The sequence below is a fragment of the Periplaneta americana genome, chromosome 1 (genome assembly GCF_040183065.1).
Source record: "Periplaneta americana isolate PAMFEO1 chromosome 1, P.americana_PAMFEO1_priV1, whole genome shotgun sequence".
NCBI lineage: Eukaryota > Metazoa > Arthropoda > Insecta > Blattodea > Blattidae > Periplaneta > Periplaneta americana.
The window spans coordinates 130,500,121-130,745,130 of record NC_091117.1 but is presented as its reverse complement, the minus strand read 5'-3'; the positions used below and the strand labels follow the sequence as shown (position 1 = coordinate 130,745,130).

Sequence of the window (245,010 nt, the reverse complement as noted above, 5' to 3'; positions counted from 1 at the left end):
AACAGAATATTTTACTTATGTTTTGGTACAATAATATCTTCAACTTGAGCTACGGTTAATCATCTCCAGTGGTTAATCCCTAACAGATGATATTGTATTAGAAGTGTGATGTATAAAATAATTGTGAAGCAGACTATAAGATGTAGGTGTTCCAGTTTTCATTCCGCCATTGCTGTCTTGTACCTACACTTCATTCGTTTCTTTCTTCTTCTTTTCCTCTTTTTTCTCATCTTCTCTTATTCCTTTTCCTCTTCTTCATCATCATCATCATCATCATCATCACCACTAAATACAAGGTACAATTATTATGTTTCAGAGTTAGATTAAGTAAGTCCAAAAATGGTTCAATTCTATTGCTATAACAATGTTTAAGTTAAAAAGGCACATGATGCAAATTATATACAATTTAAATCTGTTTTGTATAACTGGTTAATCAACCATCCATTCTATAGTATTTATTATTAGTATTGATTATTGTTATTATTATTATTATTATTATTATTATTACCAGTTACCAGTATTGTATTTCATTTGCATTGTTGTATTCATCTGTTTTTATATTTCATGTCAAATATTATTTTATTTTATGTCTATTGCAACAAACTGTTGCTCATGACATTAATAAATGATTGATTGATTGATTGATTGATTGATTGATTGATTGATTGATTGATTGATTGATTGATTGATTGATTGATTGATAGGTAGGTATGTAGGTGGACGGATGGATGGATGGATGGACACTACCTAACCTTTGCCACCTTCTCTGTTATTTGTACCTAATGTTTATAAAGTTGGCAAAATGAAAGAGACACTGTATAGCTCTACTAACAAAATCAAATCTGTGTCAAGCAACACAATAATAAGGATAGCCTACATGGGGAAAAAGGGATTCATCAACATTTTCTAAATTTTACAGGAGCGCATTTTAATCAGTGTAATGATCTTATTCTTCTCTTTTATAGAAAGATTACAAATGTGTTTTATGTCTTATAAGGAGCTTCTTTTTACTATTTTGCCTTGATTAAATGAAAGCCCTCATGATAATGTCCAAATGGTCCCAGTATCACAATATCTGAAGAAATGTAATTAGCTCCTTCTTCCTGTGTGTCTTCATGTAATTTTGTATTATCATCATCATCATCATCATCATCAATATCAATAAAGATGAATGTCTATTGTGTGTATAATTTTATGCAACTTCCCATTTAATCGTTGTGTGGAATTGTTACCTCTCAAGTTACTTAGCTCAGAGGAATATAAGAATAGAACTAAAGAATAGCGAACCACCAGTCAGAATTTAACATGGTTACTTCTTGCTTATAGAGATGTCTTCAGTTCCTGGGTGGCATCCAATCAAAACCAAACACAGAACTTCTCAACTGTAAAATAAGAAGTGTGACGAAGGTTGAAGCAAGAGAAGAGCAAGAAGTCGAATACAGTGCAGGGCAAAGGCTGCTAGTGGGTGGGTAGGGTCATATGTGAGTACCATAGACCAAAAGCCTACATCTCAAGAGTGAGACATTATCTTGTGAACATGTGTGCGTGTGGGCAACCTATACAGCACGTTGAGGAGAAGGAGACGGAGAAGAGGAAAACTTATCATCATTGTTATACTGAAAGAATACTTGTAAATGTATATATAACTATAAATTTACTTGGTATACTTAATATGGGCACAAAAAAATGTGCCCAGTATATTGAAATAATAGAGTACCTTATTGACTGATGGTAAAGATAAAAGAAACGGAGATTGATTTTATCTTCGTTAGTGTTTCTGGGGCAGTCCAGGAAAAAAAAAAAGCGAGTATTATCATAAACAAAATACAGAGTATATTATATAAATATCTCGAACCTTGTATACTTCTACAGACAGCTAATTCAGCTGTCATTTGTTGCATGTTTGACTCTTTTAAAATGAATGTAGTAATAAGAAGACTATATCTCCCTCCCCTTTTCCCCCATTTATCTGTGGTATATTATTAAAGCAACCTTTGAAGAATAGTATTTGCCCCACTCATATAAATGTTGCTGTTGATTTCCTGGAGTCTATAACAAATTACTTCGACTAATATGTAGCATAGATGTGGAGATGTGATGGGGGACTTTCCCCACAGAAACCTGTTCCTCGATAGCCTGTATCTTTCCTCAAGTCTTAGAGAGGAAAAGTTAAGAAAAAGAGGTAATGACAACAACAATGGAGGGCTTATTTTTATATCGTATCACCAACGGTAATGTAACAATAAAAAAATCTAAAAAAAAAAAAATAAGATGATATTTCAAAATTTTACATGTGTTATCATTAACTGGCTTCTTCGACAATGTATAATACACTAGAGAAGCACTCGTACAAACAAAGACAGATGGAATGGAATTTCTGCCTCACTACATTTCTGAATGGAGGTAATTTCATAGCAGAGAAAAGCTGTGTGTCAGCAAAGTCGTTAGAATATGACATGGATGTTACAAGTGTTGGAGACATATTTTCAGGCATAGAACGGTGGCCCGAGGGCCTGCTCAAACGTAGCAAAGATTCTCTATGCTCCAGTTCTAACGTGAAAACGTCATCACAAATGAAAATTGGGAACATTCTGTTTTCATTGTGGTGATACCAAGGTAAAAATGTTAAGATTGACTTCTCTCCATATGTGAAAAGAAAAAGAAATGGACTGTACTACAGATTCATAAAAGCTGAAGTTTTTTGAAGCTATTTAGTTGTTATTCTTGAGTTCTTTTATCTTCTGGCATTTATTGTATTTTTGACATGATTCCAAAACAGTGTTAGCACAAAGGTGTTATTATTCTTATTGCAATTAATCATATAGGTCACATAAGCTATTATTAGGGACTGGAATGAATGCTGTTTTCTTATTGAGATTGTTAGCATGAGTTTCATTCTCAAGTGTTTTTTTGACTTTTTGAATTGTGGCGTGTTTCAAGCAAGCCAGAGAAGTAGTAGTATTTAAGATATCACACGGACCAATAAATATTATTGTCTGTTTTAAGTACTGTTAGGAAAGTAGAAACAACTTTGATTTCAGTCACTTTGGAACAGCTTTCTTTCTCTAATAAATTGAATAGTACAGTGGTTAATGCAAAGTAACAATAATCTGAACAGAGGAATAATACTAGTTCATGATCTGAAGTATTTCTGATTTTATGTTAAAGATGAAATGATATCTAAGGTTCTTCGTTGTTAACAGTTCCACATAAAATAAAAGTATAAGTATGAATTGGTATTGGAGGAACAGTACGAACATGCAATTCATATTTCCAGACGATTGATGTTAATGTTCTATTCTTGTACGAAACGTAGTTGACACAGTTGCAATCAGCCCTAAAGAAAGAACCACTATTCTTCAATACCTGCTCAACTGAATTCAGTAATAATTTAAATTCAATTGAAATAAGTAAGGGTGTGATGTGTGAAAAATAGAACAGAAACCAGAAAAAGGATAATCGTTGATTATGAATAGTGTTACAAGTATAGAAAGACTAAATCACTGTGATTCTTTACATTCTTTTAAATGGTGGTCACATGAACATTCACACGAAAAATGTGTTCAGTTATCGCTCTTAACTTCTATACTGTTACAATACACAATAATTGTAAGTTACTTTGTCATGATATTAGCTTTTTCTTATCATGATTGAAGAGATATAATGCGGGACGACTTGCTTGCAACTTCTTCAACTAGTTTCAACTTTATGCACTGGGGAGACTGACAATATCTAGGCTAGTTCCTGTACACAACACACAACATTCACTCTTACGTTACTGTACTCTTCTAGTTCCCATTGCCTCCAAACTTCCCTCCCTCCCTTCTTCTGTATATTTAAAACTTTACTACGGTGAAGGGTTGAAGCATTTGGTTGTGGGTTTTTCGAGATGGAGTTATTTTTGGCAGGCAGTTGGCAGATGAGATTCAAAAACACTCAAGTGATTGGAAGCGAATATGGACCATATTTCTTTTTTGACTGCAACATAACTCGTTGCACGTTGTTCGTAACTCTTGTAGTAGGAGAATGTTTTTGTTTCTTTATTTTCATTCCATCACGTTCCTCGTTTTTGCAAAGCAAAGGTTTCGCTTCACACAATTAGCAATATATTCAGTGGTTTGTGAAAGAGTGACCAGACTACAATCACTTAAATACAAAAGAAGTATATACATATATATATTAAATCTGAGGAAATATTAGCTGTAAATCAACTCCAAATATTAGCTCTTTCTAGTGTACAGTCAAATTGTTATCATATAAAGTGTAGACCCTACCCTGGTTTTATAAATGTAATTATTTTTTTCTGTCAAAATTAATTGTTTTTAAGATGTGCATATGTGATCTTGAAACATTTTGATGATCAACTTTTACAGCTGAGGTAATTTTTCTTCTGTGTGCGAATCCTGATAAATGGATTGTATGAAAGCTCTTTGATTTCTTACCTGATCAACCAGTGTATCTAAAAATAATAAGTAAGAGTCAGGGGTTGCTAACAGCTCCTGTTGTACAGGCGGGTGTATGTAGATGTGGTACAGTGCCCACTGAATGTAATTGTAAACGCATAAATAAATCGTAAAAATAAACAAAACTTTATGTGTGGTTTTAAGTTGTTCTCACAATTTAATGCTTGTCCTCTTTCCCTTCCTGTTTTCATTCACTATAAGTGAACTTACGTAAGTCTTGTTGAGACAATGACTATTTAACGTCACAGATTCAATTCAAGGTAAGAAGAAGAAATTTTTCTCTTTATGATGAAGATGTTATGTTTTGAAACCATGAGTTGAGAGAAATTTTCCAACATTCCCGAACTATTGACAAGTCCCATTCTCAAGATATTATCACCCAGAGTGCATTACCTATAATTTGCTTTAAATTATTTAAATTAAGTGGTACAACATTTTATAGTCTTTTCACCATGTAACAAGTGTAGAGATATCCATCATTTCAGAGCTGTGGATCAATTCCATCATCAAGGAAGGTAGGTAAAGAAGAAAGTTTTGAGATGTGAAACAAGTCGGAAGTTATACAAAAATATAAAGAACATAGCAAGCAGATTAATTCAGTTTTTTGTATAGGCAATTCATCAGTTGTGTAGAAGGTGAGTATACAGAAATATTGTTAATTCTGTTCCGAACCTCTCTTGGCTCTTCAAAGCTTTAAGATAATTAGATAGTGCATTTAAGTTGTAATAGGCCTACATAAATTGTGAACTCCTTTCTTGTAACAGCTGCAGAGTGTAGTGACCATGGATGTGGTGGAAGCATTACTTCCCCTTCTATTTTTAAAGGAAAGATTTTTTTTTTTTTATTTGTACACGGAAAAACTTTATTATTTATTGTTTCTTACATTTCATTTCCTGTTTATACAATGTTTTGACTCAGAATGAATTTGAATGTGTGGGTGATATGAGATGTTAGCTTCCGAGTACCTGCTTGTGGGAGAAGAAATATAAATAGGTAGATATATAGAAGTATAATGCTTTCTATTTCTTAGGGTATGTAACTGAACAGTGGCTTCCACCTTCTTTCTCCACTGTATTGACAAGCACGTGTTATTTATGCAGTGCGATACTGTGCAGGGTTTCAAAAATTTAATTGCTGTGACGTTACTAAATCACATGAATACGTTAATATTGCAACAATAAGATATAACATTATTACTAAATATAACGATATAAATAATAAGTTAATAATATATAATCACTAAATACGACTATGTGGTTTTCGTGATTCCCTCCACCCATCTGTTCACACCCAGTGGTGATATTCAGACGAACCGGTTGTTAAATTATTTCTAGGTTCGGCAAACTTTTCAGTTTGTAATATTTGCAATTACCATGGACATTACCATATATCGACCCTCACAAGTATTAACATTGTAACTCACTTTCTTCCATTTTTCAGGAGAAGCAAATGAAGTTTTAAAATGATCATGTAAATCAGTGTATACAGATAGTAATAATAAGATTTTACATACGATTGGAAAGGTTTAGAGCTACAATGATAGTACTGGAAGAAAAAGAAACAATTTAAGACCATATTAACTAGCATAACTCAAAACCATAAAAAAATTGAGTTACAATGTTAGCATTTGGGAGGATCGATATGTTTAACATAGGTACACATGAGAGAACTGGTTGTTAAACTTTTTGAATATCGCCACTGTTCACATCCATAGCACCAAAGTTATGCAAATCATTTTATTCATATTTAGGAGTAGACCTCGGATATTTAAACTGTAAAAAAATAACGTTGAGGCACCTAAAGTAGGTTTTAAAATATTAAAGTAACTTCTAAAGTAATCTTTTAGGCATTTACAGGCACATTAGAAGAGAACATCAGTATTAGAATGAAGATATTGGGAAACTTAACTTAAGTAGGCCTCTCTTAATTTAATTATATAAATTTTATTTCGTTATAGATACATGTGTCAAAAAAAAAAGTGGTCGCATCAGTAAACAACGAGTATATTCTAATTCCACTTAAGATCATGATGATGTTACATGTTGCATGCACTTATACAATCACACTTGAAGCAGTTTCAGAACTATTGTGTTTAAGCAGGAGTCATGCGATATCTATCTCTCGTAGAGCAGAGGTAGAGTGCTGGCATAGTGATTTGAAGGTTGTGAGTTCGAGTCTTGTTCAAGTTATTTTATTTTGTTATCGTTCTTTAGCAGTATAAATAACATTCAAGTTATTTGTATTCTGTTATCGTTCTTTAGTGATATAAATAACATTCAAGTTATCATTTATATTCTTACTGTTCTTTAGTGATCTAAATAATATTCAAGTTAACATTTTATAGTCCACACCTGTGGAGTAACGGTCAGCGCGTCTGCCGCGAAACCAGGTGGCCCAGGTTCAATTCCCGGTCGGGGCAAGTTACCTGGTTGAGGTTTTTTCCGGGGTTTTCCCTCAACCCAATATGAGCAAATGCTGGGTAACTTTCGGTGCTGGACCCCGGACTCATTTCACCGGCATTGTCACCTTCATCTCATTCAGACGTTAAATAACCAAAGATGTTGATAAAGCGTCATAAAATAACCTACTGAAAAAAAAACCATTTTATATTCTGTTATCGTTCTTTAGTGATATAAATAACATTCAAGTTATCATTTATATTGTTACTGTTCTTTAGTGATATAAATAATATTGAAGTTATCATTCTTTAGTGATATAAATAATATTCAAGTTAACATTTATATTCTGTTATCATACTTTAGCGATATAAATAATATTCAATTATCATTTATATTCTGTTATCATTCTTTAGTGATATAAATAATATTCAAGTTATCATTTCTATTCTGTTATTGTTCTTTAGCATTATAAATAATATTCAAGTTATCATTTATATTCTGTTATTCTTTAGTGATATAAATAATATTCAAGTTATCATTCATATTCTGTTATCGTTCTTTAGAGATATAAATCATATAAATTTAATATTAGATTTGGAACAATACAGCTACATAATACTAGTGTCAGTTTTCTTCTTGTATTATTATATTATACTTTCCTATAACACAATAAAATGAAAAGAATGACGAGGATTTGAACGTAAGACATTGACATTGACGTTCTTCCGACTGAGCTATGGGAGTACAAGGAAAGAAGCATCCTCCTCCAAGACATCCTGATGATTTGTGGAAGCTCATCCGGGATGCCGTGGCAGAACAGTTGCTTTGAAAAGACCAGTCTATTCTATGTCCACTGAACTGCAAGATGTGATTGAGATGGAAGGAAGATGGACTAAATATTGAATCATGGCTTTTTGTTTTGTTTTTTTTTTTTTATTTTTAATTGTTTGAATTTTCTAAGGCAGACACCAGTAACTTTGTTTTGTTTATGCCACGAAAGATATTTTTGTTGAGAATAAAATCTTCCTTTCCATTTTCAGCCATGTCATAATGAATAATGATAAAGTCATGGCATAATACATTCATGAACCTGATATTAATTACTGAAACAGTCATAAAAGAGACAGCAATTATATTTTGTCCCTCTCTTAAAAAGAAAAAAAAAAAAACCACAAGAAGCGCTAGGTTGAATTTGAAAGCAACAACCTCATGAATACCAGCCTGTTACACTACCACTACTCTACAGTAGTGACATAGAAAACACTATAATTATAACTGTAGATACAAGGTCACATGGTCAAACAACATGTGACATTGCCTGTCTCTGAATTGTAGCGAAGATACCTGAAGAGAACTTAGCTTCTAGAGAGTGGTCACTTTTTCTTTTGACAGCTGTACATGAGAAGGGGATAGCAGTGTTAGAATTAAAATATAGAAAACTACTGGGTGTTCATTTCAAAATGTGTCATGACGTCACTGTTGTTGGGTCACCGATTTGAAGCGAGTTTCAGCTTATATGTTAGAGAAGTTGCCTATTATTTAAGGCGTTCTTCAATCTGAACTTGAGAACGTGTACAGTATAACTTGAACGTCGTAGCAACAGATGGCGGTCTGTACGGTCTGTGTGCTACCATAACCTCTTTCGAACTGTGTTTTGCGCCGGCAAGTCGTATGCAGGGTATTTGTTATCATTGGTTGCGTACGGTAACTTTCCACAACACAAATCAAATGCTCCGTGTCCATGTTGACCGTCGAAGTTAATGTCAACAAATACGTAAGTAATCGTCTTAACCCTCTCCCCATATCCCGACAGTACGTATTTCCAAACAGTTCACATTCCTGCCACTACCGGCGTTACCGTACGTATCGGTACGTACTCTTCAGAATGAACGCCATACTTGCTAGGCAACTTCTCTACCTCTTAGGTTATATGCCTCTGCGGAAGTGTAGGAAGATTGAATTCTCTAGGCTCATCGGCTAGCCACATGACGGCATACAGCGAGCCATGACACATTTTGAACTGAACACCCAGTAGAATTATATACTTACCTATATTTAATTATTATATAAATTTGATTCTACTTATTTTAGATACAGTCAACGGGGGTAACATTGGCCCATTAAGAGTAACTTTGGTCCAATAGAGAATATGTATTTGAATTTTTATGTCTACCACAAAATGTGGTATATCTTAGTAGCTTCAACTGTACTGTGTAGATAACAGTTCCTGCTAATATTTTGCAGAGTCCGTGGATACCCAGAGTACAGCAAACATTTGCACCAGCAAACGCTGACAAATCAGCCATTGTTATTCCAACGTGCGCTATTGCCATTTACAGTTGTATCAGGAATGAAAGTAGGCTAAATCAGAGTCAAACATTTTTTATTTTAAGGGTCACGAACATTGGTCTAAATTGAGTTTTGTTTTAAATGTTCCTATTCCAAGCATGTTGAAATGGAATAACTGATTGCCTTATGGACTCGGGTATTTTGTGAGAGATATTTCAAGACAGCAATCTTTGAAATAAAATACATAAAATTGAAACTAAGATTATAACCCTAAATTTAATTATTAAACTATTAATATAGTGTACACAGGAAAGGGGGCTCATCAACATTTTCTAAATTTTAGAAAAGAGCTTTTTAATCAGTGTAATAAGCCTATTCTTCGCTTGTACGGAAAGATTTCAGATGCCATTTATTTCTCACAAAGAGCTCCGTCTTTCAAGTTTGCCTTGATCAAATACAAGGCCTCATGATAATGTTCATTTGGTGCCAATATCGCAATATCTGGAAATAATTTATAAATCTTCTCACCATTTGTGAGTCTCTTTTTCCTGTGCCGTTCTATATGAAAATATTAAAAATGTATTGCATAAAATAATGAAAACGTTAAAAATGTGTTGATATTATATTGCATTTAGGTAATCTAATGAACTATTTATGCAACTTTCAGATTATAAGGAAATTCATGTTATGTGTTTCGAAGAAATACTGTAATGAATTTCTTATGACATAATAATAGAAAATAAGAGTAGGCCTATCTGACTTGCAAACAAAACATTTAAAAATTGATACTCGTTAAAATATCTTAATGACTTTGAATAATTACAAAAAAATTATTAAATATTCATTTCAAATTAGTTATATGATTGATTTCTACTAACTTTATAATAATAATAATAATAATAATAATAATAATAATAATAATAATAATAATAATAATCCGTGGTGCTACTGCCCTTGAAGGGCCCAGACCGACAAGCCGGCTGCTGGCCTCACGCCCACTTGTCGAAGCAAAGGTGGACGATCATCCAACCAGAATGGAGGTATCGTGTGGTTAGCACAATGATCCCCCTAGCCATTATAGCTGGCTTTCTCAACCAGATTTTGATATCTATCATAGCTCCCCAAGTGCATCACTATGCTGGGTGGGCACCGGTCCCATACACTGGCCGAAATTCCATGAGAAAATTTCTTCCCCCATGAGGACTTGAACCAGCGTGCATTCTGTAACGCGAGTCCTAGGCAGGATGTCTTAGACCACGACGCCACAGCGCAGGACACCAACTTTATAATACAATTCTAATATATTTTATAATTACATACAGACATAAGTGTTCTGCCCGAGGGCAGGTCTTTCACTGCAAATCCAGCATTCTCCAATCTTTCCTATTCTCTGCCTTCTTCTTAGTCTCTGCATATGATCCACATATCTTAATCTCGTCTACCATCTGATATCTTCTTCTGCCTCGAACTCTTGTCCTGTTCACCATTTCTTCCAGTGCATCCTTCAGTAGCCAGTTTCTTCTCAGCCAGTGACCCAACCAACTCCTTTTTCTCTTTCTGATCAGTTTCAGCATCATTCTTCATCCACTCTTTCCAACACAACTTTATTTCTTATTCTGTCTGTCCACTTCACACGCTCCATTCTTCTCTATATCCACATTTCAAATGCTTATATTGTGTCTCTTCATTTCGTCGTAATGTCCATGTTTCTGCCCCATACAATACCACACTCCACACAAAGCACTTCACTCTCTTCTTTTTCCTATGGTCTGCAGAAGATGCTCCTTTTTTTTATTAAAAGCTTCCTTTGCCATTGCCATCCTCCTTTTGACTTCCTGGCTGCAGCTCATGTTACTGCTTATGCAGTTGTACACCCCAAGTATTTGAAGCTGTTCACTTGTTCTTCTGTCTCATTTAGAATTCGCAAGTTTACCGTCTTTATTTTTCTTGTGACAACCATGGTCTTCGTCTTGTTTGCATTTATCTTCATCCCATAATGTTCACAGCTATCATTTAGCTCCAGTAGCATATTCCTTAGTATTGTCTCTTCTGCTAACAATGCCATATCAGCAGCAAATCTTATACACTTTATTCTCCTTCCTCCTACTTTTACCACTCCCATGTTCTGAGAACAGATGTTGAACAGGATAAATCATAAAGGACATTCTGGTCATACTCCTCTCCCTATTTCACTTACTTCAGTCATTTCTTCTTCTATCCTGACTTTGACTCGTTTCATATATAAGTTACTGAATAGCCTCCTGTCTTTCCAATCCACACTTATTTTCTTCAGAATGTCCATCAGTTTGTTCCAATCCACTCTGTCAAATGCCTTTTCTAGGTCCACAAATACTATATAGGTACACATCTTTATTCTTCTCTAGGTATCTTTCGCCGATTGTTTGTAGTAGTCCAATTGCAGCCCTTGTACCTTTTCCTTTTCTGAAGTCAAACTTCTCTTAGAATATAAACATCGATTCAATATTTGCAGGAGAATCTTCGCCAAGTGCGATAGCAGGTTGATAGTCCTGAACTCCTTACATTTCTTGGCATTATTTTTCTTTGGTATTGGCAGCAACACCATCTCCATAAAATCTTCAGGCCACTCGCCTTTCTCATATTTTTAGTTGTATAATGATAGAATTTCCTTCTTGTCTTCACCCAAGCATTTCACTAACTCAACTCCTGTTGTGTTCCCATTCTTCATTTCCCTAAGTGCTAGTTCAACTTCTTCTCTTAAAATAGAAAATACTTTTTCGTCTTCTGATAAGGTTGCTTTGTCTTCTAGGGCTAATTTATCTGGACTGTTCTACATATTTCGTTCATGTGTTCAGTAATTCTTGTTTGTCTGTTATTTCACTTCCTGTTTCATCTTCTATCAACCACATGGATTTTTTGTTCTTATTTGTGAAGTCCAAACATTTAACTTTGCAGTACATTAAATCATATCTGTCTTTTCTCTCTAGAACCTCTACTTCTTTACTTTTCTTTTTCATCCAATCTTCCTTAGCCTTATCAGTTTCTCTTCTTAGTTCGTTGTTTAGTTTACTGTAGTTTCTTTTACCTTCTTGTGTTGATGTTTTTCATTTTCTTCTTTCCTCCATCTTCTCCAACATTTTCCCTGTGACTCAAGGTTTGTTCATTCTCACTCCTTCCCTGTATCCTATTGTTTCTTCTGCTGTTTCCTGTATACAGCTTTTTAGTTGAGTCCAGTACTCATTACTGTTCTCAGGTGTGGATTCTAATGCAGTGGCTTTCTCTTGAAAATTTGCTTCAAATTTTCTTCTTTCCTCTTCATTCTTCAGTTTTTCCACATCAAATTTCTTCATCACCTGTCTTTCTCTCATTTTCTTCAGACGAATATCTACTTTGTCTATCAGCAGAACATGATCTGAGTTAATATCCGCTCCTGGTAGAGTCTTTGCATTTATAAGCAATTTCGAAATCTTTCCTGTGCCAGTATACAGTCTATCTGATATTTCCTTTCGTCCCTTGGGCATGTCCAAGTGTATCTTCTTCGTTTATGTTGTTGGAATAATGTATTTCCAACAATCATTGAATTTCTTTTACAGAAATTCACCAAATATTCTCCTCTGTTATTTCTTTTTCCCATTCCATATTTTCCAATTGTTTTTCCATTTTGTCCTTCTCCTACTACTGCGTTCCAGTTGCCCATTAAGATTACTCACGCTCCCTTCTCCTTCTCAACTATCTCTTCTATCTTGTCATAGCTTTCTTACATTTCTTCATCTGCTAATCCACTATTTGCACAAGCACCAGGTCTATTTTCTTCCCTTGAAGTCTCACCATTATCATCCGGTCATGTACATAATGCACTGATGTCACTTTATCTTTCACACCAAGTTCTAATAATACTCCAACACCATGACTTCCTTTGCACTCAACACTTGAATAAAACAAATTAAATTCATCACTCACCAACTCACCACTATTTTCCCACCTTATTTCTGATATACCCATCACATTCATTCTGTTTCTTCTCATTTCTTCTCTCTGATGGATTGCTTCATGATTTGTCCTTCCCCAGCATTCCCGCCCGGACATCCAAATGGGGGGATAGTTTATGTCCGGAATATTTTACCGTGGAAAGACTCATCATGCCATCTTTGCAGTTTTTCTTGGGAAGGATAAATGTGTTAGCTTCCTGTTGCTTTCCACACACCACTCTCTCTTTCGCATCTTAGTAGATCCCAGGGGGCCCCAGTGTCGAGGTGAGGAGAGTGAATTTGACTAATTGGGCCCTCCAGACTTCACCGAAATTCACTGCAAGGGTTAAATATCAGTTCTATCAGGGAAATCCCAATTAGCCTTTGCCCCCATTTTATAATTAATATTCTTTACTTTAATTTAATCAATAAATCGATTATATTAAGCTATGTTTGTAGCCTATATGTATTTATGAAATGAACTAAAGTAGGCCTATACGTATGAAACTATCTTTCCTTTTTACCAAAGGAAAATAATGCCAAGAAATGTAACGAGTTCAAGACTATCAGCCTGATATCACACTTTGCGAAGATTCTTCTGCGAATACTGAATCGACGTTCATATTCTAAGATGGGAGAACAGTTGAAAGAAGAGCAGTTTGGCTTCAGGAAGGGAAAAGGTACAAGAATGCAATTGGACTACTATGTACAATCAGCGAAAGATACATAGAGAAGATTAAAGAAGTGTATATAATATTTGTGGACCTAGAAAAGGCATTTGACAGAGTGGATTGGAATAAACTGATGGGGATTCTAAAGAAAATTGGCATGGATTGGAAAGAGAGGAGGCTCTTCAGTAACTTTTGTATGAAATAACGAGTCGAAGTCAGGCTAGGAGAAGAAATGTTAGAAGGAAGTGAAATAGGGAGAGAAGTACGACAAGAATGTCCTTTATCATCTAATAACCTTCCCCCACATGTCAAGGCACATAACAATAGTATGTTTAAGAAATCTGTTAAAAATATATTTCTGACACACATGCCAATGTGCACAAAGGAATATTTAAATATAAAGTTTTAAATTTTAACCATTTATTCTTGTGAATACTTCCCTTCTGTTCTCTCTTGTTTCATGTGCATGGAGACTCTACTGGAAGAGAGGCAGCATCAAGACTCAGAAGAAAGAAAATCAATTGCCTGCTAGTACGTGATTACAAAATAATTAACTGTGTATCTCTTAAAATAAACTCAGCATCTTATTTACAAGTAACTATTCTAGTTTGTTATGCATTACTGACTGAATTAGTAGTATTAGTAGTACGTTATTTTCTTAGTGATTAAATACTTTATATTCTAAGTAACTAGTATTCTATTAAATAAGCATGTGACATGTTACCATAGATTAAGATGACATTGAAATCATTGCATCATTGTTAGATTAATGTAGACTGACGATGCCATTTGTATTCCAACGGATAATAAAATATCTATCTATCTGCCTGCCTGCCCGCCCGCCCGCCCGCCCGCCCTGTTCAACATCTACTTGGAGGATTTGGTGAAGAACTGTTTTCAGAACATGAGAGGAGTAATAGTAGGAGGAAGAAGAATAAAGTGTATAAGATTTCCTGATGTTATGGTGTTGTTAGCAGAAGAGGAGATGATAGTAAGTGATATGCTACTGGAGCTAAATGACAGCTGTGAGCAGTATGGTATGAAGATAAATGCCAACAAGACGAAGACCATGGTCACAGGAAGAAAAGTAAAGAAAATAAACTTGCAAATTCTAAATGAGGCAGTAGAGCAAGTGGACAGCTTCAAATACTTGGGGTGTAGTATAAGCAATAACATGAGCTGCTGCCAAGAAGTCAAAAGGAGAATAACAATGGCAAAGGAAACTTTTAATAGAAAAAGGAGCATCTTCTCTGAACCTCTGGAGAAAGAACTAAAGAAGAGACTAGTGAAGTGCTTTGTGTGGAGTGTAGCAGTGCATGGAGCAGGAACATAAGCATTACGATGAAGTGAAGAGAAGCGACTAGAAGCATTTGAAATGTGGATATGGAGAAGAATGGAGTGTGTGAAGTGGACAGACAGAACAATAAATGAATCTGTGTTGGAAAGAGTGGATGAAGAAAGAATGAAGCTGAAACTAATTAGAAAGAGGAAAAGGAATTGGCTGGGTCACTGGTTGAGAAGAAACTCCTTCTGAAGGATCCACTAGAAGGAATGGTGAATGGGAGAAGAGTTCGGGGTAGAAGAAGATATCAGCTGATAGACGACATGAAGATATATGGATCATATGCGGAGACAAAGAAGAAGGCAGAAAACAGGAAAAACTGGAGAATGTTGGGTTTGCAGTGAAAGACCTGCCCTTGGGCAGAACACTATGAATGAATTTACTGCAAGCTATGATAAATTCAAAGGCAAATGTTGAAATTAAATTATAGGCTACTGATAATTAGAAAGTATGTCCACAATGTAAGTCAGTAAGTGAAAAACAGAGGAAAGTGATACAAAGTGCTTTGTGAAAGTGAAATGTTGAAATATGGCTTCCTTGTATGATCATCACTGTGTTAAGTGACAAACTTGCAAATGCCGTTTAGTACACTGAGTTATAGAGATAATCTTACGATAATAGAGGATGGTCCTCTAAAACATTTTCTTAATCTGGAAACAAAGATAAAATCATGTGTTAGGTATTTCAATGTTAATTTGTATGAGGGAATCTATTGATTGTATGGGTGTGAGAAACTTAACAAAATGTTCTGCTGACTGTGCCTTCCATTTTAAAAAGAAAAACACGATTTTAACAGTACTGGATATATTGATTTAAATAACATATAAAGCGGACAAGAGGCCTAGGAATTTTATTTCATCATATTGCTTGTCTTAAAGAACTTTTGACAACAATTCAAGGATTGATTTTACTCCAAGCAATCAATATAAAATTGCGATTGACAGGCACAATGAGACAGTAAGGAATAATAGAAAAATTGTTAGGAGTTTAATCACTGCAGTTTGTTTTATGGAGTCGCAAGATCTTGCATTTAGAGGTCACAATGAAAGCAGTTCATCTCTAAATAGAGGCAATTGCATTGAGATTCTCAACATGTTGGCACGCAATGATCTAGAATTATATAATCATTTAGAGTCTTCAGCTTCATTTCGTGGTTCTTCTTCTGATATACAAAATGAGTTAGTGCAATCTATCTCTCAGTGATTCTGGAAATGTAAAAAGAAATTTTAAAAACTAATTTTGTGGTTTTAATCCTTGACGAAACTTTAGATATCACTATGAAATGTCTACGATTCTTCAGTATGTCACAACTAATGATAATGTTGAAGAACGGTTTTTACACTTCACAAGTGTGAGTGAAGGCCTTTCTGTTACCTCTCTCTTTAATCATGTCGTTGAAGTGTTAAATGATTTTGAATGTGGTTACAAACTTATAGCACAGACCTATGATGGCGCTGCAGACAGTGATGGCTGGGCAATATAGTGGTCTACAAGCAAAAATTCATGAGCAGTACAAAAATGATTTGTCCATTGTTACACACATAAATTAAATCTAGTTACGTCACAATCTGTTAGTTTCATTAAGGTAGTAAACGTGTTCTTTTCTACTCTGCTTAGTTTTGGAATATTTTTTTCTAAATCTACTGAAAGAACTGAGGCTTTAGATATGCAGCTTAAGAAAAGATTTCCATCTGTTGCACTAACTTGTTGGCAATATTAAAGTCGTATAGTTGAAACTCTTCATGAATATAAAGAAGGAATTGATAGTCTTGTTTACAGTATTGAAAATTCAAATGAGTGGAGACAATTTCTTCCGCATGTGGCCTTCTTTAGCTTTTAAGTGGCTTCGATTTTATTTTCATGTTGGAATTTCTTTTTAATTTTTTCTCTTTCTGATGTCCTCTTAAAAATTCTTCACACCAAAAGATGTTGCATTTTATAGTAAAAAAATACGAGTTTAAAAGTGACATGCAACAGTTGAAGTAAAATTTTGATCACCTGTGGACTAAAATGAAAATACAATATGCCAGAATTTTTCCGAGAGATTTTCTGATTTACTGAGGACCCGGAACTTTTCTCTTTTATTGTTCGATGCAAAATATTTTTGAATATAAAACATCATTCCCCGAAAAAGCCTTTACGTGCCTAATAGATTATTATGGAATGTTCTTCGACTGTGCAGCTTTGAGAAGTGAACTTGTGATAATTTATTCAGATCCAGATATGTTGAAAGACAGTGTATATGACTTACACCAATGCATGCATGCATACTTTAGAACTGGCCTCTGTGTTTCCTCAAATATCCAAGCTTTGTGAGTTAATCCTTATTATAGTTGCGACCAGTGCAGCAAATGAACACTTAAAAAAAATAAGAAACTGTTTGTGAAACTCCCAGAATCAGGCCAGATTATCATCTCTGGCCAGTTAGTGAAATTACAGTCCAGACAGAGCTTACAGGATGATGTTATTGATGTATTCGCAAAGAAAAATAGAAGAATTGATTTGCATTATAAACGATAAGGTAAGACTGTTAGCAGAGTATTACTTTTACTCAGGGGTGGCTCGTCCATAAGAGCTGCGGAGCTGCAGCACTCCCTGCTTTGACAGGAAAATGAAAATAATATTCATTTTAATTTTTAGAAGAATTGTTACAGCTTTTATTGGTAAATTGCTTTATATTTCATCTGGCTGGGAATATGTACTATTATCTTATGCATAATCTTTTTGCGCGTCGACTGTATTGGAATTGACACTGCATTCAAAGTCGTCCTGGGATCTGCAGGGTGGTCAGCTCATAGAGAGTGTGTCTTGCTTGGTCAGGGGGTAGAGAGGTGAAGGGGAGCAGAGGAAAACTGCCGCTGTTTAAAACCCATTTTCGCTGCAGTGGTTGCAGAGCCAGCCCACAAGGGATCTTTCCTCTTCTCCCACACGGCTATTGTAATGCTGCGTCAAATGGATTCTCTATTCCCTTGAAACTCAATGACATTTTTATTTTCTTTCCACATATTTATTGTTGTAGAATCTTATCCAGTTAATATAACAAAATTAATATTCTTTTTTGCCTTATTATTATGTATATATCCAGCCTCCAGCAGAACCTAATATTTGCCTTAACTCAAAATGATTGCACGAGTAGAATCCTTTTGATATAGCACGTAAAATACGAAAGAAACTTCTCCAGTTTTAGAAAATTGTTGATCATCAGTACATCTGTGTGTTGCTTTGGTGTGACGTCTTAATACCGTAACTTAACCAGTGCAAATGTGCAAGCATGTGTGCGAATTACAGAATATTAATTTTATTTTTCCCTTGCGGAGAATATTGATGTAATGAAGTGAAATTAAAGAGTCGTCCGTTACCCGACTTAAATCTTACTTAAGCTTCATCCAGCCGAAATAGTGTATATATGTACGGAAATATAACAATGAAATTTACGCTAAGCATTTGTGGTTACGTGGATGTGAACAAAAAAATCTGTATTTTGTTTTCCTTGCCTCCTCTTCGGTGGTGATGCTGCATGGACTAGGAGTGGTGTGACAGATTTAGGACATTTGCCCCTAAAAAGCAAAATGCACGAATCTTCGCAGTCTCACCTGAAAAATTTGTTTCATTGGCTATGTTACGCAACTCATACTGCTGTGCAATTAAATGAAACGAACAGAACAAACATTCTCAAACATAATCAAGAAGTGATAAAAAATCGTGAAATTATTTAAAAAAAAAATTGATTGTATCAAATTTTGTGGCCAATATGAACTTCCCCTTAGGGGACATGATGAAAAAACGATTCGAAGAACCCTGATGTGTTTCGTGGGTTGCTACAATTCGTGAGTAATCTAAACGAGCCTCTCAAAAATCATTTGGAACATGTCACTGTTTAAGGTTATTCTAAGACAATTCAGAATGAACTGGTAGATTGTAAGTTGAGTGTCTGCCGATCTGAAATTCAGACTGAAATCGATGGTATTAGTTTTTCTTAGGGATTAGCAAATGGTCCTACAGATATCTCCCAACTAAGTCAGAAGTTTTGGTTTTTCGATATGTAGTGCATTTATTTTTGTCCTATACTTATTAGTAATGATATCAAGAAGTGAAATTTGTATGTACCGAAATCTACTGCAGCTCTCCCAATCCACAAGTTCACGAGCCGCCACTGCTTTTACTTATTCAAATATTTCTGATTCTTAATTATTGTAAAATTATGTTCGTATCTTTAATCAATTTTAAGAATAATTAGTACAGTACTAAATTACTCTTGGATTGCTTCTCCTGTTTCAGAAATCATGCCATGTCACTGAACAGCTGACACTAACAGAGGATAGATGATCTGATTTGTCTCTTGTATTAAAATTATAAATGTTCTCATTAGTACTAAATATATCTCGGTTTCTAACATAAAACATCGTCAGAGAAAGAATATATTTGTAAGATAAGGTCAATATTTGGAAAATCTTTTTAAAAGGTGTCCTTTTATGCACACCTGTCATCTTTAGGGCTTTCTTTTGAAAACAAAAATGGGTCTTTCTCACTTAACTTGAACCAAATGAAACTGAAATTTAAAAAAATTAAATAGTTTAAAACCAATAATCCTTACACTGCACAGTGGGCCAGATTCGACTCAAAATGGGACAAAATTATTTTATGTCTCCATTGTTTTCTTGGATGCATAAAATCAATAGTTATTCAATAGTTTTCACTTTTTCTTTAAGTTAAAAGCACTTTCACAACATAATAGTTTTTTTATTCAATATCTGATTCCTCATTACATTTTCATTACTGACATTTTCTTCATGAATGGCAGTTTCTTTTTCTTCCTCACTAGTGTCTTTCAAAAGCTGTAATGCTTCCTTCCACAAGGGAGTTTTGTGTTTTTTACGTGACTTTCTGATATTTGAAATGAGAGGATCGGAAGATATGAGAAGGTTGTTGACTAAATCTGTCATTGTGTTTTTATGAGAAATTTTCCTTGTGTGAGACTCTCGATATATCTTAGTATCTTTTTAATATGAGCCTCCTTAGATAACTGTCCAATTTGAAGCAGAGCTGAGTTAATAATCTGAGACCCATGGATGAGAATTTTGTGTAAGCTAGCTGGGAGGTTAAACCAAGGATACTTCTGAAAGAACAATTTTGCATTTTCTAGCGCACATTGATTGAAAGAATTAACTTTAATGTCTCTTCCACTAGAAATTACTCGAAGAACGTATAATTAAGTCTTTGTCGATCCTGGTTATGGGTGATGTTAATTCGGGATTTGAGAAGAATCTTCCAGGAGAATTCCCGTCGTTTGAGTTTCCAATCCCCCTGGCTTAGGTTTGTCCACAAGAAGTCCCATCTGATTTTGAAACCGACTCTGAATTTCTTCCTTTCTCCTTTTCATAAATTCGTCTGGCTGTATGATCTAATAGACTCTGTAACTTCACTTCTGCACTTATTTGTCACAGTAATATCACATGGATAGCAATGCAGCTTTGCTTCTCGTACCGGTACTTCATTGTACGTTGGATATAAATCTACATTTCTACGCTTTGCTTGTTGTCTCAATAAAGTGCATTAGATAATTTCGCATCCATTATCAGGGTTAAAACGTCATCACCACTATATTTTATAACATTTTTGCAGGAACCACTATGCTCGTTATATGCAGTTAGAATTTTTGCTGCATGGGGTGGTGTACTTAGAGCATTTTTCATTAGTTTAGCTGCTCCTTTTTACCAGAAGTCTTCAGAATTATCTGAGTAGCAAAAGTAAGCTCAGCAGGATCAGCAGCTTCTCTGAGATGTTCAGTTTCCCTCCTCTTAGTCTTCTTAGATGTTTCAGAGAACAATTTTCTTGGATGCCCAGAATGGCTATACAACTATGAACATCCAGAAACATGTTCAACATGAAATTTATTACATGGGGGCAGCTTAAATTCTTGATCCAACGAACTGCCATATTTTTCTTCCTATTTATTTTTCATTCTGTAGTAATTTTGCTATCTTTTATTAAAAATACTGGAAAATGAACTTTTTTTTTTTTTTTAGTTCTGAAGAAAAATCTTGTTGACAATTTTCACGTAATCCTAATTATGAAATAACAAACTCATGAACAGCTGTCTTATCATTATTATTTTGTAGCAGGGCTTCCATGATTTCACAGTATAAAAAACGGCGGTCATCTGGAATAGTAATGAATAATACGTAAGTATCTGAATTTTCGAACATTAAACAGAAAAGTGCAAGTAGTTGCAGCTGAATACGACTTTTTTGCAATCTATAGGGTCTCTTTGAACCATCGACACAAACGTTTTCGTAACATCGAGTGACACGCACTTTATGACCCTCTTTAAATATTAAAAACTAAAACATATTAGTTTAAATTGCATCCCTCCAAGTTATCGCAAATATTTACACTTTGTTTAAACCAATTCAAAATGACATATATTCCTAATAAAACTTACCCTTTGTTCTAACATTCTCAGCCATTGTAATTTCTTTATTCATGAATATGGCCACGTAACACACATCGCTGTGCACGATCGCCTGGTTACAATAGCTCTTTCGAGGATGTAGCCACAGCTATTAAAACATGTTATCGATGATGCATCATGAGTTTAGTGCTCACCAGCATCCCTACTATGAGTATACACTGTCAAAAGTATTGTAGAAAAAGTTCATTTTTTCAATTTTGTCCCATTTTTGACTCAGTCTGGCCCACTGTGCACTGTGAAGGTTCCTTAAGTCTTCAGGATGTCCAGATAAGCAGCAGCAGTACACTTTTTAAATTTAATCTTACGATTTTTAAATAATTGATTAAATGGCGATCTTACTCGTGTTAATTGTGTAAGCATGTGTGGCTTACAGCTGTTTCGGTGCTTCTTCACACCATCTTCAGAGCCTACTAGATCTCGGCGTCATCTCAAACTTCTCTGCCTGTTGTGTGGGTGCGTTCAATTGTTGAAAAGTGTTGAAATGTGGTGTCAAATAGTGTGTGTGTGTTCTGAAATTGATCTGTGTGTTGAGAATTTGATTAGGGTGTGTTTTAGTGTGTCTGTATATTTCATATTGTTCTAGTGTGTTGAGTTTTTGGTTTTTAGGTTGTATGTGTAGGATTTCCATATCTGTATTTATGTTACTGTATGCGTGGTTAGCATTATAGTCGCGACGCTGTTATTTCCGGCGTGACTCCTCTCTTTGCTTATGTCTTAGGAAGTGAAGGCTCTATAAAATCTAGGTAGGTAGTATCGTTCGCCATTTCTTTCGTTGCCGAGCTACCATAGGAGGAATCTATTTGCCACACTGTTAAACATTATCATGTCGTAGCTCCTATGATAATAAATCAAATGCACTGTAATTCAGCAAATAATTGAGCGGCAAATAACATCTTCGTGTGCTTTCTGCGAACGCCAACGAAAGAGCCAAAATGTCGGGCGATTATATTAAGTATTTATCGACCCTTAGGAAATGAATAACGTCTTCCTCAGCGAATCACAAGACGCATACGTTTAAATGTAGCCGACCTGCAACGCGATTGGCTGCCGGAAATTAGAGCGAAGGGACTATAGTTATGTGTTCGGCATATGTAGATGTATTGTGTCCTATGGTTATTGCTTTAATGTGTTCTTTGTATCGAGTTTGGAATGATCTGCCTGTCTGTCCAATGTAGAAACTATCGCAACTATTGCATGTGAGTTTGTATACGCCTGTGTGGTTGTATTTATTTGTTTGTGTTGTTTGTGTGTTGAGATGTCTTTGTAGTGTGTTTTCTGTTCTGTATGCTATGTTGTATTTCTGTTGTCTGAATGAGGATGCGATCTTGTGTGTGTTTTTGTTTTCGTATATTAGTGTGATGCATTTCTTGTGTTCTTGTGTTTGTGTTGTGTTTTGTATGTTTTTGTGTTTGTTGAGTTTTTGTTTTGTCTTCCTTATGATGTTGTCTATTATGTTTGGGTTGTAACCATTTTCTTGTGCTACAGGTATGTATTTGATTGTGTTCACTTCTTCATTGTAGTGTTGTTGGCTCATGGGCATGTTGAGTAATCTGTGTACCACTGTCCTGAATGCAGCATGTTTGTGTTGTGTGGGGTGATTAGATGTGTTGTGTATGTGTGTGGTGGTGGTTGCGATTTTTAGCACTTAAGTGAAATGTTTAACATCTTTACTGTCACATATGTTACCAATGATTAATACATAAATTTGCTAGACTTTCATATAAGTTTTCAACAACTGATGAACCTCCACTAGAAATATTTTCTGAATAGGGAACATTTAATTAACGAACTTTCATTAAATTATAAAATATTGACACAAAGGTATAAACGTAACGTATGTGACAGAGAAAGTAACATATGTGACATTGAGCTTCCAGCCTGCATTTTGTGCTTAAAAACAGAATATTTAATCATTCAAATACAAATTCGCAAAATACTATACATACAACAAAAAAATGGTACGAAATAACCTAAAATAATGCTTAAACTCCTGAGAAGATAATAGATAACATCACTTTTCAAGTACAATGTTTATGTTAACTAAATCATTGTTTAAAGAGATAATTACACAGTAAGCTGCAATAATTAGAAGAATAGGATAATTCCTACAGATTCAATCTGCTATCACACCGATAAAGTAATCAATGAAAGTCCATCATTAGTTCTGTCTGTTATTACTATTCAAAATAATAGACGAACTACTGAAGCACATCATCTTTGTATCTAACTACAACCCATAAGCCTTCCTCGATATTAGTATTTATTTCCAAGATTATATCTAAGGTTACAAACTATAGTAACAAATATGATTAATATGTAACATAAGTGACACCACAAACTGGGGACAAAATAGAAGACTTGTAAAAACTTAATAATACGGATAAAAATAAAACTGTTTAACGTAATAGTAATAATGAATTTCTGAAGTTGCAGATTACATAAACATGTTGTTTTCCAAATGAAAACAAATTTACAATCGCAAATTGCCTTCAATAAAATGTGCCAGGGACAGGTACCGTAACTTATGTGACATTTTCGGTTTATTTTTAGTTAAAATGACAATATAGACCAATATACTCGTATTTCTCCTTTTCATTGTTGCAGAGCATTTTATGACATTATTGATCGTATTTAGTAAAGAATTACACATGACAGAGAAATATTACAAATGTCAGTGTTAGGGGACATAGGCTGCTCAAGTTAAATGAGAATCACCGAAATACAGGGTGGCACACGAAATGTCATACCATTTAATTATCACATAAAAATTTTAATATTGTTGTTTCGGTGTTTCTAACTGCGCTAGTGGATACCAAAATTCATGGAAAATCCGATAGGTAGCATCACAGTTTGGATGTAACCATAGCTACGAGCACAAACATCAATTTGTGAAATGGCGGACAAAGGGCGATTGACTGTTGAACACAAGGTGAAAGTTATTCAGTGTTGTGAGTAAACAAAACGTTCGATTTTGGGCTAGGAAATCTCCTCGCATGCTGTATGAAAAAGAAATGTTTGGGGCAAAAGTTTCTGTATGGGCCGCAATTTCGATTCACCGAATCATCGATCCAATTTTCTTCGATGAAACTGTCAACCAAGTTTGATACAAAACCATGTTGGAAGCAGTTTTATCCTCCATCTCATGGCAAAAGGTCTCACTATGGAAACTCGGTGGTTCATGCAGGATGGAGCCTGTCCACACACTGCAAACACCATTCTGGATTACCTGCACGAGATGTTTGATCTTCGTGTGATGTCACATCGACATGGGTGTGGCAAAATGTGGCTGCCTCATAGGCCGGACATTAATCCGTGCGATTTCTTTTTATGGGGGATTTCTAAGAGAGAAAGTGTACCAAAGAAGGCCAGAAAATGTGGTGCAGCTCAGAGCCCTTCTAGTGGAGTTGTGCCGTGTGCTATCTGAAGACTTGTGTCGAAAAGTGGTGACGAATGTAAGGGTTCGTTTGCAAGAGGTTGTGAGGCAAAACAGCGGTCATATGGAACATGTTCTGCATTAGAGATAAAATTCCAAATCTTAATTATTAATTGTGTATAATTTTGTAAAGCTTTAATACAAATCAATAGGTGTTACGTGTAAAATAAATGGTATGACATTTCGTGTGCCACCCTGTATGTTTAGTTTCATTTCATTTATTGTATTCCATATAATTATATTACATTAGCATTGAAGATTTAAGATGCGGAACAAGTCAAGATTTTACAAGATTACAATTCTCTGGCGAGATGAAGTGTGGCTAAGGATTCGCCATAGATTACCTGGCATTTGCCTTATAGTTGGGGAAAACCTCGGAAAAACCCAACCAGGTAATCAGCCCAAACGGGAATCTAACCCAAGCCTGAGTGCAGCTCCAGATCAGCAGTCTAGCAAGTCTGTTGACTGATATACTGTACGTTGGTGACTCTACAAAAAAAAAATACAGTACATAGCAAGCAGATAATTTCATTTACAAACATAAATTATTCCTCAATTGAGTTATAAAAAATATAACACACAGGAAGTAAATTCATTCAATTTAAAAGCATAAACAATTCAATGAGTTGAGATATACAAAAATAGACAATACAATTCATCAGATGAGCTATACAGATTATTATTCAATTTACAGGATATACAATAAACCCATCAGTGAAGTTGTACAAAAATATATAATATAGTAAACAGACTAATTCAGTGTACAAGCATATTTTAGTTGTACAATCAGTTTTAGTTGTAATCAAGTAGATTAATTCAATTTAAAAGCATAAACAATTCCTCAGTTGTGTAGAAGGTATGACTGTGTAGAAATTTGGTTAATTCTGTTCGAAGCCTTTTCTCATTGCACTTCAGAGCTTTAAGATAATTAGACAGTGCCGGATTTAGGTCTAGGTAACCTAGGCAGTTATCTAGGGCAGCAATTTCCAAGAGAGTGGCATTTTCTCTCTCTTTCTATTTTTTTTAATTTTAAATTTGTTTTTAAAACACTTGTTGGCAAATCTTTCCTGAAGTTTATTCTTCAACACCTTGTAGAAATTGGATATCATTTTGTTATCGCATTGTTGTGGTCGTAGCGAGAGTAAAAAGAAAGTGTGCAACTGGCCAACTGCATAGTTATATTGTAATGCCGGTATCACGTTATTATACTATGAAACTGCTTAAATTTAACTGCTTGTATAAACAAGAATGTATTGTTGAAAATCAAATTAGATGTGTGTTTATTATATTATCGCTATGAATAATAACCAGAACTCTCAGTTACATTTCCCATATAATATATCGTCAACAATACCGGTACTACTTAATCACTTTCCAGCATGTGCATTATATAATTCGATATGAAAGGTTTATTCCGAAAAGAGGTGGAGTTTATTTTTCAATTTACTTTATACTTCCTATCGAAATAAGAGATACTCGTAATAATTATACCACCAAGGAAACCAATGCTAAAAAATAAACTACGGCTTTCCTTTCACAAATCAATTTTGTTTCAATAATGAATAAGTTTGAATACATTTCTTCGAGTCTGATGTGCTTCGTTTGATCGACTTTGATGACATCATCAATGCTTTCTCTGTGAAGAAAGTACAAAGGAAATCTTTATATTTCACAAGTAAGATACATGTATTTTGATTCCAATAATGTATTGTTTTCTGAATTGTAACATTTCATTTAAAACTAATCTAAACTTAACATAACCTGTAGGCCTATAATAGGTGCTCATAAACTGTTTGTGAGAATTGGGGGAGCGGCATATTTTTAGTACTACCTAGGAGTGGCAATATACTTAAATCCGGCTCTGTAATTAGGAAGTGCATTGAAGACATAGTGAACTTCTTTTTCATAACGGCTCAGACTAACAGAGAGTAGATCGAGACCTGATTTATGTCTTGTATTAGAATTATGAATATCTTGATTAGTACTGTTGGCCTGGGTGGCGAATTCGGTAGAGTACTGGCATTTAAGTGTGCTTAAATGTGACGGACTCATGTCAGTAGATTTACTGGTATGTAAAAGAATTCCTGCAGACAAAATTCCGACACACCGGCATAGCTGATATAACCTCAACAGTTGCGAGCGTCGTTAAATGACATATATTTTTAATTTTTTTGATTAGTACTAATGTATCTTGGTTTTTAATATAAAATATCATTAAGGAAAGAATGCACTCACAAGGTAAGGTCAAGATTTCTAAATTTTGGAAAATCTTTTTACATGATGTCCTTTTATGTGCACCAGCCATTATTCTTATAGCTTTCTTTTGTAAAACAAAAATGTATTTAGCTTCAGACGAGTTATCCCAAAATATTAATCCATATTTCATTACAGAACGTAAGTATTGCAATGTATATTATTTTAAGTGTGTTATATCGGCAATAGAAAGAAAGGATCTTAATGCATAACAGGCAGAGCTCAGTTTAGGAGTGATATATTCTATGTGCGTTTCCCAGTTCAAGTGATTATCCAACTCTAAACCAAGAAATTTTGTGCTTGTAGATTCTTTGAGATAAGTTCCATTTCATCTGATAGTGTAGGAAAACTGGGCAGTTACTATAGTCCCGTCACTCTAATTTCCGGCAGCCAATAGCGTTGCAGGTCGTCTACATTTAAATGTGTGCGTCTTGTGATTCGCTTATGAAGATGTTATTCATTTCTTAAGGCTCGATAAATACTTAATATAATCGCCCGCCATTTTGGCTCTTTCGTTGGCATTCGCAGAAAGCACACGAAGATGTTATTTGCCGCTCAATTATTTGCTGCATTTGATTTATTATCATAGGAGCTAAGACATGATAATGTTTAACGGTGTGGCAAATAGATCTCTCGTATGGTAGCTCGGCAACGAAAGAACAAAAATGGCGAACGATACTACCTACCTAGACTTTATAGAGCCTTCACTTCCTAAGACGTAAGCAAAGAGGAGGAGTCACGCTGGGAATAACAGCTTCACGACTATAAATTAGACTGCATTCGTTTTATCAACATTAAGTGCTAGTTTATTTGCATGGAGCCAATCATTCTTTAGATTCAGCACTGTATTAGGAGTGTTTATAAAGTGATCGTGTTGTTTGCTTGAAATATCACACTTGTATCTTCTGCACATAAAATATATGGGATAAATTATTTATGGTTAAGGCTAAATCATTAATATACAGTAAGCTGGAAACAATAATGGACCTAAAATTGATCACTGGAGAACTCATGTTTAATATTTCTAAATTTTTATAAGTAACTCTGTGACTATTTGGTATATTTATTTCTATTGTTTGTTTTCTATTTGATAAGTAAGATGGAAACCAACCTAACGTCTCATCTTTAATACCATAAAACTTTAATTATTTTACCAATAGATTGTGATGTACACAATCAAATGCTATGGCCAAGTCGCAAAAAATCCCTCTGACATGTAATTTCGAGTTTAAAAAATTTAGTACTGTACTTCATTCACCAATCTAAAAGCAGCCTTCTCTGTCAATTTTTGTTCTCTACAGTAAATCCAAACTGCTCTAAAATTACCGGTAATATATTGTTGGATTCCAACTAGGGTAACATTGTCCCAATTTTTCACCATTCTAAAAGTAAACTTTTGTTATTGATGTGTTTGTTAATTTATTTTAAAGCAACATTTTGGAAGGAGTTCTGTATGAAGTAATAATGGCTCCTAAAGCATTGCAAACATGTTGCTTTATGTTTATCTGAGTTTTAATATTGGGCCAATGTTACCTTGACTTGGGGTAACTGTGCCCCAACTTTCCAATTTGCATTGTACACTGTATTTCGGATTAACTTGGGCCTCTGTAACCCCAAAATGAGTGTTTGTTTACCCAACTGATGTGATAAAATGTACTGAAATGATACTCACATGACAATTTAATTAAGAACAGTGTATATTTTGTTAGGAAAACACACAAATTGGAGGTCATAATGGAAATTATGTATTTACGAGGCGCATCCAGAAAGTAAGTTTCCCTATTTAAAAAAGAAAAAAGAACACACACTTTCAGGAAAACATTTATTGGCAACATGTACAGCAATGTTTCAACTATTTTTCAACATAGCCACCATCAGAATTGAGACACTTGTCGTATCATGGGATTAACTTTTGTATCCCTCTGTCGTAGAACTCTGCCGCCTGTGAATGGAACCAGCGTGTGACAGACGTCTTCAGCTCTTCGTCATTGCCAAAATGCTCGCTGGATGACAGGAATTTCTTGAGGTGCAAGAAAACGTGAAAATCGCTGGGAGCAAGATCAGGACTGTAGGGTGGATGATCAAACAACTCTCAGCCAAATTCCGTCAAAACAGCTGCTGTGGACAGCCGTATGTGGACGAGCATTGACATGGAGGAGCACAACACCTGCAGTAAGCATACCACGCCTCTTGTTTTGAATGGCACGTCCCAATTTTCGCAGTGTTTCACAGTAACGGTCAGCGTTCACTGTTTCACCTCTTGGAAGGGAGTCAATGAGCAGAATGCCCTTCCTGTCCCAGAACACTGTGCACATCACTTTCCATACCGACAGCGTCTGTTTGAATTTCGTCATGACTGGAGATCCACTATGCATTGACTGCTGCTTGGTTTCCGGGGTGAAGTGCGAAATCCAAGTCTCATCGCCCCTTGACGATCCTGTTGAGGAACTCGTCGCCATCATCGTGATACCGTTGCAGAAATGTCAGTGCTGCTCCTAAACGTTGGATTTTGTGTTCGGGTGTCAGGTTTTTCGGCACCCACCTGGCACACACTTTTTTGAACAGCAGGTGCTTAGTGACAATCTCATGCAACAAGGATCGTGATATCTGCGGAAAATGGCTGCTCAGCTCTGTAATCGTGAAGCGACGGTTCTCCATGATGCACTGCCGGATCAGCTCAACACAATCATCATTGATGAGAGACGGTCGCCCACTGCGCTCTTCATCATGGACACTTTGACGACCTTCGGAAAACTGCCTACACCAGCGACGCACCATCTGCTTACTCATGATGTTCGGCCCATAGACCTGACAGAGCTGCCGATGAATTTCAATTGGTGCAATGCTTTGTGCATTAAAGAACTTTATCACCGACTGAACCTCGCAGGTGGTAGGAGGAGGAATAAGAGCTTCCATTTTGGACCACTGCTGCCAGCTGGCATATGATTGATACGTCATAGATCTGATACGCATGCGCAATTGACATGGCTAATTACGTTTACTTTTAAGGGGAAAAAATCGGGAAACTTACTTTCTGGATGCGCCTCATATATTATATTATTATATTCATTGATAATCTCTTCGTTAATGGTTGCACGAAACTTTTTATTATTTCTTTATAATCTGATTGTCAAGTAAGGAAGATGTTTTATATAAAGTTTTACCCCTCATAACCAGGCATATTGTTCTTGAAATTAGTCTCTGTGCGTCCTGTTTTGTCAAGATCGCTCTTTATTGTGATTCGTAGATCTTGTTCGCCCATTGGAAATCCAAATTCTGCCATCTTTTCGAGATGTTTCACAAACACATTATCCTCTTCATTTGTGAATATTGTTGGTCAGCCTGGTTTTGCATTAAGGTTGCCTTTGAGCTTATTTTTTATGGTGCAACGTTTATAACTAATTTATTACAAAAATAATATTAATAAACAAACCTTGAAAACCAACAAAGTGAGTGTATGCATCTACAAATTGTAGGTAGTTCTGACCAACGAGCACAGAAAACAAAGAGTAGACAAGAACAGCTTGGAGGTGAAGCCGCAGTTGTGGACAATTGCCATCACAATGCTACCAAAACATTGGCTCCCGCTTAGCACATGGACAGTTGATTGTGATGTTGCATCGTTGTTGCGTGTGTTGATGGGCGGTGCAGGTGGGTGTTGATGGCCAGTGGAGGCGGGAGTTGATGGCCAGAGGAGGCGGATGTTGACGGCCGGAGGAGGCGGGTGTAGACGGCTGGCAGTGGCGGATGTTAACGACGGGCGGAGGCGTGTGTTGATGGCCGGCGGAGGCGGATGTTGATGGCCGGTGGAGGCGGGAGTTGATGGCTGGAGGAGGCGGGTGTTGACGGGTGGTGGAGGAGGGTGTTGATGGCCGGCGGAGGCGGGTGTTAACAGCCGGTGGAGGCGAGTGTTGATAGCTGGCGGAGGCGTGTGTTGATGGCCGGCGGAGGCGGGTGTTGATAGCCGGCGGAAGCGGACCTTGACGGCCGGCGGAGGCGTGTGTTGATGGCTGGCAGAGGCAGATGTTAATGGCCGGCAGTGGTGGGTGTTGATGACCGGCGGAGGCGGGTGTTGATGGCTAGCAGGTGCCGGTGCTGATGGCCGGTGGAGGCGGGTGTTGATAGCCGGCGGAAGCGGACCTTGACGGCCGGCGGAGGCGTGTGTTGATGGCTGGCAGAGTCAGGTGTTAACGACCGGCAGAGGCGGGTGTTAATGACCGGCGCAGGCTGGTGTTGATGGCTGGCAGAGGCCGGTGTTTATGGCCAGTGGAGGCGGGTGTTGATTGTTGGCAGAGCCGGTGTTGATGGCCGGTGGTGGCAGATGTTGATGGCTGGAGGAGGCGGGTTTTGACTGTCGGTGTAGGCGGGTTTTGACGGCCGGTGGATGCGGGTGTTGATAGCCGGCGGAGGCGGGTGTTGATGGCTGGTGGAGGCCGGTGTTGATGGCCGATGGAGGCGGGAGTTGATGGCCGGAGGAGACCGGTGTTGACGGCCGGTGATGGCGGGTGTTGATAGCCGGCGGAGGTGGGTGTTGATGGCCAGCGGAGGCGGGTGTTGATGGCCGGTGAAGGCAGGTGGTGATAGCCGGCAGAGGCGGGTGTTGATGACCGGCGGAGGCGGATGTTACTGGCAGGAGGAGGAGCGGGTGTTGACGGCCGGCAGAGGTGGGTGTAGATGGCTGACGGAGGTGGATGTTAAAGGCCATGCTGAGGCGGGTGTTAATGGCCGGCACGGTGGTGGCGATTGTTAACGGCCGGCGGAGGCGAGTGTTGACGGCCGGTAGAAGCGGGTGTTGATGTCCGGAGGAGCCGGGTGTTGACGGCCGGCGGAAGCGGGTGTTGATAGCCGGCGGAGGCGCATGTTGACGGCCGGTGGAGGCGAGTGTTGATGGCCGGCGGAGGCGGATGTTGACGGCCGGCGGAGGCGGGTTTTAACGACCATTCTGAGGTGGGTTTTGGCGGTCGGTGGAGGCGTGTGTTGATAGCCGGCGTAGGAGTGTGTAAACGGCCATGCTTAGGCGGGTGTTGACGGCCGGTGGAGGCGTGTGTTGATGGCCGGCGAAGGCTATGTTAACAGATGGCGGAGGCGGGTGTTGACGGCCGGCAGTGGCGGGTGGTAACGACCGGCAGTGGCGGATGTTAACGACCGGCGGAAGCGAATGTTGATTGCCGGCGGAGGCGGATCTTGACGGCGGTGGAGGCGTGTGTTAATGGCTGGCGGAGGCAGGTGTTGATGATCGGCGGAGGCGGATCTTAACGGTCGGCAGGGACAAGTGTTCATGGCCGACGGAGGAGAGTATTGATGGCCGGCGGAGGCAGGAGTTGAGGAATAGCAGAGTCTGGTGTTGATGGGCGGTATAGGCGGACGTTGACGGTCGGCAATTTCGGGTAATGACCACAGTAGATGCTGGTGTTGATGGCTGGCAGAGGCCGGTGATATGGCCGGCGGAGGCAGGTGTTAATAGCCGGCGGAGGCGGGTGTTGATGGCCGGCAGAGGCGGTTGTTAACGGCCGGCGGAGGCGGGTGTTGATAGCTGGCGGAAGCGGATCTTGACAGCCGGCGGAGGCGTGTGTTGATGGCTGGCAGAGGTAGGTGTTAACGGCTGACAGAGGCGGGTGTTGATGGCTGGTGGAGGCGGGTGTTGATGGCTGGCCGACACTGGTGTTGATGGCCGGTGGAGGCAGGTGTTGATGGCCGGAGGAGGCGGGTGTTGAAGGCCGGTGGAGGCGGGTGTTGATAGCCGGCGGAGGCGGGTGCTGATGGCTGGCAGAGGCCGGTGGAGGCGGGAGTTGATGGCCGGATGAGGCGGGTGTTGACGGCAGGCGGAGGCGGGTATAGACGGCCGGCGGATGCGGGTGTAGACGGCCGGCAGTGGCGGATGTTAACGACCGGCGGAGGCGAGTGTTGATAGCCGGCGGAGGCGGATCTTGACGGCCGGCGGAGGCGGGTGTAGACGGCCGGCAGTGGCGCCTGTTAACGACCGGCGGAGGCGAGTGTTGATAGCCGGCGGAGGCGTGTGTTGATGGCCGGCGGAGGCGGGTGTTGATGGCCGGGGGAGGTATATTGACCTCCTCTTGCAGTTGTGACAATCTGTAATACAATTCAAGTGATTAAATCACTTGTTTGAAGCCAGGAAGTAACACTAACTAGTGATATTAATTTATTTATTTTATCTGACAGAGCTAAGGCCAGTAACTATGTGGTATTGAGCCATTGAATATAATATGAATTAAGTCTGGTCGAATTTTGGATTTCCGTCAGCTGCTGTTGAAGCATTACAAGTATCTAGTGCAGAGCTCGCTACTAATGTAACACTAAGTAGAAATATTGTTCTTAATCTGAATTATGCTGAATATATAATAGAGAAAACATAGCCTATGTGCAATTACGAAAAAGATCTGATCATGTGAATAAATAATTGGCAAATTTACAATGATCCTTCATTCATAACTACTGGGTGTTCATTTCAAAATGTGTCATGACGTCACTGTTGTTGAGTCACCGATTTGAAGCGAGTTTCTCCTTATATGTCAGAGAAGTTGCCTATTATTCAAGGCGTTCAATCTGAACTTGAGAACGTGTACGATATAACTTGAACGTCGTAGCAACAGAAGGCGGTCTGTACGGTCTGTGTGCTGCAACATTCCACAACACAAATCAAATGCTCCGTGTCCATGTTGACCGTCGAAGTTAATGTCAACAAATACGTAAGTAATCGTCTTAACCCTCTCCCCATATCCCGAGAGTACGTGTTTCCAAACAGTTCACATTCCTCCCACTACCGGCGTTACCGTACGTATCGGTACGTACTCTTCAGAATGAACGCCGTACTTGCTAGGCAACTTCTTTGGCTCATAGGTAATACGCCTCTGCGGGTCTAGGAAGATTGAATTCTCTAGGCTCATCGGGTAGCCACATGACGGCATACAGCGAGCCATGACACACTTTGAACTGAACACCCAGTAGTTTTAAAATATCATTTCCAATTCTATAGTTAATCAACAAAAAACCAAAAGTACTTAACAATCAGATATGTTTCTCTTGAATCAAGTGCACTACTGCTAGCATCACACTGTCTATTGTTGTTCAAAATCAGCACCTGCCACCCTACATACCTACTATGTAGCAGAGAAAGCGGATTAGAATACTTCATCCTACCGTTTTTAGCTGTATATAAATTAAGGAAACAATAGCAATCGGTCACGCGACAACCCATGAAGGTCTTCCGAAAACTCGGTTTTCTGTCTATTCAGGTACAGTTGTCAAAAAAAAAAAGTGGCCGCACTCATGAACAGCGAATATTTTCTAAGTCCACTTCAGGTCACGGCGATGTTACACGATGCATGTGCTGTAGAAGCAGTTCCGGAACTATGGAAGTGTTCCATGTGTATGTCTCGTAGACCAGCGGCAGAGTGCTCGCTTAAGGATTCGAAGGTTGTCAGTTCGGGCCTTGTTCAAGTTTTCATTTGATTTTTTATTCGTTCTTTAGTGATATAAATAATATTCAAGTTATAATTTTTTTTGTCGACTTCGTTGGCGAGTTGGTATAGCGATGGCCTTCTATGCCCAAGGTTGCGGGTTCGATCCCGGCTAGGTCGATGGTATTTAAGTGTGCTTAAATGCGACAGGCTCATGTCAGTAGATTTACTGGCATGTAAAAAAACTCCTGCGGGACAAAATTCCGGCACATCCGGCGACGCTGATATAACCTCTGCAGTTGCGAGCGTCGTTAAATAAAACATAACATTAAACATTATAATTTTTGTATTCTGTTATCATTCTTTAGTGATATAAATAATATTCAAGTCATCATTTGTACTCTGTTATCGTTCTTTAGCGTTATAAATAATATTCAAGTTATTTATGTTCTCTTATTGTTCTTTCGCGATATAAATAATCTGTATTTTATGTAAGTAATTATTATAATATAAATAACCATTTTTTCGTGTAAAATAGGTTACTTTATTTAACTAATTAATTATATATTATATAATATCTTATATTACTTAAACAAACCGATATAGGGGAAGGTTGCCTATATTGTACCATTTTTCAGTTTTTCTTTACTTATTTCTAAATGGGAAGGAATTTTAATTGCATTTACTGTTAAACATTGAGACAGGACCTTGGGACACAAAATACATTTTTTTCAGAATTTTTAAATAATTATCAATTGTTTTAAAAGACATTATTTAAAACTCTGCAAGTGGTACGATTTGTGCGCCTAGTTTCCTAAATCGTACCTAGAGGTTGCTTAAATCGTACCCATTTGCAAATTACACAACTTTCAAAATAAGAACTACACAAAAATAACTTATTTCATTATATTATTGTTATTTACTAAGACATTTTATTAATACAAATGAGAAACAAAGGTGTTTTAAGATGCAAAGATTTTTGTAATATATAAATCTTAAATAGGTTATTATCAAGATCTAATAAAACGAAAACACGAAGTGTCACTCAAGATTAAATCATATTTAACACAAATGAAAGATACCTACTTGTCAGATTCTGTCGTTACACATGTCACAGGCAAAATGAGAACGTTCTTGTGCCATAGAAACTCCTGCACGTCTCATGCACCCATTGATTGCACACAGCAAGGAATCATATCTTCAATGACAGCTTCTTCACAGATAAAATAAAACCACTCCTCTTCTTTTACATCAAAATCAATCATTTTAGATGATTTTTTCGTTCTTTTTGATAGCTGATTTGCTTTTTTTTTTTTTTTTTTATTTGTTTCCTTGAAGTTGTTCCTTTCGGTTTCTTCTGCTGCAATTGATTCTTATAGGGACTTGAAGTAAGCACAACAGCTTACTGAGGAGCACTTTTTCTCGTTCTCGTTTGAGCTGAAGTCTTTGGTTTAGGGAGAAACCCGTTCCGTCAACGTTAAATATGTATAAAGCGTCTATGGAGTACTCGTCGACTACCTTCTGCAAAACGATAAAAAGACCCTTTAACATTAACTTCATTAAACCCTTTGGAACGATTCAGATACAGTTTCCAGTTGCCGCAAACTTAAATTTGAATGCCTCTTGATGAACCCATAATAGCACTTCTTTCGCGCCAGTCGTATTTATTTATTAAACAGATTTGGAAGATGTGGGTTAGCTTCTAACACATCGAAGGCAAACTTCCTAACGTCTTTTGTAGTGAGTTGAGAAAGATATTCTTCAAACATAAGAATATGTTAGACAATTCCTCTTCTATTTCCCGTGAAACAGCTGTATTCTTTCCGTTGGCCGATCCATTTGCAGGACGATCCAGACCTCTCTTCATTTTGCCCATCAAATATCGCATGAAAATCGATTTTGGGATTTTGTACTTACGGCAACATTCATCCAATCCCACTGCTCCGGATAGAAATTCATCCACTGCCTTAAATAAAGCACTTGGTTTCGATTTTGCGTATTCTCGTTTGGTCATTACCTATTCTGGAATTTGAAAATATTATGCACCTAACGTTATTTGTTCACGTTGCCTAAATCGTAGGCCCTACTGGTACGATATGAGCAACCTTTTAAAGGTACGATTTAGGAAACTAGCACTCAAAGCAAACTATTCAGATTATAACCTAAACAAAGCTGTTACAGTGACCATTTTTACAGTTTAAATAATGCAAACAATCTAATATACTAGGTGTAATAAAACACATTCATTAAAATAACTCAATGTTTCAATAAAAGCTTACGAAAGAGTAACAAAATCTTATATGAGAAATCAGAACTTACTATTAAACACGATTTCATATAGTTGTTGTCTTGGTTGAAAGGCGAAAAACTGAACGAGTATGAATTTATATTTGTATTTCATGGAACATTCCCCAGATGGTCCCTGCATGCAATACTTCCCTCAATATTAATAGTGGTAGATTTCGGCGATGGTACGATTTAGGCTACTTTCCCCTATATCATTTATATTCTGTTATCATTCTTTAGTGATACTGTATAAGCTACATAATATTCGTACTTTAGTGATATAAATAATATTCAAGTTATAATTTATATTCAGTTATCGTTCTTTAGCGATATAAATAACATAAATTTAATATTAGGTTTGGAACAATACAGTTGCATAATACTGGTGTTAGTTTTTTTCTTTTTATATTATTACATTATACTATCTTGAAACACAATAAAATGAAAAGGATGACGAGGAATTGAAACTGAGACGTTGACATCTAAATTCCGACGTTCTTCCGACTGAGTTCGAGAGCATAAGTATAGAAACATTTGCGGAAAAATTGGCCCAATCCCCTTCCAAGATTTTCTGATGATTTGTAGAAGCTAGTCCAGGATGCGGGGGGCAAAGGCTAATTGGGATTTCCCGGTCTCTGATCGGGTCAAAAATCCTGATAGAACTAATATTTAACCCTTACGGTGAATTTCGGTGAAGTCCAGAGGGCCCAATTAGTCAAATCCACTCTCCTCATCTCCACGCTTCAGCCCCTGGGATCTAATAAGCTGCGAAAGAGACAGTGGTATGCGGAAAGCAATGGGAAGTTACCGCATTTATCCTTCCCAAGAAAAACTGCAAACATGAGCAAAGAAGCATCTTCTGCGGACCTCTGGAAAAAGAACTAAGGAAGAGACTAGTGACGTGCTGTGTGTGGTATTGTATGGGGAAGAAACATGGACATTAAGACGAAATGAAGAGAAATGAATAGAAGCATTTGGAATGTGGATGTGGAGAAAAACGGAGCGTGTGAAGTGGACAGACAGAATAAGAAATGAAGTTGTGTTGGAAAAAGTGGGTGAAAAAAGAATGATGCTGAATCTGATTAGAAATAGGAAAAGAAATTGGTTGGGTCACTGGTTGAGAAGAATAATAGACGACATTAAGATATGTGGATCATATGCAGAGACTAAGAGGAAGGCAGAAAATAGGAAAGATTGGAGAATGCTGGATTTGCAGTGAAAGACCTGCCCATGGGCAGAACACTTATGTATGTATGTCCAAGATGCCTGGAATGTTGTATCTGAGAACAGTCGCTATTTGCAAAGATTAGTCGATTCCATGTCCACTCGACAGCAAGATGTGATCGAGATATGGGGAATGTGGCTTTTTGTTTTGTTTTTTGAATGCTTAATTGTTTGAATGTTCTAAGACAGACGCTAGTAAGTTTGTTTTGTTTATGCCACGAAAGATATTTTTGTTGAGAATTAACTATTTTTTTCTTTCCATTTGGAGCCATAATGTCATAATAAATAATGATAAAGTCATAGCATAATGCATTCACCTGATGTTAATTACTAAAATAATCATAAAAGAGACAGAAGCAATTATGTATATTTTCTCTCCCTCTCTCTTAGAACAAAAAAAAAAAAAACATAAAAAGCACTAGTTTGTATTTGAACGCAGGACTTCACAAATACGAGGCCAGAACGTTACCATTACGCTATAAAGCAATACTTTAATTATAACTGTAGATATCAGGCAACGTGGTCCAACAACATGTAACATCGCCTGTCTCCGAATTGTAGCGAAGATACCCGAAGGGAACTTTGCTTCTAGAGAGCGGCCACTTTTTCTTTTGACAACTGTACAACCATGTGGCCCGATATTTTCGAATTGCAATACAATATTTAAATGTCAATTGCAAGAACATAGTACTTGTGTTCAGTATACATTTTCTGTTTTGGTCTTCTTGGAGAACAAATATGGGAGTAAATTTAATGTTGAGCTAGACTTGTCTACTCTTGAACGAGACTTCTCAAAACTGACAGCTGTAATAAGATAACAGCCATTACATTAAAAGCCTTATGGTAAATATAGTATAATAAAAAAATAATTTTATTTTTCTCAGGAAATGTCATACAACGTGAAGTATATTAAATTTATATTTACCTATACAATTTCACATCATATTTAAAAGCTAAAACTAAAATTTAATTTTGCTACAGATTTATTAAGGATGCTTACTTCACTACATTATGCAAAAATTGAATGAGTAGAACAAGTTTGTGGGCCTAAATTATGCAAAACATTTTAGACGGTCCGTCAAAATGACATATGAAACTTACGATGTCTGTGACACTCAAAAGGCTGGGAGCCATTGGTCTAGTAACAGAGTACAGAGAAGACAGGAATTCATTATTATATATAAGTTGAATGTGTAAGCTCATACCATTACTGTTGAGGGGGTGGAGGAGGGGGCGAGGATGGTTGGTCGTCCCCTTTATTTCCCCCTTGGCCCTGTTGTTCGGGAATTTCATCTTCTGAATACACCCTCATCAACTCCCCCCCACCCCTCCACAACTGTAAAGCGACCAGTGTGTATGTTGTCGTGCGGTATAATGATCCTTGGCACTGGCGTTTCTTCTGCTGTGAACTCCCCCTCCTGACCAGCATGGGTGTTGTGGTCTAGCTCTCGTTTAACCCATATAACCCATAAAGAAACTTAAATCAGACGTCAGTCCCGTGTGTGGTGTGCTAGAATAAATAATGTTGTTACAAAAACTCTAGATAATATTGTTTTAGAGAAATAAATCATTCAAAAGTCATTAGCATCATCCTTGTCATATTCACTTTACGAGTATTACATTACATATACAGTACTGTGGAACTACACTCAGGGACAAAAAAAAAACGGACACTTCTATATTTGCTTGTATTTTGTTGCCAATTATTTCAAAATGACACAAAACCCATTTAAACAAAATAATGTTTCATTTAGCACCTTATACGACAACATTTGAAAAAAAAAATATCTGATGAGAAAATTTACAAAAAATTACAAAGGGCGTATAACTATGGCATCGTTTGGTCTGTTTTTTCATTTTATGGTGCCTTAAACATTAAAAACTCTTTTTAGTAACCGGTATTACCCCCTCTGGCTTGAATAACTGCATCCATACGTCTTGGCATACTCTTAATTTGGTTAGCAATGTCTTCTTGAGGAATAAGTTCCCATTCTTCGCCAAGTGCTGCCTCAACTCTTGTAACGATTCTGGTCTTGGTCGTCTATTCTTAACACGCCGTCCCAGCATGCCCCACACGTGTTCAATTGGGTTCATGTCTGGACTCCTTGCTGGCCATGGAAGAACATGGATTCCCACTTCTTGGAGATAATCTCCGACTGCATGGGCAATATGCGGCCGTGCATTATCATGCATTAAAACAAAATTATCGCCTACAAATTGGCCAAATGGCACATGATCAGCCAAACATTCATTTATATACCTATCAGCTGTTAGTCTTCCATTTTCAACAAAAACCAACTCTGTATGAGCATCCGTACACACTCCTGCCCAAACCATCACTCCACCACCTCCATACGGCACATTTTCGGAAATGCAACACTGTGAAAATCGTTCTCCCCTCCTTCACCAAACTCTTTCACGTCCATCAGGTGAGCACAGATTGAAATGGGACTCATCGGTGAACAGAACACAGCTCCACTGTCCATTTCTCCAATCCCTGTGATCATTTGCAAAACGCAGTCGTTCAACTCGATGCATCCTGAGAAGTCTGGAACCAGTTGCAGGTCTACTTGATATCAGTCCACTTGCTTTCAACCTCCTTCTAACTGTTTTGGCCGAAATTGGGCGTCCATGCATGTTAACAAATTGCTGGGCTACACTAGTAGCTGGCAGGTTGCGCTCCCTAAGAACTCTTCAACACCATATACCTGTCTTCATTTGGATTTGTACCTCTTGGACGACCCGAACCTGGTCTTCTGGTATATTCTAGGGTCTCTCTATACCGTTTTATGGCATCATGGGTTGTGCTTCTAGCCATATTCATAACATTTGCAATGTGATGTACACTGCGTCCATCATCGTAAAGGGCTACAGCTCGAGCCACATCTTCAGGTCGCATCTTGTTTTAAGACAAATGTTACAACCCCACTTAAACTCAGAAAATGTAAAAATAAAGAAATAACGAATGATAACGATAATGAAGCATAAAATGGTTGAGACAAAATTGTTATAGCTGAGACTCCGAAAGCAAAATTGGAATATTTGGTTGTAATGACTTGTTTATAAAACAAAAAACAGTCAACAATGTATAAACGTCTCCATAACAACAGATGGCTACCATAATATTGTATGAGAAGATAATGTTTTGCAAAATACCAGCAAATATTAAAGTGTCCGGTTTTTTTTGTCCCTGAGTGTTTTATTAGACTGGAAACGATTATATTATTAAATAATAAATAACAGTCAAAACGAAGTAACTGAAGATGACGACATACTTCCGTCAAAACGATCCTCCTACCGATACAGATAGGTGTGTTACACAGTAGTTTACACCATGAAGAAACATAAGTGAAATCCTACCTAAATAAATATGTATTAGTTACATGACATTTGGTTACAAATTTTTCGATTTTAATTATTTCTATATAATATATTTTATTTTACATAGGTACTAATAGAAAGAATTTCAACCAGCAGTAGAAATTAATCTCAATATTTGTGAAAGTTTTTATTTCATACGTTATTTTCATTCGCCATAATAATGCAGGTAACATTTTGTACATAATGAAGTTGACAGTAAAAAATGTTATATATAGCAAAACAATTTTTACGAAGATCCTATCAATTTTTATTTGGTTAAGAAGATTCTATTTTCTCTATACAAAACCGGGACATCTATATGAAATAATGGCAAAAGGAAAAGAATGATAATCTGCATTAAGGAACTAGTTGCAATATTAACTTAAAGCAAATGGTTCAACCTATGAAAGTAATAAATTATTGTATGTTAGCATTTTTATTGGACTAGTGGTAAAATAAGGTTAAAGTGTCTTTTTTTTTAACCTTCCAAACTACTTAATACCATACTGCATTTTGAGGAGGTATCAATTTAAATATCTTGTATGTACATGTGATTTATCAATGACAGTTTTCCAATTTTTGCTAAAAATACATGTTTAGCGATTTTGTGTTACGAAACACTCCTCCAGGAAATTAGGAACATATGGAAATCCTATTATCATAAGATCTTCTATAACGTAATAGCTATTTTGCAATGTTTTGGTAGAAACAAGATGGGATCAGGTCCATCAAAGCGGCTTCACTCCATCCAATGGTATTAAGATACTAGTGTCTAGGTACTCTATGTATTCTTTCCTCGTTGGTTCTAACGTATAGCAGGCATTCCGAATCTTCAACAAAACTGCAACATTTATGGGATCACAAAACAGCTGTTTACAATGAACTTGAAAATCAAGGGCGTAACTTTATTGATATACCAGGCGAGACCTAACAATTTGGCTAGAATTTTAGTACACCACAAATCACAAATAAGACTCCAACCAGAATCAAATACTTTATATGATTTATAACCTAAAAATAAAGGCATGTTAGATATACCATAAGTAGAAATATATGGTATAAATCATATAGAACCTATAAATCTTGAATATAAATAAAATTTAATAGATAATAACTTATTACCAATATTAAATGTAGTTTATATAATATTTAATATTTAGAAGAATTGTCAATTACTTTGTCATCATTAACTGTTAAAATTGCCAAAGACTGCAACCATTTTATTTCCATTTTTTGTCTTGTTTTTATCGCCAACATGCACTTAGTTTATAATACATCAACAATGAACATTTGGTACGACCGCGAACATATTTCCATCGACATACACTTCTATTGTAACATTAATTTACATTCAAAATCGGCATTAGCACAAACATGTGTTATGTATCGTAGACCTTCACTTGACAGTTAATTACAGTGTTGTCGATGTATGGCTCCAGGTTGTAAATGAAGAAAGCTCTGAGTATGGGCATTCTTTTGTAATCAGTAATCACGCTGTAAATTAATGAATAAACCTGTACTAATCAAACATCATCCCTTATTTAAAATTGCTAATAATGCACTAATTGATTTACCCCAGCCCCATAGAATATTAGAACTTGATGGAATTTTGGATCGCTATTAGTAATGTGTTCAGACTTTCCAAGTACCAAAATATGGACACTTCTTGTTACACATATTAAAATCGAATGTGTTGAATCAGAGCCATCTATATACAAAGCAGGAGCACTGAGTCGGCAACACTAATTAACTGTCAAGTGGAGGCCTATGGTACAAAAGCATGTGTTTGTGTTAATGTCGATTTTCAATGTAAATGAATGTTATAACAAGTGTGTGTCGATGAAATTATGTTGGGGGTCGTACCAAACGTTTATTGTTTATGTGTTATAAACTAAATGCGTATTGACGATAAAAACAAGACAACAAATGAAAATAAAATGGTTGCAGTCTCTGACAATTTTTACCGTTAAGGGGACACGATACTGAGATTTCTAATCTCCACAATTTTGAGTGTAAGTTTTTGAAATTTTAAAATCAAGTAGATGTTGATGAGTTACATGTGCACAATTATTTTCAAATTTTGATGTTGAAAAATGTACTCAGAAAAAATTAAAATACAAAAAAATTGTTTATAATTTTAGTAAACAAATATCTGGGTCTCATATAAAGATAATTTGTTTCTTAAACTTTTGAAATGATGTTAAGACTACCTACCTACAATGAAATGGTGCATGGGTTTGTTCCTAGTCAATACAGTTCATCAGTAAAAAAAAATTAACTTTTAACATTTATTTTTTTATCTTTTCAACTTCACTGCCTGGCATAAAACAAATCACACAACTTGTTTAAAAATAATATCTCTAAATAAAGGCACCATTTCATGCAGAGAACTGTACTGAATACGTGTTCAAAGTTTCAACACCCTAGGCTCACCCATTCAGGAGATATCTTATCTCTAGTAAGTTAAAATGTAAAAAAACTTGATTTTCTGTAAAAACACTTTAAAGTTTACAATGTGAGTATTCAACACAAAAATTACTTATACGAAGTCAAATGAATTTCTAACCTGATTAGAAGCCCCCTGCCTGATAACTGCAACCTTCCTTATTCTTTTTGGCAGTTTCTTCTCTCCTCTTTGCAATGTTCACCTGTTGCCGGAATCGTTGTCGCTGGAGCGTTGAACGTTGAATACTTTGGGAAATCTGTCTCCTGTCCCTTATGGTATTGATTGTGTTGGTCTGCTCTCCTAATAGCATTTTAGCCTCAGTAAACTTCTGAGACAGTGTTTTGGTGTACCCACCATTGAAGTCGCTGACTGCTTCAGCCACAGCATCAAACACATGGTGTCTTGACACAAAAGTTTCTTTAGGGCATTTGTTCCAAATCATACTCTGTAGGCACTCATTGGCATTTTGTGCCCTACCCAGTAAACACCTTTCTAACAGGCTAGTTGAGGCAAGTCTCTGGTAGACAGGAATAATTTCTTTCAGGACCTTGCCAGAGATGGGGGTATGAATATGCACTTTGTGTGAACCAGGGTTTTCATTGTTTGCTAGTGCCCTGTTATAGAAACACCATGAATTAGAAACAACCGGGCACTTGGTGTGAAAATGTTTCTCATCTGTCGAACTACAATGGTGTAAAATAGCAAATACTGCCGTTTTCATTGTTTCCACGTCCTGAGTGTTATTTTTCACAGTATTATGATAGTATCGAGTGAGCATTTTTATCGAACCATCAGTGAGAGACCCAAATGCTTTTCCCCCTAGAGTAACTCCACCCAAATGCTTTTCCCCCTAGAGTAACTCCACGTTTACTACAGTCTTTCACAACCTGTCTCAGTCCAGTACCCAAATGCTTTGCGATATGATTAATACATTCTTCTTTTTCAGCTCAATTCCATCACCTGTAGTTGTTGTAGATGGCTAAAAGTTTTAGCATGACCATCTGAAAGCATTGTTGTGTAAATAAAACCATGCTTTATTGACCTTTCCCATAGTTTCTCTGGAGGTATCATTTCCATTGCTGGAGATGAACCGGTGTAATTCTGTTGGCAATTCGTGTGGCCTTCTTTCCCCACAAGATATTAAGGAGAGTCTAAACCTAGCTCCTTTTTTGCAATACAACAGGACAGACAAAATTTTGACAACACTTCAAAATCTATTACTAGGCCTGTTACCAGTTCAACAACACATCCCACACCATATAGTGACGTATGGCCCCTCTTGTGTCATGAACCATCGTAACTAACAGAAATGTCTATTGTATCATTTGTGTTTCAGTTCCTTCTTGATGTGCAGATTTCACTTGTTGTCGAGCTAGCTGCAATGTTTTTTCAATTGCTACAGCAACTGCAGAATGAAGGGCTTTTGCATGGTCATCGTAAGTCTTATGTGACATTGTGTGTGTATTTAGCACAGCTGAAAACTTTTCCACTCGTGCATGTCCCTTGCCAATTGATGTGAAAGCCTCAACCACCCTACGATTAACACCCCATGGAGCTCTCTGTTTTTCACTTTCTAACCTACTTGAAGTGTAACAGGAACCATTCAAAGTCTCACATGAAGTACATTACAGGCGAACCCACTAAAATCAGTTGTATCTAAAACTAAAGTTTTTTGGCAACACACACTACACTGAATATTAGTGAACAACAATACCGGTACTAAGCATTTTATGTCTGCTAATATGTACTTTGAAGCATCATCACTATTGTACATAGTGTTCTCTGGTTCAAGAATTTTCTCTAAATGTCAGTCGTTTACACTTTTTGTCCCAAACTGGTCCTTTAGTTTTATCTGGCACATTACTCGATGAGGACACCCCTGGATCAGTTGTGGAATCGACATTCTTCTTCTTCCATCTAGCAATAGCATGCAACCTGGATAGTTCAACGTATAGGTAATTAAGTATGGACACTTCACGTTGATACCTTTGATGTAGCCGGACTGATTTCAATGACCTTCAAGCCAGCTAGAGCGTGAGATTCTGCTTTCTCCCTAGACATCACACCAGCTAGCAGTCGACACAGCAAAAATATAACACATATAATAATATATCTAGGTACATTATGTACTCAAATAAAGTAAATTGGATTCATAAAATAATAAATCCGTCATTAACTGTAATGTCTACACTCTAGAGTTCCTTTATAATGAGAGTTGAGACGTTGACCCCAATCAAGGCTTCTAAACTTTCAATAGGTTATCTCATTTTTCATTAGCCAATCAAATGGCTTGTTGGCTGATGACGCACGAAGAGTCCACGCTCATTGGTTCATTATTTTCAAATTGACCAGTGTATGTTATAAACATAATTGCCTGAAATAAAAACGTTACAAGGGGTATAAATCAAGTGTGGAATAAAACAAATACGTTGAAAATATTTATGTGTATATAAAAGCTGTACTTACACTTGTCACTGCATTATTTTTCTGTATTTCTTAACCGTTTGTCTGCTCTCAGTATCTGCCGTCCGTTTTCGTCTGTTGATTTCCAGTCTTGTATTCAGGTACTTGAGTCATATAAAGAACCTAGTTTCGACTGTAAAATCAACATTTTCACGTGGAACGTTATGAACGAACATTGCCACATATTCTTTGGTTCTTTTTATAACATTCCGCCCCTTTTGAATCGTGTTCTTGCCATGAAATTCATTGAAGTGTTTTTCAATATTATTAAAACTACTTAGCCATGCTGGTGATGGCATGGTTAAACCTCCAAAAGAAAGGTGCTGAATACAAGGGGGGAGAGAGTAGTTGTGTTGATTTTTTTCCCTGTAAGTGAAATTTCCAAGTTCTGGACACTTGTCTTTGAATTTGAAAGCAACATAACCTGCAACATATGACAAACCATCCTGCTCACTTAGTTGTGTTGTGCCATCAGAAGAAGTTTCAGGAATTTTAATATTAGGCCTACAGCAATTCAGTGATGTAGAAGTTGTGTGTAAAGATTCCTGGAAACTTATACCGGCCATTTTAAGAGATCTTGCAATAATGTCTTCTTCAAAATCATTAGTTATTCTTGGCACATCGACTTGCACACTCTCTAAATCAGGAGGTATGTATATAGGTTCCTGATAACTGATATAAGCTCTTTTGAAAGCTTTAGCAATAATATATTCATCAGGATCGCCATCGACTGTGTTTGCCTTTTTCTGAACCAAACCTGGGGTTTTTCCAAGAATTATCATTCTGATTCGATACAGACAATTCAGTGGAGAAGGATGGTCATGGAGACCACCTCTAGTGCGTATCTGAGAGAAAAAATTCTCTAGTAAATCCTGGTTCAACCTATGTGTTAACAAGTATTTTATTTCATACTTTTGTGTCATAGCCTGGAATAATTGTTGCAGTGATCTGATGGAAACAACTACAGCTTTCCGAAAAGTCTACAATGTTTTTTTATTCACACATCTTGAGGTGAGCATTATATTTTCCATTTCAGTTAGAATCTCATTTTGCTCTTCAATTTCTGTGCCATAAGGTTTCTTCGTAGGAACAGAAGCAGTGGGTGTGTATGAATTGAATATATCGAACCAACGATTAGTTAGCTCTATGAAATCCCCAGTTGTTTCTGCTAGTTCTGGATCTGGTCCAGGCTTATAATGTTTTAGAGCAATGGCTGTCGTATGAGAAACCAGCTGAGACGCAAGTCGAAAATTTTGTCTTTTTGTCCTTTCACATTCAACATGTGCTTGTGTCAGTTTGTGGCAAGAATTTACTTCTGTATTTGTTACATCTATTAGCATGTTAACTGGAGTGCTAGTGACAAGTCTTCCACTCTCTAAAACAAATCCAGTATCCAGGAACCAGTTCCTAATCAATTTTATAAAAGGTGAGGCGCATCTGCAAAAAAATAGATTGGATCATCTGATATAGGATGCCTATAGAAATTGCATTCCACTGAAATTGATAACTCCTGCCACAAACCGACGTTACCACCTCCACAGTCACTAACACAGGCAACCACATTGAAGCCTATGTTATACAGCTCGCTAACAACGGTATCTAGAATTTCTTTTGTCATTTTTGAATAAAATCCCACATATATTGGCTGTTTCCACTTTGAAAATAATCCCCTAGCCATAATTACTTGGACATAGCTGTGAGGTCCTACAATTTCATCTTCTTTTTGGTCATACTCATATAATGAATCCACTTTCATTTCATCATACGACAAAACAGTTGCTTCCTCAAGATCTTTCATGTTTACACCCATAATATTCATAACATTTATAATGTCATTAAGAATACCTTGACGCATGCTTATGTTGGAGGCCTATCTTTGGAGTGATGAAATTCCAGGCAAAGGATAATTTAATTTCTCACGAAGATAAACATAACACCTTTTACTGAAGTAACGAATTGTAAAAGCTTTAGAAATATCTTCATCACTCCATTTTGTGTGCTTCTTTTTATGTATAATGACATCCATTTGAGTTTTACTGAGCACATCTGAGAAAGTATCTAAAAGCTTTTTATACGAAGTCTGTTCAGCCTCTTTAGTTACATTCTTTGTTAGTTCTGCTATGTCTTTCTCTAATTTTTTAATTTGCTTCTTGTAAGACACAATTTCATCTCTGTTTTGTATAACTTGCTGCCTTAGGGTATTATTTTCTTCTACTACAGTACTGTATTTGTGTAGCAGAATCTCATAATCTGAGTGTGACTCCATATTTTCTGTTTCTGAAACACAAATGATTTTTGGCGTTCAGAATTCTGAATGAGGTCCTCGACAACAGCTTTATTACATCTCTTCTCCATTCTTTGATTTTGCAGAGATGGTCCATTATGGGAAATTTCAATTTCATTGTGGGCACGGCTATAAAGAAATAATGAAAATAAACTAAAAAAAAGCGAAGAGAATGTAGGCTAAAGTAATTTGTTCCATGCTTTTAGATTTGTATACCAATGCTCATTGTTACACCAATAAACGTCAGTGGTGGGGTCAACAACTGATCCTATGCTTTGTATCCTCCTGAGCCCTGAGACATTTGTTGTTTTATTTTTAAAGTTCAATATAATTCTACACTTCAAATAAAAGTCACCGACAGGAAAAAATGCTGAAACATTCTGTAGGTTACAGTTAGGGCACAAATGCAGGTATGTTATACTATACTTCGGGTCTCTGCACATACATATTGCACCATAATCATGTATGAAGTATGGTAGGCCTATAGTATACTATACTCCCAGGACTCAGGAGAGTAGGTCCTGTATGTATTTCTCTATTTAAACCACACAAATTATGACTTAACAGGCATGAACTGGATAATTTCAAAATATTAGTTGTGTGATAGCCAGCAGTGATTTTCGTAACAATTTGTTGACAACTAAATGAAGTTCTTTTAATGAAGAATAATGTCACCGAATAATGTACTAAAATTTACAGAGGCCCAAGATGGTGATGTTTTTGTTTTAAATGCATGTTTATAAAAAATCTAACATTGAATGATTTTAATATCTCATTCTAAAGTTTGGAAAAAGGGGCATGTACCGGTAATGAAATGTCAGCCACACGTTCATTTACAGTAATCATTATAACTCAAAAATGAATTGTCACTGGAGGCTTTTATGATTAACCCACTGAATATGCCATAAGGACAAAATGTCATAAATCGTTAATGTAAAATCAATATACCGGTAATGAGAATTATAGTGAAAAAACATCACTGGTATCAGTTGCTAACCCTCCACCCCTTTGGTGTGCGACTGTTAGTATAAGTAGCATGATTATTTTGTTAATTGTAAGTTATGTTCGGCCCAACAAAGATTACAAAAGAAAGAAAATAATTTGAAGGTTAACATAGATGAACCTAATCTAATATTATGCAAAACTGCTATTAATGTAGGCTACTTACCTAGGCTATGTGATTTACTTAAACTTACCTGTAGGCTTTAACATTCTCGGTCGTTTCGGCTTTATTTTCATTAATCCTGCTCGAAAATCAGGAACAAAATCGTCATCTTTAAAATGATCAGAGCATACTCTGCTTGTATCAGCATTGAATTTGTCCTGTCTTTTGCACGCATTTACCCAGTGGCGTGCGGTGACCATTCATACAGCCGAAGCACTGAATATTATAATTTTTAGGTAAACAATAGTAAATCAAGGGGCTTGCCTTGATAAAATCGCAACTGACAATAATTTAAAAGAACATATTAAAATAAGTAGACCTAATATCAATTTAAATGTCTTAAAGCTACCATTAAACAACATTTGATATAAAATAAGCTTCTGGCTTTAAACTCACCCTTGGCACTTCTCACAGCAAGATCAACGGAACTGAAATTCAATCCTTCTCTCCTGGGAAGCAAATTTGGTAACCACCTCATCTAAGAACTCTTTCTTCTTCCTGAGTTCTCCTAGTAGGCGCGCTTCAATTGAAATAATTCCAAGATGAGATAGTCTCTCTTCTCCAGTAGAATTTCGAGAGTAGCTTTTGATTCTCTTCAGCGTTGAAAATGACTTTTCTACTGAAGACGTACTCACAGGAATTGTACACAGTAATGTCACTAACACATTAAACTGCTGAAAACTTTTTTTCAGCATTGAATTAGTACTCAGTAGTTTTGCAAGTTCACTCATGGTTTTTATTTCTAAACTCTTCACTGCTGTACACTACAATCAGCTCATTTTTCAATCGAATGATGTCGAAAAATTTTCCATATGTATCTATGAGACTTTGAAAGCAACTTTCTGGGAATTAGTTAGTATATTTTTCATAGTTTTGAGGCGATAATAAATTTTAAAATTTCAGTTTAGAATAATCTTGAAATCTTACATCCAAGTGTTATCAATATTATCAAACACTTCGCAATAGATTCGTTTATAGTTGATATTTTTTTCTCTTCGGAGGCTCACCTACTTGAGACACGGTTTCTTGGAAAATCCCTTCATAATCGTCACGTAATGTGGCTATGGAACGGCGAGTTTCTTGTATTTTCTCTTGACAGTACAGAATATCATTTGCTTGGTTCTGTAGGATGTTGTACAACACATCGGTGAAGGGAAATATTTTGTCAAACGTATTTAAGAGAAAAACAAATTTGAAATCTTCCAAAAGTGTAAAAAAGCCATTAATTGGTGCTAAAATATCTGACTCAATTTCTTGAGGGTGTTCTAGCATAGCACAAAATACATTACAAAGTTGAATTCTGTTCCTGCACACAGTGTTTACCAGTCTTGATGAATAATTCCATCGCGTTGGACAGACGTGTGGAAGACGACGTTGCAAAAATTGATCCAAAAAGTTAGCACTTCGGCGATCTTGAAAAAAAAGCTGCAAGTCCATTAAGCGTACTAAAAAATATTTTACACTCAGGTATTTGGCTGGTGCTTTGAGACAAAACGAGGTTAAGGACATGGGCATAACAGTGAAAAAATAGGGCTTCTGGATGTGTAACTTTGATTAATGCTTGTACTGCATTCAAATTTCCCGCCATTGTCGCTGCACCGTCATACGTTTGTGCAATCAATTTTTCATTACATCCGAATTCTGATAAGAAGTGCCGGATAAGTTCTGCAATAGCTTGGGAATGTTTGTCACTACTTATATCACAGAACCCCAAGAATCTTTCCTTTATCTCTCCTTCATGCACATAACGCAGGACAATAGAAAACTGTGCTTTATTTGCCACATCTGAAGTTTCGTCAACCATGACGGCTACAAAAGGAACTTCAATAATTTCCTGCTTTATAGATGATAAAACGGTTGAACCTACAGCTTGGATTAGTTCATTTTGAATTCGATTAGAAATTCCTTTAAACACAGTAGAGGTTTCTAAATGCTCCGCTAAAAGAGGATCATATTCTGCAGTGTACTTCAGCAATTCCACATAATTACCCCGATTAACAGAATTTTCTGTTTCATCATTGCCTCGAAAGGCCAACTCTTGTTTTCCCAGAAAACACACTGCATTAATAACCCTTTTAAGGATGTCCCTGTTCCGCTTTACCTTTTGATTGTGTAGAGATATTTCATTTTTAAGCTGGTGGTCAAGTGCAGTTTCTATTCTATTTTCCCCAAAAGCAGCTATAGCTACAGACGATCGTAGATGGTTAACAGACAGCCCGTGCTCGGCTATAGATTTTACTAAATTTCCCAAACGCGTGTACCCAGTTCTGCTCCAACTAGTATTTCTATCCTTTCCAAACAACAGACAGTACCAGCAAAAAACCGCATTTAGCTCAGCGCTGCCGGCTAACCAGTCACATTTGCTATACATATTAGACTGAAAATGTCTAGTAAATTTACTGGTCTTTTGAACCAAGTTCGGTAGTTCTGGTGTTGGCCGTCCGTTTTTAATTATCTCATTTTTTTCTTGGAAAGAATGAGCGGAAAAGGGCTTCAACACAAGCTCTTTTATAATACATGTAGACATCAGTGGCGTATACTGGTTTAAGGGTCTGGGCTACCACTGACCCTATTATTACACAAAATATATTTTAAAAACCCTATAATAAAATTCCTTACCTATTTATATGTGAATTCCAGACGTCTTGATTGGGACGAAAATACTTTGATGACTTCGTCATTGAAATTACAGTTGGGCTGCTTGCGAAGTTTCTGTAGAAATGACTTTTCAATTGACATCAGTGCCAAGCCGGATAAACGTTCTTGTGTATGAGTTGATCTACAGTAGGATTTTATTCTCTTCAACGCAGAAAATGTTCTTTCTACCGATGCTGACGTAGCTGGTATTGTCACAATTAATGTTGCCAATTTAAGGACTTCAGGAATAACTTGGTTCAGCTGGTTTTCATATATGGCAGATAATAATTCATGGATAGGTTTGTTCGAAAAATCAAAGACTTCTGCTGAATATATTACACTTAATTCATTTTTCAAACGTACTTGATCAAAGTGACTGTTATAGGACTGAAATAATTTGTTTAGTGCCTCATTCGGGAAGTTTTCTCTATAAGCAGAAAATTTTTGAGAATCTAGAAGATGTGTGAGCTGAAGCTTTCCATAATCAGAAAATCTGTCAGTAATTTCCATGTGCATACGATCTAGTATGCTGTAGTACAGCTGCCTGTATTACAATTCATCATCTCCTTTTCTTCGCTTTAATGGTGGTTCCATTGTATTGTCTGAAGAATTTTCATTTTCCATATTACTCCATATGGACGGAAACCCACTACGTCTGAACTCGGATATAGTATGTTTTAACTTTGATACCTCTTGCAAGCAGTATGCTATGTCTAGACTTTTTGTCTGAAGAATATTGTAGAGCACATCTGTATGTGCGAACACTCTAGCATAGACTTCAAGAAGAAATATATTCTGAAACTGTGTGAAAAAATACAAATATCCTTGAGCCTGCACAATTACATCATCATCCCAGTTTTCTTCAGAGTCATTACAAATGATATTTTCAAAGAAAGCAGTCAGTTGTTCTCTGAATTACTTTACTGTATTTACAAGCCGAGATGTAAAATTCCATCTAGTTGGTGCTATTTTGGGAGTTTCTTTTTCATAAATTCCTTGAGTTTTTCTGATCTTTTAGGAGATGATGAGAAAAATGCAGCTAAACCCGACAGTGTTTTGAAAAAAATGCGGCATTCTGGAATGGATAAAGTAGTTTGTTGCAAAACTAAATTGAGAACATGGCTGTAACAATGGACAAATAGAGCTTGAGGATACTTTTCTTGAACTTTTGTTTTTAAGCCATTAATATTTCCCGCCATAACTGAAGCACCATCGTATGTCTGTGCAATTAACTTATTGCCGACATTGTATTCTGCTATAACATCTTCCACATGCTGAAACAAAGCAGCAGCAGTTTTGTCCGAACTGACATTTGTGAATCCTATAAACCGTTCTTGAACATTGGCAGTACTGTCGACGTATCTTAAAACAGTGGACAATTGACTCTCATTAGAGCAGTCACTTGTTTCATCAACAACAATGGCCACAAAAGATGCTTCTTCTATTTCAGATTTTATGTTCTTTATCATAACCCCACTTATAGCAAATATTAAGTCATTCTGAATTGCGGGAGAAGTACCACGGAATACTGTTGAACTCTCAAGATGATTGGCCAGTAAATGGTCAAATTCACTTAAAGAACTTAAATATTTAATATAATTTCCACTATTGTCTGCTTCCACACTCTCATTATGACCCCGAAAAGCCAATTCTTGTTTTCCTAGAAAGCAGACTGCGTTAATAAGACGCAGTAAAATCTCCCGATTTTTTTTCACAAGAGCATTGTGTTGGTTGATGTGTAGAACTTTTTGCTTATCTAGCTGTAAATCAATTCTTGTCTTCCCAAAGTTTGCAAAGTTCATGCTACTATAAATATGAGCTTTTGATTTGTCGTGTTTTAGGACTGCCGTTCGAAGGGAGTTCATATTAGAAAACCCCTCTTTTGACCACACATTAGTTTCACGGCTAAATAACAAACATGGCCAGCAAAATAGTTTAGACAGTTTAGAACTACCACACAACCAATTCCACTTACCATATGATGTTGAAGTGAAATGGCGTGTGTACTCACGCTGTTTTTCTTTTACGTCCATGGACAAATTTAACTCAGGAGTTGGTCTTTCCATTTTCACAATTTCAACTTTCTCGTTGTATGTACGACGGTTAAAAGGCACTTTCAATAAACCTTCTATTACACAGTCATTTTCAACACAAACCTCTCCAGAAACTTGTTCTGCCATATTTTTCACAATATCACTTAATTGGGAAATTAAAAACTTAATAATTCAAATTAATATAACTCTTAGACACTCGAACAAATCACAAATTTAAAATACTGCACTGCAAGAACACAATCACATTAATGAGCTAGCGTACTAAGCATATTGTTGCTTCGCGCCTTCCAAGAAACCGATCACGAGAGCGGCAACTCACCCATCTACAGTGCACGATGGAAACAGGAGGGAGTGGGGGGACGGGGAGTTGTGCGACGTGAGCGGAACGGTCACAGGCTACCCTTCGTAGCAGCGGTTTCTCCAGTGATGCCGCCTTGACAACTTGTTTCTTTCGAGAGCAGAGAGCGCATATAAATCTAACAATTACTTTAATTTTAATTACTGTGGTAAAACTAATACGGTAATACAAAATTATTACATTATGTTATATTATAAACTTTTTCTTTTGTAATTTCTTGGGCTACCGCCGGTAGCCCCGGTAGTCCGCAAAATACGCCCCTGGTAGACATTGTTCTATATTATATAATGTATTGTATTATTAGTTACTACCTGGTACCTTCACGAACTAAAACATTTTCACACACATTCGACAAACATGTACACTGAAGAAAACATAACTGTTACTGATACACTTTACACTTTCTATATACAACTTTTCACATGTGACTCGAAATTACGGAGAATGCTTCTGAGCGCGACGGTCTGAACAACACTACAAAAAAATAGGGGCGAAGTGTGGCATCTTACTGCTCTAAAAGAAAGCAACACACAGGTAATAGTCGGTGACTCAGGAGAAGACGAGCGCGGAAGGGAACAGAAGAAAGGGTGGTAAACAGATATTACGACAACAGTGCAATACTTGTACTACTAGAGTCCACGGCAATTCGGAAGGCGGGTTGTCTGCTAGCGTTTGCGTCGAGAGAGACAGATAGAGAGAGCAAGGCAGCGTACAACATTGCCACATCGTACTTCACGCACGTGCAATACAAATAGCGCAGGAGAGAATTTAAATTATCATAAGACAATAATGACCTTAGCCGTTGATTACTGTAAGCATGACACCAAACAAACCCTCTTTCCTTCACTAACAATATTCTTTGCACGTTTCTCAATCCCACACCACATGCTTCTGCAGTCGTTTCTTGCACTTTGGCAACGTTGCTGCCAGCATCAAGATGGCCGGCAGCGTTCTGCTCGTTAACGTTTTTATAATAATTATACACCTTAAACACTATTTTCCGCGCCTGCTTGTATAATACTTGTGTTTCTACAGTCTCTTCTTCCATTTATTTACCTTACATACACTTAGTAAATGTTAGTTTTACTTATTCAATGTATTGAAACACTCGCACGTGAACAAACGAACTCAGGAAGTGCTTGTTATAGACTGATTCTGATTGGTTCTCCTATTCAAGCTTGTGACGTCACATGCCATACAGGCTACGGCGCATCTAGTGGCCACCCGCCTTCCGAATCGTCTAGTCTAGTAGACGGAAATAATGTTTCCACTCACTAATAGTACAAGTATCGCACTGTTGTCGTAATGTAATCTATTATCCACTCTTTCCCCTCACTCTGTGCTCGTCTTCTTCTGAGTCACCGACAGTACTCGTCTCCATGCTCTTGCAGGCATTATAGTTGACACGCGTAACAGTGACGTCACAACCCATGCTAGCTTCGGATTGTGGGGTGCAGACGCACATAGCCCGTGGCCTTCATCAGAGGTGCGCGCGCAATTTCTTCACTGTTCAGCCGAAGTAAAAGTTACAATGCTTCGGTTCGCTCACAATGCTCATACCAATAATGTAACGTATTACGCTCTAAGTTCTATACGTTCTGAAGAAATCTGACGATTTTATACAGATATTATTGAATAATCGTGTAATTATAATGACATAATAAATTGTTACCGAAGCAGTGCTTCAGTAGCTTACCCTGAATGCACGCCACTGCGTTTACCCATTTTTTTCTCATTCCTAAGTCTTTTGGAATTGTAAAGAAAGACAACTATTTATTTCTATCGTTAGAATTGTTGCATAACGCAACAGCACACATTTGACCTGGCATAATATATTCAAAACAACATAAACGAGAAAAAACACGACATACTGCTTTGAAGCATTTGAGCTTTGGCGCGCTCAGCTATCTTGTGACGTCATAATCGCTCTCCTTTCCCCGTCAATCCCTCGCCTACAAGCTCGATAATAATGCAACCTGTGAGGAGTTTAGAAGCCTTGGACCCCAACAACAATTAAAATATGTAATGATTTGATAGCACTGAAAATGGAAAAACAAAACTCTTATGAGAAGTAAAACCATATACCTATATTATATTATATACAAATATTAAACGAATTCGACACAATTTTATAATGTATTATATTATTTTATAATATAATTTATTATATCTGAAATAAAAAAAAAATATTATTGCAACTAGTTTGCCACTGAGAAATAAGGAAACGCTGTTATACTGGGGACAGAACATCTAGAAGCTTGGAGGCCGTTACTTTTAAGCGGTCCGACCACCCCCTCCTCCCGCACTAGCAGGTACGATACCATTCAGCTGTAAAACATTTTCTGAACGGAAGTTATTGTATTGTGAGAGCGCAGCTGGATCAGTGAAAGTAAGTGGTCAACGTTTTCAGTTTGTAGTGCAACGAACAATTCTGCTGTGTGTGGGTTCTTCTGTAGTGACGTGACTGAAGCCTCTAGTTGTTCTGTCCCCGGTATAACCTGAATTTATTTGAAGCAAAGCGTTACTGGATTATACAATAAGGTAGGCGATGTTTGGATCCTGTGTCTCAACTCTACACTCAATTATTTTAGTATGTTAGCGTATGTTCGATTAAACTAACCTCTATCGCTTGAAAGTGGAACTAAACGCTGGCACACAGGAAAATTCGCTCAGTATCCATTCTTTGTAATCCCTATTCGCTGGACAGTTCTCTTTTCTTCTTTTTTTAAACACCTTGTTTAGCAATGGTATGCAATTTACTTCTTGCCATTGCTACTATTGTAGGCCTATTCTAAACTAACACAAAAATACACACAAATGAAACTGCCTAATTCTAGATAAGATCTTATACTAACCAATCAACGAATAATAATAATAATAATAATAATAATAATAATAATACTTATAACTGCTGCTCAATATAATACCAGTTACTGTTGAATATAACACTTACAATCAAACTGCTGGTTTGTATACAAAACGCAATGATTTCCCGCGCTCTTTTGGCAATTGTGTTGCCCTCTGCAATATAAATCAGGAAAATGAAGTATGGTGCTCAGAGTAGCGTGTTTCCAAGAACTAATATCGTAAATTAAAAATCAAGTTAATGAGAAAGATACAACATAAAAGTGAACAAGCAACACATACGAAGTGCCACGCCTCAAAGTTTAAATGCCGTCCTGAAGCGTAGTAGTTAAAAAAACACCAAATAAAGATTAGAATAATAAAGAAGACATAAAGACATCGCAATGAAATCTTCACTAATGTATTCCTCAAGAAACGGTGCATTTTTGACACCAAATTTGAAAAATTGAAAAAATAACCAAAATTGACGAAAACTCAGTAGCGTGTCTCCTTAGTGATGACAAAGTTTTTTTATTTTCATAATTTACATTATAAATATTAAATATTGTATAAACTACATTTTTATAGTCTTACTGTGGTTTGTGATGTATCAGAATTCTAGCCAAATTGTTGGGTCTCGCCTGCTACATATATCAATAAAGTTACGCCCTTGATTTTCAAGTTCATTGTAAACAGCTGTTTTGTGATCCCATAAATGTTGCAGTTTTGTTGAAGATTGAAGATTGCCTGTCAACTACCTATAATTTGTAGATGCATACCAATCATACAACAATACACAAACACATTTAAGAGGCTCATTACTTACCAAATTATCACATGATGTGTTGAAACTACCCGCCTTCATTCTCCATGCATTTTTGGCACCTCTAGGAAATTATTCATCATTCGCTGTAGTTCATTTTTGAGAAATCCGGACAATTTCTTCACGAATATTATCTTTGAGTATTTGTATAGTGTGCGGGTTCATCTTGTACACGGCATTTTTTTAATTTACTCCAGAGATAATAATTGCAGGCTGTAAGATCGGGAGACTGGGGGGGGGGCACAAATCTCTACCAATAACTCTCTCTTTTGGAAACACATTGTGAATTTCTCTCATGGAAAAATTCGCAGTGTGAGCAGTGGCAGAGTCTTGTTGAAAAAGAATGCATGATCACGCTCCTTGTCAGTTAATTCTCTGAAAAAGTGTTAGTATTGCATTCACATAAGTAACAGAATAAACTGTATTATAAAAAATGGTCCTATGATTCTTTCACCACTGATGGCGCATCATAGAGCGATTTTGTCCTTCTTCATATAAGAAGTCAGGTTTATCAGTACTCCAGTAACGATTGTTTTGAGCACACACACAAAAATGGAAGTGAATCAGGCCTCGTCCCTTCGGGATCTCCATTACAATTTGGAGACAGGCGATATTACGTCATGTTGTTGGACCACGTGGCCTGATATGTACAGTCACAATTGAAGTGTTCTGCATGTTACTATTCTAGCGTAGTGATAGCTTCTGGGCTCGTATTCGTGAGGTCATGTGTTCGAACGCAACCTAGTGCTTTTTATGTTTTTTTAAGAGAGAGAGAAAATATAATTGTTCCTGTCTCTTTTATGACTGTTGTTTTAGTAATTAACATCAGGTTCATGACTGTCTTATGCCATGATGACATTATGGCTGCAAATGGAAAGAAAGAAAGAAAGAAAGAAAGAAAGAAAGAAAGAAAGAAAGAAAGAAAGAAAGAAAGAAAGAAGGATTTTATTCTCAACAAAAATATCTTTCGTGGCATAAACAAAACAAACTTACTGGCGTCTGCCTTAGAAAATTAAAACAGTTAAAAAAGAAAGCCACGATTCAATATTTTATCCATCTTCCTCCCATCTGGATTACATTTTGCAGTCGAATGGGCATGGAATTGACTAGTCTTTTCAAATAGCGACTGTTCTCAGCCGTGACAGCCCAGGCATCCTGGACGAGTTCCACAAATCTTGGATTGGACCAATTTTTTCGCATATGCTTCTTTACTTGTGCCCCCGTAGCTCAGTCGGAAGAACGTCGGGATTTAGATGTGAATGTCTCAGGTTCAAACCCTCGTCATTCCTTTTGGTTTTATTGTGTTACAGGATAGTATAATGTAATAATATAAGAAAAAACTAACACTTGCATTATGCAGCTGTAGGCCTATTGTTCGAAACCTTACATTAAATTTCTATTATTTATATCGCTAAAGAACGATAACAGAATTAAAACGATAACTTGAATATTATTTATATCGCTAAAGAACGATAACAAAATATAAATGATAACTTGAATAGGCCTATTATTTATATCATCAAAGAACGATAACAGAATGCAAATGATAACTTGAATATAATTTACATCGCTAACGAACAATAATAAAACGATAACTTCAACAAGGCTCGAGCTCACAACCTCCGAATCATTAAGCGAACACTCTACCGCTGCTCTACAGACGCAGATGTTGAATGACTTCTGCTTAAACATCATAGTTCCGAAATTGCTTCTACTGGGTGTTCATTTCAAAGTGTGTCATGACGTCACTGTTGTTGGGTCACCGATTTGAAGCGAGTTTCATATATGTTAGAGAAGTTGCCTATTATTTAAGGCGTTCTTCAATCTGAACTTGAGAACGTGTACGGTATAACTTGAACGTCGTAGCAACAGATGGCGGTCTGTACGGTCTGTGTGCTACCATAACCTCTTTCGAACTGTGTTTTGCGCCGGCAAGTCGTACACAGGGTATTTGTTATCATCGGTTGCGTACGGTAACATTCCACAACACAAATCAAATGCTCCGTGTCCATGTTGACCGTCGAAGTTAATGTCAACAAATACGTAAGTAATCGTCTTAACCCTCTCCCCATATCCCGACAGTACGTATTTCCAAACAGTTCACATTCCTGCCACTACCGGCGTTACCGTACGTATCGGCACGTACTCTTCAGAATGAACGCCGTACTTGCTAGCCAGCTTCTCTGCCTCTTAGGTTATACACCTGAGCTGCGGAAGTGTAGGAAGATTGAATTCTCTAGGCTCATCAGCTAGCCACATGACGGCATACAGCGAGCCAAGACACATTTTGAACTGAACACCCAGTATAAGCGCATGCATCGTGTAACATCACCGTAATCCAAAGCGGACTTAGAAAATATTCGCTGATCACGAGTGCGGCCACTTTTTTCTGTTCACATTTTCCAGAATCCTCGCACAAAATGTGCGCCTACGTACAGGGTTACCTGGCTGAAGAGCATGTGCCACAGTTATTTTATACGGCTTGAAGTGCAGTAATTGAGTATGTTTTTGTATAGAGCCATAAGAAAGTCCCACTTGTGCAAAGACGACGAAGAGATTTTCTAGAATTTTCTAAAAAATTACGAATGTCATGTAATCTTCCTTCGGTGAGAACTCTACGTTCCTTTTTTTATTATGCTGGACACTTCCAGTTTCCTGACATTTATGATAAATATTATGAACTGTTTTACGTTCTGGAGCGTCTACACCCGGAAATCTTTCTTGAAACCGTCTTCGAACTTCATGAACTGATTGAATTAACACATATGAATCGTAAATAAAGACACGTTGTGCCGTTGTAAAGAGGCATAATACACTTTATTTATACCGTCGAATTAAGAAACAAACAACACAACACACACCAGGAAATAGCTGCGCTACGACTGCGACAGTCAGCAAACGATTCTTGGACAATTAAACGCTTTTTAAGTGGATAATTGAACAAATCTATTGTGAAGACAGCTGCAAGACTTTTGCAAGGTCAACAAACAACAAGTAAGCAAGCAGGCTTGCTACTCCTACCAGTGCGCGGCAAACGAATGATGCTCCCTCATAGGAAAAAACCCACGCCGCGGGGAAAGCATAACTGATCGCACTGTACTGCCAACACCGTTAGTACCAACTGACTACAAGCCAACTTTACAGTTCACATCCCTTAAAACATTACTATACACGTAGAAAAACCTAAATCGGGATAAATTATGACGTCTTGGCAAAATTCAAGACAAATTGGCGTCCCGAAATGCCTTCGAAAAAAATCCGGGACAGAGTGTCCAAATTCAGGAATGACCCGAAAAAATCGGGATGGATGATCACCTTACTATTAGGAGTATGTTTAGTAATACAAATTATAACAGGAGTACTTTTAGCAATGCATTATTGTTCAAATATTAAAATAGCATTCTCAAGATAAACTTTTTAGGATCTAACTTATTGTTATATATTCATTATGTTTCAGAAAATCTAAATTGTTGGTGTTGTTTAGGCAAATGTCCGAAGACAGAGTGAATCCTCATAAGTTACAACAATAAGTTATCACTCATAAAGCAAATAAGTCAGAAGATAATGGTGTAGATAGCCAGTTCCTTTCCCCCTCCATTGCATAGGCCTACATTGCTGACTAGTAACATATTCCACTAATCAGAATGATGTAAATTATGAAATATAATAGAGCAATTTTCAGAAGAGAGTAAGAAATACGACTGCCTGGATGTCGCAGTCGGTAGAGTGCTGGCCTTCTGTGCCCGAGATTGCGGGTTCGATCCCGGCCCAGGTCGATGGCATTTAAGTGTACTTATGTCAGTACATTTACTGGCACGTAAACGAATTCCTGCGGGACAAAATTCCGGCACACCGGTAACACTTATACAATCTCGGCAGTTGTGAGCGTCGATAAAACATTATTACTTAAGTAAGAAATGCGTTCGCGAATACAATTTTGTTACAATAATTCAACAGTACAACTGTAGTTTAATTTAATAAACATATTTGTAGTTAATCCTTCTCAAATTTCAAGAAGTTGCAGCGTTCAAATTTTAGTGTCATTTAAATGGTCATCAAAATCCGTGCTCTGATTACTAATGATGGTGATTTCAGAATAATTAGATATATCAGTAAATTCGTAAGGATCATATTGACGATACTTCAGTATTGCGAATCCTGCATCACAAAACAAAACAAGTCCATCGCTGTGGAGTAATAGTTAGCATGCCTGACCATGAAATAAGCTGGCCCAGGTTTAAATCCTGGTTGGGACAAGTTACCTGATTAAGATTTTTTCCGGGGTTTTTCCTCAACCCATTAAGAGCAAATGCTGGGTAACGTTCGGCGCTGGACTTTGGACTCTTTTCGCTGGCATCATCACCTTCATATCATTCAGACGTCGTAAAATAACCAATTAAAAAATCTTTTAATATGCATGGTTTATTTTAATTTTCCAAATATAACTTAACATAGTGTGTTACTTCACTATAAAATACATTTAAAAATATCTATACAAAGTAACGGTTGTTGTATCACAATATTATGAAATAATACTTGAGCAAAACTACTGTACCAATATGGCAAAAGAATGTTTTGCTGCTCTTTGTTCTGCTGCAAGCTTCTTTGATGCCAATTTTTTTGCTGCTAGTTTCTGTGCTTCTAGATGCTTCATATAAGCTAGGAAACAAGTCCACAGCAAACTGCACATCCCAACAAATGGAACCCTGTTCCTCTCTGGCACGAGCGTGTGATTGATGGTCTGCACTATTGGCCATACACATGCGCCAACCTGTAACATGATTATGATTAATGTAGTTCGCAATTTATTTGTTCGCTTCGCACTGTAGTCTTAAGTGTCTGTAACAGAGATTGTGCAACATCGCACCACAAGGGGTCACATAACTTCACTTCATTTGGAATCCTTATTATTATAGATCAGGTAGCTACACCCGTAAAGTAATAGTGTAGCATTCAATTGGACTGGTAATTAAAATTTGAATTTTGAATTCATTTTTGTATGTATTCCAATAAGTCATGTAATAATGGAAAAAAAAAAAAAAAAATAGAAAAGTAAAGTTTGATATTTCCGTCTTTGACTTATTTATTAAAATGTCAACGAAGTTATTTTATGCTCGACCATGCCGAAATGTAGTAATTATACACCTGGTAGCAGCCCTTTAATGCATGTCATTAAAGTACACCTATTCATTAAAGTTCAGGTTTTCGATTATTCTCGGATATGCAATCGAAAGACAACTAGCAAAACGTCACGCAGGCTGAAAATCCAATACTGTCGCAGAAGGTTATGTTCTGTTACTATAATAATTAGCGTTAATTGTAAATAATATTCAAATAAATTCAATTTGTCATCTCGTTTTTCAATGTCGAATTCAATTTGAAGGTTATATCAAGTTTAACGTTTATCTTACTCTCTAGATCAAGGTCGTCGACATTCGTTGCCCGGAAAAAATCAATACTTTCGCGTCTGCGCACATCTCACAATTTACGAGATTGCACTAGGTCAGTTCGCTCCCCAGTCACATAAGAATAACATGAATACTTCTGAATAATTTCAAGTTAGAAATATGGTCGAGCATAAAAAGTCGTATGAAACTTGCCCATAATGGTAATTAAGACGCTCGTATGAAAATTATGAAACTCGCTTGCGCTCGTTTCATAAACATCCTCGCGTCTTAATTACTATCATTATAGGCTCGTTGCATAATGTACTATTTGCTAATACATCTTATTACACGTGAACGCTTTCGCCCCTTTTTGTTATGGGCATCATCAGACAACTGTGTAGATATCTATACATATATATGGTGAATAAATCGATATTACATATTGCAAGAGTTTAACCAAATTTTACAAACTTTAAAATTTAAAAACCTTTTAAAAACGTTTTAAAAAAGCTTTCGAATTGAAAAGTAAAGATAATGTAATTTTGTTAGTTAGTTTATTGTGAACCAGCTTTAAGTAGTATTGCGCTGAATGATACACACTGTAATGGCTTTTGACATACTTTTTGCATACACCGTGTATTTTTCGCATACATGACATTGCGTCCACTTCCACGGTCGTACTCTCGATGAAGAAATAAAATTTACAAGAGCCAGATATTGTAGAAAAATGCTATAGCACTAATATATACTGCGCTTTACTACCCTTGACTCTGTGTTTAATGAAGTTTCGTAGTGCTAGCGTAGTAAACAGATGTGCACGCTTCTCATACTTTGCATGAATTGCCACAGCTGCCCTAGAGGTACAGAAGTTTCGTATTTATTGTAGCGTTGAAATCTCTTAAAAACCGTTACGGAAATTACGAGGGCACGGTATACAATAAAGGTTGGGGGGGGGGGGGAAAGGCAAGTGAATCACCCTATGTACACCACTTTATGAAGTTTAATTCTAATAATATATTGCAGGGCGGTTTGTGGTTTCAAAATTAGGGGAGGCTCTCAAGTACCAAAGTGACGATGACAAGAAGAAAACGCACAAATGTTGGTAATACAAGATGCGGCAGAGGAATCGGACGATTTTCAAATGGAAGTAACTTATTAGTTATGTCTATTAGAACAAATCTATTGCTGCCAAAAAAAAAAAAGCTGGTTATGTATGCCATTTTGTTGATATATTTTTAGTTTGTCTTCAAAATTATGTCCTTCAAATGGTGTCCGTCTCTCTCTATGCACTCTTCAAGTCTTTCCCTGAAGTTGCGTGTCGCTCTTTCCAACATTTCGCCATCAATGTCGGCGATTTTCTGGGAAATGGCAATCTTCAAGTCATCAGTTGTTTTGGGCCTGTTTATGTACACTTTGGACTTCAGGTAACACCACAGACGGTACGGTCAGGCTAGCGGGGAGGCCAGGGAATATCGCCACGCCGAGAAATTATGTGCCCTGGAAACATGCGGCGCAGAACTGTCATTGAATTTTCTGCCATATGAACCGTGGCACCATCTTGCTGAAACCATAGGCCTACAATTTGTCTATCAATCCCACGTAGACGCCTATGCAGTTGAAGAAATGTCCTCACCATTTCGACGTAGAGTCCACTATTCACTGTCACAGTGTCCTTGTTCTCCTAAAAAATACGAGGCTATGACGCAGTATCTAGACACAGCACACCAAACTGTAACCTTTGCACAGAGAAACGGACGCTCGTGTAGTTCGTTAGAATTTTCAGAGGTCCAGTATCTAAAGTTCTGCTTATTAACATAACCATTTAAATGGAACTGTGCCTCATCACTAATGAACATAACTTAGTCAGCCAAAATTTCCACTATTCTCTCCGCGAATGTCCTGCGTTGGACATTGTCTCCCTCATTCAATTCCTAAACAATCATAAGTCTATATGGATGAAACTTAAGATCTGAATGCAATATTCGGCGCACAGAACGTTCTGAAAGTTGCAGTACTATAGCCTGATGTCTAGATGATCGATGTGGACTTCTCGTAACAGCCACACTTACTCGCTCAATGTTATCTGGCGTTCGTACACTTCGAACGTGTCCTGGTGATTTCTTCTTGCAAGCTGATGCTGATAATCGAAAGTTTTGTACCCATCTCAATACGGTATTGCGAGCAGGAACGGCTCTGTGGCGACCAACATTAAATTGAAAACGAAAGGCACTCTGGGTTTTCACAACTGAATCACCATTCTTGAAAAATGTCTCGATAACGAAAGCACGATACTCCAAGCTCCATACTTTCATGATTACACAAAATGGCATCAAAAATGCTAACAAACGACGGTCGATCGACATCCATAACCCCTCATGTTGGTCAGTAAATTACCTTCTAAAACCGTCCGATTCCTTTGCCGCACCTTGTATTAACATGTTATATGATGCAGGCTTCCTTAATAATTTATAGTTTTGTAAATGAAGTGAGCTCTCCTCTCTTTCTGTGTTGCAAAGTGACCAATTACGAGCTCGTTGAAATTTGGTGAAGGCAGTAATTTCTTCTCCATCCAACACATTGCAAGCACACAAAATCTGCCTCCCTTCATTTTATTTCGCGTGAAAGTTTTTCAGTTTCTCCAGTAAAAAAGACATTTTTATTTTCGCACCCACATAACCACTCAGCCGCGTTATACAGACCCATACTAAAATTTCTAGTATAAGCTTTCTTGTTATTGCACTCATTTTGAACTTGCACAATTTTTAGTTGTGATCTTGCGGACCCTAGTGATTTTAATTTCAATTTCGTTTAGAAATTCAGGTTTTTTTGCAAAGTTCTGAACATAGATTTCTAACACATCGCACTTTATCACTGCTATTATCACAATCACAAGGATATTAAAATACACGCAAGAATAGAACAGAAAATCTCGGTACCGGTACTTATAACAACACAACTCTTAAGAACTCAAGATAACCGTTCACTGAGAACTATCGTCACTATACTGACAAACTCTGCAATATGCTCTCTCACAGCCATTATGTGCCAACATGAAAACATTGATTTTGGGAAACACGTCTTGTAATACTGTAAATATGCATTTAGTAGGCCTATCATAATTGTCTTACTGTATTTAAAGTCTACATCGCTAAACTAAAAGTTTAAATACCTGTCAACAATTGTATAATTACATCAATGATAAATTAAAATTGAAATAAAAACTCTTTTCAAGCGCCATAACCATATGTTTTTTGCAACATAGAGTCTTTACCGCTATTTCTGGAGGCCAGTAGAAATCTGTCAATCACTCCACCCCAGTCCAAGTCCCAAGTGCAGTGGCGACGCTAAAGTGTAAATACTGGGTAGGCTGAAAAAAATTTGCTTTTTTAAAATATCTTTTCATACAGGATATGTTTCACGACTTTTCTACCCATTTTTTTGTCTCAGAGCATCCTGCTAGCCAAGGATATTTCTTATACCATTGAAATTTAAATTTTCTAGTTTGTTTTCCTCCACCCGCAATTCTAATATGTAAATGTAGTGTCGATCTCCTATCTTCGTAGGGTCATTTTATTTCATACGCCCAACTTGGAAACGGAGTTTCTCTTTCAATTATGCAAATAATGACCTCAATGTTCTCTCAGTATGAGCCACTTTACACAAGATTAATATTTGTAACACACACACGCAAGAACTTTTGATTAAAGTAACACTCAACAATGTAGCGCATTGACAGAAGGCGAACATAGCGCGGAGTATTATATCTCGGTTGAGGCTAGCCCCGCGTCCTGCTACTGAGCCGTAGCGAATCAATATCCCTCCTCCCTGACCTTCCCTCAAGCTTGCGAGTGCCCCTGCCTATGAGCGAGGGCGTCGCGCGTCGCTACGAGGCTTTTGTCACAAGCCTCTCGCAGTGGAATGATACCAACATTGAGTTTAACATACAGAAGGATAGGAGTAAAATCAAGTATTACGACACATCATTATTACGAACTTATACTGTTACTAGATATAATAACTCAATTTTTTTAGTAGGCTAAGCCTCAGAAGCCTCTTAACCTTTGTACTACCAGACATTTTTGTGACACTGAATACCATGGGGTCAATGCTGATCTTAGTATTAAAAAAATCGGGAAAAAATACTTACATTTTCAATACTGACATTTACACACAAAATTAGTCTTCAGCCATTGTTTTCATCATAATTTATTCATAAAATAATTATTTAACTACAATATCAAAATTTTTATACAGTTATTGATACTGATGTGTAGAGAGGTAATACATTTCTTCAAACATTTTTCATATGTGCTTCGAAGTACATATATTAATTACTATATTGTTTGCATATCAAATGGGCTTGACATGTAATCTTTGCACAACTTGAGCGCTTGCTTGAACGTTTTTGGTCAACAGAAGTGCCCCGATAAAAGTCCTAATCTTCCGATTTTATCCATCACAATTATTATTTCAGTCAACATTGGGAACTGAACCCGAGAGCACCTAGTGATAGAGACACGCGCTAGATATTCTATTTTAGGATATTATACAGTAAGGATATAACTTACTGTTTTGTACTATGTTATTTAACGATGCTGTATCAACTACTGGGTTGCAAATCTAGCTTTCAGGTATAGCTCCCTGTGAAGTTGATTTGAATAATCTCAAGGGAAAAATTGTTCTGGGGCTGGGTATCGAACCCGGGACCTTTGGCTAAACGCACCAACGCTCTACGAACTGAGCTACCCAGGAACTCTACCAGACACCGATGCAATAGAGTTTCTGGGTAGTTCAGTTGGTAGAATGAAGTCAAAGGTCCCGGGCTCGATACCCTGCCCAGGAACAATTTTTCCCTTGAAATTATTCAACTGCTGGGTTATGTAGCGTCGATGGAACTGATGATAGCGAAATGGTATTTGGCGAGATGAGACAGATGATTCGGCATAGATTACCAGACATTCGCCTTAGGGTTGGGGAAAACCTCGGAAAGAACCCAACCAGGTTATTAGCGCAAGCGGGACTCGAACCGACACCCGAGCGCAAATCCGGATCAGCAGGCAAACACGCTACCGCCTGAGCTACGCCAGTGACCATGACTTGAAAATGCGTTGGACAGCAACAGTCAAAATTTTCATCCTCACTGTGAGACGAGGACTCGATACTTGATGCACAATAACTACTCGAAGCATCACCATCTTCAAGACTCTCGGTGGCGTCAAATTCCCCATTGTCATCAGAAAGGTTCTGGTCATCGTTCGTCAACAACGTAACATCACAATAGCATCATTTTGTTCTAACAAAATTTTCATAATCGCATCATTTTGTTCTAACAAAATTTTCATAGTTCATAATCAGACAGATTTAGACCTACAGGTTGCGGGTTCGATCCCGGGCCAGGTCGATGGCATTTAAATGTGCGTAAATGCGACAGGCTCATGTCAGTAGATTTACTGGCATGTAAAAGAACTCCTGCGGGACAAAATTCCGGCACATCCGGCGACGCTGATATAACCTCTGCAGTTGCGAGCGTCGTTAAATAAAACATAACATTTTTTAGACCTACAGCAGCCGTAGTGTAGTTGCTCATCAGACCGCAAAACAAAGGCAGTTAATTGCTGAAGTATTAGTGAAATTTTGCCGAAAAATTAAGAACTGGACTAAAGAGTGTCATAATCTGCCACTAGGTGGTGTGTCCGCAATAAATTACTAGCTACACAAAATGTCATTTTGGGGTCAATGTTAACCCCGCGGTACTAGATGTAATTAAATCAATATTTCAGAACTGAAAATGGTAGACAAGAAATATTTTACAGGAGTGTCATTAACCTAAAATAAATAGAAGTCAAAAGGGGGGAAGGAGATATCAACGATTTGTTTAATGCCTGGGGTCACCATTGACCCCACGATAGTAGGAGGGTTAAGAGCTTCGCCACTGATAAACACTGACATTGTTATTACATTTTCAAATAAAATTTAAAGTTTGTCTCCAGTTTCTATAAGTAAGGCATACATCTCCATATTCTCCATTCCGACATTCAGTTTAAGTTTTTCTTAGTGACTTGTATGTTACAAGAGCTTACTAGACGATGCACCTATATTAATGCTTATTCCAGTCAGTATAAACATAGCTTGGCAATAAACACAATTTCAGGTTTCTGAATAAGGCTGCAAAAATGATGTGTAATATGTGTGTGGATTTCATTTGTAAAATATATTTCATTATAAATAAGTTTAAATTAAATCGGATTAACACAGTATGCATCCAGAAGGAAATGAGTGTGGATTGGAACGACCGGAGTCTGTTCAGTAACCTATAAATGAAACAAAGTCAGGATAGGCGAAGAAATGTCTGAGGGAAGTGAAATCGGGAGAGGAGTACGATAAGGATTCCCTTTATCATCTACCCTGTTTAACATCTACTTGGAGGATTTGGTGAAGAACCGTTTTCAGAACATGGGAGGGGTAAAAGTAGAAGGAAGAAGAATAAACTGTATAAGATTTGCTGATATGGCGTTGTTAGCAGAAGAGGAAATGATACTAAGGGATATGCTACTGGAGCTAAATGACAATGTGAACAGTATAAGATGAAGATAAATGCAAAAAGAGGAAGACCATGGTTGTCGCAAGAAAAATAAAGAAGGTAAATTTGTGAATTATAATGAGGCAGTAGAGCAAGTGAACAGCTTCAAATACTTGGGATGTACTACTGTATAAGGAGTAACATGAGCTGCTGCCAGGAAGTCAAAAGGAGGATAGCAATGGCCAAGGAAGCTTTTAATAGAAAAGGAGCATCATCTGCGGACCTCTGGAAAAAGAACTAAGGAAGAGACTAGTGAAGTGCTTTGTGTGGAGTGTGGCATTGCATGGGGCAGAAACATGGACATTACGCCGAAGTGAAGAGAAACGACTAGAAGCATTTGAAATGTAGATATGGAGAAGAATGGTGCGTGTGGACAGACAGAATAAGAAATGTAGTTGTGTTGGAAAGCGTGGGTGAAGAAAGAATGATGCTGAAACTGATGAAGAGAAAAAGGAATTGGTTGCATTACTGGCTGAGAAGAAACTGCTTCTGAAGGCTGCACTGGAAGGAATGGTGAACGGGAGAAAAGTTCGGGCAGAAGAAGGTATCAGATAATAGACGGCATTAAGATATGTGGATCATATGCGGAGACTAAGAGGAAGGCAGAAAATAGGAAAGATGGTAGAATGCTGGATTTGCAGTGAAAGACCTGCCCATGGGCAGAACACTTATGTATGTATGTATGTATTTATGTATGTATGTATGTAACACAGTATAGGCTAAAATACAGGAAATGGCTTACGACTGGGTGAGGGAACCCATAATCTGAGAGGGCGTAAGAGAAAGCTAAAGATGAAGAATTAAATCGGATATGAGCAATAGTCTCTGACAATATGTACTGGACTTTACAATCAAGAGATTCTATGACATTCACATCACGTCGACAATAAACTGAATATACTTTTTTATTTCTGGAGTTCCACCTTATAATAATAAAATAATAATATGCTTCACAATTATTTATAATTATGTAGGCCTAAATGAAACAAAAACGTTGAGTATACGAAGGTGAAAAGTTATATGTGTGACATGTATCAAATAATAAGGCCATAAAATACTTCACAATTATTCAGAATTATGTAGCCTAAACAAAACAAAAACTTAGAGTATACAAAGGTGAAAAATTATATGTGTTGTATGTACGATTCATATGTTGATCATACCTGGTACGTGGGAATGAACTTGGCTCCAACTTCGGTAGCTGCATCGCTCAGTGTTTTCCCTTCCATTAATGTCATAAGGAAAAAGAAACACACCATAGCAAAAGGTGTGTAAGTAAATTGTTCAACAATTGCCTGAAAAGAGTTTTTAGTTGATTATTTTTTATTCCTTTGGTGTACAGACGAAGATATTATTATTTTTTTCACTTCATTCCTGAAGTCTTCCATGCAAGTAAGTAAAAAACATAATAACCAAGCTACAAGGAAAACTAAAAAAATTATCTTGAAAATCAAATAGGCCTATACATATATAAAAATAATATCACCACTACCACCATCACCATCATCACCACCACCACCACCATCATCATCATCATCATCATCATCATCATCATCATCATCATCATCATCATCATCATCAAAAAGATATTGTTTTTTGCAGCCGTTTGTCGATATTCAGTTTCTCCGACGTTTCGATAGTATGGATCAGGGGCGAGCTGCAGAGCTGCAGCACTCCCTGCTTTGACAGGAAAATAAAAATAATATTTATTTCAATTTGTAGAAGAATTGTTACAGCTTTTATAGGTAAATTGCTTTATATTTCATCTGGCCGGGAATATGTACTATTATCTTATGCATTATCTTTTTGCGCGTCGACTGTACTGGAATTGACACCGCATTCAAAGTCGTCCTGGGATCTGCAGGGTAGGACAGATCTTAGAGAGTGTGTCTTGCTAGGTCAGGGGGTGGAGAGGTGAAGGGAAGCAGAGGGAAACTGCCGCTGTTTAAAACCCATATTTCGCTGCAGTGGTTTCCAGAGCCAGGCGACAAGGGAAGATCTTTCCTCCCCTCCCACACCGCTATTGTAATGCTACTTCAAATGGATTCTCTATTCCCTTGAAACTTAATGACAAAATTTTTATTTTCTCTTCACATACTTCTTGTTGTAGAATCTTATCGAGTTAATATAACGAAATTAATATTCTCCTTTGCCTTATTATTACGTATATATCCAGCAGAACCTAATATTTGCCTTAACTCAAAATGATTGCACGAGTATAGTCCTTTTGATATAGCACGTAAAATACGAAAGAGACTTCTTTTCCAGTTTTAGAAAATTGTTGACCATCAGTATATCTGAGTGTTGCTTTGGTGTGACGTTTTAGTACTGTAACTTAACCAGTGGAAATATGCAAGCATGAGGGTGTGTGTGTGAAGTACAGAATATTCATTTTATTTTTCTCAACTTTCCCTTGCTGGGAAAATTGATGTAATGAAGTGAAATTAGAGGATCTTTCGTTACTCAATTTAAATCTTACTCAAGCTTCATTCAGCCGAAATAGTGCATATATGTAAGGAAGTATAACAATAAAATTTACGCTGAGCATTTGTGATTGCCTCCTCTTCGGTGGTGATACTGCATAGACTAGGAATGGTGTGACAGATTTAGGACAATTGCCCCTAAAAATTAAAAAGCACGAATCTTCGCAATCTCACCTGAAAAATGTTGTTTCATTGGCTATGTTAGGCAAAACTAATATTGCTGCGCAATTAAGTGAAACGAACAGAACAAAAAACTTTCTCAAACATAATCAAGACGTGAGAAAAAATCGTGAAATTATTTTTAAAATTGCAAGTTGAGTGTCTGCCGATCAAAAATTCAGACTGAAATCGATGGTATTAGTTTTTTTTAGTGATTAGCAAATGATGCCACAGACATCTCCCAACTAAGTCAGAAAGTTTTGGTTTTTCTGTATGTAGTGCATTTATGTTTGTCCTATACTGATTAGTAATGGTATCAAGAAGTGAAATTTGTATGTACCAAAATCTACTGCAGCTCTCTCAATCCACAAGTTCACGAGCCGCCACTGGTATGGATGCATACAAATCCATAGTATCAGTTCTGAAACGCAGGAGAAATTGAATCTAAAATGGTGCAAACATATCAAACGATAAAACATGTATGTAGGCCTAGTTCCCAAATATGAGAAATTAAATCTCAGCATATAGTTTCAAAAGCCAGAATTTTCACAATTTAATCACACTGACAACAGTAATAATAATAATAATAATAATAATAATAATAATGAATCTAATATTAAATGAAATATAAGGAATTGGGCAATACCGGACTATATTCAGAGCTAGACGTTCTACCATTGATCAACTGTTTACAGTTAAAATCCTTTTAGAAAAGGCCTGGGAATATAAAATTGAAATATATAAAATGTTCGTAAACTTCTATAAATCATGACATTAGGCCCTATCAAAAGAGAGAAATTATTTCATACACTATAATAAAATCACTTGGTATCCTTAACAAACAATTAGACTAATCAAAATTGCAATGGAAGCCTCTACTTACCATGAGTACAAATGGTGTCGCACTGCAGATGGTTTTAAAGTAAAAAATGGATTGAAGCACGGAGATGGAATAGCACCATTAGGTCTAGTCTATCCACGAATGCTTATTTCGTCACTCTTGGACGTAAAAGTGAAGACGATTGTGCCCACAAACAACGGAACATTAGATATTTCGGCTCACGAGGCTTGAAGTTAGGATCCTTGTTCCGTTTTAAGAATAAGTAATTGTCCATGAGTAACAAGCGTGCAAAAAACACACACACTGAAAATCCCTAGCAATCCCTACATCCCTTTTCGTGTGAAAAATCCCTACGCCCAGGGATAAACCCTACACATGGCAACAATAGAAGTGAGCAGCTGACTTACTGACTGACTACTCGGCACTACAGCCCTATGTGTGCCTTGGCCTCCTTCACAATCAGCCCCATTCTCTTCTATTTCCAATCTTTTCTCTCCATCTCCTCATGTTCATAATTTTCAGATCTTCCATCACATTATCCGACCATCGTATTGTAGGTCTTCCTCGCTTCCTTATTGAGTAACATCTTGCTTTAAACACTTTTAGAGGTATTCTATTCTCATCCATTCGTTCTAGGTGACCTAGCCATTGCAGCCTTAGTGATTTTATAAATCTTACTATATCTTCTCCTTTAATAAGTTGGTTGATTTCCTCATTATATCGAATTCTCCACATGCCGTTATCCAAAACAGGTCCATAAATTCTTCTCATTATTTTACGTTCAAATTTCCTTAAAGAACTTTGGTCTGATTTCATCAGTGTCCAAGTTTCTGCGCCTTATGTAACAATTGGCCTTATTAATGTTTTATATATCTGTATTTAATCTGTCCTGGTTAATATTTTACTTTTTAGCAATTTCAGATTTGCAAAATATGCTTTATTCCCTGCTTGAATCCGGTCTTTTATTGTGGCACTCATTTTGATTCCATTATCCATTATATTCCCCAGATAGCGGAATTCTGCTACTTCCTTAAATACTTTCTGTTCAATCTGCAAGTCACACGGCGTGCTTTTTTCTTCTGAGGCTGATAATATCATATATTTTGTCTTTTCTATGTTAACTCTGTCCCATTTTTTCTGCTTCCTTCTCTAATTCTTTATATACTTCTATTATTTTATAGTTAGTCCTGGTTGCAATGACTATATCGTCAGCATATAAAGTGAGCAGCTAGTCGCTACTAAATGAATTCAATCAAAGAAAGTTTTTATTGTTAAAACAGACTTTCTTTATGAATTCCATAATAATAATAATAATAATAATAATAATAATAATAATAATAATAATAATAATAATAATAATAATAATTTAGTTGATTGTACCATGTACCACAAGTTCTATTATGATAGGGTACGCAAAAATACCATAATTTACTCAGTATTATAAAAATATGAAAATATATATTAGGCCTATACTTCTCTGTTAAATTTAATGTAATGTAGCAATTGTCAAATGGTTCTCAGCACTTCCATTAATGTTGCTGCAGTTCATTTTTTCCCTGTAATGTTCATAATTATTAGGAATATTAAATCCAGGCATTTGAGATGGGCAGGGCATGTAGCACGTACGGGCGAATCCAGAAATTCATATAGAGTTTAGTTGGAAGACCTATGGGAAAAAGACCTTTGGGGAGGCCGAGACGTAGATGGGAAGGTAATATTGAAATGGATTTCTGGGAGGTGGGGTATGATTGTAGAGACTAGATTACTCTTGTTCAGGATAGGGACCGATGGCAGGCTTATGTGAGGGCGGCAATGAACCTCCGGGTTCCTTAAATGCCATAAGTAAGTAAATGTATGCAACAAAGTAGGGAACTCGCCTCGCCATTCAACAAAGACTGAATTATTCGGATTATTTTAACAAACACCTGCTTCCAATATAATCATTTTTCATTATTGAGATGCATTAACTTTTAGCAGTTGAAGTAATTAATTTAACCCTTAAATTGGCAATGTATCCTATAGTATACAACAGGTTAATAGGCTATATGCTATAATATTAATAGAACAATAGAAAAAAATAGGTAGGAAAATAAAAATTTCACAATACTATAATACTATATCAGGACTGTCGCCGGGCAGTAACCTGAACACATGTTTCAGCGTCACATTGTTGAAAGGTAACTCCATCTGTTAGCACAACCATAAAGCATCTAATAGATGCTATAGAGTTACCAACAACAAACAAAAAAAAACTATAATATTGCACAACATATAAAATATGGACATTGCGATAGTTGTTTTCTTTACAGTCCGACACGGTTTAATAAACTAGTATAAGAAATGAAGTTTTGCCAATTTAAGGGTTAATCATAATAGGTATTGTGCGTAGACGTACCAGTTGTTCACAGTGAATAGTTATCGCTGCTATGGAATCTAGTGAAGATAATAAATGGCCCGAAACACCAAAAAATAAATTGACACAGCGTGGTGAAGTTGCGAAATAGGAGTATATATGTCCAAAACATCGAAAACATGAATATAGTGGAGAATTTGTTAGGAAAATGAACGTGACTTCAAGCCCTGATTGGGGCCTGTATTCAAGGTTCCTTGTTAACTGTATAATGATTCCATGAGAGAAGATATTTATGTTATACGCAACCACATAAAACCAAACAAACACGCAGCCATCACATAAACATTGTTTTAACAAATTTCTCATTTGAAAATTTGTAGAATATGTATCATACAGTCCTACTTCAGATGTTTAGGTTTCTCCATGTAAAAGAATACGCCTAGGTTCAGTTAAAAAATAATAATTTTTATTAAGAAAATAATATGTTATTATAAAATTTAATAATAGCTACTCTTATGTTATGTTGTTCATAATTACATTAAATGTATCATAAAATGGTTGTTCTCATAAATAAGGGAAATTAATTGTTGCATACAAATATAATAGGCCTACTATAATTTAGAAGTGTTAGTAGCCCTACATAATGAGTGGCTGACAGGTTGGCATCACTACTTTGCAGTTCAACAATTGCGCCAGAACTGACGATATGCAAACGAACAAGTGAGATTTCTTGTTTCCTGGACTGTCCGAAACTCAGATGCTCAACGCCTAACAACTGCGGAAATGAGATTTCTAAGGAGGACTGTCGTCTACAGCTGGCTTGACCACAAAAGGAATGAACTAATTACAAAAGAATTGCAAATTACACCTATTTATGAACATCTCAACCACTATAGACAAAAATGGCTTAACCATGTCAATAGGATGGACCGTTCTAGACTCCCAAGACAAATATTCTCCGCTGTATACCACATGGAAGACGATCTTTGGTACGCCCCCTGAAAAGGTGGACGGAAACCGTAACAGGCCACTAGGCCTAATACCTGCAAGAATGATGATGATGATTATGATGATGATTATTATTATTATTATTATTATTATTATTATTATTATTATTATACTTACATACTTACGGCTTTTAAGGAACCCGCAGGTTCATTTCCATCACATTATAAGCACGCCATCGGTCCTTATCCTGTGCAAGATTAATCCAGTCTCTACAATCTACAATCATATCCCACCTCCCTCAAATCCATTTTAATCTTATCCTGTCATCTACGCCTCGGCCTCCCCAAAGGTATTTTTCCCTCCAGCGTCCCAACCAACACTTTATATGCATTTCTGGATTCGTCCATACGTGCTACATGCGCTGTCCATCTCAAATGTCTGGATTTAATATTCCCAATTATGTCAGGTGAAGAAAAGAATGCGTGCAGTTCTGCGTTGTGTAACTTTCTCCATTCTCGTGTTATTATTATTATTATTATTATTATTATTATTATTATTATTATTATTATTATTATTATTATCATCATCATCATCATCATCATCAATATCATCATCATTATTATTCCATCATCGCCTCCCTTTGCGGCATAGGGTATGCGGGCCCTTAGTTATGCTCCTGAACACCAACTTTCTTTCTGTTCCTCCTTTTCTGGCTGTACGCACAAAAACTCAGGTTGCCTGATCTTAACGCGGGATTGGACAGGATATAATGAACTAGAAGTAGTGGGTGGAAAAATTGAATAACTTTACATGTCTGTGCCTATTCCTTCTCTAACCTTTCTTTTGCTAATCGCCAATAACATATCTTCATTGACCTTGAATTTCTTATGTTGTAACGTTATTTCTTCGGACTGTAGTTCCCAGTGTGGGTCGCGACCCCATGGGGAGGAGGGGCGTGTAAATAACTGAAGGAGGTCGCGAGATGATTTACGAAATAAAACGAAAAACGCCTTTTATAACAAACATTTATGTTTTATTCATAACGTTGAACATAAAAATATGTCTCAGTAATTATAAAGTAAAAAAATAATATGATTAATGTCTCTGTTTTTCAGACAGTAGCTTCTCAAATATGAACTCTGTATTCGTTACACACACACAGTAATATTATGTATTTATTCAATTTCAAGGAGATTTCTCACTTTCATTCTTGTAATCCAAAAGTGGTCTACGCTCTGCGGGGAAAAGAAAAAAGTGTAGTTTCAACATGCCATCAGTAGGTAGATATTTCAATGACTCTTTCCTTAATATTCTATGGAATTTCAGCCACTTCAACGCAAATGTCTTAAAAACGGATTCAATATCCATCTGTGATTGTCGTAATTGTTTTGAATTTCTTCCGGCAAATACTCAGAAAGCTGTTTAAAATTGTGCAAATTAATTGCAAGTCCTCAAAAACAAACTCAGTGTTTGTCATATCATGCGGTACGTTGCTAAATTTTCCATGAGTTTTTTAGTACACTGTTATGAACGAAGTTTCTTGTTGTCAAATGATGTCGACCAGAAATCAAATTTCCTTACACCTCCATCAATTTCATATCTGGCTATTACTATGTTAACAATTTGGCCTTACAAACTACCATTCAAAGTATTTAAGTTTTCGGAAAATGTATCACCAAGGAAGGCCAGTCTAACAATAAGAATCTAAAGAGAATTGAAAAACAGGTTTGCATATTCCGATTTCTCGTCCTCCAGGTACTGGTACTTTAGAAATTGAGTAGTATTCACTGGTTTTGTGTAAAATTATCGTTGTTTCTGATTTTACATGTGTTTTTTTTTCAATAGGGTTAAGCAATCAAAAGGCTCGACCAAAAGTGAGTCGATAAGTGAACCAATATTTTAGGAGACAGTCATCTATAATATTATCTTTCTGAGGTGTGAACGCGCCATGCAGCCCACGTCGATGTAGTAACACGTGGACAGGCGGCGTTTGGAACGTAATCCACGGCTTCTTCCTATTAGCTTACACGGAAAAGGGAGAAGTGAGAGAACAACAAAGTTGCCGATGTAGTGACTTCGTCGTTAGACCTGGCTAATTTTAACAATTTTTCAACGACAAAATTAATGAAAATTTTGTATTGTTTAAATATAATCTAGCGACTTTTGAAGTTCCATTAACTTAGTGACAAGAATTAAAATTTTCTCCATTGATAACACAGTAATTTAGCGACTTTTTACTACTGCTTAACTTTTCCACAAATTCGGTTGGCAACGCTGGAGACAGTTTTTATAGGGATATCTTATGCCAAGTTTTACCGTCAGATGGCAGGAGTGTTCCATGCGGTGCAACATGTTGTAGGGCTATGTTTTGTCATAATATGCTACAGTTGATTACGTTTTCCCGCTTGTTTTCTGTGCGTGTCAGAATTATATTTACAATTATTTTGTATAACCTAGTATAATTTAATATTTTCTTACCTCATAATTTAATTTAATTTACAATAAATAATAACGTAAACCTGTATAATATTGAGCGATTCCCCGAGATGGGTGGGGAAATCTGCAGTATGCAGAATATAAATACAAGTAAATTGAATGTGCATGAACCTAAACGAGAACTTTGCGAACAATATGCACGAATATAAAAATAGGAAATATATCGAAAGTGAATATTGCCCTCTTTAATAATTAGTATTTAAGAACCGTACGCTAAAAACAGGATATGCAGCCACCAATGTGTTTTTTTATAGGGAAGAGACTATCGAGATTGAATTCCTTGTATTTTTTCTGTAGTTGCAGAAAGATCAAATGCAATTTTTAATAGGATGATATAATATGATCGCAATAGTATCACGATTAATAGTGTGTTTTGTAGGTTAAGGACATGCAGTTTTGAATACTGTGTGGGATGATTTTGAAAATTTGAACTTAAAACATGGCTTTAATAATTAGGGTACAGTACATTAAAAACATTATTCACGAAATGGATTTCACTAGGGATCGTCCTGGATAATAAACATTCCAGTTTATCGAGAGTTTACTGCAGGCGTAAAATTCGGAGACTCCTACAACTACTGCATCATAGCTCGCTGTCGAGGTTGCATATATTTTTATTCATTTTTCTTTTTCCTCTTCCAAATTCAACAATTCCTTACTTGAAGTACTTACTTTTATTTAAAAGCTAGCTCTTTCGAGGCCTAATTGTATTACTTATATTTTTTAAGGTTTAAAGCATATATTCAGAATATTTCGGGACCTGATTGAAGACAAAAAGCTTTCCCTGGTTTTTACATATAGGAACATAACAAAAATTTGCCATTTTTAGTTGTTTTTAAGAGTATTTAATATACTAATACACTACGTATATCCTCAATGTTTATATACCGAAAAACAAATGCACACGCAAAGCGCATCCCTCATAGTACACGTGCGCTATCTGTTGGTACTAGTTCAGGATATCCCTATTGCGTGCAGGGCAGAGGAAAGAAGGCAACATAGACACAAAAGATAGTAAGGGAATTCACCATTCAGTCTTTTTCCTAGCAAAAATAAAGTACACGTAAAATTTGTCAATTGCTTCGATAAGTCTTGCCAGGAAGTTTCCTCACCTCTTCCCTGACAGATGCATTTTGAAACTGCGTCTTCTTTTTCAAACAGAAGGTAATGTCAGTAATGAGTAGAGACGAGAATTCCATGCAAATGCATGTTTTTATAGGAACATAGGACATAGCTTAAACTTAATACTTATCCATTTCATTATTTTCGGTTCCAAATATGGGTACTTTTGCATGCATATCTGCATATTTTCGCCTTTTTGGGGATAAAAACATGCATAATGCATATTTAAGCAACTTTTAGCTTAATAATGTATATAATATACATTATATACAGTTTAAATGCATGTTTTAATGATTTTGAGTGGACACCTCATTTTCTCGATTTTTATGTCCCTCATTTTAGCTTCAGGAATCAGATTGAAGGAGAAAAATAAAAAACTAAATAGCATAAAAATGAAATAAAATATTAAGATTTTCACAATAAGATGTTAGAGGACCTTTTCCTGGACGGAAGTTCACTTTTACAACACTTTACGCAGGACCCTCTATAGCCTACACTGTGTGTCATAAATGGATTTATTACGTTGGATATTTTGAGAATAGTAGAGAAGAAATATAGAGGGTTCAAGAAAACTGCCGACAAATAATTTAGGTCAAAAGCACCCTCTTTCAGGGAGATTGTAAATTCTCTCCCTTCTCCAGTACTAGCAGTAATTTAAATTCTTCTAAAATTGGAATCATTCGCTAAACTGTGTTTGCAGTGTGTGAATCTCGTAAGTGGTTAATGTGTTTGTTTATTCTGTTTGCGTGTGTTAATGTGGTTCTAATATGCTTCCAATTAAAGATTTCAAAAGTGTACTCTTTGCACAGTGGATTAAAGGAAAGGACTTTATTAGATCAGATGGGGATGTCGTATTTTGCAATTGTTGCAGTAAAGAGTTAAGCAATGCTATTCTGTTTCCAAATATTTTATATGGCAGTTGTTCTTTGTAAAAAAATTATAAAACTTCTTTAAAATAATTATTAAATTACGATGTCCGTTTTTAAATCGTATCTAGGTAACCATAAGGTCTATTATAATTTCAAATGAAATGTACTAAAAATTTCAAATCGGCCAGCATGTTGCATCTGCTTCACATATTGCAAGAATGCAAAAAAGGAAAGAATCTGCAAAGAATTCCACAGATTCCTCAGTTATGCCCGTAGGAAAGTGGGTGTAGCGGCGAAAAACAAATTGGACAGGGTCATAAATGCGAACCCGGACTACGGATTCTTTTGTTCAGTGAAGAAGGTTATTTGTGGTGAAAACTTGAGTGAAGAATTTGACCTGACACTGTCACAAATATGTCCATTTAAGTTAAACCCATAACTTCTTGTGATGTATAGAGGTCATTCTCTGTTTACAAAAACATAATGACTGGCAAGCGCAGGAACCTCACAGAAACTAATTTAGAAACGTTGTTAGGTTGTAAAAAAAAACTGAAATGAAATAAGACATTTGGAAGAAAAAATAAAAGTGTATATTTTAATGTATTTTTCGCTTGATCGTGGATATTTCATAGTTTGATAGTGCATGAATGCATGCATATTTTGAGATTTTATAGTGCATGAAACTCTCGTCTCTAGTAATGAGGTTAACAACTGAATAAAAGAGAGACCTGTGACACGCTTACCCTGCAAAGTGCTGATTTCAAATTCTGTTGGGGCCACATGAGAGTTGCCACTCTAAGCCATGCGTACAGCGTGGGTGCAACAAAGCAGCTTCCATACACACAGAACCTCATTGCTTCCATAAAGTTCAGTTCCTTCCTTCCACTTATCGCCTGCTGACACAGGTTCGAAATAGGCCAAATGCAAAAGTACATAATCATTCCCCTGCTTAATGGATACTTCTTGGTAAATTCATTTATTTTCAGTGGATACATTTTGCCATTCAATTTGTTTGTTGATTGAATTTTAGGGGAAAACGTTGCCATACTCCTGAGGAGATGTATATTCTTGGAGAAGGCTACAAAGAAAGCCATTTTTGAGTCTTCGGTAATTAATTTTCAGCTAAATTCACTCTTGTTATGTCATTTCTGTTGTCATTTGAATTATCTGAAAAGAAAAATATTGAAATATTAGTACAAAATTTCCACTATCAGCAGTAGCAGGCATTAGAAAAAATGGTCTGCTCCACCTTAAATAAAATTAGTTACTCCAACGTCCTTTTTAAGTATCCTTATCGTCTTTGTTTGTTGCCCCCGGTGGTCAGGGATAAAACGTTCTCCTCTAGACCTAATGGTTGAGGCTCCAAATTCGACTGGGGTCGATGGATTTTTCAGGACGCAAAAATCCGGACACAAGTCCTCCGAGAGGGACCTTAAGTCATGTGTCCCGTGTCGAAGTTTTTCCGGCACGTTAAAGACCTCCAAACTTAAATTAGAGCCTCTGGACCAAATTTCTTCTCTCTCGCGTCCTAGTAATACATTGGTTGCATACTAGGCCCAGGTGGCATTTGAGCGATGAACTTACCACTTGTTGCTCTGCCACTTCGGCAAATAAGTTTAATTAAATTTCTTGTAGGTTCTGAAACCTTCGTCAGAGGGTATCGTCATTTCCCCTAACTATGGTCCTGGAACGCAACTATGGTCCACGATACAACCATTCAAAGAACACTGCAGAAGTAACATAGACCGTTCGTAGATAGCTGCAGTGACTTGACTTCAAACTACAGTACAGCAAAAAATAGATAAACGAGGTACTACGTTATTGAGTACAAAATTTGAGTGGTTGTATCGTGGACCATAGTTATGGGAAATGACGGTATCTATTTTACAGCATGGGAACGATGGGTTAAATACATATATTATCGTCTTTGTTTAATTTTTATCCTTTTGTTTCTGTTTTACCTTCTCGACATAATTATGACGTGTAAAGAGTAAATATTGTGATGTTGCAAAATATTGAGTTAGAGATTTTCACCGTTTTCAGGATTCGAGCCAACGAGAAATCAGTTTTATCATGTCGTCTGTCTGTGGACAGCGTTTTCCCTTGAACTATGGGAAGAATTTTAATAATATTCAGCTTCTACGAATACATAAAATAATAATTGTAGTTAACGATGAACGGATCTTTATTTAAATTTAAGAAGCCGTAATAGCGATTTGGCCAACATCGGCTCTACTGTATATGAGGTAAAGGTATCCCCTATAGTAGCGGTCGTCAGCACTGAGCACCCTGGGGCTAGCATCTCATACTCGCGGAGAACACAATGCACCATGGTGCACTCGTAGCTGCTAGCGGGTATGCTCTCTATCTCTTCCTGCTGCACGACGGTGCATACGGGACGGCTCCGCTTACCCTTTGCACATTTCAGCGAGTGCTGATGACCCTGCCCTATAGACTATACGCCAGGAAGGCGTTTGAGGGGAATGATGGTAGAGCTCCATGGAGGACACTTCTCGAAGCCATTCTGGAAGTTTTGGCAACGAGAAAAATGCCGTCACCGCCCGGGATGACATTGGCTATATTATTATTATTATTATTATTATTATTATTATTATTATTATTATTATTATACTTCTTTTATACCTAATATGTGGTAACAATTTCATTTCAATCATATGTATCCTTCTTGGTGTTGCAATTTCCAAAAATATTAGTGTAGGCCTATTACAAATATGAGTGTTAATGATATTAATGCCAACAAAATCGCGACAGAGGTATGAAGAGGAACATGAGAAGTTTGAAGAGTGGTGTAAGAAAAGATATAGAGAATGTTTCTGAAAAGGTTATGCTGGCATATTTTTCAATGAAAAGTGAAAAGGAGAAATCAAGTTTCCTATGGACTCACTATTCTATGCTGCGGTGTACAATCTCACTGAAGAAAAACGTGGACATCAGTAAGTACATACAATATTGTTAGCTTTTTTTAAAGCGGAAAAGTGAATTGTGAAAATGTTACCATTAATGTATATAACAAATAAAATTTTGGGAACTCAGTGCGGTAAATTTGGTCATTAGAATACATGTTTCAATGTTGTTATGTTTCACTTTACGTTATCAAAGCGGATAAAGACTGTTTACAATGCTGGTGTATAATAAAATAATTTTTAATCGTAGAGAATGCCATTTAAACACATTAAATTTTTTTATCATTTCACGGTGTTTTGTATGTAAAATATGTTATTAGTTCTACTGCAAGTCGACCGAGGCTTACTATGTGCAACAGGAACATCGGCTAGTGTTCGCTTTAGGAGTATTGGTAACAATGGCTATAGACTTTCTATTAATAGGCGTGGTTGGCATACCTGTCATCGTTACTACAAATAATTGCAAAAAGGAAAGCGCCCAAAAGTGAGTAGCGTGCTGTAATTCGCTTTTTGACTGAAATCCATAGCAGAATGGTTGCAGTATATGAAGATACATGCCTAGGGAAAGTAACTGTGAAGGATTAGTGTTCGCGGTTTCGTTCCAGCCGAACATTTGTACAGGACAATCCAAGCTTTCAAGGTTATCACAAATTCAATTCAACATGTTATAGTCGCGTCGCTGTTATTTCCGGCGTGACTCCTCCTCTTTGCTTACGCCTTAGGAAGTGAAGGCTCTACGAAGTCTAGGTAGGTAGTATCACAGTCTAGTATATAAAGTCACGAAGCTCAATACGTAGAGAATATACATCCATAGATAGTTGCTAACCACTAGGATGCTACTATCGCCTCATTACAGACAATGCGAAATAGTACCGGCCCAGTCTATTTTCCTAGTACCCTCACAACTCAAGCTTCGTGACTGTATGTACTAGACTGTGATAGTATCGTTCGCCATGTATGTTCTTTCGTTGCCGATACCAAACGAGGAATCTATTTGCCGCACCGTTAAACATTTTCATATCGTAGCTCCTATGATAATAAATCAAATGCACTGTAATTGAGCAAATAATTGAGCGGCAAATAACGTTCTCGTGTGCTTTCTGCGAACGCCAACGAAAGAGCCAAAATGGTGGGCGATTATGTTAAGTATTTATTGAGCTTTAGGAAGTACATAACGTCATCACCAGCGATTCACAAGACGCACACATTTAAATGTAGCTGACCTGCAACGTGATTGGCTGCCGGAAATAAGAGCGACGGGACTATAATGCTCTTGTCCGAGACAATAGAAGAATAACACAAAGCGAACTTAGCTTATTACTTAATATCAAGCAGGGAAGTACCCATAAAATTCTCCCCAGACACCTGCAATATTGCAACGTTTGCACGCAGTGGGTGCCACACTTTTGAATTGCAGAGCAGAAAGCCTTACAGGTGATAATCTACCAAGGAACCTCGAGACTATAACAGGAGAAAGGAGTCAGTTATTACATCGCATTGAGAAAATTACGGATTGTGATGTCATAATTTTGAACCACACTCCCGTCTGTCTAGCATGGAGTGGATCTCCTTGCCCTAAAAACATTCAAGTTCCAAGGGAATGCAAGGAAAGTCATATTATCGTCTTTTTATTTGAGGTCCATTGCTAGTGGAATTCCTAGAGCAGTGGTCGTCACCCACTCGCTGAAATGTGCAAAGGATAAGCGATGCCGTCCCGTGTGCACCGTCGTGCAGCAGGAAGAGATAGCATACTCGCTAGCAGCTACGAGTGCACCATGGTGCACTGCGTTTTCCACGGGTAAGAGACGCTAGTCCCAGGGTGCTCTGTGCTCCCGACCCCTGTTCTAGAGCATGGGCAAATGATTAATTTCCAGCGATATACAGATATTCTCGGGCATTTTATACAAAATATCAAGAATGAATGTTCACGCCTTTTGACAAGAAGAGTGAATTTACTCCATGACAATGCTCGAGCTCAGTTTGCCAGATAAACAAGGGACGAGTTGCAAAGGTTTCGCTGGGAAAAATTACTATACCCCTTACAGCCCAGACTTATCTCCATGTGATTTTTATGTTTTTGGATACTTGAAGGAACACCTGACGGGAACATTTCCATCGGAAGAATTAGTGCAAATGCTGTTAAACACTGGTTCACCTTTACGCCACAGAGACTCTATGAAGCCGGTATCCGTCACCTAGTGTCACAGTGAGAGAAGTATGACGAGTATTAAGCAGTACGTTGAATTTATTTTTCCCTATTAGCGATTTGAACGACCTAATAATTATGACGTAATTGTTAAGGATGAATTATAACGTCACCAGATTGATATATCTGTTGTACTCAACGAAAACAATTGGGAGCATTCTGCTATCAGTCATCATGTATCTCCTCCATTGGGACATGAACTTCGAAATCTTCTCATAACCTTACTATAGTTAACAGTGGCGTGCATTCAGGGTAAGCTACTGAAGCACTGCTTCGGTAACAATTTATTATGTCATTATAATTACACGATTATTCAATAATATCTGTATAAAATCGTCAGATTTCTTCAGAACGTATAGAACTTAGAGCGTAATACGTTACATTATTGGTATGAGCATTGTGAGCGAACCGAAGCATTGTAACTTCTACTTCGGCTGAACAGTGAAGAAATTGCGCGCGCACCTCTGATGAAGGCCACGGGCTATGTGCGTCTGCACCCCACAATCCGAAGCTAGCATGGGTTGTGACGTCACTGTTACGCGTGTCAACTATAATGCCTGCAAGAGCATGGAGACGAGTACTGTCGGTGACTCAGAAGAAGACGAGCACAGAGTGAGGGGAAAGAGTGGATAATAGATTACATTACGACAACAGTGCGATACTTGTACTATTAGTGAGTGGAAACATTATTTCCGTCTACTAGTAGTACAAGTATTGCACTGTTGTCGTAATATCTGTTTACCACCCTTTCTTCTGTTCCCTTCCGCGCTCGTCTTCTCCTGAGTCACCGACTATACCTGTGTGTTGCTTTCTTTTAGAGCAGTAAGATGCCACACTTCGCCCCTATTTTTTTGTAGTGTTGTTCAGACCGTCGCGCTCAGAAGCATTCTCCGTAATTTCGAGTCACATGTGAGAAGTTGTATATAGAAAGTGTAAAGTGTATCAGTAACAGTTATGTTTTCTTCAGTGTACATGTTTGTCGAATGTGTGTGAAAATGTTTTAGTTCGTGAAGGTACCAGGTAGTAACTAATAATACAATACATTATATAATATAGAACAATGTCTACATGTATTATAAAAGAGCTTGTGTTGAAGCCCTTTTCCGCTCATTCTTTCCAAGAAAAAAATGAGATAATTAAAAACGGACGGCCAACACCAGAACTACCGAACTTGGTTCAAAAGACCAGTAAATTTACTAGACATTTTCAGTCTAATATGTATAGCAAATGTGACTGGTTAGCCGGCAGCGCTGAGCTAAATGCGGTTTTTTGCTGGTACTGTCTGTTGTTTGGAAAGGATAGAAATACTAGTTGGAGCAGAACTGGGTACATGCGTTTGGGAAATTTAGTAAAATCTATAGCCGAGCACGGGCTGTCTGTTAACCATCTACGATCGTCTGTAGCTATAGCTGCTTTTGGGGAAAATAGAATAGAAACTGCACTTGACCACCAGCTTAAAAATGAAATATCTCTACACAATCAAAAGGTAAAGCGGAACAGGGACATCCTTAAAAGGGTTATTAATGCAGTGTGTTTTCTGGGAAAACAAGAGTTGGCCTTTCGAGGCAATGATGAAACAGAAAATTCTGTTAATCGGGGCAATTATGTGGAATTGCTGAAGTACACTGCAGAATATGATCCTCTTTTAGCGGAGCATTTAGAAACCTCTACTGTGTTTAAAGGAATTTCTAATCGAATTCAAAATGAACTAATCCAAGCTGTAGGTTCAACCGTTTTATCATCTATAAAGCAGGAAATTATTGAAGTTCCTTTTGTAGCCGTCATGGTTGACGAAACTTCAGATGTGGCAAATAAAGCACAGTTTTCTATTGTCCTGCGTTATGTGCATGAAGGAGAGATAAAGGAAAGATTCTTGGGGTTCTGTGATATAAGTAATGACAAACATTCCCAAGCTATTGCAGAACTTATCCGGCACTTCTTATCAGAATTCGGATGTAATGAAAAATTGATTGCACAAACGTATGACGGTGCAGCGACGATGGCGGGAAATTTGAATGTAGTACAAGCATTAATCAAAGTCACACATCCAGAAGCCCTATTTTTTCACTGTTATGCCCATGTCCTTAACCTCGTTTTGTCTCAAAGCACCAGCCAAATACCTGAGTGTAAAATATTTTTTAGTACGCTTAATGGACTTGCAGCTTTTTTTTTTCAAGATCGCCGAAACGTGCTAACTTTTTGGATAAATTTTTGCAACGTCGTCCTCCACACGTCTGTCCAACGCGATGGAATTATTCATCAAGACTGGTAAACACTGTGTGCAGGAACAGAATTCAACTTTGTAATGTATTTTGTGCTATGCTAGAACACCCTCAAGAAATTGAGTCAGATATTTTAGCACCAATTAATGGCTTTTTTACACTTTTGGAAGATTTCAAATTTGTTTTTCTCTTAAATACGTTTGACAAAATATTTCCCTTCACCGATGTGTTGTACAACATCCTACAGAACCAAGCAAATGATATTCTGTACTGTCAAGAGAAAATACAAGAAACTCGCCGTTCCATAGCCACATTACGTGACGATTATGAAGGGATTTTCCAAGAAACCGTGTCTCAAGTAGGTGAGCCTCCGAAGAGAAAAAAATATCAACTATAAACGAATCTATTGCGAAGTGTTTGATAATATTGATAACACTTGGATGTAAGATTTCAAGATTATTCTAAACTGAAATTTTAAAATTTATTATCGCCTCAAAACTATGAAAAATATACTAACTAATTCCCAGAAAGTTGCTTTCAAAGTCTCATAGATACATATGGAAAATTTTTCGACATCATTCGATTGAAAAATGAGCTGATTGTAGTGTACAGCAGTGAAGAGTTTAGAAATAAAAACCATGAGTGAACTTGCAAAACTACTGAGTACTAATTCAATGCTGAAAAAAAGTTTTCAGCAGTTTAATGTGTTAGTGACATTACTGTGTACAATTCCTGTGAGTACGTCTTCAGTAGAAAAGTCATTTTCAACGCTGAAGAGAATCAAAAGCTACTCTCGAAATTCTACTGGAGAAGAGAGACTATCTCATCTTGGAATTATTTCAATTGAAGCGCGCCTACTAGGAGAACTCAGGAAGAAGAAAGAGTTCTTAGATGAGGTGGTTACCAAATTTGCTTCCCAGGAGAGAAGGATTGAATTTCAGTTCCGTTGATCTTGCTGTGAGAAGTGCCAAGGGTGAGTTTAAAGCCAGAAGCTTATTTTATATCAAATGTTGTTTAATGGTAGCTTTAAGACATTTAAATTGATATTAGGTCTACTTATTTTAATATGTTCTTTTAAATTATTGTCAGTTGCGATTTTATCAAGGCAAGCCCCTTGATTTACTATTGTTTACCTAAAAATTATAATATTCAGTGCTTCGGCTGTCTGAATGGTCACCGCACGCCACTGATAGTTAATATCTTCGACAGGTATGCCCTACACTCTCACCATGCGCTTTCTAAAGTGCATATCCTTACGAAACGCCCCTGAGTACAGGATTTCCCTATCCTAATTCCACAGTTATCTTTTTATTGATATTTAAGCTAAAGATAATTATTTTTGCCACACGTGTTTCGTTAAGTTCTAATTCCAGTTGGACCGACTACCTGGTTGGATTTTTCCCGATGTTTTTCACACGTTTCTTAAGGGAGCAATGGGCTAGCTACATCCCTTGACAATAAGTTGTCATGGTTGCCACCGAAAAGAAAAAAAAAGTCATTACATTAGTTTTTTTTTGTCTAATGGCGGGTATTTGATTGTCATTCAGCCATGTGAAGCCAGCAGGAGTCGTATTAGTAACAACTCCTCTTTTGCAGAGTGCATATACGTAGATGAGAATACGTTTACTGCCAAAACTGTGTATCATCGCGGCATCATAGGTTATGTAATTATTACGTCATCAAGTTCACTTCACCAATGACAGCATTGCATCACTGTTTGATGTTAATATTAGGCACTTTGCTATATGCACAGTATAAATTGCATTGTATTATTTATGAAGAAATGTGGAAACCAAACTATTTCAACGATTAATTTTATTCCAACTTCTATTTTAAATAGGCAACAGAAAAAGTAAAATAGATTGTATAATAGATCTATATTATATAGTAAGATACTAGTGTTTGAGTAAGGATTAAAACGTACTTACGTTCTACTTATGTTTTTTGTTAATTATAGATTTGTGTTCGTTCTTGTCCCATGTAGATCAGTGCATAGACAGGAAGAGATTTTGCAGTTACACCACAATCCATCACATGATCACATGCCAACAACCTACACCAAGTCCGTTCTGTTTTACTGAAGAACAACTCCGATATTTATAGGACTAGGTCTCTACGCAATTTTGGCTGTCACGTTAGTGACGCAATTCCAGACATGGTCTCTTTAAATAAACTGTACTGTACAACGATTCTCAGTCACTCAGTGCTGTAGATAGCCACTTTAAATTCGCGGGAAAACACTGACGTTTATACAAGAGCGCTGTTCCTTCACGTCAATGAAAACAGTGACGTAAATCTTTGCTACAGTGGCTCCAAAATGTATTTTGTATTGTAAATATAGTTTTTACTATGATTTGCGTAGGTAAGACATAATTTACGTGAAACGTAAGAAAATAATAATATGCATACTATTCAGTGCCGCCCTACGAATTTTGCCGCCCCGTGCAATACCATTACATTGCCGTTCCAGCCCAACCTCAAATTAGCTTAAAAAAAACATTATGTTAAAACATGTTCAAACATTAACTTCATGACCAGTAGCATAATTTTAAACAGTACCGGTACCATTAATAATAATGTATTAAAAATTGATGGAAACACCGATACTCTATTGTCACAATAATTGTCATTGGCTTTATACTCGTAGAAGAAATTATATGATGAAATAAATATATGTTTTGAAAAACTACGCTTGCTTCATTCGCCCCCCCCCCCACCCCAAAAGGGATAATAATTAAACTATAACTTTTTATTTGTTTACTTGTTCACATCTTAAAGATTAAGTGCTGATGTAAGCTCTATAAAATGAAATTAAAATAAAATAAAAATTTCTACTGTTACAGGCAAAGTCAGTAACATTATTAAGGCTATAGCAACATTAGAATCAGTCAAGCAGGGGCGTATTTAGGCCTAGGCAGACTAGGCAGCTGTCTAGGGCGGCAGATTTGAGGGGGCGGCTTTTAGCTATTACTGTTATTTTTTTATATTTTTAAATTTGATTCATAACTCTTTAAAAGAGTACATTAACTTAAAAGCACAATGAAAAGGATATGAATAACATTGGCAACAATCAGTTCAAATTTAATCAACGGTCTGCCAACGGGAAAAGGACAATTTGTCAATAATAATGTCACAATGCGATCATATCACTTTTTTTCAATGTTATGCCCTCTCACCGTGAGAGTCTCACGTGATAACATCAAAGAAGTTACTGATATTATATTAAGATACGTTAGGAAGGCATATCTCGTTGCTCGCAATCATAATCTTTGTGATGACAGACGCCGCTAACTTTGTCATAAGAGTAGCCAGAATCAACGCTCTTGAATGCCCATTCAGACTTAAATTCAAAGAAAATACCGCCAGCCATTGTAGTTGTCGGACGCTTGGCAGTTCAGTTTAATTTGAAACGGTAAATAGTGCAGTTGTTTTGTACCTAGGTGATTTATATTTTAATAATCATTATAATGAGGTCGGAAAAAGCTAAGTGGTTCTCAATATCGGAAACATCTCTGATTGAGGTTCTGGCTGATATGTACATCTATTATCAGACAGTACATTGACGATATGTGTCAGAGTAAGAACTGCACCCGAAATGTCATTAATGTAATATGTATGCAATGGAGGGGGAAAGGAACTGGTCATCCTACCCCATTATCTCCTGGCCTAGTTGCCTTATGAGTGATGCCTTGATGGTGTCACTTGTGGGGTCCAGACCTGTCTTCGGACAGTTGACTAAACAATACCGAAAGGCAAGGCAATAAAAAAAAAAAGGAAATTTTGACAAAAAGTGCAAAAATAGATGTAGGCTACTATTTATAAAACAAACACAGCCAGCTTGTTCCAGTTTGAATCCAAATACATCAGAGTGTATTAATGTGGCGAACAGTAGGTACCGAAAATAGTGTAGTGTGTGGTTTATCTGAGCCAGGCGTTTCCGATATTAGAAACAGTAATAATGACGCGAAATCAATTATTTCAGTTGATCCAAATGACGCATATAGGGCGAAATAAGGGGCGGAAATATTTTTCTCTGTCTAGAGGCGCCAAGTAGCTAGATTCGTCCGTGATTAGAAGTATTATTTTCAATAACATAAGGAAGAGCACACATGGAACAGGTCAAATGGCTTATTTTTAGTTCATCATATAGCTCAATGTTTCTAGTTTCTTAATGTGATAATATGCCTTCTATAGTCCCGTCGCTCTAATTTCTGGCAGCCAATCGCGTTGCAGGTCGGCTACATTGAAACGTGTGCGTCTTGTGATTCGCTGGTGAATCATTTCATTTCTTAAAGCTCGATAAATACTTAATATAATCGCCCGCCATTTTGGCTCTTTCGTTGGCGTCCGCAGAAAGCACACGAAGACGTTATTTGCCGCTCAATTATTTGCTCAATTACAGTGCGTTTGATTTATTATCATAGGAGCTACGAGATGATAATGTTTAACGGTGTGACAAATAGATTCATCGTATGGTGGCTCGGCAATGAAAGAACAAACATGGCGAACGATACTACCTACCTAGACAATAAAAAAGCTCCTGGCCCCGATGGCATACAGGCTGAAGTATTGAAACAGTTATCACAAAAATTGTTTAAATTGCTTACAAGTATCATAAACGCTATCTTTCGGATAGGCTATTTTCCTAACATTTGGAAACACTCGCACATTATTCAAATTCCTAAGCCAGGAAAGAATAAATCTGATCCACGTAATTATCGACCCATTAGTTTACTAAATGTTTTAGGTAAAGTTGCGGAAAAGATCATACAAAATAGATTGAAATCCGAACTCGGAAACAATGATCTCATCCGAAACGACAGTTTGGATTCCGTTCAGGTCATTCGTGCACACAGCAATTGCTGCGCACAACGGAATTCAATACTACTGCCTTCAATTTAAATCGAACAATAGCGGCCAGATTATACACAAGCCTTTGACAAATTAATTAACAATAATTTAAATTGCCGCCTAGTGAAGCTGTTGGACAATTATATTCGGGGCAGAACGTTCAAGGTTAAACTGAACGACGTGCACTCCACGTCGCGAGGTATTAACGCTGGTGTGCCTCAGGGTAGCATTCTGGTACCGATACTTTTCCAAATCCATATTAATGACCTATCTTTTAATCAAAATTTCAACAATAGTATTTTAGCGCTATACGTTGACGATTCGGCATTTCTCACGGCATCGTGGAAGCCAACTGTTGCCATTAACAGGCTACAAGGTCACCTACGTGACATTGAACCATGGCTCCTCAGATGGAGAATTAAATTAAATATATCTAAAACACAAGCCATCTTACTTAGCAGGAGAAATAAATTCAATACACCGGGCATAAATCACACAAAATTAACTACAAAATGTATCACAAATCGAGTGGAAAACTTCAGTTAAATATCTCGGAGTAACACTAGACAGACGGCTCACTTTTTCTGAACATATATTGTACTACAAAAGCTCAGACTTGCCAATTCCAGAATGGTGGAGCTCTACCCAATATTAAATAAAAGCAGACATTTAAACATACATACAGCATTGATTTTGTATAAAGCATTAATTAGGTCGGTAATATTATATGCTTGTCCTGCTTGGGGACATGCACCTATTACATTTCTTAAAAAATTACAGGTTTTCCAAAACAAACTTTTAAGATTCATTACAGGTCTGCCTAGAAGTACCTGTTAGATTAATTCATAAAGATCTAGAAATTTGGACAATTCAAGAATATATCTCAAATCAAGCCTTCTGCACGTTCACCAAGTCGTACAGCAGCAACAACCCACTAATTTCTTCCCTGGGTAACTACAACCCTGTTTTAGATAAACATAAAAGACCCAAGAGCGTACTCCACCCTCTAGCTTGGAACGACAACGTACAAGACGAATACCAACTTGAACACTAAACAACCACTTGACTCTACAGACGGACATAAATATATTAATGCACTAATAATGTTATTTCTCTGTTTCAGGGTCATCACGTTATTGGCTGCATAGATGCATTTTACATATTTTCTTGTATAAAATTTGTATGTACTTTTTGTAGTACGTAATTGTATCATAAATAATGATTAAACGACAACCTTTCACCTCAACATATACAGTCCCTACAGAAGCCAATTGGCTTGTCGTCAGCACGACACCTCATCCTGCTCAAGGTTTTTCCGTGGTTTCCCTTGAGTAATAAGACAAATGTCGGGATGAGCCCTAAAAGAAATGGGCCACAGACCACTTCCCTTCCCCCACTCTTTCTCTTCTACTATCACAAAGAACTTGCTAATTTCTTAGATAACAACCCTGTACTATGATAATAGGGGAAAATAAATATACTGTAAGTTCACAGGGCTAACGGCTTCAAAGCTGGGTACCTGGTTCTAATGAAGTGCACTGGTAGCAACTTTAAAACATGGGGGCATGAGATAGTTACTCTACCAGCCATAAATAAATTCACTTCAATGAAATTCCCAATGTAAAAAAAAAAAAAAAAAAACCTACCTAGACTTTATAGAGCCTTCACTTCCTAAGACATAAGCAAAGAGGAGGAGCCATGCCGGGAATAACAACGTCGCGACTATATGTTTTCACATTTGTTTGTGAACTCATATTTTATCGTCTCAGATTTTAATTTAGTCTTGGATTTAGAAATAGATTGATGTCTAGCTTCATAGTTGCGTTGCTTTCCTGCCGACGCACTACATTCAAACCCTGGTATCAGATCAGGACCAGCTTCAACTTTCTCAGCTAATGTAGCATCATCAAGAAAATGTTGAACTCTTTCAACATTTCTGAAATTTTTAAGGCTTTGTACGTAGTTGTTATAGCACTTGACAATTTTATTCCATTTTTATGCTTTTATGCTTTGCAACAGTTTACTAGGAAAATGAATTCCATTTATAACATAGTGCTTCAAAAATTTAAATTCTCTGAGTTATGGAGCAAGGGTTTCTTCTTTGTGTCTCGCCATTTTGTCAGCAATTTATATGAATCCACCATAAAATTCCTCATTATTTTAATATTGTAAAGGATCCATTTCAGGGGCGTAACTAATGTGATAAGGGCCCGCCTGCAAAAATAAAATTTCGAGCCCCTTAAAATAAACTGTATAACCTATCAATAACTAACAATAACATAAATATAATTACAGCAGGTAGAAGTTCAACTTTAATGCAATATACCATGCTATAAGAAGAAAGAAATTAATTGTTCATTATTGTAAGATTATTAAGATACCGTAATAACAATTATTAATAAATTTTATTAAAAAAACAAAATATTTAATACAGTGAAACCTGTCTAAAGCGGCCATCTGCAGTTACCTTATAAAATGGCCGTTTTATTAGGTGGCCACTTGATTAAGGTTGCGTTTTTTTATGAATCAGCATGAAAATACTGAATTTCACTGACTTTTTAGGACTGTGCGCGTACAACAGTGATGCATATTAATGTCAGCCTGTTCCATTCTTGCAACTAGCCATTTCAAAATTCGCTTGCGGTACCTCAGTTTAAATAATTGGATAATACCTTGATCAAGGGGCTGGAGGTGTGATGTGGTATTTGGGAGAAGAAACACCAATTTCATGGATCACATTGTGATTTTGTCGTTTAATCTTGGAATTGAAATCGCATAGCTAATTCTCTAACAATGATGATGTCATCCGAGCTTTATTGTTGGCAGTCCACTTCACCCCCAATAACCCCACGTCAACATTTTTCAAACATCTTGGTTTCAATGATTTCCCTATCATTAAGAGTGATTCTTTTTCTTCTGCAGCATTAAAACAAAAGAGCAGGGTTATTCTGTCTTTTGCCAATTTCCCCCCTTTACGCTCTTTTTTCTTAAAACTTAAGTTTTGTTAGGGAGGGCCCTGAAAAAAAACCTGTTTCGTCAACACTGTAAATGTCTCTGAATTCATATTCCACAAGAATTGAAGGCAGTCTATTTTTTCCATTCTTCAATAACATTGGTTGCAATGTCACCTTCTTCACCAGACACAGAACGAAATGCAATGTTATGCCGTTTTCTAAAGCACTCTAACCACTATTACTAGCAACAAAATTTCTTACATTGAGTTCTTTGGCAATTTCAAGAGCTTTCTCTTGAATCATAGGCCCACTTATTGGCAATTTTTTCGCCCTCACACACTTGAACCATTCGTAAACGAAATCATTCACATTACTAAACACAGATTCTCTCTTGCTCCCATTCTTTTAATATTTCATCTTTATTCTTAATTATACCGTTTATTTGTGTCCTTCCACATTTGAATATTTCTGCAATTTTTCTCGCAGATGTTCCCTTTTCACTTTCTTAAATCATTTTTCGTCTCACCTCTAAACTTAACACCACTATAAATTTATTGTTAGACATGATTTCTCTCTCAAACTAACTTCACAATTCCTCTGAATCAAGTGAATGAAAAGAAGAAAAATTCGTAAAAGATGGTCCATATAGAGAAAGATAGAAAGAGGAAAAAAAAAAAAAAAATCTAATGGTTAACTACCTAAAACATACTGTGACATTTTCGATAGAAAAAGTCCGTGTTTCAATCCTTAAAAAACGAATAAGAATTTATAGCTGTGCAGGGTCGGAGTGGAAAATGACAAAAGAGTCATAAAACAGTAACTAACTAACCCCAAGCTATCGCTTCCTGTCCTCTAACCGTCGAAAAAATAGGTCAGACAGTATCCGTGAAAAGATTTTTTGTTGGACAGTGACCGTTATAGTCAGGTTCCAATCCAAATAGACCCCGGCCGCTGGCCACGGCATTAGGTGGCCGCTAAATAAAGAGAGAATTTGTATTGATCTTATGGAAAGTCCAATTGGTTCCAGAGAAAATTGGCCTTTTGGCCAGGTGGCCGTTTAAATGAAGTGACCACAAAGGCAGGTTTCACTGTATATACTATATAGTGATTGAAATTAAGTAAATGGGGATAGGCCTATCAATAAGCATACAGAATACTTCTATCTGCTGTTTGTTGTACTTATGAGACTTTACTCTCACATTGAACTCTACTGAAACTGGACCATGCAGCGTGCTTTCTGTGATGCCAATGAATCTAGCTAGCCCTTTCACATTCGATACTGAGTTCACTAAGTCTATCTTGGGTCATAGGATTCCACAGATAGTTCTTTGTAAGTTTTAGCTTCGAAAATGATCATGCGACCGAAGAAACAGTAACTGGAATAGTTAGAAATAGGTAAAATGCCGTGCATAAGTCTGGAACACTAGCAGCTACAATTGAATTTTCTATTACTAATAGATTTAAGTCAGCTACAGGGGTTAATGAGGCTATTTCTTTTTTCAGAGCGTTTCTGAAATCTGTTATCTGGTCTGGGAGTTCACTGGATAAATCTTCCCCATATTCATTTTGAAGAACCACTGCTGCATTGTGAATCTCTTCATCGGAAGCAGAATTTAGAAATTTTGGGGAAATAATTTTGAAGAAATGGTTAACATTATGCATACCCTCAAATCTGTTTTTTTAATTGGACTACAATAATGTACAAACAGCCATTAAAAACAGTGGTTCTGAAATATACCTTTGGATACACTAGCCGCTCATCCTGACACAATTCATCAAAATGTTTTTTCCAATTTTCGAATTCTTTCATGTTAAAATTGTGGTGGAATGCCTCAGCTCTTTGCCAAAGATGTAGCTGATGACACTGCTTCTTCAGAATTGTTTCTGTTGCGAGATAAATTATCAGCTGCATTCTGAATAAGAGAACACTCTTTATCAAGCTCTATATTTTCCGATTGCATAATTTGTGATGCTAAATTAGTACATTCTAGAATCTTTGATTGCAACACTATTTGAAAAATGAATTGAAATTTCTCTAATTGGTTTTTCAGAGCAACAGCTTGTTCTCTTTCTTCCTCTTTTTTTTTTTTTTTTTATAGATATCTATATTAATTTTAACAGAACCTTAAGTACATCAACATAAGTATAATGCAGGGCTCTAACAGACTGGTTTCTCGAAGACTAACGTGTTGGGCAAAGTTTTTTTAAGGTATAAAATTATACTAAATGTTTCCATCTTTTAATACTACGACTGAATAAAAGATACAACATTTCCAATGTGTCATAAAAGGACATAACTTCTTCAATTTCACATGCAGCATCGTTAAGTACTAGATTAAAATTATGCGCTGCACAATGTACATATTTTGCAGTTCTTTGTTTTTGTTCAGTTCTCGTTCTGACATCTTTGTATACGCCTGACATATTGGCACAACAGTCATATTCCTGACCACGGCATTTAGTTAATAAGAGTTCCTTTTTGTGTATTGCACTGAGTATTTTCTTCTCTGTTGCTAATGCACTTTGATCTTATTTCGCGAAAACTTAAGAAGCTTTCATTTATATTCACTTCACAAGGCTTTCCAGTTACATCATGTGAAACTGTAACATATCTAAATATCTGACTTAATTGTTCTTTTCTTTTTTTTTTGTTATGTTCTGTATGTATCTGTAATTATTGAAAATAATGAGGCAGCTTTAATATCATTAATAATTTCTTTTCCAACTGCAAGGAATGAAATATTTATTAACTCATTTTGAATAGAAGGGCTTAGGTACTTTTATGTATATTTTGGTTTATTTATGAGATCACGTAATACGGGATCGTACTTTGCGAGAAGTTCGATGATTGCTAAAACGTTTTCACTGTTTATTTTCCAATTTGTTCTCTATGTCTCTGACAACTAGATTACACAGGCCTGCAAATTTGAATTTTTGTTTTACGGCACAGGATTGGACAGGATTCTAAACCTAATTTTGGTATGCTGAATTCAAAACTGCTTTCCTCATTTTCGTATCAAGTACCGTTTTTTGCCATGCAGAAAACAAATATTTCATATTTGAGTAATTTATAATTCTTAAGTAAAATTTAAAATGCGTGAAACCATGCAAACCATGATAAAATCTCAATCTAAAGATGCAACAGTTTAAACTGAACTACGAAACTTCAAACATACCTTATGAAAATTATTTTCTCATCAGCTTTGTTGAAAACGAACTCTGAGTTGACTTGCATTTGTGGTCCTGACGAAGGTTATTTCTTATTAAACACCAACAGTAGTCAGCCATCATGGAGACCTCCCATCAACCCTGGCACCTCGTTTCCATCTCCTTTATGTCTTGGTGGAATCGCTCTCCCTGCTCTTCACTTAGTGCACCCAAGTTTTCCGGGAAATATTCAAGATGTGAATGCAGAAAATGTAACTTCAAAGCTCATGTTGCATCTGAGTGCCTTTAACTTTTCGAGCATGGTTTTCGCAATATGCTCATATTGGTCATCTTTAACATTACCCAAAAACTTATTTATAATATCCTTGAATGAGTCCCAATCCTGAAGCTCTAAGTCAGTCATGATATTTCTAAGATGAATATCCTTAATGAGTTGGCAAATCTGTGGCGTCAAAAATGCCTTATTTGACTTTTGATTCAGAAAATATTGGAAAATTTGTAATAAGATATCGGAAACAAAACCACTTTTGTCCAAACCTTTGACAAATTGCTCCATTATCCCTAGTGCGATATGCAAAGGGGGCAGCAAAACATTTTGTGAGTCAATCAGCGGGTGATTTATAACATTTTTTTGTCCCTGGCACTAAATGTTTTTTTTTTCGACCAATCACTGACAGTCCAGTGTCTTTCTCTGGCTCTAGAGTCCCAGTCACACAAACAGCATGGGAATTTGGTGTACCCTGCTTGTTGCCCCAATAAAATACCGCACACTTTAAGATCATTTTTTCTAGACCAGTACAGAAATTTTGATATGTTTCTTTAAGGAATATAGAGTGAGCTATTGGAACTGAAGCAAAAATATTTCTATTGTGCAGTAGAACACCTTTCAGACTTCTGTTGCTTGAATCAATAATAGACGCCAATCTTTTGATTCGTAAGCTGTTCCTCGACTACCAATCAAGTTAGGAATATCACAACAATACACTATAGCAGTTTCAGAATAAGAAGGCATATGGCCTAAGCCAATTGAGTGCTAGCAGCAGTACGACGTTGTCACACAGTGCACGGTGCACGAGACGTGGAAGACAAAGACAACAAAGAAGGACAGAAAATATCAGCTGCAGTGAGCGTGCGGGTTGAGACCTGTTCCTTTATTGTATGTAATGTTTAAATATACCGGTAATTACCTTACTGAAGTAATTTTCATTCCAATTTTTACTACTTCTTCGCTTCACAGATCATTAGATCTTGGAGTCACTAACTTGCGAAATAAAATGACAGTAGAAATTTACTTTGCTAACGTCTGAGAAAGAATGTTCTTAATTCTGTCTCAGACTTCCTTGTACAGCAATGCTGAATTTATTATTGTTTATTTCTCCAGAGGAAAGATGAGATACAGTTTGTTTGTAGGGGCAGCCTACGAATCTAGCGATAATGAAACATAAACATATCTGTAGATACGTAATTTAGTATTGATATTGAAGTTGAAAGGTATTTTATTTTTCCTCTGTTAAATGAAGCCTATATAATTTACTTTAATTCTCTAGCTTATACATACCTAGGGCTCCAGGGTTCTATATTCTGGTTACGGTCGACCTGGTTGGCGAGTTAGTATAGTGTGCTTAAATGCGACAGATTTACTGGCCTGTGAAAGAACTCCTGCGGGACAAAATTCCAGCACACCGGTGACGCTGATTTAACCTCTGCAGTTGTGAACGTCGTTAAATAAAACATAACATTTAACATTTCTGGTTACGAATCTGGCTATAATGCAACGTAATCATAATGTATGTTCATATATAATTCAGTACTCATACTGAAACTGTAGATTATTTTATTTTTCTCTGTTAAACTAAGTCTATCTAATTTTATTTTATTATCTAATTTTTACATATATAGAAGTTCAGAGTTCCATATTCTGGCTAAGAATCCGGCTATAAGAATATAAGCATATCTGTTTATATGTAGGCCTAATTCAGTACTCATATTGAAATTGAAGATTACTTTCTTTTACTTTGTTAAATCAAGCCTATCTAATTTAATTTAATCCTCAAGCTTATACCTACCTAGAGGTCCAGGATTCTATGTTCTATCACTCTGGCCTGTGGCAATATAAACCTATGAATGAAGATATGGTAGTTAAACAGAAGTGAATATGAAAACCGTAACCCAATAATATCGTTAATATATTGAAGGTAAAATTGTTTATTAGAAAAAACGTATAAAGTGTAATATATATAACGAAAGTTTTTTAAAATAGAAATAGAATTTTGGAATTATAAAATCTCCTCGTTCCTAGCAAGCCTGTATTTATTAAACAAATTAAATGTAAATAATTTGCTTCATCTTATAAAGTTTTCTAATGCTCTTAAGGAAGAATGTTGTTAATACTCTTCGTATAATTCATGGAAAAGGAGGCAGGAATGTTTATGTCTATAATATCATCCAGGTATATCATATGTTTATGCAATATTTTGTCTTATACCATGTATAATATTCCAATGAAAAGTGAAAATCGTACCTATGGTTATTCTCAGCTTTCTTATTCTTTCCGCGTTCTATTACAATGGCACTGCTAACACATACTACTAATATATTTCAAATATCATACGATGAAGTAATACACGGTTCTGAAAATTGTACAAATAATTAACACGTTTGTTTTGCGTTATTTTCCAGGAGAGGTAAATTCAAGTATGTCACCTACTTCAATTCTCTCTTTGTCCTGTCTGAGAATATGAGATAACGTATGCACTTCTAAACACACGCCTCTGCAATCAGATTCATTGTTTGTGAAAAACTGACACGCATTGCATCACAAGCTAGTCCTTTAGAAAAATTATATACAGAAAATACCATACTCCTCGCTTGTGAGTGCAGGACTATCCTTTTGGGTGTAACAGATGGAACACCAGAGCCAATTGCAATACCTTCAAGAGACATTGTTACGGTAAGGTACACGTCACACAAGAGAAAAAAGTCCATATCTGAATTTGAAAATAAACAATTTATCTTCGTTTACAGAGAGGGACTTCAGAGCAAAATATTTTCTATGCTGTAGGTTGGATATCTCTGTTTGGTCTTAAAGTGATAACACGCCAACCAGTTGACATACAATTACCACTCTTATACAGTTGATTTCGGTATGTATAGCTCTATCGAGTGGCACAGCTTAAAATTCATTCCTAGCCATATGTACAGTATTGTGCGCGCAAGAAAGAAACTAATACGCGACGCTTCAGCGAGACTTCGCGACGATTTAACTAGACATCACTGCTTCACTATCACTGGCTAGTCGACATAGACCGGCCTGAACTAGCTCCGCCTTATATGCCTTCTTATTCTGAAAGCGCACTAGTTCCCCTTCCTTTACAAATAATTTTTTGAACTCTTCTTCACGATGTCTGTACCAGTAGAAAGTTGTTCTAGTCCTAAAAGACTGTTCTCTTTCAGCCTTGAACCTTTTCTTTGGTAAGACTCAAATCATGTACCAAATCATTTAATTTTGACTGACCCATAGGATGTGGATTGTCATCTGCTAAGTCTGGGGAAAAATTTAAATCATCTTCTGCACTCGAAGTGTCTTATTACTCTCTGTCTCTGGTAATAACGTACGTGGTGATGGAATTGGAACATGAGGTCCATGTGGCACAGACCTCATTGCTGATGGCAAGTTTGGATATATAATGCCTGCCTTGTGTTTCTTATTGAATCCAGATATTTTACACAGACAAAAGTAACAGTCATCATAATGATTTTGTTGCTCACACCATACCATAGGAATACCAAAGGGCAGAGATGAACAAACTCCGTTATGCCACTGTCTTAGATTTTCTACACACGTTTTACATACAATATGTGGAGCGAAATTCTTGTCTTCATCTCCTAATTTAATTTTAAAATGGGCCAGAGACAAACTCTCGATGAATGCTACTTTATCACATAACACCCACATATATAAAAAAAATTGTTCAGCTTGTTCACACAGCCTCTTCTAGTATACCACTCGAACTTGCCATTTTTTCCACACATAAAATCCACAACACACATTTAAAACAGACCCACTGAGAAGAGGTTTAAACTGTACTGAGGATTTGTGAGATAGGTTCCTGTTGAGATATTAGAAAATTCCCTTTTATTGCCTCTGAAGTACCTATCTTTATTGCTTGGGATATGAGATCCCTAGTGTTAGAAGAAGGAAGAACCTATCCTCAATTAAAAAATATAAAACTTATAGACAGAGATTAGACATGATGTCAAATTATTTAGCATGTATACCTACACATTTTAATCAACCATGCTGTAAATCGGATATGCAGAGATTGTAATACTAGAATGGCGAACTTTCAATTTTGTGTTAAATACAGAATTATGCAAAATCTGTACGTGATACACAAAAACTATTATTATTTTCGAAATCAGCACATCCAATTAGACCATTATGACGTAAAACATTCCATGCCGCAAAATCATCACAGGCCTGTGTAATAATCCGTAACAATCAGATATGGCTTAGCTGACATTTCTGCAATATCAACTCCAATTTTACTAAATGACAACGGAAGTACTTCATGTGATGTAAATGTCTCTATAGGCTTGCTTGGTTGATATGTGAAACAACCAGGGCACTGTCTGACGTAATTTTCAATTTGTACATTCATATCCGGCCAGTACACAATCTCTTTGCTTTTATCTTTGTTTTTTTTTAATGCCTGTATGACTAGCATGCAATAGTTGTAAGATTTCTCTTCTTGGTGATGGCGGTGTATCTAGTCACCCTGGGTAAAAAATTAAATTACTAGTGCAAACAATATCATTCCAGAGTTTGTAATAACGAAAAAAGAGATTGTCATTTAGTTCTCTCTTGGACAACTGTGACCAGCCCCTACGAAAACTCTTCAGCACTTCTGCCAATATTGGATCATTAAGGGTTGGATCTACAATATCTTTCAGTCTTGCATCTGTCATTTGCAAACAATTCTCAAGTCCAATGAATGTTTCATGAACAAACCCCTATCCACATATCTGTCGTCTCCTCTAAACTTAAATAAAGTCACATAGCAGATCTGCGATAAGATTTTTCTTTCCTTCAATGTACTTAATATCAATCATATTTCATTAGCCCAAGGAGCAATCTTTGAAGTCAAGCAGTTGTCCCGGCCAGTTGGTTGTTAAAAATTGTTACCATGGTTTATAAACAGTTACTTTTGCACCATAAATGTATGTGTGAAATTTTCGACATCCAAAATATACAGATAACAATTCCTTTTCAATTTGTGCATATTTTTTCTTTGTAGCTGTCAAACTTTTTGATCCATAAGCAATTGGCTCTAATGGTGTAGGGTGTGTTCTCTCTTGTAAGAGAACACACCCTACACAATTAGAGCTACATGCATTGACAAAATTTTAATCTTTATTAGGATCAAACAGTCCTAATACTGGCGAACTACTCACAGTCTGTTTCAGTTTATGAAATGCAAGCTTCTCTTCTCGTCCCCAACACCACTGAACGTCCTTTTTAATTAGTTTTCTCAATGGGGCAGTTAATTCAGCAAGTCTAGGAATAAATTCAGAAAGATAACTAAAAGGCCTAATATAATATCATCTGTACTTCAGTAACAATTTTTGGTTCAGGCATATTTTTCAGTGCATCTACATGTGAGTCAGCTGACACACCATCTTCTGAAAAAAACTAGACTTACATATTTCACCGTCTTTTTTTAAACTGAACTTTATTCTTATTAAACTCCTTAGTTTTATGAGCGGAAATGATCTCTCTTCTGGATTCAGTGAAGTGTACAAGCTTGTTGAGCTAGCGTTGACTATTCTGTGTACTAGCTTCGTTGAAAGTGCCTTTTCTTTGAGGAGGATCAACAGTTACTTTCGTAGCACTCAGACACGAGAGGTTGAGTGACTTAAGTTTGTTGTCAATTGAAAAGGAAGTATTGGACAACTTAAAGCATAAACAGTCATTTTATGATAATGTCTTGCGAAGTTAGTGATGTAAAAAAGAAGAATGGAGCTGATGTTCAAGTAAAAGCACGTTTTGATTATTATAATGTACATAACTTGTTAAGTAAGCGTAATAATAATTATTCAATATAACAAAGTAAATTGATACTGGTACTGTACATCTACGTTTCGCGTAAAGGATATAATGTCATCGGCCTAATAATAATTATTCAATATAACAAAGTAAACTGATATTGTATATCTACATTTTGCATAATGGATATATATCGTCAACACAATATTAGTCATTTATAGACTAACGTTTACAAATCACTTTTAAGGAATCACTATCTCTTCAGGACAGCACAACCTTCCAGTGGCGTATACTGGTTAAAGGGTTTGGGCTACCGCTGACCCTATTATTACACAAAATATATCTAACAATTACTTTAATTTTAATTACTATGGTAAAACTAATAATACAAAATTATTACATTATGTTATATTATAAACTTTTTCTTTTGTAATTTCCTTGGGCTACCGCCGGTAGCCCCGGTAGCCCGCAAAATACGCCCCTGCAACCTTCATGTAAATTCACCAGATGCTACTGCTAATGAACTGATTCATGACCACCGCGCACATATACAGGAGTGTCAGGTCTAAAAAGACAAACCTGTCAGCGTATTCCAAATCTTACCAGACCGTTGGATATCAATGACATCACACTGCAGTAGAGATCGGCAAATCACACAAGACTCACGCCGTACCTGCTTGCCGTCAGGCTTGAGTTCCGGTGACGCTACAAAGCAAGTTAACTTTTAGCCTGAGCCCATTGAGGCCAGGTTTTATAGGTTCAGTCCAGGCGGGACCCAAGAAAGCCTGCTTGTTTGCTCGTATTATAAGGTAGAGTGACTTGCATTCACGGAAGCCAGTCTGCGCTGGTTAAGATGAAACAGTACTAGTTTGAAACCTAAGTTCATTGGGTATTTAGTCACTTCAAAAAATCTTTATCTTATGGTCCAACATGGCAGATATTTCTTGATTAAAGAAACACAGTTTTACGATTTATTGCGCTACAGAATTCATAAAGAATAAGACAATATTATACATTTCATATTCCTACAAAGTGCATCTGACTCAACAAAATAGTAACATTTCGTAACTTGTGACTAGTTGAGAAGGGAAGGGAAGGGAGGGGAGGGAAGCGAAGAGAGGGGGAGGGAGGGGAAGGAGAGGAGAGAAGAGAAGAGAAGGAAATATGTTGAAAAGATATTGGTAACAATTATTATGAATATCAACAACTATTGTAGAAAAATATTTCATTTTACCTTTTTCTTATCAACAATTAAAAGCCTCATGAATACCTGTAAAATGTATAAAAGTTTTTCGTTCTTCAGAATATTGATTTGCTATTTAAATTCTGATGGACAGATTTCTTTTTATTTATGAAGCTGAAAGTTTGAATGTTTTGCATTAAATTTATATTACTATGATGAAAAGGAAAGTGGAAGTAATTTATAATAACTGTTGGTATTTAATGGATATTATGTTGACGAGAAATAGTTTTCTTTGTCTTTACTAACGGTACATTTCAGAAGACAACAAATTAAGTTTCCAGTAGTTTGTCTATATCTGTAGGCTTCTTGTCAGGTTTGAATGACTTGATTCATATTTATCATGCATCTGAAAGCAGCAGTCTGGCGCAGGTCAGCAGAACCCAACAGTCCTTTCAGGTCACTCGTAGGACTGTTTGGGAGTTATGTGCAACCACACTGCCTGCCTGCTTGAGAGGGAAGGTTGCAGGTGGGCGAATGATACGAAGCGTAAGCCGGTCATGGTCGTAAACAGTCATGGGCAAGCCTGATTGACAGTTTGCCTGTCTCTGCACTGCAGCGAAATAGGAATAAAACTGCTGGAAGGTTCAATGGTTATCATGGCAACTATACGAGTTGTTGTATGTGCTACACTAGCAAGATTTTACGAATTTTCATACTGTCATCTCGCTCAAAGAAAAGAGAGCACAAACATTTTATTTTTTTGAACCATTAGTAATAACTGGTCTGTTGACATGTTTATTTTTTTTACGTTGTGCTCATTACAAATAACACAGCAGAACATATCACAATGACACAACAGTGCATGATGTCATTTGTCTGCCAATTCTTGTCCTTTACAAGAACCAGTCACATTCATTGATGACGACTGATGGACACTGCCACTATATCTGCACGCTGCACAGTGTGCAAAAACGAAAATCTAGCTGGACAGAATTGATAACTTGTCTGCATTCTAACGGACTGTTATGAAACTTTGCACAGATCTTATACATAGCACATTTTTTTTTGTGTGTAATTACGTTTGTGTAAGAGAAATTATCCCTTTATAGGGGATGGTTTTAGACAAAATTAATAACTTCTCTCCATTCTAACGGATTTTTATGAAATTCTGTTTAGTAGTTATAGGTATCATATATTTGTTGTGTTCAAACTCTGATTACATCTGTATGCTACCTGTAATTCTTGCACAAAATTTCATAAAAATATATTTTATAGGACAAAAGTTATTAATTTTGTCTAAATGCATTATTGTAAAAGGGTAGTTCCTCTTATAGAAACATAATAATCAGACATTGTAGACAAAAAATATATGTTACCTGTAACTTCTGTACAATGTTTCATAAAAACGTGTTAGATGAGAGAGAAGTTATTAATTTTGTCTAAAATGCACCAACTATAAAGGGGTAGTTTTTCTTGTGAAAACATAATCAGAATTTGTACACAAAAAATATGTATCACCCGTAAGGCCCGTACAAAGTTTCATAACAATCCGTTAGAATGCAGAGAAGTTATTAATTTTGTTCAGCTACTAGATTTGCATTCTGATCCATGGTGTGTTCCTTATGGTTAGATAAAAAAAAAGTGCCCAGTGTATTTTTAACCTGATGTTCGATGTCATGTGAATAATTTTTCAGGCATAAAACACTCACACAGTGATTAAAAACTTCCTCATTTCACGATTCTTTTCTGCTGTTAAGCCAAACATGGATGAGTTGCCTCCGTGTTACCATGTACCCTACCACTGAAAAAAAAAAAATTACGGATAAATGCAAACTTTAAAATAAGAATTCAACACTCTAAATGATTTAAATGGTAAAAGAATTGCTGTAACCGGACGTGACCGGCTATACTAAAACTCACATTATATTTGGAGAACTTGATTGTAATTTTTAAGCAGTACTGTAAGAAGAAAAATACTTTACAAACTTGAAATTGGAGTTACATTAGTAAGAACTCATTGTTCATACCCTTCATGCCCAGTTTGCTGCTGATAAAACAGTAAAAGCTATTCCTCATAGCATTCTCTAAATTCTAAATGTTAAAGAACATGAGTTCATATTCATCTATGCCTAACTAAACAAGTCGAAATTTGATTTTTGTCCACCTAGATTGGGAAAATTGCACACTGTGCGCTGATGAAAGCTCCACTATAGCGCTGGAGCATCAATGACGTCATAGCTGAAATTCGAAGCACCGTGATGACATCTGGTTGCTCAGTGCTTTGATTTGGAATACACTGTGTATCTCTGAAAGTGATGGAAATTAATTTTCCCCAATGGGAAAGTAAAATTTCCCCTTTCCCCAGCTAAGTCAACCCTTCACTGATCTAGGAAATGTGCCAGAGAGGACTTCTTGTTCATGCGGTTTCGTTCACCACCCACACATGGGATAATAAAGTATTCTTTCAATTTCAGTCGCAAGTTGTGAATTTGCGAAAAGAAATTAAATTTGGAAGAATGTGGTCGTGGAAATTTTAACTTATCTTAGGTAAATTAGTGACTAGGCAATTACTGCGTAAAATGTATAGTAAGAAATTAGTTGCCATTTGTAAGATACCATTTATTTATTTTATATAAAAACGTGATAACCTCATACACATCCTCATGTTTATAGCATAAAGTTTCGTTTGTCTTTCGTTTTTACACCTACAGTTCACATCTAATTTAAAACACTTCCAATTAAAATATTCATTATTAACAATCCTCGTGATAGATATTTCTTTCTTTCAATACCAGTTGGAGCACTAGCACCAACAATAAATGTGTGTGGTATGGTATTGCTAGGGCAGAATAAGCCAAACCATCTAGATGTTCTAAAGGATTATCGGGGAAATCTTACATTCTAAGTGAAGTAAATGTTAGAGCTCAAATTGCAAGGAAATATATTTTCACATTAAGATTTTATTAACGTCAAAATATAGCCAACAATAGCAAAAATAACTGAGATTGTTTTTCTTTCAAAACTCGATAGCAGTGAAACTGAGTTGAAACATTCTTGTCATTTAACACTGACACATTTCAACAACAGATTTCTCAAAGCAATACGGAAATAAACGTTGATTTGAGAAGAAGATCTAACTCAAATTCATGTGTTTTTCCCCATCAATAAATGAACTGTGAAACCATCTAAAAGCAGGATAAAATAAGTTATATGAAACGTGAAAAAGTATTATTTTTTCAAGAAGCATGAAGGTTGTCAGGCAATGCAATAGAACTAATAGCTGCCAAAATTATCAGTAAGTGAAATTTTCTATGCAAAATTAGTCTTCAGCAAATCCGCGTATAATGATGCATTCAAGATAGCAATAAGAAAAAGAATTTCTTCTGTATTTAGAAACTGAATCAAGAAGGAATGCAATCAACTACAGTCTTAGGTTTCAAGTTTTTAAATTAAATGAAAACTAAAATATCAGAAAGTCATATGAATCATGTACCGCACTTATTTCAGATTCGAATTTCAGTTATTTGCAGTGGAGTATAATGGTAGTGGAATAAGTAAACAAGAATTTTCAAATATGAAAGGAGTTTCTACAATTATCTCACAGAAAAATACATACACAAGAGACAGGGATTATTTTCTAGTTAATAGAAATATTTCAAGATTTTGTTATTCATAATTACATTACATGAAAAATGCGACATTTTTACAACTAAGAAATAAGGTAACATTCCGTTATCTGTAAGGAACATGTACATTATTCCTTCTTTGTATCTTCAGAAGATACATTATTTAAGAGATTGCAAAAAATGTATATAAAATCTGTTTTCCTACTTTTATTTTTTTAATTATATGCACAAGTATTTAACATGAAAACATTACACAATTTTGAAAATTTCCTCAAATTGTGCAAGATTAGAAGAAATATGTAATTATTTCGTTATGTAACAAGTAGATATCTCTAGAAAATTCTCGGATAAGTAAATTTAATTTTTTATAAATGGCTTTTTGTACATTTATCGTCTATCGAGATTTGAAAAAAAAATACATATCAATTACTGCACACCCACTTCTCTGTAATAATCTCAATGAAAGATAAATCACATTTCAAAATTTATCTTCCTTTCATTCAGATGTTTTTTTTTTGGCCTCAGTTTCATATAAACTTCAGTCTTGAGATAACTAGCCGTGAGCCCTCACAAGTACAATGATGTGTTGTAATGTATTCCTTACAAATGGATAAAAATAATGATTACACTGTTTTCTGCGATAGATAAAAATAATGATTACAATGTTTTCTGAGATATTTAACACATGGTTATTCACTACGAGTCACTAGTCACACACAGAACATCACGTACAACACTTTGACACATGAAGGAAGTAGTACTTTATGACCAAAAAGTTGCATGAAGGTAAAAAAGACTGGCACAAAACGATGTCAATCATTAAATCTAACACTTAAAGAGTGCAATTTGAAGTCAAATTAATTTATGAGGTTTCATTATGAACTGTTTTGCAATATCAAGAATTACAACAAGAAAATGTGAAAATTTTTTGTACATACTTTCCAACACAAGGTTAATTTACGTTGTATTATCTGAATAAAATCTCCCCAGCATGAATCAACAATGAGAGGCAGAGAGCAACTAAGAAGCAGGCACAAATATGAAATGGTTACGCTTACGTAATATAATATAAAATTACATGTGATACATTATACATATCCTTTAATTAACCACAGGTGAATATGATGCGAGATTGTTAGATTTCTGTTACCACACTATCACAGGTGTAAAAACATCCAACGTTTTGGAGCTATGTGTTGACCTCCTCGGCAGGAAAGCAAGAAAGGTATTTGTTTGGTTCATTATCAAAAGGAGAGCTTTTCCTTTTTCTTGCCCATCTGTTGCCCATAACATAGAATTTTCCTTTCCTCGCCTAGTTGTTAAGTCCATTACTAAGAGCATAAATTTCCCCATTTCCCTTTTTATTTGTCATGTCCGTAGGTTTTCCTTTTTATTACCCATTGTGTATTATCTGTAGCCCTGAACAAAGATTTCCCCTTTCTTATCTATCTGTAAATTTCATTACCAAAAGCATAAATTTCTCTTTTCCTCGCCCATCTGCTGGGTCCGTCATCAAGAACATAAGTTTCTCCTAACCTTGTTGTGTTCGTTACCAAGAGCGCCCTTTTCTTGTCTATCTGTTGGGTTCTATCTTTTTCCCAGAACACAGACTACTCCTTTCCTCGCTTATCTGTTAGGTCCATCACCAAGAGTTCAATTTTCCCTTTCCTTCCCTATCTGCTGGGTCCATCATGAAGAACATAGGTTTCTCCTTCCCTTGTTTATTATTTGTGTCCGTTACCAACAGCGCAGGTTTCCACATCCCTTGCCTTCCTGATGAAGCCAACAAGAAGCTCTGAAACTTCAATTATTTGTATCTATGACATGGTGCAAAAGCTCAAAAACAACGCACCACAATCCTGCAACTCATTCAGAAACTCTATACAGGATGCGGAAAAAAGATGTACAAAAGATTTTAGAGTAGGAAGGGGATACAAAACTAAGTATTTTAAGAATAGTAACAAGTGGCCTTGGGCACTTCAGTATGGAGCTGCATGTATCGATATACGTCAACATTGAAGCTAAGCTGCAGTTATTGTGAAATACGTTTATAACTTGTCAAATGTAAACATAACTCACTGGCACTCGTCCGGTAAAGAATCACCTAACTGTAACATTTGGTGAGAGGTTGATTGCATGTGATGGTCCAATAGCATGGCCTTCACGTTCCTCTGACTTGACACTGTGCGATTTTTTCATTTGGGGTACAGTAAAGGACATAGTTTATAGCACGCCTATCGAAGCTGAAAAAATTTTAATACAGAATATCATGGCTGCAGCAGAAGTAATCCATATCACTCCTAGACTCTTTCAGAGAGTGCATCAATCCTTCTTGCTTTCCAAAATTTTAATGGGGCTCTTTGAACATTTGTTCAGGCATGTTCTGCATTAAACTCACGGAATTTGATAGAAGTGATTTAAGGTAACTATTATACTGTAATGATTGGACCAATTGAAAACATATTATATTTCTGTATTACAATAAGTGCAATAGGAGAGTTTGTTTCCTGACTAGCCCCAACATGTTATTATTTCCTAATGTGAGTAAGTTTTCTTTCCACTTGACAACTCACAAACACATTACAAAATTGCGGCTTTGGATTCCACAGCACTGCAGTGAAGTGTCTGAGACTGTTTGTTCCTTTTCTTAAAATTCTTAGTTTTGTACTTCCTTCCTACTGTCAAATTTTATGCACGTATTTTTTTCGCACTCTGTACAAACAATTGATAAACTATCAATTTCAGTGGATGATAACGAAAACGACTATGCTATGATTGTGATAACAGTGATAAAATTAATATCTGTGATTATAAAAACAATAATGCTAGTTTGTTTAAACCAAAAATTAAATACCGTACATAAACTTCTCCATTACAGACAGATAAGATCTTGCTTCGCTAAAATTTGTCTCATTATGTCTCATATTAGCTTTAATATACATAGAAAACGAGTCAGTCTCTCTCTCTTTCTCTCTCTCAAGCATGCAAGCACACACAAGGTGATCCATAATAAATCTTTTTATAATTCTGTTATAATATCTCTTTGGAAGTTGATATAAACTTGAAATTGAATATTATGACATTTATGGTTCTGGGAGAATTTATATTGGTACTCCTGACACGATTGTTGATACTGATATTGGCTATTATTTTTTTTTCTATTTATCCATAGTCGCTTTGACATCTGTGTTATATTGGGACTAGTTAACATTAAATTACATTTGTTAGTATATTAGTTACTTAAACAGTTACAAAACAATAATGAAATTATATTAAAATCCAGTGGCCAGTATCTTTGAGGAATGCAAGTATCTTCACACCCGGCCCCGAAACAATTTTTCCTTGCAATTATTCAAACCTGCTTTACGGGGAGCTACTACCTGAAAGCCAGATTTGCATAATATCTTCAGACAGAGTTTTGAATTGTTAAATTAGATGATGCATCAACCGGTATTCCATATTTTTGTCTTCTCTGTTGTATTTGCTGCATTCGTTGAAGAGGTGGTTGATGGTGAGAACTGTCTGACATGTAATGCAAGTTGGTTGTGGTTGTTTCAAAAGGAGGTATGAGTGGGTGAGGTAGGAGTGACCAATTCTGAGTCGGGTAAGTTTCACCTGTTCTTGACGGGAAAGGGACTTCATGGGATGTGGTGAGGAGGATCCTATTACAGAACGTATGTAGTGATCAGTTCGTCGTAATATAGCCAACATGCAGTACTCATTTCGACAGCATTTTGGCAATAACTCACTTGCGTCTGCATGTCTGGTTCTTTCAATTCCTGCACTACATGCAACACTGTAAGCTCGTAAACACGATTTCTTTATTGATCTCTGACATATGCCATATGAGTAGCCTGTCTTCTGGTTTAATCTGTGCAACAGTTTCTTTGGCGAGTTCAGTAAACATTCTCGAACATCTTCCACACAAGCTTAAAGCATTGTGGGTCTATAATTTCCACTCTTGCTAAGAACGAGCCAGTTGTCTCCAGTTTTCTCACTATTGAAAAAATTGTTGGCTTAGTTGGAAAATTGCGCACAGCGAATTCTGTGCCAGATGCCTGTTGTATTTTAACCAGGGAAGGGAATTTATCATCCAGTATGTTTCCAGCACAAAAACACGCTGATGAAGTGGGTACTGCATGTTTGCAATATTACGACGAACTAATCACTACATCCGTTCTGTAATAATAGCCAATATCAATATTAACAATGGACGACAATCGTACCAGGGATATCGATATAAATTCTCCCAGAACCACAGAGGAGATAGTATTTAATTTCAAGTTTATACTAGCTCCCAAAGATAAATTATAACTCATTAAACTGGGGTTTATATGGATCGCAGTGTATATTATTTAGCAATAAGGGTGAATATCCACTTTTGTCAAAAAATGAGATACTATCACCATCTGTTTCTTTAATCGATGTATTTTGTCTTACTAAAATTTTCAAGTAATAACATGCATAGTTCAAGAATATAAATCACATCTTGTTGTTTTGTTGTGTGTGTTTTTTTTTTTTTTTTTTTTTTTTTAAGAATGGGGATTGTCCATGGGATTATGCGGAAGATGGGGCAATGTCCTGGGAGATTCGATATGTTATAAATGTGGCAATCTTGTAATTATAACAAAGCTAATTCGTTTCAGATGCATTAACAATGTGCTACATATTGTTCTGCTTTGTTTAAATGACTTTGGTTAGATGTGCAGTATTACAGTACTATTAAAATTTAACATAAAACTTTGTGAAAATTGTCTTCCAATAGTGATAAAAGCCAACCAAAATCTATACAGAGCAAGAAACGACCCAGACTAGACAGATTAACTGATGTTAAGAAAAAACTCCTAGCTTGGAGCAATGAGACTGGTGAGGACTGTGAATGTATAAGATAAGAGTGCTTCCAAGTTTTATTGTTGACAGGGACCATATTATTAAAACTTTCAACAAGTTAACTCACAACGAGCAAAACTCTTATCTCAGTGAACTTAATGCAGTAACTCGACAAAACGCAGAAGATCTGGGAAATCTGAGTAAGATAGTACATTTCACAATTCTTTTGGTTACAAGGTAAGGGTTAAGGAGGATGCAGTGACTGAAATCTCTGTATGCAGCAAAGCTTTTGTCAGTGCATGGCATTACCAAGAAAGATGGGAACTAATTCAGAGGTACCGTACTTGAAAGAAGAAGTCTTATCGAAAGACCACCAAGATAGTCACGAAAACATCGTCTAAGTGAGGAAATGTTGAAAACTGGGTGTGATAATATTTCATCATATGAAGGGAGACAGAGTCATTATAGTTTACACGATTACAAATATATATAGGCTACCTTCCAACGGATTTAAATGTCATAATCACTTCAGAGAGTGGTATCCAAATATGAAAGTTTCTTATCAGAAGTTTGTTGCAATATTTAATGAAAAATTTAATATAAAGTTAGGTTATTCCAGAACAGACACTTGTAATATATGTGATGAGTTTGTACCACAAGTTTAATCTTTGAATAAAAAAAATAGTTAATAGTCCAGTGTCTGATAATGAACATAAATTAGTTGAGAAGAAAATACAGGATCTGACCACAGCTAACAGACCATAAATTGGAGGCTGATGTTTTCTATAAAAGGAAAAGAACAGCTCGATTAAACAGTGACAAATGTCCGCAATGGGAGGCAATAGCTATGGACTATAAAAAATTAATGTACATGTTCTATTAATTAAGTCATTTTTATGCTTATTTTGAAACCAATGCTAATAAAGGTGCAAATGAAGTATGTGCATTCTTGCATCACTTCATCATGTGCCATATGAATCAAAATGTTTGATATCTTGAGATATTTTGCGATTCTGCTTGTAGCCAAAACAATAATAGACTAATGCATTTCAATGTGCATCATCCTCATATATTGCACTCAATCGAAATAACTTTTCCACTACATATTTTTCGTACTTGAGTGCGATAAAAATGTTGGGCTTGTGAATCAACATAAAAATCTGAACTGCCAGACAACTGAATCCAGGAACTACAATCAGCAAGACAAAAGCTTTGCCCTTTCACAGTGACAAAGGGGGGACCAAAGCCTTGTTTGAAACTGGTCAACACTTCTGGAGAGATATCTTCACAAGTGTCCATTCGCAACATGACCAGTGAAGGAGATTGTTGCAGATCGATTACATCCTAGAGTTCCGAAGTACAGGACCACCTATAATGGAGCAAGAGAGCAAAGTGTAGTGAACACCTCTGAGTCGTTACCACAAGTTGCTTCTTCACACTGCAGAGACTTCTTATCAGAAAAAAAAACATACAAAGGTAAATGAAAGTTACTTATTGAGAACTACATCTGAGTAGGGATTGCAAACATTTCATGCTCATAATATTTTATTGTTTTCTTCTCTTTTTAGGTCCATTACCAATTTCAAAGGAGAAGTACAAGGATCTTCAACGACTCAAAAGATTCTATGGAGGTAAAGTAAAAAGATTATACGAGAAATTGAAAAACAAGGAGTGATCAGTATGGAAAAATATGATATTAATTAATAACATTAGTTTCATTACATACGGTACTAAGTTCATATAACACTGATAAACAATGAAATACTCCTTTAAATAAAACTAAGTGATCTTTATGTATTGAGAGGTGCTGATATCGAATATGACATCCGTTTTGCTGTATCACCTAAATCTTTTGAAAAACATCCTCATTTTATAGTTTTATGGTTTCCAGTCTCAGCATCTGACTTAACGTTTGGTTCCAAAAAAATGGATAAGAAGCTTTTGCCGATTTTGTATGTTTATGAATGGCACTTAATATTTGATGAAGGGAACATCTGGCATTAGATTAATGTCCTGTTTCTCTTTTAAAATTGTTCTTTTGTGAATTGCTTTCTTAGTAATGTGGTAACTTTCTTTCTGATTACTTTGCGAGTAGCCATATTTTATGTTTGTGTATGTTCGCAAAATTGTGAATCTAAGTGTGTATTGTGAAGTGAAGTGTAAGGTGTATTTTAACAAAACGATAACAGCATTCATCATAATCGTTTTTTTAATTATAATATTGTAACTCAATTATTGAGTTTGCCATGTCACGCAAATATGTGAATAACCCAAACTTGTTTTGTTATGTTTGCAGTGAATTTACTCCGAAGTCATAGAGAAATACTATCACTCCTATAGTGAAAAAAGCATGAGTTGTATTTCGGAAGTAAAGTAGACGAGGGAAAGAGCTGGGCACAGGATAAAATTTGTTGTAATTGTTCACGAACTTTACGTGGTTGGCTTCATGGCACTCATAAATCAATGCCCTTCAGAAACCCTGTAATATGGACTAAACAGAAAGATCATATTACAGACTTATTTCTGTTTAACGAATATAGTGGGATATAGTTCAAAATCAAAACATTCTATAGTTTATCCCAATGTTTCTTCAGCAAAAAAACCTATGAGTCATGATTTAATACCAATTCTTAAGCCTCCTAAAGAATGGACAGTGAATGAATCAGAACTAAGCAGTTCTTCTCCAGAAGAGGAACTTGAACCCTCATATTCAAACACTGATCCAAGCTTTCCAGAGCCAGAACCAAATACCTCACTGTATTTCCCAATGTGAACTAAACAATCTAATTCGAGACCTCCATCTTTCTAAAGTTCAAGTGGAATTATTAGGTTCTCGTCTTCAAGGGTGGAATTTATTACAAGATGGTGTTAAGGTGTCATATCGGAAATGCCAGCAATCACCGACTTTTTTTTTTTTTGTTAGTAATGAGTTAACTTACTGCAATGATGTACAAGGCCTTCTGCAAGAACTTGGAAACAGTAACAAACAACCTAATGAGTGAAGACTATTTTTAAATTCATCTAAGATTAGTTTAAAACAGTATTGTTGCATAATGGGAATATCTACCCATCAGTACCTCCTTGCCTATTCTTTCGGCATGAAGGAAACACATGAAAATATGAATGCAATATTAAAACTAATAAATTATGCAAAATTTGGTTGGCAGATATGCAGAGACCTCAAAATGATTGGATACTTTTAGACATGCAGTCTGGGCTTACAAAATATTGTTGCTTTCTTTGCGAATGGGACAGCCGAGCAAAGATTAAACATTACAACATTGAGGATTTGCCCATGCGAAAAAACTTAATTCCTGGAGAGAAGAGTGTTAAGAATCACCCTTCAGTTGAGAAAGACAAGATTCTGTTACCACCGTTGCATATAAAATAAGGATTGATGAAAACTTTTGTTAAAGCTTTGGATAAACATAGTCAGGGTTTTGGGTACTTGAAAAAATTTCCTAAACTCAGAAGGTATATTTATTGGGCCACAAATCTGTGAGATCATTCATGATGACAACTTTGTGGAATTGCTAACAAAAAAAGAGAAATTGCATGGTTAGCTTTCAGACAAGTATGCTCTAATTTTCTTGGAAATGTGAAAACTGACAACTACAGGGACCTTATTAGGAACTTGTTGAAGTCTTATCAACGTATGGGGTGAAATATGTCTTTGAAAATTCACTTTTTACACCCGCATTTAGACTTTGCCCCGCTAACATGGGCGCTGTTAGTGATGAAGTGAGAGATTTCACCAGGGGAGAAGATTTGCAGGAAAATCGGTATAGAACATGTTAGCAGACTATTGTTGGAATCTCAAGGAAGAAAAACGAGAGGTGATACAGCATTTCCAATTCCAGATTTGGATTCAGCGGTGTCGAATTATAAATAATCACCTATTTTCGTTCAAAGGAGCAAAAGAAAGTTTAAATTTGTCTATCAGTGTAATTAAAAACTAAACAATATTCATTCTCCAGTAGGATAATATATAAATGGACAGTTCAACTTTTAACAGAACAAAATATGTGAGTCTGGGTTATATTTTTATTTAATTAATAAGGTATATCTATCAAGGCTATAAAATATTCTTTCAGATATGTATATCTGTTAAAGGTATAAGCAGAAAAAAATACAAACTTAAAACTAATAATGATAAAAACATACAAAGGTTTAACATTTAATCTTTAAAACCTTATCTTAAAAGTTATAAAAATAGACATTCACCTTATTGCTAATAACCCTTCACACACATACACATACAGTACTTTTTCTCTGGAGGAACATGCCAGAACGGTGTTCCTGCACTTGTATTTTTCATCATGACACTGAGAAAAAAAAAACACACATACACACGACTCATTTTATTAAACCTATCTATTTATCTATTTGATACATTTTGAAAATATAGTACATACTTTTTTTTTAAGAAATGTTCACAAAAGTTACAATTCATGTAAATATACGAAGTAACGTCATGACTATAGTGCAATTATGTAACTCATAAAAAAACTCATTAAAGGGACAAAGGTTCATACCTAGTAAGGTTCGGCTTAATTTGTGTTGAAAAATGTGGCTAAGAGTCGGGTGTTTTAACAATACTTCAGTTTCATCTGTCACACTCACTGTATTATTGTTCCAATACCATTATCATCTTATAAGATCTAAACAGGCCTGAAACTTAACAAAAACTGTTAAATAACTTCCTTTCTTACCTCCTTAAAATAAATATGAAATGTGAGGAAGGAAAATAATTTCACGTAACAATCCAGAAACTGCAAGGGATTGTTTTATATGCAAAAATTCATACTGAAAGAAAATAATGAAAAAAAACTATGAAGTTAAGTGATGTCATTACGTAGTTAATGAACTAGACAGGTATATTTCGGTTAGCTGAGTCTTCTATTCCCTTATCGATTTATCATGTTACACTGATATTGAACAGTTTCCTATGGTAAGAGATTTAATTAGATTGTAATTTTCTCTTGATTTAACGGAAATAAATTTAATTTGCCTCTTAATTATCCTCCAAATCTGTTTTAAAAAGTCATATTTTTATTTTCAGAATTACTGTACATATAAAATTCCTCCAAATCCTGTATACACTTCTATACCAAATAAAAACTACTAAACTCATGCATATTACTAAATATGACATTAAATAGTGTGCATCATTAGCCTAATGACTACAGCATTGGCTATCATGCTAAAAATTAGGGTTCGAATTTAGTGAGGCCAAGAATATGATAGACAGTAATGATGTTGGGGGTATACTCTCATTTCTCCAATCACTATTTTATCAGTTTTCTATCATTCAAAATCATCCCCATCAAAATATAGTAAGCAGAGGTGTCATATTACTTCCATAACATTTATATCTGTAATGTTCATGTAAGTGATGATAAAAAATATCTGCGGTTGGAACTGGTACCCTCGTCATCAAATGTAACACTCGTTGGTTGATTGGTCAATTACGGGTATAGCTATATATTTTTCAGAAAAGATTTTAAGTTTTTTTGTCTCACATAATTTGTCAAACTACAGTAGAATCCCTCTTATCCGGCACCAAAGGGACCAGGCTAATTCTGGATACGATATTTTGCCAGATAATTGAATAAATACCGGTATATACAAAAAAAAAAAAAGTATTTCATGGTGCCAAATGTTGAAGCTATAGCCATGTGAATATTATTTCTCTATCACTTGCTCATAATTGAATAAACATAAAAACTGTGTGGATTATCCTTATTAAAACACATCATACAACACAAATAATACGTACATTAATTCCAGGTTCGAATATTCACTGGAAATTAAAGTTCGTGCGATTTTCCTAATGTGGTAACACTAACGATCAGAACATAACTAAATAAAGTGTGTGGATTTTCTTTATTAAAACACATCACACAACACACAAAATATGTTTGAATATTCACTGAAAATTAAAGTTCGTGTGAACTTCCTAATGTGGCAACACTGACGGCCTGAACATAACTAAATAAAAATAAAAACTGTATGGATGTTCTTTATTAAAACACATCACACAATACAAATAATACACTAATTTTAGGTTTGAATATTCACTGAAAATGAAAGTTCGTGCGAACTTCCTAATGTGGCAAAACTGACGGTTCAGATTGTGGCAATGTGGCAGATTCAAAATTTTGTTTTGGCCCAGCCAGAAGTGCCGTTGTTTTGATATTGCCAGCTATTTGGGTACCAGTTACGAGGGATTTTACTGTAATACCATGTACGTTCATGATGTCCAATTACTTTCAAATTTGAAAATCTTATCTTATTATTTTTTTACACTGGAATCAAATTATTAAATAATGACAATATAAAGAACATAAATAATTGAAACATTAACTTCACTGTACGAAAGTGTTGCGCTAATGTTATATTTTTATTGACTTTTCAAAAAGTCTACAGGGATTAGGGGTACATAAATATAAAATGACATATGTAGAGCTATTTATACTAAGCTTATAAAAATACATATGAGAGTGCAATAAATAAATTACGATGGTGGTGATGACAGAAATATGTTCACTTGGAGATTTCAATTACTTTTAGGGAACACAATAATAATTATTACACAGAATTATCTAGAAAACAATCTGTCATAATACAGAGACAAAGTAGATACATAATTCACAATTATTATGTAATTGTGTTTGTATATAAAATACTTCTATTTATAATTCGATGATAAGTCCTTATAAAGGAACGTTCGCTTCAGAAATTAATTTCTACATCCTATTTCCAAATCACAAATATATTTATGGGCACATTAAATAGCTTCTAAAATATAAATAGCTATCATTATTTATTTACATTTATATGGGGAAGATAATAGTATGTAAATTACAGCCTTAAAATTCATTATGGAAGTTCTAAAAAATATGCAACTTTTTGATCACACAGTACTTTAATACCAGAAGTATATTAATGTATCTCATATAATCACAGACATCTAAAAGATAATTGGCCTTGTACTATAGAAAGAATCAACTTCAGTACAGAATTTTCAATTGCATCAAATGTTGAACCAAATCTATTTATTCAACATCAGTCAGAAAGGAATGAAAGCAATTTTAAAATGTAGAAATAATATGAAATGCATTTTTATATTATAATTCTTGATGCAATTCAAAACACTGTATTTAAACTGTTTGCAATTGGACCATGCATTAACATTTTACAAGAGTAACATTATACAACATATAAGATTTATCACAAATATATCTAATAAACATCAAAAAAACGGAATCTGATTCCTGTAAATATGAGCCGTGATTTCTAAAGTAAACTATGTTAATATCATTTAATCATATCCTACAAAGGAAGAACGAGAGTAGCCTAGCTATTAGGATTATAATACATTCAAGTACCGTTAAGTCAAAGTGTATAACTTAATGCATTTTGCAGTTGTGGAAGAACAATTGGAGCTGAAGAAGAAGTTTCAAAAGCTGACTGCAGCATCAATATTCATTAATATTACCCAATGAAGAAAAGTGATATAGTAACAACTTCATCTAAAGACAAAATTACTAGATTCCTGTTGTGAATGGCAAGAACAGGAGATTTGTAACCTACGTAATAATGTTGTGAAAAACGATGCAAGACTTTGAAAGTGATATCAAATTAAATTTATTTAAGTTCACTCATTCATATATTCATTCCATGATTGAACATAGCAATCTTATTATTTTATGTATTAAACGCTTGTTAGAACTGTGGAGATTCAATGAACATTTTATCAAGAGAGATTTCAAATTTATTTAAACTGATGTAAATTGCAAGTGTACTTGTAGTTTAGTGAGCGAAACTTGTGTGCCACAGTCTCTAATAAATCTTAAAATTATGTCATAATTCTAAACAGAAAGTTACAAATGCAATCATTGCAGCTTTAATAAAAACAATTAGTTGAAATTTTCTTTTTCTAATGGCTGGTACTTGATTTCGTCATTCACCCATATAAAGCCAGTAGTATGGACCAATTTACCAACCGATCTGTTGCCTAGGGTGAGCCATTTACACTACACCTGCGATGAGGTGAAGTGAGGTGATAATGGAAATATGTTGGGATGCTACAGGGAAACTGGAAATCCGAGAGAAAACCCCTGTATTATCTGGACCATGAGTTTGTCCAATACAAGTTATAAATCATGAATAAACCAGGAATTGAACCCATGTCCACAGAATTATGACTCATTATTAATCCAGTGTACTAACCACTGGAACACTGTGACGTCTTTAGTTGGAACTTGACTCTTATAATCAAAAATTCTATCTACTGATGTTATTGCATTTCTAGCATTATGGTAGTATATTCAGTGTTATACATTAGTGTTAATTTGAAAACAAAATATAATGAGATTAAACCCATGATTTGCAATTAATAAACTTTAAAACCACGCAAAATAATGGTAGGAACTGTAATAATCACAGATTAAACATATTTTTAAATAGAATGGCTATAGATTTCAGAAACCTAACTATGAAACTGCATAAAAATCGTCTCTATAACTTACATTATTTATCTTGTATGGTACTATGTCCACAACCATTTCGTAAATTTGGATCACAGGAATAAAGATAAAGGTTTCTAATCCGATTTCTCATAGTTACAGAAATTAGCATTGTCAGTATCTTCTAAATTCCATTCTTGAATTCAAGAAACTTTTCTTCCAATAATAAGTTTTCTTGAAAGATACAAAACAAGTTTATCACAATTTAAGGAGATATGACCTGCAGACGGATAAAGACACATATCTAACAAAAAGATACACACATACACATGGTTGTTTCTAGAAAATCATCCTAAAAATTAAAGTAATGGAATCCATAATACTGTCATCTTTTATATGTTGTCGATAAGATGGAGTTACAACCAAGTCAGAGAAAGTCCAAGTTTTTCATTTACTTGTTGATTATCATACTTTGAAATTATTCAGTCCAAATGTTCTTCACTTCATACTTTGCAGTCTAACACAAAAAAAATCAATCATGGTAATACTAATTGAATTTAATTGTACATGAAGTCTGATACCAATAGAAATAAAATTAGCACAATCCTCTATGAATTAGGGTACATAAAACATCCACCACTATTAGTATTCCATGACATTATAGTTACAAATATATACTTTAATATATCTCTGTTTACATTTAAAAAAATAAATAAGCACCCAATAATCACATTTCTCGTTCATAAATACATAGACCTACATGCATATTAATTATAAAGTGACTTCTAATAGACACTGCCGTGAAGTAGTACGTAATTCAAACACTAGTGAGACAAAGAAACTTCCGTATTTCGAAAATCACATTGGCAACAAATGTCACGTGAAGCAGAGGGGCGCAGGGAACACTTTTTGAGGATGGTTTTCAATACTTTAAATTATACCAGTATTAACTAGGAGGATAACAATTTTTGAAATAGTTTTTGATTTATAAATTTTTATTAACAAGCAATTAAGCATTGATACTAAGCCCTGACCATGTCACTACTTTTGGAAATGTTATTGTTTAGTTCAAAAAAAAAAAAAAATCCAATACTCCTCTATCATATGCAATGGAAATACAGATTTTCTGCAAGTACGTTTATGCTGGTGGTTTAATAGATTGGTGTTAGATATTTATTAATATATGAATATTTGTATGTATTAGTGAAAAAGAAAACATGCATTAAGGGAAAGTTTTTTTAACGTGATGGACTGAAGAATGCATGTTCTAACTGGAAAAAAGAAATATTAAGGAAGACCAAAATGTTTACGACACAATAAGGGTAAACATTAGGAATTTAATTAGGTCATACTTTCATAAATTATTAACATATGGAAAAAAAAAAAAAAAAAGACGTGGGTATTTTCAACAAGACAATGCAAATGTTCATACTACGCAGTTATTTTATGCATGTGTTGGAATCTCTGTGTTTTATGAGTCATGACCAAATAAAGCTATAAATTGTGGCCATCGAGATTTTCCGACCTTAATCTGTGAAATTTTTACTTGTGGAGAGATCTAAAAGACAAAATCTAATAAATAAACTTTCTATATCACAGAATCTAACAAACAATCGAATTAATTACACATGATGAGCTGCAGCATGTGTCTTAAAACTTATTTAAGAGGTGTAAGGCATGCATTTGACAATGTGGCAGACATTCGCAACAGTACTTATAATGATAATTGTAGATGTTAAGTTAGACTGCTCTTGTGACTCTCCAGACTTTGGCAATTATTTTATTTCCGGAAACCACTTGCTAGCTGTTATCCCTAATTGTGATTATTAATCGAACATCAAGCGAAAAACTGTGAACAAAAACCCAGTTATTAATATTTTACTATTGTAAAAGTATATCTTTGTGCATTTTTTTTGTTGGTTATTTAACGACACTGTATCAACTACTAGGTTATTTAGCGTCGATGGGATTGGTGGAAGATGGTATTTGGCGAGATGAGGCCGAGGATTCGTCATAGATTACCTGGCATTTGCCTTACGGTTTGGGAAAACCTAGGAAAAAAACCCAACCAGGTAATCAGCCCAAACAAGATTTAATCCGCACCCGAGTACAACTTGTTTGTTTATGTTTAAAAAGTAGTAGCTTTTCACACAGTATTACTTACCAAAAGAAAAAAAGAGGCAGAGAGACACACATAATAGTATCTGTTACACATTCTACATATAATTATTTTTAAATAAGTATGTACATGAAATTCAACGTAATTGTTTCATATTATATTCAGGATATTCAGAACTCTGTGAAACAAAGCACATAAATCTTAATATAATATTGTTAAACTCGGTGAATGCATGTTGGAAGCCCCATAATTTAAGGAATACAACTTCTGCAACTCACAGCTATTTTGAAATGGGCAAGTGTTTGAATATAAGTAAAGAGTATATATTCAGAACTGATATTTCCAAAACACAAAAATGATGGCAGAAATATGGAAGACTTCCTACTAAGTGTTACACTCTTGTTTAGTGACCCAAGGCTAACAATATTAATTAAACTACTATTTTATCATTATAGTTTCTGAATAAGAAATTGGATATATTTTACATAGATTATTATAAAAGAATAGGGAAAAGTGAAACTTATGAAACTGTAACTCTGGTAAGGATTGTGCGGCTCAAACAATATTATGTCACTATAATAAATTAACCTTATGTCACTTTATAATTTATTTGCATGCAATGGATAACCTTTACGTCTATTGGTACCAAATTTAATAGTCTAATACACATTATTAACTACAATATTTAAAAAAGAAATGCAAATGTAGTCATATTGGCTAAAATGTCATTTTAAAATTAAAATATGGCATTTATTTCGTCATGAAGAGAGCTCATTTCTACAATCGAATTAACATTTTAAAATTCTAAAACGTTTCATCATTTGATTAAAATATGATATGCACATCAGCCTTACAAATTCCCCAGGCATAACCACAGCATACATAATATGTAAATATATAGTACTCTATTACATAAAAGCTGGATGAGAACACTTTCTGGTGAAATAATTGTATATCCTTGGACTTAAGGAAAGATAGTGAAGAGTAAAATTTACATCCTTTGTACTGAAGTCTTCTATATGCTTAATAATCCTAAATCATGCACAGGGAACCCTTATCGCTCACCAAAGGATTGAAGTGGACATCAGCTTAATATCAATATCTACACTATTGCACTCATGATTTCTGCCGATTCTGTTGAAGTAAAATGAGATAAAGTAAAGGTTCCCAATACTTGAAACTTTTCATGATGTAATACGTACTTAACTACCAGTACCTTTCCACAAGATTTTATTAAGTAGATAATGTATCGAATAAAATTACATTTGTAAGACTGATGTTCAATACTTACTGTTTTAATGTCATGAGTGATTCACATACCCATATTTATTTAATTGCAAAAGTTATAAACATTTTAACATTACTGCACTAGTAAAATAAGCCTAACAGAAGGCAGTCATGTTTAGATCTTAGGTTTAACCAACAATAGTCAACAACAACACTAACAAAAACATCTTCATTCCATTCATGTGAAAGACTATTGTTTTAAAGCTATGGGACTCTTTTTACACATTGGCAACAATTACTTAGGGGCTACTACCTTCTGTTACCACAGCTGGGTAAAGATAGTTGAGTATGGCATAATAATGTATGCCAGCTGCCATGACAACAAACAGATGCCAAATGGCATGGGCACATGGTATCTTACCATCTGCTTTAAAAAAAACAACACCAAGGATGTAAAGTAGTCCTCCAATCTTCAGTTCAGTCAGACCGGAGAAATCATGCTGCAAGCAGAAATTAACTGTTAATAATAAACTATAAAATACGCGACTAGTATGTAAGAAGCTTTACTGGAGCCTTCAAAAAGAAACAGCAGCAAAATATAAAAATAAAGTGTACAGGTGATTCATGATCCACTGAGTAAGGAAAAAACAAGTATGGTACTGTGAAAACAAAGCATGAAGTGGTGTATCACTCATTATTGTGTAATACTGTCACGTAATACCTACTACATATGCATATTACAAACTTAAAATGGCAAAAACTGCACAGCAAGCAAAATGTATTCTGTGGTATGCTATGTTTGAAATTGTTCACAGTGGTGCAGCATGATTTACACCACGTGTATGGCGTAAGTAAAGCACTTTAGTACAATATATTAAAATAATGATATCAAATATCCAAAGAAATAAGGCTTCTCCAAAAATCGCACATCGGTGGTGAATAAGCAGAGCTAGAAGCTATAAATACTGTCTGAAAACTTTTGAAAGAACCAGTGATGACTATATCCGTAGTGGGAGTGTCATATGTATCTTCACGCTACTTGGAAGTGTATTTATTACATGCAAAATGAGCAAGCATTACACGAAGCGTCAGATTTATAAGCATTATGTGTCAAATGGAACTCATTAATTTTTTGAACTGTGGTAACACAGTAATACTTGATATTAGTGATAAAGCGAATACTCATAACGTTGCATGAAGCATCGAAAATCCCATGTCATATACAAAGTTTAAAAAGGTCCAACAGTGATGTAGGACTTGAGAGTGATATGTGGAAAAGTGTACAAGTGCACTTTCTTCATTGAGGAAACAGTGGTTCGGGACCATACCTCAATCTGTTGCAATAGTTCCTCATGCCACAACTGCAACAGGAAAATAACAACATGATCGTTTTTCATCAAGATAGAAAATTACTGTAACAGCTGTTTGAAGTAGTGCCTTCATGAATATCACATTCAACGAAACTGTAGTAGTAGCTATGAAGCTACTACATGTCTTTCATTGTAACTTATACTATCAGATTTCTTTGTGCAGAACAGTGCGTATTTCAAAACCAAAGGTGATTGACAACGTAAAGAGCACGACCTATAACATCTTCGACAAAAATTATGTTACCAGTAGTGATTTTGGACGTGTGGAAAGAACAAATTCATTATAAGTAATAATTTATACAACGATCACATTAAGACCAAGAGAATTAGTCACAACTTCTCATCTATGTTCAGTCAATGTGTTATCTATTGATTTGTAAATAATGATACCGTACTGTATTTATATAAATTGTTTCATTTTGTTCATATTCGAATTGATTACTCTCTCCCTCTATGTATGTGTGTGTGTGTGTGTGTGTGTGTGTGCACGCAGTTTTTACTTTGTCTATACAAAGTTTTGTACTGGTAATATACAGAGTGATTCACCAAGATTGTGCAATACTCTAGGATGTGATTTCTGACATCATTTTGATGAAAAAAGTTCGTATGTGTTTGTGTGTGTGTCCGATTTTGAATAATGTCGGATAAAATCACGTTTCTTTCTTCCATAACATGCATTCTTGTGAACCTCTCTCTCTCTCTTTCTGGACATCTGGAGCTGTATGTGTTACAGTACAGCTGATAGGAGCAACACAAGATCTCGTGACATCAGGGTCATGGTTAGAGATAACTCAACACCAGTACAATGTATCTATCTAGCATCCGAACAACGGAAGTTAGAGAATGTGGCACGTATAGTTCATACTCAGTTGGCTACGTGTATTGCTCAGAAGGTTGGATCTTTGAAAACTGGCTTTAATACAGATTTTTCAGGTAAGTACACTTGCCGCCTGGGATTTGCAAGCATGAGTGACGTCACGCAGTGGGTAGAAGCAGTACAGGTAGTATATGCTCACGCATGCACTCTCTCTGTTTTACAGACAAAGCTAACGGCCGCTATGCTTTCAGATTCCGGGTGACTGAAGTAATAACGTGAATGTTTTTTAATGAATTTATAATACACCCAGTACCATTGTTGTAAATAATTAAAATGCTTAAGACTTCATAAAATCTAAGTTTATGTTTAACATTCAGGAGGGGTAACTCACTCAATTTTAAAAATGTGACATGTTTATATGAACATTTTTCATCAGAATGATGCCAGAAATCACATCCTAGAGTAATGCACAAACTTCGTGAATCACCCTATATATACATACATCGAGATTTTGAAGATAAGTCATACTGAAAATGTGACTGTTTTAGACATAAGGTTTTTGTCCCGCTACAGCCTCTTCTGCTGAACTGCTGGAAAAAAATCTGTCCACATTCAATACATAGAACACTATGATGATAAGATGACAGAATAGATAGTTCAATTAATTGAGTAAAAACATCTGTACCAGTAATTACAGTATTGTAATTAAATAAATATTAAGCAAGAGTAATTAAGTATACATAAATATAAAAATTTCAGGTAACACTACCTGAAACAAAAGAGTCCCTAGATTATGAAATTTTCCGATTATAAAAGGATAAATATTATATTTTTAAATATGAATATAATCATTAATCAATCACTTACTAAAATTCGTAGATTGTAATAAATGTTGTAGTTTTTCTACTAAATTCAATATTATTATTATTATTATTATTATTATTATTATTATTATTATTATTATTATTATTATTATTTGAAACGAAATTATGGCATCCATTCGATTGCAACTTATTATATAAGGAAAAAAAGTACCCTAACAGGTAAAAAGAAACAATAGGGACTGAACATGCAATCGTGTCATGTAGTGCACTGGCATTAATTGACTAAGCTATCATCTTGATTACACAACTTTTAACACTATATCACTTCGAAATATAAAATATATATACTTTCACGTGTTAATTAACTAGGTTACCTTGTTGACTAGTTTCAGCTTGCGGGCTATCCTCAGAACTGGGTGGTCTTTGCGCCTTCTGATTGTATTTCCTGTGGGGGTGTGTTTGTGTAGTATTTTATATTCCGAAGTGACGAAGCTATCTTACAAGTTGAAAGCTGTAGCTGTGTATTCTGGTTATAAATGTAGAAATCTGTATGGTAATTTTTTCACTCACTTCGAAGAGTATTTATTTTCCACATTAAATATTTGCATTCCAGCAGAAACATTATTTAGTGAAGGGATATCAAAGTAATTATACAATGATACAGTTACATTTTGTTTGTATTTAACGCGCAGACACTTTGTTTGTATTTAACGCGCAGATACATCTAAGAAGAATAGTATAACAATGAAAGCAAACATAAATGCATTTTTAGGTGCTAATATTACTTTAAGTCCAGAAATTTAGCCTTTAAGAGTGGTAATTTTTTTGTTTCCGAAAATATACCTGCTAATCCCAAAATACAGTGGTAAATTTTGCAGTTTTAAGATGAAACACAATTTTATGGAAAAGACAACATTTTCAAGACAGAATTTTACGCTAAAGACAACAGTTTTTTTATGTCATAAGCAAAAATCACAATTCCTTACATAATAAAATTATGAAAACAATAGAAAAGACACTTTTGGAGTTGAATTTTTGTATGAACGAGAAACTACAGGTAAAATTTATCATTTGAACTCTCGTTCAGGGACAAACTCTTTTCATATAAGTAAATCACCGTCGACTTAAGTTTTTTGAAGAGAGCAATTCCAAAGAATTTTATAACCTGGAAAATAAATCTCAATTCGGGTTTGAACTCAATCATAAGATTATGCATACTTACCTACAGCTACAAGTTGCTCCGTTCCAAAGTCTTACATGCTGCTATGTCAGAAGGGGCAGTGAAGTGAATCCACGTGGTATAATGGCCATGAACACATTACACAATCTATCAAGTTCAGTGACATGTTGCCTATACCAATGGCAGGTGTGAAAGGCTATGTCTTACGATTTTGTGAACTGGAGAATGTTAAAGGGTTTCCAAATTAGAACTAATTGAAACTATAACTTGCTTGTGCCAGAATAGAAAAAAAAAAAAAAAAAAAAAAAAAAATTATTATTATTATTATTATTATTATTATTATTATTATAATACAGTAATCTAGAGATTTTTACCTGTCATGTATGATGGATGACAATTAATAAAATAAAATTATTTTATGTGCAATACCTATAGGTATCATATTGCTTTCCTTTAACAGTCACAGATATTCTATATTATACAGAAACAGTACATTTGCATGAAAATGAAAGATTAATATAAAATTCGAATGTCACTGAGAACCAAAAACCTCAGCTTTAATTGCAAGAGCAATATGAATTCCATTGAATGGCGTCCAATGGAATTTCATATATCTAGCTTATAATAAGAGTTTCCAGGGTATTTTTTTGGCTGAGAGAGGAGAAGCCATTGTACTTGTTTTAAACACATAACTTTTTCTATAGTTACACAGCTAAGCAGAAGCGACACCAGCAGGGAGCTAATGCCCACTTTTCTACAGTAACTGCCCACTTGACACAAATATTGAAAGTAGGTACTATACTTCAGAACACTATCATATCAACTGAATTATTTCTTTAAATATATCCCATTACATTCGAGCTAAAAGCACAATAAAGCAGTATCTACCTAGTGAATTAAATATAAAAAACTTGTGTGGTATGTACCACAAACCCAGAACAAAAAGTTAAATATGACTATTTCAGAAATATTTTTGATACGGAATTTAACATAAGTCTTGCAACTCTGGCAACAGATTGTTGCTCAACATGTATACAGATGCAGGAAAGAATTTGCAACACAAGAGGACAGTTATCTACTCAGTTAAAGATACAAAACCTGAAGGCCAAACAATTTACAAGAGAATAAAATCCAATGATGAAGGTGTTCTCATTCTGTCTTATGGCTGTCAAAATAAATCAAATTTTATCGAAAGTTCCAGATCAAAAGGCATATTATTCTCGTCAGTTATACAATTATAACTTCACAATCTGCCTTGGCTTTTCAAACAATGCACAAACTTCTGCAAACACATTTATCTATACTTGGCTTGAAAGTGAACATAAGGACTCAAACGAAATAGCTTCATGCTTATGTCATCGCTTAAACAGCATAACTTGTCCAATATCCACAAAATTGAGCTATTCTGTGACGGCTGTGGTGGTCAAAACAAAACCAAATTGTTTTGGGAATGTTGAGTAAATGGCTTACAACCAGTGCTACTGCAGGTATTAAAGAAGTTAAATGTTTGTATCCAATAGTTGGACATTCATATTTACCAATTGATAGAGTTTTCGGTCGGCTGGAGAAGAAGATTGTTGTTCGAAATGAGTACTTGGAAAATGTACAGAACTGAAGGCACTGTTATCAGAGTCTCGTCTGAAGGAAAGTGTCTCTGTATGACTGGAAAACAGCTGTCAAATCAGTTATGAAACCTCCAGCTTCATATAATTTTCCATTTGCTCCCTGTAAGAGGTTGAAACTGACTAGAAAAGCTGGTGTTGTACTCGTCCAAGGAGAAGTAAATTGCAGAGAGTCTGGTGTTGCCAAATCCTTGTTGAAGTGTGGAATGTCACTTAAGACTATTAGGCAAACTAAAATTGATACTAGAGTAGCTGTCTAAGCTGCTAAAATTGAAGATGTTGCAGATTTACTGTCTGCACATTTTAGTGAACACTGGGCTACACTGCCTAATCTCCAATATTATAAAGTAGTAGTGGAAGGCCCACGAAACAATGCAATAGATAATCCAGATTCTGATTTTGATGAAATTAATGAAGAATATACTAGCAGTTTTGTTTATAGCCAGTTTCTTTAGTATTGTATGTTTTATTTGTCTTGCGGTACCTAATTGTTTCATTTTCAATATGTTCAGTTTTCCATATTTCCTGTATGATAAAGAGTAATTTAATTCCCTTTTCTTTTGTAATCAAACAGACTTTCAAAAACTTCAGTGAGACAATAATATAGTATATTTGTAGATTTTTTTTACTGTTACAAATGTATCATTATACTGAAGTTTATCTCTTTCTTTAAAACAACGTATTAATGTACATTTAATTTAATTAACGTAATAAAGCATTACAACTATTTTCTGAGTTTGATAGTCTCTGCACAAATAAAAATGCAGAAATGTTGCAAAAAGGGACAAGTCCATGATCAAGTTACATAAGGGGACAACAATATTATTTTCAAATGTTAGAGGAAAGTACAAATCCAGTATCATTGAAATTATGGATCCTGAATGTATGTATTCGTAGTGATCTAATTAGAACATTTTAATTTTTTAAGTCAGTTACAGTTTTTTGCGATTTCCCAACACTTTGTTATTTTGGATGTGTCCCCTTTTGAAAATCGACGACAGATTTGTTTAATTAAATAACTTAACAGTTCATCTGTGAATAATTTTAAGCTTCAACTGCTTTATGAAAATTGAAATGGTATCTTGATCAGTACTAATACCGGTACTTAATATCAGAAACATTTTGCTTTGACCAATAATAATCATTTTCTATAACAAGAAAGAAAAGCTATTCGTCTACTCAAATGTTTCTCTCCCTCAAATTAAAAATTCTGGTAACATCACTGCATATAGGCGTCAATTCTTTGAATAGAGTTTAGAAAAGCTGCAGATTAAACTTTTCCCATTACTGGTAATGAAAAAGGAAATCACATCGTTTCGAAGATTGGCTCTATCTTAGTCTTCATTATTAAAAAAAAAAAAAAGGTAAGAAGGGATTTCTAATCGTTACCTGCTTTACTGACCCAATTTATAAAATTACGGAATCTGATGTAGATTTAACTGCTTGTAACTACCCCAACGAGCAGGAACCCTTATAATCCCATTTGTTTGATCACCTGAAGACTAAGATAAGAACCAGACTTCAAAATGTTGTGCTTTCTTTTTTTCATTACCAACAATGAAAAAAAAATACAATCTACATCTCCTCTCAACAATATACCATTGCTTTTTCCTCATTTAGGTCTTTGAATAGAGGCTTGATTGTGATTCGTATAAAGAAAATATAACTTGTAATAAATAACATCTATCAAATGGTGTATATAGCATAACTGGTTTACATTCAATACACTGTCTTAAAATTCGCAGTGTTTCTAGTTGATTACCCTATTCACCTTGTGGAGAGAGACAGAAGCTTAGGAGGCCCTAGGCGGAAGTCATTCATGAAGGTCATAAAGGGAGGGAGGATATATTTCATTTAATGTCAATTGTACGGTGTTATGCAAAAATGCTTAACTCACATTTACAAAATCAGTCATTTAGGGACAGAAATGTCAACCCACTTTCCACAGATTGTCCATTCATAATTAAGCAAAAACCAGTCAACCTACATGTTAATGCCATCTTGGAGGAAAGTGTAAAATATACTGCAAGGAAACTGACAATTGGCAATAATGAAAAATCAGTCAACCCATGCCTGTGAATTTGTGACACAGAGTATGTGTTAATAATTTTATTGTTACTTATGTAATCATTGTTATTAGAAGTACCTATATAATTAGTTGATTGATGTTGACTGATGTGTTTTGTGTCAAAGGTGAGTACTGTTACATAAATAAATATTTTGCATTATATTAAATAGAATCAAAAACATCTCCAATACGCGAAGTGATTTAGGTAATGTCAAATTGAAATACTACAACATGTAAGGGTCTTCATACATGGTTTAAATTCATAGTGCATAATATAGCCTTGCTGCTCTATTAGTGAAACCAATGGGAAATAATGGTCTTAAAAAAAAAAATAAAAGATTTAGAAGTTGTACTAAAGAAGGTTCCAAAAAATGCACAGTCATCTTATAAATTCTTAAAGATTGTAAGACGAAGAAATTTTATTGATGACATTGAAGATTTCGGTAATGCGAGCATTCTGAATATGAAGAAAATAATTTATCTGCTGAGTGAATATGATGCTGAATAAAAAGACTTTATTATAAAAAGTATATGGGGTGCCCATGAAGTCACTATACATTTTATAGAAAGCATAAATTGTAGTTCATTTCTGTTATAGGTTCAGTGAAGATACAACTAATTAATGTTAACTATTGCTGAGCAAATTACAATGCTGAAAGTCGTTTAGGTGGAAAAAGCTATGCTGAGCTCTAGAGGGTCTTTAAGAGAAAGTACCACAAACAAGCAACTATGAAACTTGCTGTACAGTAGTTAGCAAACAAATTCAGGTGTACAAGGTCTGTAGCCAATGAGCAGTATGTAGTCGGCCTCCGATCAGCCCACAATGCATACAGAGAGTATCACACCATAAGTTGAAAGACATCCACTCGAATCATGAACTGAACATTCCCAAGTTCCATAGTTGCAGCAGGATGGTATCCTCGACTCAGTGGTCTTTCAACAAGATGGGGCAAGACCCCAATATGCATACATTGTGCAAGACTATGTGGATAAGATCTTTCCTGGCCAGTGGATTGGAAGAGGTTCGAATTACATATGCGCTCCCCAGTCTCGAATTACATATGGGCTCCCCAGTCTCCCGACCTGACTCCCCTCGACTTTTTTGCATGGGGCTTTATCATCAAGGGCACTGTTGACAATATCACAGTGCCTAATTTGATCAATATGAATGAGCTAAAGCGGCACATAAGAGAGGCATGCTGATATGGTTTGAGGCTCAGCATAATTTTTGCTAACTAAATGGCATTCCACTACTGTGATTCGTTCAGCAATAGTTAAAATCTGTACTCGTCATTGCTGGACCAACGACATAAATGAGCCATAGTTATTCTTTCTGTGAAATGTATTGACTTCATGGGCAACCTGTATTACGGTCCTATTCTTGTGTTGACTTAATATCTCAGCCTTAGCATGTTTTCCTATTTCACATAATTTCGTTCTTAAATTAGTCATTCAATGAAATATAACACCAAGGTATGTGTTAAATATTTCAACTGTCTTGGTGAATTTTATATTGTGTACTTCTAGTCATGTTCACCATTACCGTAACACTATTAATATAGTATTTACTAAATACTGTCATGAATTATTTTCAAACATGTTTGTATCTGTTGAGGTACAATTCTATGTTATATTTCTCAAGTTTTCACAGTACGTCTAATACAATGTTCAGTAGGCTTAAAGGCTTAAAATATTTTCTTAAATGGGAAATATCATTAAAATGATGTTATGCAAAAAGCAGTTAACCCTCATTTTGTACTGTTTTCTTATGTGAAATATTGACATTTTAAATTGAAACGTATCATAGATACTGTATATATTCCATACTTTCAGACAATAGGTACGTATTTTTGAAAATATATAGTCATGTGTGATTTCTTACAATAAGTTAAGCTTTAACCTGAATTTACTCAAAACTACTACCTGGTGGGTTGACTCATTTTTGTATAACATTGTCCAGTTATCTTACATTATTAGCACAGAACATAGCAAACATTTCTGAACATAGTGTACAGTTATGTCATTTTATCTCAATTTTATATGTTGGACTGCAGTACTGTATTAATCTAATTGAATTCTGAAGAAAAGTCATGTTCAATAGAAAGAATCACCAATTATGGATAATAGCATCTCTCTATACATATACAGGTACAAAAGAAATACTATTGACATTAATATGCTCTGGAGTTTTAAAAAGGAGTCTTGACTGCCTGGCGATAGAGTTTAGAGTTGTGTCTGAATAGTAGTATTACGCATATATTCTCTCTTACACTGGTCATGTATTGTATTTTAATGAGAAAGCCAACTTTCGATGACAGGTGATATAGTTATATGTCTATAAATATTTCTTTAAATCTGTCATGTTGTTTAAGAGAGTTCCTGGGTACAGTAATGTACTGATATTTTGTACTTCGGAGTATTCCTTCTTGTTTTAATGTGATATAAATTATGTAATAATGTATTGATACAATTAGGAATGTAATCCGAATTGAAACCTATTTTACGTTTTATTTCTTTCTTAATTTTGTTGATTTAGGATCACATTTTATTTATATATTTTGTGCTGTTGGTTTTCTTTCATTACAGTATTTTAATATGACACATTAATATATATTCTTCTTCATGACCGTTGTAAAAGACATAAAGAATAAGAATAGACTACCGGTACAGGCTTTTACAGAATTTTTAAAATATGCATATCAGTAACTCATCTAGCATAAATATGTTGATAATGTGTACTTACCATACTAATAATAGCTAAAGATGGTACAATGCCCATGAAAAGATAAAAGAATGTTTCCAGACATTTGTACCGCTCATGAAATAACTGCTGGTACAGGATTCCAAGTGACGCTAGGACCCACACTATCCACCACAGCTCAGCTGTCCATCCAGTAAGAGGAAATGGCTGTATAGTAAGCCAAGGAAAGTACGATGCTGCTATGAACACATATATCATTGCCCTGTCACCACGATGCAGCATGTCCTTCAACTGCCTGTATAGAATTAAGAAAGTCATATGTAAAGACTGTTTTTTACATAGCTTAATCCTATCAGCAATCACAGTAAGTACTTTATGTGAAGCTTATATTTTATAAGTATTATAAACAACTACTTTTGGAGAAAAATTACAACAGGACAACAATAAATATGCAGACAACATCATTTACTGGCACGACATACTAATATAGGACAATTGAGGACGTAGCTGCAATAAGGGCCCATAGCCCCATAGGCCCTTTTTCCGGAGAATGCATAAATCGATTCTCTGTAGTTTCTTTGTTATACCCACAAAGTTTCGTTGAGAAATGCTGAACAGTAATGCTGATAAACCTGTTTATTTTAATATAATTTATATGCCCTGCACTGTTTTTAAAAATTTCAACTCTATATATCTCAGAACAGCATTTTGGAGTATGGGCCCTTATTGCAGCTACGTCCTCAATTACAAATGATTCATCGGGTTTTAAGTCAAATATTTGCAAAAACTATGGATGCAATATGTTTGTACTAATCATGAATCGAAAAAAAACTCTGAAAGTTTACTTTTCCATTGTTGTAACTCTGATGCATGTAGACAGACGGCAGTAGAAGCATAGTTGTCAAAATGGTATCTATGCAGCAGAAAATGTTCGCAGTTTTGGAATATGAGAAGTCATTTTCCTTTGTTACAGTACAGTGTGTGTTCCAGAGACAATATCCTGGACCTTCACCACCAGGTCACCAAAGCATTCTGCGATGGCATCATCAATTTAAGATATCTGGTACATGTAAAGGTAAAAGCAGTGGACGTGCAAGCGTTTCTAATGAAACAATGGAGCGAGTGACGGCGAGTTTCAAGGTAGCTCTCAGAAATCAACATATTGTGCCAGCCGGGAACTTGATATTCCACAACTGACTGTATGGAAAATTTTACGAACCCGATTGTGAATGAAACTGTACCGTATACAGTTACTGCAAAAGCTAAAATCGGAAGACCTCGCCAAACGATATTTTGTAATTCCATGCAGGCCGTTATGAAGGAAAATTATGGTTTTTAAGACCTTTTAGAGTTTAGTGACGAGGTCACATTTCATTTGAGTGGCAAATTTAAATCGCTCTAATGTACGCATCTGGGGTATTGAAAAACCATGTTTGACAGTGCAACATGAATGAGGTTCTTCAAAAGTGAATGTGTTTGTTGCAGTATCTAAATCATTGGATACAACTGTGACCGGTATGTCATTCCTAGATATGCTATAGCAATGGTTGTTTCCTCAAGTGACTGAGGATTTCAGTAACTTCATATTTCAACATGACAGGGTGCTACACCATTGGCATACTGAAGTGCATCGCTACCTGAACACAGAACTCCCTTGTCATTGGTTTGGGTGATGCACTGAAGATGACTTAGTGTTGTTACAGTGGCCTCCTAGACTCCCCCCGACCTAACAGTCTGTGATTTTTTTTTCTCTGGGAGTGTGCAAAAGATATAATGTACATATCACCACTACCAGTAACTTTGGTTGAGCTTAAGAATCACATTACAGATGCATTTACTACCATTACCAAGGATATTCTACTGCGCGTATGAGACGAACTTCAATATCACATTGATGTGTCATGTAATGAGAGGAAGCCATATCGAGCAAGTGTGAAGGTGTGTCCGAAACGTGGATAATTTCTCTTTATTTTGATGTATCATTCATTATTCAAAGTGTTACGTTTTTCTTTATGCAGCCACTTAAAACCTGATGAATCATTTGTAATTGCCCTGTACTAAACAAAAGACAGATTGAAAACCCACAGAAACAAAATACTCCTAAAACTACACTACACAGTAGAAGTAGAAAACAAAAAATCCATATTTTTCTTAGACATCAACAATAACAAAAACAAACAATAAACATGAGTTCAAAATATACAGGAAACTCACTACCATGATAACACACAGACATAACACCTCCAATCACTCCACACAACACAAACACGCGGCATTTCGATCCATGATACACGGAATCATCAACATTCCTATGAGCCAACAAGACTATAAGGAAGAAATACACACTATCAAATACATAGCAAAGGACAATGGATACAACCCGAACGTAATAAACATCATAAGAAAGACTAAACGCAAACAAGAAAACGCAACACAAAAAAACAAATACATCACACCAGGGGCGGCTTTAGAGGTAGTGCCGTTGTGCCATGGCACTACCAGAATACAGAAGGAAAAGGAGAATTCATATTTTCCGCTCAAAACTTGAGAGAAACAAGTTACGCTTACACAAACTCTACCGTCAATATGATCTTTGCAGCGAAACACGTTGTAACCAGTGTTTGGAGGATGGATCTGTGCCAGGCACTACATCCCATAAGAAATATAATGGGATGCGTGCGCAATCTTCATGTTCGCTCGTCCTTTTCAGCATCTAAAAGCATGATCTGAAATGTGCCAGGCACAAATTGCCGCTGGCTTTTGCAATGCTTGTAAAACTGTATACATCCCCATTTACTATGCCGATCCCTTACTACCTAGCGCTCTGTCTATCCTTCCGCTTTGTCGGAACAAGTTTCTTAGCGAAGACTGCAACAATAAGATAATAAAATCTCTCCCGGTTTCTTGAAAACTTGGCTTGAGAAAGTTTTCACTTTATTATTTCTACCAACAGTACCAAGTGTAGTGTGAACGTGTTAAGTCGTGAGGTTGTCATCGTAATAGTGGTCGTGTTATCGTGTTGTGTACTGTTAAAAAATTAATTCGGTTGGCGCTTTATTGAAATCTCAGTTTTCAACATTAACATATGAAAACAAACTTCGTGTTAAAGAATTAGGCAGACCAACACCGCACTTAAATATTCATCGAAAGCAGCAAAGTGCTAAAGTTAACAGATCTCGCAAATTCAACCCAGATATTTATTTAAAAAACAACTGGTTGTGTGGATGTGATGTGAAAAATGCGTTCTTCTTTTTCCCGTATGTTCTGTTCGGAGGTGAACTTAGCTGGTCAAAAGTGGGTGTGTCAGATTTAGTACACTTATGGGGTAAAATAAAAACACATCATAAGTCAAAGGTTAATATGAATGACGTCTTCAGTTTGTATATGCTGGGTAAAGCGAACACTGAAAATCAGTTAAATTCGCGATTGCAAAACACAATGAGCAAGTTGATAAAAACAGATATGTGTTAAATTTAATAATAAATTGTATACGATTTTGTGGGGCACTAGATTTAGCACTAAGAAGGCACGATGAATCTGAGGAGTTTTGTTTGCAAAATAGACAACTTCAACAAAAAAATAATGGATTTATTTTCAAGTCAGAACAATAGGCGAATGGGTTTTATCTATCGCGCATATTAACCTGGTCAACAAAAGTGCTCAAGTGCTCCAGTTGTATAAATTTGGTGAGTGATTATTATTATTATTATTATTATTATTATTATTATTATTATTATTATTATTATTATCATTATTAGAGACAAGAATTTTATGCACTATAAAATCCCAAAATATGCATGCATTCATGTACTATCAAACTATGAAATATGCATGATCAAGCGAAAAATACATTAAAATATGCACTTTTATTTTTGTTTCAAAATGTCTTATTTCACTTCACTTTTTTTGCACAGTTAAAAACCTAATAACATTTTTAAATTGGTTTCTGTGAGGTTCCTGCACTTGTCTCTATATTGCAAGAAGTTACGGGTTTAAACTTGAATGAACATATTTGTGACAGTGTCAGGTCAAATTCTTCATTCAAGTTTTCGCCACAAATAACCTTCTTCACTGAACAAAAGAATCCGCAGTCCGGGTTAGCATTTAGCACCCTATCCAATTTGTTTTTCGCCGCTACATTCACTTTCCCACGGGCATAACTGAGGGATCTATGAAATTCTTTGAAGATTATTTCTTTTGTTGCATTCTTGCAATATGTGAAACAGATGCGACATGCTGGTCGACTTGAAATTTTTTAGTACATTTCATCTGAAATTATAATAGACCTTACAGTTACCTAGATACGATTTAAAAACGGACATCGTAATTTAATAATTATTTTGAACAAGTTTTGTAATTTTTTACAAAGAACAATTGTCATATAAAATATTCGGAAACAGAACAGCATTGCTTTACTCTTTACTCCAACAGTCGCAAAATACGACATCCTCATCTGACCTAATAAAATCTTTTCCTTTACAGTAATCCACTGTGCAAAGAGTACACTTTTGGAATCTTTAAATTGGAAACATATTAGAACCACATTAACACGCGCAAACAGAATAAACAAGCACATTAACAACTTACGACATTCACACACTGCAAACACAGTTTTACGGTGATTCCAATTTTAGAAGAATCTAAATTGCTACTAGTACTAGAAAAGGAAGAGAATTTACAACCTCCCTGAAAGAGGATGCTTTTGACCTAAATTATTTGTCGGCAATTTCCTTGAACCCTCTATATTTCCTCTCTACTTACTATTCTCAAAATATCCAACGTAATAAATTTATGACACGCAGTGTATAGAGGGTCGTCTGTAAAGTGTTGTAAAAGTGGACTTCCGTCCAGGGAAAGGTCCTCTAACACCTTATTGAGAAAATCTTAACATTTTATTTAATTTTTCTGTTATTTAGTTTTTTTTTTTTTTTTTTTTTTTTCAATCCTGATTTCTGAAGCTAAAATATGGGACATAAAATCCAGAAACTAAGGTGTCCACCAAAACCATTAAAACATGCATTTAAACTGAATTTAATGTATATTATATGCATTATTAAGCTAAAAATTACCTAAATATGCATTATGCATGTTTTTATCCCTAAAAAGTGGAAAATATGCACGGGAAAAGTACACATATTTGGAACCGGAAAGTAATGAAATGGATAAGTACTAAGTATGAGCTACGTATGTCCTATGTTCCTATAAAAACATGCATTTGCATGGAATTCTCGTCTCTAATTATTATTATTATTATTATTATTATTATTATTATTATTATTATTGCTTATAGTAGGAAAAAGAGTTACCCTCCCCCTTAGGGTATCCTGGATATACCACTGATTTTGGCACTATGCATTAAATATGTATGAGCCGCCACTGCATCACACTGACATACGAAAACAAAAAGACATACAAAATTGCATCATCTTTCAAGAAACTAAAATACAACACTGCATACAAAACACAAAACACACTACAAAAACATCTTAACACAAAGACAAGACACATAAATAAATACAACTTAACGGGTGTTTACAAACTATCATGAAATAGTTGCAACGACTTTTACATTGGACACACTGGAAGATCATTTCAAACACGTTACAAGGAACATATCACAGCAATAGCCAAACCACACAACAATTCAACCTAAGCAGAACACATCACAAACTCCAATCATATCTACAGCAACACAGACACTGACATGAAAATACTACACATCCAGCCAAAAAATGACAACTCTAGAACTCTATGAAATTTACAAACACACCCACAACACATCCTGAACACTTCACTGAATTTCAAAACACACACTCTTTCCAACACAATCATGAACACACCCACAACAACAGGAAACTAGAAGATAGCGCTGAACCTCACTAATTCACTATGCTTTGAAGGATGACAAGACACCACGTCCAAACCAGTCAGCCAGGTAATTTACCATAATAATAAAGCAGTTATTACTTATTCAGAATTTATAACATTTCACTGCATAAGTGTATTACAGAAGTAATTGTTCTAAATAACTGTACTGAATGTATTACATCTCGAAAATGGAAATTTTAAGGTATCAGTAAATCAATTCTTTACTGCCGCTATATTAAGATGTTTGATATACCGTATACCCTATTCCAATTTAGCATACAGTGCAATTACTTCCCACTGCAAATATGTCCAAGACAGAATGACATCTGAGCAAGTATGGCTGTTGAATCGAGGTCATTACACTGCATTACATATTTTTAATTGTTACAATGTTATTTACATAATAATGGTACTGGTAAACTCTAGGCACAGAGAGCACAAGTGTTTGTGTAAAATGAGTGAGCCTATGTAAAATTAAGTTAACTAGAAAAGCATGAAGACAATTTTTAAGATTTTGGTGTACAATGTGTCATGACTGCTCAAAGAAGAATATGACTCATTTTCTTTAATGTATCCTAAAATATACAAGTAACAAAATATACTGAATCTATTTTTCGAACACTTACGAATGCTGATATGTCATCTTTCAAAAAGGCATACACCCGAAAAAATGTTGGTAAAGGTAATAAATTGTTATTGCGAGTTTATCACTTCATTTTTCAATAGAGCCCTCCCTAAATGGTGCTAAAACTTCGTGAATCACCCTGTATTTCTTTACGCGATGTATCTTCGTAAGAATTTACAGATGGCACAAATTAACGAGTGTAGAGCGAAAATGAGATCGAAAGAGGGGGACTTTCCGTATGATTTCGCTTTTCTTTCGCAGTCATAACTCCATTCCTACCTGGAAAAATACCTTACGAAAGCACACACAATTTCTTGATCGCGATTCCAAAATGTTTATCACTCTCATAATTCAAACTTTTTAAAATTATCAGCCAAGAAAAGAAGAAACAAGGATCTCAATTGTTTCAAGTTACATATTATATTCATAAGCCTCGTCTACGTACGAGCTCAATTGAATACCCGGTACTCATGATGGAAGCAAGCATTAGGTCCTACCCAGCACGTGAAAGGTTTCCTTCAACCTAGTAAACTGATTCTATAACAAGTTTAGTATGATATTTCATACGATTTTTTACATCGTTTCTCGGCTTCACTTGACCTTCAGTCCTTCAGACCACTTAAAAGAGTTCGATCAAGGTCGTAAAAATGACCATGACTACAGAGGACTGGTATTATTACTTTGTCATATTAACACATAGTAGTGCAGGAATAAGAGAAAGCAAGCTGTTTATTGAAACAATGAGACAAAGAGGAAGACAGAAAATAGGAAAGACTGGAGAATGTTGGGTTTGCAGTGAAAGACCTGCCCTTGGGCAGAACACAATCAATGGATGATACCAAAGACGAATTATAGATGTATGTATAATAATATCTTATATAGCATAGCCTTTATTTTTAAGACTAAAAATATTTTATAACACATGCAAAATAAAGCGAATGTTATATATACACGCACAATTAAACATCACACGAAATGTAAGAATATGAAATGAATATAAACCAAAAGTAAGGGTCAAACTTTTAAATCTTTAGAGGAAAGATGAGCTAGCTCTTCATTAGTCTTCAAAATTAATATTCCACATAAACTATTCCTTGTCATTAAAAAATTTATGTTACGAAGTTGACACATAGGTATAAACGTTTGACAGCAATTAATTTCCTTCATCATTATGCGCATATTTTATTTTCTTCAATTACTATTCAAAATAGGCCTGTATGTCTAAAAGAAATAATGTAAAATACACTTACGTAGATTATGAACTTTAGTTTTCTGGTTTACTGAGACATATTCTACATTTCCAGAATTACGACATTTGGCTTCGTTTATCCAAAAGTTGAAATAATTCTCCATATGATAGCCTAATTAATTTCGCAGATATATAGAGGATTAGGAGACATTACAGTAAGTGGGTCATTTTCGCAAAACTTAGCCTATATAACTTATTTGATGTCTCCAAGCTAAAATAATAAAAGTTGACATACCAGTATGTTGTTTTTTAAATTGTAAAATTAAATTTCTCTTAAATTTTTAAACAGAAGTACTGGACTTTAAGAAACAGTATTTCCCATTTTATATTTTATATATAAAAGCAGTGGTGATATTCGGCCGGTTCGCACTGGTTCGGACGAAACGGTTGTTAAATTATTTCTAGGTAATATTTGCAATTACCATGGACATATATCGTATATGTTTAACATAGGTACACATGAGAGAACTGGTTGTTAAACTTCTTGAATATCACCACTGTATAAAAGTCAATGTGGCTATGTAAGTACCCTATACAAATGTACACGCTTTGATATTTGACAGAGTTTGCACATTTAACCTTCATTACCAGGAGAAAAACAAAAGTTACATTAAAATTGGGCAAATTGAAAATAATAAAAAATACAAATAAATACGATCAAGCATGCATGTATAATATTAAAATGGCCTATTCTACAGTCAATTGTATTTTATTTCTGTTATATTCAACCACCACCTGCTCGAACGCTGCTTATACTGCTTGCTCATTCAATGGTCAAATATGTAACAAGACGACCTATATAATTATGCCTATATCCACAAGCGACTTCCTATTCAATAAGTTGCTCAGTTATAAAAGCTGCTATGTGACAGAATTAAAACGATTTTCAAGTTAAAATTGCAAATTAATTACTAGTAGGACTTTCATGGAACTTGTAAGGTTAATTAATTATTTTTGTTTTATAAAAAACTGACGAAGACCATAGTATATTTGGTGCTGTCACCTACCATTTTAGCGAAAGCATTGTTAGAATGGTCTTATGAGCAGGCAGATAAGCAGCCATCATATGCGTTGAAGCAGGCGGTATATTCAACATGGACTTTCATGGGGGCGAGAAAAATAACATAAAATTAAAAATAACATTGTTGATACATTATGAAAGCCAAAATCTATAAAATCCATGCAGTAAGTAGCAATGACACAGTCCAGGACCATATTTTGAGTTTCTCGATACAGTTGTATGTAGTGAGCAGGCCGAGATTTATCCAACTGTATTCTTGAAACCACGAGGAATGCCACTGCGTACTTAATATTGAATCACCAATAATGCTATTGTGAAATGCTGACCCATCAAAATTATGAAATGGAACAGGGGTTGGTGTGAAATAACTTGTGTAAAACGTAATAGAAGCGACGATATTAACTGGAAAAATGATAGAAGCTGTTTTTGTCTCATGTATTCCTATGATGCACTTTCGATCTGAGCAGCTGCAATTTCCGGTGCAACTAGCATTCGTAATGATCATATTAAAATAAAGCTCAAGGACAGTCGTTCAAAGTTCCTGGCACTAACTTAAAAAGTCCGTGTATTTCACATTGTCAACTACGTAACTTCCTCTCGAGTGGGCACACCTAAATATTTGTATACATAGGCTATTTGTGCAAAAGAAGGGAAAACAAAGAATTGTACGCATATGAAAAATAAATTCAGTGATACTTCTGCCATGTTGCTAATGTATGTATGTATGTATGTATGTATGTATGTAGGCCTATGTATGTACTAAGCCCACTGAAAATAACAGTGTATTAATTCTAAAATATATGTCTCAAAATATGTTGTTCATGTCCGAATATGTGTTACTGCGAAATTATAACAGTATAATCATGTCGGCAATGTAGTACGTATATATACGTCATGTTAAGTATACTGGAAATAATAGTTTGTTAATTTTTAAAATACGTGTCTCTCAAAATATTATTCTTTAAGTCCAAAAATGATTTATTGCGAGATTATACTGTATTCTGTATTTGGAAGATGTCATTTTCAAGTCATATTTAAAAAACCGGGTATGATATAAGCGGGCGTACAGCAGTCAAGGGGTGAAAAATCCTCCAATATATATATATATATATATATATATATATATATATATATATATTATAGTCCGCTGAGTTAGCTCTGTGGTAGCGTGTCTGTCTACAGACTAGCAGTCATACAGAATGGCAGGACATAATTATGTACCTTCAAAATACGGACATGTCCTGCTAAATACGAACATCTGGTAACCCTAAACGTAAGGTCTGAGTTCAACACCGATCTCTACCCGTGTTTTCATCTCAGCAGACATTCCTCTCTACAAACTGAAGAATCAGTGCTTCAGGGAATTCCTGAATATGTTAATGTTCAGAAAAAACTAACCTTCAGCCATATGCCATGAAACTGTTCAGAAGATAATATAACAAATTGAAGATTGTTTAATTTGATTTTCCACTGATGAGACCACAAATAAAGAAGGCACGTTAATTGCAGAATTTGGTGTGTTAAGTGAACAATATCTTGAAGAGATTGTTTTACATTGTGATGTTCTAGAAAAGTGAAATAACGAAATTATAGTAAATCTGTCCAATAAAGTTACGGCTATTCTGTGGCCAGGGGCATTAAGTACGATAAAGTGTTACTTTTTTATTAGTGATTCTGCCCCTTATAATGAAATCTGGACAAGCATTAACTTAACTGTTGTTTATCCTAAAATACTCAATGTCACTTGTGTAGAGCATGATTTTCATCGTGTGACAAAAGTGGTAAGGAGCAATAACTCTAAGTAGAATTACTGATTTCTTCTGAAAAAAGTTGTTCTAAAAGTTTCCAGAACAGTTCGTATTTTGAAAGAAATCTACCCTCAAATTCCATTGCCACATAATCCAATTCTAAGAATTAGGTGGGACACATGACTGCAGGCTGTTGAGTATTATGCTGAACAGAAAGACTCTATTAAAAACAATCTGCACGCCATAGACTCTGAGCATGCAGCCTCAATTGATGCTGCGAAAACAGTTGTCTGTGACACAAGTGTCAGGAATGACAGAACTCACATTCAACAAACTTTTTCATGTATTACGAAATCATTCAAAAGTCTCCAAAACAGTCACCTTTCACTTTGTGAAGTTTCAAAATTGTGAATAGTGCTGCAAAACAATTGAACCGTGGTACGAGGGTTGTTTGAAAAGTTTCTGGTGAGTAGAGGGATTGCGGCAATAATTAGAACCGTAGTTCGTGTAGTTTAGCAACCGCGATTGCAGACGTGTGAGCAGCTGCAATGTCGTGATGAAACGACACTTTCTTCTTGGCCTCTTCTCCCGAATTTTCCCTTTCAGTTGTTACAGGAGATATGAATAATATTCTCCGGTTATATTTCTCCCTTTTGCTAGATAGTCAATCATGATTATCGCCTTAGAATTCCAGAACATGGACGCCATGACTTTCCCAGCTGATTGAAAAACTTGTGCTTTCTTTGGAGGCGGAGGATGACTGTGCTTCCATATTCTTGACTGCTGTTTTGTCTCTGGTATATACTTGTAGTAGCGAATCCAGGTTTCATCAGTGGTCATAAACCGTTTAAAAAATCGGGCGTATTTTTCTCGAATCGAGCCAGATAATCCCTCGAAATCTGACATCGGACATGCTTTTGTTCCGGTGAAAGGAAACGCGGATCTCACCTTGCAGAGACCTTGGACATGCCCAAAACATTGATTAAGAATGACCCTTTCAGTTGAGATACGTATAATCTCGCTAATTTCTCGCACTTTCAGTAGACGGTCATTCAGCACCATATCGTGGATTTTTTTACGATTTCTTCACTTGTTGCTGTTACTGACGTTCATTACGAGGATCGTCTTCCACACTCTCTAGATTATTTTTTTCACGGTCGAAAAAGCTAGAGCGGATTCCCCCAGTGTACCATCCGTGTTTGTTTTATTCTTTCTTCTCTTTATTTATTTTTTTAACAAAATATTTAATGTCAATACGAAGCTCGATAACATTGACACGTTTTCAAGTCATCTATGTATCACGCCACGAACTTTTCAAACGGATCTTGTACAGGCAAAACTGGAGATGCAGTATAAGTGAAGATATACACTATACTTTCAAAGAATCCTGTATATGAAAAAATACGAAATAATGTTCCACAGTAATGTGTGGAGATTCAAATGTGAATATAACCTTGAATTTAACCTCAATAAACATAGTGAATTAAAAAAAATAATGTTCCATCACATCATGTGATGTTTACTCAGTTTCAGACAATACAAAACTGTCCTCAGCTCAGGGATAACAGAAGATTCATTTTCGATCACTTGATAGAGACTTCCGTTAATCTATTGTTTTGGTAGCAGCGAATAAAAGATCGTGTGTTATACTTGAATTTCATATTTCATTAATGAGAAGTAAACATTATATAGGCCTAATGGTTCTTTATATAATTAAATGGAAGTTGTTATTTTTGGTAATTTTTTAGTATTAGGCCTACATATTCAGATAAAAATAAATAAATATGGACATTTACTTTCGTAATCGATTGTTTGGTAACAGAGAATAAATGATTGTGTGTTATTTGAATTCCATATTAAAATAATGATAGATCATGAATGATAAGACATTATATATCGGTACTTCAATTAAGTGAAAATTGTCACTTTCTGTAATTTTTGAATCCATAGTTAATTCAGATAAAAATAACTAAATATACAGTATATTTACATAGGTACAAAACATTTTTGTACAAATATAAATCCGTTTCCTGGTTATATCAACTGGAAATATGAATTACAGCCACCGACGTAGCTCAGACGGTATCACGTTTGCCTGTTGATAAGGGTTTGATTTCCGCTTAGGATGATTACCTAGTTGAATTGTTTCCGAGGTTTTCCCCAACCGTAAGGCGAATGCCAGGTAATGTATGGCGAATTCTCGGCCTCATCTCATCAAATGCCATCTCGCGTTCACCAAATCCATCGACGATAAAATAATAACCAGTAAAAAAATATGAACTACAGGACAAGGAAAATAGATAGGTACCAGGAAATTAGAAAAGCGCTTAAAGAAGAAGGTTATAATTTAGGCAGGTATCTAAATATAAACATTCTGAATAAATATGACATTTGTCTTCAGTTAATGACTAAGGCAAATTTACATGAGGAAAACCAGGTTGTCCCAATGATTTCAACTTTCTAACATGAATAAATTCGAAATAAGTCAATATACAAAAATCTCGGTATTAAAGGTAACATTTAAATGTTGGCAGAATTTCAATCATAAAGTACAATATAAATATTACTAAAGGCATACAATATAGGTAATGCAATCGACATTAAAATTAAGAAGTGTTAGTTTTGTCCGGCATTACTGTTGCATCGTAAGAAATGTGAATTACAACAACGAACCGTATAATTGTGTTTAGGAATTCAACTACCAGTAATACTCAAAAACAATTGAGCCTCGGTCACCGTTACTCATTCTGTTGGTGTAAAGTGGTCTCAACAGCTGATGCGCACAAGGTTACACAGCTGCTTCCTATAGCCCAGGCAAGTACGTCTCGCACTTGTCTCATGGGCATCTTTTTTTAACACTCTGAATATGTAATTAGGTCACCTATGCCAATATGACTAAATTTAAACCAGATCCTGTAGGAATGATAAAATTAAACTAGCAGATTAGCGTCTAAGAAAACTTTATGTCTGTATTTATTACAATTTGTGCTCCGTAAAACTACTCAAACTTTCACTGAACACAAACGACTGTGTCAAAATAAAAACAAATCCGAAAAACTGATCTCATGTCAACAAACTCGTTAAAAAAAATAAGTAAGGAAGGCCTTTACATTAACTGTAGTGATATTTCTGAACAATTAACAATATTTTATATCACGAGCTTCAACTTCATATTTTTTGTAAATTTCTTTTTCATTTATGGTTTATGATATGCAGAATTCTAATTTGTCATATAACTTATTTAATACGCTAATAAAAATAAATGTGATAGGCTATAGTAATGAAATAATTACGATACACATGTTTTAAAATGTGCAACATAAGCGAAAAGAAAAATATATTATTATTATTATTATTATTATTATTATTATTATTATTATTATTATTATTATTATTAGGCTATATAAATTTTCCATAAATTTAAAATTGAGAAAAACTTTAATTTTGAAGTTGTTAATAATTCTAAAAATTCGAAGGTACACGGCCAAAATTAATTAATTATTCTCTAGAAGATCAACTATTGCAAAATTTAGACTTGGCACCGGTCACATTTCGCTTGTAAAACATGATGTACCGGTACTGTACATTTGGAACGGTAATGTCTGAATATCACGCAACGTATCCTTCAGCTAATTACTTACTTACAAATGGCTTTTAAGGAACCTGGAGGTTCATTGCCGCCCTCACATAAGCCCGCCATTGGTCCCTATCTTGTGCAAGATTAATCCAGTCTCTATTAACATATCTCACCTCCCTCAAATCCGTTTTAATATTATCCTCCCATCTACATCTCGGCCTTATCAAAGGTCTTTTTCCCTCCGGTCTCCCAACTAACACTCTATATGCATTTCTGGATTCGCCCATACGTGCTACATGTCCTGCCTATCTCAAAGTCTGGATTTAAATGTTCCTAATTATGTCAGGTGAAGAATACAATGCGTGCAGTTCTGTGTTGTGTAACTTTCTCCATTCTCCTGTAACTTCATCCCTCTTAGTCCCAAATATTTTCCTAAGAACTTTATTCTCAAACACCATCTCTGTTCCTCTCTCAAAGTGAGAGTCCAAGTTTCACAACCATAAAGAACAACCGGTAATATAACTGTTTTATAAATTCTAACTTTCAGATTTTTTGACAGCAGACTAGATAACAAAAGCTTCTCAACCGAATAATAACAGGCATTTCCCATATTTATTCTGCGTTTAATTTCCTCCCGAGTGTCATTTACATTTCTTACTGTTAGAAACATTAAATCCAGACGTTTGAGATGGACAGAGTATTGTAACTTTTTAAACTAAACAACAATGTAACTTTATTATCTCAACAGTAATTCCTTTCTACAATTCACCTTAAACGCTCTCGTTAACAACAGAATTTTCACTCAACACAGTAATCGTTATAGCACTCCACTGACGACAATGACAATTTACTTGGACTATTACGAACAACAATGAACTGTTAATTTTAACCAATATTCAAAAAGCACTATTTACAAATCAGAACTGTCAGTTCTCAGTTCACAGTTCTTCTAGCTCAGTCACTAGAGTTCACAGTATCTCGAACCACAGACCTTCAGAGACAGTCCACTGTACTCGAACTCAGGTCCCTCCAACTGCGGTCCACTGCACTCGAACTCAGGTCTTCGGATGCTGACACAGTTGCGGACGCACACTCAAGTCGAACTCCGGTACACAAGACTGGCTGGCTTGCTCTGTTCACTGGCTTACTCACTGACTGGCTGAATAAACTGAAAAACTGCTCAAGTTCGCTCGCGTTTCTTCTTTTATAACCACAGCGACGTAGCCTGGAAAGTTCCACGCGTGTCCAGAGAACAATCCAGATCCCTCTCCTCTCTGCCAGCACCAGATGCGCGCGCAAACTCCCTCGCCGCGTAGACCCTTTCCCCTCTCTTCTCTCCGCCGCGCGCCGTCCTTCAGTGCTCCGTGGAGCCCGTGTCGGCTCACGCGCGATCTGCTCTCTTGCGGGACGCTGGTCGTGAGTTCGAATCTCACGTCGCTGTCACAGTATGTAGCAAGTATGGTCGAATCCAGAAATGCATATAGTGTGTTAATTGGGAGGACGGAGAGAAAAAGATATTTGGGGAGGCCGAGACGTAGATGGAAGAATAATATTAAAGTGGATTTGAGGGAGGTGGGATTTGATGGTGGATAGCGACCGATGGCGGCTTTATGTGAGGGCGGCAATGAACCTCCGGGTTCTTTAATAGCCGTAAATAATGTTTGAATATCTCTTTATTGTAAGTTATATAATAAAACAGAAGAACATATAATTATCAACATATGAGAAGCTGTAGCAACTAAAAGAGAACATAGTAAAGAGGTATGGAATCCAAGACTTCAAATAAAATAATTATTACAGAAGTATAGGCTACAATAGGGGTTCCCAACCGGTGTGTCGCGACACTGATGTGTCCCGCATTCCATGGAGTGTGTCGTGAAATTTTGGAATTCAAAAATAAGTTTTATGCCATCCAGACAGTCTCTTCACAACGCATTTTTTTTATTTACAACGAAGTCTTTGATATGGTACATTTTATTTTGAGAAAGACTTTACCAATGAAATGTGAACACCTGCAACAACGCTCAGTTTAATTTTTCTGCTTGGCGATAATTTGAATGAAAGTGAACACCTGCAACAATGCTTAGTAATTCGTTTGGTCTACCCACTTATAGTCCCGTCGCTCTTATTTCCGGCAGCCAATCGCGTTGCATAATCGCCCGCCAATTTGGCTCTTTCGTTGGCGTTCGTAGAAAGCACACGAAGACGTTATTTGCCACTCAATTATTTGCTGAATTACAGTGCGTTTGATTTATTATCATAGGAGCTACGAGACGATAATGTTTAACGGTTTGGCAAATAGATTCCTCGTATGGTAGCTCGGCAACGAAAGAACAAAAATGCCGAACGATACTACCTACCTAGACTTTATAGAGCCCTCACTTCCTAAGACGTAAGCAAAGTGGAGGAGTCACGCCGGGAATAACAGCGTCGCGACTATAGTAATGAACAGAGTTTAGAATCGTCAGAACATATTGGTTAATTTCAGTAGGCCTATAATTATATAGGTACGTAAAAACGGGTTACAATGCGACTATTTTTATCAAAAGTGGTTTATTTTTTATCATAGACAAACTTTTAATTCGAAAAAGACGATCTGAATAAAGTTCTGGGTTAGATGACAGCAGTGTTAATTCAAACAAAGTGAGCGAAAATTCCCTTCAGGGTTCACAAAAACGTACCGTGTTTCGTAAATATAGTGATGAATACTTGCAATATATTATGGTTTTACGTGACGTGGAGATGAATATAACTAAATCCCGAATGTCATATGCGGAAATGTTTTGTCAAATCTGTCGATGCCGAATAAACTAAAACATATTTAGAAAGTAATTATTATCATGTAGCTTTCTAGGGGTAAATCAATGATGCAAGTGTTAAAGCTTCAAGACGAGCTTCTTATTTATTTATTTATTTATTTATTTATTTTATTTTATTTTTTTTTTTTTTTGAGGACGAAAAGCCAGAATATGCTAAACTTTCGGAAGATAATTTTCGGTGTGCGGAACTAGCATATCTTGTCGAAATTTTTGAGAGATTGAACTCTTTAAATGCAAGCATACAACACAAAACAGAAACTATTATTTCAGCCACAAACAAAATTCAAGTATTTTACAAAATTCTGGGAGTCTTCGGTTATAGCAGGTAAATTATATTGCCCTTTCCTTTCGTTGAGAGTTTTGAAAATCGACTTGCTGAAAATGAAAAAGAATGCTGCAGAAGTAAATAGCAGAACACCTAAATGCGTTACAAACTTCAGTAACGAAGTACTTCCCTAGCTTGTCTGTTTCAGAGTTAGAATGGGTAATTCTCCTTTTGGCACTTTTGATGAGAACAACATTCAAAATGTCATCAATCTAACAGTCAACGAGAAAAATGAGTTGCTAGATTTGTCATGTGATTCTACCATCAAAACAAAATTTCTACATAATTCAGTGCAGTCTTTTTGGATTTATGCGCGATGTCAGTTCCCACAATTGCAAAGAGAATCATAAACATTACGCTGCTGTTTTCAACGTCATACTTGTGTGTATCAACATTTTCTACCAAGAAAATTGTGAAATCTAAACGAGGAAACAGACTGCTGCATCTTGAAGATGATTTACGTGTTGGCCTGTCAACCATAAGGCCACGTATAGAGAAACTCTGTGCAACCCACCAAGCGCAGACTTCACATTAATTTAAATTGTAGAGTTTTCAAAAACGATAATAAAAATATTTTATCGGACATCCAGCAAAGATAGGTTGGAATTTTTTTTTTTACAAATACCTTTGTTTTTTCTAATGTCACTCAAGTTCCTGCTTGATTTTTAGAATTTTCGGTTGCGTGTTAACATCGACCTTTCTACAACACTGGATGTCCGACACTACGTAGAAGTTGTTATTAGTGCTTTTCTTCTGGCGCAGAGCGCTGAAACGGCGTTTCGGCACGTTTTTATTGCATTTTTCATCATGGAACCGAAATATATATGAATAACTATGTTTTCAAAATATTAATTTTTCTTTGAATTCCGCTTAGACTTTGAAAGTCTTATTTGGACAAAAAAAAAATCCCGTCCGCTATAAAATATTCTACACAAAGTTCCACCACCTTTTTCTCCAGAAGAAAAGCAGTGGCTATTATTATTATTATTATTATTATTATTATTATTATTATTATTAAAACAAATAAGTATCGCAATGTCGTGGGCGTTGAGTAAAGTGTGTCATCAGTCAAAAAATGGTTGGGAATCACTGGACTACAGTATTGGATACTGTCCCTGGTCTTAAATGTACACAGTTCAATGGACAACTAAAAATAAAGAATATTTATCACAAGAATTGTACCTTGGCAGTGAACCTCACAAGACAAAAATACGAAAGAAGAATGTTATTCATTCTAACACAATGTATAGTATGTTCCAGATAACATGCCGTATCATAGAAAAAAAAAATCAAAGGTATCGCTTCCTTGCTGGCATTGTCGTCTGTGACAACAGAGAAGTAATAGAAATGAACAGAAAAGTCATAGTTCATATTATAGTTAAACCTCTCAACTTATCGAGGTACGGTATCCAAAATAGAGTGGATAAAAACTTCTGAATGTAGTAGTGTACTCTGTATGTGGTACTCAGAAAAGAAACTAAAAACATATTTTACTATTAAAAACACTGTATAGCTGCATATTATTTATCCCCTATTTGACTTCTGAATTTAAATTCTGTAAAGTATTAGTTAAGTTCAGTGTCGTCTAAAGCATCATGTCTACGACTTGAATATGGAATAAGCGCTGATTCGAGTCCTCAAGGGGAAGATATTTTCTCAAATTTCGGCCAATATATGGGATCACTGCCCACCCAATATCACGACGAATTTGGGAACCTATGATATGTAGTGAAATCCGATTTCGAAACCAACGATCGACTAGTGGAATCATCGTGCTGACAACACACGATATCCCCGTTCTAGTTGGTCACCTCTGCTGAAGCATGTGAACGTGAGTCCAACAGTTGGCTGGTCGGCCTTGGCCCTTCACGGTCTATTGTAGTTACTAACGATTCCTACCTCGGTTAAATAAACAACTTTACTGTGTTAAATTGAAATTATTTAACAAAACTACGAATAATTAGTGATAAACATGTGTTGATCAGCTCCCCCAGGATCGGTTTTTCAGCAACATGGGATTCTACCCCATTACTATGGAGCAGTGCGTGGGTTCTTGAATGCAAACTTTCACAATAGATTGATCGGAAGAGGAGAACCCTTGCCTGGCCGACTAGGTCACCCGACTTGACGCCCACTGATCTTTTTCTGGGGCTTTATGAGCAGTGTTGTGTACCAACGTGGTACAGTTGATACTTTGGAAAAACTGAGACAACGCATTATAAATGCAGCTGCACTAATCACTCCACAAATGTCATGAAACACTTGGCAGAAGGTTGAGTACCTTTTAAATGTCTTCAGGGTAGCTCTAGGCGCACACATTGAGTTGCACTGACCATTCTCCGAAGCTCGGAGAGTTTTTGCATCAAGTTATAAAAAAGTTACGTTATAAAACCATTATTTATACTTTAAATTAGCACTTATTTCTCGATCCCTCTAAGCGGGACACGATGTATTTGTAAAGTGTATAAATAAGAGTGTTGCATGCTATGTTGCCTTATTGTGATTCATTTATTATCGCCGCGTTCTCATGGTTAACATTCGGCAGGTCTTTGAGTGGCCTCGTGCATAACATTCGGCAGGTCTTTGAAATTAAATTGCATTATTGTTTTCAATTTCTTATGTCGCCGCTCCAATCACTCGCCTCAATTTCAATATTGCAACCAATAAGCTACTTCCATTATTAAATGACACCTACTTGTCTAATTCTCGTGGACTAAAACCGAGGTTGCAATGTCTTGTGCTGAGGACGAACATTAAGGTACCGGTATGTTATTAAAATTATTATTATTATTAAAGAGTTATTATTAAGAGTTAAGAATGTCAACGTACTCGTATATGAAATAATAATAATAATAATAATAATAATAATAATAATAATAATAATAATAATAATAATAATAATAATATAACAAACTAGTGCTTATTCTTATCAAGGAAGTAGACGTGACAACATGACGCTTAGAGTGAAACCTACAGAGCAACAATAATCGGTCGGCAAAATTATTTTTTAAAAGCACACCACACGTTATTGTATGATGCCGACATGTTTACCATGAGAGCGCGGCGATATAAATAACATTGTAATCATTTTGTTTCATTGTAGGCCTATCTGTTTAGTATAAGGGTTTTAATAGTATATTAAAATATTTTAAAGTTTAAATCAATTTATAAGACAAACTAAGTTATTTCTTTACGAAATTTCATCCTGTACAAATATAGCTGTTATCCACTGTATATATAAAATGCTACAGTTTTTTCTTTTGTACTTCCGTTTATGAGAATATGTATGATAAAATGTTACATCACTCGAACCATTTCAAGTAGGCCTACTGTACAATACACCGTATTAATTTTACTTATATTCCTTACGATGCATTTTCATAAAATGTTATTGTACATATTTTAAAACAATAAGAACCTATTTTACATATATTTCCAACCTATATAGGCACCTAAACTTAATTTTTTAGGACCTAAAGATCCGATGTCTATACATCACATTGATGAATACTCGTAAATTTCGACAATTAATAAACTGATTTTCTTTAGTTTTGTTTACTAACAATCATATTACCTATAATCGTCAATCATTGCACAAAATTATCTCTGACTGAGGTTCTGGCTGATACATTTATTGTCAGGCGATACGGTAGCCTACATTTCACTTGACGATATGTGTCAGGGGAAAAACAATCGTTACATACGTGTTAAGTCTGACTAGTGTAATAGTAGCCAGCGATTTATGCAATGGAGGGGGAAATGAAGTGGTCACCCTACCTCATTATCCCCTGGCTTAGCTCACTCATTATGATGACTTAATGGCGTCAGTTATGGTTATAAGATTCCAACCAGTCTTCAAACTTTTTGATTAAACAAACAGCATACCTTGTATACAAAAATAACACTGAAGTAACAGCATTTTTAATACAAAGGGTTTTTATTATAAGTAAACTTACATTAACAAGATGGTGATTTCAAAATGTAACTTCCTTTTGAAGAATAGGTACTGTCCGTGCCTCACTTCCTGAGCTGTTTCTTTGGGGGGCGAGAGGCAGAGGGGGTGAGTGGGAGGTCCTGGGTACCGCATGTGTCTACTACCCTACGTTCAACACATCGGCCTTTTCAGGATTCCTTTCGTCAGCTATGGAGCAAGATCAACCATGGACAAGCGAATGTATAGGCTATCCTCTCACAAAACAAATTATGTCCTACTTATCAATTCCTGTAACTAAACACTAATACCAGTGGTAGACTACAGTCTCTACTTGAGATTATCGACCTAATGGCGATTACGTTTGTCACGTGTACACATCCGTAAACTCTTTCCTCTATGGCAGTGTTCCTCAAACGTTTTTCCACCGCGAAACCCCTTTTAATCCAAAGTGTAACTGCGGAATCTTTATAATATTTTATTAGTATTTAATAGTTAACAGACAAGTGAGAGCTAGTATCTCAATAATTCTGTTCAGTGGAACGAATGTATTTGCTTTTTAAGTCTGCACTCTGGTTTTATGGCGGAAAGTTGTAGTCTCATTTATGCTATACTTCTGCATTGTGTCTTTTCTGTATTTTGTTTTAGTGGACACATACGCAGAGAATTCAGTGATGAAAGTGATAAGTATTATGGGTATTTTCCGTTTTAGATGTTCATTAGGCCTAAACATATTGTTATTACGCACATTATTGGAATATTATTATTAAGCATATTCTTGGAATGTTATTATCATCATCATCATCATCATCATCATCATCATCATCATCATCATCATCATCATCAGTTTCATGTTATTATTGATTCATATTTTCGTAACATTTATATATTTTTATAGTATCCATCCACTAAGTATAAAATAGCCACCGGAGCAGCCCAGTCGGCTAAGGCGCTTGTCTATCGATCCAGAGTTGCGCTCGGGCGCGGGTTCGATTCTCTCTTGGGCTGATTACCTGGTTTGATTTTTTCCCGAGGTTTTCCCCAACCGTAAGGCGAATGTCATGTAATCTTTAGCGAATCCCCGACCTCATCTCGCCAAATACCATTTCGCTATCCTCAATCCCATCGATGCAAAATAACCTAGTAGTTGATACAGTGTCGTTAAAACGTATAAAATAAAATTTAAAATCATATAGGCTCACGGAACCCCGGAACATACTTTGAGAAATGCTGCTCTATGGTAATTCAGCAATTGTCCAGACTGAACGAAGAGAGGCCTAGTGTGTACTTACATCGCCATCGCCATCAGAGATAATAGCGATAGTGATAACCACGATTAGAGTATCCAGTATTATAAACAGTAAAGATCCCTGCAAAGTCATAGGATAATGTTTTAAGCACATGTAATATGCTGCCGTGCCACACGCTGCAACTGCCGTGCCGGTCCGAGCAGACCTAAGGGGCGTGGTTATAAGCACTAGGGAGCTCTCGGTTCAGGACGTGAGACACGGGCAGTATTCAGACAACACGTTTAAATTATTTATGCAAAATATCACATATATTCTCATTTTTCGTAATTAATTACTAAATACACGACTTTTTTTAGGTTTTGAGTCAGCTGCAATATCCAGAAGTGTACATTTCTGTTATAAAATGCGAAAAATACATTTTTGATAAAACGTGGAATGAAAATGTTGTAATTTTAGTTTTAAAAAGTCACAAAACTTTCGTTAATTTTGTCTACTACAAATTAATAATACAAAGGGCCTTCATTTGACTGTCTATTTATTATGAATCATTTAATAATTGAATAGCACGTAAAAACAAGTAGTGGATACAAGTACCTTCGCCTTATCCGGCATCATTAGGTAGCATAAGAAATCAATATGCACGAACATAAAAATAGAAAGTGCACCAAATAGTCATCTTAATGTATCATAAAAACATATTATTACACAAGGTGAAAAAGCATAAACAAATCGAGTAAACAAAATGTGTACAAGAATGATGAAACATAAAATTGTGAACTTACAACGTGATATATGAGGTGAGACAAGTTAAAATTAATTAAGAATACAAAACCATTAAACATTAGAATACGAGACACTGCTAATGTGAAACATTATGAATGTACATAACTTAGTGCCAATAAAATTAAATATTCAGTTTGTGACGTTAGGATGTCGCCGAAGAAAAGGTTAATGACAAATAGCATATGTTACGTAAGATTACATTGTGTGTAGATGGCCAATCCTAAAGTGAGTGTGGTTGTCGAAGTGCGATGGAAACATATTCTGTAAAGTAAAAGAAGAGAGATAACACTGGTCAACAGTCATTTTGCGCCATACATAAAACTAACAAATTCTTACTAATTTCGACCTCCTGAATTAAAAAACAACAAGCAGAATGTTCGGGTTTTCGAGATGCACAATATAATTAATTTTCTATGCATTTTATTTAAAAAAATCACCGTATTTCGTGTATAACTATTTTGTTTTACAAATGTGACGACCCAATATGTGAAAACAATATTAGTATAAGTAGGCCACCACGTTAGAAGCACTTGTAGAAACGGAAATTATTTTATTGCCCTTTTACGAGTCTATTTGGAGGGGGTGAAACAGGTTCGTGGTATGAATTCGTTTGAATTTACCTGATTTTACTTGAGATGTGTATTTCTTTCACTGTGAGCTTTAATGACATTACTGTAATTTCTATTTTGCACAGACCACACTGTCAAAACCACTTCTAGAAGCGGAAATTGTTTTATTGCCCTTTTCGATTCCATTTGGAGGGGGAGAAACTTTAACAGAAGACTTCTGTGGTGTTAGTATTTTGTGTAAGACGTGTATTTATTTCAAGTATGCGTTAATGATAATTAAGAGTTTATGTTATACCCGATAAGTTCAAAATGTCTCGTAAGTCTGTTAAAAAACTGGCAATTTCTGCTATATTTGTGGTGAGTTCATTCCAGTTAAACAAAAAAGCAAATTAACCCCATTAACTCAAAAAGCATATAAATTATATTTCGGGTGTAAAGTAGGCGATTTTGAAAAAAAAAAATGGGCCCTAATATTTGTTCCAAAACTTGTACCTCAAATTTACAATACTGGTTAAAGGGGGAAAATCGAGCCATGAGGTCTTCATACCAATCATTTGGAGGGAACCAACCAGTGAGAGGGGGGGGGGGAAACAGAGGCGGTACGCTACCCCAAGATTTTCCCCTGGCATACCTCGATTTAAAAAAGGCATACCCCTCCCTTACAATATACACGTACATGATGCATACAATAAATTGTTCGGTGCAGTCATAACGCGAATCTTTGAAGCTTACGCAACACGTTAAATTTCTTAATAAAATAATTTCAAGTTACTTCAGTTATTTACTAGATTATTTTGCAATGTCCATTGACACTTTTAATTTAAAATAATGTTAAAGCTTCAAAGTGCCTTACTAAATGCAGAAACAAATTTTACGGATCACATGTTTTCAGTAACGGTGTCATTTTTCACTAACGGTATGTTTTCTGGCCATAGACATCAGTGGCGGTATTCCATACCGGCGCATACCGTCTCACTTCCCTCACTGGAACCAACAAATTATAATACAGACCGTTACTTTTGTTTGACTCCACCAGTATAGGTGTGGCAACTAAAAGCAAACATACAATCTCCTATCCAAACATTCCATCAGCCATCCGACCAGTCCCTCACAGTTCAAATTGCCTGTGCCAAAACCTCAACTAATTTTGTACACGATTCTTCATCACTTAAGAGGAAGCTGACCCTTCTGAAGCCTTCGAATACGAAAACAGTTCCTTAACAGTACATCATTTCATGACACAAGGAGAACTAAACGATTTAGTTAGAGATCTGGATCCTAGTAAATCTAAAGCATAACTATTAGCCTCCAGACTAATGGGTTACAATAAATTATTTAGCAGAAGACGCTAACAGCATTTCGTGTTCGGCATGAACCTTATGTTCCATTCTATTCGAAAATGGACAACGTTCTCTATTGTAATGACTTTTTCCCTGAGAATTGTGGCGATTTCAGTGATGAGCATGGTGAGCGCTTTCATCAAGAATTTCAACTATTGAAAAAAGATACCAAGTACAATGGAGTACCAATATGCTAGCAGACTATTGTTGGACTTTAGTTCGTGATATGCGGTACCTGATGCCCAGTATAAAAGAAAATGCAGAAAAAGAAAGCTGTAATATTCTGAACAGTGAGTATTTAACCTTATTATCATCATATAAAGCAGTATTTTGAATAGATATAAATTCGAAAATTTCTCAAAAACCGTAACCAACAACTGTTTTATTGCCATATTCGTATTCAGGAGGTTCAAATTATATAGAAAACATGTATCACATGAAAAAAAAGTTAAAATTTGTAATAATTACTTCAGAAAGTAAGTAGTGGGTGATTGGAGTAAAAAATTATCATATGCATACGTGAATTTAAAAGATGTAAAGTGATGCTAAACGATGTTAAGGATGTATTATGCAACGTTTCGGTATAACCGCAGTTTAACAATTGACTCAGATAAAAGATGGCGTTAAAGTTTATATACATATGGAGGGAGTTCAAGTTAAAAAGCAGGAATTCTACTGTATTGGCTAGTTTATATAATGCGTTGGATACGTTCATGAATTGTTCATTGATTAGTGGAATGTTACTATTGTGAAATTTTGCTATGTAGAATTCTTCCGCAACATTATTAATATGCTCATCATTGATCGGCTTTAAAAATAACCATAGCTTCTAAGATGTTTAATAATAATTCATGACCGTTATCAATCAGATTTGTAGCATATTTAGATGTTTCTATGATGTTTGAAGTCTGCTTTGTGTTCTTTATATCTAGTCGTAAAATTTCTCTTCGCGCGTCAGATCTTTAGGCCTACTGCAAAACAGTGAATTTGATTCTTAGTGTGCATTACAACATAAAGGTAAAGGAGTCGTCTTATATACAGAGCATGCCTACATGCCTACAAATAAATGGATTTGGCAGCATGAAGAACTTTACGTTTCGGAATGGAGAAAAGGAATTAAAACAGTACGAACTGTGCTGGGAGAACTCAGGACTCAGGACAACATACGTTCGTTGTCAGAGATGTGACAATGATATAGAAACATTAGGTATCTTGGTTTTTGTAGTCATGGTTGAGCACTGCGTAACATTAGGCATCACACAATAAGATCTATAACTGTAGACTGTTTGAGAAAACAAAGCTATACTGTCCAAGAAGAAGTACATGGTCTTTCCTCAGAAGGGAGCATAAGAAGAATCGATATTATTGCCTACAGAGAAGCCAGTGAAAAGCATATAATAGGCATACTATATTCAATTATCAGATTCGATATTAATCAAACCAACGCGGATGGAAGTCGACAAGGGAAAGAAAGCTATTTACCAACCAACTACAGACAACAAACAATTTAAATATATCGTCTACATGACTTTGAAATTATTGGTCTTCTAATAAGTGTTAAAGTGACAATTTCTAAATTCTTTGTTGAGGTGTTCAAGAAAGTAAGTATTCCAACTACAACTATAAAAAGCATACCACTATTAGACCATAAAGGCTCTCTAATTTTATTTAAAAATCATTTATATTCTCATTAAACAGAAAACCATATTCTGCCTTCCAAACATTTGTGTACATTTTTTTTATTGTAACATTTTCGTTAATTCCAACATTCTTGATGATTATATCTTTGTTACTGACATCTCTACAAAAATTCATTTGTTAATAATTTTCTGAATCAAATTGATAGTTAAGCTTTATCAAGACGCTGCCTTGAATTTCGAGGAAGCAAATGAAATTAAAAAAAAAAGTAAGAAACGAAATGTTTGATAATGTTATTATCAATCACTGATTGTTGTCGACTGTTTTTAATCCAGCCGCGTCAGCTGTCCGTACCGATGGTGCGTTGCTGCTGTAGACAATTTTCAGCAGGACGCCAAAATGTGCACGACGAGGAGCGCAGTGGGAGGCCAACCATCATCACAGACGACCTTGTGGAGCAACGCACCATCTGCTTGCTCATGACGTTAGGCCCAAAGACCTGGCACTGCTGACGATCAATTTCAATCGGCGCTATGCCCTGTGCATTCAAAAATTTTATCACTGACCGCACTTCACGCGGCGGAGGCTGGAATAGGAACGTCCATCTTCAACCAATGCAACGAAGCTACTGAGAGCACTCGGGAAGTTCCGCTAGCGCATGCGCCATGCTAGGACATTACTCTATCACGTACACGCAGTCGCTCCGCGCAACATATGGTTTGCTAGCTGTGGGACGAGTGGGAAAGTTACTTTATGGATGCGCCTCGTATAATGTTTTCTTCTTCCTCAGATATACTGTACTATATGTTTAATCTTTTCATGTGGGCAAGACATTAAAAGAACTTACATTGTTGTTGTTTAGTCAACTATCCAAAGACAGGTTAACAATGTTAATAAACACAGTTAACAAACGCTAATGTTAATACTGTTAATGCACATTATTGATGAACAGGTCTATGTATCGTCATACAACTTAAATTCCCAGAATTTTTCCAGTCTCCAAACGTATTTTAGCTCCAACAACACTAATGATGTTGAATGACTGTTGAGTACGTAACATTCAATGCTGACAAATAATAAAAATGTCAGTAAATAACACAGATATTATTTGGTTTATGCTGTCATTAACGACATGTGAAATATTTTGTTTTTGTAGTTGTAATTTTGATACAGGCACTTCTATCAATAACTAAAATAGAAGCATTTTCAGTAATTATTTTACCTTTAATTTTGGCTAAGAGGGTCATACAGGCACCATTTTGCAAAAGGCAATTTCATTAACTTAATATCATTTAAGTCATTAATGAAATTATCAAGTTAAAATATGATCTAGCTATATGCTGGACTAAAATTAAGTTTTCCTTAAATATGCTAAATTTGAAATTCAAAAATGCTGCAAATATTACATCTACTCGTATAAGTCAAAATAAAAAATAGGCTATATACATAATTTCAAAATGTAAAAAAATCACCACCTTTTCCTACTGTACCCTACTTGCTACAGGAAAGTCATTTCAGACAACCATTTTAGGCTAATTTCCCTTATTATTTAATCTCATCAACACTATGATAAAAGCAATACAACTTCTTTAACAGTAATTATCGTGAGATTTTTTTCGTAATATACTGTAGATGATGAGGCAAGACCTGGCATGTGAGGTGTGCGAGAGGGGAAAGAATATCAGGAAGAGGATTTGTTTAATGATGGTTAATATTGTACGAATCTACTGACCAGAATTTCATCTGAGACTAAAACCTATCTTCCTCCTCCATACCCATTGGTGATATAGCCACGACACATGTCACAGGATTGGTCTTGCCTCCTATACTATGCCATAGCATACGAGTACTGAACAAGCTAACATTGTGGCTATACAATTTTCACTTAACTGGAATACTTGTTATATAACAGTAGTATTTAACTGTCATTTCGTCATCTCCATCTTCTTTCATCTTTTTTTCTGGCCTCTCAACTTACTAATTGGCACTTGTCAACAAGCTTATACTAATAATTACTGAGAAACTTCATAGTCACCGTACTTTCTAGACTTCAAAGGAAGCAATGAAATGGGCTGAGAATGAATTACAAATAAAAAATTAAGTGAAAACAAGTAACTTACGTATTTGAATTGCAATAAAACACGGAATGGAAGAATGTGGAGACTGTGAAGAGAAGGATGAGAGCGGCACCGTATATCACTGCTGACCAGTACTGCGGCCAGCTGTTCGCTCTCTCGATCAGTTCCAAGCTGGCTAACACGCTTGGAAACACCCATACCTGTGAATAACAAGCCTCCAGGTAATATGGATTTTAATATTATGAAGTTTGCTGTTTAAGCTACATTTTTAAATAAACATTAAAAACTACACACAACAAAATTGTTAAAGGAACATATGTTTTTAATAATATTATTCTTTCAAAACCCAAATAAGTACTTTCACTTTGCAGACTTGTATTCGGCGTTTGGCTCGTTATTTAAACAATTTTTCTTTAAATTGGTTTATTTTACGACGCTTTATCAACTGATATGGCCTATCTAGCGTCTGAATGAAATTAGGTAATAATGCCAGCGAAATGAGTCCAGGGTCCAGCGCTGAAAGTTACCCAGCATTAATGGGTTGAGGAAAAACCCCGGAAAAAAAACTCAACCAGGTAACTTGTCCCAACCACGATTTGAACCCGGGGCCCTCTCAATTCACGGCCAGGCATGCTAACTTCATTCCACAGCAGTGTACCTACAAAACTTAGCAATGCCGAAAGGAAGTAAAGTTGTAAGCAAAGCACAAAGGTCAGATGACGTATCTGAAATTAGTACATGGTGTACACTCGTTTGAGAATGAATACCAGGCATGTAGCTTATCAAAGAGTTTTAGTAGTGCTGTTGTCAACATGGAACGACATTATAGCAACAAATAGACCTATATGGAAAGGTCGAGGTGTGTCTGTACATTATGCTCCCAAATCACCTATCAAATCCTTTGGATTTTTGTATCTAGGGTCATCTAAAAAGTGTAGTGTACAGTTCTCCCGTTGACACCATAGCACCGAATTATCGACGACTGTCAGTTTATTAAGAAATGCACAGAAGTGTTTGAATGAATTCGGAACTCAATGTTAAGGAGGGCATAATGTTGCGTACAGGTGCAAGGACAGCATTTTAAATAGGCTACTGTCTTTAACACATTGTAGCATGTAGCATTTTTCTAGATAAAATCAGTACAACTGAAGTTATCGTACATGCAATATAAACCATATCTAGCAAGGTGTACGTTCTATTTTTTGATAATTGAATGTGTTAAATGTTATGTTTTATTTAACGACGCTCGCAGACTGCAGAAGTTATATCAGGGTCGCCGGATGTGCCGGAATTTTGTCCCCCAGAAGTTCTTTTACATTCTAGTAAATCTACTGACATGAGCACACTTAAATGCTATCGACCTGGCCCGGGATCGAACCCGCAACCTTGGGCATAGAAGGCCAGCGCCATACCAACTCGCCAACCAGGCCGACTTGATAATTGATTCTATACTTAATACTAGAGATGAACAACGATCGAGAAGCCACCAGCGTGGCTCAGTCGGTTAAGGCGCTTGCCTGCCGGTTCGATCCCCGCTTGGGCTGATTACCTGGTCGGGTTTTTTCCGAGGTTTTTCCCAACCTTAAGGTGAATGTCAGGTAATCTATGGCGAATCCTCGGCCTCATCTCGCCAAATACCATCTCACTATCACCAATCTCATCGACGCTAAATAACCTAGTAGTTGATACAGCGTCTTTAAATAATCAACTAAAAAAAACCGATCGAGAAAACGAGACGAACAGCGCCCGCAAAGCCGAAAACCCGCATGACAGTGTTCTATTACGTCGCGTCCTTGACGTAAAGACTGGTTGTGAGTGTTCCGAGACTCAAGATTGATCACTAACGAAGTCCTGAAGTCAAGCAGCCTTGAATCGCCACAGCTGTTTATACCTGGCTGAACTTTTATCTACTTTGACAATTGTTATATATGTATAAACAATCAAGTAGCCTATTTGAAACATCTCTACCTTTCAGTGTATAATAATCCGTTCCCCAGTCTTTATTTAATTACTAGGCCCTTATTAAAAGGCTAAGGTCCACACCTGTGGAGTAGCGGCTAGCGCGTCTGGCCGCGAAACCAGGTGGCCCGGGTTCGATTCCCGGTTGGGGCAAGTTACCTGGTTGAGGTTTTTTCCGGGGTTTTCCCTCAACCCAATATGAGTAAATGCTGGGTAACTTTCGGTGCTGGACCCCGGACTCATTTCACCGGCATTATCACCTTCATATCATTCAGACGCTAAATAACCTGAGATGTTGATACAGCGTCGTAAAATAACCTACTAAAAAATTAAAAAGCTAGGAATTTTCTTTTCATATGTATACGATTAAATGTGCAATCTCAAGTAAAAAGATATTAATGTTATGTTTTATGTTTCTTAGAAATGCAAATTTATTTGAGAATTGTTTTCTTTTCTATTTATATAACCATAGGTAATATCATATAATAGAACCAGAAAATTCTGATAACTAAGGTACTTTTCTGTTTTGTCTCTTTGTATCATTTAAACATTTATAATATTATTTATTTCAATGATGTATGTGATTCAAATTTACGAAATCTTTCCACGCCGACCAAATGCTATTTCGAGAATAATGAGCGAGACTCGAAACGCACGAGAATGACGAGACGAGACTCGAAAGACAAAAGCAATGAACACATAGAGCGAGAGCGGCAGTTAAGTTTTGGTTATCTCTACTTAATACACATCAAGAGTGCAAGTGTGCAAGGAAAAATGCGCATTATGAGAATAAGTATGAGTATAAACAAACAAGTCAGTGACGGATCGTCACATAACTTTCGCAATTATTATTCTGCAAATTACTCATTTGTGGATCCATGCTGACAGAGACTTTTTTGCTTATATAGGGACATCATTTTATTTTTACTAACATTTTTAATATTAACCTGGCTATATCTCTGGATCAACGCCGTTTGCTACTCCCTTCCACGACTGGAGTTCGATGATACTGGCGTAATGTACAAACAAATCACTTTACTAGGTATAGGAGGGAAGAAAAGTAGTTCACCCATTTACGTAAACTAGGAAATATCGCGATTTTGAGTTTGATCATTTTCATTAGGTTTTTGTTTAATCAAAATACAGTATAGTATTAACAATGAGTGTTTTTACTCATGAACTGAGCTGTCCATGTGGACGTATTCATTATGCAGTGTATTTTACTGTATACTGTCTACAGCACATTAGCGTACAATATAGAGAATGAAGTTAAATTCAAAAATAATCATAATATGGATATTTAAACACATTCTTTAAAATGGTGGCCGTTCATTTCGGTACAGGCTTCAGTTCTAATGTGCATATTATCGCACTATAAACTATTGTACCTAATTCCAATTACCAGTTTCGTCCTTCGTAACTAGTAACTCATGTTGAATTAATTCTGTACCTACTCTATAAAAGAGTACCTTACGTACTGTAAATTCAATCTTCACTTCTGCCCGATCCGAAAAGATAAAATTACTCAGACATACTATCTACTGTCCGTCCAAGTGCTTATGTCGTAGGGTCGTAGAAAGGGAGGAAATCACGTGACAGTTAATTACTTAACGAGGCCCTTTTATTTAAGTTATTTTAAACAATTGTATGGGCATAATATTACGTAGACGTCCAATTCCTAACAGAAATTAATGTTCTCAGAAAAGAGCTAAGACAGCCCAGCCATTAGCTTTTACAGAGAGGCGAATAGAAGCGGGTGGGGGAAACCGGGATGCGACGTAGGCAAATGGACGACAGTACCTGTGCGAAAATGATTCAATATTGAAAGCTCTTTCGTCACTAGAAAACGCGAACATATTTTTGGAACGTACTGTTTACGCTGAACATAAAGCTACTATGACTGTATATGCGGTCTTGGATCTGTGTGGAAGACGGCTGAACTTCATTAGTAGAAGGAGTGGGAGTGAAGTACATTCAAAAACTCAGGTACAATAAAAACTAAAGTAAAAATAAAATGATGTCCCTGTACTATTGTGCGTTCTACCCATATATTTTTGTAACATCACTTATGAATCATCCTGTACATAAGAGACAGGAATTTTTTACTTCACGAAAGTCTACAACACGAGATTTCCAGCTTTACTTTCCTCTCGAATAAAGTCATGCTAAAGAGTTTATTACTCGTTAAAATTCATTGTCTTCGGTCGGGTTTGAACCCGCGAACCTCGGACTTAACGACCAGTATGATAACCACAAAACCACCAAGGACGAACCGTTGTTGACAGCTGCTCTTATGAGTGTACCCTAATTAGGGTGCCTGTAGTATTTTTATGAAAAAGAAATTTAAGGAAAATCCTGGGAAATTAAAAAAAAATGGACTGATTAATAAAATAAAAAACTGTGTTCGTTATTGCGACTTTCTGCAAATTAATTCTCCAAATAATGGTTTTTGTGTCTGGAATTAGGTTTATTTATTGCTTTTATGAAAGCAATAGAAAATTTTCCAATGCCCTGAGAAAAATTACATCTTTCAATGATTTGAGATGCTGATCGTCTAGACTTTAATCATTCCGAAAACTTGTTGGAAAATTAGAAGACACTAATTCCGTTGCAGGTAAGAAAACGTTCTGGTGGACCTATGTCCGTAAAACACTGTGTAAGTGCTGTGACGCTTTTACAAGAAGTCCAAGAAAAACTGCATTTTCACATCATAATATAACATATGAGCTCCACAATCACTATGCACAGTGCTTTCTGTCTTTGATTCTCCCGCGACATTCAGTTTGAATCAGGGTTTAAGCTAGAAAATAAATAATTGTCGCAAAAATGCACAAATGAAAAATTATATTTGTTAAAATTACGAAATGCTTGTGCAATATTATAAATGATTGTACAGAAAAATAAAATTAATAAAGTAATCACAAACAAAAAGTTATGTAATTTGTTTCTTGGAGTTTTATTACTTTCAATCCATCTTATCACACTTTAGATATACTTATGTAAGGAAATCATTAGACGTAGGTATGTTTAGAATCAATTACTGCTGAATTTACATCACATTCAAATATGTTATTTATGGGCACTCTAATCATTGAAATTCTTTACCAGTAGCCCTTCAAGGTTTATTTTTAGCAGAGTGCTATTTTTGCTGAGAGGCGGTTTCTAATTCCAGTTTTTAAAAGATCCATGCAACTAAATCCTCGCTCACAATTTACAATATGCGATGGAATTATATAAATCAATTAGAAGATATAATTCACTTAACTTACATGAATTCCACCAACTATTTGAAATCAATTCCTGAATATCTATTGCTCATTACCTTTTTGAACATTGCTCATGCCATTAGCATTTCATCTAAATTCAGATTAGTTCTCCTATACAGAGCACAGACATGGTCCCTAACGGAAAGAGAGCGGGACATTCTGAGAAAGTGTCAACGGAAAATGAAGAGGAAGATGCTGAACATAACACTCAGACATAGACTACGTACCGAAGACATAAGGAGCCAAACACATCTCAAAGACGCAGCAGAAACGGCCCACAAGCTGAAGAAGAAATGGGCAGGACACGTGATGCGATTCAACGCGAACCGGTGGACACACATCCTTACGACATGGGACACAAGGATTGGCAAAAGCAACGTTGGAAGAGAGAAGACAAGGTGGGCAGACGAACTTAGATCAAGATTCGGCCATCTATGGTCAAGAACAGCGAAAAACCGACAACAATGGAAACTAATCACAAAGTGACTTGCAACCCAAACAGTGACTAGTGAACAGTGGACCCTTCAGTGTTAACCCAGACAGCATCCCAAACTATTACCAGAGCGTTTAGAATAGAAAGTGTGGTAACTCGGCAAGGGTCTAATGGAACTTTTAAACCCCCTAGTGTCGCCACGGCAACTGAGCGAAACATTGGCGTGGCGATCGTTCTAAGACTGCAGTTTCCCTCTTACTACTGTGGACAGAGCTGGTAGAACTCGTTCTACTATGGAATTAAAGAGATATTTCTTGTGGTGTTCGGGTGATTTTTATTGTGCCGTTTATGTGAGAGAGTAGTATTAAGCCTAATTGTTTTGTTTTTGATGTAAATCCGATCAAATAATCTGTAAGGAAGAGACGTCTCTTTTATCCACCCAAAGCCTAGACTATTTTTCAGAACTGGTGTAGAGCAATTCCACAAAGATAGTAAGAGCCGATAAATTTATTATTGTCGGTAAAGAGGTAGGACTTCCACGCAAGAACTGGCGACCAAAACCGTATGCCATAACACATATTTTCCCAAACTTCCCTCGATATCTTAAAAAAAGAAAAGAAGAGAAAATATTCATCCAAGTGGAAATCAATCCTTTCTCATAACAATTAACCGTTACCAAATACCATCAGGCTATGACCAATTCTATGATCAAATAGTTGATTTTTTTAGTTGGTTACTTAACGACGCTGTATCAACTACTAGATTATTTAGCGTCGATGAGATTGGTGATAGCGAGATGAAGCCGAGGATTCGCCACAGATTACCTGGCAGTCACCTTACGGTTGGGGAAAACCTCGGAAAAGACTCAACCAGGAAATCAGCCCAAGCGGGGATCGAACCCGCGCCCGAGCGCAACTTCAGACCGGCAGACTAGCGTCCTAACCGACTGAGCCACGCTGGTGGCTAGTAGTTGATACATCATCATTAAATATCTGAGTAAGAAAATAATTGGATGTGACACCCGAAAATCAGAAGAACACCTTAGCTAATCTTGCGCTTGTGTGCATTTAGGCTTTGTGCCATTACTCCACACCTGAATGCCCAAAATTATGTCTAGTTACATTGACCGTAATTTCTTGTAGCGAATGAACCCCAGATCAGTATTTCAGCTGTTTAGTATGAGTTTTTGAAAATCGATACATTTTTTAGAATCATAAACTGTGATGGGTTCGAGGGAAGTGAAAATACAAAAGAATTCACAAAGTGAATCAACGACCTTGCAGATACGCTGAACTCAGAGTCCTCCTCTGCCCTGTACAAAGGATTACACGATTTTATAAAATATATTACACGTAATTGGCAATACAAGGATCATGTTTGCCTAAGAAAGAACCCTTGAATTATTTAGAGTGACAATGCAGAGCACTCACGAAATATAGGCCTATTAATTCTTGTGGAATAGCAGATTTAAATATATTCTCACAGAAAAAATTTAACCAGGATCCTCTAGAGCGACATTTTGGAATTAGAAAATGATTATCTTGTGATGATCACCATAGACTTTCTACATCTGAACATTTTTTCAATCTATGTGCCAGTTAAAAAAATGTGCTGTATTCAAGTGCTAATTGTGAACTCCTAATTGAATCCAAGTACCTAGCTTCTACTTCATTAAATATACATGTTTAATTATTAGTTATATTATTTTTAATAATAGCACTTTAGTCGTAATTAACGTAAAAGTTATTTCGGTAACAAAAGTACAGTATAATGCTACTTTGCGTCTAGGCGACAACATAATCTGGTTTACAATTTTATAATAATAATAATAATAATAATAATAATAATAATAATAATAATAATAATAATCCGTGGCGCTACAGCCGTGAAGGGCCTAGACCGACCAGCCGGCTGCTGGCCTCACGCCCACATGTCGAAGCAGAGAATGGAAGTATCGTGTGGTTAGCACGATGATCCCCCCCAGCCGTTATAGCTGGTATTCGCAACCGGATTTCGCTACCTATCGTAGCTCCCCAAGTGCATCACGATGCTGGGTGGGCACCGGTCCCCTACACTGGCCGAAATTTCATGAGAAAATTTCTTCCCCCATGAGGACTCGAACCAGCGCGCATTCCGTAACGCGAGTCCTAGGCGGGATGCCTTAGACCGCGACGCCACGGCGCGGGACACAATTTTATTACATTTGTTTATTACGTTTTCACATCATAAGAGGTTTCTAATCGAGAATATGAGAAAGTAATAGATCTCATGAAAAAGTTGTTAATTTAATATTCTCCAATAAGTAGCATACAACTAGTTAATATAGTGCTACTAAATTGTTTTAATTTTACAAACACAAAATAACCTAGGTATTTCAAAAGATCAGAACTTACATTAGCATAGATATAATATCGAAGCTTAATGTATGAGTCTAAGTTGCACGTAATATTTCTTGTTCTCATGAATTACGTATAAACCAAATATAACTGCAATTAATGACTAAATAGTAGATAAAAACTATTGGTGAAAATAAAGTATCTCCTTTATTGCGTACTTTATAATGCCATAAAAATGTTCAGTTTTGCGAAGCTGTAGGTTTTTTTTTTTTTTTTGCGTATTTCTGGCTGAAGCCGGCACTATGTTCCATTTTTCGGTTAATTATTATATTTACTATCCAGGGTTGTGTTACATAACTCACAATTTGTTAATGTAGTAATATTACATTTTTAAACAAGTAAAATATTGTAACAAAGTACTCTACAATACATTCTTATCTAATGGGTTATTTTTAAAAACCTTTTGCATTCGCTCGAATAGCGATCCTCAAACTGCGGACGGAAAACAGAACTAGCGCCACTCGGCGACGAACCACTGAAGTAGAGGAAGTAACGTCACTTTCTCTTCTACCCGCTCTGCTATTACATTACGAAAGTGACCATCATTCCCGGACTGGCGGAACTGCTTGACAAGCCACCCTGCAGTCAGGAGGCCCTTTCCCTTCACGGGATTTCGTGGCTAATTTTTAATTCTTAGTTCAAACACATCTGTGATTTCATTTTCTCCATTACCATCTTTGTTTCTGAAGTTCAATGTTTGTACATTTATATTCAAAGTTTGTTGCATTTTTAGAAATCGAGTACCAAAATGCGAATATGGCTTAAACCCTGGTTTGAGTAGGTGTTTTCATACGGCGGACGTGTTGCGTGTTGAAGTAGGATTTATATTCGCTTCGGTGTAGTTTGTCAAGGTAAAAGAATAAGTTATTTGTGTTAGTGTTATTAATATATTTAATGATAAAACACACATGTTAGGTCAATAATAGTGTTCATTAATGTTATTGTGGAATATGTAGCTAATCGGCGATGTATGCATTAGAGGGGAAAAGGATCTGGCAATCCTACCCCATTATCTTCTGGCCTAGTTGCCTCATGAATGATGCTTTATTGGTGTTACTTATGAGGTTCAAACCTGTCTTCGGACAGTTGACTAAAGAACAACAATAATGCTACAACGTAAGCACACTTTAGAACAAAGAAGTTTTTATGTACAAGGTGGTGCAAAGAAAGGGAGGTAACTGAACTGAACTGGACATTGTATGTGTGTGTACCTTATGTTTATATCAGTGTGCTGCCATGGTTGCATGGATCATTGATCGCATGAAGTACGAAATGAACAACGATGGACGCCATCTGAAGCATGTAGTTGTGTATGGACGGCCAGACAAAGCTTTTCGTTTTGCTTTGGTTACTTTAGTTGCAACTCCCCTTATGATTGTTATGTGAAAACAAACTCGTGTAGAAGAATGAGGAGGCGATTTTAAAGGAATTCCGCGGTGTTCCTGCTTCATACAGAAATACTGTGCGTAATCACATCAATAAATTTAGGAAAACGGGAACCGTTTCGATAAGAAGTCACGAGTAAATTGTCGTGTGATTATCATGAAGTAACTTCACCAAATTGGGGAAAGATTACAACAAAATCCAAAGAAATCTCTGCGACGGCTTGCACAGGAAACAGGAATTTCCCAAATCTCGACTTCGAAAGCTACCCATGTTTTTTTTTCTTCTTTTTTATAAAACCATATAAGGTGACTGTTGTTCAAGAATTGCAGCAACATGATAATATAAGCCGCGTAAACTTACGTAACTAGGTTTTGATTAATTTCAGTGATGACACAATTTATCCACATTTAATTTTCTTCATGGACGATGCATGGTTGCATTTAGGCCTACACGACCACGTAGCGATACAAAATAACAGGTACCGGAGTAAAGAAAATCCCGATCTTTTACAAAAAACGCCATTGTTCATTCAATCATAGTGTTCTGTCCAAAGGCAGGTCTTTCACTACAAACCAAGCATTCTCCAATCTTTCCTATTTTCCGCCTTCCTCTTTGTCTCCGCGTATGATCCATATATCTTAATGTCGTCTATCATCTGATATCTTCTTTTGCCCCGAACTCTTCTCCCGTTCACCATTCCTTCCAGTTCATCTTTCAGAAGGCAGTTTATTCTCAGCCAGTGACCCAATCAATTCCTTTTTCTGTTCCTGATCAGTTTCAACATCATTCGTACTTTACCCACTCTTTCCAATACAGTTTAATTTCTTATTCTGTCTGTTCACTTTACACGCTCCATTCTTCTTCATATACACATTTAAAATGCTTCTATTCGCTTCGTCGTAATGTCCATGTTTCTGCTCCATACAATATACACTCCACACAAAACACTTCATTAATCTCTTCCTTAGTTCTTTTTCCAGAGGTCCGCAGAAAATGCTTCTTTTTCTATTAAAAGCTTCCTTGCCCATTGCTATCCTCCTTTTGACTTCCTGGCAGCAGCTCATGTTACTGCTTATAGTACACCCCAAGTATTTGAAGCTGTCCACTTGCTCTACTGCCACATTCAGAATTCCTTTATTTTTGATCCTATGGCCATGGTCTTCGTCCAATTTGCAATTACCTTCATCCCATATTGCTCACAGCTGTCATTTAACTCCAGTAGCATATCCCTTAGTATCATCTCCTCTTCTGCCACTAACACCATATCACCAGCAAATCTTACATACTTTATTCTTCTTCCTCCTACTATCACTCCTCCCATGTTCTGAAAACAATTCTTCACTAAATCCTCCCTATTTCTCAAGACGGAAATAATAATGAATGGGAAATTGTGGAGAGAATTGGTGGAATTAATCACTCGGTTCATACTTCCGGGAGGATTCAGAGATGGTTTTGGATTAGAAGAAATGCAATCCATGGCCTCCAAAGTCCCCAGATCTGAATCCTATTTAACATACTAGTATATTATAGGACAAACTCAAGAGGACACTGCGGTCAAACTGCATTGGCCAAACCCTCCTCCCCCAAAACTGTGAATGAACTTGGTCTGTGATGCGTGGGAAGAAATTTCCGAGGACCAGGTTATTTTCCAGAATATCGTCCACTCTATGCCTCAAAAACTAAGAACCGTCAATCGAGCCAATGGCATGTGGACGAAGTATTAAGTCCGCCCCTCTTTTTGTTTGTTTCATACAATGATTTATTATTTATTTCAAATGCAACCCTCTAAAGTTATGTGGGCATCAAGTACTATATGTTAGTGTTATGCGCGAAATTTAAGTATGGAGCACTTAAGAAATTGCATAAAAACTGTAGAATTCATTTTTGCAGTGAGCATGAAAAAGTCATTCAAAAGGACTCTTCTTCATGCAAAGCGTCAAAACATGGCAACCCTGTGTAATATATATGTCCTACTGTATAACATATTTGATATTAGATTAAATAATACGAAGCGTATTACAATTTGCATACAAAAGAATTTAAAATATAAGAGCCGGAAATCGACACTGAGACCCCGACTTAGGTCGCTAAAGTTTTACCACCGAGGTACTGGCTACTGACTGTCGTCGTGTATAGAAGCAATAAAATATAATCAGAAAAATAATGCGAAATTAAATAATTTATTTAACGACTGTTTCTTTGAAGCATTAATTAAAATTGCCGAATTCCACCTGCTTAGAGTATAAATTGAATGATTATATTACAACGTCTTTGGTATGAATTATCTGATATATAGAATTACAGTGAAGTATAATGGAACGATAAATGCTGTAAATATATTAATAGACCATAACATTTAGGAACTCAAATTAATATGAAGCCATATGAAAAGGGTATACCAGGTGTTTCAGATCACCCGTATCAGCCGTTTTTCTCGAAAATTATATGATACTGGTATAAAAAAATTTGAAAACCAAAACCTATGTACAGAATCGATTGGTGGCAGTACCATTTCCCGTAACAAACCGGAAGTAGGTGTACCTGTGGTCAACTTTGAAATTTCAAATGAGAACATGGGTCACTGAAGGTGCCACTGGAAACTACTTTACTTTTATAAAGAAACAACTTTTACTGAAACTTTTTTTTCTAACTCTTATTGTTTACTCACAAAGCAACATAAATTGTATTTTCTGAGAAATGTTATATGTTGTTTATATACGTACACTCTTCATAGTAAGTGTTCAAAATATCTGCCACTCTGTGCAAAACAATGTTCTGATCTCCTCCTAACATCCGTGATTGCACGGAGACCTTCAGCACAGCTGATAGACATACAGGCTTCTCTAATTCTTTGTTTCATATCTTCTCTAGTTGTTGGATGCACCTGCTAGAACATGTCTTTAATTCTCCCCCACAAGGAGAAGTCATTTGGAGCGAAGTCAGGAGATCGGGCAGGCCAGGCTACTGGTCCTCGTCCAATTCACCGTAGGGGAATAACCAGTTAACAACTCACCGAGCCCTACGTGAAAAGTGAGCCGGACAGCTGCCCTGGTGAAGCCACATCGTTATCCGAAGTGCAAGAGGAATATCATGAAGCAACTGGTGCAAAATATTTCGGAGGAAGCGTGCGTTCTACCATTCAAGTTCTCCTAAAAAAAGTATGGTCCTATGACTCGGTGTCCGAGGAGGCCACACCATGTGTTGAGGCTCCACACGTGCTAGTAATAAACTTCACATAGGCAGTGTGGATTAACCGGAGACTAGTAATGGGAATTGTAGAAATTCACCAGTTGCCTCATCAGTCTACAGAATTCTGAGCTCGAAATCAAGGTCCGTGTTTGGAAACCACTTGCAGAAATCAACACGAGTCTGAAAGTCATGTCCCGCAAGTTTCTGCTGGAGATAAATATGGTATGAATGAAAGTTGTCTTTGAGAATTCTAAACACTGTATTATGATGCAATCCTAAGTCACGGGCAATCCTGCTTGTGGGGGAGAATTAAAGACATGATCTACCAGGTGCGTCCAACAACTAGAGAAGACATGAAACAAAGAATTAGACAAGCCACACCATGTGCCTCTCAGCTGTGCTAAAGGTCTCCGTGCAATCACGGATGTTAGGAGGAGATCAGAACATTGTTTAGCACAGGGTGGCGGACATTTTGAACACTTAAGAATAGTCTACGTACATAAACAACATACAACATTTCTCAGAAAATACCAGTTTTGTTGCTTTGTGAGTAAACAATAAAAGTTAGAAAAAAAGTTTCAGTAAAAGTTGTTTATTTTTACAAGTAGTTTCCAATGGCACCTTCAATGACCCATGTTCTCATTTGAAATTTGACCACAGATATCCATACTTCCGGTTTGTTACGGGAAATGGTACTACCATTAATCGATTCTTTACATAGGTTTTGGTTATAATTTTTTTTTATGAACAACCAGTATCATATAGTTTTCGAGAAAAAAGGCTGATACGGGTGGTCTGAAACACCTGGTATATTCTTACTTGTTTAAAAAAATTAACATAACCGATCGTGTCGGGATGCGAACCATCGATCTCGTACTCTACACTCATAGGCTTTAATCACTCGACCGCTGCGCTTGCTTTCAAGCATTCCATGTTTTCATGACAAGTTAGCATTTTGTCTATATATATATATATATATATATATATATATATATATATATATATACACACACATATGATGAATAGTAAGCCCTCCCTCTCCCTCCAGCTATTTTTAACATCTCCTCAACATACTGTAGATACGTAATATTTAAACAACAAAGAGACACGAATGTTATGAATCAGGCTGTTGACCCGGAGAATGCGCAGTATGACATTCTTTGATCGAGCCGCTCAACATTCCTATCCCTCACTGTACATATTAGCCAGGACCTCAATCAGAGGTAAGATTGGAAGTATTTTTCTTAAAGTAGTACCATCTCAACATTCGCTTGGAATGACGTCGCAAACCACGAAAAACCCAAGTCAGAATGATCAGCACCTGGTCTGGAACCCCTGATCCCCCAAATACAAAATGAAAATGATGACCATTACTCCACAGTGTTCAGCGAAGCCTGTAATAATAATAATAATAATAATAATAATAATAATAATAATAATAATAATAATAATAAAAAACGAATTTGCTTTAAGATAAAGAATATGAACAAGACTTGTTCTCTACAGGGTGAATCAAAAGTCTGGAACCATATAAATTCTTCCATATGCTTGATTTTCGATTACTATAGGTGTTACCAGTATTTGTAAGACCAAATGCTCTAACAGTGACACATTCGATTCTAGCCCTCAGCTATCTCAAAAGCCGCCATTTTGGATGCAACTTTGAAATTTTAAATGGGAAGGGGGTCATGTTGGTACTCAAAATAATGTGAAATTTTCTGAGAAAATCAATGGTGCAATCCGTTTTGAGATATCTCTAATCGTTTTCAAGTTATTTAAAGATAACTGTCATAATGACACAAATATTAGTTACCAGTACTGCATCTACAGATATTTTGTAACACGGTACAGTACTAAGGAGGCTTTGGAAAAGGTATTTTTATGCAATTCTGGTAATTAACTTTTCCTACTTTACAGTTTGGTTAACCTGTGACAGTTTCAATGCATTGTTGTGATTATTTGAAGCTTTTCTGTAACAAATTTCTTGATTTTCGTGATGGCATTATCGAAAGAGAGAAGAATTGTTGTCATTCTCCATTTTAGTGGGTTAAGCCACAGAAATGTTGCAGCAGACTGGACGAACAGTTCCCTGGACATTGAATTGGTCGGCGTAGACCAGTGAAATGACCGGCCAGGTCTCCAGATTTAACAGCCCTTGAGTTTTTATTTTGGGGTTACATAAAGAGCTTGGTGCATGAAGAGAAAATTGAGAATGTGGAACATTTAAAGAACTGTACTATTGAAGCCTGTGCTAAAGTCACCTCGGAAATGCTACAATATGTCTCTCCAGATTCTCAATTTTCTTTGTTATATACCAAGCTCTTTATATAACTCCAAAAGAAAAAATCAAGAGGTGTTAAATCTGGAGACCTGGCTGGCCATTCTAATGGTCCACGCCGACTAATCCAATGTCCAGGAAACTGTTCGTCCAGTCTGCTGCAACATTTCTGTAGCTTAACCCATCAAAATGAAGAATATCAGTTCTTCTAACACCTATACATTGCTTAGCTAAATATATCAAAATGACAAATTATATCAATTAAATAATATCGATTTTTGTTAACAAGGTCCTGATGTGAACAGAGAGCTGTGTCATCACTGATTCTGTAGAATGATTCATATTTGTCCACTTCACCATTTATGTCCACCGCTGTGGAGTAACGGTTAGCATGCCTAACCATGAAACGAGCGGGTCCGCGTTCAAGTCCTGGTTGGGACAAGTTGCCTGGTTGAGGTTTTTTTCCGAAATTTTTCCCTCAACCCAGTAACAGCAAATGCTGGGTAACTCGGCGCTGGACCCTGGACTCACTTCGTTGGCATTATCACATCTCAATCAGACGCTATATAACCATTGAAGTTGAAAAAGCCAATTTACCATTTATTATCACTTGTATGGTCACTGGTTGTATGAAGTGAACTAAATGAACTCTATCTAGAAAATGTTCCAGGTTTTCCCTCCAATTCCTTCTTCCCCATTTTTTCTCTCTTACGGAGGAGGGGGCCCAAAGACTTACATGCAGCGTGAGGCTTACTGTGCTTACTATTCCTGTTCTGTGAATGATATTTGGTCGAACGGTCGGGCTCTTGGATAAGTACAGCACGCCGCATCGTGAACTTAACCCGGGCTAAGGTATGGATGATATGTGAATCAGTGATGGCGAAATGAGTCCGAGATCCAAAACCGAAAGTTACCCAACAATTCTGCTTCAACTGGTCGGTATTGTAAAAAGATAAATCGCATAATGAATGTCTACATAGAAACACAATGTTCACGTAAACGTTGATTTGTACATTAATTCGCAGAATTATGCTTTCTTCTAGAGAGAAAGAGAGAGAGAGAGAGAGACAGTAGGCTCTGTAGAGGGACAGCATTGCCTCCCTAAGCCCCCCCCCTCCCTCCGTATCTCCGCCTGGCTCCATAATCATCAGAATATGCAACAGAAACTTCATCATGACTATTTCAAAGTGCTAGCTAAGGTGAGTAAAGACGAAGAAAACATACTACTGTCCTAACAGATTGGTGACGCAGCTGCATTACAAAAGTAGGCCCTAATTAACAAAATAGAATTTGCTGCAGGCAAATTCCATAATAATTATGTATCTGTGAAGGACGTCACGCAATTTTTCCCCCTCCACTTCCGTAAGTCCACTAACAGGAAGACAGTAGACTACAGTATGGTGTTATTATACACGGTTCGTTGAGAATGAAAAGCAAGTATATGGAAACTGTAATTTTCTGAAAAACTGTTACCTCAATACAATTCAATAAAGAAGAAAAAACTAAAATTTCTACAATCTATTAGCACTTCTTTTATGTTCTCAATGCATTTTATTTATCGATGGTATACAATAAAAACTTGGTGTTATGATGATTTCTTTCACAGTATGTTTTACATGTTTCGCTGCAATACATTTGTCTTGCGGTGTTATGAATGATCAGTAACGGCGATTAAGGAGGACAAGGAGGGCAATTCCCCCCCACCCACCTTTTAAATGTTTTTTACTTCTCTTGAAAATTAAACAATTTTTAAAAGTTACAATGTAAACTTTTCTTTGACATTTTTCGTTAAATGTCATGGAAAAAATTAATACAATTAAATAACTTACATGATAAATAATTTTGTTATTGCTGAACACAAATCCTTATTAATTTATTTCATAATAATTAACGTGCGACTACGACCGCTGTTCCACACAGTTCCTTCCTTATGTGTCTCATACACGTAAAGACTTAGCTGGATATCTGGAGGTGAGTCCGCACAAACCTAAACCACAGGAAAATTTCCTCGTATATGGTCAAAACTTTTGGCCTTGAGATAAGTCTCCAGATTTCTGCGACTGCTTGAAATTTTCCTAATGTGATGCTCTCCAAATTAAGCGGCAGAAAAAGTAAACATAGAAACAAACGATACTGCGAGCATATGGTCGACATTTTATTGTTCATTGTTTCGTTTTAAGCAGTTCTCTGTAGCGAAATGGCGGCAAGCTATGAAAGTTAAGATTTTGTTCTCATTCATTTCTCTTAGAATTTATAGCAAAGTTCGTTTGTATGTTATAATAATTCATAATAGCAAGTCTAGAGAGATGTTATTTTAAGAACGGTCACAGTGAATGAAGAAAAAAACTGAATGCAGAACCATGGAGGAATAGTATTTCTCGAGCGATCGCATTTCGTCGCGGAAAATAATAAAATTATTGACTTCAACGATCTCTTACGCTTCTTGGTGAAATAAAGTCTTGAAGGTAAGCCCGAATATGTATGGACAATCGTCCAATTCAGACATACCTCTCGGAGGTAAGTATGTATAGGTAAGTCTCCGATTAAGTCTTGTGTATGGAATCTTATACAGGTCCATCAACTAGTAATCCTGAGGGTTTCCATGGCAACCGCCTCGACCCGATCAACTACCTCCGACAGGTAGTTTCGTCGCTTAACAACGGCACAACACACTTGCTCAACACCGGCCAGTGGCCACTTCTTTCATCTAGAAGTCTCCACGCTTAACAACGGCACAGCACACTTGCTCAATACCGGCCAGTGGCCACTCCTTTCTTCTGGAAGTCTCCACGCTTAACAACGGCACAGCACACTTGCTCAATACCGGCCAGTGGCCACTCCTTTCTTCTGGAAGTCTCCACGCTTAATAACGGCACAGCACAATTGCTCAACACCGGCCAGTGGCCACTCCTTTCTTCTGGAAGTCTCCACGCTTAATAACAACACAGCACAAGATAAGTTCATAGATATGAGAAGTTCTGAGTTCGAAATCCGAAGACACACCCAACTTTCGTTGCCAATAGGCCTACCAAGGGAAACTCTCATCGTTGTGTAATTTAGCTTTGCTGTCTTTAGTTTTACTTAATTTATTTCATTCCAAAACAGTAAATTTCGTGATCCCAAAAGGGTATGGTGTTCTTGCAATAGCCAAAGTATTTTTATAAGAAAATAACTGCGAAACGCTTTTCTCCGCCAATCTTCTTCTGCATTGTTTAAATCAGAGATGGGCATCGTGCCTCACTTGAGAATTTGTGCCTCACTGACCTTCACAGAGCTTATCGCTCTGAGTGACATCATCTTCCCAGTCCCCGTTCCTCCCTCAGACGTGGGCAGGTTCTATATCAGTTTCATAAGCAATATCAGTGGTGGCATAATGGCATTATCAAAGTAGCGTGGACGCGTTAGAAAACGATTATTTCATGATAAATGGGAGGAAGAGTTTTTTTTTTTTTGCTGTTTAGAAGGGGAGAACATACGATGTATGTTATCCTCGAAAATCCTATTAGGCATTAATAAATTTAATATACGACATTACTCCTTATGTGATAAAGAACATGCTGAATTTGAAGGTAAGACAAATTAAATGTTATTTTTCGTACTATTCCGAAGAAAATTTATGATCTTAACATTTGCATAGTATACTAAATGCATTAAAAGGTAGCCTACGGGGAATTAAATGTTGTTTGTAATATTATTTCCAAAAGAAATAAAAAGTATATATCAAATGTGCGTAGAAAACGAAATATGATTTTCTGAAATTATTTTAGGTCGAGAACGTGCAAATCTATTAAGTAATCTTGAGAAACGCCAGAATATTCAAGAAAATAAACTTAGACAACGTGATGGAATATTATTGGCTAGTTACGCAATTTCTCGCCTGCGATTTAAATCAATTCAGCTACGGAGAAACAGTAAAGAGGTTTATGACTAAAGCTGCCGAATTAATTTGCCAAATTGAATAAAAGTTTTCGAGTCTCTCACGTTAACCAAGCACTTTCCTAATAATTCGCCACTGACCGCCTTAGCGATTACGATAAGGTGACGCAGGTCACAGCAGTTTATATTTCCCATCCTACGCTGCAGTCTCCTCTCCTAGTAAACAAACTATTTCAAATCGAATGCCTCACGTAACCGAAAATTGTGCCCATGTATGGTTTAAATGGTAGTTATAAAACTGATTAGAAAATTGAAGAAGGCCCTTTCCGGCTACAACTTTTAAGACGTAAGATTCTCTAATGGAGTCACTTCTGAAAAAATATCCTTACTACATAACTGACCGGCGATTTTGACGATTACGCCGGGACTCTAAGTTTGGAAACTACGAGTAGAATATATTTATTGTTAATCTCGAATTTTTTTTTTCATTTTCTCGAATTGAACAAAATATGGGGATATCATAGCTGATAGCACCTGAAAGGTCGGAGATTTAGCCCCCATAAGAACAAATTTGGTGTTTGGAACTGCAGTTTCAGTGGTTTTATTTATTAATTAACTTCAATTCATTCATTTAAAAAGGACCTGTTGATTGCAATAAAGCAACAGCTTTCCCCTCAACTAACCTCGAAGCGCATTTAACTGAAGAACATTCATCTGTAAAGAAGTTTGCAATTATGTGGTAGCAAAGTACCATTTAAAATATAAAAAAAAACGGCTTTAATGTGATTCTTAAATCATAGAATGCCACTCAAGATGTATTAATTAATGTATTCAGCTTAAGAAGTGTAATGTGATTAAGATCAATGTATAAAATGACTGTCGCAAAAAATACTAACATATGTATTGTACCATCTTGCAGACATATAAGATAGAAAAGAACCTGCGCCACAGACCATTTATCGGTACTGCGCACAACATTGTGGTGGGGATCAGTTATGTTCTAGAGCCGCTCCGTGACAAATCGTCTCGCATCGAGTAAGTTTTACACAGTACTGTATTTTGTGATTCTGAGTATTTATAAACAGGTTTAAGCCGAGTTTTTAACTTCTGAAATATAAGTTCTGAAAATGTATTCTCCGGTTTTATAAACTTAATACTTCCTTATTTGTAATTAATTCTCAATTAAGGCACTAGAATGAAATTATAAGCTGGCAGACCATTGAAAAGCAATGCTAGGGCAATAATTATTTATAAAGTTTCAAAATAATTGCAAGAATAAAAGGGATTAATTTGAAATATATTATTCAATCGACAGAAGTTTTTGTGTCAGCAGAGTGAAGAGAATATTAAAGGAACCGCTGGTCAGGTCAAATTTTCAACCCCGAAGGGAAAGTTTGAAGAGACAGAAGAAGAAGAAAGTGGAGATCGATTACTTTGCGAGAGGGTTGTTATAAGGAAAAGATAGAGTATTATATTACAGAGAAAACTGTGCCAACATTGATAACACTGAAAGCTGATTTACAGAATAGTGGAAGTTTAAAATGCAGCAGGGAGTACCTGAGAAAATTCATTCTCTAATTACACTGGTCAACAAAATTTAAACTTCTGTCTGTTAAATGAGAAACAATGGGTGATTCTAAGTGACTTTTTTGTGCTGATTTCAAATCTTTTTACAGAACTTTTCTATCACCCAGGGTTTTAGAGTAATCACATGAAAAACATTTTTCGTATCTATACATTATATTATTACGCTATCTTAGCTGAAATTACATTTATTGACTTAAAATGTATGTGAAGCATATTTTCGGCTGTACTTTGCTTGAGGAAAATATCTCTTCAGTATCCAACAATAGTCTGCTAACATATTTGAACACAGTTTACCCTGGTAGCGCCATTCCATTTCCACGATGTCCTGGTGAAAACGCTCCCCGTATTCGTTGCTCATAGCCCTAGGTTTTCGGGAAAGAAATCGAGATGAGATGCACAAAGTGTATTTTTAAGACATATTACATCCCATAATCTTGTAGTTCTCAATCATCTCACTGACAAGTTCTCTGTAGTTCTCAGACCTGAAGTTTCCTAAAAAGTTCGTGACAACATTTTTGAAATACAACCATGCAGCTGCTTCTTGCTTATTTAACTGGTTTTCAAATTGCGTATCTTTCATCAGTTCCCTTTTTTGAAGTCAACAAATATTCCTTCTTTTAGCTTAGCTTCACTGATTCTTGGGAACTTATTTTTCAGGAAGAGAAATGCACTGCCATCACCAACCATTGTTTTTACAAAATTCTTAATCAAGTCTAGTTAGATATGCAGTGCAGGCAATAAGATTTTTTCAGAGCTTACAAGTAAGTGGTTGGTGAAGAACATTACCTTGTCCTGGATTAAAGTGACTCTCTCTTTGGCCAGTTTTTAATATAATGATTACATTTATCTCCGGTACCCAGCTTGCACAAGAAGCAGCAAAATTTAGTATAGCCAAGCTGTAACCCAAGTGAAATAGCTATTACTTTCAAATCCCCACATACCTGCCAAGAAAAATTGTCACACTTGATAGTGGAAAGTAAGAGCTTCATATTCTCCTAATTTTCCTTCATACCAACTGCATGAGCTAAAGGAATGGATGGATATTTGTTTCCATTATGTAGTAACACTCCTTTCAAACTTGTTTTCGAGGAGTCTATGAACAAACGCCAATCCTCAGGTTTATGCTTAACACCCAGTTACTCGAACAAATTCTCAACATCATTGCAGGAAACTAGATCCTCCTCTTTAGAAAACAAATGCTCAAATTCCTTTTGGCGTTGGCGAAAGAAACTTACTTTGGTATTATCTGCAGCACCTTCCAGCCTTTCAATCTTGAGGCGAGCAATTCTGCCATGCTTTTACTTAAACCAAATCACTGAAATCCTCCTGTGTTAGAAAGTGAGATTCATTTATAGTATCATCTTCCACAAAATCAGGATCATTTTGTAATTCATTCTGAACATCAGGAACACTTTGAATTACTTCAATGTTATATCATCTGGTGGAGTTGGTATGGGAAGTCTTAGCCCTTGAAGCACTGGCCGAATTGCAGAAACTAAAGTTTGATATTTAACAGTGTCTGGACTTCAAACTTATTCCAAATATATTTGTCAAGCAGAAGTAGCAGTCTGTCAAACGATCCTTAGGTTCGCACCATATCATAGGGACTGCAAAAGGCATATGACGGGATCCTTTTAACCAGCCAGTTAATAGTGTTACGCATTTGGCACAACAGATTTCCGGGACCCATGTCTTGTTCTAGTCTATTTTGTTGTTAAAATAAGTCATAAGCTCTTCTAACTAGAGGAGTAAAATTTGGCCTCTGCAATTTTAAAGTGAGCTCACCGCACACTTAATAGAAGTTGTTTCTATCAATAAGACACTTTCAAGACATGTTTCTTATACATTACACACTTATACACTACTCCTTACAATACACTATTAGCTACGGTATTATACACCGAAAGAGAGCACAGGATTAGCTTCTTTCTTTAAAGAAAGCTAATATTCATTGGGAAATTTACCTTACAATCACACTTTTGTGAGAGAAATGTCATTGTTGTTATTCGTGAATTCACAGGCAACAATACCAAACGTTACAAGTCAATTGTTGACATAATGTAATGAAATATAAATGTAAAATACGCCTACTAATCAGCATGTTATATACCATAAATGCTAATAAATAGGAACAAATGTATTTTCAAAATAAAAAAAATGGTGGGTGATGGAAAATTTCTGACTTCATTTTTGGAATCAGCATATGGCAATACATAAGAAACACCCGAAATTATTTATTTAACAAAATCACTGTTGACCAGTGTTATCTTCAAATGGAAGAAATGTGTGTCTAGAAAAACACTTTTTATTGAAAAATCCGAGATTGTTCCCTGGCGTGCTAATTACCTTCGAGCAATTCGAAAATACCGTCAACAAAAGAGGGACATCATACATTTAGATGAGACAATAAATGCTCCCCACGCGGTTGGTTCACGTTGGCAATTTCACGACAAAACAGGGGTCACAACGATTATTGCTAAAGAACATAGCTCATGTAAGAGGTGAAAATGGCTCTGTAAAATTGCTCTGCTAATGTTCTTATCAAAGCAGAAAAAGATGACTGTCATGATATGAACGCCTCTCATTTTACGAAACACAAGTACTGTCTAATATGCCTTGTAAGTCAGGCGTGATGGACAATGCGAGCTACCACATTATGCAGATAAATAAAAACCTACATCGACGACTATACGGGATTCACAGTAAGGATTGGAGTCCCACATCTGCTAGTATACCCAGGCCTAACGAACTTGCCTGAGACGTCCTCTCTCTCTCTCTCTCTCTCTCTCTCTCTCTCTCTCAGATCACGTGAGTACAGGGTTGTTTCCGATCTCTGATAACGAATTTGAATGACGTCATGTGGTCAGGAATCACACTGACAGCTGAATTACGGCGAGAGGTGACATACCAGTAGTGAGTGATTTCATAATCAGAGTGCACGGTGTATCACAGTAGCAATGCCCAAGAAAATCGAGCCTTTTTGGGAGGGGTACATAACAACCCTTTCCGATGCCAAGTACAGTTACGTGAAAATCATAGGAGCCTGCAAAAATCGTGGTTTCGTTATTTCCAAGAAAGACTTCTTGTGTGTATCTAATAAGACTGGCAAAGTCCGGTTGGGATTAATTCCAGAGTGGAAAAAGCAAGCAAATCCACGCCGTCACAAGTCGCCGCACCCCACGAGAGGATACAAATTAATTCCATTCGAGCTTTACCAATCTTATTAAGCACACAGAAGATGTCTTTCTTGGAAATAACGAAACATCGTTTATTGCAGGGTTCTTTTATTTTCACTAAATGTACTTGGCATCGGAAAGGGTTGTTATGTACCCCTCCAAAAAAGGCTCTATTTTCTTGGGAATTTCTGCTCTGAGTCGCCGTGCACTCTATCACTCACTACTGGTCTGTCACCTCGCGTCACAGTTCAGCTGTCGTGTGACACCTGACGCACATGTCATTCAAATTCGTTGTCAGAGATCGGAAACAACCCTGTATATCAAACAGCCAGAGTTCTTTTCTATCTTGTTGACCTAAACAGGATTTCGTTTTTATAGAAAAATATTCTAAATGATATAGGGTAGACTGTATAGCTATTGACACTGTTACAGTTATCGACACTTTTCTATCCTTGTGTACATAATAAGGTTCCTACTGCAAAGAGAAAGAAGGTACTTTCATTATCTGATGGTACAGTTCAATCCTAAAACAACACTGGTAATTCGTTTTAAATAGTTGGTTGCATTGTCGAATAATTCTCAACTTTCATAGGGCGTGTAAAAATGAGTGTATATTTTAAATATTTTCTTAAGCATATACATTTATTCTTTGTGTGCCTGCGTACATATTAGTATCAGGTAAGACATAATTTCAATTAGTATTGTGATAATGAAACTACCTAATATACTAAAACTATTTCTACCAATTTTATTAACTATATTATGATGATTTATTCTCAGTGGCAATAACTAGAACCTTATATCTATTAAAATCAGTCACTGACACCCTATGTCAACAACTGTATTTTTGAGAAATTTATTTACAGTTAGAATTTTAACGGAATTTTATAGGTATTGCCATAATGAAACCATAATACGGATCTTAGAAGTGCTAATTTCACTTCTTACAGTTATTGTCACTGGGTGTCAATAACAGTGTGTTGTGTGTCAACAACTATCTTATTCTCATTCACGCCTAGGCCTAATATGAATAAAGAAAAACTTCGGTACTCTTCTGAAGCATTGGAGACTGCTACAGACGCTGTGGATAGGCATAAAACTCATCTCACATATCAGTTGAGTGAACTCTTTTCTGAATTAAAAATAATTCTGATTGCTCTGTACCCCCGCCCAAATTCTACGAGAATCATACAGCCAGCAGATGTATCTGCTTTCTTTCCCCTTAAGTGTGGATGGAAGTCTGCTGTGTTAGAATGGCGAAGGGCACACCCATCACAAGCATTGACCAAGGAATTCTTTGCTGCAATCCTGGAAAAAGTGGTGAAGACACAAATAAAGACTGAAACATTGCAGAAAGGTTTCAGAGCTTGTGGTCTATATCCTTGGGATAGCAATGCTATAGATTATTCAACATGTTTGGGTGACAGCAAAAAAATAAAAGCCAATGGGAATGATTTACCTAGTAGAGATACCAATGAACAGAGAACATCCAACTCTGTTCTCACATACAACAGATTCAAGGAAATTATTGGTCAACATTTGCTTTCAAAATTTGAGTCTCTAGACAGAAACAACAAGATCTGTACTTGGGAGAATGAAGAGTATAAAATGTTGTTTACAATATGGGTGGGGCTAGTATCTTCTCATGAAAGTCGGACTGAAATGTTGGAAACACAATTACCAGCAGAGAATGATGGGAACAAAGAAAGAAATTTGACTCAAGAGGAAGATAATGTTTCTGTACATCTCAGATGAAAATCAATCAATAGGTGAATCAAAATCAATTCAAAGATGTGTAAATGATAACCCTGCTTTGGTTGATAACAGTCTACCAACACAAAATAACCAGGGTAAATCACCACTGTCAGATATTCTTGTATGGCCAAATACCCCTAAGAGGAAGGGAAAAAGAAATATTGAAAGAATGCCTTTTGTACTGACTTCAGATAAATGGCAGGAGTTACACAATGAGGAAGAAAAGAAGAAGTTTACATTAGAAAAAGAGAAATTGGAAAGGTATAGAAAACGAGAAGAAAAGAAAGAAGAAAAAAGAAAAAGAAATAAGTAAAGCAGTCCGAAAAGAGAACAAAGGTTTACAGAAACAAAACGTAAAGAAGACTGTAACTGAAAATCGGGTAGAAGAAAGTAAAAAAAATAGCTAAAATAGAATGAAATTCTACAGAAAAAAATGAAACTGCGAATCAGGTACAAGAAAAAACTAAGATAGTCAGGAGACAACTTTTCTCTGATGAAGCTACAACGAAATTTCAGAATTTGACAAGCCAAAATGATATTGTATTCAATATTTCAGAGAAAAACAAAGACCCACTTTTAGATGGACTATGTTTTAAATGTGCAGCAGATGTAAAGAATGATGGAAGAAAGTGTGACTTCTGTGAAAAATTGTTTCATGACAAATGTTTCTCAAATCTCCCTTCCACATCAAATTCCGACAGTAGTATTCACTATTGTGACCATTGCAAAACATTTATCGATGACATTCTACATGATCGTATGTAGGATTCTATGTTAATTTCTCATAACCAGTTGTTGACCTTTATGTGGATAGACTACATAATTTATTATGTACTGTAAGTGTAATGTAGTCTAAATATCCTTCATTTCATTTTGTGTAAAAGTGGACTTAAAAATAGCTAGGCTAGGTCTGGATGTAAATAAAATACTTTTGTGTCAACAACTGTATCAAAGGTGTCAATATCTATCTAATAAGTGTCAATAATTATACTTTCTTATAATTTTTCATTTATTAATCAATTAATGACCATTAAAGTGTATTTGAAAATATCTGACTCACCCAAGATAACACAGGAGTTCTTTAGAACTAGTAACAAAACGTAAAACATCTTAGTTACTGAAAATAAAGAATTGCAGGAGAGAAATGTAAAGAAAAGTGCTTAATGTGTCAATAACTATACAGTCTACCCTATACTGAAAACCTACAAAATAATAATAAAATGCCTCATTTGAGTTTTGTTTACATTTTAATAAATCCGGACTTATTGATGATAATACTAAAGTTAGAAACTTGTTTTTAAAACAAAATTAACTTGGAACTAAAGGGAATTTTAACTGCAATTAAAAGTGAATCGTCCTAAAATACGATCCAAGTTCTTATTCGCAATTAAGAAAGCTAGCTACACGAGAACCACGCGAATAAAGAGAATGAATTCGTGATTGAACGACACACTGGCGTATGCTCAAAACTTTTTTGGCAGCAACTATTTTATAAATTAATATCTTAAGATGATGCGAGATTTTTTCACTTCATGTGCCAGGTTTCGTTTCATAACCGATGGATGATCTATTCTTAGGCCTATACATAATGTGAAGGATATAAGCAGTGGCGGTTCTAGGGAGAATATTTTGGTTTGATCCTCCACAAACTTAAAATAGTATTTCACCTACTCAACAAACACCATAATATTATTTTAAAGCTGTAAGTAAAACAGACGAAGAAAGAAACAAGTACGTTGTAGTCAGGTTTAGCCGTCGAATCTCTGCAGCTGACGCTATCATATGTCTTCCATGTATGTCATATGTCGTATCGCACGATGAATAGAAAAGATATAAATTCGAAAGGAAGCGAAAAATCTAATAATAATTCAGCCTCTCATTAAAACGCTGTTCATTTACAGGCAGCGAGGCACGCTGGGAAACTGGTGCACTAGAACAGGGACCTGCGAGCCCTAATTTTCACAAAGCCTAAGGACATTATCTTATACAACAGTTTCTTTAATTACTCTTCGTTCATTCAGACGTAGCTTCAATTTCTTCCGCAGTTATTGCACTGCAGGCAGACCTCGTGGATACAGACTAATTAGCGGTCAGCTTCCTCTGGTTCATACACTTTCAAATACTTTCATTTACTACTACTGAATGGACAACCGTGTACAACGAGATGACAATGTAAATCAAATATTACTTTTTGAATAAACTGTTTACATTTAATTATTGGTAGTGCCTATCTGGATCTCACAGACAGTGAACAAACAATATACAGAGTGTAAGGGGTATAAGTGCCGTTCTTTTCACAGTCGTCGGGGATGGTCTGCACTCTACAGGATCAAAACATGTCCATACAACATAGGGTCAAAACTTGATAGTTTTCCCAGAAAAAAAATATTTGTTTATTTTATTTGCGTTATACTGCTTATATCGTTAGTAAAATTACGAAAACAATTACATCAGTAGCACAGTCTAATAGATATATTAGATATATATTAGACTGTGTCAGTAGGTATATTTATACTGTTTTCGCTGTAAGAAAAATCCTAATGTAAACATAAGCACGTGGCTGTCATACACGTGATTGGCTCCCAGTCGAAACACATTACGCAGGAAAATATAGCTCGTATTTGGAAATCACAATCTTGTATTATTTGAAAATAAGAAATTGAATTCTAGTTGTTAAATACGATGAAATATTTAACTTCACTCATATGTAAAACGCTATGTAAAAGAAAAGCTACTTCTATATGTTGTTATCAAAGACGTTATATAGTATACGGTTGTTATGTACTATGAACGCGGATGAATACCAACAGTAATACCGAGGTAGTCTGTTCTTGTAACAAGCTGGCGTCACTTGAGCTCGTACCGTAGTTCACGTAAGCACGTGGTACTGAAGTATGGCTTCTGTATCCTCAACTGTCCATTGTGAAGACATAAGACTTAAAAAATAATTTAATTACTATAATGATAAAGTAAATGTTTCCTAAGCAAATGAATGCACAGTAGTGAGGTTAGGCCTACTTGACGAGTAACGGGAAATGTTTAACATGAAACAGAATGTACAGCAGCAGGCGGGAACACGTAGCTACTGAGAACCTATGGCGCCAATCAATGGCCAATGACGCCTCACTTCAGCCACGTGCTGTTGTTTACATTAGGAGTTTTCTTACAGCGAAAAGATCATAGCAAAGAGTTAATATTAGTTTAAATAAATATTTGTGTGTTCTATTACGTTTTGGTGAAATTAAATAAAAATGCATGCTTAAATTTGTTAATATTCTGGGTTGAGAGACGTGGCAACATGTTCAACAGGCAGTACTCTGCACAGACGTACGTACCAGTGGCGGTTCCTCCATGGAACAGAAGGAACAGGCTGTTCCCTTCCTTCCTGCCCCCTTAACTGAGATTGTGAGATATACTTCATTCTAAAGGATAGGCCTACTTGCAGTTTTCGAAAAGCGAAAACAGCTATCGTTAGCAGGTTTATTGCAGTGAAGTGAAAACGACTCGAGCCCTTCTCGCCTGCTGTGCGTGGGAGTCGCAAGCAATGTTTTCTACGAAGCAGGCTCGAGCGGACACGAACTTACCCGAGTATCGCTGGAAGCTGTAAAGTTACCTCTTCCCTCGCGGAGTATTAAGAAGTGTGGAATATACTGTTTCGTCAAGCTAGTTTATTTATGTAGTAATAATTCGGAAAACAATTAAGTTCGAAGAGTTTTTCGTTTGACATGATATAGTGCGTGAAATCATACAGTAAGTCTTAAAAAATCCGTACGATTTACGCATTCACGGCCTGAGGGAAATCTGACGAAATAATGGCAATGGAACAGGTGACTGCTGCCTGTTCCAACTTCAACGAGACCGAGCGCAAGCGCCCTGATGCAAACCAAGACAGCGAGTGTTGTGTTATCGATCAGCTGAAGTCGAGAGCGTTTAGTTAGACCAATTTTGTTGAGAAAAGCGCGGTTATTTTGAATGGCAAACCTACTCGTCTCCTTACAGAATTTAAAGCTAAAACAAAATCTTATACAAGACATTTTCAAAGTAGTTACTATAATTCTGTAAAATGGTTAACTGGGTGCTCGTCAAGCGGTAAATTGTAGGTTTAATTTAGGTTTATTTTTAGATAACGGTATTATATGTTTAGGCCTAATAATAACAATAATATTATATGATTAATTTGTTTTATATTAACATATTCTTTTTCTGATTAAGTTGTAAATGAAGTAAAAAAAAAGGAATTGGTAATGTTGCTAAATCATAATACATACTATTATTATTGTTAATATTAGGCCTATTATTATTATTATTACTACTATTATCATTATTATCATTTCTGACCTGTTCCCCCATCGAGAAATAGCACCGCACGCCACTGGTACGTACATGTCAGCTGAGTTCAAGCTCCCTGTCCATAATTCTCTCTATTGCCGAGCGGATGACAGTTCGGTACCAGGTATTCGATAAACAACTTACAACGTCATTCACAGTTTAGGAATATCATATGTTATTAATTTATGGAGAAAGTCGTCGTAATTCAAGCAAGTCAAGAAGGATTACCGTCAACGTTTTCCTCAAATAAGGTTACCTGTTCGACGAACTTTTGTAGCAGTTTCTTAACGATTATTAGAAAATAGAAGTCTCTTACTCCGTTTCGAAAATCACACAACCAGAAATTTGTTTAAAAATGATACTGCTTTACGGAAGCGGGAGAGATTAAAATTTTTCATTAGAAAAAAGTTCGTGTGATTTTATGCAGAAACCCATTACTGTTTATTTTTTAGATGTACAATAAAAATGGAGCAATATTGTTACATAAAATGTAAATTTACCATAATGTTCTATAAATGAGATTGAAAGTTTATATTTGCTGCTCGTTTTATGTAAACAACATTATTATCATGGTCCGCTACTGCATTAGAACAGAGCATCTGTACCGGTATGTCTGTACCCGCTTGAGCTGTACTGTGTAGGGGAGACTGTTGTACCTCTAAACACTTTTCACATTTTATTGTTTTTAATTTCAGGAAATGAAATTTTTTAAATAAACAAATGCTTGAAATAATTATTGAAGATTCCTTTACAACTTCCTGTATGTATTTTCCTGTTTTACAGATCTAGTAAGGATGGAAAAAATAAAATGAAGGGATACGTAATGTGTTCAAAGGTACAACAGGTTCATGTACCTTGGAACATACTCTCTTTTATGTTGGAACACATTGAATATAGGTAGGAATATAGCTGTAAAAACTGACGATCATATTTAAAATGTATTTGCAATCATAAACCAGAGCAGGCTTCTCTGATTGAGATTTTATTTCCTGGAGGAGCAATAACTGCTTCAACAGCTTTCTTCAGTATCAATTTGGAACCTCTTAACTCCAGACTTACTTAGTGACATGATCTTAAAATAAAACAAAAACAAAAACCGATATCTTGTACCTTGGAAGATGTTCCACGGTACAAGATGTTCTGTGTTCAAAGGTACAAGAGGGTGCGCTATTAAACAAATATGGCTCCCAAAACTAGAGATTCGAATAAATCATGGAAATTAAAATATGTTATTACTCACCACATGATAGGGAACACACCGTACTTGAAAGATATTAACAAATACAATCTGGTTTTGTGTTATAAAACACATATAAATCAGCGAAATATTTACTTTCGGTACTAAAAATCTTCTTTTGCCTACAGAACTCAAACTTTGCAGTAAATCAAACTGAAACTATGACCAGAGCTACTTAGCGGCTTTCTCTACAATCCACTTTCCTCTTGAATCCCCTAGGTAGTAGCAAAAATTAAAAAACAAAAAATGTTCAAAGGTACACTATGCTAAAGGTACAACAGTCTCCCCTACTTATAAACCCCCTCCTCCCCATCCAACAACGTCGGAAAACATCTAATATTGTAAACTTTAATAATTAGTTAAATATTGCAATTAGAAAAAAATTGTAAGGACGTTTTTCTTCCTTATGACATGAATAAACATCAGTTAAAATAATGGCACTTATATACCCCTTACGCCCAAGCACAATGAAAGCCAGAACTGACGGACTGGTGCAGGAGTCACGTCTGATACACACGAGCGACTTTTAGCCGCCAAGGTCGACTGCAAAAAGCAGTCGGTCTGCCGCCGATGTGAGCGACTCTGCAGTCGATACGGGCGTTGTGTGTCGTCGGTTCCGGCGGCAATCGAACTGCAAAAGGTGTCATTATTCACTCGCATTATAATAATGCACGTCGAAGTAGAACTACTTTTATTTCTTTTCCGTTCTAGAAAAAGGCGTGTTAAATATATAAAATATTCGATACATCTGATTCTTATTCAATGAGCGCAGTATGGGCAATTTCACTGCCTTTTCACGAGCTTCGAGACCATGAAGATAGTAATTTTTTTTCACTACATCAGAATATCAGGGTTATCATTCGATCATCTGTTGGAAAAAGTGACAGGCGATGCAGCCCTAAGAAACTTTTTTTCTGAATCTTCTGAAAGTTCTGAGAGAAGGAAAACTAGGAACATACTGCAGGCCACCGGCGTCAGTGGGCTGAGGTGTTCACCTGTCGATCCGGAGTTCCACTCGAGCGTGGGTTCGATTCTCAATTGGACTGATTACCTGGTTGGGTTTTTCCGAGGTTTTTCTTCAACCGTAAGCGAATGTCAGGTAATCTATGGCAAATCCTCGGGCTCATCGCGCCAAATAACATCTCGCTGTCACCAATCCCATTGACGCTAAATTACCTAGTGGTTGATACAACGTCGTTGAATTATCATCTAAAGAAACACACTGCAGTCTCAAAACAAGGAAACTTCTCTTTCTTACACAGATAAGCTTGAATCATCAGGGAAAGAAAGATGCTGCTAATTTTGTCACATAAATAACAATTACTACACCGAAAAAGCGTATTTTACACAAAATAAAAAGAGCGTACATGTCAGCTATCATAAAGCCTATCCCACTAACTTCTGAGAAAGCTTTGTCTCTTGTTACAAAATAAATATGTTACCTCTAACTACTGTACAAAGTTTAATCATAATTTGTTAGATAGAAGAAAACTTCTTAAATTTGTCTAAATTCACCCCTATAATGAGGTAGTTTCCTTTACACAAATATAATTAGAGCTTGTATACAAAACAGATATTACTCTTAACTACTGTACAATTTTTATTAAAATCTATTTCGTATGAGAAAAGCTACTAATTTTACCTAAATTCACCTCTATAATGGGACAGGACTCTTACACACGAGCGACTTTTAGCCGCCAAGGTCGACTGCAAAAAGCAGTCGAACTTAGCGGCTTGTCGCGGGGATGCAGTCGGTAATGTATTTAAATGGAAAACGCTGGTTGCTTTACACACGAGCGCTGACCCCGACGGCAGACCGACTGCAGCCTCTGAGTTGTAGTCTGTCCCCGCGATCGGCGGCAGCGTTTTCTGCTTACACACGGACGACTTTTAGCCGCCAAGGTCGGCGATACCCAGTGGTTCAAAACATAAATTTAGCTGGATATAATTAATATCTTTTCTCCTATCTAACAGATTATCATGTAACTTTGTACAGTAGTCAAAAGTAGTACATTTTTTGTATACAAACTCTGATTACGTTTGTATAAATGAAACTACCCGCTATAATGGGTGCGTTTAGAGAAAATAACTTTTCTCCTATTTAACAGATATTCATGAAACTCTGTACAGTATTTACACGTAGAATATTTGTTTTGTATACAAACTTTGATAATGTTTTTACAAGGGAAACTACCCCTTATGGGTTGCATCTAGAGAAAATTAATAACTTTTCTCCTATGTAACAGATTTTCATAAAACTTCGTGCAATAGTTTCGGGTAGTATATTTGTTTATACAAATTGATTACTTTGGTACAAGGGGAACTACCACTTACAGGAGGTGTATTTAGAGAAAAATTAATAACTTTTCTTCTATCTAACAGATTTTCATGAAACGTTATACAGTCGTTATAGGTTGTATATTTGTTTTGCATACAAACTCCGATTATGTTTGTATAAAGGAAACTACCCCATTATAGGAGTGAATTTAGACAAATTTAATAAGTTTCCTTCTATCTATCAGATTATGATCTAACTCTGTACAGTAGTTAGAGGTAAAATATTTATTTTGTAACAAGAGGCAAACCTTTCTCAGGAGTTAATAGAATAGGCTTTATGACAGCTGATATGTACGCTCTTTTTATTTAGTGGCACGTTTCGGTGTAGTAATTGTAATTTCCTTGGCAAAATTAGCAGCATCTTTCTTTCCCTGATCTGTCAAGCTTATCTGTGTAAGAAAGAGAAGTTACTCCTTTTTTGAGACTGCAGTGTGTGTGGTAATTTAACGACGCTTTATCAACCACTAGGTAATTTACCGTCGATGGAATTGGTGATAGCGAGATGCTATTTGGCGAGTGAGACCGAGTAGTCCACACCTGTGGAGTAACGGCAAGCGCGTCTGGCCGCGAACACAGGTGGCCCGGGTTCGATTCCCGGTCGGGGCAAGCTATCTGGTTCAGGTTTTTTTCCGGGATTTTCCCTCAACCCAATATGAGCAAATGCTGGGTAACTTTCGGTGCTGGACCCCAGATTCATTTCACCGGCAGTATCACCTTCATCTCATTCAGACGCTAAATAACCTAAGATGTTGGTAAAGCGTCGTAAAATAACTTACTTAAAAAGACTGAGGATTCACCACAGATTACCTGACATTCGCCTTACGGTTGAGAAAACCTTGGGGAAAAAACCCAACCAGGTAATCAGTCCAAGCGGAAATCGAACCTACGCCCGAGTGCAACTCCGGATCGACAGACGAGCTCCTCACCCGACTGATGCCGTTTGTTCCTAGCACCGTCGGTCACATTTTCCAACAGATGATCGAGTGATAACCTGACATTCTGAAGTAGTGAAGAAAATTATTTTCATGGCCTCGAAGCTCGTGAAAAAGATAGTAAAATTGGTCATACTGCGCTCATTAAATGAGAATCCGATGTACCCAATATTTGCTATGTTTAACACGTTTTTTGCTAGGACGGAGAAGAAATAATAAAGTTGTTCTTTCTTGACGTGCATTATTATAATGCAGTTCAACTGTCGCCGGAACCGACGACACACAACGCCCGTATCAACTGCAGAGTCGCTCATGTCGATTGCTTCTGCCGTCGAAGAACCGCTCATGTCGGCGGCAGCCCGACTGCTTTTTGCAGTCGACCTTGGCGGCTAAAAGTCGCTCGTGTGTAAGGGCCCTTATTCTCTTTCTACAGTCGGCACCAACACAACACACACTGATGGAGAATTACGAGTAGAAGCAGTCTTCATCGCTCTAAAGCCACTTGAGGTCCGCAGAGAACATAAAAAAAGTTATATTATCAGACTGAAGATCAGCAGTACTAGCAATATCAACTACAATTACCAAACCACTGGCGCAGCGAAGGGAGGGAGAGTTCGAGTTAACCCCCTCCCCCAGAATCCACCAGAAGAAAAATAAAACGCTTTTGAAGCTATGCAACATTATAACAGTGACTTGCTTCCAGTAGTACACAATCGATCCACAATATTTACAGCTCTCCCTGTAACTACTCGTACTCCTGAAAGATCATTTTCATCACTAAGAAAATGTTGGCCTTCCACAGGAACAGCATAGGGGAAGAGCGCCTTAATGTACCTACTGGCTCTCATGTACAGATAAAAAATTAAGATTTGGTCCGAGTCTTGATGGGAGTCCACCTGTATATAGGCAACAATTTCACACGACTATCCACAAGTAGCATATAATTGTACAGGGGCTCTTGTTTACTGCACATGCGCAGTGTGTTGTAAGCGAAACTTTTACAATAAGGGAGCTCCAAATTTTATTTCCATATGTGTACATACATACGTGAGAAAATTTCTGTGAATAAAAATGATGTGTTCAAGAAACTAGCTAAGAAACGCAGAAGGTTAAAATACATTGTGTTCGACTCCTAAGTATAATAAATAAACATGGCCATCGGTCATTTCGTTACACTTTATTATTTTTTTTTATTTCAGTACATAAATATTTTTCATTTCGCCGCATGGCAAAACTGCAATGAAAACTTAAATTTGTGCTCACCTATTCTTGATATCCCATGCTCATGTAGGGCTAACGTGGCTAATTTCGTGATATTTCTTTTTAAATTTACCACGAAATTATACCAGCGACAAATGTAACGACTTCAGAATACCGCATAAGTACTGCCGTTATTGCACTACTGAATTATTTATTTTTGGTGCAATGAATTTTTTTTCTTAAGTGCGAATAGTTATTAAATACAGTCTTAGTATATAAGTACTTCCGCAGTATTCTGAAGTATACCGCGGGATCGAAAACTTTCATCAAATTCATACAATAATACTAATGTGTTATTAATTCTTGCCCGAAAAATTTTACATATATGTCTTCTTTGATTAGAACTAAATTCAATATCTTCATCTGAGTTACTAGAATTAAGTACTTAATAACATCAAAACTGCTTTAGTTTAATCCTTAATGGTATCCAGTTACTCAAAAATTAACTTAATAAATATATATTTTGTTTATTCACAATATTTGTTGCAAAATTAAATTTAACACATCTCAGAGCTATTGTAGAAAATGTGCTAATTTTATAAGTAAAATTTGCACATTTATAAAATTACTCCTTAATTGTGAAACAAAACACTTGTAAAGTGCGCAAAATTTCATTTGTACAGATTTGATTTCCTTCGTAAAACATTAATTCCTTAATTGGTTTTTGGTCCGTCTATACTTATCAAATTTAAATATTTTCAAAACATTGAATTATATCACTCAATTAAAATATATAGTGAGATTAGTACTTTCGCTTTATGGGATCTTCAGGTCTCTTATTAACATGGTCCGGAACACATACACAATGACATGAAAATACTTAAAACCGTTAATAATAACACATACATCAACACAGGCGAAGAGTTCTTTATCACTGAACATCATAATAATAACGTAAAATTAATTAATGAGCAGTTACCCAACCTAGCAAACTCCCTGTACAGCATACACGTTGAGTAACATTTCATAAATAATCGAGCAATACAGCCAGGTAATTTCTGCATGCCGTGTAAATTGACGTACAGCTCAGTTGTAATATTGCATCGGTATACGAAGGACGTCCTAACTTCTTGCAAGTAATTTCTAGTCCAATAATACCTATAAATAATCATTATATCTGCATTCAGCACACTAAAAGATATTAAATATTTTATGTTTCTGATACTTTAACGTCTACCTCTAATATAACGATAAAGCTAACCTTGATCTTCTGTTTAAAACATATATAGATGCATAACATTACTACATCATATTGCATTTTAATCTTCACAAGAAAACTATTAAAAATTGTCAACTCATATATTATAAAAAAGGTAAAGGTATCCCCGTAACATGCCATGAAGGCACTTGGGGGGGCATGGAGGTAGAGCCCCATGCTTTCCATGACCTCGGCACTAGAATGAGGTGGTGTGGTCGGCACCACGCTCTGACCGCCTTTTACCCCCGGGAAAGACCCGGTACTCAATTTTATAGGAGGCTGAGTGAACCTCGGGGCCGTTCTGAAAGTTTGGCAACGAGAAAAAATCCTGTCACCACCTGGGATCGAACCCCGGACCTTCCAGTCCGTAGCCAGCTGCTCTACCAACTGAGCTACCCGGCCGCCCCTCATACAAATTATTAATAATTTAAACTTCTTTAGTAACACGCGCCTGTAGCGCACTTAGAAATTAGACAAGTGTATCCTGTTTTTAACCAGATATTTTTTTAATTTTAACACATATTCTATCAGTTTTAGTATGATATGCATCCTTCAGTGTTTATTTTTGTAAAGTTGATCACACATGTTTTCCATTTTCTGTACCAGATGATTATGTAATGTGTTCAAGAACATTTTAATAGGAAATCTGAAGATGCTGTAAGGCATATATTTTAATCAAGGTGATATAATTCAATGTTTTGAAAATATTCAAATTTAATAAGTGTAGACGGACCAAAATCTGAAAAAATATCTATCAAATTTCTTTGTAAAGTTCAACATTACAAACAAAGATTGTGAAACAGAAGTTTACAATTTACAAGCAAAGTTTAAGATTTACAAAGATTGTAAACATTGTGAAATGGGCCCCAGGACTACACAGATTCACGAGGATCTAGAGGTTGAATATTTGTCTATAATTCTGAAAAAAATCTTCCACAGAAATTCTACTCACCCCTTGACAAGAGTCTCATCCCACAGTGTGGCAAATTGGGCAATACAACGTAAATAAATTTGTAAAGTACAGGACTCCAAAAATGGCTCTAAATCACTATTCTGAGCGCCTGTGCGTGAGTGTGTAGCCTATTATGAGTGCCCGCTCCCGCGCGTGTGTTTTTAAATTACTGTACGAAAGATGTGTAATTTATGTTGTGTTTGTGTAAATGTTTTACAAGTGTGTTAATTTATATAATTATTGTGTTTATTATCCAATTTGTATCTTATCCTCATTGTATCGTGTTTTTCAGTGTCTTTGAGATTTTATTCTCCTACTTTGTTAGACGAATAATGTAACTTGTTAATTTATATGATGAAGGATCGGTGGAGCGGAGAAAAATTCTCTCCGGCTCCGGGATTCGAATCCGAGTTTTCAGCTCTACGCGCTGACGCTCTATCCACTAAGCCACACCGGATTCCAATTCCGATGTCGGATTGAATACTCTCAGTTTAAGCTCCGTCTTAAATCACTAAGTGATTATATACGCATATCATATTATTGCGATTTACCAAAGTATATCTCTTTCCGGCGCTTATTCCTTTGAATCCCGGCCACTTAGTGACTCGTAATGAGTGCACCTCTGCACATTAGTGTGTTGGACATTGTGCCACTGTCACACATCTGTGACACAGTGCATGAGGGTTGACCACTAAAGGGAAATTAAGAGGTGGAGGATTCAATCCGGCATCGGAATTGAAATCCGGTGTGGATAAAGCAGCAGCACGTAGAGCTGAAAACCCGGGTTCGAATCCCGGTACCGGAGAGAATTTTTCTCCGCTCCACCGATCCTTCATACGATAACGCAGAATTCCTGCACGCAAATATCATATTTACTTCGGTACATCGTAATAATACTAATTTATGTAAAAATAATAATTGTATAGTCAGAGACTTTTAAAATTCTATACTATGTCTTACAAGAATACAAAAAAAAATATATATATGTCTGGCTATCCAGGCGGGAGAGACATAATCTGTTTTCTGGGATGACCATGGATATTCTACATTTAGTTTCTCGATCGAGAAAATTCTAGAGTTTTCTCGTCTGTTCTACTGGGTGTTCATTTCAAAGTGTGTCATGACGTCACTGTTGTGAGTCAGCGATTTGAAGCGAGTTTCAGCTTTTATGTCAGAGAAGTTGCCTATTAACCAATGCGTTCAATCTGAACTTGAGAACATGTAGCCTACGGTATGACTTGAACGTCGTAGCAACAGATGGCGGTCTGTACGGTCTGTGTGCTACCATAACTTCTTTCGAACTGTGTTTTGCGCGGGCAAGTCGTACGCAGGGTATTTGTTATCATCGGTTGCGTATGGCAACATTTCACAGCACAAATCAAATGCTCCGTGTCCATGTTGACAGTCGAAGTTAATGTCAACAAATACTGTACGTAAGTAGTCTTAACCCTCTCCCCATATCCCGACAGTAAGAAAAAACTCACCCCAATACGTGTTTCCAAACAGTTCACATTCCTGCCACTACTGGTGTTACTATACGTATCGGTAAGTACTCTTCAGAATGAATGCCGTACTTGCTAGGCAACTTCTCTGGCACATAGATAATACGCCTCTGCGGAAGTGTAGGAAGATTGAATTCTCTAGGCTGAACTGAACACGCAGTATAATAGCTTATATAAGTCACACTGTTTCCCATATTATTGCGGCTTTCATATCGGATGGTAACTTATAAAGCTAGGTAACCAACAATTTAATAAACTTATTATAGTTTGAAATCTGCTGTTTGCTAGCAAAACATTCCAAACCTATTAGTGAAGGCTCCATGGATAATGAATGTATAATAAAAGCGGCGGAAAACGTCTGTCCCGAAAAAGTGAAAGTATTCCATTTGGGGTTGTCCTGAATGGGGCCTTTTTTCTGAGCAGCATCCCTGTCTTCACATAACACTTTCACTCATCATGTCACTGTACGATATGGCAACACTGCATTACCACATGCTTCACATAGTCTCTGATAACAGTCTTGTGCACTACGATCTCGTGCAACTTGAATTTTGATTCACGAACGTTGTTCTAGCTTCATAAATATGTTAGGACGTGCTATTCGACAGGAATAGGCTACGTGCCAGCACCGGGTTTCCTCTTCTCTCTTCATCGTCATCATAATCATCATCATCCACACCCATTCCCTACACTACATTTACACGAACACTTACACATACACTCATCCTAGTACACGACATAACTCTTCACAGACACACATCATGTATAACGTGGTTTTAACTTGAAAATGGTGTGCAACTTGAAAATGGGTCAGCCCTGCCTTCTATCCGCAATATGCGGAACCCGAATCACGAAAGTGAAGTGGGTAGGCATTAGACACACTTGCACTATCCTGAACTTTAAGGCATCGCAGTATTTGACTGAATATCATACAACCGATACAACTCACTGTACTTGCTCATCTGACCTTCCATTCTTAGCTCCATAACACCCTAAGGCTATTTGATTTAAGTGACTAATGTAGCAGCAACCCTCGTAAAAGCTTCAGGGTATCTTTCCCTGATTTCAGTTTGTAGTCTCCCTATCTCCCTATGTTACCACCAGACATTACTGCTGCACCATCATATGTTTGAGTTATTGTTAATCCTTCAATACTTGGGTTCTGAAGAATGCTTAAAATCGGATCAATCAGCTAATTGTGCTACAATTAGTTGTTGTTGCTGCTTCTCACATCTAATGTCATCAGCCATAACAGCAAAAAATGCATAGCTTTTAACATAAGTAATATTTTCAAGTAAAAGTGTAGAAATGATGCTTATCACTAGATTGTGAATAGTTCTACTACAAAATACGTTTTTATTAAAACTTTCTTTAAATGAATTACCATACCAGGCAAAAATATCTCAAAACTCCAAAAAATTACTTTCTTGTTTTTCTTTTAGTAAGAATTGGAGAAAATTATTTTAATGATCATAAAAATGGGAGGGAAAAAAAAAAGACATTTTGGACAAAAGTGGCAAAAAACGAAAAATAAAAATTGCTTACTTTGTTTTGTTATATTTTACACAATGAATTACTTTACTAAAGGCCATTATTAAAAAGTGGAAAGAAAAAAATTTATCAATATCTGCCTCCTATTTATAATTAATTAATAATTAATAAATAAAACACATTACACATTCGAACTTCTTCCTACGATCTCTTTTGTTAACATTATGTATTAGTCTAAATGACAAAAGAAATCAAAGATCTGGCACCCAAGATTTGTGTACTCTTGGATGTGACACTTCCTTTTTCCTCAGTAGATTCATGCATTGCATATTTTTCTATGTACTTTGAATGATTCTTATTTCGTTCATATTTATCAAGTTTTTCTTTATTTTTTTTTCTCTCCCAGTTTCTGAAACAAGATATAACAAAGGTATCTTCGAAGAAAAAGATAAAGCAAACATTGGGTAAGCAAACAGAATACTGCATCCTTTCTTTTGCTATATTTCAGCCAGTGATATTATTCCAAATAATTTTATAAAATGAACAGTTCTGTTTACCGAATTGCAGATAAGAACTTAGTATTGGTCTTATTGGTGCAGAATTTAGACCATATATAACCCAAGTTTCTTTTAAACTAATTATGAGTAGGCTATTATTAGGCCTACTGGACATCAGCTCTGTTGAAATAGTATGCCTTCTATTAAAGGAACCTGGGGAAGAACTCTATTCACCTGCAAAGATGGAAATATATTTATAGTTATAATTGTACTAGTAGCAGTTGTAGTAGCATCAGAACTGTCACTTTCTTGTCCTCAAATTTAGGTTTTGAAATCTTTTGAAAGACGTGTGTCATAGCTTTCATTTTTAAAAATGGTTCTGAAGCTGAAATATCAGCTTTTAATGACCTTTTAAAACAGACCGACTGAAAATATTCCAGTAATAAAATAGACTAACTAAGCTTTGCATAGTATTTGCATTAATTCGGCACATATTAACAAGTTATTACATTTATATTTTCCTTCACACCAATCAAAAGGACAAAAATGAATTCATTTACCACAACTCATATAACACAGGCAACAACACTTTAAATTATTAAACACAACACCCACTGACACAGGCTCTCTCAACAACTAGTCAAAATTACTGTTCCAATTTCCTGTGGCGAAGCTAAGGTGTAAATACTGGGTAGCCTGAAAAAATCTGCTTAACTTGTAACTTTTTACACAGCAGATGCTTCTTGGCTTTTCTATCAAAATTTTTTGTGAAACAAGATGATGATGACCATTCATTTTCACCCCAAACAGAATGCAGGCGAGACAATATACTGTAACTTATTTGTCTCAGAACACCCTGTTAGCGAAGGATATTTCTTATACTATGAAAATTAAAAATTGCTATTTTGTTTTCTTCCATCTGCTATTTTAATATGTAAATGTGGTGTCGATCTCCTATCTTTGTAATCTTTGTAAGCACATTTTGTTTTATATGTCCAACTTGAAAAATGGTTTCCCTTTTAATTCTAAAAATATTGACCTAAATGTTCTCACAGTATGAGCCATTTTGCAAAAAAAAAAAATAAATAAATAAATAAATATCTAATACACACATGCATGCTCTTTTGATTACACTAACATTTAACAATGCAGCACATTCATAGAACATCAATATAGCACAACGTATTAATGTGGTGGAAGGCTATCCTCATTTCACACGGAGCTGTGACTACCACCTCCCTGGTTCCCAATCACGCTTGCAAGTCAAGGTCGTAGCTGTCATAGCAGAGGCTTTTGCCACAAGCCTCACAATGAACTCACGATTCTGGAATGACTGCCAACAATGAACTCAATATACGAAAGAATTGAAGTGAAACCAAGTGTTGCGATACATCATTATTACGAACTTATTGGACTAGTGTTACTAGGTATAATAACTCAAATTTTTTGGGTAGGCTAAGCCTCAAAAGCCTTTTAAGAGCTTCGCCACTGCTAATATCTAAGGTTTCAAATTGAAACTGAAGAAATAAAATACTTTGATTGTTGAAGTGGAGAATAAATGTAAACATGTAATAAAGACAGTGGCTGGTATATGAATTAAATCTGTCTTGCATTAATAATAATGGGAAAGAAGCATTATTTCTGGATGTAAGGAAGTTATACTCGTATATACGAGTCAATGGATTTCATTATATGATAATGGTGGTGGTGGTGGTGGTGCAGTGGAGCAGCATCAGTAGTAGTAATATAAATACAAGATGTCTCTAATAAACGAGCTTTTCTAAATACAACAAAACAAATACATTGTATAATGAGACAGAAAATAAAAATATAAAAATTGTAACATTACATATAGGCCTACATATTGCAAATTTGTGTAACAACATCAATCACATTCAAGTTTTGAAAATTATGTTCAGCAGGTGACGACCTTGACGATGTTCACACTCATGTCAGAGAGCTTGTAATGAAGATCAGTCATGACATGTTTCAACATTGCAATAGGAATGAATTCGATTTCAACACATGTTATTCTTGAGCTCTTCAATGGCATGTGGCCGACTTGCACACACTTTGCTTTACAGGTGCACTCCCCCCCCCCCCCCAGGAAATAATCACAAGCAGTTAAGTCAGTGAGCCTGGAGGGCCAATTAATGTCCTGGAGATGATGCGGTTGTGGAAAATTTGAGGCACTGCTTGCATAGAAATTCTCACTTAATGCAAAGCAGCTCCATCTAGCTGGACCCAGTTTGACCTCTGTGTAGGGAATCTAGCAAGTTCCCATACAAAGAATGTGTTTACCATGTTGGTACATCTGACATATTACCTAGTTGTTCGTCCCTGATCATCTTCGAAAAAGTATGGGCTGATTATCCCCACTGAAGAGATCGCACACCACACTGTGACTTTCTGGCTGTGTAACAGTCGTTCATGAAGTTGCCAAGGATTTCCTCTAAACCAGTAACGGCTGTGACTGCCAACAATGAACTCAATATACGAATATACTAAGGTGAAAAATTGCCTCATCAGACATCCATAATGAATATAAGAAAGGTTGAACTTCATTTTGGCCAACAGCTCCACACTGAATTCCATTCTTTGTTGAAAATCGCCTACTTTTAACTACTGGACAATCTATTTTGTATGGTTGCAACTTTAAATCTTTATGTAGGATACACTGGCTCTTTAGATCTGCACTGCTGAGGAAATTTGTCTCACAGAGAGTTTAGGGCTTTGTGTAACAACATTTAGCACTCTGTGTATTGTTTCCTGTGTTTGAATACTCCGATGTCTTCCTATAGGTTTCTTCTTCAAAGCACTTCCTTTAGCTTCAAAATGTTTCACTCGTAATTTGATTGCATATTCCCATGCAGCAGGGCCATTTCTTCCAATATTAAAATAAGGCCAATATTTCCTTCAAGCTGTGGCCACACTATCACCATTTTTACAAAAAGCTTTAACACCTATTGCTCATTGAGATTCATTCCATCAATCCATGTTTCTAGCATAGTATTGTTAAACAGATGATGGTAAAATATTGTTTCTGCAAATGGCACAGTATTTTTAAGCAAATGACAGTCAAAAATTGCTGGCAACATCAAAAGGAAAAATTTTCTCAGCAAATTAAAAATGGCCCATTTATTTGGGACACCTTGTATATTAAATCAACAATATACAAAAAAGTTGTGTAAGTTTGGGGTCTTTCTTCCCAAGTCTCTTCTAAATCTGCCTATGAGGTCTATATAGTAGTGAATTCTTCACACTGTAAAGAAACATTACCGGTATTATCTCACAAAGACAGAAACACTAAAATCATGCAATTATACGATTTTCATTCAGTATAGAACTGATTCAATATTGCTGAATAGGCGTGGTACTCAAATGAGAATAGTTTGACTTTGCCAGCTGGCGACACTTTCACTTCTGATAACAGACAGTGGAAAGGCTGACTCACGAATAAATAATCTCACTGTACAAGATATACTCGACATATGGGGCTAGTAATGTGGGCTTTCAAAACATAAAAAAAAAAAAAAACTGTTTTTGACTCTGCTGGTTCTGCTGAAGTAAGTTCTTTCTTTTCTCCTAAATATACAGGACATATCAAGTTGGATAAAAAAATAAGTGTAGCAGAATGTCTTCAGACTTATCATAAGCCTCAGACTGCAGTGAATTTTTCAAGTCCGTCCTCCATAAAGAGAGAAGAAAAATCATGTACTTTGCCACTTATACCGGTAACTCAAATGACTGTTATTCTAAATTATATACATAGACGTGCAAAAACCAAAACAGCAGCTACCGGTACGTAACGTGATTGCTCTGCACGTCATTAATATTGTTGTTCAAGTTTCAGGTGATATTTCTTGTTTTGGGGCTTTAATGGATGGAAGTGATCATGGATCATTGAAGGTATTCCTTATGCTAAGTACGAGTACAATACTTTGACTGGGGAAGGAATGGAATCCAAACTAAAGTTACTGAAATCCAAGACAGCATCAAATGAAACTCGTGATACCATGAAGAAATTTGTGGGTCCATTGGAAAGTTCGAACTCATTTGAAAATGTACAGCTGAAACAAAGTTCCCTTCGGGTATCTTCGCTACAATTCGGAGACAGACGATGTTACATGTTGTTGGACCACGTTGCCTGATATCTACAGTTATAATTGACGTATACTGTGTGTTATTCGATAGCATAATGGTAGCGTTCAGGCCTCTTATTCATGAGGTCCTGCGTTCGACTACAACCTCGTGCTTTTTATGTCCTTTTTTGTTCTGTTTTTGAGAGAGACAAACTAGACATAATGGCTCCTTTCTCTTTTATGATTATTTTAGTAATTAACATCAGGTTCATTAATATATTATGCCATGACTTTATCATTATCATTATGATATTGTGGCTGCAAATGGAAAGAAAAATATTTTATTCTCAATAAAATATCTTTCGTGGCATAAACATAACAAATTTACTGGCGTCGGCCTCAAAACATTCAAACAATTAAGCGTTCAAAAAACAAAACAAAAAGCCACAATTCAATATTTAGTCTATCTTCCTCTTATCTCGATCATCTTGCAGTCAAGTGGGCATGGAATTGACTAGTCTTTGCAAATAGCGACTGTTCTTAGACACGATATTCCAGGCATTCTGAACATACACACATAAATGTTCTGTCCATGGGCAGGTCTTTCATTGCAAACCCAGCAATCTCCAATCTTTCCTATTTTCTGCCTTCCTCTTAGTCTCCGCATATGATCCACGTATCCTAATGTCGTCTATTATTCTTTTCAACCAGAGACCCAACCAATTCCTTTTTCTCTTTCTAATCAGTTTCAGCATCATTCTTTCTTCACTCACTTTTTCAAACACAATTTTATTTCTTATTCTGTCTGTCCACTTTACACGCACCGTTCTTCTCCACATCCACATTTCAAATGCTTCAATTCGTTTCTCTTCATTTCGTCGTAATGTCCATGTTCTTTCCCCATACAATGCCACACTCCACACAAAGCACTTCACTAGTCTCTTCCTTAGTTCTTTTTCCAGAGGTCCGCAGAAGATCCTTCTGCTTCTATTAAAATCTTCCTTTGTTCATGTTTGCAGTTTTCTTGGGAAGGATAGGCCTAAATGCGGTAACATCCCATTGCTTTCCGCACACCACTATCTCTTTCGCATCTTATTAAATTCTAGGGGGCCCAAGCGTGGAGATGAGGAGAGTGGATTTGACTAATTGGGCCCTCCGGACTTCACCGAAAGTCACAGCAAGGGTTAAATATTAATTCTATCAGGATGTCTGACCCGGTCAGAGACCGGGAAATCTCAATTAGCCTTTGCCCCCCACATCCTGGACTAGCTTCTACGAATCATCAGAAAATCTCAGAGTGTGATTGGGCCAATTTTTCCGAAAATGTTTCCACACTTTTGCTCTCGTAGCTCAGTGGACAAACGTCGGAATTTAGATGTCAACGTCTCAGGTTCAATTCCTCGTTACTCCTTTTCATTTTATTGTGGTTCAAGATAGTATAATGTAATAATACAAAAAGAAAAACTAATAGCAGTATTATGCAACTGGATTTTTCCAAACCTAATATTAAATTTATGTTATTTATATCGCTAAAGAACGATTACAATATAAATAACTTGAATATTATTTATACAGGATCACTAAAGAACGATAACAGAATATAAATGATAAATATCGGTTTGTTTAATTAATATATTGCGAAAGAACAATAACAATATAAATAACTTGAATATTGTTTTATAATGCTAATGAAGGAAAACAGAATATAAATGATAACTGGAATATTATTTAAATCGCTAAAGAACGATAACAATATAAAAAACGTGAATATTATTCATATCGGAATTTCACAGATTTATTACAGATGTATTTAAGAATTTGTAGAAGAATAGTAATTAGTAACAGTGTCCTATTTATTCTTCTTGGAGCCAAATTTGTAACTTTTAAAAGTGTGGTTACTATGTTGAAGTGTATGTGTTGTAACGGATGCTTGATTTGTTATGTATGTGAGGCAGTTATGGGATGCTTGATGTCGTCGCAATGTCGTAATTATAGTTTGATTGTGTTTGTGTGACTATTGTGTATTAATTTATGATGTATGGTACGGAAAGCTGCATATTTGTGTTAGAGAAGTGTTACGTATGTGTTGTTAATGTTTTTGTATGTTTCAAATTGATACCTGATATTTGTTTTGCAATCGCAATGCCTAATTTATGGATTGTTTATGTTTTGTTTACATCGCGTAAACTAATTTAATTTTCTTTTCCATTTCTCTTTATGCTTATCTTTTTTGTGTATAAAACTATAGCCCTAACATACATATGTAAAATAGGGCTAACCCCCATTGGAGATACAATAATAATTATTATTCATATCGTTATAATACGATAACAGAATACAAAATGATGACCTGAATTTTATTCATATCTCTAAAGAACAATAACAAAATATAAATAACGTGATATCCATGAAGAACGATAACTGGATATAAATGATAATTTGAATATCATTTACATCGCTAAAGAACGATTAAAAAATAAAATGAAAACTTGAAGAAGGCCCGAACCCACGACCTTTGAATCATTAAACAAGCACTGTGCCGCTGGTCTACGAGGCGCAGATATGAAACACTTTCATAGTTCCGGAACTGCTTGTACAAGCACATGCATCGTGTAACATCGCCGCGACCCGAAGTGGACTTTGAAAATATTCGCTGTTCACGAGTGCGGCCACTTTTTTTTTTGACAGCTGTACAAAAGTCTTCAATGATGAATGTTAATTTTGGAGGTCTCGTAAGAAAACTTGAAACAAATGTTTTTTTATCACTGAAAATTGATTTCACTAAGAAGAATTTATCCTGCCCATATTCCTTTTTTTTATACTTGGTTATTTAACGATGCTGTATCAACTACTGGATTATTTAGCGTCAATGGAATTGGTGATTGCGAGACAGTATTTGGAGAGATGAGGCCGAGGATTCGTCATAGATTACCTGACATTCGCCTTATGGTTGGAAAAAATCTTGGGAAAACCCCAATCAGGTAATCAGCCCAGCGGGAATAGAACCCACACCCAAGTGCAAATCCTGGATCAGCAGTCAAACACGTTACTGCTTGAGCTATGCTGGAGGCTTCCACATTATTAACAACTGTGTGCATCATGATTATGATCAGCTAAGCATGACATTGGGATGATTGTAATCAGAATTTACAAGTTTTTCTCACTATAGTGTAGGCTTTTGAGACTCTGTTCAAGTTGAATACAAGCATCAGCTTCGTCACAGCACTACAAGATGATTAAGCCTGTTCCCAGCTGTAGAGAGAAACAATAAAGCAATTTCCTGCTCTCACGTCTACTTTCACTTCTAGGTGCAAATATCGAATATTATCAAGAAGATTTTTGGTAATGATTTGGCTACAACTTATTTGTGGATTGTTCATTCCTTAGAAGTTGATTGTGTGTGCGCAGAAAGAAGTGTTGGAAGTGAGAAGACTGGTAAAGATCAGTTCAGGACAAGATGAAAAATAGATTGAAGGTGAAGTTCATCCCATTGAAAATAAGAAACTTGCTGTCTACTCTCAGATAACACAGTACAGGTATAATGAGTTTCCTGAAGAACTTCTACAACCTCACTGTTCTGTTCTTATGTTGAATACCTCAAATAATGAACTTCTTCACTTGATGAGTTTAGTTGCTCTGATTGAATGGTATCTGAAAAGAGAAGGAGCCTGAAGTTTGATGGAGTAACAGTCCAGCCTTACTTATCTGCAGAACTGAGGTGACTGCCTTTTTGACCACTTTCAGAGTATAAAAATATTTCTTGGAGGACAAACTGAAGGATTTTTTGATCAATTAATGCATATTCAGAGGGTACAGTTTTTTGGACCACTAAAAGCTTGGATCATTTTTCTCAGTTTAATGTAGATGTGCGTTTTATTTTGCAATCCCTAGTTCTAATTTCAGCAATGAAACGGTTTTCTCTTTAATTGGTACTAAATAGAATGGTGAAAGAAATAGGCTGCTTATTAAGTCCGTCCAAGGTATTGCTTTCTGTAAAGTACAATCTAAAACATCTTAACTGCTTACAATTTAATAAATACTAGGCCAAACTTACTGAAAAAAAATCTCTTCAAATCAAAAGTATTAGTTAAATATACTGCACCTCTATTTATAGGTCGAATATCGGGGAATTCCTCTACAAATTGCCTACACACTTGTCGGCATGAATCTGTTTTGACGTAAGTTTCGTACATAAATATTTTTTGTTGTACAGTAAACTTTTCAGCTAGCATTTCAATTATCTGAACAACTAATTTAATGCACAGCACACACACTTCAACGCATTTAAAAGAAGTACACAAGCACACACGTCTTCAATCACAGGTTAGTGAAATAAATGATTGTGTGCATGTCATTAATTAATGGAAGTTATATGAGTGCAATACGCTGGAGATTATGGATCTAAAATGCTATGTGTAACCTTGCGTTCTACAGGCTTGCTCCCTCTGCATTCTTCAGATCAAGCGTAACACAATCGCACTGTATAAGTAGTAACATGAGCTGCTGCCAGGAAGTCAAAAGGAAGATTAGTAATGGCAAAGGAAGCTTTTAATAGAAAAAGGAGCATCTTCTGCGGACCTCTGGAAAAAGAACTAAGGAAGAGACTAGTGAAGTGTTTTGTCATTATTATTATTATTATTATTATTATTATTATTATTATTATGGTATTATTATGATTTTAACGTTCATAATAAGCCAATAAAACATTGTTCATGCACACACAAGTGTTCCTAAATTCATGAAAAAACTAGCCAAAATATCAGCTTCATATGATCCCAGTACACATGGTCTGTCATGTCAACTGTGTGTTGTAATAAAAAGATGAGAACAGAAACTAATTCTTAGTGAAATGCATAACTAAAACCTTAAAAAGGAAACACCTACATCATCTCGAAAATTTCCGTGCAATATTAGGCCTACAGTTTCACTTTCATATATATGACTCTGTTGAAAAGCAAAATGAAATCAATTACTGGTACAATATGAAAGGGAGAGGTCAAAATAGTTAAGTAACTTTCAGGCAAAAATTAATGGAAACTACATGAAAGTGCGTAAACCAACAAAATACAAAGAGGTAGCCTTTATGCTAGGAAAAGAACCAACTTGGAAAATATCATTTACATACCCCATGTGTCACAACATTCGCTATGTGTTCTATAGACGTGGGAGTGTAAGCCCGATTTGGGCTTGCCTTTTCATTCATCCATCGAATACTGCAATAAAACCAAAGAAAACTTTACAATTTTATTTATAGTATAATAATTATGATTGTAGCAATATCAAAAAGCCCTATGGTACTACCACCATTATTAGTATCACTGTTATTAAAACTACATGGACGATAATAGCATATTTTATCTGTAAGAGTAGAATTATTCCAATGTTACATCTTTCACACCCAGTTAAGACTGTAAATTGCACTGAAATAGAAATATAAACCAGAATTGATAAAGAATAAATCAGAAAATATGCAATGTTTCACTCCTTCATTCTATTTCCTAAAGTAAACCAAAAATGCTCTAGTGTGCCAGCTTTCTATCATTTTAAAATTAAATATTAACACATTAAAAAACAACATTTTATGTGAAAAATGAACTATGCGATTAATTTTTCATAACCAAGAACGTTGATTACCAACAGCAAATAACTTATATCAAGGTCTACAATTCCTTAACAACAATTTTTTTAAATCATCTCCTTACTATTATACAATTATGACAATCTTATTTCAAATAAATAATGTAGAGTAAGTATATATTAACTGAGCCGTTCAGAGCAGAAGTGGTGCAAGTCAAGAATGGGTAATGAGGGTTGAAGTAAACATTCTGTAAAATACAGGGCAAAGTAGCAATTAACATTCACTCTATTTAAACTATTAGTAGTGTGGATCGCAAGAACGACTTATTAAATGCTACGTTGCGCTGTATATTACAAAATTTTGACTTTAAACCACATTATCCAATTTTGACTTACACCACTTTTGCTCTGAACGGCTCAACTATTCTTTGCAAAGTTATTAATATAATAGGACTGATGCTGGTACTGGTATTGCATTATACTGAGAGAGTCGCTGAAGCACAACCCAGCATACAGAATTTGTACTATCAATGAGCATGGCGCTTGTTGCCATGTACGGGTATTATAGAATGGTAGTGATGGTTATACAGTTAATTTGTACAATAAAAGCAGTTAAAAAGTTACTTACTTATACATTTTATGAAAGGAGGGCTGAAACTGACCACACATTTTTGTCACTTGTTTAATAATCTAACCATCACTCACTGAGTTACTGTAACCCTCGATCAGTTCTTCCAGGGTTTATGTATACGAAATCTTTTAATTTAGCAAAGAAATCAAAGTGGCAGGGACTTAGGTCTGGGGACTTGGAGGGTCATAAATCTCTACTAACAAGTACAGTCCGAAGGTTTTGCCGCTGAACTAGCTCGCAACGTGTTGGAGGGGGGGGAGGGTAGCATTATGTTTGTTTACTGCTGTGCCATGCATCAGGTACGTACAGTCAACTGACAACACTCATACTGTAGGATCTCAAGTTCCAAGCAAGCCGATCATCTCATAGGATATTTCCGTGCATACTAATATGCTTCTGTGGCATTTAGTTTCCTCGTTCCAGTGGCGTATACTGGTTAAAGGGTTTGGGCTACCGCTGACCCTATTATTACACAAAATATATCTAACAATTACTTTAATTTTAATTACTATGGTAAAACTAATAATACAAAATTATTACATTATGTTATATTATAAACTTTTTCTTTTGTAATTTCCTTCGGCTACCGCCGGTAGCCCCGGTAGCCCGCAAAATACGCCCCTGCCTCGTTCCCTTGTTTTTCCTTCTTTCTTTTCCCCTATTTTAGCCTTATCTTTTTCTTTTTATTGCAGTCTATTTTATTTTATTTATTTATGTTTTCTTTTCCTGAAACAGGTCTACACAGGCCTAATTCGTGACGGATGATGATGATGATGATTCTTTTCTTTACCTCACTAGAGGGCTTATGCCTAGGAGTTCTCTCTTGCTAGAGAACAGCCGTTTTGCTCCCAATTCTTCAGGGTGTCAAGGTTAACTGCTAGGGGTTCATTGATTGGATCTTTTGAATGTCTAACAGTTTTTAGGTTTTCCTGTTCACTACTTTCCCAGAAACTGCGGACTCAGCTGGCTACCCCAGTTCCATGTGCATCAAATGGACGACGTCATCCACTGATGGTGCCTTATGTAGCATTGCAGCATGCATTGTGATTGGAAGACTTGGCCCATACGCTGATTCAGGCCATGTTGATTGCATATATAATTTCGCTATGTGCCAAGTTATCTTGTTGGTTCTCTACGTGCTATACTTTATGGTTATTGTGCACGGATTTTGTGAGAAGTATATATTCTTTGGGTAAACTTGTGAGGAAGTTCATTTAATTGTTTTTTTTTTTTTATTCTAAATGGTGCATTAAGATTTCCTCCGGAGACGGGCATGTGTATATTTCAAGATGAGACAGTTTAGTTTTGTCTGAAGCACCTTATACTCCTTGGGGCTTATGATCCATTTATGGTGTATTTGTTATTAATTAAGGTAAAGACGTGACTTTATTTTTTGTAAATGAAGTTTTGTATATATTACCAGTTAGCCTTATTTTATTTCTTTCCTCTTTCCCTTGCTAGAGATTGGAATTATTTTACAATTACACTTCATTATGTTTGGTTCATTATCTGCCTCTTAATAGAAAAAGAGGAATGGAATTGCGTGTGTGTGTCAAGACATTTGTGTTTTGTGTGTTTTAAGCCACTTTCCTTGGAGGCTGATTGTTAATTATTAAAGTGGCTTTCAATTGAGTATTGGTTATGCAAATCTGATTTTCAAGTAAAGCTTCCTGTGAAGCAGACTTTAACAATTTCAAGGAAAAAATTGTTCCAGGCCCGGGTATTGATCCCAGGACCTTTGGCTACACCATAGGTGTTAACAGAAAACCACAATTTCAAGTCGCACAGAGTTTGTATGTACTCAATGTGGATTTCTGGCATCTTGTCAGTCCACTCGAGTTATGTGGATATAAAGGGAAAAATTGGAACGGTGTTGGGTGAGGTTTCTGAGTAGCTCAGTCAGTCAGAGCATTGGTGCATTCAGCCAAAGGTTTCGGGATCAATACCCAGCCCAGGAACAATTTTTCCCTTGAAATTGTTTGAGTATTGTTTATGTTATTTATATTTTATTACAAGACACCCAACGGTTTTCCATCTTGTTTCCTGGTATTCCTCAACACATAATTGATTCATGAATGGGTGAGGGTATCGGTACCACGTGTTTCATTTGGTAGCTTTGAACGTGGTTATTAAGATTATGCACATGCAGCACATTTCTCTTTTCAGTTATTTCTGAAACTTGGGCAGGCAGGACATTTCACTTTTCAGTTATTTCTGAAATTATCACCATTTCAGAATTATCATAGTTGTCAATGAATGGCTGAAGCTCTAAAAGCAAGTGGACAATATCTCACATATTCTTAATGAGTTACCTAACAGACCAATTGTCACAAACCTGAAACATAAATTTGTTAACATAGGCATTCAATAACAATAAAATTGTGAGTAGGCAGTAATGTCGGCTATGAGAGATAATAATTATGTTGACTGTTTCTACAGGCGCAAACATGCAGGAAAATAACTTGTGTGAAAGTGACATCCCTTATTTTGTATAAATATGCTACTATTAGGTACCTCTTGTGATGCAGAACGCCCCGTTTCATAAAACAAGCGCTGTCTGAGTGAGCATTGCAGGAATTTTTCCTTCTAAACATTGAGAATGTATATCATAATTCACTGCAATGTTGATTATAGAAAAAACAGGACATTGCTACAGTCTCGCTATTGGAAGAGACTATAAATTAAACAATCTCGAAAAGAATCCAGTGGTGTGAAGTGTATAATGTATAATGCAAGTTTCCAAATAATTGAATATGTAGATAGTTGTAAAAGTAAATAACGTAGTTACTATGTTAGCATCTCGTCTATGCATCACACGTATGTTCTTTGAACAAAATAATGTTTTGTTTCCAGAAAATTGTGATAATTTAATATTACTGTTCCCTTATATTATTATTCAAGTGTTAGTTCACATGTATGTTTGTTCCATGAACAAATACGTTCAATAACATTGTTTATTACCAGTATACTGCTTTTATTACTCTTATTACTATGCACGGACAAATCTTATCAGATTGACTGGGTTGTCTGGAGCTTGAGATCCTACCACGCAGGTATTGAGTGACTGTACATGGCATAGCAGTAACCAATGTAATGCTATCCCCTCCAACACAGTGCGGGCTAGACCAGGGGTTGAACCTTCGGACTTTACTAATAACTATGTCCTGGTTGGACACAATCTTAATTTCAGTTATCGACACATTGACCGTTTAAGCTATGGCAGAGTCCTACTGAAAGAAGGCAAAAACATGCTCTCCATTGGTTAATTCTCTAAATGAAGAAATGGGGAGGGCAAAATCGTCTGCACGTATAATATGTGGCCATTAACTGTTGTCTCAAAACAAAATTGATCCTACAATTCTTTCTCTGCTCATGACACCCATAGACCAATTTCCTCATGATATAGGGGCATTTCATGAATGTAGGCTTTTCAGATCACCAATAATGATTATGAGGCGCGTCCATAAAGTAACTTTCCCGTTCGTCCCACAGCTAGCAAACCATATGCTGCAAAAAGCGACTGCGTGTACGTGATAGAGTAATGTCCTGACATAGTAGAACTTTCCGAGTGCTCTCAGTAGCTTTGTTGCATTGGTTGAAGATGGAAGTTCCTATTCCAGCTCCCGCCGAGTGTGAAGAGCGGTCAGTGATAAAGTTTTGAATGCACAGGGCATAGCGCTGATTGAAATTGATCGTCCGCTGTGCCAGGTCTATGGGCCTAATGTCATGGGCAAGCAGATGCTGAGTTGCTCCACAAGGTTGTCTGTGATGATGGTTGGTCTCCCACTGCGCTCCTCGTCATGAACATTTTGGTGTCCTGCTGAAAATTGTCTACAGCAGCAACACACCATCTGCTTGACCATTCACCTGATGATCAATTTCAATCAGCGCTATGCCCTGTGCATTCAAAAACTTTATCACTGACCGCATTTCACACTCGGCGGGAGCTGGAACAGGAACGTCCATCTTTAACCAATGCAACAAAGCTACTGAGAGCACTCGGGAAGTTAGTCGCTTTGCGCAACATATGGTTTGCTAGCCGTGGGACAAGTGGGAAAGTTACTTTATGGACGCGCCTCGTATTTTGTGACTTCACATATTCATAGATTTGGAACCAAGCCTTGTCCAAGAATAATATTAAATGTACTGGTAGATATTATTTCTACGTTATGTACCCTTATGCTCAGAAATGACCAGAAAATATAAACAGATAACTTGCCCTCCAAGCTTGCTGTTTGAGACAGAACACACCCGCCTTTATGCTTATAAGTAAACACGGCAGACCCAGTGGTGGACAATAGGAAAGGAGCTAATCTTTGCGTATTACCTCTTCAGAGACTAACTTCTGTCTTACTGTTTGCCATTGGGTCTGTGGTGTTTACTTATAAACATAACCGCAGGCGTATTTTGTCCCAAACAATAAGTTTGAAGCGCAAGTGATATGTTTACATTTTTCAGCCATTTCTGAGCATAAGAGTACATTATTCAGAATCCACTCACAAAATGTGCGTTTACATACACTATGGCCAGATTGAAGTTTATCTGCATAGTTATTTTACAAGGCATAATTTTCACAACTTTGTAGGTCTTTGCACAGAGCCTTAAGAAAGTTAACACATGTGAATCATAAAAAACACGGTTTAGTAAAAAAACACATGCCAAGTCGTAATACACTATGTAATTACATACACAGTAAACACTCAACTTCTAATAAATGCATCATCTCACTAGGCAGCCACTGGCTTATTGACGCAATCTTGATTGCATGCCCACAGTCAGGAATCAGCTGTGTTCTTAATAACACAAAAACCGCACATTGGTTTGCATTTCAATGGCTCATGTTGTATCTTAAACACTATACTTGTACAAGAAAACCAAAGTACAATAATATGTATATATATATATATATATATATATATATATATATATATATATATATATATAATATATTTGGACCCAAAATATGTAATGAATTAATTAGAACTTACCCTGAGCTAAGCACACTTAACACACACAGATTTAAGAAACAAATCAGATTAATTATTTAATTGTTTAAGCTAATTCAGTTAAAAATTGATACTCTAATATTTATGAACTTTTGTATTTTCTATTTGTATATAGATCCTATTATTGCATGCTGTATTATTTTACCATTTATTAATGTTATTGTGCTCAATGAACTCTCTTAATTTTGTGATATATTATGTATAACTGATCTGAACTGCGCCCGAGCACAAGCTTCTGCTCTTTCGGGCTGCAATGCCTAATGTAGCTCAAGTTTAAAGTATTAAATAAATAAATAAATAAATAAATATCATCAGATGCTCTGACTGAGGTTCTGGCTGATCAGGCAGTACATCTCACTTGACGATATGTCAGAAGAAGTACAATTGTTTGTATGCATCTGAAGTCTGACTAGTGTAATATGTAGCTAGTCGGCAATGTATGCAATGGAGGGGGAAAGGAACTGGCCACCCTACCCCATTATCTCCTGACCTAGTTGCCTCATAAGTGGTGCCTTATTGGTATCACTTGTGAAGTTCAGACCTGTCTTCGGACAATTGACTAAACAACAATAACATATCATCAGAGTGGACAGTAATAAATACAATAATTGACAGTATGTAATAATAAAACGTGTTTTATATAGTAAAACCATTAAAAACAGTATCTGTACATTATTTAAGAAATGAAGCTGTATTGGAAAGAGTGAATGAAGAAAGAATGATGCTGAAACTGATCAGGAAGAGTAAAAGATATTGACTGGGTCACTGGCTGAAAAGAAACTGTCTACTGAAGGATGCATTGGAATGAAGGAAGGAAGGAATGAATGAATGTATATATTTGTCTTTAAGCAATATGCCTTTTTGTGAGGCGGCACTTTACATTATTAGTATACAGTGCCGTCTCCCCACTTTACAACACTTCTTGTACAAGTCATTTAGGACATAACTCATTTTTAATTTATTATTGCAATTCTTCCTGTAGTCTTTACTTGTCTGTCATCAATTCTTCCACTACTTTACTCCTAACCCATTATTATACCAAAAATACTATGCTTCTAATTTTTTACCCTCCCTCCTGTATGACACATTTCTCCTCACTTCATATCTCTAACTATTTGCACTTTTCACTGCTAACTTTTCCACACTGCTACTTTATTTAGGTCTTAGTTTTCTTTTATCACGATTTCATTCCCCTTCACACCATTTCCTTAAGTCATACTGTTTTTTCACCTTGTTTTCCCCTCTTCCTTCATCACTGCTCCCTGAACTATCTCCTACTTGCGTTACTCTACTTCTCGTCAGCCTTGATTTAGATCTTAGTTCCTTCACCTGCTTCGGAATTGCTCCCATCTGATGTCCACTATTTCCATTTGGTTGCACTGAGGTCTTGTTCTGCTGTGCTTGCTGAATAACAGTTCGCGTCACTCTTGTTTCTTCTTCAGATGACGTCACTGCCTGCTTTCCGGAAAATTTCGCTGAGTTTAACACGTTTGCATTTGCCTTCCGTATACTCTCCACACTTGTGTCACTAATCTCACCTTTAGATACGATATTCTTGACTTTTTCTTCCAAAATTTTTCTGTTCCTTTTCTTTTCATCTGAGCCTACAATCAGTTCCTTTAATGTTACTAGACACTCCTCTACACTAAAAACCAAATTGTTTATCTTAATTTTGTCCTTGATAAGTTTCGCGAATTGTCCATTTCTCCGTGCTGCTTTAAGAAAAGGGATTAAAACTCTTCTTCTACTTCTCACTTCGCAGCTCCAGTCTTTATCTATTCTGATCGTTGTGTTCCTTAGCATCCTTCTATTCTTCATAATCCTCACCTTCGTAACCAAACTCTTTTAAATTTTACTAATATTGGCCTAACTTGTTCTGAATTTTGTATTTGCTTCTTTCCTACTCTAAATGCTTCCTGTACTTGTCCATCACTCACATCCATACCAAAACATTCCCAACACACTCCTAATATCTTCTCATATGTATCGATACTCTGTTCTCTATCTTTTTCTTTTATCCCAAATAATAAGTTTTTCCTCCTCAAATTGAGCCCATTTGCTTTTCAGAATGTCGTATTCCACAGTGGAAGGAATGATGAACGGGAGAAAAGTTCGAGGTAGAAGAATATATTAGATGATAGACAACATTAAGATATATGGATCATATGAGGAAAGCAGAAAATAGGAAAGATTGGAGAATTCTGGGTTTGCAGTGAAAAGACCTGTCCTTGGGCAGAAAACTATGAATGATGAATCTGTATATTATTGTCCACTATTCACAGAAGTAAAACATTAAACAAAAATACGTCCAGTTAACTAACTGTACAAGAAGAATAAAAGACAGTACCTAATATCAATAGCCTGGCCATCGGCAGTAGATTCACATGTTTAATTAAACCACAGTCTAGTATATACAGTCACGAAGCTCAATACGTACTCAAGTTCGTGATTGTACATATTAGACTGTGAGTAAACTGAGCTGAACTGCTCTTTATCACACTAGCTCCCTACTGAATTATTGCAACAAAATTATAGAAAAGTTAGTAAAGACGGAGGCACAGTGATGGATACGATACGACACCGCTCAAACACACTTGGAGCGTTATGATCGCGAAGGAGATGCTTTCTTACGGCGTATTGTTGCGCTTGATGAGACATGGGCTAGGTCATATGAACCTCTACTTAAGCAGCAATCAAAATGAGTGGCATCATTATGGGCCACCACGCAAAACAGTGTTGCATCGTACTTCTACGAATGTGAAAGTTATGCTGATTGTTGTGTTGTCATCCTAACACATACCGTCCCGCAAGGACAATGTTAATGCACAGTATTTCCGTCATTTTTTGGAGCATAATCTGAGACCAGCGTTGCGAAGAAAGCGCCCACACATTTTGCAGGATAACGCAAGGGTGCACACGACACACCCTGTACCTAATTTATACCGTTGCTGGGGGTGGGAAATGCTTTTCCATCCACCACATTCACTGGACTTAAGCCCCTGTGATTAGGACTTAATTCCAAAGATGAAGGAACCACTTCGTGACGTTCGATTCCGGACTGTTCCTGATATTCTTCAGGCATAAACAGATCAGGAGCTGCTACAGAGATACTAAGACTTCCGCATCACAGGCAACCAGTTGTAAACAATGCTAGTTACTACATTGAAGGAAATGTTAAATGTTATGTTTTATTTAACATCGCTACATTGAAGGACTGTAGAAGTTTCATAGATGTATGACTTGTATATTCGTAATAAATAAATAGTTGCCATCATTGAAGTTACAACCTGTGTATAATTTACTGGATGTATTAATAATAAATTTTCGGAATATAAAGTATATATATATGAGTAGTTTAATATCAAAGACGGACATCTATCGTCTCCATAGTTTTGATCTAGAGGCATTTTTTTTGCTTCTCAGTGTTCTTTGTAATATTTTAAAACAATTTATTTCTATAAATTGTAGTGTTAGAGTTTGTATATAGTTTCACCATAGCTGAAAAAAGCATGAAAAAATGTATAAGAATCCACATTATCTAAATTTCATCTGAAGGTCAGATGTCCGCCTTTGATATTAAGCTACTCATATATTATATGCTTTATATTCCGAAGTGATAAAGTGTTAAAAGTTGTGTAATCAAGATGTATAATAAATATTACTGAAATATTTAATATATAAGAAGAAAATATCATGCTTCGGATTGTTACTGCACAATATATACTGGTTTTTCAGTTGAAAGTACCACATTTCATAAAGAATTTGGGAATAGTACGTATATTATGTATTTCATAAAGAAGTCTGTTCAAATGATAACTCACCTAAGTAAAAACAGAGAGTTTCTTCTAAGGTAGAAATGGATAGTCAATAATTACTAACGATTATCGAATTTAGAACTGTGTGAAATAATATTATAGGTTTACTTTTTTAACAATTCATTAATAGGTACATTGAGGTCTCTAGTTACTACATAATTAATTTACACAGTGACATAACCATTTGTTAATCGCCAGGATAAATTTCAGTAAAGAAGGTCACACATAAATAATATACATAATGTCGTAATAGACAAAGACACACCCACTGAAACTGTACCACTCCGTTATTTTGTTTTGCTGTCAGATCTCAAAAGTAACACCTGCCTAAGCTGTCAGAATTTCACATTCACCTGTCTTACCTCAACTGTCACTTCAACCAAAGCACTACCAAGTCCTATCACGCCACATACAATGGACTCGTTTTAATTTGAACTCTAAGGGGAGCTTGAAAAAAATAGTAGTATCCAAAATTTGAATTAATCGCCAAATTATTATTTAGACTATTTATATGTAAAAAAAATTATATACCGATATATAGCAATAAGTAAGGAATATGCAGTGCACTTTAACTTAACTGTTAACATGTTTTATCTGGGTCATTCCATACTAACATAGGAAATGGGCTGTGTCACCTAAATTTTGCATTTTATTGAAAGTTGGGCTATACAAGGCTTTCATCGTTTGAGATGGGCAGGACATGTAGCATGTATGGGCGAATCCAGAAATGCATATAGAGTGTTAATTGGGAGGCCGGAAGGAAAAAACCTTCGGGGAGGCCGAGACATAGATGGGAGGATAATATTAAAATGGATTTGGAGAGAGGTGGGTTATGTTGATAGACTGGATTAATCTTGCACAGGATAGGGACTGATGGCGGACTTATGTGAGGGCGGCAATGAACCTGTGGGTTCCTTAAAAGCCGTAAGTAAGTAAGTATACTGTTTTGAATGACTTATTTGATTTGTATTCAGACCTAAACCAAAAAACAGCATGATATTTCTAACCTTTATGGTAAAAGTATTGACAAATCTCAATTATAAATTTCATTTAATTTTCTCTGTACCAACTACTGTAATGACACTTTACATTAGATGTAAGAGTAATGGAACGGAGAAAAATTCTCTCCAGCGCCGGGATTTGAACCCGGGTTCTCAGCTCTACATTCTTAATCTGAGACGATTCTGTCCGACGCCGGGGTTGTATCCGGTGTGGCTTAGTGGATAAAGCATCAGCAAGTAGAGCTGAAAACCCGGGTTCAAATCCCGGCGCCGGAGAGAATTTTTCTCCGTTCCATTACTCTTACATCATATGATGATGCAGAATATCTGCATGGAAATATCATATGTACTTCGGTACATTAAAATAATACTTTACATTAGAGTACATTTTGAAAGTAAAAACTTTGATTAACTTTATTTTTCTACAGCAGTAATGGAAATCAATAATTGTGTTATGGTAATAGATATGCATTTGAGGTACAAGAGCTGTTAATTATTTAGATCTACCTACTTCAATTCTAGAGCTATAATTATGTTTAGTAATACACTGTGACTAAATTGCAAGCAGGAATAAAGAAATTTCTTTTACAAGTTTCAGCCTACCTGTGTTGAAAAACTACTGCCATTTGAGGAAAAATATTTTCCAGCTCTTTTTTAAGCAACCACAGTTCCTTTGTCACAAAATTTAAAGAAGTCCACCACAGCATTTAGGCTAAATTTGCAGTTTTCAGATGGAAAGTCTCATATATATATATATATATATATATATATATATATTCACACAAAACTCAGGTTATAATGGAAGAAAACACTTCAACTTTCTTTGTTAACATTAAACTTATGTATACTCCATGCTACAAATTGTAAATGCAGAAGACCTAGTAACACACTAACTTTTGTACTGTATGTACAGTAATGACGATTTTCACAAATAAGTGACAAGTTTGTAACAGGGAGGGGTCATACACAATAACATTTGACATCCAGCACATTGTTCTTTCGTATCTACGATTAGGCAGTGAATAATTTACGAAATCTGTTAACAGTAGCAACGACTTTCTTCTATTTAACTTCATGTTGTCACCATGAAGTTCAAGAATAGAATTTGAATTCTTGAAATCATTAAACATCAGTGGCGAAGCTAAGCTGTAAATACTGGGTATGCTGAAAAAAAATCGGTTAAACTAGAGCTGAGGTAGCTCCCTTCATACTCTGTTTATAGACCTTGCACATACGAATCTGTGACAGGTTAGGTTTGGTTAGTTTAGGATTTTGTTATGCCTTGCATATACAATCAACTGCATCTCCACAAAAAAGCCCTTATAAATTCAACGATTTTCACTTCCAAAAACACAGGAACTACCTTAATGCTAGTTTCCCCAAAAAATCTGCTTACCTTGTATCTTTTTATGGAGCAGATGTTTACTGGCTTCTCTATCAAATTTTTTGTGACACATCCCACAAGAAGATGATGACCATTCATTTCCACCCCCAAACAGAATATAAGTAAAACAATATACATCTTGATTACACAACTTTTAACACTGTATCACTTCGGAATATGTATGATACGACTTTCTTGTGTTAAAATTTAACACAAGAAAGTCTTATCATACATATTCCGAAGTAAAACAATATAACTTATTTGTCTCAGAGCACCCTGTTAGATTTCTTAAACCATGAAAATTGAAAATTTTTATTTTTTCTTCCTCCATTCACTACAGTAATCAGTAACACGAGCTGTTGCCAGAAAGTCAAAAAGAGGTTAGCAATGGCAAAGGAAGAAGCTTTCAATAGAAAAGGAAGCATCTTCTGCGGACCTCTGGAAAAAGAACTAAGGAAGAGACTAATGAAGTGCTTTGTATGGCATTGTATGGGACAGAAACATGAATATTACGACGAAGTGAAGAGAAGCGAATAGAAGCATTTGAAATATGGATATGGAGAAGAATAGAGCATGTGAAATGATACTGTATTGGAAATAGTGGGTGAAGAAAGAGTGATGCTGAAACCGACCAGGATGAGAAAAGGAATTGGTTGAGTCACTGGCTGAGAAGAAACTGCCTACTGAAGGTTGCACTGGAAGAAGTGGTGAACGGAAGAAGAGTTTGGGGCAGAAGAAGATATCAGATGATAGACGACATTAATATATATGGATCATATGCAGAGACTGAGGAAGGCAGAAAATAGGAAAGACTGGAGAATGCTGGATTTGCAGTGAAAGACCTGCTCTTGGTCAGAACACTATGTATGTATCCCCCATTTTAATATGTAAATGTGGTGTCGGATCTCCTATCTTTGTAAGCACATTTTGTTTCATATGTCCAACTTGAAAACTGTTTCTCTTTTGATTCTACAAATAATGACCTCAATCTCCATACTGGAATGACTGCCAACAGTGAACTTAGTACATGGAAAGATGGAAGTGCAACCATGTGTTACGATACATCGTTATTACGGACTTACAGGCCTACTGTTGCCAGGAATAGTAACTCAAATTTTTTGGGTAGGCTAAGTCTCAAAAGCCTTGTAAGAGCTTTGCCACTGAATAACATCCATAAAAATATTTTTGACTGTCCCTGTAACTACTAATAGGACACTTTTTGTTGAAACCAATGAAGTCCTGGCTTCGAATTACTCGAATGTAAGATTCCAATTAAATGTGAATTTTTAACACTGGATGAAATAGGAATTTCAAGGGGAATAAACATTTATTCGAATTATCCAATGTGTCAAATTAACCAATTACTATGTAGTTCATTGTATGTTACAAAACAAAATTAAATATAGATTGTTAGTAGTAAACACTTAAAATAGCATAAGAAATGGTGAACGAGAGAAGAGTTCGGGGCAGAAGAAGATATAAAATAATAGACGACATTAAGATAATATGGACCATATGTGAAGACTAAGAGGAAGGTAGAAAATAGGAAAGACTGGAGAATGCTGGGTTTGCAGTGAACCTGCCCTTGGACAGAACACTATGAATGAATGAATTACGTGGGACAATGATTAGGATTAATGAATCATAAGAATTAATTTAAAATGAAAGAAATTCATGTCAGAAACTTTCAGTTGTCTTTAAAAGTTACCACTAGCAAAAATCTACAAGTCACCAAAATGCTAATGGGAAAAATGACAAGAACGTTATTTACTGAATTTCATGGAAATGTTAAGTGATGATTAGATTGAGTATTAGCTTTCAGTGCAAAAGTGAAACATACATTTCAGAAAATTACATATCAGAAGTGGAACAAAACTAGCTGCTGCTACTGCCTTGTAGTATGGTAGCATGTAGAGTTGGCTCTCCAAAGGCTAAGGAAAGATAACTTTGATAGCAAATATCAGACCCTCCAGGTTGGGATTTGGGTTTAAGACTGACAACCTTACACAGTTAAAAATTCAAGTTTCTTGAAACTTCAAACTCAGCCTCGAAATAATACAGGGGTATATACCTCCTTTGTACATCATACAAGATTTGCACGAGAATCCTGACAATGAGGCTTGAACCTTATGCTAAGACTATCATAGAAGAATATCAAGCGGGCTTCAGGAAGAATAGATTAACAACGGACCAAATATTTTCAATGAAACTGATAATGGAAAAATTTTTGAAAAGGAAATATGGATTTTTTCAGATCTTTGTGGACGTCTAGCATGTGTATGATTCAATTAAAACAGCTACTATTGGTAAAATATTGCAACAACAATTTCGAATTCCTAGAAAGCTCATTCAATTAGTGAAAACTTACACAGTTGAGACTATCTCATGTGTGAAAATCTAATGGGCTGGACACCTTGTAAAAATGGAACAGGGACACATTCTCAAAAAGTACTCTAGGGATATTTTGGAAGGAAAAGTCCTTTTGGCAGACCCTGTAGTATATAGAAAATGCTGATTTGGAATGATGCTGCCAACCTGCTCTCTGTTCGCAACTGGAAGGTAGCATAGGAAATAGAGAAGAGTGGAGAAGGAGAGTCGGAGAGGCCATGGCCTAAAAATGGGTCAAAGCACCATAGATGCAATAGATAAATCAGCATTAGAATGAGAGACTAAATTTGAAGACTTGAAGTGCCATTTTCAAAACATTCAAGAAAAAGAGTTATAATATATGTTGATGCATATACACGTTCCATCATCTATGAACACCTAATAAAACGACAAAGAAACGAGTCTGAACTTTGATTCTTATGTTATAAGGTACATAAAATGTTATTCCAATAAAAACACAATTTTCACAAAAATGACACTTAAGAGCGTTATTTATTTCACATATTTATTCAATTATGGTGCTCTGTACTTTATTTATAATTACATGGTTTCTTTCTCAGTTTCAGATTCTTTTATGGCGCACTGAAGCATGAATTAAATAAATAAGTTTAAACAGTGGCGCATCCACACAGGAGGTGTACATAAAGGAAAGAGGAGAGAAAAAAGAAAGCTCTTTAATGTCTCGACGTATCTATATCTGTTTTTGTGAAAAGTGTGTGATCTTTGAAAAATGTATTTTTAATAGGCCTGTAAGCGAATGGACTTTTCACAACATACTTCTATTTTAAAAAGCTCGAACTTTCCATAATTTTCGAAGTTATGTAACTTTTATTCAGAGCGCACCTGATATCTCCACCATGCCCACCAGCCAATCATATCACAGCGATACAGTCTGTGCTTCTTAAAGCTTCTACGCTTGCACACAAATTACCAATCACAATGCACATTCTTGCGTCAGTGAATGGATTCACCGCGAGAATTCGGTATTGTTATAATTGTCATGCAGTATAAGTTATTACTAGATATCGGATTTTTAGGCACTAAAAATTGCAGTTTTAGGCGCCTAAAATAAGCTCAAAATTTGTAAAATTAGGCTCTATTTTAATGAAAATAGGCATTTTAGGCACATCAAGGTATCATACTTATTTCTTTCACTGAAATTTTTAGTTATACACTAAAATACGCACAAAAAAGTATGTTTAAACATTACAAAAGAATACTATATTATATTTATAAACAGAGCTGCACAAATTTAATATATTGAAACTAATGAAATAATGATTATTGATATCAAGATTACTCATTTTAAGTTATTGAAATTCAGTTCCATAATTATCTGCACAGTACAGCACCAGAATTTTTTCTAAATTCTCCACAGTTAACCTTTGCCTTTTGTCACTGAGAATCATTTTGAAAGCAGAAAAACTTCTTTCAACCGAAACTGATGTGAGAGGCGTAAATTTTTAATTAGGTACAATAGAAACATCAATACTTACTGGAACATTTACACTTTCCCCCGATATCACTCTTGATTCTTTTTCCAACAATGAAAATCCTACATTCTTATTTAATACGTTATCCCACTTATTTTTAACTTTTTTTCCCAGTTTCGCCCAAAGCAGAATGTATGTTCACATGAGCTTCCTTTACTATTGCTATTTGGCTACAAAGAGATTGTTTTTCACATTCTAATTGTTCAATGCTTGCAGGTATGAAAGAAAAGTTTGATGTTATGTAGGCAATATCGTTTTCCACTCGTGAGTCATTCAGAGAATCTTTCACTGCTTTCACACACGCTGCACTATCAGTTTCAGGTAATTTATCAATAACTGTGACCACTTCTTTAAAATACTTAGAATAATACACCACTGACTGAATCCAGGTTCCCCATCGTGTAACAACCGGCTGAGGTGGGAGTGGGATATCTGGAAAGTTCTCTCTGAATATTGAAATCCTGGATGGGGCTTTACAAAAACATTTTTTTGTGTTAGAAATAAACGAATTGACAAGAGGAAATTCATTCCGGATTGTTTCAGAAACCCTGTGAAGGCCATGTGCTAGACAGGTTACATGCGTGAGGTTAGGATAAAATGTTTTAAGAATTGGAGCTGCAGCAACCATGTATGAGGCAGCATCAGTACAAAACAACAGAACTTTAGAATCGTCTATATTACCTGAGTATAAAGACTGTAGGCCTTTATTTACAAAATAAGCAATGGCTTGGCTATTCACTTTCGAAAGTTCCTTAACACATACGAGGTGTGGAATCGAAGGTCCATCAGGACTAAGTTTTCCTACTACCATATTTGCTATATACCTATTCATAGGATCTGAGGTTTCATCCACAGAGACCCATAAGTAAGAATCACCTATATCCTCCCGAATGGAAGCTAAAGTTTCATTGTATATTCTGTCTAAGTAATTTTTTCTTAGGGCCGACTCAGATGGGATATTTTGTTTGCAGTATTTTTGTAAAAACTGTCTTAAAACCGGATTTTCAATTGCATTCCAGGGAATGTTAGCAGCAACAAACGCTCTGGTTAAATCAGCATAGAAATTGCTGCTGAGATTGGATGAAGTAGGCTGTGTTAGTAAAGTTTGTTGCAGTTGATTTTTCTGCTGAGCTTTAGCCTTATGAGCCGCTCCTTGCACATGCTGCTTTAGGTGGCACTTCTTTTCTTGCGAAATCTAAACATGTAAAGTAAACTGAATTAAAATAAAATCCTAATTGTTGTATTGCCGTATTTCTATCACAAAGTTAGTGGGTTCGAACAATCAAAATGTTAATGACCTGCAAATACTTTAACTATCGGAATTTAAAAGGTTAAAGTGTAGTGGTCTTAAAAAGAATTATACCTCAGGATAGCTCAGTCAATGTATAAATATTATAGGCCTACTCATTAAAATTAATAGAATTTATATATTTCAACTATTGTTACATACCTGTTTGCTACAAATCTTGCAGAATATTATTTTTCCATCATAAGTGAATTCTGAATATTCTGTTAGCCATTGCCGGATCAATGTAGATTTTGCACTTATATTTTTCGGCATTATCGCGTTAAACTTCACAGGGAAACGTCCTACTGCTCAAAACTTCTCAACACAAATAAGGTGAGGGAAAGAGCAACTGTTAACAAGCATTCAAATGAACCGTTGTTATTGAGATTCAATTGGACAAAAATACAAAGTTCCACTTATTGTTGCATTTCCTGGTAGTGTTAACACTAGGAGGGCAATTCTTTTAAATATTTTGTAACGGTTTACCCTACTAATTCGCAGTTTTACGACTTTTCATAAATATTTCAAAAACACTCTTTCTCCCAAAATTGTGATTTTATGACACTCTGAAGGGCAGTACAGCTAATCGGTTTCAGACCGAAAACAGTCATTTTTATAGTATAGTATATCTCTGAATCGGTAGCAGCACATGTTGTGATTGTTGCCTGCTTCAAAACTAAGGTTGGTTCTTTGTCGGCATTTATTCCTCCAAACATGTTAAATTCGGTGAAATCTATTGCGAGTGTCGTGAAATTCAAAACATTTTGTTTCCTTTATCAATGGTTTCATGGCCGGTGTGAAGCAAACTTTCCACTTTTTAAATGCCTTAAATTTCGCAGTGAATGCATGTATAAATTATAAAAAGTAAGAGTAAAATGCGAAACTTTACAGTGAGTTAGGCATTTTTAGGCGAATATTAACAAATTAGGCTCTAATAACCGTTTTAGGGCATTTTAGGGCACTGTAAAACTCTTTGAATACCTTTCAATTTCCATGAAACACAAATATTAATAATTATTTTTACTTTTCTCCTAAAGAAACAAAATAGGCATTTGCCCTAGAATCCAATGTCTGGTTATTACCAGTACTGGATTTCTGAGCTGCAAAAGACTATAGGTAAGTATATTGTGTAATTCCTGATAAGCTAAAGTATAGGAATTGAATATAAGTAAATAATATATTGCTGTCTTAGGTAGCTTATCAAGTTGCTAAGTCATTATTTATTCACATATTAGCATAACAAGTAGAATGTTTTAAAATGATTAACATTTTCGGCATTGATGTGCCATCTTCAGATCGTTATAAGTGATGTTGACAGAGTATGAACACTTTACAAGTCAATATATAACGAGTTTCATGGTTAAAACAATTGTCATATAAATAGTTAAAATATGTAAATATAATTGATTAATGCTAATAATTGAATAGTTTAAAATGTGACACTTATATTAAAATGTATAAAACACCATGAATATAAAAATGGTTATTGCTGTAATATTATACGTTGATTCTTGTAATATGTGCTAATGACAAACTCTTCCAGAAGGAAGAATCAGGCTCATTACATGTTTGTGTGATTCAACCAGGCCTTGTGACTGCAAATATTCAAACGAGAATTAATACAAAGAAATTACTATTACCGGTATGGTTTAAGTCTAAGAACGTTTGTAAAAGTTAATAATTTTAATATGAACGAAAAATGTTTCTGTGTGTTGAAGATTACGTTAATTCAGGTGGGGGAGAAAGAGAGAAAATATTTTCGTACATACAAGTGGGAGAGAGAGAGAGAAAATACTTTTTCTCTTTCTCCCCCACTAGAAGTAACGTAATTTCTAACACATAAAAACATTTTTCGTACATATTAAAATTATTAACTTTTACAAACAATCTTCGACTTAAAACATAATAGTAATCCCTTTGTATTAATTCTCGTTTGAATATTTGCAGTCACAAGGCCTGGTTGAATCACACAACATGTAACGAGCTCTTTCCTTCCTTCTGGAACAGTTTGTCATTAGCACATGTTACAAGAATCAACGTATAATATTACAGCAACAACCATTTTTATATTCATGGTGTTTTATATATTTTAATTTAAGTGTCACATTTTAAACTATTGAAGTATTAGCATTAATCAATTATATTTACATATTTTAACTATTTATATGATTTGTTTTAACCATGAAACTGAATGTATATTAACTTTTAAAGTGTTCATACTTTGTCAACATCACTCATAACGATCTGAAGATGGCATATCAATGCCGAAAACGTTAATCATTTTAAAGCATTCTACTTGTTATGCTAATATGTGAATAAATAATCACTTAGCAACTTGATAAGTTACCTAAGACAGCAATACATTATTTACTTATATGCAATTCCTATACGAAAGATTAGTTGAAAATTTCAAACTGTGAATTCATTGGTGAACAGTTACTATTACTATGTGCCCAATTTTCGTTAATTTTTATATTAATTATCGAGCAAATGGAAGTTTCAGAAACGAAAACTTGACAGAATAACTAATTTCTTTGAACAGTGTGATGATAGTGGAATTGAAATAACAAGCAGTGAGTCTTCGAATAAAGCTATGAGTGAACATGGAGTATGTTCATTCTGTCAGATCATAGCATTACCAGCGATGTGCCAATCACAAGTGTATGCTCAGAATTAAGTCATATGTCTAGAACTCGGATTTTAGGTCCTATAAATCTTATTGAATTCCTTTGTCAGCAGACTGGTGGTCGAAAGGGAGATTTTCCTTTTCTTGACTAAGCAGTACAATAATCTCAAAGTGAAGATAGTGCCTACTGCAAGGTTTGCACGATTTTTACTCCTAATGAAGTATGTACAGCATGACAAGTTCGCAGAAAAGTAATGAACTGGTTACAGATGAATTTTGTGGGTGAAAGAAGACCATTACCGGTACCACTGTAATGAGCACTTTAAAGACTGATGATTAACTGAAGATTATGCGGAGTGAAAATATTACATTGATAAAAGTCTACTGATAAATCGCTAGTAAATTAGACAGCACAAAACAGGTTAATGTTGAAATCCACTATGGGAACTGTGATTTCAAGTGGGCGGTGAAACTATCCTCTGTGAGGACATATAGATTATGGTGAATTTAATATAAACCTACCAATTAAAATGAACATTTTCGAACCCTACCAAGAGAAATAAAAAATAGTGGTGATGAAGTTCTGAGGAAACATTTTCAATCTTGTCAAAAAAATGTCACATACATAAGTTGAAACGTTCAGAACCAGATTACTGAAGCCTGTAATAATAATTGTATTACTAAAAAATTATTCATGAGATAAACAGTGCGAATTGTTTCTCTGTTTTAGCAGATGAAAGCACTGATATTTCCTGTAAAAAACAGTTCACTATCCATTTACAATATATAAGCTATATTAAATATGAAGTTAAGGAAGGCTATACTCTTCATAAAGTCTTTCTTCAATCTTTGCCTTTAGACAAAACAACAGTAAAGAATGTAGCAGAAACACTTCTTCGTGGATTGCAAGAGTGAGGCATAGATACTACTTTCCTTAATAGGTCGGGGTTATGATGCAGTTGCATGCATGAGCAGTGGCGTAGCCAGCAGGTGGGCCAGGTGGGCCCAGGCCCACCCAAAAAATTTACGAATTTTTGCGTTTTTTGGGGGGAGGGAAACACTCAATATTAAAAATAAACCATCGATCCAGAGCAATAGTTACAATCGATAGAATTAAGATAAGAAGTCAAAAATGCCTTGAAAAGTGTAATTTTGTTTTGTAGATTGTCGTTTCCAAATTCCCGTTACAAAGGAATATGATTAACTATAACTAGAGCCCGAAATTTTAGGTGCTAAAAGTTAATATTGTTCCTCGGTATAGTTTATAAAATAGAAGCCATGCCCCCACTTCTTTGACACGTCATTCTTGTTATTCAGTATTTTCCTTTTGGTACCGTTAAAGGGTCTAATCCTCTTAACTACCTCTTACGAATTAGCACACGGTTTACAAGATTCATTACCAGTCCTTGTGATTCTGTTGTCTATTATTACATATGGGACTCCTGTGAACTAGGCTTAAAACCCTCCTCACAGGCACCACACCTATTCATCTACACTCAATGTCATTCTTATCTTTTAGCACCTAAAATTCCGGGCTCTAAGTCTATAACCCACTATTAAACCTTGTTTTATTTAAGTGGTAAGCTATGAGTCATTGATTATTACCGATTTATCATTTAACGTGATTTATATAGTTTACTACTAGACGAAGCTAGGGACCAAGGGATGAAAGAACAGTTGTCCATTTGCCTCCAATATGTTGATGGCGTTTGTATAGGTATGCCTTGCATGATTGTTTATCATAATTTTGCATGTTATTAAATAAGACTTCCGAGAATGAGTTTCAAGAGAGTTGACGGCAGTGGCATTGTCAGGAGATGGGTCAGGTACTTTCTAAATTCCGCATATCTGGCCCAACCAAAACAATTAGACTGCCTATGCCATTGTGCATGAGCGAAGAATTCAAAGGCATACTTACTTACTTACTGGCTTTTAAGGAACTCAGAGGTTCATTGCCGCCCTCACATAAGCCCACCATAGGTCCCTATCCTGAGCAAGACCAATCCAATCTCTATCATCATATCCCACCTCCTTCAAATCCATTTTAATATTATCTTCCCATCTACGTCTCGGCCTCCCCAAAGGACTTTTTCTCTCCCGCCTCCCAACTAACACTCTATATGCATTTCTGGATTCGCTCATACATGCTACATGCCCTCCCCATCTCAAACATCTGGATTTAATGTTCCTAATTATGTCAGGTGAAGAATACAGTGAGTGCAGTTCAAAGGCATACAGATATATATTTTTAACAGTATTCAAAGGCTCTCTCTATGTTCATTGTTGTTCACGTAGTTTGAACCTAGCAACTTCAGACTCTTTGGAAATGACCTTCAAAAAGCACTGCCTTAGCACTGTTCAGAAGCTATATGAATTTTAACATACCTAAACGACAATCATTCTGCAGCAAAAAGTTAAGATTTTTTTTAGTTGGTTATTTAACGATGCTGTTGAAAGACACGAGGCAGTCTTGGTTGTGATTCAACTATTGCATTCTGTGACTGCAGTGCTGGAAGATATTATACAGTTTGATGACAGAGATACCTCATCTAATGCATTTCTTCTTCTCTAAGCTACAAAGCAACCAGAATTTATTACAGTTCTGTTCTCAGCTGAAAAGTTATTGAGCCACACTTTACCTTTGTGTTTATATATAAAAAAAAAAACCTCAACATATGCTGAACTTGCAGTTGCTGTTTCATATTCGGAGGAAATAATTCCGTTGCTACCCACAACGAGGGAAAATGCAGACGAATTCAAGACAGTAGCCTATTTGAAAAGTTTAAGAAAGAGCTGGAAACAATACCAAGGATGGTGAAGGGACGACAAATTCATAGAGCAAATGTGCCAGCTGAGAACGTCGATGAGTACTTCTGGCATGCAATTTTCCTCCCATGGATAGATTGCCTACTCAGTAACCTTCGGGTAAGATTTAGTAAACAGAGAGATATCCTCAACAGTTTTGTGTGCCCTTTACCTACTGGTATAAATACATTTAATTAGGATATTGAAAGATTTTTTAAACTAGCCACAACCGATTTGAATGGCATTGGGCTTAACTGTTCGATAGCTGAGTTTGAACTATGGTATAACAGATTCCAGATTATGCCCACAGCTAGTATGGAGCTAAGACATCCAATAGAAGAGATATTTTACAGTAAAATATGTAATTAATTGATGCCTTGAACATTTGTGACAACAGTTTCTTCCTAAATGTATATGTACTTAGTTACAAATGGCTTTTAAGGCTGCCCTCACATAAGCCCACCATCGGTCCCTATCCTGTGCAAGATTAATCCAGTCTCTACCATCATATCCCACCTCCCTCAAATCCATTTTAATATTATCCTCCCATCTACGTCTCGGCCTCCACAAAGATATTTTTCCCTCTGGCCTCCCAACTAATACTCTATATGCAATTCTGGATTCGCCCATACATGCTACATGCCCTGCCCATCTCAAACGTCTGGATTTAATGTTCCTAATTATGTCAGGTGAAGAATACAATCCATGCAGTTCTGCGTTGTGTAACTTTCTCCATTCTCCTGTAACTTCATCCCTCTTAGCCCCAAATATTTTCCTAAGAACCTATTCTCAAACACTCTTAATCTCTGTTCTTCTCTCAAAGTGAGAGTCCAAGTTCACAACCATACAGAACAACCGGTAATATAGCCTAACTGTTTTATAAATTCTAACTTTCAGATTTTTTGACAGCAGACTAAATGACAAAAGCTTCTCAACCGAATAATAATAGGCATTTCCCATATTTATTCTGAGTTTAATTTCCTCCTGAGTGTCAATGTGCATGTACTTTTAAATATCTTTTCGTCTTTGTCAGTTTCCACTAACAAGCCTAAAAATGTTCCAAACTTTGATAAGAATGAAGATTCACTTGAGGAACACAATGGAAGAGACTAGGTTGAATGGTCTTGTAAATATGAATAAATACAGAGACATTTCTGTCAACTTAGAGAAAGCAATTGACATTATGGTGAAGAAAAAAGTCAAGAAATCTCAACTTCGTTTTGTAAAAAGAAGAACATTATGTTTTAGCTAAAGCTGGGTCACTGTTAATGCTATGTATTGTTTAAAAATATCATTGTAACACATTTGGAAAAAATATAAAGATATGAATTACCTTCAATTTTTTATGTTATGTGTTTCTTGTGCCATATACTGCTGCAGCCCAATGAAAAAAAAAATTGTGAAAGTACAGCTTATTATAAAATGTTGTTTTATAACACGATTATAAATAGCCCCCTCCCTCAAACCATATTTCAGGGTGTGCGCCCGAGTTTAATTTTGAGAATAAAATTTACATTACACCTCCTATAGAATATGATATTAATTAGTATGTCTGATCCAATAATATACATACTGGAATACAAAGTTGTAATACAGACATCTCAGTCGACATAATTCTGACAAATTTCCTGAATACAGAAACCTATGTTTACATTAGACAACTGGAATGGAAATATACACAAAATTACATTTTTTAGTAAACTGAGATCGATAATTTAATTAGTTGTCCTTTGACGAATCATTAGTACCGTAAATAGTAGTTTCACTTTACATCACTCAGTCCACACCAACCATTACCTTGCAGTTGCTTCAATTATTTTTATGTGCTTTCGTAAAGTGTACTTGTAAAAAGAATCCTATGGTTAAACCCATACGACATTTAAAACAGGTAGGCCTAACAGAATAATGACGATGTAGACTACGAGTTTCGCTAAGTGAATTAAAACACAATGATCTTAGTTTTCGCTTTTCTATATTAGTTTGAAGTGCAGATTTGGATAAATATTCACAATTGACACAAAATTATATAAAATTGCCACCTCTTCAAAGTACAAATAAGACAAGTTGTTTTATAAGAACTCATAAGAGTAAATCTGAAAATTAATATCATTAAATTTTAAAATTCAGTACTGATTATGTAACACTGTGAAAGTTATACGGATTGTCACTTCAATCATGTCACAGAAAATTAATGTAGAGAACACATGGGTCATACAGAGGTAATCATTTATAAACTCAAGCTTTCAATTATTAGGCTATTACATAGGCCAGTAGCATACTACTGAATTCTAAATGTATTACTTATATCTGACTTCATGCATAATGTATTCTTTAAATTTCAACACTTAACTGAAGCATCCAAATGCAATGATAGGTTTTTCACAAAAATGTGATGACCTAACATTGGAAAATATGTGCTGTAGACTTCGACAATTTATCGTATATTTCAGTATAACTTATCTGTGAAAGAATTAGCATGATATAATTAATTAAACTAGGTAATTTTCCACTATAGAAAACTCTATGTGTAAAGGGCAGAAACCTTTAATTAGTCTACATCAATGTAATTTTCATCACTCATTAGTGCTACAACACTGACAAGATGGGAAGGAAAAAAATTACAATCTTCTATTATTACAAACTAATGTTTCTTTATAAATGCAGTACACCGATCAAAACACCACTCATTTCTCGTGAAAAACAACAACTGAACAGACTACAGTGGACTATAGTGGACTTTATGTTGTCAGCAAACAGCTGGATACATTAAGAAGATTGATTGATTTATGAATGAGTAACTATCCATACCAAAGATGTTGAGACAGATGTTTTAATTTATTTACCCCTAACGCTGGATAACTTTAAAAGATATTCAAGAAAAAAACCGAAGAAACGTCGGTCAGACTGAATCAGGGTGTAAGCGTATCTCAACTTGAGAAATACAAGCACTTCTAAAATATAGCTTATATCATAATATGTGCTTCAAGTACACCTGCATATTGCAAATAAAAACAACTAAGTACTTTATATCCATCAGTCAGTCCTATATTAGGGTTATAGTGTGAAATTCTTTCTTTACCAAATATGTTATTAAATGTAGTTGTGAATTTTGAAAATAGTCTATATTGATTCATATAACAGCACCGGTGTATGTATCCTAATTATTATAATCACACACAAAAAAGTTCAGACTGAAATAAATTACACACTACTTACTTCTGAATCCACTTCCAATCCAGCCTTTGCAAAGGGAGAGAGACAAATTCCTGAAGTCTGGATATCGGCATGTCCTTAATTCGGCCCACTGTGAGAAATGTCATGATTTTCTCCACAGCCTCACACACAGACGAATGTGCACCATTCTCTTCACTATAAAAAAACAAATATAACCCTCGGTAATTGTATCGCAAATACGTAACATACAAGATACTAATAATCTGAAGTAAAAAATGGTTAAATAAAACATTAAGTGGCAATACTTACTAGTTAAATATTTAATTATGGCTGGAATTCGTAGCCTATACCTACATAATTTATTTAGAATTGTCACATATGAGGCACTGCCCCTTTCTTAAACATGATGAATGAAGATGTAAATTTGAGTAATTTTCATATGTTTCTATTAATATACTGATGTTATTCAAGCGCTTACGATTAAACATTTCCTGGTTATGATAGCTGTATTCATACGAAATAAAGATTACGCGCTTCCTAACTCCGTAAGCTACGATATGGCAGAACTAAAATGTCAAACTGCATCGTTTGAAAGCCTATAATCTAATGATTTAGTACTACGAAATATTCTTCACACATGAAAACGTTTACAGATAGCTTAAGACATACTATTATATAACTTAAAACTATTACTGTTGCTGTAGTAAAAAAAAAAATTAGTTATAACCTACCAAGCTCCACAACTTCAACATTGCAGACGACACACACGTTTACTGACTGTTGCGAGAAAAGCAGTCGTTCAATCGCCAATGGCCTTGCCTTGCCTTCTTCGAAAGTCAACATTATTGGTGAACGTCACACAAATTTTGACCAATCAAGAGCTGGAATTCAAACCAGACTTATAATACACTCATGTTCAGTGGCCGTCATTCAGAGCGTGCGTGTAGTTGGAACTGGACAATAACCTTTCTACAGATCGATGTTTCTGCTAGAAATAGACAATCGTGACTACACGTTATGTAATAGCGTGATAAATAATCTAAACTTCTATGTCAGAAATAGTCATAACAAGAAAGTCAGTCTTTGTCAAATTGGATGATCAGTATACAGCTGATACATAATAATTATTAATTACGAATACATCAGGAAAGCGGTACCATAGTGCAAATGCCTTTGATCAGTAAACTTTAACTGTGGTCCGCGGACTCTGGAGGTCCGAAAGTTAATAGTCGAGGGTCCGCAACTGAGTTTTTGAACTACAATTTGATTCCTCATTTCGTTATGAAGAATACAATATTATATCATACAATGCCATTTAATCTTTCATTACAGTCAACTGACTGGACAAACGATCCATTTCATTAGCTATAAAGAAATTCAGGAAATGAAAACGTTGACTTCTTCGAATAGGATCAACCTGCGGAAATATTCAATAATTTCATAAAACTTGCCTTCAGGTGGAATAAACTTTCTCACTTTTGGTTCTGCGTGAGGAATACATATCCACAATTCGTAGAAAATCTATCAGGCTATTATTTCTCTTCTGCATAATATATTTGTGTGAAAATAATTTTTCTAACCTTGCATACATGAAGAAGAAGTATC

The 245,010-nt window shown here is 35.9% G+C and overlaps 3 protein-coding genes and 1 long non-coding RNA gene across 7 annotated transcripts in view; 2 read left to right on the top strand and 2 right to left on the bottom strand.

Moving 5' to 3' along the window:
* LOC138700998 (TOX high mobility group box family member 4) overlaps nucleotides 1-4,606 on the top strand; it is a 507,699-nt gene extending 503,093 nt beyond the window's left edge. For all 3 annotated transcript variants that reach the window (XM_069827475.1, XM_069827484.1, XM_069827492.1), the window contains one exon: nucleotides 1,327-4,606. In XM_069827475.1, the coding sequence (XP_069683576.1) occupies nucleotides 1,327-1,393 (67 nt within the window). In that variant the 3' untranslated portion in view covers nucleotides 1,394-4,606. The remainder of the gene's footprint in view (nucleotides 1-1,326) is intronic.
* A 58,429-nt stretch (nucleotides 4,607-63,035) lies between these two features.
* Nucleotides 63,036-91,333, bottom strand: LOC138700990 (mpv17-like protein). Its single transcript, XM_069827462.1, has 4 exons — nucleotides 91,150-91,333; nucleotides 82,613-83,036; nucleotides 71,762-71,893; nucleotides 63,036-63,402 (listed from the first exon to the last, which is right to left on the bottom strand). The coding sequence occupies exons 2-4, from the start codon at nucleotides 82,961-82,963 to the stop codon at nucleotides 63,178-63,180; spliced, it is 708 nt and encodes a 235-aa protein (XP_069683563.1). The 5' UTR covers nucleotides 82,964-83,036; nucleotides 91,150-91,333; the 3' UTR covers nucleotides 63,036-63,177.
* A 19,014-nt stretch (nucleotides 91,334-110,347) lies between these two features.
* On the bottom strand, nucleotides 110,348-244,208 carry LOC138700977 (monocyte to macrophage differentiation factor 2). Of its 2 annotated transcripts, none has more exons than XM_069827432.1 (6): nucleotides 244,137-244,208; nucleotides 243,448-243,600; nucleotides 217,343-217,430; nucleotides 167,142-167,299; nucleotides 138,321-138,573; nucleotides 110,348-128,196 (listed from the first exon to the last, which is right to left on the bottom strand). In XM_069827432.1, exons 2-6 carry the CDS (start codon nucleotides 243,549-243,551, stop codon nucleotides 127,996-127,998), a joined length of 804 nt encoding a protein of 267 aa, XP_069683533.1. In that variant the 5' UTR covers nucleotides 243,552-243,600; nucleotides 244,137-244,208; the 3' UTR covers nucleotides 110,348-127,995. The 2 variants fall into 2 exon arrangements, with proteins under 2 accessions (XP_069683533.1, XP_069683542.1); XM_069827441.1 differs by lacking the exon at nucleotides 244,137-244,208 and adding an exon at nucleotides 243,715-243,991.
* LOC138700989 (uncharacterized) lies at nucleotides 129,090-147,740 on the top strand. Its single transcript, XR_011332418.1, has 2 exons — nucleotides 129,090-129,999; nucleotides 139,252-147,740. It is a non-coding gene; the product is annotated as an uncharacterized lncRNA (long non-coding RNA).
* Nucleotides 244,209-245,010: the final 802 nt, after the last annotated feature.

Coding starts and splice junctions, on each gene's coding strand:
- LOC138700990 (XM_069827462.1), bottom strand. CDS start 82,963: ATGGCTTTCTTTGTAGCCTTCTCCAAGAATATACATCTCCTCAGGAGT. Junction 71,894..82,612: donor TGAAATCAGCACTTTGCAGG/GTAAGCGTGTCA, acceptor AACTCTTTTCAG/GCAATTGTTGAACAATTTAC. Junction 63,403..71,761: donor AGTTCATTCCCACGTACCAG/GTATGATCAACA, acceptor ATCATGTTACAG/GTTGGCGCATGTGTATGGCC.
- LOC138700977 (XM_069827432.1), bottom strand. CDS start 243,551: ATGACATTTCTCACAGTGGGCCGAATTAAGGACATGCCGATATCCAGA. Junction 217,431..243,447: donor GATTGGAAGTGGATTCAGAA/GTAAGTAGTGTG, acceptor GTTTTATTGCAG/TATTCGATGGATGAATGAAA. Junction 128,197..138,320: donor CTTTAGCTATTATTAGTATG/GTAAGTACACAT, acceptor TTCTGCTTGCAG/CATGATTTCTCCGGTCTGAC.